The sequence below is a fragment of the Manis javanica genome, chromosome 13 (assembly GCF_040802235.1).
Source record: "Manis javanica isolate MJ-LG chromosome 13, MJ_LKY, whole genome shotgun sequence".
Classification (NCBI taxonomy): domain Eukaryota; kingdom Metazoa; phylum Chordata; class Mammalia; order Pholidota; family Manidae; genus Manis; species Manis javanica.
The window spans coordinates 58,479,101-58,767,458 of NC_133168.1; the positions used below are offsets into that span (position 1 = coordinate 58,479,101).

The following is a 288,358-nucleotide window of genomic DNA, read 5'->3' on the forward strand; positions in this document are numbered from 1 at the left end:
TAAGGTGATACAACACTGCAGGATGTTCTGTTGGTGGAATCAACATTATCAGATGTTAGAGGGCTTTTAATGGAAAAAATAAAAACAAGAGAAAGTCACTAGGAATGAATATAGGACTTATCTTGGATGGAACTCCTGTTACAAAAGACATGCCAAGCAATTTCTCTTGTAGAAAATGTTTGATTCAAGAAGTAATAAAAATGTTTCACAAGCACATATAAATAATGAATAAAGAAAATCATAAGCAGAGAAAAACATTAATACAACAGCAAGCAAATGCTTTGAAAAGGAGTTTATTTCACAGCTTTAACTGTAAGCTGTATTATTTTAGAGTTTATATTAAAATTGGAAGTGCTCTTAGAAGTGAATCACTGAGACCTTCTATCCATGCATCAGTCCCTGTTTGAACAATGCTGTTGTGCAGAAGGCAGCTTGTTCTAAACACTGCCAGGGAAAGGGAATTCATTGCCTCTAAGGGCAGCTTATTACCTTAGCCATGGCATAGTCTTTTATAATCTAGTTAGCTGCATAAATGTATGTCACCTTTCTTTGATTATAAACTAAAGATGGGACTAAGTCTCATGCATATTGTTATCCTATTATAAAATCTAGGACTATCTGTATGAAATGTCTTCTATTAATATATGTGATCTGATGATAAGCTAAGGATAGATGTTTACACCAAGTAGCTATAAAAAAACGTAAAAGCTTAGTTTGTTCTCTTTCAAAGAATCTCAAAAACTGTTGTTCACTATGATCTGTGTACAAATAATAGATAACCGACATGGGTTTTTATTTCACTCTATTGCCAATGTGATTTTATGTCATAGATTCTCCTCTTGTTGATTATTCTTTTGCCGATGCTTATATTAAATGCATCTGAAATAGATTAATTGTACCACAAAAACTTTAGGAGGAAAACACCAGCTGAGATACTGGTCATAAAAATTCATTGTTTCAGCATCTGTTTGGTTATAAAATTATTGTACTAAAAGCTTATAAATATGTACTGCATATTCGTTTAGAGGGAAAATAGAAGTTTATGGTTTTTTATCACCTTTTAAACATGATTTTCAGTCAGCTTAAAATGATTTTTAGAAAAACCCTTCTTATAAATTTGCTCCAGAATCACACTGTCTCATTATAATTGGAGAAAAAAAAAAACTGGCTCAGAGTCCAAGGAATGGTTTTTGAGGTCTGATCTGCTACATTTTGTCATGTGACCTAGGAAGGTCATTTACTTTGGAAGGATTCACTTTTCTTATGTGTAAATGGTGAGAAAGTACGTGTTCTGCCTGATTCAAAAGGTAGTAGTGGGATCAATTAAAGCTTGCTGAAAAGTGTGAAATGGGAAACCCTATGTAAATGTGGGGAGTAGTAATCGCAGGGGAGGTTTAGAACCCCACTTCACTATTCCAAATTTGAGGACTGTAGGAAGATTGACAGACATATTCTAGATTTTTATAGCCTTAGATACTGCCCAGTCCTTACTAGATGTAATGGACTAATGCTGAAGTGGTTAGCAGGAATAAGTAAGGAAGGGATAGTAGCTCTAATGCAACTGCTGATTTGAACATGGTATGTTTCCGGGATAATAGCAACTAATTTCAAGTTTCATTAGAGCCACATGTGCATCAAAATCTACATTAGTAACATTTTTAAGTTTAAGGGTACAAATCCCAGGAAAGTAATTTTTTGTTTTGTCAGTTATTTCTCCAATGGCTCAAATATTCATAAAGTGTGACTTAAAAGGCTACAAAACCCTATCTCATACCACATATAAAACTTCACTCAAAATGGATCAATAGCCTAGACATAAGAGCTAAAACTATAAAATTCTTAGAAGAAAACATAAGGGTTTTCATGACCTTGGATTTGGCAACAAATTCTTGGATATAACAAAAGCTCAAGGGACAAAAAAATAAATAAATTAGACTACATCAAAATTAAAATCTTTTGGACATCAAAGAATACTACTGAGAAAGTAAAGAGAATCCAAAGAACCAAAAAACAGGACACAATATTTTCAAACCATGTATCTGATAAGCATCTTGTATCCAGAATATATAACCTACTCTTATAACAGCAACAAAAAGCCAATAAATTCAATTAAAAAGTGGGCAAAGACTTGAATAGGCACTTCTCTAAAGATACAAAAATGGCCATCAAACACGTGAAAACATGTCCACAATTGTCAGTCATTAAGGAAAGGCAAATCAAAGCCACAATGCTTGAAACAACATAATGTTATATGTTAATTATACCGCAATTAGAAAATACAATGTGATATCACTTCACACCTACTATGGCTATAATAAAATAATAGCTATAATAATAATAATCAACGAATCATAAGCATTGGCAGGGATGTGGAGGAATTGAAGCCCTGATGCATTTGGAAAACAATTGGCAGTTCCTAAAAAAGTAAAAGATAGAATTAGTATATGACCTAGTAATTCTACTCCAATGTATATACCCCAAATAACTGAAAACAGGTGTTTGAACAACTACTTGTACATGAATGTCCATAGCAGCATTATTTACAGTAGTGAAAAGGTAGAAGCAAATGCCCGACAATAGGTAAATGGATAAATAAAAAGTGATTATTTACATACAATGGGATATTATTGAGCCTTACAAGATACTGAAGTATTGATACATGCCACATTGTGTGTGAACCTTGTGAAGACTGTGCTAAGAAAGGGGAGACAGATACAAGTGGTCACATATTGTATGATTCCATTTGTGTGAAAATTTCCCTGAAAAGTTAAATTCAGAGCAACAGAATGTAGAATAATAGTGTTTGCTAGGGCTAGGGTGGAGGGTAATGAGAAATGACTGCTTAATTGGTAAGGGGTTTTCTTCTGGGGTGATGAAATGTTTTGGAACTGAATATAGTAGTCCCACAACACTGTGAATATACTAAGTGCTACTCAATTGTGAGCTTTAAAATGATCAATTTTTATGTCATGTGGACATCACCACCATAAAAAGAAGATCATCATGCTTAACAATTTCCTTTTCACTCTGGTAAAATGAAAAGTATAAAATGCATCATTTCCTAGGCAATTTCTTTTCTGCTTATACTATTCTAGTTATCAATTTCAGTTTGATAATAAGTTGCCTTAAACACACACACATACAAACTTTGATAAAAGTAAAAGACCCTTTTATACATGTTATGGTATGGTAATCAAGGTACTACTTTGTTTCAGGGATTTTTAAGGGGCCATGGGGATGGCTCTGAACCGTAGATGCTCTGGTATTATTCAGGAGCACGTTTTCTGTGACCTTGATATCCTTTTTTTCTGGTTTTTCCCAGGGGGAGATGGCTTTCAAGAAATTTGAGGAAGTTGCAAGAAAAGCAACTTAATGATGAGAAATTTCATACAGACAGAAAGGATGAACATTTTATCATGTGTTTCTTTGCTATCTGTCTATCTTGGTGAACCATTTCCTCATGTTTTTTCCCACCTTCTAATTAGATTATTTTAATGTTGAAATTTGAGAGTTCTTGTTATATTCTAGATTTATCACTTGCCATATATGTGGTTTGCAAATATTTTCTGTCTACAGCTTGTCTTTTCATATTCTTAATAGGGTCTTTTGGAGGGCAAACATTTTTTATTTTGATGAAGTCCAATTATTGATATTTTTTTTCTGTTATAGATCATGCTTTTGGTGTCATATGACAGATTTTTTCACCAGGCCCTCAACCTCCACCTAAACTCCATACCTTACACAAAAACTGGGTCAAAATAGATCGTGGATTTCAATGTAACATGTAAAATTATAAAACTTTTAGAGGATAACATGAGAGATTTATTATGTTAATGTAAAATTGAGTTCTTTCCTCTTTCATTAGAGTTGAGAATGCTAGTGTGCCAGGAAATATTTATAGTTGCTCTATGTAGATGAAAAGGGCCAAAGTATTAACTTGAAATATTTTAGATTCCTATCAATGTAAGTGATAGTCTTTATTTAGTCTGTTCTCTCCTTACACATATAAGGAGATTTTAACAATAGTTAATGAATTATTTCTTAATGCAAAAAGGCATTATACAGACACCAAAGTGGTCACAGGCATTATTATTATACTATAAAAATCTTCTTAATTATAACATTTGTGCTGTAAGCTGCAACCTTTGAACTAAAGATTTTGGCTGAGATTATAACCACTTTTGAGATGTAGGGTATTCCTCAGAATTACTCATGAAAAGTTGTGTCTCAGTGTTTGAGGCAGCTCTGAGTGTACTTTCTATAGGGTGAGAAGTACAGTATTTGTCACAATACAGTCAGGGCCAAATTGAGAGTGACTGAAAGGAAATGGTCTTTCCTTCCTCCTCAAGCTGTATTTATAATTTCCTTTTCATTTTTAGTTTGGCTACACTGACTGGTGTGGAAATTTTCTTCTGACTGGGCAATAAAACAAGTAAAATTAACTTCTAACCAGCTGGTCAATAGAGATGAGAGCATGAGTTGAAATAATAGCTTTTGAGATTTGAATAAGTCAACTGCTTTTGCAAGCATTCTAAATGAACGTTGGATGAGTATTGATCTGGTAATTAATTCTTAGATTCCCTTTTAATAAAGTATGTTTAATCCATACAAGCTATAACTTATTATAAACAAAATACCCTCTTACCTTTCCACAGTTTGGGGGCAAAAAACACTATATGCTTATGGGGTTCCAAAGTGTAGTTTTAAGTGAGACAATGTTATTGAACATGAAAGAATTTGGTAATTGACAGGGAAACCAGAGTTAATTGTACTCACTGGAGACCTGCAGTTAAATTCTCCAGGCTGCAGTATTGACAGAAATTCTCAATGAATCATTCAGAAAACTCAGGAGGGGCTGGAGCATGTATGAGTTGTTGCCAAGCCAACCTTGGAGGCCATTTATGTTTTAAAAAATAAGATAGTTAATAGAGGATGGTAGATTTGGATAGGGGCAAAGAAGAAGTACCGTTTATACTGCTGCCAGTCTCCTCAGCATGATTGGGAGACATGTTTGTCATTACTGTGGGTACCTCCTGGGACAGCAGTGACAACTCTCACCACCCAATTTATTAAATCCCAATAGGAATGTTTCCATCATCTCTTTGCTAAGAATTTGTTAGATGTAACATTTTCCAGAAGTACTGGAAAATTTACTTATGTGCCAAAAATAAGAGTGAAATTGACTAGAAGCAGAAAGTCCCTGTCCAGGCCGAGGAAGTGCAAAAAGTAAACAAATGGTATAAATAGCAAAAGAATGTAAGTCAGTGGTTAGCAGTGACGTCTGGACATCCAGCTTAAAGTTTTGGGCTTTATTCCCAACACTAGTTACAATGAAATTGCAATGTAAGTAACCAAACAGACTTTAGTTCAATGAGCATTCTATAATAGGCCATTCTAAAACATTCTGAGATTTGAATCTCGAAGATGATTGTCTTTGTGAAAAACAACTCATTTTCATTGTCCCTTTTAAATTCATGGAAGGAATAGTAGTATATAACTCTAACCTAAGCAGGCCTTTTACTGTGGGTCATAGATTCTCCAACCCTAAATTATGTTGGTAGGCAGTGTTACTTATAATTTAAAAGTCTTTAATGGAAATGCTTACAGATTTTTGCAATTGTTATTTAATTTATTTGGCTTTAAATCTTCAGGATACTTACTTTTAAATACAAATGTTCAGAACCTAACAAACATGAAATATTTTCAGTCTCCCCCTTGCAAGCTCTCTGAGTTAAAATGATCCCAGATGCTGGTTATCTTTGTTACTGAATTTCTAAAGATTAGAAAAGTAGAAATTACTGTCAATACCATATAACTTATATGTTAATCATGCAATATTTGATAGCATGACAAGCTGTGGAAATCACTAAGATACTGACATTTTCCTTCTTGTACTTTAGGAAACAGGTTGCTATAACTGAGGATTTAGATTCTTGTTTTCATATTAAAAATTATCTCTTGAAATATGGAGGTGTTCATTCCCTTCACATTCTGTATTTGAAATTCTATGATATTAACTCCAGTTTTCAAATATAATTTACAAATGTTCGTGGTACTGAAAATCCTTATTATTTTACAATATCTAATGGACATTATTGGACTATGGTTAAAGTGACGTAACAATGAGACTGGGGTTAAAGCTCTCTCTCTCACACCGGGGCCATCATCTGCTATTTTGAGATGTTTCCTACAAAGGAAAAAGTCCAGAAAGAGTACAATTGTTGCTTCAAAATTTGGTCTTTCTTGCCTTACTATATTTTATAAAATATTACACTAGCCTTTTATCTCTTCCTTTTTGTATTTTTTCTATTTATAACTATTTTGCAACTAACTATTCTAAGAAAATCTTACTGTGTTATTAACCAGAAAGAACTGTAGATACTATTTTGACCAATCTCTGTATTTTACATATGAGGAACTTGAAGTCTGAGAGTATTATGCTGTAAGGAAGGAAAATATTTTTTTTCTTCTACCATTTTGGTTCTCAGCTAGATCTCTGTAATGAAAGACAAATTAACAAGAGAGAAGCATACACATTTATTTAATGTAAGTTTTACATGACCTGGGAATATTCATAAGGAAATAAAGATCTGAAAAAATACCTAACCTGAGTGTTGTTATACTAGGTTTGATGAAGAGTAGAAAGTAAAGGAAAAATGTGATAGGACAGAAAGGGGTATCAGCTGAGTGTCGTAAACTAGGGGCAACTTAGCAAGGCCTTGTCAGTCAGATTCCTCTCCCTCCGTCTTCCAACATAAGAATGCTGCTTTTTTTCAGGTATAGGCAGAGCACCTCTTGCATGAATATTTAATGACCTGATTTAAGAGAAGGTCAGAAAATCCTTCCTGTACTTACCATTTCTCAAATTCTTTTAGCTTACAGTGTTCAGTGGGCCAGGCTGCCGTGTGTTGGCATGGATGTCCTGCCTCCCATCAGTACTCGTTGTCCCTATTTAGGAAGGCGATGACACAGCAAAGGTGAGGAACCAGGGGTCCTTTTTATAACTAACCATACCATTTATTTTAAAAGTCTTCTTGGTCTTTCTCTTTTTTCAAGTCCACCTAACAATTGCCAGAAATTTCACAGCAGAAAAAAAAAAAAATCCTTAAATTGGCATACACGGTTCTTTCTAAATTATATAAAGGTCAATATGGTGTATTGAGCCTCTAACAATGAATGTTTATGTTTAAATAGAATATTTTCATATTCTGAGGAGCTTTTTTATTCATTTTAAAATGTATTTTACCAGATTAGTGACTTGGTTTGTCTTTGCTAATGATGAAAAACTAACATAATCTTCAATGAATAATTTTGACATTTATCACTGGTTACTGTTTTTCTCTCTAAAATGTTTTGGCTTTTCTATCATGTATCTATCAGTCTTTCTGTCTGTCTGTTATCTCTCTACCATTTCTTTATCCTACATAATCCTCATCTCTGTTCATGTCATCAATAGCATGGTCTATGAGAAAAAGATCATAACTTTTGAAGTTGAAAAATCAGCATTCAAACTCTGTATTACTAGGTGTATGACCTTTGAAATTTACTTAAATCTTCTGGTCATTAGTTTTTATATCTCTAAAATGAGGATGATAATGTGCATTTCCAGTGATATGAGTGATTTTTAATATTCATTTTGCTTATTGATGTAATTTATGGGTGTATGCTAGGTAGTCATTTAATGATTTGTTGATTGAGTAATTCATTCCTGTTTGAAGAAACAATTTCTATTTGTATTGGGTGAAAGCTGAAAAGGTATCTTTGTATGTCTGTTTTAGCAATTGAATAACATTTTAGAATGTATGAAGTACAGCTGGTTAAATGTTAAAGTCAGTGAGAACTCTTTGGAATTTGTAGATGGAAGGGGTCTTTGAATTAATCTGTTACCAGTCTCTCATTTTACCAGGAAGAAAATTTAGCCTAAGAGGATGGCAGTTATACAGAAAATTGTCAGTTATTGGAATGGAACATAGATCTCTTTACTTTTAGTCCCCAGCACTTTCCCTAATATTATGCTGCTTAATAAAAGCGTAAATATGGAATTATATGGAATCCAGGTATATCAGTATATTTTAACAGATATGCCAAGACCATAAGAACTGCCAGATGTATTTTGTGAAAATTTTATTAAGTAATTATACACATATACATTAGCTATATAAGCTAGAATAAATTGTTTAATATGTGCTTTAAGTAGTAACAAAATTAACATTAGACTGGAAAACATCATAGACCATTTCCTGTGTGTTAGAGCAAAACAGGTTTGTTAGTGTTTTTTTGAGAAAAATAATGACTCTTACAAAGCATGTCATTTTTGTGCATACCTGTGTAGGCATAGGGTGAGTTTTTAACTGTTCCCATGTTCTGGTTAATTTCAGCTGCTCATGGTGAATGTCAGTGCTGTGACTCTTATATTGTTGTCAGGCAGCTGCATCTGGGGAGATGTCTCCCTGTGCACCAGGTGAAACTTCAACTGGATGGGGGGAGGGTTCTTGACTCTGAACAAGAAAGAATTCTCAAACAGGTTGGACAAGAGTAGGTAAGGAAGTAGTCCATTAAAGCTAGAGTAGCAGGGAATGGTGGCAGCTGTGCAGGCAGCAGAGAGCAAGCAAGAACAGAGGGAAGAATGGGAAGCTCACTGAACTTTTGCTCAGCATAGGGAAGATCCCTTGTCAACTCCTGAAACCAGGGTCACCTGGCCTCCAGTGTCCACTTGAATCTGTACAATGTGGGGACTAAGCCCCTACAACTGCAGGATTTAAGGGGCCACAGAGCACTGGATGGAGTGGGATTATGTTCTGAGAACTTGCCAAAGGCAAAGAAAGGAGATTTTGGGGCAGGCTACATCATACATGATCATACAGTTGCAGTCCTGTCGGAGTCACCCAAGTGACAGGAACTTGAAAGCCCAAAATCAGATATCTCAGTAGCCATTTACTACTTGTCTGGAGTAGGACAAAGAGAGAAAGAGAGAGACAAAACTAGTCTAGAAAATTGAATGAAATAGTGAAATGACAAAGATGCTTACCACTGGGAGAGTGAAGAGACAGAATGCAGTAAGTTGAGAAGTGAGAAGTCTTTATTTAAAGCAAAAAGTACACACTCGAAGAAAAGGGAGGTGGGCAGTCTCAGGAGACACTCTCAAACACTTAGGATTCTGTCTTTCAAGAATGGGGGAAAGGGTGGCAGTGGGATGTGGGGCAGCATATGCTTGACATGTAGTCTCATCATGTCTCTCTCCTGTGGCAGACATTCTGTCATCATCCATAGTCTGTCCTTTATATATTCTGTAAGATAAACTTAACACAAAGAATATATTGATCCTGTTCTTCTCCAAGACATGTTTACCCTCAAGCACTGGGAAGATTTTATTTAGGACTGCTCGCCCTGCCTTAAGATAGGTTGTTGACTGGTTACCAAAGAATATGTTAGGAATCTTACCTCCTAACTCCTGGTTTTTAAAACGGAATCTTAACCTCAAAACAGAGTCCCCTCCTGTTCTATGCTATTTTTACTGCAGCATTTTTAGGAAAATTAATCATGATTTTTCTCCCATATCCCTGCCCTAACTCAGTATGTACATGCTTTAAATTGGCAATATATTATTGCTTCCATCATATGCTAATCAGAGTACAACCTTAAACTTACTGCTCTATATTCCTTACCCAGATATGTGGGATTTATTGAGGATTGAAAAATATGCCATGAAGACATCTCTCTAAGATGCTCCAAAACTCACTCTTACATCAATTCACCATCATAGAGGTCCACAGCAGGACCATATTGTTTTTACCAGTCCTGGAATAGCTTTCACTGAGCCTTACTTTAGCATAATACCAATGACCAGGGTCAAAATACATTGTACCCAGACCCTTTGGAACTCACCTATTTACTGGAGGAATGCCAAGGCCATTGTCCTTTCTGCCAATCAGTAGTCACCTCATAAGGACTAAAGGAGAACATTCTCTCTGTCCTTAGTAATAACTGGTTATGCTCATCCTCCACTACTGTTTTTATGTTATCCAATCTTACCAACTTTATAACTTATAAAAACATAATTTTTCCTGAATCTCTCTTATTGTTACCATTCTTACTGTTGTTGTTATAGGCATTAGTATCTAGAAAAGCAAAGACATATTTGCAACCCAAATTCTTACACATTAATTTATGGCATTCATTGGTATTAGTTTTCTTCTGACTTTGTCTCCCTTTCTATCTCCTTATTTTCATCACTTATTTTTTTAGCTTGTCAGAATGCATGTAATTCTATAAAGAACCTCTAATCATTTTTAGAATAGATGTTTGAATAAATAGTATTAATTATTTCCAATGTATGTCACTGAGCAAGTGGTTTTGCATGACGTTTGCTTTACATCTAGCTATGCTAGGAGCTAAAGTGAAATTTTTTAAAGATTCAAGAAACTAAAAAAATCTTTAGCAACAGAAGTAAGGGAATGTGTCACTGAATGTGTGAATATGATAAGGACAGTGATAACAGTGGACTCACAAGAGGAGGGAGATGAAGGAAAATGAAGAGAAGATGAAAAAGGAAAAGGAAAAAGAGCTTAGTGCTAGGCACTGAGTCAAACAAAAACCATCTACAAGGGAAGAAAATGATTCTTGGAGAAGTAACTTGCCTCATGTAGGGAACGCGTAAGTTACCAAAAAAAAAAAAATGAAACCCTTAAACTTTACTATGAAAACATTTTTTAATCGAAAACCACATGAATTCAAATTTTGTTTTATGCTTTTCCTTTGGTCTAATTCATTAATCTCACAAATAACTTTGGACTCAACTGAGATTTCTTATATAATCCATGCTACTATATCCTGAGAGAATTTAACTTTGTCCTAAAATGACAACTGAAGCCAATATTTATAACCCAGTCCTATGTCCTTGCCAAGTTTCCTCTGCTAATGATCTTAAGCTTCCATAACAGCTGTCACACAGATGAATTGCAAGGTACTTTGGGAGCTATATGAACGTATCATACAGCTTATATCATAGATATATTTTCTCCATCACCTCTGGATTAAAATGTCACCTATTTTAAGAATTCCTAGCAAAGCATAAAGAAAAATGTTCATAAATATACCATAGCCAATTGATAATTCAGAGAAAAAATCAAGGTTGACAGAATGTCATTATCACACAAATTAGACTGGACATGGAAATTAATCTTTGGAATTTATATAATGATAAAATTATAATTTCTTCATGTTTTTATTCATTTCCTTTTAGAAAGAAACTAAAGGAAGAAAACTAGTTATCAGTGTTTTATGGTTAATTAAGTTGGGTTATTCAGTGGCATAAATTGGTTTGATATAATTCTGAAATAATTAATTTAAATCTTGCCTTAACTATGGCATACTACATAAATTATTTTCATGACAATACTGATTTTTCTCCAATGTATGCAATAGCTTCAATGTGTTTAAATCTCTTATTTAAAAAAAAACATTGAATTTTGACATGTTCTGTTTCTATGTAAATTACTACTAAAGATTATCCACCTGGTGAGTGGTTTTCAAACTGTTTGATCATAAGAATCCTGTTAAGAATCTATATTCTTGTGTCCTCCCAGACAATATTGTATCAGATTTCCAAACAGAGGGCCTCATAACATGGATATTTTTTAACAACTTTAGTTGATTGTTTTCATCAAGGAAATGTGGGAAATAATGCTAAAGGTAATGTACACATAAAGAAAGGAAAACAAGAATATAAATTGTACAGAAGCTTAATTTTGCAGAATATTGCCAATTATTTAGTAGAACACTAAGGCTCTGGTATAGCTTGTGACCCAAGGGCTACAGATAACTGGTCCTCCTATTTAACCCATCCTCATTTCTCAAGATCTGTGGCTCACACTTTTTAATTGAGCACCACTTGGAAGCCTGCAGTCCGTGCACACAGTATATTGCTTTTCATTCCTATGTCTCTGACCTGCTATTTCTTCAGTGATAATACTTTCCTTCTTTACTTTCTTACATCACCTCATCTTCAACACCGTTTTTCCCTGGTTAGCCTTATTCATTAAAACTTCTATCATATATATCCTTGTTCACAATGTTCCTTCACATCTTCCCCATTTGGAGCTTTCATGAAACCCTGGGCATTATTCAACTATTATGCTTACCTCACTGATTATAATTGTAGCTTTAATGTACCAGGAACTTAACCTGGCACATAATGGCTGCTTAATATATAATAGTTGGATAGATGAATGGGTGGATGGATTGATGAAATGAAAACTTATTTCATAGAGTGGGAATCAGGGTAAAACATACAGAGTGGAGTTTAGACTAGAGTGAGTTCGAGAGCAGTGCGCACAGCTTCTTCAGTAAGTCAGGCAGGGTTACAATCAGGGAGGTACCAGGACACTCACCCTAAAAGCAAGAAGACAAGTGATCTAAGGTTAGGTGGTTGGTAACCTCCAAATATCCACCAGAAGCTCAAGGCAGCAGGTCTTGATTCTGAGATTACCTTTCCTCACTCAATTTTTTTTTTTTGTGTGTGTGTGTGTGTTTTACCTATGCTGGTGCTGAACCAAACTTGAACAAGTTGAGGCTTCATGGTAACCACTGGCCACACCTGGAAGATTCTGAAAAGCCCGCACTGAAGAGTTCTAGGGCAATTGAGTCTTGCTCTTTCTTTTATTTAGAGGATAGGAGTCTTGGAGGGTAGGGCATAATTCGCTTCCCATTTGAGAAATTTGGATAAAAGTCTAGATGTACAGTCTCAAAGCAAATTAAGTTATAAATCTATCAGGCCTAGTTGTGGTTCAGTGTTCTAAGGAAAGGAGAAGAGTAAGGGTTGGTCAGCAGGAAAGTTATTGCACATAGGTTGTGAGTGATACCACAGTTTGTGTCCTCTTGATTTGGGATGCAAATTAGAGTCAGTAAGCAGCATCTTACCTTTTAAGCTATGACATTGTTAAAATTACACATACTAAGCAGGCTGAGTTATATTTTAAACAAAATGCCATTGAAAATCTAGCTTATCAGAGTCAGTGCACATACTCAATTGCTGATTTTTATATTGCAGTATTTTTGGCTCTAAAATCATGATGAAATAACACCAAAAGCAAATGGGCCATATTATGCACAAATTGTTTGCTAAATCTAAATTGCTAAATTGATGCTTTTTCCAGCTGTGTCAGAACAAAAATATATTCAGCTACAAATATATAGAATTGGGATATTTTGAAGGTGGAAAACTATGCTTGGCTTCTATTATAAAACTGATTGAAAAAAAGATTTCCTTCCTTTACACTCTATTTTTTTAAACAGAGGAAATTCATATTTCTGAACAAATCCTTTCCACATTAACATTCCCTAGGACATATGTCCCATTTGGTCTATAAAGTCCTAAAATGGGACTATGAAAGAATAAATCTGCTCCTTTCATAAGGAGGGTTGATGGCTTGATTGTAAAATTAAAGCTGGATGATGTCCATAACAGAGTACCTTAGGTTCAATGACTCAAAATTTTGAGATTATTATCTAGATCCTTAAGGTTCATGGAAAGGTCATTTTGGTGAATTTATTTTAGAATTGTGGTACTCTGAAAGCTAAGAGAAATTAAAGATCTTAATCCTGAATTTCAAATTTACATGCCTAGAAAGTATATAAAGCAACTGAATGTTTCCAGGCTCCCTGTGGAAGGATCCACCATCTCTTTTCTCTAGTCACTTTGGAATGTGTAAGAATTGGGAGCCCATTGCTGTCTCTTTTTTATAGTTTATTTTTAAGAGAAGTTTAAAATCTAGATTTTCACTGGATTTTTCCTATTTTTAAATAACTGTGTGCCCCAGACAGTTCTCATCTGTGGGCTACATTTGACTTTTGAATCACCTATCTGCCATTTATGTTTCAGAAAATGATTCATCTTTCAGAAAGTAGCAAGCTAAACCATCCCATGCAGAGGAATATAATTTGCTCCCAAATGTCTGCCCCTTTTCCTCTAGGCATAATCACTCCCCTTGGCTACCCTCCACAACTTCTTTGAAAGCTCAGAGGAAGTTTTGATGTTTCTACTAATCTTTTCCCCTTCTGAAGCTTAGATTACACTGCCTTTGCATTCCTTCAGAATGTTTTTGTTCCACCTATTTGGTAGGAATTATATACCTTGGCAGGACATGTATTAGGGAATCACTGTGTGCTACCTAGTAATTGACACTTTTTAAACTTGAGATAAAATTTGCTGAAGATAACATTAAGCCATTTTATCATTTTAAAATTATATAAATCAGTGGCTTTTAGTACATTTACAATGTTGTACAACATCATCATTATCCAGTTCCAGAATATGGTCATCACCCCAAAGGAAACTCCTTACCCTTAAGCAGTCACTGTCCATTTCCCCCTCCCTCCAACCCCTGGTCACCATTAAACAGTCATCCCCTGCTCCCCATTGCCTTGTTCCCTGACAACCACTAGCCTCGTCTCTATCTATACAGATCTGTCTGTCATGTAAATGGAATCATACAATAATGTGGCCTTTTGTGTCTTTCACTTAACATAATGTTTTGAGATCCATCCATGTTGTAGCATATATCATTGCTTCATTACTTTTTATAGTTGATATAAGTTGTGTAATATTCTTTTGTAAGGATATACTTCATTTTTTTTATCCATTCATCAACTGATGGGCATTTGAGTTATTTCCACATTTTGAGCTATTTTGAATCATCCTGCTTTGAACATTTGTGTACACCTTTTTGTTTCAGCATCTGTTTTTAATTCTTTTGGATATACAGCTGGGAATGGCATCCTGAGTTTTCTGGTAATACAATGTTTAACTTCTGAAAAGCTACCAACTCTTTTCCACAGAGGCTGCACCATTTTACATTTCTACCAACAATGATGTGTGAGAGTTCCAGTTTCTCCATGGTATTTTTTGTTTTTATGTTTGTATGTTTGTTATAGCCATCTTGGAGTGAAGTGATATCTCACTGTGGCTTTAATTTGCATTTCTCTAATGACTGATGATTTCATGTAACTTTTCAAATGTGTATTGGACATTTGTATATCATTTTTGGATATTCAAGTGTTTTGTTCATTTTAGAATTGGATTGTTTGTCATTTTGTTGTTGAGTTGTAAGTATGTGTTAAAAATTCTGATAGACCCTTGTGGGTGTTGGATATTTTCAGGTATTTCTGCTACGTCAGTTGATATAATCATGTGTTTTTTATTCTTCATTCTATAAATGAGGTATATTATATTGATTGATCTTCCTATGTTGAATCAGCCTTGCAATCCTAGGATAAATCCCACTTGGTCATGGTATATAATGTTTTTAATATACTACTTGGTTTATTTTTATAGTATTTTGTAGAGAATTTTGCATCTACTGTATTCATAAGGGACATTGGTTTGTGTTTTTTTCTTTTCTTATCATGCCTTTGGATTTGGTATACTTTATTCATAGAACAAGTTAGGAAATGTTTCCTCCTCTCCTTTATTATTTTGCCAGACTTTGAGAAGGATTTGTGCTATTTTTTTTCTTTAAACATTTTGTAGAATTAACCAGTGAATCCCTCTGGTAATAGCCCTTCTTTGTTGAAAGTTTCTGATTACTGATTCAATCTCTTAACTTGTTATTAATCTATTCAGATTTTCTGTTCATTTTTGAATCAGTTTTGGTAATTTTGTTAGGTGTGTATATAATTGTTAGAAATCTTTAAAAAATTGACTCCTTACTTTGGATAATCTCAAATGAACTATCTTAAAATTCAAAGATTATTTTTTCTTCTCTATATGAAGCTACTATTGTATTTCTCCAATGAAAATTTTTTTTCAATTGTTGTACTTTTCACCTCTAGAATTTCCATTTGGCTTTGAAATTTTTTTCTTTGTCTTAACTGATCTTATCTATTTGTTAAGGCATCATTTTCCTGGTTTCATTGAGATGTTTTTCATGGTTTCCTTTAGCTCCTGTAACATATTAAAACAATTATTTTAAATTATTTGTCAGGTAAGTCCAATATCAGGGCTCCTTAGTGATGGTTACTATTAATTTCATTGTTTATTGTGAATGGGATGAACTTTATTGTTTCTTTCCATGCCTCATAACTTAATGTTGAAAGGTAGATATTTTGAACATTGTAATGTGACCACTCTAGAAATTAGATTCTTCCTCCTCCCCATAGTTTGCTGTTGTAACTACTTGTAGTGGCTGTTTGTATAGTTCCTCTTCTAAGTTAATTTTGATTAACTTAGAAGTTCTTTGTCTTGTCCATTGACTTCTCTGTTCTTTCAGTTTAGTAAGCTAGAGACTTAACAGAGATTTTCTTAAGCACTTAGAAAAAAGAAAGAGAGGAAAGGAGGAAGGGGAAAAGGGAGGAAGGACAAAAGGAAGGAAGGAAGAAAGGAAAAGAAAAACTCTTTCTCCCTGTAACTCTACTTGTCTTTGCAGATTGTCTCTGTGTTGAGGCACTTCTTCAGTGCGAGCCAGGCAACTTGTAATTCTGCTTTAGCCTTTACTTCCTGCTCACACAGAGCCTAAACTCAGCCCAAGGTGAGAGCTTTGGATCTTCTCAGATGTTTTCTGAGCATGTATCCAGACTGCAGCATTTTCATGGCCTTCTACGTACCCCAGACAATGTTTGCTTCTCAAAGTTCTTCTCCTCATGTTTCTCCTTCCCCAACATCTGCATTCTCAACCTTCTTGTCTATTGTTTGGCCCAACTATTATACTTTGTTCCAAAAGTATATCATAGATTTACTTTTAAATGCTTTCAACAAACACTACTGGGGAAGTTGCCTCAATCCTGTGGAATCTTGAGGCAGATGAAACACACCAGGCACTTGAGATGATTCTTCAGAGACCTGCCATACAGGTCAAAATGCACAGCCCACAGTTTTTTAAGAATAAGGTCATACTAGATCCCTCTGGAACCAATAACCTCCACCAGTAGCTCGGGCTACCATCTCAGGTTGTTACTCAGCTGAGTGACAGAGCTGGCCACCAGGTAACTTAAAATGCTCCAGAACTCTCTTCCCAAAATTCAAGAGTCACTCTCTTCACTTAACATTCTGCTGATTGTCAGTTATTATTTGATACTTGAACCGCAAAAAAGTTAATTTTGACAGTTTTCCTTGTTACTGCAATGTGACACAATTTTGAAATTCCTACTCTGCTATTTTTTCTGATGTGACTCTAACTTTCTTTCTAAAACTGATTTTAAGTTACAGAAAGAATGGATAATTATTGTGGTCTACACTTTTATTTTTTATTGTCTTTGATGATTTCTACCATTAAGCCTATAATTTTACATATAGTAAATACTGAACACTACTGTTAAGTTAATTAATAATAAATCAATCTCTATCCACATAAAGATATTTGATTATGTACCTAAGTGACTTATTCTGCAGTATAAACATTCTGAATATAAGATGAATTTCCTTGCACTTTAAAACAATACTTTCTGGTATTATTAATTTTCCTTTGCTTAACTGTTAGTGAAGATAGAGAAAATATGGTCATTACCGTTTTCATATTTTTCTTTTCTTTATGTACATGGAATAGTTTTTAATTTGATCATCCCATAATCTCCTGAGCTCTAAAATAAACAATTTTTTTAGTTCTTCCTCACTGAAATTCTTTTCTGCCTGAATTACCCAGATAAGGACTGGAAAATACAGACCTATCTCATTTGGCTAAATTACCCATCTTCAGTTCACTTGGGAGTTGAGCAATACTTTTGCAATGAACTTTAGTTTAGAATTTTTTAATTGAGTGTGATAATGTAAAACTAACACAGGAATATTGTCCTTGGGAATGCTATTTCTTCCACAGTACTAGTGACTGCTACACATGTTTAGTGGATGATGCATCTTTGTTAGGGTTATCCCTGGAGCCAGTGAAGGTACCCAGAGATGAGACTGACAAAGTTCTAGTGGTACACTCTGAAAGACCATTTCCATATTTTTCTCCCAAAATCTACCAAACATCTGTAGAAATAGAGTATTAAAAGTACTGAAATTGGTGTTATTTAATGCTCTACATTTGTTTTCATGAAAGTAATATTCCTAGAGTGTTTTTATGAACCAGGTACATTTCTAGATGCTTTCTAGTAATCATTTACTAAGAAAGAAATGTTAATACTTTAAATTAGAGGTAATGTTCCCATCTTAGTCAAGAAGACTAAGGATTGGAGCTGCTAAGGAATTTGTGAAGCCATATTTACTCTGTATGTTAGAAAACTTCACCCAACATCCAAGCACAGGAGAAGAGCAAGGATTGGTCATTTCCGCACAAGGCTGCACTCCTCCACCCGCGATCTTTGCCTTAGAGGTTCTCTTTGGCCTTCAGACTTTCTCAGACCTACACCAAAATCTGAGTCTCTTCCTTCTTATTTGTTCTTTTCTTCACACTTGTGAGACCTTCTTCATAAAGAATATATTTAAGATTTATGTGTGATAATGTCATCCAAAACAATATCAGTTCAGGCTTTCATCCAAACTGAAAGAATCGCATTTGGCTTCTGGATCGATGTCATGCTTTCCTGCCCACTCCTGACCCTGCCTCTGTTATCTTTCACATACATTGCCTAAAATAAATCTTTTGTACTACAAATTCTGTTTCAGAATTTTATTTCCAAAGATATAAACTGACCTAAGAAAGAGGCATGTCCTTTACATGCTCCATGCCTCTTTCCAGTGTCATTCTGACTGGTGAAGCAGACTTTTTATTTTTTAACATTTAGTTATTTTCTTGATAAGACACTAAGTTCATATTGTCACTAAATGTTTAGATTGATGATGATATATTGTGGTGATATATGATTTATCAGCATAGTAATTGATAGTACCTGTTAACAACCAGTAATGTAGCTCTAAATATCTATAAATAACACCCATACACCTTCTATAGTCAATTTTTATCTAAATGGATTAGTTAATGAGGGCATATGATTTCAAAGCAAAATACTTAGGTCTAAAATGAGAAAGTTTGCTTTCAAATTTGAGTTTTCTAACCACCTAATTATGATTTGGGAGCAATCATGAACTCGCTCTTTAGTCTTCTTATCTATAAAATGAAGGAATTAGGACAATATATTTATAAAGTTTAAAAATCTTTATAAGCCATAAAATCTAAAAAGTGATCGTAATCAGTTTCCTGGCATTTACACTTTAAGTCTACAAGTTACACCATAGTATCCCTAGAGTTTCATTTTTGTATTTTGGTTTTACAATATGTACTGAGGGTAGATTTTTAAGAAAAAAATTAAAATAGTCAAATGGAAGGTTGTGGGTAAAATTGCAATATTTCCAGAATCTCTTACCTGGCCTTAGTGCATCTCCATGTCAGTAAGTGTTTCCAAGGGTGGGAGAAGCAAGGGTATATCTGGATGGGAGAGGTTCGGTGGGGTCCGTTTTTGCAGCCGGGTCATGAGAGACCTGGGCAAGCAGCCGTGGACCACTGCCTGTAAACAACATGAGTTTCTCCATATTTATTTCTCCCTTTGACTGATTTTGACTTCAAAGGTAATTTGCCTTGGGCTGGGAATATATTTTTGCCCCGGAGTTACAGTGGTCATTTATTAATAGTTTACAAATTAGGTGAGATAATTAATCATCAGATTTTGCAGTTTGATCCTATTTATTGAGAAAATATTATTACAACAGTGATAAATATTAGAATTAATAGAATTTTTATAAATCTCAACAGAAAATATCGATGTCTTAAAAGAAAACAAACAAAACTTGTCCACAGCCCTTTCCTGAAAAGAAAAAAATTGAGAACATCTATGAACTTACCCTGCTAAAGATGTTGAAACAATTAGAGAAATGGCACCCAGAATGATGTTTTTATCCTGTCTCTAAGAAAGGAGCTATACTAGAGTTTTTAGACTATAAAGTTTGCATCTCCATAAAGAATATGTTTAAGATTTATGTGTGATAATGTCATCCAAAACAATATAGGTTCAAATACATTTGAAAGAAATACATTTGGCTTCTGGATCAATGTCACGCTTGACATTAAAAGCCCAGAGTCAACATCAATAGATAAGAGTAGGTCACTGATAATTAAGGATGGAAATGCCACCATCTACAACAATTGAAACCTCACTTCAAGTCATCTAAATTCAATTAGAGAAGCCAGAGGAGGCAGATATAAAAACAGTTGTCTAAAGACAATTATAATGGCATGATTAAGTTCAATACAATGGTTAGTCATTCAGCATCTACAATAAACCAGCTGCACGATGCCAAGCATTGCAAATCCAAAGATGAATATGGTGTGGTCCCTCCCATCAAGAAAGAATGAGTTATTAGAATACATGAAGTTTAGTCCAGGAACACTAAAGGGCAATTGATACAAGTTGCTATGTTTTACTATATAAATAGGACAAAATAAGAGAGTTCATTTTGAGCAAAAATGCTAACCTTTGTCATGGGGAAACAGACATAATTACAGATCAGTGATGACTTACCAGACAGAAAAGCAACTGTATCTGCTCATTGAATGGTCTGTTCTGTTTAGCAATGATGGTTTTGCATTTTGGGTGACACTTAAACATATTTTACATCACCAAAACTGAATCTTAGGATAAAAGAAGCAATAGTATAATAAACAATAATATAATATGCAAATGTATAGTATAATAATATAATAAACACAGATTTTCCCCCTCCAATGTCTCTCTCTCAATTTCTCTCTTTTCCTTTCTCAATGGCATGCGCGCGCACACACACACACGCACACACACTCTAAGTGGCACTGATATTTGATGATTCATCATGGTGGTAGTAAAAAATCAATGCAGAAGTATATTTGCAGAATGACCATTTCCATTGACAATCCTGGTTAAATAGAATGCTATTCTTGCCAATGCTTTTAGCATATCTGGGGGAATAGGGAAGCCTCTGAATGGAAATAAAATGAGAATAGAGAATAGCCAGTAATATTTGATGCTCAAATTGTAAATTTGACTTACACATCATGGAATACTTTGGATAATAAGGTAATAAACTTCTCTGTCCTCCTTCATAAATCCTGTTGATTAAAGACAGTGAATAGACTGACAGGAATATGACACTGTTGAATGCCGTTTAAACACAGTTGTCCCTAAAAATGCGTGGAAACAAGCAAGTGTTGTTTAAGAAGTGAAAAAAATCTGTATGCATGCCAAAGGTGTGGAGACTTGATGTCTCATGTTTTCATGCCTGTGAGTTCACAGCAGCTTTCTTTGCAGGGCCTGTAGTTGATCTCCTGGGAATAGGAGGTTAGGGCTTGGGAATAGTAGTGATCGCGAACAGTTCCTGAGGGCTCCCTATATGCCAGGCCCTGGGTTAGGCTCTTCCCTTTGCCTCACCTCATTTAGCTCTCACAGTTGCATGATGAAGTAAGTACTATAATTATTTCCATCTTACAAGCAAGGTAGCTGAGACTGTCAACCCATTGTCAGGTTATTTTGAGTCTATCATGTGCCTTTCTGGGTTTATAGCTTTCAGTTATTATACAGTTAAATATAAATATATATATTTATAATATATATACATTATAATAAAAATGATAATTTATTATTATATAATAAATAATAATATTTATTATGCATAAAATTATGCAGACAATAAATTTTTATAAAGTTACTTCACCTATTTGAAAATACTGCATATTATTCCATGGTTCACAAGTGTGTCTGTTTCATTGTATTACTCTGGGGCTGTGTAATGTGGTGAATGTGTTTTCTAAGAAGAATTGACCTCCACTCTGTACCAATCATTTCTTACAACCTAAGGCAATTTGCTGCCAATAAGTCTACATATTTTTACGTTTCTTAGTGTCTGTTTTTAAATATCATCTGTTGATGTTAGTCTAAATGCTCTCTGCTTTGGTGTGGCACAGTTACACATGGATTCTTGGACATATATACCATTTAAAAATAGTTCCCTATTTTTCTTGTCCTCTGTACACAGCTTTCCCAAAGGTAAAATTTAAAAGCACTGATCAACCCAAATGAAAAATATTTGAAAGGCAAGTAATAATGATGCTTTAGGTGCTAAATGTCTCCCAATTATTTTTTGTTACTGTACTTAATTCCACCTGTGAAGTCTGGGAATCAATTACTTAATGGAGAACATTTAAATCCAGTATTAGAATCTGGATGAGGATGAAAAGAAATCCTTGAATATGTTTCCCACACAGATCTCAGTACCATTACAATATACTGGATGCTTTCCAATCCAGCCATTAGACTGTGAATCTTTTTATGTGTCTGTGTACAGATCTCTATGGGTACCTAAAAAAAAATATGTTCTTGCTAGCAATCTGTGCCTGCTGTTTACTCACAACTTTGTAGCATGCATGATCTCGAGCAAATAATTTAAGGTGCCTGTATCCCAGTTTCTTTATCTGTAAAGTAAGATGACCCACGAAATCCATGCCAGAACTACAGCATATTGATTCTGTAGCCAAGAATGATGGTTTATGGGAACGACTATGCAGTTTAAACCAACTATTGAAAATACTTATTTATTCTTACACTTTTTATAAAAAATATTTTCATGGATACTAGAAAAATGATTGGCATCACTATTAATAAGACATTCCTATTTGCTCTGGAATTCTTAGATAGCCTGTTTCTTTATATGTTGTCATTTTTAGCACATATTTTTAGTCTGAGAACAGAGATTTGTGGTTTATCAGTCATGATTATGAGATACAGTTCATAAGGATGAGAAACCAACACTTTGAGGTTGCAGAGAATAGATGGAGAATGAATTTCTGATGTCAATATTGAGCAGTATAAGCAAGACAAGCGACTGTCTTCCTTTAGACATTCTGCTATGTGAGAAAAATATATCTCTATTTGTGTACAAGCAGTTACTTAGGTTTTCCATTATTTGAAGCTGAATGCATTTCTAACTGATCACATTTTAGAGTTATCCACACTATAGAATCGGATGACGTTTAAGACTATGAAGTCTAATTGCTAATCAACACTGAACCATCATGTTATTTCAAACTTTTAATGTGTTCTTGTGATCCATAAATGTTTGTACTATGTGCTTCAGTTTCATGCACTTTTTATTACATTTCTTTTTCACACAGTGATAGTAATCATAATGGATGAATTTCTGCATTTAGAATTTAATGGTAATCCTTTTTTATTGGCAGGCCTTCCATGATATCATTTGGTATTTATTTTCAATTCCCTCCCGGTTTTTCTCTCACTATGTGCAGATTATGATAAATGATCTGTAATCCCAAGTTAGTTATTTGATGTGAGCATTTCCAAGAGTAAAATATTTCAAGAATATACACTCCTGGATTATCAAATCAAAGTGTTGAAAGTGCTTCAAACAAAACAGAAGCATACTGGACTGACAACTTCTAAGTCCCTTGTTGAATCCTAGAGGATAAAAATAAGTCTATTATTACATAAGAATAAGAACATTTGATCTGATTCCAACTATTCTTCTGAGAATAATATATTAGTCATCTCAAATGCTTTCAAGATACCAGGTGCACTGCTTAGCATTTATAATAAAACTAATGACTGATTAACTTTGTCAAAATTCTAGCACACATTTATATACATCTTTAGCTAACATTATATTTTCACAGAAAAATTTAAAGTACCTTCTTGTGGAAATTAATACTGTACAATTTATACAAACATTTGAAACTAACTCAAGAATAAGGAGCCCTTTGAAATGGATTCTAGGCCAACCTCATCCAATCTTCTGAATCCTTTATTATACAGCCATGTCCAATGTACATTCATTCATTGGGTGGATATAGAAAACTCCCTACCAGCAAGTCTACTCATTCTATTTTCTTGTACAAGTCTAATTGATGAGAAGTCCTTGCTGAGGAGTTAATAGCTGCCTCATGTAATTACACTTATTGGCACTACCACTCAATTCATATTTCAACATTTTGTTTACACAATATTTTGAGTTCTGTCAAATATTTTATCAAAACAAAAATATATTACGTTTCTATATATACTTATTGCATATATTGCATTTTAACAATTTAAGAGTCTAGTCACTTATTCAGAAAGTGTGAATATAGTTAGTCTGCCATTACTTGAGTCAAATGAACACATGTTGTCTTCTGGTGATTGTCATTCAATTTTTCTATACTCATAAATCATCTCCTTAAGTTGTCTACCTAGTTTTTCACTTGAAATCAATGTCAAACAAGTACAAGTCAAGTTTACAGAGCACCTTGGAACATATAAAATACTTTTCAAGTCCATAAGTTCCATAAGAACCTGGGAGATGTATTTTAAAAGGAAAATAAGAATCTCTATTATATACTAAATACATGACTTAGGGCTTTAAAAACATCTTAGAGTAAGAATGTACCAGTTAATCAAATTTATATAAAGGAAAAATCTTTAGTTATTTGAACAATGTTTAGGAATTAGCAAAAAAAGAAAGAAATATACTTCATATTTAAAAATATACATAGTATAGCATATGAGTTATAGATAATATTAAAATCAATTCTACATAATTGATTCCCTTAGACTACTTTTGTTGATTTTTGACACTCTAGTGCATCCATAGACAATGGCTGCAACTGTTGAGTGTATAATCCCAACATTTTCTTTTATGTGAAATAATATGATGATAATGAAAAAAATAATGCATGTCAGGACTTCACTCATTTGTTAATGTTATGAGATACTTCTTTACTGAATTGGATAATAATTTCAAATACTGATATAAAGTATATCTCTTCAAATGTGTTGTGCTAGTCACAATATAATGCAATAGTTACTAAACACTTTTAAGTTAATTCTGTTATTATTAACATTTTATTAACATTCTCCTCCAACATGTTCTTATATCTTGAATGTAAAAATCAAGCCCTGTTTTATAGCATTTGAAGATTTCCATGCAGTTTATACTTCAACCATGAGTAATTTCATGGTACACATATAGTATTTCTGAACACAGGACTAGGAAGAGGTGTGCCACAGTTCAAATTTATATTGTATTTTTACCGTACTGATACACTAGGTGTAAGTAAACTTAAGAGCATAAGATAATTCAATAGGGATGAGTTTAAAAAAGTTATTACCCTTGCTATAAATTTATTTATTTATAAGTTTATAAAATTGTACTTTTAATAATGGCCATGTTTAAAAATGACCTTGCAATATTTCTGAAAATTTAACAATAAATGCCTGCAATGTAGTACAAATTGGCTCATACACACCACCAGGTGAGGCATAATAATATTCCAGGTGTATAGATGTTCTTAAAATTTTTTATTTGTTCTCAAGAATTAACAGGAGCTGTTGAAAAGCAGTATAATATCCTGTTAGGAATGTGAGCTCTAGAACTAGAGGGCCTACTTCTCCCACTCAGTAGCTGTGTGTCCAAGTTTCTCTGTGTTCCAGTCTCCTCAGCTATAAAACTACTATACTAATAATAATAGTACTCATCTCACGCATAACATGAGAGGATACATGTAAAATTTTTAGGGCAAGGCCTAGAATATAATAAGCACTCAATGTACGTTGTATTATAATGGGATTTTAAAATAAATTATATAATTAGACTTACAATTTATAATATTCTGTCCATTGTATGAAGTACTCAACTGTGTGAAAAAGGCAGTTAAATATCTATCATGTTTCCTTAAGGAAGCACAGAGTGATGGTTCATGGATTCAGTCTGTGAGAATACAGACAGACACAACTGGACAGATTTTGAGAGACATTTAAAAGAAAGAGAGGTCAAGGATAATTCCAATGTTTTGAATTAGGCAACTGGATAGATATCCTCTTCACAGAGGTAAAGAAAGGTAGAGGAAAGTCAGTTTTGGGCCTGCTGGGAAATCAGTAGTTTGGTTCTAGAATTATAAGTATGAAGTACATTAAGACTTTCAGGAGATGGGGAGTAGGCTGATAAGAATATATATGCAGACTCCAGAGAAGAGGTCTGGGCTATAAATACACATTTTGGAGTTATTGGCACAAAGATGGAGTTGAAACCACATGGTTGTATAGTACTCTTCAGCAGGTTGGAATATAGAGTAGAAAGATAAGAGATCTTGTCTGAGGAACATCTATGTTGATAAGCTGTCATTCAAGGCAGAGTTTATTGTCCCCATTTCATTGTTAAAAATACTAACACTCACTTGTAGATTTTAAGTGAATTAGTTAATAAGCAGAAGAGCTGAGATTCAACTCAATTTCATCCTGCTCCATCAGTTACAACTGTATTCCTTATTATGCGTCTATAGGAGACAAAGAAAGGAGAAGAGAAAGAAAATGAGAGAGAGAGAAAGAAACAGGGAAGAAAGGAAGGAGGGAGAGAGAGTGATTGGGGAAAGACTTATGAAGAATCTTTTCCTCTTCAATGGGAGCCATCTATCCATTGTCTAAACCAGTAATGGTCCTTGGAAGATCTCCAAAGTGTTCCGAGGAACTGTATTTTGGTAACAATATTCAGGGAGGAAAGATACTTGTTTACATGCAACAAGTCATGCCAAGGGAGAAAAAAGCAGAACCCATCATTAACCTCCAAAGACTCACCTATGATCAGACTTAACTGAAAAGGTTTCAAAGGGAAACCAACAAAAGGGGACCTGAGGTTAGAACCAAGTGGCTAGACAGGGCTGAAAGGGTATTCATTGACTCCTACTTGTACCATGCATTAAAGTCAGGAATCAGAGCTTTGCTTTCTGAGATGCCTGAACTCAAGCCAGAATTCAAAGTAAAACATGTAAAATAATGTCTAAGGAATCCCAAATCATCCGATACTAGATCAATAAAGTATGTATTTCTCAAGTACTGTGTGGGAGGTGTGCATTACAAACCTTTTTGCTAAAGAATGGGAAAAACAACTAAGTATTGAAGCTTTGGTTCAAAATAGCTCATGCAAAAATGAATAAACAAAGCACCAAGATGAATATAAAAATTTCAATTGTATAAATGCTGCATAATTAAAAGCTCATTCTAACCCAAAGGTCCCAACAGTGATAGTCCTTTTACAGTCGGGGAAAAACAACAACCAACCATCCCAGAATACTTCCTGTTCAACTTAAGAGCCACTTGTCTAATGAGGTTACTAAGTGGTGAAGCACTGGAACCACCTTCATTAACACACGGGTGTATGTCAGCCATGCTTAGGAGTAAGATTGAATAAAAGACAGATGAGGGAGAAATTTAACCCTGGAGTCTTCTTTATTTGGCATTTGTCTGGGAATTACCATTTAAAGAGATTTGAATCTGTTGCAATAAATTCAAACTTTCCCATCAACATACTAGTATTAGCCCCACTGTTAAAAGGACTGTATTAACCCACCTTTTAAATAAGGAAACTGAGGCAGAAAGTTACGTGACAATTTAAAATTTGCCAGTAGCGGCATTTTACCTTTAGTTGAGGGCTCATTCATTTGCAGTGAATTACCTATTCTCAGGAGCCCCAGAATGGCCCTAGCCAGGGTAATGTATTTCCAAGAGGGGAGTACTTTGCTTTTAAGAGGAAACATTTTTACTTATTGTATTGTAGAATTGTGTCTGTTACTAATATAATAAGAAACATATATCCTGACTACACTAGCATTAAGACAAATACCGTGTTCTCTTTCTCCTTACCAGATGTTTTATAGCACGTAAGTGTGTTAAAGAAGATTGATAAACCTAATAAATTTATATATAAACCTATCAGTAAAGGATTATAGAGAGGAAATTCTACTTTGGTTTTGAAGGTTTTAACCATAGGTTTTACTCTACTTTAGCTCATTCACATATATAAGAACACCGTTTTTCTCCTGTGTTTTGCAGCACTTAGTTTACACTAAGAAGAAGAAACATATGTATGCAAAGTTAACCAAATTCTGTCACAAACTCAGCTCTAATGAAAATATTCTGTGCCTCAGGTATTTTGCATTTTTAAACTGGAAGTATAATATGGTTGGTTAGGTGCCAGTCAATTTTATTTAAACTGATTTTATTCCTTGAGAAAAAGGATTGAATTTCTAGAAATTTAAATGTGTGTTATTGGAGAGGGAAAAGGAGGCTTAATTTTCCTATGTAGTCATTCCATTAGTTTAGCTACTGGAAAATGAAGACATGGCCTACAGGGTGAATATAGAGTAAAAATAGTTATTTTCCAAATTATCAAAAAGTGTACATGGCTAACACATAGATAATATAGTAAAGAATGTATAATTAATTCATTAAAATCACTAAATGTGGATACAGTGAAAATCACCTTTAAGATCTTGATGATTGCCTTTTTACACTTCTTCCAAGGGCACTTCTTTAAACTTAACACAAGTCATAGAACACAGATCATCTTACGTATTTAAACATTTTGTATGTGTTTTTGGCTGAACATAAACAATGATTCTGTTGAGGGCTCACCTAGGTGCAGAATTGCTGAATCAAAGTGTATTTGTATATTCAGCTTTAGTAAACGCTGTCCAACAGGTGTTCAAAGTGTTTGTAAAAAGTGAGTGGATGCTTCACCTTTCTCTTTTACCTTCTCACCAAACCTTGGTATTAGCAGTATTTTATATTTTAGCCATTTGTGTGTGTTTGTAGTGATATTTACATTGGACATTTTTTATGCCTTTTTTGTGTGTGTGTTTCCCAGATGACTAAAGAAGGTGAATAGTTTTTCTAATATTTATAGCTACATGGATTATATCTTTTGTGAAGTTCACGTTCAAGTGTTTTGTGCAATTATTTTGGATTTTCTGTGTAATCCTTACTGATTTTCAATAAGGACTTTACTTTATGAATTCTTAATATAAGCCCTTATTGGATATATATTTAGTTCTTTTACATTTAATTTACTGGATATGGTTACATTTGCATCTAAAATCTGTTTGTTTTTTTCCTGTTTTAAGTAGGAGTTTTATATTCCTTTTGCTTTCCTTTGTTGCACCTTTTATTAATCAAATATTTATTGTTATTTAAGTTCTCTATTAAGCTGTTGGTGTAAAATCTTTTACTATTTCAGCTTGTTGAAATATTTACAGTAAATAATTTTACTCTAGACATTAAAACATCCATATTTGATAGTATGATCTAATATAAATATTCAGTTTACCAACTCCGTCTACCCTCATCCACTCTTTTGTGTTATTTTCATGAATTTTAGTTATATGTATATTTAAAAATCTATGGGATATACTTATTTTTATACAATTTTAATTTCTATTTTATCCTGCTTTTTTTCATTTCTTCCTACATATCTCTCTTTTCTTCTGGTATCATTTTCCTTCTGACTAAACCTCTTAGCCTCTTTAAGATACAGGGCTGCTGGTAACAATTTCTCTCAGTTTTTATTTGAAAATATCTTCACTTTGTCTTCCCATTTCATAGAAATAATTGTAGTGTGTAGGATTCTGAGTGGACATTTAGTTGCATTCAGCACTTTAAAGATGTCACTATATTGTCTTCTAGCTCCTATATTTTTATTATGTCAGCTGTCAGTCAATTGTTACTCTTTTGAAGGTTACATTTTCCTTTGGTTGCTTGTAAAATGTTCTCTTTTGAGTTGTCAGCATTTTGACTTTGATGTGCGTAAGTGTATTATTTGGTTTGATTTGATTATTATGTATCTTACTTGGTGTATGAAGAGATTCTGGGTTCTGTGATTTAATATCCTTTATTAATATTTTGAAACTCACTATCTCTTCAAATATTTCTTCTGCTTAAGTCTCTGCCTCTTCTGCTAGAACTCCAATTACAAGTAGTTTAGCTCTTTTATTTTCCTTTGGTCTTTTACACTCTGTATTTTCCTTTCTTCTCTCTGTGTGTCAGTTTGAATATTTTCTTTTGATCTTTCTCCCAGTTCCCTAGTTCTTTTTTCACATTCCTATTTTGCTACTAAAGTAATCTACTTATTTTAAAATTTCACTGACTGTCTTTTCAATTCCATAATTCATATTTTATAGATTCAAATTTTGTTAGGAAATTCTCGATATTTTTCTGTATTTTCTGGAACAAATTAATCAATATTCTATCCTTATTTGTAACATGGATCATCTGTAGATCTGTTTTTTTTAATCTTTTTTATCACTCTGTACTTTCTTTGACCTGAATTTAAAAAATTCAGTTATTGAAATTGAATACCAGACATTCCATATAAAAACATGTAGAAGCTTCATGGATATAACATTACAATATGGATTTTCACATTTTCAACTTCCAAGCAGATAGAGTGGGAGACTCACCATCTGAACCTAATGAGGGATTAAGCTGAGTTATGGTTAGGTTGCTTTGGGGGGGTAGTCAATCTGTATTATTTTGTCCCAGCTTCTAGGTTACAGCTCTCCTGGACCTTTAAGTTACAGCATATTGTGATGATGAGGCAGCTCCTCAGTGGTGTTTCTGCCTCTTACTACTAAAGACTCCAGTCAATGAAGCGTGATATTGTAGAGGGTTGTGGCTTAGGTTTTGAGCCTTCCTTGTTGCTCAACTTCATAATTCAGCAAATATCTGTGAGGAAACCTGGCTGTATGTTTTATACCCTCATAGGTTCAATCTTTCACTCTAGTACCATCACTTTGCTTTGGCAAAACCTAGATTCTTGTCCACCAGCTACACCCAAAATTAGCAAAGATTCTAGGAATCATGTCCTCTAGAAAGTCAAAATACTGCTTCTGCAGAATAATTATTGCTGCATAATAACTTAGCACAAATTTAGCAGCTTAAACCAACAAACCTTTATTATCTCACAGTTTCTATGAGTGAGGAGTTTGGGTCCAGCTTAAACTGGTCCTCTACTCAGGGTTCTTATGAGGCTACCAGCTTCCTGTTGGGGGAGCTACATTCTGTTCTTGAACTCAGGGTCCTCTTGCAAGCTGAGCTAGTTGTTGGAAGAATTCAGAGCACATGATCAGCAGCACCCAATGGCAAACAGCTTCCCCTTTCTGGGTGGCCTTGTAGGAGAATGCCTCCAGGGAGACACTTCCCCTTAAAACAGCTTTTCCTGCTGCACAGAATGAGGACTTTTGGTATGGTCCAGAGTGCAGATTCCCAGCAAGTCGCTCCAGGGTGCTATCACAGTGCCTTCTCTGGCACTCAGGCACTACAGCCATGCTCTCTCCACCAAGGTCTGGAGCTCACTTACAGGTATGAGGCCTCTTCTTTGGACACACTGTCATAGTCCTGGGAGTGGTGGGTGATCCTTAAAGCTGTAAGATTTACATAGATTCTGCTAGTCCTTTGTCATCCAGAATTATCTGTACTCCTTAGTAGCCAATCCTCATTATTCCAGGGCCCTGTGATAGTGAACAATTATTTCCATTAAACTTTCACTGTTCAAATTATCATGTGGTTTCTATTCCTTGCTTGGATTCTGAGACATTCTGTGTTTGTTTTCAGTTACTGTTCTCCTGCCATTACCCATTGTAGCCACATAGTCTATGAGAGTTATTTCTTAAAAGGAAGGTAAAGTTATAGCAAATCTACAATTTACATAATATACATTGAAGAGTAATGTAAGTCACTTGAACTAATTAAAAAAGTGAGAATTAGAGATGGAATATGAGAGAAAAGGAGTGATTTTTTAATCATAAATCTAACAGTAGAAAAGAAAACCCCGAGGGCTCTGCCATATCCCATGTAATTTGAACTGGAATGAATGTGTAAGGTTTTGAGAGCATGATGCACAGGCAGGATTTCCACCTTGGCGTCCTTAGTGAAACTGAATATGCATATGCTCTATGGCCAGGCAATTCTATGCCTAGATATTTGCCCTAGAGAATCATTTGCACATTTGCACCAGGAGACTCTTGTGAAAATATTCATGGCAACAAGTTCATAAAATCAAGTATGAAATGCCTCAAGTGTCTATCAGTAGATGAATAGCTGGTAAATTGTGGTATATTCATATAAGGAAATATTATTCAGCCATGAAATGTATTAGAGCTCAATACAGCTATATTGAAAAATCTGACAAACATTTTTATCTTATTTAAGGAAAAAGGACAAAAAGTTGGAAGCAATAGCATAATATAAAAATAAGGGCATGTTACTGAAGCAGACTATTTTGATCAATATCTTGAACCATTATTATTTTAAATCAATTTTATGTAAGACTCTAGGGATGCTAATTGTAGCTTCAGATTTTCCTTAATTTGGGTTTATCCGTATGGATATGGGCTAGAGAATAAGTAAGTATATTGATGCTTTCATTTACATAGTGATAGGCAACCGCCTAAAATGTGTGTTTAAGAATGGATTCCTAATTGTAGAATTTATCAGTGTGGCTTTATTTCTTCAAGGAAGAGTAAGATGAGAATAATAATAATAAAGCAACTGATAACATGGCATTAAAAACACTATAGTTCATTGGAGAATACTACTCTGATTTGTAGAATTTTAAGATAGTGAAATTATTTTCACCATTTGAAAATCTTAGGATTATTTAAATTAATTATGTTATCTAACAGTCTACAAATCCTTTTAAAAATATTTTAAAACAGTTCTTACCACATGTTTCAAATCATTTGATTATATTGTGTGTTCAATAAAATGCTCTGTTATTAACACAGTGAGTATGAGGGTGAGTGTGTGTGTGCTCAAGTGTGTGTTTGGGAGGAGAACAAAAAAGCAAGGAAAATAAGGACTAAAATAATAATGGCTGAGCTGTTCTAAAAATGAGACTTGTAAGGTATGGTGAATATAATGGATAAACAATTTAAGAATTTGACCTTGAACTAATAAGTCTTGTTTTATTTAAAAGTGGACGAAGTTAATTTTATTTTCACAGATGTTCACTGAGAAAAAAAGGAGAAGTATCAGAATTTAAATATAGTCACAATTAAAATTTTGTAGCCTGTCTATTGACTTTCATGTTGCTTAGAAATTTGTTGCTTAGAGAAATAAATCAGAATTTCTATATTTCAGTCTTTTATTGATGAGACAAAGAGACAGAAAGACAGAGAGATAGAGGCTCAGAAAAGTATACTCAGGAAAAGTATATTTTTCCCAAGACTAGATTTTAGGTGGCAGGACAAGAGCTCAATCCAACATCTTTTGGTTTTTAGTCCTTCATCACTTTACCTAAACAGCAGAATAACTTGATAATTTTTCAACACTAATCTGGAAACAGTTTTCAGGTAGAGTCAAAGAGGAAAGACTGGAAAAAAGACACTATTTGGAGTGCTGTTAAAAGAATTCTAGATGAAGGTAACAAAGAAGTGAATTTAAATGGTAGCTGTGGAAATGGATCCTGCTTCCAGCTTCTTAACTGTGTCCTATGTCCTTTTACACATTTTCTGTGGGAACTAGTTTGATTGAGAGTCTTTACAATCCTTTTAAAGGTCTCTCTGGTGTTTTTTACAATGAGCTGAATGCTTTTGGATAATCTCTCTGATTTATCTAAGCTTAGTAAAATGTTCAATAAAAGTGGACTATTTGAATTCAGTGAAAGAGCACAGACTGCTGTTAGATTTTTGGAATGTTTTCTAATTTCTACCTATAAAAGGATAGCAAATTAAACATTCAAGGAGAAGAATATGCTCTTTGGGTTTCATCCCCATGTAAAACACTGAAGTTTGAAGTTCGGCCACAGAGCTTTTGTCTACTTGCAATCTCCCCTGTCTCGACTCCACATTTCTTCCTGTTGCCTTGGTTTATTTACACATGGGCATGTCAGGCTGTAGTTAGGTGAATATTTCCTCGTGGATTACAATGTTTATTTGTGCATGGTAGGGTAGAAATGGCGCTAATCAAGAACTCTCAAGACCTGCATTCTAAGCCAGGCTGTGCTACTTCCATTAAATTGTTAAATGACTTAGGTTAAATTTTTCTTCCTTATTGCCTCAATTTCCTCAAAATAGAGAATACAAACTATTTTGTTCATTCTTGCTACTTTACAGATTATATTTAATATTAAAAAACAAACAATAGCTCACTAAATGTTTAAGTCCTTTGTAAATGATAGATCAGGAGTTAACAGATCTTTATACCTGTATGTTAAAAAGTATATGCCCAGATTAGATGGATGGTATGAAGTTACAATTATCGATTCAATGCTAACTGGTTACTAGGGAATGCTAATATGTAAATGAATAATCATATGTCTATTTGGCCGATGTGATGGATAGACTGACTCATAGAGAGATAGTATTTCCAATCTGCTTGTACATGCTTTTCTTGTCTAAGAGGCTGGGCAGCTGATAGGCACATTTTCTGGGTTGCTTTGCAGCTATGTTTCTGCACGTAATCTAGGATCTTTTCAGCAGACACACTCATTAGAGAACTGCAACCCAGAGGTAAGCAATGTGAGATGGTACCCACATTTCATTTACTATTCAGGGTTCTCCAGAGAAACAGTACTAGTAACAAATACCATTTTTGCACATATATAATTGGCTCACGTAGTTGTAGGGGATGAGAAGTCTGACATCTGTAGGGCAAATCAGGAGGCTGGAAATGATGTAAGAGCTCCTGTTTCAATACTGAGTTCAAATCTGCCAAGCAAGTCAACAGGATAGAAACTCAAGCAGAATTTCAATATTGCAGCCTTGAAGCAGCATTTCTTCTTCTTTGGGAAGTCAGTGAAGTCAGTGTTTGCTCCTATGGCCTTTAACTGATTGGATGAGGCTCATCCAAATTATGGAGTGTAATCTGCTTTAACTCAAAGTCAACTGACTATAGATACTAATCACTTCTAAAAAAATACCTTCCATGTAGCATCTAGACTCGTGTTTGATCAAACAACTGGTCACCTTAGTCTAGCCAATTCAGCACGTAAATGAACACACCTTAAAAGTGCTGGGGCAGTTTTCTTAGCATTTCTACAGTCTGAGCCTAGTGGGATAGATGCTGAACAGTGGGTAATAGGGAGTTTTCAATATTTTTGTTAGGTAGAAATGAAACTGGTTTTCCTGGGCATTGAAAACATTCTTGACTTCTTAATAACTTCTTGCTAGTTTAAACAGTCAAAAATGCATATTATCCTCTTGTTAAAAAGAAAACCATATTGAGTCCCAAAATTGAGTCATTTTTGTTGAGGCCCCATGTCAGCAAATCAGAGTTTAATACCTAACTGCAGTTTCAATCCCCACCCCTCCCCTCCACAGAATGTAACCTTTAACCGGGGAACATGGAATTTCCTCGTCAGCACTAGGAAACAGGCTGATAACTTCCTTTGTATCCATTCCTGCCTTGCCTTTAAAAACCTGTCTTTTTCCAGTTTGATGGAGCTCCTTTCCATTTGTTAGATGGGATGTGCTGTACTCATGGATGATTTAATAAAGCCAATTAGATCTTTAAATTTAGTTGGTTGAAATTTTTCTTTGTTTAATAGTCTACAACCAAGAATCCTAACCAAAACAGAAGTGCTTCCAAGTGCGTTAATCTCAACAATATGGAACCTAGAATTGGTTTTCTAATCTGGACTGAGTTTGAAACAGTGAGGATCCAGTTAGCATTAGAGAATGAGATACTGATAGTCCATGATGAACAAAGTCATGTAGGTACGTAGATTATTCCCCCTTATCATTTTGAATAAATTTCCTCATAAATCCAAGGCTTTAGCAGACTGAATGAATACTGTAACAAAACATTTTGAAAGGCAGGAAGAATACAAATATTGTGAGATGACTTGGCTGTTTCTAAGTGCAGTAGGAATCTTATAGGTAAAAATAACTGTGAGGTAGTTTCTCAGGATTGAACCAAAAAAAAAAGAGGGAGGGAGGGAGGGAGGGAGAGAGGGAGGGAAAAAGGAATCTTTTGTTTCTCAAAATTGTAAGACTTATATCACCAAAAATAATATACAGAATTTAATTTAGAGATTGCTGAATTACAATGGTTGGTAAACTGAATTCAACCCCTTGTAAAAGTCAGAGCATCAATTGGGAAAGGTTGTGCAAAAATCTGTTGAGTATAAGTCTGAATGGATTCTGAGGCAAAAGTGTGAAAATTATAATTATTAATGAATTTATTTATAAAGGGTGCTTACTAAAGATTCTGGCTTCGGTGTGCTAGAAAGAGCAGCTTAAAGGGCATCTGCTTGCTGAATTAGTTGATCTATGTTACGCCTCAGAAGAGGCTGGTATTGAATGAAGAATAAGTAAGGCAATCTCCCTGTAGAAGTACTAAGAGGAAGGAATATGATAGCTTAGAAAGATAGATTTATTATGTGCATCCCACCCACTTACCCTCAAAACCAGACTCTGAGACACTTGAGGCAGCGCCAGCATCTTTGAAAAGTACTGTGGCAGTTGTCCTTTGTAACCTAGGATGAATGTGGGAGATACTGCCATTGAAGTGGATTTTCTTATTTCATAGTAGAAGAGAGTAAATATCAGTATTCCACTGCCAGACAAGATGGCATAGTTATAATGATGGGCAGCAGAGAAGGAATGGCAGTCAAAGTATTTTGATCCACTTAGGTCTTTGTTGACCTCCAATTTATCATGGAGTCTTTAGTACCAAAATAAATGGGTAGGCTCTTGAAGTCCCATCTGACTTCTGTAAGTTCTTCCCTCACTTAAAAAACAAAGCAGAAAGAGGAAAACAAAGAGAGGAAAGGGAAGGGAAGAGAAGGGGAGGGGAGGGGAGGGGAGGAAACTACCTTAAATCTAACAAAAATGGTGGCCTGAATTGAGCTGCAAAATAGTCAGATTTACCACCTACTCATTTGCCAGACCTAAGTTTAGAGATATAGTACTATTTGACAAAATGCAAAGCTACGTCTATTGGAGGGAGATATTTGAAACATTGTAAGTATTTAAAGTAAGATTTATTTCTAGTCTTCCTCAGAAGAACCTATGACCATTTACCCAGTGTGCAGTGGGAAAGGGATAAAACTAGAATGTTTTTGGTTATTGGACAATGGACACTGAGTTATTGTTAATTTCTGAGGGACAAGGAAGCCATATTTCCTTTGTTCAGGGACAGCTAATGAGAGCAAGGTAATGAATGAAGTTCAGACCTGAGTTAAAAAATGCAGGAATCTTGATCTATGTTTATTAATTCATGTCTGCTTAAATAAGAGACAGACTGGTCTTAGAAAATGATGGTAGATTAGTGTAAAATGATGCATTTAATATCTTACATGCTATGTAACTCTTTAATGAAACAAATAAGCATCACCATGGCACCTTAGCACTTGATATAAAGTTACTGATTCTGCCAACATTCTATACCAATAAATCAAGAACACTATAAAGAATTTATTTCACTTGAGTGGACAAATACTCAGCCTTCATGTCTAACTTTAGATATATGCAATTTCTTTACCTCTAAGCCATAATTTCATCCACAGAGAACTTCATCATTTCAATGTCCCCCAGAACATCAAATCAGTCCTTTTCACTGATGGAATCTAGGGAGCAGGAAATAGCACATACCTAGATGTTTTGAAAAGACAGTGCATGCTGGAGAGTGGGAGATAAAGTGTAAGGACATTCAGAGTCTCAGAGCATAGCAAATTTTTCAAAGATACAGTAGTATAGGACATACTGGAATTTTTTTTTTCAAAGTAAAACCACTGTATTTTGCGCTGTCCAATATTAGAAAAGTAAGCCAATTTGTATTTTAGAAACAACAAAAATGACATTTCGTATGTGGGTAATCTCCGTCTACTTATTGGATAATTAGGCTATCAGCTTTTAATGGGCCCTAGACACAAAAGACTTTTTAGCTCATTCAGGCTTCAGTGTAAGTAGTTTTGCTACTTAGTCCTTATGACCCAACAGATTTACTGATGTTTGACATGTCTGTTACCAATTCAGATTCTGAAAGGAAACAGTGACATGCCCCAATACAAGAATCATAGTTCAGCCTCAAGGTTTTGAAGCAAAGCTATTGTGGGTACTACACCATTTGAGAAATAGCTCTTGTGTCTGGTAGATACTCCTAGGCTACTCATAAAATGCTAAGTAACCATATGACCTGAGCTTCCCAGTATGATCTGTGTTATTTAATCCAGAAAACCATAATTTTGGTCAAACTGGAAATGGCGTATATAGGAACAAACTCAAGAAGATACTGAAGGTATTAGAAAGTCTAGTGAACAGGTAATCACTTTCTCCATGTGCCAACTCCTGCTGCTTTGCCAGCTCTACCTCAAACTATACTTAACAGCTTCAGGGAGCTCCCTGTGCCTAATAACTGATGATGATAAACTGGAACCCTAGTTGTAGGTTCTTTATGCTACTCTGCAACCAGTTACCAATAGAATATTCTAGAAATACATGCATGATTGTTTCTGAATGACAGCGAGTGAAGAAATCCTCACTGTAGGCAACACTTTGAGGTGTGCAGAGGATTTTTCCACTTTGGTTAGGAGCGATTAGGTGTCACTCTAGTTAAATTCATGAGCTGTAACTAGTTTTTGACTAGATGATCAGGAATTTAGAAGAATACATTTGGAAGATTAATGAAAAGGTTTCAAGTAAAATTATGTAAATGGATCCCAAATTCGAAGTATCTGTGCCCCGTGTGAATGATCAGCAGATTATTCATCGCCTACAGAGAAATCTCTCAATAATCAGCTGAAAGATTTCACTTTTTTTGCCAGTCAACTTCCTCTGTGCTTGTCCCACTTCTTAGTCTATGTGATCATAAACAAATCGCCATGATAACCAAAAGCGAAGTATGCAGACAGGTTTAAGAACATGGGACTCCCGTCCTCATGGGGAGTTCTTGATGTTGCAATGCTTGAATGCCTCACCTGCCAAGAGCAGGAGCAAACACAAAACTCCTGATACAGCACTACAGTTTGGAGGGAACAACCGAGAACTTGGGAGAAGGTCAATTGTGTCAGACTCTTCCATTCTGATGGTGGGATGTTTTATCCTCATTGGAACTGACTCTTACTCTGGGTATTGATTTTTCCTTTATTCCTTACTTGTTTCTGCCAGCAATATTATTCATGGCCTTACTGATTTTCTTATTCTCTGTCACCAAAAACAAAACACAAAACATGACTTCTGACCAAGGAACTCATTTTACCACAAAAGAAGGAAATAATTATGTATTTGTGGGATTTGTTTTTTTAAACTTTAAAAAAAACCCCACTGCATTCTATCACCAAATAGCCAATTACCTTATAGAAAATAAAATGTTTATTTAAGACTAAAGGAGACAAATGGGAAGCAACGCATTAAAAGATTACATTCTGTCCTATAGAGTGCAGAATAAATTCTTAACCAGAAAACAATATATGATGATAACTAGAATGCATAGGCCTGGCAACCAAAGAGAAGAGTGGTATTTTCACCTAAAGAGCTAAAATAACCCACTCCTTAAGTGTTTGCTCCCTCTTCTTGTGTCTTCATACAGTGCTGATTTAGAAGTCTTAGAAAACAAAGAAACACTACTTTCAATGATGGATGAATTGTTGCTGTTGAACAGGTAGTTGAGAAAATCAACCAGCCATTTTTTACTTTTCATACTACTGGAAAGCTGAACAAACAGACAAAAAGTGTCAAACTTAGCAAGTGCTGCTACGTGAGAGCAAATGCGATATGAGTCGTGGAAAGAAGTCACAAATACAAACTATACCTTGTGAACAATTCCAGAAGTTAAAGCTATAGTACACAAATAATTTCTTCTTTATTCAGTTTTGTAGCTTAGGCCTATGCATATTTGTTCCCAACATATTTCCTTTTTATATTCTATAGATTATGTGGACAATGGTTAAATGTAATTTAGTATGTGGACTAGAGGATATAAAGCCAAGGCTGTGATTGAACTGTGGATAAAAATGAGTATCACCTAGCAATGGATGTGGTATATGGTAGGACTAAGTATATGCTCTTCTAGCGAGAGGTGACCACATTTCACTTGTATGATGAATAGTTACAGTCGATTAGGCAGCCTAATATGGTTTTTGCTGGGGTTATTGTTCTGCTTTTGAATATGGGAAGATGAATATATTTGAGAGTAACTGAAGATTTGTTTGGTGGTAGCTATTTCAGGTTGGCAGTGCGTTTTCTATTAGGACAATTCCAGGAAGGCAATTGTATTTATTTAATGTCTGCATTGTTCCTGGTTTTACAGCTTCTAAACTTATTTCCCTAGCCATTTCAGAAACTTTATGAGTTGTCTAATTCCTTACAGTAAATCCTATTCTGCAAGTGTTCATTCTGAGAACTGAAATTTAGAAGGATGATTGATTAATTAACTGAGTCATTCTCTCATTGATTCATAGGAGAAATATTTATTGGCTACAATGAGATTGCTGATTGGAAAATTTCCTCTTTCCCCAGAAATGGAAAATACAATTCAAATTTGAGTGAACAGAAGGTGAAGAGCAATCTACTTTCTAACAAAGGAAAGAGGCCTCCTAATATTCTGCTCCTCAAACCGTTAAGTCCACCATGCCTTACTTCTAGCATCCTCTCTTTCTCCCATCTAAACCAAAAGACCAAGGAAACTTAGATGGATTAGAAGACAGTATCAGAGTTCTGAGATGTTGACTGGAGTCCGTGCCAGCAGTTTGGAGAGGGAAGGAAGACACTTGCCTCTTCTACCAAAAACCAGTAAACAGTATGCAGGATAATTACTTTTAAGGTTAATGAAGATGATTACTATCTCAGGCCCTAGTTGTGCATGCAGCAAACCTGGTAAAATACTTTGAGCCTATATACGCACTGTAAAGAAATAGAAAACTTGAGAGAGAGAGAGAGTTGGAAAGAGAAAGGTCAGAAGAGGAGCAACCAGCCCTTCTCCACTTCGCTGTCATTTGGCATCACAAAGATGCATGTTTTTCTGTAGAAAGTTTTGGGTGAGGTCCCTCGAGAGATTAATGCAAGACCAGGTCAGGTGGAAGGATGCAAGAGATCAAGTCAGAAGAGGAAATCTCATGGGGGGTCAGGGAACTGTGCCGTGGGGAAGACCCCACTGACCCCTAAGGAAGGATGATAGCATGAGCAAGTCACAAATAGCTGAGAAGAAACAAGAGCCAACAGAGAATTACAATTGAATTGTATTCTCATATTAATTATATAAGTATTTGACTTTTTCATCTCATCTTTCTGGATAGGTCCAGATCACAAAGGAGATAGAATCTAAAGGACAGAACAACAGTGAGAGAGCAGATCAGCATGACCCCCCTGAGTACCCTTGAGCCAATACCTGACATGGAAATAGCAGGGAAGATAGCTGTAAAATCACATATGAGTTTGAAGAATTGGGCTGGGCTAGATATATTTTTTTAATAACCAAAAATGACCAAGAAAATATGGAATATGTCTGAGATGTTGTTAAGCAACAGGCAAGGAAAGATGTGGCATAGCACAACTGGGAGTCAATAATTAGAGAAAAAAATGCATTTATACCCCCTCCAAGTTTACACTGTTGCATGATCCACTTACACTTACTACATGGATTAAAAATATACTAGTGGAATAAGAAAAATTGTCTGAGGTACAGAGTAAGGAGGATTCGATTTTACTGAGTTATTCCAAGGAACTCTTCAGAAAAAGTTTGGCACTGGAATTGATTCTTGAAGGATGACCAGGAAATTCCAATGAAGAAGAATACGGGCAAGCATGCCAGTTAGATGGGACAGCAAATGAATTAGGGCTGAAATATTGTGGTTTGGCTAAAACACAAGGGACAAAGGAAATGAGAGGAAATAAAATGGAAAGGGTGAGCATAGTGATGGTAAGTTCTCAAAATGTTTTGTTTGGGACATACCATGGCCATGTGCATATTTTTGAAAGATAGCTGTAGTTACAAGAGGGAGTTTGTCTTAAAAGTGAAGAACATAGAAAAGAGGAGATCATTTGCAGTCTGTAGAGTAGGGTAATGAGAATTTAGCCTGATATAACTTGAAAAAGATGGATGAAGGGAAGTTATACAAGATTTTCAGTGATAGAAATGTTAGGACTTGAAGATAGAAATAAGTTTGTGGAAGGAGCTTCATTGAGGATGATAGTTAGTTTTCTAATTTGGCCTGGGTTTATGGTGAGGAATCTTTATAGATGGGTACATTGAATGTGAACATTAATGTACCTTCCTACTATCCCTTGAATATCTTTCAGTCTTTCTGTTTGCATTTCATTTTCCATCTGATTTCACAATAAGAATTTGAAGTGGTTAATATTTAAAGTTAGAATACAATAGTATTCTTATATGCCTGTTGATGAAATTATTATTAAAATAATCATATTGCGCAATGGCCAATAATTAATGTTTGTGCCTTGTTAAATCTAGGCTTTAGTGTAACTTACCTGCAGTTACCCCATTAAATATCATTTAAAACAGAGATCTATGTTCCTGAATGGTTTAGATATAATCAAAAAAATTAAGTCATAACACAAAGAGAAAAAAATAAAAATAAAAATAAACCAAAACAAGAAATAATCCTAGGAACAATATTTTGCTAAGCAAAAAAAGATTGACCATTCATGTGTTTTAAAATCATTGACCAAAAAGCAAAACAAAAAAAATGTCTTGGCAAGTTTTTCTCTTGGATTCATCTAAAATGTAATTTATTCCTCTCAACTGCTAGTATAAAAAGGGGGGCTTTGCTTTGATGTGGCCTAATGCCATGCAAAAGAGTGAGGTGCCAATAATGTAACTTATTTGATACATGCATAGTATTTAAACCAGATGAAAAAAAATCAACATGTTTATTTTTCATCCAGTTAAGGTCTGTAGAAATATTTCTATGTAATGTAATATATCATTATGGGATGTCATCTTGAGAAGGTCAATTTAAATAAGAAAGAAAAACTTGTAACTTAGATCAAAACCACAACCTGCCTCCAAAGAAATAAAAGACTCTAAGTTGTATATGAATACAGGAATGTTTAATAATTGCTTTAATTAGGCAATTTCTTGGCTATGGCAACTCTAGCACGTTGTTTTTGGGGTAGGGACTTAATTTGTTCTGCATAAAAATAATGCCAGTCTCCCACATGGAGAAAAAGCCCAGTTAAAGGGATATAAACATACATTAAGTGTCGTCACATGTGTTCTCAGAGCATGAGAATTTTTTTAGCATAACCTTACCACTCATAACCACAGCTAGGCCTGGACTTACGTAGGGAATTATTGGAAATTTTCCAGGTGACTGGTTAGCTAATTGGCCCTCCTCTGGGGATGTGGGAGGAGAAGTAGAGGAAGGAAGACTGGTTTCCTGATGTTCTTGCAAACTGTTTAGAAATATAGCATGAGAGGAATTTACCAACTTTTTCCTTTAGATATTGTTATAATAGCTGAATAGAATGACTCAGGCTCTTCTAGTGTCCAAATAATGCCATGAAATAAATTTAGCAGAGGAAGGAACAGATATTTTCTTTTTTATGTAATTTGGCACAATGCTTAAACCAATTAACACCCACAGAGTAAAAAGCTGAATAAATAAAGTACACTTTCGTAAGGTACAATATCTTTATGGGTAAAATGCTAAGAAAAAAATATGCTACATGCTTTACATTTGCTCTGGAGTATAATTTAAGGAATAATATAGCATGTTAAAACATTCTGTGGTGTCAATAAAAAGTTAAAAGCAAAATCTTATATTAATACTTCTTTTCCAAGCCAGTGTTTTAAAGATTTACTCGGAAGTTTTAAGAATAAAGAAAGTGTTATGCATTATCATGTTATGAAAAAATGTGTTTTGTTTAGAAAAGATCCTTTAACTTCAAAGATTTTAATAGTCACAGAGGGATAAGAATGTGTTATCAGTTGTGTACAAATATTTTCTTACATTTTAATTTAAAGAATTTTTTTTCCCCTCAAAGAATCTATAAGCACTTTTCATATTTTTAGCCTTGAAGGTGTGAAGTATTTTAAGTTCAGTGTCTCCAGTTGGGTTGTGTAGTTATTTACAAAGCAAATATCCCTAAATATTTAAAAGCATCAAATATTGTATGGAAATGTCTTTAAAAAGTAGTATTTGTCAACAAATATTCATTGAGCATCTACTGAGTACCAGGTATGGGGAATACAAAGCCAGATCTTGAAGATGCAAAGGTAAATGAGTAACTCATTTAATTTGGAGAACTTAAGAAAATGTACATACATTAATTAAAAATTACTTGCCAAAATATGCTAACCATCAGCTAAGCTTTCAACAAGTAGTAGTCTTTGCTGGCGGGTCGCACCTTGATGCTGCTGGCTGCTGCCTGATCACGGTGGTGGTTGCCGGAGGTGGGGGTGGCTGGGGCAATTTCTTAAAATAAAAAGCAATGAAGTTTTTTGCACTGACTGACTCCTCCTTTCATGAAAGATTTCTCTGCAGCATGTATAACATTTTACACACAGTAGAAATTCTTTCAAAATCTGAGTCAGTCCTCTTAAACCCTGTTGCTGCTTTATCAAACAAGTTTATGTAATACTCCAAATCATTTGTTGTAATTTCAACACTCTTCACAGCCTCTTCATCAGGAATAGATTCCATCTCAAGTAACCACTTTCTTTGCTCATCCATAAGAAGCAACCCTTCATCCATTCAAGTTTTACCATGAGATTGTAGCAATTCAGTAACATCTTCTGGCTTCACTTCTAATTCTAGTTTCCTTGCCATTTCCACAACATCTGTAGTTATTAAAGATGAAGCCTTTAATCCCTCAGTGTCATGCATGAGGGTTGGAATCAACTTCTTCCAAAATCCTTCCAAACCGTTTCCCATGAATCATGAATGTTCTTAACCCATCTATACTGGGGAATCCTGTCCAAAAGGTTTTTAGCCTCTTTTGGCCAGATCCACCAGAGGAATCAGTATGGCAGCTAGAGCCTTACAAAATGTCTTTTCTTAAACAATAAGACTTGAAAGTCAAAATTACTCCTTGATTCATAGGCTGCAGGATGGGTGTTGCATTAGCAGGCATGAAAACAGCATGAATCCCGAATACCTTCAACAGAACTCTTGGGTGAGCAGGTGCGTTGTCAATGAGCAGTAATATATTGAAAAGAATGTGTTTTTTTTTCTAAGCAATAGGTCTCAATAGTGAGTTTAAAATATTCAGTAAACAGTGTTGTAAACCGATGTGTTGTCATGCAGACTTTGTTGTTCTATTTCTGGAGCACAGGCAAAGTACTCTGAAGAGCCCAAGGATTTTTGGGATGAAAGAGCATTGTCTTCAATTTAAGGTCACTAGCTGCATTAACCCCTAATAAGAGAGTCAGTCTCTACTTTTAATCTTTGGAGCCAGGTACTAACTTCTCTCTGCTATTAAAAGTCCTGGATGGCATCTTGTTCCAACAGAAATCCGTTCATCTGCTTTGAAAACGTGTTGTCTGTAGCCATCTTCCTTGATTATCTGAGCCAGATCTTATAGATACCTTGCTGAAGCTTCTGCATCAGTGCTTCTTTCACCTTGAACTTCTATGTTGTAAAGACAGTTTCTTCTCTAAACCTCATGAACCAGCCTCTTCTACCTTCAAACTTTTGTTTTGTTGCTTTCTCCCCTCTCTCAACCTTCACAGAATTGAGAGTTAGGGCCTTGCTCTGAATTAGGTTTTGGCTTAAGAAGATGGTATGGTTGGTATGATCTTCTATCCAGAGCACTAAAACTGTCTCTATATCAGGAAAAAGGCTGTTTTGCATCTTAACATTCATGTGTTCACTGTAGTAGTAGTTTTAATTTTCTTTAAGTTTTTCTTTACCTTCACAATTTGGCTCACTGGTTCAAGAGGCCTTGCTTCCAGCCTATACTGACTTATGATATGCCTTCCCTACTAAGCTTAATCATTTCTAGCTTTTTATTTAAAAAGAGAAATGTGGGACTCTTCTTTCCACTTGAACACTTAGAGGCCATTTTAGGGTTATTAATTGGCCTGATTTTAATATTGAGTCTCAGGGAATAGGGAGGCCTGAGAATAGGGAGTGAGACAGGAGGCAAGGTAGGATGCCCATCAGTGGAGCAGTCAGAACACACACATTTATTAAGTTCACTGTCTTATATGGGGACAATTCGTGGCACTCCAAAACAATTACAACAATGAAGATCACTGATCATAGGTCACCGTAACAAATAAAATAATAATGAAAAGTTTGAACTATTGTGAGAATAACCAAAATGTGACACAGAGTCATGAAGCCAGCAAATGCTATTGGAAAAATGATGCCAATAGACTTGTTCAAAGCAGGGTTGTCACAATCTTCAGTTTTTGTAAAACACACAGTGTCTGTGAAGTGAAATAAAGTGAAGCATAGTAAAATGAACTGTGCCTTTATGTCACTTGAGAATAACATTTTCATGGGTTTCTTTCCTCTTGTAATGTCTTTCATTTCTTTTCCTTGTCTTATTGAACTGGCTGTAACTTTCAGTACATTATTGAATAGGTGTGATAAGAGTGAACATCTATGCAGAATTTTCGAATCCTATGTCTATTCAACTTTCACTGTAAAATCTGATGTGACTGCAGATTTCTGTAGATGTTCTTTTTCAGATTGAGGAAGTTTTTCTATTTCTAGTTTTCTAAACTTTTTTTTTTAACTGTTCACATCCCATATGTTCTTTTAACCATAGATAGTCTATAGTCATGAGATTTTGGGGTGCTACAACTTGCACCCCTCCCAACTCCTGGTTGAGTTCCAACAGACAGATCCGGTCAAATTCGTTGTCTCACTGTATGCACATGCCAGCCTAGACATCTCCCTCCTCCTTCTCATGGCAAGTCCAGGAGATGGTGGGCTGGATGCAGCCACAACCGCAGCATCGTCCGGATCCCTGTGGAGGCTTTTTGATGATCATCCCCCGGCACGAGTCCTCCAGAGAGTGCTGATGCCGGAAGCTCCTCCTCATATCGTATCTTAGTTCATTTTCTGGGTATCCAAGCTAGGCCTTGATCTTCTGCGTAGAAACAAACAGACCCTTTGCCCACACTTTGACATGCCCTCTATACCACTGTGCAGAACTCATTGGAGGTCAGCACACAGTAACTGCTTTTTTTTTTTTTTTTTTTAATTAAGAGAAAGGAATATTATCAGAAAAGAGTACCTCCATAGCTGATCATCTGACACCCTTTAAGTGATCAACATTAAGGATATTTAAAGCATGCGTTGATCTTTGATTTACCAATAGTTTTATCCTGTTAAGGAGTAATCCCCCTTTTCTTTCTTTCTTTCTTTTTTTTTTTTTTTAAATTTTTAATCTACACTTACCTGAAGAATACTATGTTTACTATGCTCTCCCCTATATCAGGTCCCCCCTAACAACCACATTACGGTTACTGTCCATCAGCTTAGCAAAATGTTGTAGAGTCACTACTTGTCCTCTCTGTGTTGTGCAGCCCACCCTCCCCTTTCTCCCTCCCCCCCATGCATGCTAATCTTAATACCCCCCTTCTTCTTCCCCCCCCTTATCCCTCCCTGCCCACCCATCCTCCCCAGTTCCTTTCCCTTTGGTACCTGTTAGTCCATTTTTGGGTTCTGTAATTCTGCTGCTGTTTTGTTCCTTCAGTTTTTCCTTTGTTCCTATACTCCTCAGATGAGTGAAATCATTTGGTATTTCTCTTTCTCCGCTTGGCTTATTTCACTGAGCATAATACTCTCCAGCTCCATCCATGTTGCTGCAAATGGTTGGATTTTTCCACTTCTTATGGCTGAGTAGTATTCCATTGTGTATATGTACCACATCTTCTTTATCCATTCATCTACAGATGGACATTTAGGTTGCTTCCAATTCTTGGCTATTGTAAATAGTGCTGCGATAAACATAGGAGTGCATCTGTCTTTCTCAAACTTGATTGCTGCGTTCTTAGGGTAAATTCCTAGGAGTGGAATTCCTGGGTCAAATGGTAGGTCTGTTTTGAGCATTTTGATGCACCTCCATACTGCTTTCCACAATGGTTGAACTAATTTACATTCCCACCAGCAGTGTAGGAGGGTTCCCCTTTCTCCACAGCCTCGCCAACATTTGTTGTTGTTTGTCTTTTGGATGGCAGCTATCCTTACTGGTGTGAGGTGATACCTCATTGTAGTTTTAATTTGCATTTCTCTGATAATTAGCGATGTGGAGCATCTTTTCATGTGTCTCTTGGCCATCTGTATTTCTTTTTTGGAGAACTGTCTGTTCAGTTCCTCTGCCCATTTTTTAATTGGGTTATTTGTTTTTTGTTTGTTGAGGCGTGTGAGCTCTTTATATATTCTGGACGTCAAGCCTTTATCAGATCTGTCATTTTCAAATATATTCTCCCATACTGTAGGGTTCCTTTTTGTTCTATTGATGGTGTCTTTCGCTGTACAGAAGCTTTTCAGCTTAATGTAGTCCCACTTGCTCATTTTTGCTGTTGTTTTCCTTGCCCGGGGAGATATGTTCAAGAAGAGATCACTCATGTTTATGTCTAAGAGGTTTTTGCCTATGTTTTTTTCCAAGAGTTTAATGGTTTCGTGACTTACATTCAGGTCTTTGATCCATTTTGAGTTTACCTTTGTATATGGGGTTAGACAATGGTCCAGTTTCATTCTCCTACATGTAGCTGTCCAGTTTTGCCAGCACCATCTGTTGAAGAGACTGTCATTTTGCCATTGTATGTCCATGGCTCCTTTATCAAATATTAATTGACCATATATGTTTGGGTTAATTTCTGGGGTCTCTAATCTGTTCCACTGGTCTGTGGCTCTGTTCTTGTGCCAGTACCAAATTGTCTTGATTACTATGGCTTTGTAGTAGAGCTTGAAGTTGGGGAGTGAGATCCCCCCTACTTTATTCTTCTTTTTCAGGATTGCTTTGGCTATTCGGGGTCTTTGGTGTTTCCATATGAATTTTTGAATTATTTGTTCCAATTCATTGAAGAATGTTGCTGGTAATTTGAGAGGGATTGCATCAAATTTGTATATTGCTTTTGGCAGGATGGCCATTTTGACGATATTAATTCTTCCTAGCCATGAGCATGGGATGAGTTTCCATTTATTAGTGTCCCCTTTAATTTCTCTTAAGAGTGACTTGTAGTTTTCAGAGTATAAGTCTTTCACTTCCTTGGTTAGGTTTATTCCTAGGTATTTTATTCTTTTTGATGCAATGGTGAATGGAATTGTTTTCCTGATTTCTCTTTCTATTGATTCGTTGTTAGTGTATAGGAAAGCTACAGATTTCTGTGTGTTAATTTTGTATCCTGCAACTTTGCTGTATTCCGATATCAGTTCTAGTAGTTTTGGAGTGGAGTCTTTAGGGTTTTTTATGTACAGTATCATATCATCTGCAAATAGTGACAGTTTAACTTCTTCTTTACCAATCTGGATTCCTTGTATTTCTTTGTTTTGTCTGATTGCCGTGGCTAGGACCTCCAGTACTATGTTAAATAACAGTGGGGAGAGTGGGCATCCCTGTCTGGTTCCCGATCTCAGTGGAAATGCTTTCAGCTTCTCGCTGTTCAGTATAATGCTGGCTGTGGGTTTATCATATATGGCCTTTATTATGTTGAGGTACTTGCCCTCTATTCCCATTTTGCTGAGAGTTTTTATCATGAATGGATGTTGAATTTTGTCAAATGCTTTTTCAGCATCTATGGAGATGATCATGTGGTTTTTGTCTTTCTTTTTGTTGATGTGGTGGATGATGTTGATGGATTTTCGAATGTTGTACCATCCTTGCATCCCTGGGATGAACCCCACTTGGTCATGGTGTATGATCCTTTTGATATACTGTTGAATTCTGTTTGCTAATATTTTATTGAGTATTTTTGCATCTACGTTCATCAGGGATATTGGTCTGTAATTTTCTTTTTTGGTGGGGTCTTTGCCTGGTTTTGGTATTAGGGTGATGTTGGCTTCATAGAATGAGTTTGGGAGTATTCCCTCTTCTTCTATTTTGTGGAACACTTTAAGGAGAATGGGTATTATGTCTTCTCTGTGTGTCTGATAAAATTCCGAGGTAAATCCGTCCGGCCCCGGGGTTTTGTTCTTGGGTAGTTTTTTGATTACTGTTTCAATTTCTTTGCTTGTAATTGGTTTGTTTAACTTTTGTGTTTCTTCCTTGGTCAGTCTTGGGAGGTTGTATTTTTCTAGGAAGTTGTCCATTTCTTCTAGGTTTTCCAGCTTGTTGGCATATAGGTTTTCATAGTAGTCTTTAATAATTCTTTGTATTTCTGTGGAGTCTGTCGTGATTTTTCCATTCTCATTTCTGATTATGTTGATTTGTGTTGACTCTCTTTTTCTCTTAATAAGTTGGGCTAGAGGCTTATCTATTTTGTTTATTTTCTCAAAGAACCAGCTCTTGGTTTCGTTGATTTTTGCTATTGTTTTATTCTTCTCAATTTTGTTTATTTCTTCTCTGATCTTTATTATGTCCCTCCTTCTGCTGACTTTAGGCCTCATTTGTTCTTCTTTTTCCAGTTTTAATAATTGTGATGTTAGACTATTCATTTGGGATTGTTCTTCCTTCTTCAAGTGTGCCTGGATTGCTATATACTTTCCTCTTAAGACTGCTTTCGCTGCATCCCACAGAAGTTGGGGCTTAGTGTTGTTGTTGTCATTTGTTTCTATATATTCCTTGATCTCTATTTTGATTTGTTCATTGATCCATTGATTATTTAGTAGCATGTTGTTAAGCCTCCATGTGTTTGTGAGCCTTTTTGTTTTCTTTGTAGAATTTATTTCTACTTTCATACCTTTGTGGTCTGAAAAATTGGTTGGTAGAATTTCAATATTGTGGAATTTACTGAGGCTCTTTTTGTGAGCTAGTATGTGGTCTATTCTAGAGAATGTTCCATGTGCACTTGAGAAGAATGTATATCCTGTTGCTTTTGGATGTAAAGTTCTATAGATGTCTATTAGGTCCATCTGTTCTAGTGTGTTGTTCAGTGCCTGTGTGTCTTTACTTATTTTCTGCCCGGTGGATCTATCCTTTGGGGTGAGTGGTGTGTTGAAGTCTCCTACAATGAATGCATTGCAGTCTATTTCCCTCTTTAGTTCTGTTAGTATTTGCTTCACATATGCTGGTGCTCCTGTATTGGGTGCATATATATTTAGAATGGTTATATCCTCTTGTTGGACTAAGCCCTTTATCATTATGTAGTGGCCTTCTTTATCTCTTGTTACTTTCTTTGTTTTGAAGTCTATTTTGTCTGATATTAGTACTGCAACCCCTGCTTTCTTCTCACTGTTGTTTGCCTGAAATATGTTTTTCCATCCCTTGACTTTTAGTCTATGCTTATCTTTGGGTTTAAGGTGAGTTTCTTGTAAGCAGCATATAGATGGGTCTTGCTTTTTTATCCATTCTATTACTCTATGTCTTTTGATTGGTGCATTAAGTCCATTTACATTTAGGGTGACTATTGAAAGATATGTACTTATTGCCATTGCAGGCTTTAGATTCGTGGTTACCAAAGGTTCAAGGTTAGCTTCTTTAGTATCTTACTACCTAACTTAGCTCGCTTATTGAGCTGTTATATACACTGTCTGGAGAGTCTTTTCTTCTCTCCCTTCTTATTCCTCCTCCTCCCTTCTTCATATGTTGTGTGTTTTGTTCTGTGCTCTTTTTAGGGGTGCTCCCATCTAGAGCAGTCCCTGTAGGATGCCCTGTAGAGGTGGTTTGTGGGAAGCAAATTCCCTCAGCTTTTGCTTGTCTGGGAATTGTTTGATCCCACCATCATATTTAAATGATAGTCGTGCTGGATACAGTATCCTTGGTTCAAGGCCCTTCTGTTTCATTGCATTAAGTATATCATGCCATTCTCTTCTGGCCTGTAGGGTTTCTGTTGAGAAGTCTGATGTTAGCCTGATTGGTTTTCCTTTATAGGTGACCTTTTTCTCTCTAGCTGCCTTTAAAACTCTTTCCTTGTCCTTGATCCTTGCCATTTTAATTATTATGTGTCTTGGTGTTGTCCTCCTTGGATCCTTTCTGTTGGGGGTTCTGTATAATTCCATGGTCTGTTCGATTATTTCCTCCCCCAGTTTGGGGAAGTTTTCAGCAATTATTTCTTCAAAGACCCTTTCTATCCCTTTTCCTCTTTCTTCCTCTTCTGGTATCCCTATAATACGAATGTTTTTCCTTTTGTATTGGTCACATATTTCTCTTAGTGTTGTTTCATTCCTGGAGATCCTTTTATCTCTCTCTATGTCAGCTTCTATACGTTCCTGTTCTCTGGCTTCTATTCCTTCAATGGCCTCTTGCATCTTATCCATTCTGCTTATAAATCCTTCCAGGGATTGTTTCACTTCTGTGATCTCTTTCCTGACATCTGTGATCTCCTTCCGGACTTCATCCCACTGCTCTTGCATTTTTCTCTGCATCTCATCCCACTGCTCTTGCATTTTTCTCTGCATCTCATCCCATTGCTCTTGCATTTTTTTCTGCATCTCTGTCAGCATGTTCATGATTTTTATTTTGAATTCTTTTTCAGGAGGACTAGTTAGGTCTGTCTCCTTCTCAGGTGTTGTCTCTGTGATCTTTGTCTGCCTGTAGTTTTGCCTTTTCATGGTGATAGAGATAGTCTGCAGAGCTGGTACAAGTGACCGCTGGAAGAGCTTCCCTTCTTGTTGGTTTGTAGCCTTTTCCTGGGAGAATAGCGACCTCTAGTGGCTTGTGCTGGGCAGCTGTGCGCAGACAGGGCTTCTGCTTCCTGCCCAGTTGCTTTGGGGTTTATCTCCACTGTTGCTGTGGGCTTGGCCTGGCTGGGGCTGTTCCTCCAAAATGGTGGAGCCCCGTTAGAGGGGGAGCAGCCAGGAGACTATTTATCTCCGTAAGGGGCCTCTGTGCTCCCTGCTGCCCAGGGGGTTAGAGTGCCCAGAGATCCCCAGATTCCCTGCTTCTGGTCTAAGTGACCTGTCCTGCCCCTTTAAGATTTCCAAAAAGCACTCTCCAAACCAAAACAACAACAGCAACAATGAGAGAGGGAACAGAAAGGAAAAAAAAAAGAAAAAACACGCGATTTTTTTTTTTTTTCCTCAGGTGCCGGTCCCAGGCACCCGCGCACTGGTCCTGCTGCCCTGTCTCCCTAGCACCAGGGTCCCTGTCCTTCCAAGGCTTCCAAAAAGCACCCACCCACCGGTCCCGCAGGGAAGGAACGCTCAATATTCTTTGTCCTCAGGCACTGGTCCCACGCACCCGCTCACCAGTCCTGCCGCCCTGCCTCCCTAGCACCGGGGTCCCTGTCCCTTCAAGGCTTCCAAAAAGCACTTGGCAAAAAGAGAGAAAAAAAAGGGGAAAAACGCGCGATTTCTTCCGTCCTCAGGTGCTGGTCTCAGGCACCCACCCACCGGTCCCACAGGGAAAAATGCGGGATATTCTTTGTCCTCAGGTGCCGGTCCCAGGCACCCGCTCACCAGTCCCGCCGCCCTGCCTCCCTAGCACCGGGGTCCCTGTCCCTTTTAGGCTTCCAAAAAGCACTCGCAGAAAAGAGAAAAAAAAAAGGGGAAAAACGCGCGATTTCCTCTGTCCTCAAGTGCCGGTCTCAGGCACCCGCCCACTGGTCCCGCAGGGAAAAACGGGGGATATTCTTTGTCCTCAGGCGCCGGTCCCAGCCACCTGCTCACCAGTCCCGCCACCGTGCCTCCCTAGCACTGGGGTCCCCGTCCCTTCAAGGCTTCCAAAAAGCGCTTGCCATAAAGAGAAAAAAAAAAAAGGGGGAAAAACGCGCGACCTCCTCCGTCCTCAGGCACCGGTCTCAGGCACCCGCCCCCAGGTCTCGCAGGGAGAAACGCGGGATATTCTTTGTCCTCCGGCGCTGTTCCCAGGCACCTCCTCACCGGTCCCACCACCCTGCCTCCCCAGCAACGGGGGCCCGTCCCTCTAAGGCTTCCAAAAAGCGCTCGCCAAAAAAAAAAAACTGCTCCGGTTTCTCTCCACCCGCCGGGAGCCGGGGGGAGGGGCGCTCGGGTCCCGCCGGGCTGGGGCTTGTATCTTACCCCCTTCACAAGGCGCTGGGTTCTTGCAGGTGTGGATGTGGTCTGGATGTTGTCCTGTGTCCTGTGGTCTCTATTTTAGGAAGATTTTTCTTTGTTATATTTTCATAGCTCTATGTGTTTTTGGGAGGAGATTTCCACTGCTCTACTCACGCCGCCATCTTGGCTCCCGCCTCTAAACTTTTTTTTTTAATCAAAGACAGATGTTTAATTTTGTCAAATGTGTTTCTTGCATTTATTGATTTGATCATGAGGTTTTTATTGGTTAGTCAATTAATATGGTAAATTACACTGGTCGATTTTCAAATGAACCAGCTTTACATTACTGTAATAAACCCTCCCTTCTCATGATATGTATTTCTTATTATGTACGGCTGTATTTATTTTGCTAATATTTTGTTGAACACTTTTCCTCTATAAAGCTTTATTTTCTTGTAATTTCTGTATCTGGTTTTGCAATCAATGTAATGTCGGTCTTTCAAAATGAATTAGTAGGTTTTCACTCATTCATTTTGTGGAAGAGATTCTGTGGACCTTTAACTTTAAAGATCATTTTAAAGATCATTTTAATTTTAAATGTTTGGTAGAATTTAATAGTGATACCAGCTGGGAGTGGATTTTTATTTATTTTGAGGAATACTTTTAACTATGAATTAAGTTTGTTTTATCTATCTTTCTTACTATTTAGATTATCTACCTCTTTTAGCATGAGTTTTGATAGTTTGTATCTTTAAATGAACTGGTCCATTTCTTCTAAGTAGCTGAACTGATGATGTGTGCTGAGTTGTCTGTATTATTTCTTTATTATCTTTTCAATGTCCATTGGATCAGTAGTGTTATTCCCTTTTTCAAATTTTTTAATGGTAAATTATATATTCAATTGTTTTCTTTTCTTGGTCTATTGGGTTGGAGGCTCATCAATTTACTGATCTTTTCAAAGAACTAGACTTTTATTTTACTATTTTCTTTATTATCTTCCTATTATCAAAGGGATTATTTCTGCTCTTATCTTTCTAATTCCCTTTCTTTTCATGTTTGGGATTGGTTTGTTCTTCCCTTTCTAGTTTCTGAAGGTGGAAATTCTATTATTTATACGAATTTTTTTCTTTCCTAATATAAGCACTTAAGGCTATATATTTCTCTGTAGACTCTTTAACAGGATCCCTCAAAATATTTTTGCATGCCTCGAATTTTGATGTTTTGTTTTAATTTTCATTCACTGAAGAATATTTTCTAATTTCCCTTGAGAGTCTTTATTTTTAAATTATTTACCAGTATGATTAATTTCTAATATTTGATGAATTTATTCATAGTTTAATGCTTTTATGATTTCTAGTTTAGTTCCATTATGATCAAGAACATACTTGGAAAAATTCCAAGCATGTGAAATTTAATAAAGCTAACTTTGTGACTCATAATACAGCATAATTTGATGAATGTTTCATGTGTATGTACGACGAATATATATTTCACTTTGTTAGGTGAAGTGTTCTATATGGTAGTGTTCAAATATCCTGTTTCTTTACTGATTTATTACTACTTCCTTTATCAGTTACTGAGAGAGCTGTGCTAGAGTCTACAAGTACAATTTCAGCTTTTTCTATTTCCTCATTCTCTTCTACTTGTTTGTGCATTTAGAAGTTGTTATTAGGGGCATAGACACTTTGGATTGTGATATCTTTCTTTATTCTTAGTGAATTTTTTTGTTCTAAAGTCTTTCTTTTCAGCTTTAAAACTTCTTTGTGTGTAAATTTTGTTTTCATATCTTTTCCCATCTTTTCATTTTTAACCTCTGTTCATCATTACATTCCTAGTAGGTTTCTTATGGACATCATATTGTTGGATCTGTTTTTCTTTTTGATCTGATCTGAAACATCTGTCTGATAGTATGTTTAGACTATTTACATTAAATGAAATTATTTTTATGATTGGATTTATGTGTTCCATTTTATTATTAGATTTACCTTTGTTTCTGTTCTGTTTCTCATTCCTTTGTTGTCCTTTTCCTTCCTTCTTTTGAATCATTGAATAATTTAAACTCAATTCACTGGTTTTTCTTCTTACTGTATTTCTGTGTCTGTGTGTGTGGTTTCTCTAGATATTAAAACACATAATTTTGGGGTATTATAACATATATAGAAATAAGTATATTTTTGCATGAAATATTTTTATCTGATATACCTAAAATTATTACTTGATAACCTCTTCTTCCTTAGAGTAGCTAAATGTGTCATGTTTGAAATATGACAATTATGTCACACTTATTTATACTTATATTTAATACAAAAACAGTGTTTAAAGTTTTATCATGAATTTTATTAAAAAATACTTTTTAAAGATACGTACATATACATATTAAATAAACTAAGTTCTATGGGCTTGAATTTTTATGGAGACAATTCCTCACATTTAATTTTTTATTTAAAAATGAACAAAAATTGTATTAAATTATGTATCGCATGCTTATACCATACCGTAAATGTGATATTTATGTGATCAGTACTGTACTTAGGTTGTGTCTTTAAGTATTTTGATTGAGTTAGTTGAGGAATATAAACTTCAGTTATTGTAAAAGTTATCCTAGAAACAGAAGAAACCTCAAGAGAAAATAAAGAAAAAATAATAATTTTAGGCAAAAAAAGAATCAAATGCACACTATAGTTCACTCATAACCATGGGACATTTTTTACTTATACACAGAGTGACACTGGAATTAGTTCTCAGTATAAGACCAGTAGCATTGCTAGTTGTCAATGGATAGAAAAATAAGCACACAAACCAAATATTGATTACTAAGTTCAGAGACGCTACAACAGCAAAAATAGTCCAGGAACACTAGATCAAAGTGAAAAGTAAGTTATAAGAGAAAAGTGTAAACACCTAAGAATAATTACTCTATTAATAATATAGACACATCACTCCTATCATAAGATGATCATTATCATAATAAAAATACAACTATAATAGATTTTTTAACTTACTATTAACATACAAAAAAGCAAAATAAAGTATTACTAAAATGTAAGCATACTTAAATATTAGAAAAAACAAGTAAAAAAAGATCAGATTTCAAAAAATGATATCAGAAAAGAGACCCAATCTTCTTGATACCTTTTCTAGTCCATTCCAATAATTGTCCCTATCCATATGAGGGTTAATGTATAAATAAGTACCAGGTAATAAATAATATTTTACATTCATTAAAGATATACCAGTAAAATCTTGTTAGGAAAAAGAATTTTTGAATTTATAGAAAATTTTTTTAGGTTTTACAATGTTTTCAAATATATTCAAACTATTGGTATGACTCTGGCAGGGCTTACTCCTTTTTAATCCATTGCTAAGAGCAAACCAATAATGACTGAGAAGCATTGTTTCTTTCTATCAATCTATTTAGTTTAGATATATCTGTGATTTTACTTTCAAAATCCTGTCAGATCTTAATTGGAATGATCACTTAGGTTTCTGAGACCAGCAACTTTATGGTCAGAAACTTACATAAAATATCCAAGAAAAGAAATAATGTAACAAACAAATAAACTGCTATTGCAGGCTGGCTATCTTTCCTTTTAACTAGTTTCTTATTCAAGATAAGTATTCTGTTTAATGGACAAACTGACAGACACTAAAATGCACACTTCTTTCTCTTGTTGTTCCTTGTTCTGTTTGAGTCATCCTTTGTTCACTGGAACATGGTTAACTAAAAGCTTCTCTTCCTCCTTTCTCTATAAAACAATGAAGCCATGCATTACTAACAGAATGGTTTCAGGTAAAACTAGGCCTATACTGGTAATCCTAGGCAGGCAGAAATGCAAGTACTAATGTTTAATTTCTTCCTTGTCAATCTGGATGCCTTTTATTTCTTTATGTTGTCTGATTGCCGTGGCTAGGACCTTCAGAACTATGTTGAATAAAAGTGGGGAGGGTGACCATCCTTGTCTTGTTCCTCATCTTAAAGGAAAAACTTTCAGCTTCTTGCTGTTAAGTATAATGTTGGCTGTGGGCTTGTCATATATGGCCTTTATTATGTTGAGGTACTTGCCCTCTATACCCATTCTGTTGAGAGTTTTTATCATGAATGGATGTTGAATTTTGTCAAATGCTTTTTCAGCATCCATGGAAATGATGATGTGATTTTGGTCCTTCTTTTGTTGATGTGGTGGATGATGTTGACAGATTTTTGAATGTTGTACCATCCTTGCATCCCTGGAATAAATCCTACTTGATCATGATGGATGATCTTTTTGATGCATTTTTGAGTTCGGTTTGCTAATATTTTGTTGAGTGTTTTTGCATTTATGTTCATTAGGGATATTGGTCTGTAATTTTCTTTTTTTGTGGTGTCTTTTCCTGGTTTTGGTATTAGAGTGATTCTAGCCTCATAGAATGAGTTTGTGAGTATTCCCTCTTTTTCTACTTACAGGAAAACTTTAAGGAGAATGGGTATTAGGTCTTCACTAAATGTTTGATAAAATTCAGCAGTGAAACCATCTGGTCCAGCAGTTTGGTTCTTAGGTAGTTTTATGATTACCAATTCAATTTACTTGCTGGTAATTGGTCTATTCAGATTTTCTGTTTCTTCCTGTGTCAGCCTTAGTAGGTTGTATTTTTCTAGAAGTTGTCCATTTCTTCTAGGTGTTAACCTATAATTTTTCATAGTATTCTCTCATAATTCTTTGTTTTTCTGTGGTGTCTGAAGTGATTTTTCCTTTCTCATTTCTGATTCTGTTTATGTGAGCAGACTCTCTTTTTTTCTTAATAAATCTGGCTAGGGGTTAATCTATTTTGTTTATTTTCTCGAACAACCAGCTCCTGCTTTCATTGATTCTTTCTATTGTTTTATTCTTCTCCATTTTATTTATTTCTGCCCTAATTTTAATACATCCCTCCTTCTACTGACTTTGGGCCTCATTTGTTCTTCCTTTTTTCATTTCATTAATTGTGAATTTAGATTATTCATTTGGGATTCTTCTTCTTTCCTGAGGTAGGCATGTATTGCAATATACTTCCCTCTTAGCAGGGCCTTTACTGTGTCCCACAGATTTTGGAGTGTTGAATTATTCTTATCATTTGTCTCCATATATTGCTTGATCTCTGTTTTTATTTGTTCATTGATCCATTGATTATTTAGGAGCACGTTATTAAGCCTCCATGTGTTCATGGGCTTTTTTGTTTTCTTTGTGTAATTTATTTCTAGTTTCATACCTTTGTGATCTGATAAACTAGTTGGTACAATTTCAATCTTTTTGAATTCACCGAGGCTCTTTTTGTGGCCTAGTATACGATCTATTCTTGAAAATGTTCCATGTGCACTTGAGAAGAGTGTATTCTGCTTCTTTTGGATGGAGTGTTCTGTAGATGTCCGTTAGGTCCATCTGTTCTAATACATTGTTCAGTGCTTCTGTCTCCTTACTTATTTTCTGTCTGGTTGATCTGACCTTTGGAGTGAGGGTGTGTTGAAGTCTCCTAAAATGAATGCATTGCATTCTATTTTCCCCTTTAATTCTGTTAGTATTTGATTCACATATGTAGGTGATCCTATGTCGGGTGCATAGATATTTATAATAGTTATATCCTCTTGTTGGACTGACCCCTTATCATTATGTAATGTCCTTCTTTGTCTCTTGTTACTTTATTTGTTTTGAAGTCTATTTTCTCTGATAAAAGTACTGCAACTCCTGCTTTTTTCTCCCTATTGGTTGCATGAAATACCTTTTTCCATCCCTTTACTTTCAGTTTGTGTATGTCTTTGGGTTTAAAGTGAGTCTCTTGTAGGCAGCATGTAGACAGGTCTTGTTTTTTATCCATTAAGTGACTCTGTGTCTTTTGATTGGTGCATTCAGACCATTTGCATTTAAGGTGATTATCGATAGGTATGTACTTATTGACATTGGAGGTTTTAGATTCATTGTTACCAAAGGTTCAAGGGTAATTCCCTTACTATCTAACAATCTATCTTTACTCACTAAGTATGCTGTTACAAATACAACCTAAAGGTTCTTATTCTTTCTCCTCCTTTTACTTCCTCCTCCATTCTTTATGTATTAGGTATCATATTCTGTACTCTTTGTCTATCTCTTGATTGACTTTGGGGTAGTTGATTTGATTTTGCATCTGCTTATTAATTAATTCTTCTACTTTCTTTGCTGTGGTGTTATTTCCCCTGATGACTGCTATCTAGCCTTATGAATATTTCCATCTATAGCAGTCCCTCATGCACTGTAGAGGTCATTTGTGGGAGGTAAATTATCTCAGCTTTTGCTTATCTGAAAATTGTTTAATCCCTCCTTCAAATTTAAATGATAATCTTGCCTGATAAAGTACTCTTGATTTGAGGCCCTTCTGTTTCATTGCATTAAATTTATCAAGCCTCTCGCTTTTGGCCTGTAAGGATTCTGCAGAGAAGTCTGATGATAGCCTGATGGGTTTTCCTTTGTATGTGATCTTTTTTCTCTCTCTAGCTGCTTTTAACAGTCTGTCCTTATCCTTGATCTTTGCCATTTTAATTATTATATGTCTTGGTGTTGTCTTCTTTAGTTTCCTTGTGTTGCGAGATCTGTGCCCCTCCATGGTCTGAGAGACTATCTCCTTCCCCAGATGGGGAAAGTTTTCAGCAATTACCTCCTCAAAGGCACTTTCTATCCCTTTTCCTCTCTCTTCTTCTTCTGATACTCCTATAATGCAAATATTGTTCCATTTGGATTGGTCACACAGTTCTCTCAGTATTCTTTCATTCTTAGAGTTCCTTTTTTTCTCTCTGTGCCTCAGCTTCTTTGTATTCCTCTTCTCTAATTTCTATTCCATTTACCATCTCTTCTACTACATTTAATCTGCTTTTAAATCCCTCCACTGTATGTTTCATTTCAGATATGGAATTTCTTAATGATTGAATCTTTGTCCTAAATTCATCCCTGAGTTCTTGGATATTTTTCTGTACCTCCATGAGCATGTTTATGATTTTTATCTTAAACTCTCTTTCAGGAAGATTGGTGAATTCAGTTTCATTTGGCTGTTTTTCTGTTTTTTCTGAGATTTTTGTTTGAACCAGTTTCCTTTGACATTTCATATTTGTATGTGTCACCCTCTAGTGCTCAGAAGCTCTAGTCTGTGGAGCTGCTCAGCCCCTGGAGTGATGTCAGTGGTTGCAGGGGATTGCCGCTGTTGCCTGGGGTGAGGAAAGAGCTTTTTCCTGCTACCCAGCTGGTGTGCCTGTCTCCACTGTCAGATCTAGTGGGCTGAGAACACAGGTGTAGGCCTCTGTGCTTTGCTTCTGTAGTTACTATTGGTGGGGCCTCCCTCTGACTGGCCTGACACCAAGGCAGGGACTGCTGGTTTGCACACTGGTGCTGGCAGGCCAGGAGAAAGGTGCAGCAGGCTGTGTATCACAGTGGGGGGCCTCAGTGCTGAGTAGCCAGCCAGGGTGATGGAGCGCCTGAAGCTCCTGAAAGTTCCCAACCTGCTGGGCATAGCATACCCAGGCAACCTTGTCCACCTATGCCTTCTCCTGAGCAGCAAGCTCCATGCAAACCCCACCCCTTCAGCAGCCTTCTGGCTGCTAAGAAGTCTCTCAGACAGCCCGCCTTTCCTTTATCTCAGAACAGCCAGGTGTGGATCCTGTCCGCCACAAATGGTTGGAATCTCAGTCTCTCCAAGTTTCCACCTATCTTAGCTTCCAACCCCACTAATCTCCAGAGTACCATGCAATTTAGGTTTGTGCTCCCAAAGCAGATCTCCAGGGCTGGGTGTTCATCAGTCCTAGGCTTCCGCTCTCTCCCTGCTCCATTTTTCTTCCTCCTGCTGGTGAGCTGGAGTGGGAGAAAGGCTTGGATCTCTCCAGATCAATGCTTTGGTACATTACCCTGTTTCGTTAGATCTGCTCTATTCTCCAGGTGTATGCAGCCTGGTGCAGCTTTCTTCCCTGTTGCTCTTTTAGGATTAGTTGTATTAACTATATTTTCATATTATATGTGGTTTTGGGAGAAGTTCTCTGTCTTACCTCTCATGCTGCCAGTTTGAATCTCCAGTTTTCTCAAACTGGTATTTTTGAGTAAGATTATAGCCATCTCTGTTGAGTGAAATCTGAATTCTCAGCAAGCCTTGTCATGGTGACCCAAACCTGATTGCCAGTAAAGTTGACCAAAGTAATTAAAACATCTTTATTATAGTGATATAATTTCAGCCTTTTAGAATGTTTTCATAAGCATCTATTTATTCCAAAATATATTTTTAATGGGTTATTGGCAGAGGTTATATTTATGTGAGGAAACACCCTTTAATTTCCAGTCTTTCTCAAGGAATTACAACTATGGCCAATTCCTGGCCCTTTCCATTCAGACTGACTAGACTTTTCCCTCTTGTCACTTTCATCTTATTAAGGCTGTAGAAAATAAATGGATCTCTGGCTTCCAGTTTCCCACATTTTGTCAGGTTAAAGGGTTGTGCTAATGTCTATTCATAAATAGCTGTTTTCTGTTCTTCTGGTGTGGCCACGTGAAAGCAGTAATAGGTATTTATGAGTCAGCTACCCAAGAAGCCATTGACTTCCTCTCAAGATTTTTTCTCCTTCAGCTTTCTAGAAGTTGCTCTTCCTTAGCCCTACTTCTTTACTTCCTATTTTAGTACAGCATAGTTTAATACTCAAGTGTAAGGCTCTTTAAATCAACCACCTGTTCCCTATAACTAGTGCACCAAATTTTGCAAAGAACATTCTGTCTCTGTGGTGTTTTTGTTAAAAAATTGCTTTTTAGGGAGATGGATTTGAAGTACTGCAAGAAATCTCTAGGAAAGTTTAGCAAAAAACAGAGAGTAGCACAAACCATTCATTCTGTTATTGTGCTGAAACATCCCCAAATACTAATAAATACCAAATGCTAACCTGGTGTTTGATTCTTGAATTCAGTTTAAATTTCATATAGTTCAACAGAACCAAAACTGATATTGCTAAAATTTTAAATGAAAAAAATATGGTTTCTTGAAAGCTGTGCCAACTTCTCAATGAAAATAATTTACTGAGTACATTATTGGAATTAAAAATTCCACAATAGTTTTATTAAAAATTGCTTTGATTAATAAATTGTCTGAAAAAATATTCATGCTAATCTTGCCAAAAATCAAGTTACTTTACTTATATTTTATTTATTGACTTAAACTGTTGAGGACATTTCCCATGTTTTCCTATACTCAATTATTTGAAAGGACTGAATTCACTTTGAGTATTTATTAGTTATGGATTGATTCATCATAATTTGATTACAATATCTAATTCAATTCCTTGCTCTGCTAGGAATTTTTCTCTTGTGGAAACATATCTAGAAACCAGTTGTGAAATATCTATCCATATTTGGCCCATATCTGTGCTCAGATCATCTACATTAAAAGATCAATAGGACATGGACTCAAGACAGTCAACTTTACTATTTCATTAACATAGTTTCAAGATGGGACACTACTACAAATATCACCTAACTAATAGGTTTACTGGGAAAACTAATTAGTTAATACTTGCAGAGACAGTTTTTTTAGTCTGATTTTTTTCCAAAGAAATGCGCACATCATAAAGGAAATGCAAACACTCCTTCAACCCATAAGCCATGCCACATTTAAAAAGCTAAGATATTCCATCTTAAAGTTGTGTCAGTTTTTCCTTTAATGAATAATTCAACATTTAATCCATTAATATTAACCTTTCATTTTAAATACAGCTTGGTATCAAATATATATATATATGTAAAAATCTTAGAGTTAGTATTCCTTTTGGCCAGAAATTGTGCTTCTAGAAATTTATTCTAAGGAAATAATAATGAATATGTGCAAAGGTATAATGACAAAAATATATATAGAACAAAACTGAATTTAAAGTAGTGAAAAGTAAGCAAATGAAATGTTCAACAATAGGGGATGGGCTAAAAAAACTACATTATAGTTATAAGTATAAATACTCTGGAATCATTTGAATTTGTACTATGGAAAAATATTTCATTATAGAAAATTCACTAAACATATGGTAAAAAAATCATTATAAAAATTCTGATCTCATTAAAACATATGTTGAATGACACGATATCTTGAGTCCACTTTAAAATATACTGCCTAAAAACAAGTATGGGAATAGATAAATCAATATTGGAAAACTTTTGAATGTTGTAGTTAAGTAATGGTCACCAGCTGGTTATTACACTATTCTTTCTCATTTTGTATATGCTTAAAATAAATTTGCACAATAAAAATTACACTTTTGTAAGTCTTAATTTCTGTTTAGAAACATTTAGAGGTTAGTTTACAGGCTTATGTATTAATTTTAGGAAATATAAATAAAAACTTACTTTTTTAATTTTAATAATTTTAAATAAAAAACTTTAATTAGCTTAAAAATGCATATATATATATATATATAGATACATGCACATAAGCATCTATATATTTAGACATGTGAATGTGTTTATTTGGAATATTATGGGACTATTCTTTAAGTTTTCATTCTTTTATGATTTTTCCATATACTGAAAGAAATTTTGTAGTCAATATTTGTTTAACTTAGAACCAGAAAAATATAATTGTTTTGAAATCAAATGAAGCCTAGTAACAAACGATTTCTCCATTATATAATGACTATAAATGTGAAAACTTTCAGTTTACTCACTGCTCAAATAGAGATCACTGAACTTATCTATAATAGAGGATTTTAATAACTAATCCTTTCAGGAATTTGTGAGTATATATTATTGGTTTTTAAATCAATAGAATATTTCTATGAATCTGGCATGTTTAATGAATAAAGGTTTGATCCAAATATTACATCCAAGGCAGTAACACATTCATATTTCAGCAGGACCATTTAAACCCTGATTAGTTAACAGACTGCATTCATGAGAACGGTGTATTGATTTCAATGGCTTTATTGATTTTCAGTCTGTTGAACCTAGGCACCTTGGAAATTTATGGGCTGCCTTCATTGACTCTGCTTTGACATAATATATAGTTGTTTTTAGAAAGTGCTATAAAAAGTTTTTGCCATCTGACCTTTCCCATACAGGATCATTAACCTGTAATTTTTAAATTATTTTCAAGGGTCTTTTATAGAGGAATAGTAAAGTCATTAATTTTAGCTTCTGTTATATGTAAAAAGGAAAACCAACACTAGGCACTATTGAAAAAAATCAAATATTTTTAAAGGAAATTTTCATAAGAATTTAGTTTAAAATAAATAAATTTTTCTAGGTTAGCAACTTGACTAATAGATCCCAAGTTAGGCTAGTCTTCCACATTGTTGTCTGACTCCTGTGGATTACTTGGCAAAAACCAATGAAATGTTAGAATCACGTGGATTTGAAGACTGTTTTTCTTTATATATTTGTAGCATTTCCTAAATATGTTTTAGAAAATTATTTCAATTATTTCAAATCAAATTGAGTTTTCTATAACATTTTGATTCTAAATCTTTATATACTTGAATTCAGTTTAAATGTATATAGTTCAACAGAACAAAAACTAATATTGCTTTTATTATACATTATGTTGTGAATTATGCAAAATTTTTAAAATTTGGAATGCTCCTTTTATGAGTCATATTATTAGCAAATACGTCTAGATTGATTAATAAGATTATTTACATTCCTAGCTGGGTTTCAATTAATTTTTCTGCCAGTGGCATATAAATAAGGTTGAAATTTTTTTAGTGACCTTCAGTATAGATGTATCTGTTCAAATTAAACTTAAGATTTTTTACAAAAATTCTACATCTACATTTTTTCATGACATAGCATATTAGCTCAAAAAGTTTTGTTTTTTACCATTCAAATAAGCTTCCTTTCACTTTATGTCTTTAATACCTCCACTGAAGTTCAGTTTGTCCTCTGTGCTTTTTTCCAAGTATTAATACAAGTGTTAAATTAGACAATACTGTGATTTGTTGATAGGTTTCCTCTACTAGGTTGACATTGATCCATGAATCAACTTAATCATGACATAAAGAAAAAAGAAACAAGCATCTATTGAGTGTTCTATTGCCAGGATTTGCTCAATGATTAGCTTAGTAACTAAGGACTTCAATGTTGGATTTTACTACATGGGTTAGAATTCTTTATTTACCTAACCAGCTGTTTGACTGAGATCAGTAATTTAACTTTACTATACTTTGTTTCCTCAATTATAAAAAACATAACTGCTAGTTACAAGTAACCGCTTTTAGGATTATTTGTACAATAAATGAATTAATATTTCTAAACTTTTAGAACAATGTTAATCATAGTATACTTCAATAAGTACTAGGTATTGCTGGCATACTAAAATTTACAATGATAATTTAGTATTTAAATATGTGATTATTATTCATAAAATTACTTTTACATCTGATGTATGGTCACATAATACAAAAGCGTATGCAATGAAAAGATAGACTCACACTTATCTAATCCCCATCCTAGACTCCAGAGATAACAGCCATCTATGATTTATTTCTTGGGCATAGTCTCTGATATAGCATATGTTTTATATATCTACATCATGACTCTATCTAACTTTACTTCTTCTTTTCTAGCACAAATTAGAGCTTATTAACAGAGACGAGCTTATACCTTACTGTTATCTTCTTAATATATCTTGAGTTTTACATTTCACCAAATACAGGAAGACTTCATTATTTTTTATAGTAGCTTAGTGTAAATTTAATCAGCTTCTTTATTCAAGGATTCTTAAATCTTTTCTCTCCTTTTCTATTAAAATAAGTGCTGTGATGATATACATGTATGTGTTTGAATACATGGGTAAATATATCTGTTGGACAAATTCCTAGATTTAGACTTTCTGGTTCACTGGAGGGGGTACCTTTTAAGTGTTTTATAGATACTGTTAACACACTGAACATAGTAGTTGTTCCAATATAAATTTTCAACAATGGTATGTGGTTATGTGGTTATGTGTATTTTACCACATAATCACCAACACAGTTATTTAATTTATATATCTGTAAATAGGTATATCCCAATATTTGTTTGGAGCTCTATTGCAACTTGGGAATTTACTCATTAAGTTTTTGGAATTTTTTATTTTAAAATAGAAGTATATATTAAGCATATGCTGTTTTAACAATATATCCCTCAGTTTTTCATTTATATAATTTCTATTATAATACTTGGTTGTTTAAAGACTCTTAAATTTCATGTAGTCAAATGTATCTTTGTATGACTTCTGCTTCCATAATTGGCATTTTTGTGATTGTTCATGCTTTCTCTAGTACTTTTTCATTTTTATATTTTACTTTTAAATCTTTTATTCACCAGAAACTTATTTTGGTGTACAGTATTAGTTAATAATCAGGTTTTTATTTTTTAAATAAAATGTTTATGGACCCAAAGGAGTTTATTGAATGAACTATTTCCCTACTGCTTTGAAATGTTATTTTTACACTTATTAAATATGTAAATATTTGTCTTTCTATTCAGTTCAAGTGATCTGTCTATTCTTGAACTAGTCCCATAGTTTGAGAATTGTTATAACGCTTTACATTGTAATGTATAACTGAATTAGGCCCCACTCATTACTCATTTTCCAAAACTTCTCTAATTATTCTCACAGAGTTAGCTTAGTGTTAGCTTCCTTTATCTTTTCAAAAATATCCTACTGACATTTTTATTGAGATTTAATGGAGGTATATTTTTATTTTATAATAGAGCACTTGAGTGTAGTAAAGAGTTATATATATTAATTTTATAATCTAGCACCTGACTAAATCATATTGTGGCTTCTAAAATTTTTAAGGTTAATTTGCTCATATTCTTTAGATATATAATCATATAATATTTCAAAATAAAAATGTTCTCTTGTTTTCCAATTTTTACACTCACATTTCATTCTATTGTCCAGCTAAATTATCTGATATTTCTATTATGCTAATCAGTAGTGGTTATAAAAACTTTTTATTGTTTGTGATGTTAATGTTATCTGCTCATATAAATAATTCTCAAACTTTAGCACGAAATAATTTGTGTGGAAGGCTTATGAAAGATTGCTGAACTCCTCAATAGGAGTCTTGACTCAGTAAGTGCAAGGTGAGAAATAAGCATTTGTATTTCTAAAGCGTTTCCAGATATATCTGAAGCTGCTGGCCCAGAGCTAGACCTTGCTAATTGTTTTCTATTAGCATGCTGTTAAGTATGATACTAGATTTTTGTTTTATTTTGATGAGACCATTTATTCTTTAGTACTGAATGTGGAAGTCATGGAGCTGACAAAATTATTTTATCCCTTTTTCTTATTAATATGACAAATTTCAATAATAGATATTATGATATTGAAAAGCATTAGCATAACAAACTTAATGATGACATTTTACTTTTTAATATGCTACTATCACATTATAATTAACATTTTATTTATAAATATTCACTCAATTTCATTAAAATTTAATTCCTATATTTTTCTGGTTTGAGTACTAATGTTAAAATTGCCTTATCAATATAATTTGAAAGATTTTCTCCTGTATATATGCTCTGGATGGTTAAAACTGTTAGTGAAGTTATTAATTTCTTGAAGTTGTGGTAGATTTCACTGAGAAAATTACCTGGCATTCTTTGTGTAGTGTTAGAGAACTTTGTTTTGTTCATGTGATTGCTATTTTTTTGTAAGTAAATTTTGATAATTTTCATTTTCCTGGAAAAAAGCATTTTGGAGGGAGATAACATACTTCTAAATAACACATGAATCAAAGAAGTCTCAATAGAAATTTAAAAATACATTGATACCATCAACAAAATAAAAAGGCAACCTACCATATGGGAGAATATATTTGTAAATAATTTATCCAATAAGGGGTTAACACCCAAAATATATAAAGAACTCGTGCCTCAGCCTCAAAAGAACAAATAATCAAATTAACAAATGGGCAGAGGACATGTACAGATTTTTCTAAAGAAGAACTATACATGGCAAACAAGCACATGAAAAGATGCTCCACATCACTAATTATCAGGGAAATGCAAATCAAAACTGCAATGAGATATCACCTCATACCAGTCAGAATGGCTAATACATAAGACAAGAAATAACAAGTATTGGTGAGGATGTGGAGAAAAGGGAATCCTCCTAGACTGTTGGTGGGAATGTTAATTGGTGCAACCACTATGGAAAGTAGTGTGGAGGTTCATCAAAAAACTAAAAATAGAAATACCAGATGACCTAGTAATTTCACTCCTAGGGATTTACCCAAGGAAAAAAATATGATTTGGAAAGATAAATACACCTCTATGTTTATTGCTGTATTATTTATAATAGATAAGTTATGGAAGCAACCAAAGTTTTCATCAATAGTTGAATGAAGAAAGAAGATGTGGTACATATACACAATAGGATATTATTCAGCCATAAAAAGGAAAGAAATCCTGCCATTTGTGACAACATGGATGAACCTAGAGGGTATTTTGCTTAGTGAAATGAGCCAGGTGGAGAAAGACAAATACCATATGATTTCACATGTTTGCGGGATCCAAAAACAAAATGAAATGAACCAAACAGCAGTAGATTCATAGACACTGACAAGTGACTGGTGGTTACCTTGGGGGAGGGGTTGGAAGGATGGTGAGGGAGATAAAGGGCACAAAAATCTCAATACTAATATAAGTTGGTCACTGGGATGGAAGTGCAACATGGAGAATGTAGTCAATGTTTTTGCAACATCTTTCTATGTTGACAGTAACTTCATGAGGTGGAACTTAATAGTCTGTGTAACTGTTGAGTCACTGTGTTGTACAGTTGAAAATAATATAGGATTGTATATTAACTAGACTTCAATAAAAAAACAAAAATAAATTAATAAAAATAAAAGTGTGTTTAACTAAAAGAAAATGAAAAACAACTTATCAAAATTGGTGGGATGCAGGTAAAGCAGTCCTTTGAATGAAATTTATAGCATCAGATGCATATATTACAAAAGAATAAATATCTAAAATTAATAATTTAAGCATATATCTTAGTAAATTAAAGAAGAATAATATATACCTAAATGAAGCAGAACAATCTAATGATTATTAAAGCAGAAATGAATGAAATTGAAAACAGGACATTAATAGAGAACATCAACAAAATCAAAAGCTGGTTCCTTGAAAAATTCAATAAAATTGAAAAGTCTCTAGTCAGGATCACAAAGAAAAGGAGAAGAAATTAGTTTTATAAGAAATGAAAATTGGGCCATCACTACTGACACCATGGAGATTAAATATGAACTATTCTATGCCCACTAATTTGTTAACTTATATGAAATGGATCAATCCCTTGAAATATACAAGTGCAAAAATTCAGACAAGGAGAAATAGATAATATGAAAGACCTGCTTCTCTCAAAAGAATTGAATCATCATTGGAAACCTTCTAGAAAAGAGAGGACAAGTCCATGTGACAGAATGGTGAATTCTATTAAAAATGTAAGGTAAGTCAATACCTGTTCTCTATAATCTCTTCCAGAAAATAGAAGCAGAGGGAACATCTCCTAACTCATTCAATGAAGCCAGTCTTACTCTCATACTAAAACCAGAGAAAGCTATTATAAGAAAGAAACACACATAGCTATCACTCATTAACATTGGTAAAATTCCTCAGCAAAATTGTTAACAAATCAAATATAACAAAGTATAAAAAATTATCTACCACAACCAAATGTCTCTATTCCAAGTATGAGAGTATGGTTTAACTTTCAAAGACCAAATGATATAATATATCATTATACCAACAGGTTAAATAAGAAAAATCAAATGCTAAAAAATCATTGACACTATCCAAAACCCATTCATGGCTAAAAATTCTTAGCAAACTAAAATTGAGAGGAAATTCCTCAATGCACATATACAATAAGCCTACAGCTAACATCATACTTAATAGGAATAATTTTCCTGTAACAGCCAGAACAAAGCAAGGATTACTATTCCTGTTCATCTTCATATTGGAAATACTAGCTAATGTAATAAGGTAAAGAAATAAAAGATGTACTGACTGGAATAGAGGAAATAAAAATATCTTTGCTTACAGCTAACATGTTATTCTATGTAGAAAATCTCAAAAAATCAACAAAAAAGACTTCTGGAACTAAGAAGTGGTTACACAAGGTTACAGGTATAATGCACGGAGTCAATTGCTTTTCTACAAGACCATAATGAATGACAAGAATTTGAATTTAAAAACACAATGTCATTTATATTAGCATCAAAAAAGAAAGAAACATGTAGATACAAACCTAAAAAATATGTACAAGATCCATATGAAGAAAATTATGAACCCTGATGAAATAAATCAAAGAAAATCTAAATAAATGGAGAGATATTCTATGTTCATGGATCTATTGTTAAGATAACAGTTCTCCTGAACTACATCCATAGATTGAACAGAATCAAAAATTCTAGCAAATTATTTCATGGGTATCAGTAAACTGATTTTAAAGTAGATATGGAAGGACAAAAATCCAAAGAGTCAACACAATACTGCAGAAGGACAAAGACAGAGGACACACTACCTTACTTCAAGACATACTGTAAAAGTACAGTAAAAAAGACAGTGTAGTATTGATGAATGACTAGACAAATATATTAATGGAACATGATAGAGTCCAGAAACAGACCCACACAAATGTCGTAGTTAATATTTGACAAAGGAGCAAAAGCAATTCACTGGAGAACAGATGGTCTTTCTAAGAAAGGGTGCTGGGAAAAATGGACATACATATTTAAACATTTGCATGTAGACACAGACCTGTACCTTTTATAAAAATTAAATCAAAATGGAACATAGAGCTAAATGTAAAGTGCAAAAGTATAAAACTCCTAGAAGATAATAATGGAGAAAATTTAAGTGATTTTTGCATTTGGCAGTGACTTCTCAGGTATAACATCAAAAACACTGTCCATGAACAAAATAATAGAGAAGTTGCCCTTTAATAAAAATAAAAACTCTGTTCTATGAATGAAAATTAATGAAACTAAACAAAAGAAAAGACAAACCACAGACTGGAAGAAAATAATTTGCAAAACTCACATCTGATGGAGAACCATTATCCAAAAAACACAAAGAACCCCTAAAACTCAACAATAAGAAAACAAGCAATGAAATTTAAAAATGACCAAAAGATCAGCATGCAAAGCTCTCCAAAGATATGCATATGGAAATTAAGCATATGAAAAGTTGTTCCATCTGATGGGCTGTCACAGAAATGCAAATAAAAACGATGAAAAATCAGTAAACACCTATTAGAATGGCTACAATTAAGAAAATTAACAGTGCCAAATACTGAGGTGAAGCTGTATGTAGCAACAGGAATTCTCACTCATTGCTGTTGGGAATGGAAAATGGCATAGTCATTTGGAAAACAGTTTGGCAGTTTCTTGCAAAGTTATACATAGGCTTACCATACAATCCAGCAATTGCACTCTTAGATATTTACTGAAATGAGTTGAAAACATAAATCCACACAAAATGTTGCACACAGATGTTTATAGCAGTTTTATTCATAATTGCCAAAATTGCGAAGAAACAATATCTCTAAATAGGTGAATGAATAAACAAACTGTGGTTCTTCTGCATAATGCAATATTTTCTAGCAACAGAAAGAATGAGCTACCGTACCATGAAAAAATATGAGAAACCTTAAATGTACATTACAAAGTGAAAGAAGCAAGTCTGAAATGTCACCTACCATATGACTCCAATTATATGGCAATTGGGAAAAGGCAAAACTATCCAGACATTAGAAAGTACTGCCCTGGGGCTCAGAGGAGAAAGTGAGGATGTAGATGCGGTACACAGATGACTTTTAGCTACTGTAAGCATTCTGTATGATACTATAATGGTGCTTGTATGACATACATTTGTCAAAACTCATAGAAATAACTGCACAGCACAAAAAGTAAACTCTCATGTGAATATGAATTACACCCAATTAAAATTCCACATGAAAAAAATTATGTATAATAATTTATGTAAAAGTGTGTGTATATGTATTTACATATAAAAAGATTCATGTGAACATAGTCACTATAATCTCAAAATGAAGGTATTTAGGATTTTTTTCCTCATACTCATTTCTCATACTTTTTCATATTGTTTATTTCTTTCTTCTATTATTTCATTTTTATCATGAAAATAAGCTAATTTCATTGAACTGTCAAAATAAATGCAAATTTAAAGGTCCCCGGTGAAACATAGTAGGCATAGATTCTAAATCAATTAATAGTTTGTGTAGTGTGTAACTTGGCACCTAACAGTGCATCTATTTCGGATAATTCAAAATTTATTCTAGTAAGTTCATTCCTAAATTCAGGATTTTTAAAGGGGATCAAAAGACACTTTTACAATATTTTCTTATTTTGATAGACATATTTGTTCTTTCTTTGAATAGTCTTCATTTCGCTTTAATGTAACAGTTCAGCTGAGGTTAATAAAATAACATTTTATTTTTAGTCATTATTCAAAGTGTATGTAATCTGTTCAGGTTACAAGCTCTTCTGGTATTTTCAGAGCTTCTCTCAGGATGTAAACTATTTCCGCATGATCTTTCTGACTTGTACAAAGGTGACTTGTTCTGAAAGAGTCAACACTGCCATATTTGTTCTATGCTACTATTCTTAGAAATTAATACTATTTCTGTTTTGTGAAACATATTTTGTTTCTATAACATTTAAGATAAAATGCAGGTAAAGCAATTGTTTGGCTTCAGCATTATTTAATTTCTAACAACAGCAAAATCAAATAGTTTCATCTGCAGGTGTATTTGTTTTTCACATTTTCATCATCCCTGAGGGAGAAACATGAGTAAAATCTTGTACCATTTCTACAGCATGCTACTTATACTCCCACTGGGTACCATTCATCCTATTTTAGCTTTAGTCAACTATTTTCTCACACATTTATAGTTTTATAATTATATTCTTCTATGATTTAGTACTACTCTTTGGTTGAATGCAGCCAATTTTAGCTCTGGTATGAAGAATAGAATAGAACCAAATATTCTTTTCTTGACTAAACAAAACACATATGTTAGTTATTTAATGTGACTGGTATGTCAAAGGATTATAGGTCCTAGTGAAGATAATAATTCACTGTATTAGGTTAGGGTATTCCCATTGTTATGCTGATGAATATTTAACAACTAAGCCACGTAATGAATTTAAAAAATGACTCTTATTTGTAGCCTTGCTTTTTTTCCATGGTGTGAATATTCCCATCTTGGCCTAATTCAAGCTTCCAAAGTGACATCAGTTGGTCTTACACAATTCTGAACATTTAACAGTTGTCACTTACAGTTCAGCACCACGGGCACTTGAGCTTCAAATGTAATCTGAATGTTGGGAAGTGTTAGACGATCCCTATCTCAGCATATGTCCTTTTTAAAGGAGCCTTTTCCCATCTTGGTGAGGGTCTTTCTGATAGAAAGATTTTATGTTATTCAAACTAAATAGGCTCTTTCCTGATTTCTCTGCTATCTAGGTATTCTAATAAAAATCACTCAGATAGGTTAATTATAACTTTCTATCATGTAAGATAGATTTTTTTTGTTCTGTTTTCCAAAAACATGAATTGAAAGAGAATCTTCATAGATAATTTTTATTTTGGTTCATGGAACAATTGCATGGGAGTTACATTCTTACTAATATTCTTATGAAACAATTTAATGCACAGACTAGGGATCCTTTGGGAACAAATTAAAAAGCTGGAATTTTTACCTGTGTTTTATTTTTACTCCTTAAGATTAAATATGTGATTATGCTCAGGGTGCTCTTCTTCCTCTGAAATATGACCAGCAGTAATTATTTTAGCTTTGCACACTTTCAGAATTTTATCCTGCTAGGCTCCTAGGATTAGAAACATTTTTCAGACTAAAGATCTTAGGGATCTATGTCTCATTTGTTCAGGTTCCATGAGGCAGAATGAAGCTAATGTTTGACTGGGAAGTGGGGGGATAGCAGCTGGGCACTGAGCTCACTGATAAGATCTTCAAGGAACAGACCAAGACAGTTCCTGGATGGATGTCTGGTTTTTGCTTAGAAATACGATTGCTTGGTCTGGCGTAGCCTTCTTTATACTAATCTTGGCTAAGAACATTATTGTAATCTGTCACCTTCTACCTGACATTTATCTTCTATTTCAGATTTTGTATTCTTTAGGGCAATGGTGTTGAAGTGTCCATTTAATCATACCCTGAAGTTTTGATAAAACAGAAACCAAAAATAATTTGGAGGTTGGTTTTTGAGATCCCCTCCATCATTTCTAGGTCTAGATGTGTCTATCATTCCTTTTACTATGTATGGCATTTCTACCACATGATATAAACATACTTGCCTGTGACTCTTAACTACATAACAGTCATGCGAATTTGCTAAATACAGTATTCTATCAAGAGCTTCTGTCTAAATATGGCATTTTACCAAACTCTTAATAAAGCTTACGTGACCTCTTAGGACAACTGAAAGTACAGCTTAGGAACGACATGAGCATAGGAGAAATATGTCCACAGGGATGCATGATAGCAATCCACAAGACTCTAAAAACATTTATTTGAAGTGATAAGGAAAACAAAATTTGTTCACTATACTTTTCAAGGCAGAACAGCCGAGTAATAGTTTCAAATGAAAGAAGCAATGCTCAGGTTAAACAATGGGAGAGAAAATGGTAGACCTTTTCAAATATTAAAAAGATGTTCATAGGGATATCTAGAATCCACTATTTTTAAATTCAGGTTGAAGGACACAATCTGTCTCTTCCTCACCTCAGTCTTAGAAAATGCTAGTTGTAAGTTCTCTTTTGAGAATTCAAAAGAGAAAGATCTTCTTGATTTTCTGTGGAATCCATGTTCTCACACCAATGTTAGGATAACATAGCCCAGCTGCTTTCTAAATTCATGCAAATCCCAGGAGAGGTGGTTACACTTGGTGGCTGCAGCTAACTCAGCTGCCCTGGGGTTAGAGGAGCTTCCTGCTCTTCCTGCGTCTGCAAATATTTGTTAAATAATGTGATGGGAGAAAGCACCACTAAGATCTACAGCTGGGTTGAGAACCCCCTGCCTTCATGGTTTAGGGTTTTCAAGTCCCTCAGAACTTACAAGACCCTGTCCTGTTAGAGAACAATACTTATTTGTCACACGTGATATTTACTTTCATGTAAGAGGATCTACACATCTGTAACACTGGCTTCTCCCAGGGATAGAAGAGTGACTTAACTTTGTTGATGTGTTTGGGTGATAAACAGAACATGGCTAAGTCAGCCTTTCTCTCCCTCCCTTCAGCTCAAGGAACATAGTTTCTGTGCTGCTCCACCATGCTGTAATTTCAATACGTTTTATAAACAGTTGTTGGGGGGGGATTTCATAGCATTGACTATGACTGGGAGTATAGTGGAGATAAAATGTCTATCAAATTATGCTGCTTGGTGTTAGGAAGACCATTGTAGCCGCATATTCCTTTGCTATTTTCTGCAACCTGCCTTCAGTGGTAATCAGTCCTATTTTAGTCTTTATCTACTTTAATTCTTTTCCTCATTTAACAAGTGATGTAGAATGAAGACGGGATAAACAGAGGATGTTATTTATTGTGCCCTGTATTCCTTAGAATGGAAATAAAATTTTGGAGAAATTGAACAATTTATTTCTAAATTTCCACAAAGCACACAGCACAAGCTCATGTAAATGTTGCGCAACTATATAATTAATTGTTGACGTTATAAAGAATCCTTTTATCTTGATTTAATTTGATTCTTTTCAAAAGTGATTTCCAAGACCATTAATGTTAAGAAGTATTTGAAGTGATCCCTGGGTATCACAATGTACTTCCTATAAACACTGTAACTGAATCTAATTAGGGATAAAAACAGGAGTATCATATAATGCAAAACAATGTAACATATTATGTGTATTTTGGTTATACCTCAATAAAAAAATTAAAAAGTAACATCAGTGTAATTTCTATAATCATTAATATGCTTATTAGGAAGTAATATGAACTACTTTATGCCAATACATTTAACAATTTAAATGAAATGGAAAAATTCTTCAAAACCAAAATTTTCCAAAACAGCAAGAAATAAGAAATATGATTAGTCTCATATCTATTAAAGAAGTAGAAAATCTTACTTAAAAAAGGAAACTCATGCAAAGGAAGTTCCAGGCCCAGATGCCTTCTCCAGTGAGTTTTTTCAAATATTTTAGGAAGAAATGACATCAATCTTACACAAAATTCTTCTGTAGCATATAAAAACTCTTCTTAACTTATTATGGATTCCAACAATATACAAAAGGCAAATATATCACGGACAAGTGTGCTTTATTTCAGTAACGCAAGGGTGGTTGCCCACTAGAAAAATCAGCCAAAGCAATTCAAAACAATAATAAAGAAAGGGTTACCTCAAAAGTTTTATTAATTTGGAGATATTCAGATTATTCATAGAAAAAGTATAGAACTTGACCTCAAGTAGCTCATGGTCAGTTAAGTATATACATTATCATCAAAATGAGATAGGGCTATTACAAAGTGACATAAACAAAAAGCTGTGGAAGCTCTTATTTCCTGGAGAAATCAGAGATCTTATCAGAAAATATTAAATCATGATCCTTCCTTTATTCAGTCAATAATTATTTATTGAGCACTTCCTATGATTCAAAATGGAGTAAGCAATAAGGAAACTGATGAATAAGGAGCAGTTTTATTATAATTCTCTTTAGCTATACTTATCACACATTTAATATTTATTTTTCCATATAATATAAGTTTGGAGAAAAGAAATTCTAAATTGTTCATTGCCACATCCTCAGTACTTATTTTAGCACCTAGCTCAAAAGAGAAAATGCTTCCAGTAATGTTATACTCTGTAAAATAGCTGTGTGCACAAAGTATCATGTGCCACGTAACTGGGGGTTAGGAACAACGTATATAAACTATTTCATATATAATGTAACAAATGAATTCCAAAGTAGGGTTGAGGTACAGAGGTGGCAAGGTAAAGAGAAAGTGGTAGGAAAATTCATTCCAGGTAGAAGCTTATAGAATTAAATGAAGGGGGTGAGAAACATCTCTATTGGCTTCTTCGCTAAACTTCTTTGTCTTAATAGTTGCTAGAATTATACTATATATATTTACAAAAAGGAACAGGAAAATAAACTTCTAAAATCCTTTTCTGCGCATATGAGTGTGTGTGTATGTGTGTGTGTGTGTGTGTGTGTGTGTGTGTGTGTGTGTGTGTGAAATAGGGGTATTGCCTACTATCATTACATTCCTTTTCTCTGCTACCCAGGCATCAAAGACTGTGTTTAGACTCTGGCTGATTGGCTACAGAACTGTTGTGCCCGCCCTTCCATATAAACTGGTTCTTGCCACATCCTGGATGTCTGTTAACACAGGGGTGACCCTTTGGAAAATTATGTGAATATGCTCTGATACTTTCTAAAATAGTAATTCATAACTTCCATCAGCAAAGTGAATAATCTTCCCTCTAGGAACAAAGAAATAAAAACCATGAAAATAAAGACATAGACATAAAAAAATTTTCCACACAATTTCAGGGAATTTATGAACCTTCTGAATACCATGAACATGAAGTTAAAACTCTGGCACCTAGAAATTCAGTAATGTGGATCTTGGGCTAAGATATATTTGCATTAAGTGTGCCACCGAGGTCACAACAAATTGTTGAAATAACAGTTGGAGACTAATATGGGACCAATTGCTGTGTGATTTTTCCCTTTGTCCTCCTGTATCTGACCTTCCCAAATCATTGCAACTTGTCTCCTGGGGATGATATTTTATAGAAAGCATCCTTTTTGTATTGGCCTATACAAAGGAAATATATAGGAGATGTTTTATAAATTACATAAGTGTGTGTGTCATGTTGAGATATGAGACAAACAAATGAGTATGTCTACTATGTGAAAAAAAATTCTGGAAAATATCGTATGATCATCTCACTAGGGAAAGAAGATAAAAGAGTCGTAACATTTCAGTGATAGTTCGTACTTGCAGAATTTTACAAATAATCAGAATTTCTTTGTAGAACTACAGTTTTGACTTTACAAATTTCTTAATTTCCATGTGTTCATTACATTTTGTCATTATGTTGTATATTACATGAAACCGCTGTTCTCTCAACAGATCTAAGGAGGAATTAAATCTCTGCTTCAGATATAAAAGCTTGGAGATAAGTGGCACCTTAAGCACTATGGAACAAACCACAGAAAAATAGGGTCTCAATGGCAATCAAGTCATGTTGCAAGAGGGAGCATTAAGATTTCATCTGCCCCTGGATGCATACCTCACTGAATACTCCTGATTACTTTTCTGCAATAACTGGAAGAGTCCGAGCTTATGGAAACAGCTTTAAAAATTAACCTACCATAGTGACTGACATACCATGACCTATCTGTAAGAATGGCTTTGAAAAGTAAAACTGACAATACTAAGTGCTAAGAAGATACAAAGCAACTGGTTTGGTGAGATTGTAAAATGGTATAGCTACTTTGGAAAAGAGTTTGACAGTTTCTTGTAAAGTGACACATACACTTACCGTATGAGCCAGTAGTGCTATTTCTAAACATTTATAAATAAAAAGTACAAAAATGAGTAAATAAATAGGAAACCTATATTCATATAAAAGTTTTTATATAAATATTCATATTGGCTTTATTTGTAATGTGAAAAGCTGAAAGCAATCCAGATGCCCCTCAGTTGGAGGCTAGATCAACAAACTGTGTGAGGCATATCTGTACAATGGAATATTAGTCAGCAATAAGGAAAAATAAACTACTGATAAACCCAACGACATGAATGAATTTTAAATACATTATGCTAAGTGAAAGAAGCCAGACTCAAAAAGCTATGTATATGACTAATGGTGTTTTTGTGATATTCTTGCAAAAGCAAAATTATCAGAAATCTAGAAAAAAATTAGAGGTTGCAAATAGTAGGGGAGGAGGGAGGAGGGTTGACTATAAAAAGACAGTATGAAACTATTTTATATCTTGACTTGTTAAAAATATAGGGTATAGTTGCAGAACTATACACTAAAAAGGGTGACTTTAAGTATATATAAATTACACCTTAATAAAAATCTAATCATCTGTAACTCTCTCACATGACTGAAATAAATATTTCACCTCTACTCTGTCCTCTAAAAGGGAAAAGGAAAGGAGAGAGGGAGAGAAAGCTTTGCTGTTTTCTGGTTATAATGTTTCTTATATCTGGTTATAATATTCTTACAGATAGTTTGATATACATAAATTTTAATGCAGTTTTCAAAAAGTAACTCTTGGAGAACATTAATACTAAGAATAACATTTTAGAATTTTACAATACCTGTATCTTCATTAATTGCTACAGAGAAAAATCATGTGTTATGAAATTTTTTGCACAATATCTTTTAAGCAGGCATTTCAAACAATAAAAATCAGAGTGCAGGTATCACTATCAAATTATCTTTATCCTTAGAATGAGCCTACAGAAATTTTACTTTCAGCTTTTGTGAAGCACAAGAATCGATGGCAGCATTCACCATAATTTTATGCAGCGGCTCAAGACCACATGTTTTCTTAATTTTACAGCTTAAGAAACCTTAAGACCCTGGAGCTCAAGACTGTAAAACTACGAAAATAATAAAATACATATGAAACATAGGAGTTCTCTGTCCAAATCCCATACCTTTCCAACTGTACAAATTCTCTTCTTCTCCTTGTTATATATTAACTTAGAAAAGACAAAAAGCAAATGTACTTGGTTCAAATTTTGACATAATTTTTTTCTTTAAATAACTTTAATTATTTGCTTTTCCATCCTCTCCTATTATGCAGAAAGTTCCAGTAGCTAAATATTTACTCAGTCATTACATTGGTTATATTACATATATAAGGATAGATTTCTTTTTCTTGAAATGTGGCTTATTTTGTAAGATGTTTAATCTTTTACTCATCTCCCATTGCCATTCCTTTCAACAGCTATATTTTTATTACTTATCTAAAGGCTTTTAAAGTGACCTCTACCTCTATTCTTTGACTACTTATTTTGCTTTTGATTTCTTAATGAAATGAGTCTCATTAGTCCAACTGAACCTCTTCAAATGCATGGCCTTTCTCCATTCATAATTTTCTCTCTCTCCTGCTCCTTCTCTCCTAGTCACAACAGGAGACCTCATTCTCCTGCCCAAATCCAATCATTCCAATGGATTTCTTGATCCTCATCATTCCAGGTCCATTACTCCATTAATGATACCTCCTTGGTACTGTATCATTACTTCCCTTTACCTTCCTTCTGAGCTAAAATCATGCTCAAGAATCTCAGTGTTTAGAATAAGAAACAACAGCAAGAAAAAAGAAATCACCTTTCCTTTCTTCTTTCACTGTCTCCACCCATGTCTATGTCCTTTTTTCCACCTAAACCTCTATCCCAGTTTTCAAATTTGGTGGCATAGTAATACTATACAGGGATTTAATTTTTTAAGTTTCTTTTTTCTCCTACTTTTGTCTTATTATGGCATGCTTTCCTTATAGTAAGCTCTAGTCATTTATTGATACAAAATTTGTCTATAAAAGCAGTTAAACCCTCAAGTTCAAAATAATGATTTTATTAGGTCATATTGTCACATTGAAATTAGAGGACACAAAATTTTTTTTATAAACCCTAGCATCTTCAGAATTATGAATTTAGAGTGCAACAATCTTTGTCCTCTTGTGTTAAATGCAATGTGATGATGAATCCCCTGTGTGTCAGTGCTTCATATGAACTCATTGAGGATCTAGCTTGTCTTGGCCATATTTCATAAAACAAAATGCCAGATACTTGTTCATCCCTAGATGACGCATTTCTGCCAGGAGTCAGTTCTTGCCATGTCCTTTAGCTTAGGAATCCTTAATAGCGATAGCAGTCTCAACATTCCAGTACTGAGAATGAAGTGCCATGAAAATCAGTTTTATTTGCACTTCTGAATAACCTCAATAAGAAAGATAGTGTTACCAGAAATGTAGGGGAAAGATAGCTGAAGAAATAATAATAAAGAAATTTAAAAAATTTGCCAGGCTTTTGGCTTAATTTATCTCTGGAAATCAGTTATTTTGACCAGTGATCATTTTGTCCATATCAAAAACATATCCTATTGATCAATTTAATTTTATTTTGCTGTTGTAAGCACTGATTTTCCACATGAAGTGATCAAATGAGACCCGAACTGTTTCAATTTTGTAAGATATATCCCATCTCTAAAACTGTGCAATGTATGTTGGGATGGGATTTGATTAAACTAGCAATAGTGATTTATATGTATTGTGAGATGACATACTAGGAAGGAAGGTGCCAGGACAATGTTGAGCTATCTAGGGTGCTAGTTCACCTTTTGACTGCAGTGATATATAATCACTGTCTTCTCAATTTTAAAAGTTCACCAACATAGATATTCATAGATAACAGTAGCAATAACATTTATCAATTGATACCTATAAGCCAATTCTTATTTGAGAAGTATGTTGGAACCAAAGTAGCATCCACAATAGAAAGACAAAAATAGAACATGCTGAAAAGCCTGAGAAACACAAGACTCATCTCTTCTTTCAAGATTCAAATTTCCCTCAGGAAGAGGACATAGGAGGTCATTTCATTCTAGCTCCAAACCAAAACAGTAAGACTAAACCATCACGGATTTAAAAGGACTTATCTGACCTTGGAATGAGATGATTATATAGGAATTATCAGATACACTTCTTTAGTTTTCTGTATCCATGTGCATATCTTGATATATCTTCCTATAGAAATATGTAAATATACAGTTTTCTAGATCATACTAAATAATTTCATTTACTACAATTTAAATCAATTGAACTCACACTGGAGCATTTTTGTTTCTCACCTTTTTGGTGAGGTGTTCCAGCTGGATGCAAATAAAATGTGCCTTTCCATTCTTATAAGATATTATTGTCCATGCACACTGCTGTAACTTAGCAGTTAATGCCTAGAATCACCATTTTTTTTTACATGTGTATAGGTCTTATTTTTCCAACAAGAAAGTATATACCTTGGGAAGAATTTTCTGTGTTACTTTTCACCTAGCTGAGTATTAGCACATTGACTTTCACGTTGTACATATTCTATAATATTAATAATCGCTTGATTGAGTTCAGAGGATGGACTTGTTAAACTGTGTCATGTACTATTCATTTAACTTTTTCTTAGTGTAACATCCTTCCTAATTGATATACTCTGTCCATTGTCACTTGACTGGTTCCTCACTAAATAATCTGAGCCCCCAGTAAAATTTCTAATAAAGGCCAAATTGTTACATCAGAGGATAGTTCTACCTATTCAAGATCTTTAAGACTGAAGAATATACATTTCTAATAATGAAATTTCAGACCATAGGAAAAGCCAGTAAGGGCAGATGATAATTCCTTTCCATTGTAGAGCTGTAACTGCCTACCCAGCTATTTACAATAAATAGGGTTCGCTGTCTTTTTTCTTTTTCCCCTTTCCTCTTTCATGTCATCTCTAGGGGAGAAAGAAAGCATTTTTCTTCTTTTCAATTTATCATGATTTTAGACAACCAATTATAATGCGTCATAAATAGTGTGACCGGCAGTCTTTATCTGTGATACCTACTATTTGGAAGTAAATATTATATCCTATTTCCTCCATAAATTACAATTTAACAAAGCGTGATATTAAAAAAACAAGATTTCCCTCTGTACTTTAATGCCTTTCTCTTTGTTTTAGCAATGGTCTCCTAAGGTTTCATATCTCTTAGATGTTATTCATATAGAAATGTTTCTAAATTCCTTATTCCAGTGTAAAAGTTCTTCATAAAAAGAATTTAGGCCATATTTTGTAACTAAGTGGCAGAATCAGTTTGAGTTTTAATTTTTTTTGTAATCGAAATGTATCATTTATATTTATATTAAATAATTTGCAATACTTATTAAACTACTTAATTTAATAAAGTACTTAAGTGGCTTATGCACATTTAAAATAATTCAGCTACTTGAAGTATAAGAAAAATTATAATGATTTAAGAAAATTATTTTTAAAAATCTTAGCATATTGACAGCTCAGAGAAAATGTTACATTGACAAAATACCTTATTAATTATTAGAAACAAGAATTTTAGATTTATAATAATGTGATAATTTATATTATTCCAAATGAGTGATATCTACTAATTTTTCCTTTATGACTTTGCTTAAGTGAAATTTAGAAAGACTTATCCATTCTACTAATAAATTGGAATCTACTCAAGGGTGAAAAACAAAACAAACATTTGAAATGCAAAACATGAGTTTGAGTTCCCCACCTTGTGACTTTTTAGTTGAAATACAAATAATTTCTACATTTCGTCAACTGGTCTAGAACCTCAGAGGGCTATTATAAAACCAAATGAAGCTGTGAGTTATGTGTATTTTAAACTATAAATCTAAGGTCTCATTGGCTCCTATAAATTCCACAGTCATCACCATGGAGGCAAATACTGCATTGACATCTGATGGCTGCTGGTTTTAAGTGTATCCAGAGAGAGCAGTCTTGGTTGTCATGGAATTCCGTACTTTCATAGTGGTTCTGTGGGCAGGGGTATTGATACATCTTCAAACCGCTTCTAGGGTGATGCTTGCCCCACATGGAATAACGAGTAGAAGTGTACTGTAGATTTTAAGCGGAAACTGATGAAAAACTGCTTGCCTGGTAGGCTTCACTAAGGTATGCTTTTGGTAATGCCTAGATATAACTCTGGAGAAAGCATGATTCCAAATCTTTATTTCAAAATATCCAATGCATTAGTAAGAGGAAAAAAGTAAATTGACATATAGAGATTTGTTTGATCTGCCTTTGTTTTGTTTTAGGGCATACATGCAGAAAGTCATTGAAAGCTGTTTCTTTTGAGCTACATCAATTTAGGATTTGTTTTGGTTTTGATAGGCATGATGGCTTTAGTTTTGTTTTGCCAATTATGTTGAAAAGTGGACATAGAGTTTTCTTAGGAGTCACTGTGAGTAATACCATATTTTGGATTCTAAATTATCCACCCCAGTGATGAGAGATTTTCCGGAGTATTGACTGGATGGTCTTTGAAAGGAAGGATTAAGTGAAAGTGTTTTGTTTCTTTTTCTTCAGTACTAGTTCATCTTTCCTTTGTTTCCATCTTGCTTTGCATTTAATCATTTTCCAAGATTTCAGTTTTGCTCAATGGAAGATTATTCTGTAACTAAGCAATGTGTACAAATACTTGATGCCTGGAATAACTTTTCTTTAGAAGGAACAACAGAAGTTAGTATTTGACTTTTTACAAAATGTTTTATTTCTTCTGTATAAAGTGATTATGTATACCATCCATATGAAACATGGATTAGGTGTTTGAATACTTAGTGCCTCAGTTGTTTTAACAAACATGTGTTACTAAGTTTAAAAGTAAATTTTACTTTTCCAAACTAATTAGTGGGATTTCAGAATATATTGTTCACTCACATTTTATTTCTATGGTTTACCATTAATCTTATATCTCAGATAGTAACTCTGTGATCAAAGTAAGTTAGATATAAAAGGACATTTATACCTGGATTCTGCTCTACTTATGGATATTTATTTGTATTGTGAGAGAAGCATATTGTTTTTCATAAACATTAATGGGTTCAATAGTAGAGAACCTTATGACTATCTTGTCTCTAAAGCTTCAAAGAAATAGTTTAACATGTGAAATTCAGGGTGAATTTGTGGACTTACGTTTTGTTTAAATGGCTTTTTAAATGATTATAACTAGCATTTTTTGAATGTTTATTATGTAAATCTTCAATATGTGTTGTTCTTTTAATCTTAATAACACCAGTGATGGGGGTGTGTTTATTATCTCTATTTGATAGGTAAAGAAACTGCAGCTTAGAGAGATATGGTAACTTTCTAAATTCATCCAAGATACATGGCCATTAAATAATCTATTAACCTTTATTTGAACCCAGAGAGCCTGCTCTTGCCCGGTGCTCTATGCCTCCTTTCTTGAACTCTTCTAAGGCTCTTTGGAGTACTATTAAGCCCATAAAAATTAAATATAATTAACATTCAATTATGTATATGCTAATATATGGGAATATTACTGTATATAAAAGCAAAACAAATAGAGGAGTTAAAATATTTTGATTTTGGAAGATAAAACTGTTATTTGTTACCTTTGGATTTAGGTTTATTTTTTGTTTTTGACCAATAAAAATAATTCATATTCCATCAGCACTCACAGATGAATGTAAATAGGCTGAGCATATGAAGAGGAATGAAGAGGTCAGACAATGGCTAGCTTCACTGTAGGATACCCACAAGCACAGTAACAAAAATGTATCTATGGGTTGTTTTTATTAACCATAATGTACATGTAATGAAATGTTTCTCCAATTATAAAATACAGGAGAGTCAAACATTCTCAGAAAGGACTTTTTAATTATTAAACTCGGCACAAATTTGAGAGGAATTTGACATTATGAGATTATGTTAATTCATAAATGAATGATCAACTTGCAAATGCAGAAAACCCAGTTCAGAAAAGCAAACATTCTTGGTTTGTATTCAAGAGGAGACACTGAGTCAAAGAGATAAAATATTAGTAGATAACTAGAAAGTCTGGATTGTGGGCATAAGACTGACTCATTAGATGTTTCCCTATCTGATGATTTTCTCTGATTCCATGCTCAGCAAGTAGCTTTGAGTTTAATACTAATTTCTCAGTTGCCTTAAAATGAAGGAACAATGTGCCCTGAAGAAAAGTTAATAGGACTCTGATCATTTAATAACCTGTCTTCTATAAATAAGTACATTTGACCCTTGGATTTATATATCAATCCCTAATAAGAGTGGCTAAGATGAATTCTTTTTCACTAGGTCCAACACCCTCTGGACATTAATTAGAAATACATTTGTAGACTGACAAGGCAGAGTCCAAGATACTGGAATATTGCAAATTCACTCTGGACAGTGATTTCCCAGCTCCTTCTGGCATATTTCTTCTGTCTCTCAGCTGTGACTCTGAAATGGTATGTTCTAACAGCTCTGAAGCAAATCATAAGTAATTTGTTATTAATAATAAAGTGTTGAAGTTTTGTGAATTATTTGGATTTTACAAATTACATTTAATCCAGCACTACTCATAGAAAAACACCACTCTTACTTGTGTTTCTTCATTTCAGAATAACCTCTTTTGAGTTGGAAAGAAATCTGTGGAATCACAAACTATCTAATGTTTTGGGCACTGTACATAAACCTTGCTGTATGACTGGGAGTATGTCTTTAAAAAGTACTGGGGCAGAATACAAATTAAAATTGCTATTCTAAGCCTTTATTGGCTTTTCGCTCAGAAAGAAGTCTGCATATAACCTAAAGATAGTGTATTTGATATTGGGTCTTCTGAGTATATTTGATAGAGGGCAGGTTTTGTGGGTGAGACAGTCTTGCACAGGTAATGTCTGCCTGCTGCAATAGCTTTTTCCTCTCTCATTAGTTGGTTTGCTTCTGTTTATGTTCTAATCACATCACAGATTCTTTCATGATTCCTCAAGGTGGTATAGATAATGTACCAAAAGATTCTGAAAGCAAGAATAAATAAATTTCTCATCCATTATGAAGTCTTCATTAACTTCCCCTAAGACTCTATAACGTGTTTTCTCTTCTTCTTTTGCCACCAACCACATGTTGTGTTGCAAATCAGCTATTTGTGAAATTATTTCATCTGTACATTGACCTGTAGGTTCCTTAGGAACAGAGACTATATTATTTGTATTGCTTCACAGTGTCTTACATAGAGTTTTTCACATAGTAAACACACAGTCAAATCCTTTGAGTGAATGGTATCATTCATATTAATTTAATTCAACATAACTATTAAAGCCTGAGAAAATCTAGTGTAGCTATTTTTAATTTTTCTAATAAATAACCAGACTTTCTAAGAAAACACATTTTCATTTGCTTATTGTATTAATTTGATAGGCTACCTTTCTTAACATTGTTAAAGTAATGCTTTGAAACACACTTGAAATAATTAATACTTAATTTTTAACTGAATATATTAAAATATATGTTAAACCTAATTTAAAATATCCAAAAGACAGGCATAGTGATAATACACAGATAACTACATTTTTTAGACCAAATTTTAATTTATTTTATTTTAAAATTCAGGAATTTCAGAAAATTTTAGCTAGCCAATATCTTCAGCTGTTTCTCTTTTGGATATTTTTACTTGGATTGATACTAAACAACCAAACAAACTATATTTAATTATAAAGTAATATGAAGAGAAGAAAACTGGTACAGACTTTGTGGAAAATGGTTTCTTAAAACATTAAAAAATAAAGCCACTATATAATCCAGCAATCCCACTTGTAGGTATATATCCAGAAGAAATGAAATTAGTATCCTGGAGAGATTTTTGAACTCCCATCTTCACTGCAGCATTGTTAACAGCCAAGACATGGAAACAACCCAAGAGTCTATCAACTGATGAGGGGATAAAGAAAAGTTGTGTGTGTGTGTGTGTGTGTGTGTGTGTGTGTGTGTGTATGTGTGTGTGTGCATGAAATGGAATATTGCTCAGCCATAAAAAGGAAGGAAATCCTGCCATTTGCAACAAGATGGATGAGTTTGAGGGCATTATGGTAAGTGAAATAAGTCAGAGAAAGACAAATACTGTGGGATCTCACTTATATGTGCAGTCTAAAAATGTCCAACTCACAGAAACAACATTGGTGGTTGCCAACAGATGGAGAATGGGGAAAATGGAGAGATGTCATCAAAATACACAAACTTCCAGTTATAAGATGAATAAGTCCAGGGATCTATGTATGCCTTATGGCTATAGTTAACAACACTGTATCATTACTTGAAAGCTGCTGAAAGAGTAGATTTTACATGTTCTCACCACACACACACACACACACACACACACACACACAAACTATAATTACATGAGGCGATGTATGTGTTAACTAACCTTATTGTGGTAATCATTTCATAATATACACATATATCAAATCATCACACTGTACATCTTAAGCTTACACACCATTATATGTCAATTATATCCATAAAACTGGGTAAAATGAAAAGAGATTTAAACTAGCAATAGAGCACTTGACTTAATCTTTATTTCATAATTTACTAGCTGTGTGATTTTGAGCAGCTTAGAATTTCTGAGAATTACTATTTTTCTAATATGGGTGGATTGTAAACCAAAAGCCTGTGGTTATACAAAGTGTAGATTTTGGTCAGGGAGGAAAAATAATTGTCTGTGATACTAGCCCCAGTCTTCTGCTGATGAATATAATAATGAATTAGAATAAGGTGCAGAAAACAAAGTACATGTTTTGCAAAGTAATTGATTTTAATTTTAAATGGAAAGGACATAATCATTAAGATGTTTTATTCTAAAAATTATGTAATTAATCTTTTGAACTTAGAATGCAACACCCATATATAACACTGATTACAGAAGACATTTTTGCAAATTCAGATTCTTCTAACACAGATTTCTCTATGAACTTAGATGGAATGAACTTTTCTTAATGATTGTTAGCTCTACATACCTCTTATTTAGTGGAAGAAATTGCCTATCAAGAGTTTATGTAACATGAATGTACAACAAATAATATTCTCCTTAATTTCCATTATTAGTTTCACATCACCAGAAATAGGTTTATCTATTCTTCTAATAAGTGTTACTCGAACAATTACATATCCATATGCAAAAAAAAATGAACTTTATTTCATGCTTTGCACCATATACAAAGATAAACTACAACTAATCATGACCCTAAATGTAAAACTTAAAATTATAAAACTTCTGGAAGTAAAAATATGATCTCAGGTTAGGCAATGATTTCTCAGATATGGTACCAAAAGTATGAACCACAAAAGAACAAATTACAAGCCTGACGTCATTAAAATTAAAAATTTCTGCTATTTGAAAGATATTATTAAGAGAATATAGAGAGAAATCACAGACTGGGAGAATATATTTACAAATTATAAATCTGATAAAAGGATATCTCAAATTCAATAATAAGAAAACTAATAAGTGGGTAAAAATACTTAAACAGACATTCCACTAAAGAAGATATACAGATGGCAAATGCACACATAATAAAGTGCTCAACATCATTAGGAAATGGAAATTAAATCTACAAAGAGACCCAGCTAAACATCTATTACAATGGTTATAGGTTAAAAGATCTCCCATTACAAGTTATTAGAGCTCTCCAATTTTCTCATGAGAATGAAATTGATAAAACTAGTTTGAAAGCAGTTTGACAGCCTCTTATAAAGTTAAACGAACACCTGCCATATGATCCAGCCATTCCTCTTCTCCATATTTACTCAAGACACTTGAAAGTTTAGATCCATACACATACGTGTACACCAATATTCATAGCAACTTTATTTGTAATAGCTGGTAATTTATTTGTAATTTGTAAAACTGGACACAACCCAAATGTCTGTCAGCAAGTGAAGGGTTACAAAAACTGCTTTATGTTCCTATGACAGAATACTACTCACCTACAAATACAAAAAAATTTGACCTTCATTTCAACATTGAGGAAACTCAAAATAATTATGCTGAGTGAAAGAAGACAGGCAAAAATGACTATATACCGGGTGATTCAATTTACATAAAATTAATGTATAAGGATAGAAAGCAGATCAGTGGTTGCTTAGGGATGGGCTGGGGGGTAATGAGAGGCAGGAATTCTAAAAGGGCAAGAGGAAAGTTTAAGCAGCGATGAACATGTCCATTAACCAGATTATGGTTATGGTTTCATTAACGTGCACATATGTCAAGCCTTATCAAATTGTTTACTTTAAGTACAATTTTCATAGGTCAATTGCACCTCAATAAAGCTGTTAAAACTTTTATAAAATGAATTTTAAAACATAATAAATTATACAGAATTATTCACATATTTGAGTTCATTTTGATATCACCTTGTGCCCTTCTTCACTAGACATAGTATCAGAACCTGAAACAAAACAAAATGTAGTCCCTCACTTTGAGGAGCTCAAAACAGAGGAACACTTCCATTTTGGGCAGCATAGAAAGCTACAGTCTTTAAAAATATTCTTATTCTACAATACAAACACATTCTAGATAATGTTTTAATTACTCGCTGAGATAGGAACAATGTACTGTCACTCTATACAGACCAAAATAACACAGAAAAAGATAAATGAAGAGACAGATGAAAGTAGAACCATGAACTATAGATGACTTTGAAAGCATGAGACACTGAAGACCAAGCTTTGCAGTTCATGCAAAACTGAGACTCTGAGCCTGAAAGTCATCCTGGACCCCAGATGGGACTTTCCCCTATTTTGAAATGATGGTCTGGTAGGGAGAAAACCACTGGTCAAAATGTAGATTCCACCAGGAAATTTACTATTTCCAAATATGCTACAAAGGAAAATATTTTTAATACTCTTTACAGACAACTTGTAGTCATTAACCTGCTTTCATATAAGTTTGTTGTTCAAATTTACAATGACCGTTTAGTCGGGGAAACCTCAAGCTGAGATAAACATCAAACTGCATGGTGTGAGGCTGGGGACACAATCTGCCATTAAATAGATGCCAGCACAAATACTGTCTGGTGGAAATCATATTAAATTTGGGGTCTACAGATTCCTCCAGTTGCTTTCCACCTGATACATGTTCTCAATTAGAAAGGATTACCATAATGAAATTATCAGATAAACCATAAAGAACTATTTTTTAAGTGTGTAAAAAATAAAAAATAATAAAAAATAAGTAGGCACTAGAGACTGTCTAAAATGACCGGGTAGATTTTTTTTAAAGAAAAAAATATAGATGTTAAGTGTAAAATCTACAATTCTTAAGTTACAAAAATTCAATGAGTGTAGTATAAATTAGGTACACCTAAAAAAAGGAATAGTAAACTGAAAGTTAAAATGGAAAACATATCAAAAGAAATGAATACAGAGAAACAAGATGGAAAATATGAAAAGGACAGAAAAGACAGAAAGGTCATATTGACAAAATTTGTCATATATCAAATTGGAAATCCAGAAAAAAAAATGGAGAGAATGGGGAAGAGCCAATATTCATCATAATTGCTAGGAATATTGTATAACAAATAGAAATACAGACCAAGTATATTAAGCATTATTTAACCAAGCAGTAAAAGCTAAACGAAATTCATATGTAAATACATGGAGGTGAAACTCTGAAATACGACATAGAACAGGGAGGTTAAAAAAAGATGACATAGGGAGAGAAGGGGCATATTATATAAAAAAGAAACAACAATTTGAGTGATAGCAGACTTTTCAACAGCTATGAGCCAGGGTAGCAAGGTTCAGATTCCAATGTTTCCCCCAAAATGAATTGCTAGACAAGTTTGTAACCTAAATAATCTGTCTTCCAGAAACTAGAACAGAATGCAATCATTTAAAAATAAGCACAGCTTCAGAGATCTGAATAGAAGGGAGAAGTAGGGAGTGACATAGCATGCAGTAGTTAACCCTCTATGAGTAAGGAAGGATCCTAACATACTTTAATTGGTAATGCTTTCTCTTTTATATAAATTCTGGGACAAGCCTGCCTGGAGTTGGAGAATTTAATTTTTATCTGTTTGATCCTGACTAAATTATTTAAACTTTAGGATATTTTAGACTCTATCTGTAAAACTAGAATAATAATATCTATTGCATAGGATTTATATAAGAATCGAATGAATGAATGTACACAAAGAGCTTAGAATAATGCTTGGCATATAGTCAGAACTATGAAAGTATATCTATTGTTGCTATTGCTATTAATGCTAAAAATTTCCAAAGAAAATTTACAGAGGAAAACCTTTCCAACTACTTTTATGAGGCTACTTTGGTACCAGAAGCAGATAAAAAAAAGTATGAGAAAGGAAAATTATAGGCCAATCATACTCACAAAGATTAAGAAATCTTAAATAATAAAAACATGATAAAATTTTTGGAAAATTAAAGCTCCCCATATATAAAAAATATAATTTATATAACGACCAAGTAGAATGTGTTCCATTAATACAAAGATGCTTTAGCATCTGTTAATTCAGTTCCTATATTTATGTAGATTAAAAGATGAAAATGCATATGATCATCTCCAGTGATGAAAAAAATCTAATGAGATAGTGGAATACTCCTTCATGCAAAAAAAATGTTTTGAAAAATAGAAAAGGACAGAACTTCCTTAACTAAAGGAAGGCTTTTAATAAAAAATATCTAGCAATTCATCACAGATAGTGGTGAATTCTTAAAAGTAATGTTTACTGTCAAGATCAAGACAAAGCATCTAGTATCACTGATTCTAATCTATCACTGCAAAATAAAAAGAGCAAACAAAGAAATAAAAAAGAGTTATTATGATCAGTACTGCCACAATGATGATTCTAAGGTGCATGTCACATGTAATATGAATGATGCCTCTGGAAAATAGTCCTGATTTTAATATAGAAATTGAAAGAATGAGGTAAAATTACCATCATTCACAGACCCGTAATTATCTATATGACAATCCAAGCCATCCTCCCAAACTGGTAGAACTCATAATAGACTTTAGCCAAATCAACATGGAAAAATAAATAGCATTAAAATAATAATAATAATAATAATAATGATAAATAAAAAGCATTCACACCTGAAACAATAATTAGAAAATTTTAAATAGTAAAAATAACAAATATCCCATCAAATAAAATAATAGGTTTCTTCAGAATATTTGTGCCTCCAAATGCAAAATCATTTCAAAATAAAACTTTATAGAAAGATATTTATTAAATGAAAAGATAAGCCATACTTGCAGATGGGAAGTCTCAATACCATAGATATATCATTTCTCCTTAGCTTGATGTATATATTTAATACAATTATTTAAAAATTTTCCAGCAGTGCTCTTTTTTTGAATAGTGATAACTTAGTCCTGAAATTCATAAGAAAACAGTGAAGATAATTTTGAAAAATAGATATTTGTACTACCAGATAGCAAAACTTATGATAAATATACAGTAGTATTAGTAAAACATTAGTAAAACATTAGTAAAACATTAGTAGTATTAGTAAAAACATTCACACATACATATATACAGAAGTTATATATAAACATATATAAATGTTTGCATATATCTATACTATAACATACACAAGTGAATACACATCATGATATACACACATGCATATATGTGTATGCACATATAATGTGTGTATATATCTACATCTATATGTACTGTAATAATATATATATACATCTCTCATGTATGTGTATGTATACATATATATATAGAGAGAGAGAGAGACTGAGAGACCAAAGAGGCAGAATAGAAAGCCTATGAAACACAAAAACAAATTATATATAAATTAATGCCTAATTTTTAAATCAAACCTAAAATATAATTTAGTATGAAATGTGTTAGAATAATTACACAACTTCAGAGTAATGAAAGATGTGTAATCCATAAAAAAGAGACTCATATTCACTGGTTTTAATTTTATCTGATCCCAGAAAAAACATCACAAACTTAAAATACAGAGAAGAGACTTGCATTCATCTCATTCTCAAAGGATTTGTAATAAAATGTATAAAGATTCCCAGTAACCAATGAGTGATAAATAATAATCTAATAATAATAAAGTACAACTACATGAATAGGTAATTTGCCAAAAAAAGAATGCAAGAATAGAGAAAAATAATGAAAAGATCCACATTAATAGTCAAAGACATTGATTTTGGTAGTTTTCAAATATGATTACAACATTTTTGGACATTGCCTCCATCCAGATTTTGAGTCTATGTCCCCTGCCCTTGAAACTATGTCCCCTGACCTTGAAACTGGGTAGACCTGTGATAAGTACTGATGTTCTGTTACTTCCAAACCTACGTCATGAAAGGCCACACAGATTCACCTTTCCTTGGTCACTGGAATACTTCCTCTTGGGGCCTTGAGTTCCCGCTCCGACTTCTCCGATGTGTATCATGATGTGTATTCACTTGTGTATGTTATAGTATAGCTGTGTTGTTCGAAGCTTGTAGAAGCTGCTTGTAGGTGTTCTGCACTTCAAGCTCTGCTGATTTATCTGAGGTCACAGATGTTAGGGTGGAAGCACAATCTGTTCCTTTCGGGCCCTGTCTGAATTTTTGATCCGTGGGAACTTAAACATACTAAAATAGTGTTCTCTTATGCCATTAAGTTTTGGGGTAGTTTGTTATACAGCAAAGAAATAATGAAAATGCAATGTCAATAAGATACTTTAATAAATCACGTATTACACAAAATAAAACATCTCACCTAAAAATGTCAATAATATAGAACTCTTATGTACTCCCAGAGGAAGTACTACTCTGTGTAGAATAATTAACATCTAAAAAATTAAGTAAGTATTTAGCCAATGAGCCAACAATGGTATTAGAACTGCAACATACAGGAGGAGTGCGGCTCCGGGAGGAAGGGGGTTTCCCAGCCCAGGCCAAGTTCCTTATGAATCCATTGGGACTGAAGGAAGACAAGGGAAAGGGTAGGTTGGTGATTCAAGGTTTATTTTTCAAGTCTCAGCCTCTGTCCTGGTGAACCCGGGCTGCTTGGCGCTCTCTCTCCTGGTGGGCTCCCAAGTCCTCCCTCCCAAGCTGCAGTGCACTCTCTTATCCCTGCCCCTTCCAGGAGGAACTGCGTGGGCGGATCCCTGGTGAATGGGGAGCCCCTGACCAATTACATACCAGGAACAGAGGGGAGGAGAGAATAGCTCCTACTCTCCACCCCTTACCCTGGACCAGGCAGTCTGGAGACAGAACTGTGGCTATGCCACAGTAAACATCACATTGATGTGCAAACAAGCCCTTATATGCATATCACTATCAAGGCCAGGCCAGCATTCTGATTGGGTTGAAAACTACCATTTACCTAACAAGGACAATTGGAGGTAATTACCCATTGCAGCATAGATTTGAATAGTGAAAATCTGGAAGCAGTCAATAGGAAGAACTTACAGATAAATTTTGCTTTATTTATAGAGTAAATATATGACTGGTATGAATATATATATATTTGTCTGGTATGCAGAGGATAAATAAATGTTTGCCACTCAATATTTATTGAATAAATGTATGGATTAATACAATATTATAATCCATTAAAATTATTAAGTAATCTTTATGTATCAGCAATTATGATTCTCAAAAAAGCAGGTACCATAAAATATTAATTGTATGAATCCATTTAGAGAAAAATAACATAAATCACAACTTTATTTCATTTAGAGATACACATATATGTAATGAGATGTAAAAGCATGGGTAGAAAAGAATTCATGCCAACCACACAATAATCATTGCCTTTCATCAATGATAGAATTGATAGAATAAATAAGTGGTATAAAACCCCTAACCTTTTATCTAATACAAGATGTGCCAACTTGGCTGGGCCATGGAGTGCCCAGATATTTGGCTAGATCTTTTTCCAGGTGTGTCTGTGAGGGCATCTCTGGATAAGATTAATATTTGAATTAGTAGTTTGAGTAAAACACATTGCCTTCCCTCATTGGTCCCTCGGAGGCCTTGAGAGAACAAAAAGACTTAGTAGGGAAGAATTCCCTCTCATTGCTTGATGGTCTTTGGTCAGGACCATCAGTTTTCTCTTGTCTTTAGAATCTGACTTGGACTAGAATTTACACCATTGGCTATCCGGCTTCTCAGGCCTTTGGGCCAGGATTGGATCCATACCATGGGCATTCCTGGATTGTCAGCTTGATGATCACAGACCTTAGGATTTCTTAGCCTCCATAACCACATGAGCCAATTCCTTATAATAAATCTCTCTCTCTTCCCTACCTATTTCTTTATCTATCATTTATACATCCATCCATCCACCTATCTACCTACCTACCTACTTACCTATCTAATTATCCTATTGATTTCATTTCTCTGGAGAACTCAGACCAATACAAGTCTAAAACAAAAATAGCAAAATATCGAAAATCAGGTGGTCTCATTTTAGGTGCATGAGTATTATATTTCTCTCTTTACTTTTCCTTACATTTTAAAATTTATCACAATATACTTTTAAAACTTTAAATTACAAATATGTGTGGTATGATTAGTGTTATGATAGAAGTATATGTAGAAATGTTATACATCATGGAGTCAATTCTAGGCAAAGGGTCCTGGGTGTGCAAAGCTACAGCATGTTGATGCCTGGGCCATTTGGCTTCTGGAGGCTGCATAGCATCCTCTAGCTCTTGCACAGCCACCACGTCTGCATTTCAGAAAGGTCATTCTGGCAGGACAGTTTGTACAATAACAGGCAAAATTAAATGTTAGGTGGTAATCACAGACACTAGAATTGAGCTAATGTAAAAGATGGAGAGATGGAAAGAAAAAGAACTAATTAAAGAGAGACAATTTGGTGATCCAATGATGTGGCAAGATAAGGAGCCTGTGAAGATTACCTGGCTCTTTGCTTAGATTCAAGACGAATATGATTGTCTTTAGCAGTATATGGTATGTAAGGGAAAAGTTAAGTTTGGAGTAATGATGATAAGCCCAGTTTTTAGACCTGTCAAGTTTGCTTCTTCTTGGGACAGTTAGGAGGTTTCCTGTGATTTGAAGAGGAATCCAAACAAGCAAAGTGGCTGTAGTGCTTGGGAGACATCTGGGAGGGAGATTTTAGGAATGTCTCTGTCCAGGGTAGAATAGAGTGATGGTGATTTCAAAGAGTCTGTATGACTTACATGGTGCTTCACAACTTAACTCAAACTAATTCAAGCCTTACAATTTAATTCAAACTAATTTTGGTTGAGAATATATTTTATACCACTATACTTGCTCTGAGCTATGGTAGAAGCAAAGGCCTAGATTGTATCTCTTCAACTCCATTTTCAAGATGTGTCAAATTCTCTGCAGTGCTAATAATGCTCTGTCTTACTTCTGGAAAATCATATACGTCACTTGCCCCCTCATTTGCCCTCCCAGGAACACCTTTTCCATCTCTGGTCTTGCCCTTCCTAACCTCAGACCTGGCTGTGGGGGTCACCTCCACCCAGAAGACTCCCTCTGACTCATTTTCCTCCCCACTAAGATCAGTGAGGTAGTTCCTCAATAAGAAGGAAGGTGTCTTTTTTTGCTAGTGTGACCCCTGTACCCGGTATGGTGCCTGATAGCATTTAATAAATATTTGTTAAATATTAGATGTGAATTTGAGATATAGGTCATGCATGCCAGGGGCTTATAATCAAATGCTGGTACAGTATGGTTTGCTGGGAATTATTCTGTTGCTTTATGCGTACGTCTCTTCCCAGTTAAATACAGAAAAAACCCTCAAGGTCGAAGACTGTATCTTTTCTTTTTTGCAGTTGCCCACCTTGCCTGACACAGTGTTCAGATCATTTTATAGCATTGACTTGAGCAATATTTTAGTCAACAAATGAGACTACTTTGCACTCTGTGCCCATGTTAAATATTCTACTGCAAACCTAATGATTTGTTTATTTAACTGGGGACTGATTTCCCCACTAGGGCCTATTAGTACCTCAAAATTGGCTTTGTAAACCTGGTAAAACCTGATGATTGTCAGCTATGAGTAATTTGTTAGATCATTTATATAAAATTTAAATGGAGGAACAGCACTCTTCAAGTTAATGGTTTTATCTGGTTATAATTTTAGAAAGAGGGTAAAAGTTACCAACATGATTTCCCAAATTCTTGTGGTTGAAAGAGAGCTTTTGAACAAATCATTTCCTTAATTTTGGTATTATTTTAAGTGCATTTTAGTTAAATAAATAAGACTTGCTTTATCTGAAATGCCTGTGGATCTTGAATTTTAAAACCTGTAGAAATTTATTTCTAAATATTTATTGTTTATTGTTAGAGCTAGGGATGCTTTGGCTTCTTGATTTATGTATTTTTTCTGATGTATGCCTCTGTGCCTGAGAAAGAGATGGGGAGAAAGCAGAGTGAGAGAAAAAGAAACAGAACATTTGACTAATGACCTTTTAAGTGGATCAAAACAACAATCTATTTATATCCTCTGGGAAATGTTCATCCCTTTGAAGGCTTCTCACAGTCTATTTATCCTATGTGGCCTTTTTAGGTGTTCTGTTTTAATACTGATCTAAATAAAGTAAATGTTGCACAGGATCAAATTTATAGTCTAGCTAAATGAGAAATCCATTAGGCTGGAAACTCTTAGGAAGTTGTATTGCTGTGGCATTGATTTCTCTTTTCTGGTGTCAGCCTTGCCTTGTATCCACTGAGCACAGCGTCCTGTCCGTCTGTCCATTTGCTCGCCTCTCCTCACCTCATGGAGAGCCCCAGGTGACCCCTGAAGCACATTTCCATTAGAACCATTTCTTGGATGGTGAAAGCCTCAGCGTGACTCCAGGTGTCCTGAAGATTCCCGTGTACTCCCCATTTCCATCATTAATAGAACTCCTATAGTTATAGAACATAAAAAACTGAAGCAAAATGTAATCAATATTAGTAAACAGTGCTGAGATTGCATTACATCATCATCTTAGACTTTGTGTTAGGAAAGTTGAGATCAAATCAACAAAATCAAGCTGCTTTCCTTTTTTAAATTCACTCACAAGGACCATCTTGGTCTCTGCCATTGTCAGAAAGACAAAAAAATAAAAAGACCTTTTATTTTTCAAACAGCGTCCTTGAAAAGAAGAGCTACTAGGGCAGCCTGTCAGCAGTTTTATCTCAACAGGCCACTATTTTTGAGGATTCAGACATGTGTTGGAGCGGAAGAAAAGATTTTTCTTTGGGGAGGTGAGGCAATAACAGATTTGTTAAGTTTTGGTCTATTCATGTATTTGCTCACAGTGATCTTGAAGAACTTTAGCTTGAATAGGCCCCAAAGAAGCAGGGAAATGATACAAGAAGAATTATACGAGCATAGTGCCATATGTTTTATCTTTCAAACCAGAACAGTTCAGAAAATAAAGGTGCATGCCAGAGCACCTTAAAAATTATGCCAGTGCAAAAGCATAAGCCAGGACCATTAGCATGCCTGGAAAACTGGGACCTATGGCCACTTTAATTATGAGGGGAGGGCAATAAAAAATGGAATGCTAATAGAATCTATTAGAACCAAAGGACTAGGATTTACTTTGGCAAACAGTGATATTTATTTGACAAATCTGATGAATAAATAGAAAGCCAACCTCCTATATTAATGTGGAAGGTGACTAATTTGATTGGAGTTATTAAGACCATTAAAACTGATTGCTTTAAGATTTGTTGTTATTCTGTTAGATTAAAAGATAAATCAATGTCAGCTTTTTACTGGGACCCTCCCAACTAAATCAATCAATGACTAACTTACTGTGTGCCTTCTGTTTCCAGTCGCTTTGGTTTCATTTTCACAGGCTGATGTTTGCCCTTGAAAAGTTCTATTAGTTGTTTTATATAGAACGTGAACTACGTACTTCTTCCTCATATGATAGCTGTTGAAAATTTTCACTAAAAAATGTGCAGTTACTTTCTTGGGGAAATTGAGGCCTTGCACATGTTTAAGGCACTTAGAAGAAATGTGTGCATGATTTACAGAAAACAGAGCATGACCTTCCCTGAACAGATTAGCAGTGCTATTCTTCAGAATGGCAGTTTACTGTCGATTCACTCACACTGAATGATTTTATAGATATGTATGGGGCTCAATACAAATACATAACATGAAAAAATAATGGGACTGAAATAAAATTTTAATGAAACATTCAGTGTACTAGTATAAGAAAATCCAAATTATTTTCCCCGAACCCCGTTTTCCAGTCATTACAAAACAGTGTATAGAAATTTAAGAGTGACATGTAGGAAATTATTTCATTTTTAGTTTTAATATTAAAATATCTTTTATTTCTACTTAATAGATATGTCAACACACCATAAACTGATACCGCCTTAAAATGGAGTAGAATTTAATTTACTTAACGACAATTGAAACTAAATATTGGTAGAGAGACAGATCGGTGTTTTTAATTTTTCTGATAAATTTTGTTTCTCTTCCTGTGACCTAGAACTTTGAACAAGAGGGTGATATGAAGTCATTTGGAAATCAATTCTAACTTCCCAGTTTGGCCACTTTTGCAGTCACGGAAAGCACTTTGAAGTAGTATAAAGTTACAATTCTTTTTTATTTCCATCTTGCAGTGTCTGGCTCTTTCAAATCAAGTCAGATAGGTTTAGAATATCTGGGTTATCAAACTTTTAAAAGGAGATGCATACGGACTTCCCAACACAGCAATAAAAGCCTTCCACATGGATGGTGAGCTTGTGTACCAAAAATAATTGCTGATGTGGTAATTGCTGTTGGTATTATGGTAAATTCCTAGAGGGCAGGGACTGGCTCTGTTTGTGCCTATCTCCTGATTCTATGTTGAACAACGTCAGTGAGCATTTTGTAAATGGAATGTAATATGTAAAACCCAAATTTTAATAACTCTCAAGTTAAGAGAATCTTCTTGTAATTGTATAATTTTGCTTGTCTCCTTTGGTTAAAAAGCAGAATTGTGTGAGGATCCTCCTTTCAAGGAAATTCTTCAGAAAGCCATGCTAAATCTGTTTTTCCCTACCTCTTTCCCCACCTAATATTTAACTTACCACAGCTTCATGCTCATGGAGACGTTGAATAAATATTTCTGGTCAATAGTCACAAACAAAGTATTTTAAAGTCAACTTGTTTCTCTTCCAGCACTGTTCACAGTCCTATTTCCTTTAATATGGAGTTAATTTTCAGGTTGGATTTTGTTTCAGGAAATCCTTATTGTGTGAATCTCAACTTATTTCCATGTAAGTACAAATAAAGAAATACTGTTAATGTTGGAAGAACTATTCCTAGAAAAAAACCCGAGAGGTAGGCAGTCTCCTTTTGTGTCCTACGTACACATCCTTCGGAGCACTTTCCTCTCCATCCCAAGGAAGCCACTATTTCCTCATTGCTGAGCCTCCTTCCTATAGCAGCAAGGAATGCAGGAAATGCATCTTGGAGTTTTCTAACTGATGTTTTGTATTTTAAACAAAATCATGGAGTTGTGATTTTAAGACAAGAATGCTCTTTAACCATGCATATGGATGACCTGCAAATGAAAACATGACTGTCTCTTAAAATAACAAAACTATTCCGACAAACAGACAAGCTGACCTTTGAAGAAGGCACAGTTAATATGATCATCTTTTATTTAAAACCTTTCACAATGACCATCTGTATCTGTAATAAGAAAGCAAAGGGTAGGCCAAGGCCATATTTTAAATTTTCATTTTTAACCTAAGGCTATTAAAGCAAAATGAAATTTAGAACATGATCCAATTTTGTTTCAATATTCATAGATGAGGACAATTTATCTTTTAAACTAATTCAATCCAGTTTTTCCCTGTTTGAGTGAAAGAGATGCTGTAAATGTTTGTGAATTAATAGCGTAAGGATACAGAAGAGAAGAGAAAGTTGGAGCTGCTGTTGCAGTAAAGGAGATTTTCCTACATCACCTGCCTGATCTTTCTCTTTGCAACGTCCGTAAAGAGAAGCAGTGGAAGCATGCGCTGGGCTCTCCTTATCTCATCTAGGGCATGGTCCCACTGTTTTTCTTGGGATCCCGAAGAATGGAGTGTAGTGTTGTGACAGCAGTGCAATGAAGAATATTGCTTCTAAGAAAACAATGGATTTTTTTTTAATGTGGAATGAAAATCATTCCAAAATTGAAAGGCATGAAGCCATTTTACTCCTAGAGAAGAACTCCAAGAAGTAGGACAGAAAGAAACAATAGTGAGTGGTAATCCTTTTCAAATCACTCTGCTCAAAATATTTCAAATAGTTAAATCCAAAGATAATGCCTAAAAAGGTAATTACAAATAAGGGGAGAAAAAAATATTCATGTCAGACAACACACCACCAAAATCACCAGAGGAAAATAATCAAGCCTTCTGTCCTTGATAGCAATAACATACTGACTTTAAACTGTCCTAAAGCTCAGTGAAGAATGTGTGAGGCTTATTTCTATAAGCAAAGAGAGGAGTCTCCTTTCTTCATTTGTCTGGCTTTTTGATATTTTTTTTGATGTGTCTCCTGTGAGCATCCTTTCTTTTAGGAGTTTTTATCCTAAAAACTAACTTCTTTTCTTTAAGTGAATTGGCTGTAATAAAATGTGCAGAATTGATTGCTAAGAAGATTGATATTTTTGAGACTGATGTCCCCTCTGTAGCCATATACTGTTATAACAAAACAACAAACAAAAAAGACAGAAAGAAAAGAAAAAGGAGCTCACATGCTTCTCTACTGGTACACTGGCCTTTACTAGAGGGTAGTTTCTAGGACAGTCTCAGGATTCTTTTAATAAGACTTGTAATATTTTCTCTTCTGAGTTAAGATTCCTTATTTCTCCACACTCTAAATAACATAGCACTGTTTTACTAGAGAAAGGATGCAAATTATTTGTGGCCACATTTCCTGTAAAAATCCAGAGGAAATATTCATTAAGTTTTTTTTATTAGTCAGAATAGATTAGGTTCCACTGAGATAGCAAAATACCTCCATATTTCAGTGGCTTAAACAAGGCAAAATATATTTCTTCACTCTACATTTTCCACAGGGGTCAGTTTGGGCAATAAGAAAGCTGAGCTATATAGAATATGTGTCTTTCTCTGTCTGTGCAGAAATATAAAGGGAACTGGAAAGGATTGCCCTGGCAATTCAGTGCTTGGCCTAGCAGTGTTATACATCACTTCTGCCTACAGACCATTGGCTACAACTTGTTGTGATGACCTGTCTATTTGCAAGAGTACAAAGAGGTTTATTAGTCTCAGATACCAAGAAAGAAAGAATTGGATGTGAATGTGGTCTAGAATTTTCTGTCAGGCATATTCTTCAGACATATACAACTGAATAGAGAGAGGAGTTTGTGCTATGTCATTATGGAAACACAAACTGGAAAAGACTGTGACTAGCTAGATTGTGGTGGACTTTGTTGGGCAAAGAGATTTTTACTTGATCATACAATCAAAGAAGCTTTTCTGTTATTGAGCTTCTGAAGCCGCTCTTAGTACCATTCATTGCAAAACCCTGCAAATAGAAGCAGTATTACTTGCAATGGTGGAGGGTTGAAGGTGTGTGACTACCACACTTGCCTTCCTCCTACACTCAAATTTGAGAAGTCTTTTGAAACATTTGTAGGGAAATTATCTGTTCAAAACTGCTGCAATAAAGTCAGTCTAGTTCAAATGTGCAATATGGATAGAGGTTGAAATTGGGATATCATTTCAATTATTTCTTTTTAAGGTAAGAGCCTGAAGGGTGTGACAGCAGTGGACTGGAAAATATCTGAAGAGTGCAAGATAATCTAGAGAATAAATAGTGACAGAGAATATTTTAGGTTAGCATTTGAAAAGGATGAATTAGTAGTTTATATGAACATATGTAAAGAAAATTGTAGAATACTGTCGTTAGTAATATATATATAATTTTTCACATGTCAAGGCCATTCTTCACGTTACTGCTAATTTTCTTTCTAAAACCCAACTGTACTCCTGTCCCTTCCTTGCTGAAATATTCAAAGAGACTCATTACATGGAATGACATTTCCCAAAATGAGCTAGTACTATTACTTCACAATAATGTTTGATGGACAAGTACATTGGGAAATATTAGTTACAGAAAGACAAGTAGTGTCTTTCCTAGAACTAATTGAAGGTAAACTCTAAAAAAGAAAATGCTATACAATGTTTTCCAAAGTTACTTGCCACAAAACTCTTGTTTTTTCTTTGTAGGTTCTCCTTGTAGATAAATGACACATTGCAAACAAATTAAAACCACTTAAATATAGTTTTGAATTGAAGCCTTCAGTCAGTATCATAGTGAAGTAGACACTAAAAAGATTTTCTTTCTTCCAAAAAAGATTCTGATAAGGAAAAGGGAAACGCTGACTTGGCAATAGTAAGGGAGAATAAAGTGACTTAGTGGTTGCTTATACTGCAGAAGGACTGAGAGAGAGAGACTGAGGTGGACACTTTTGAAAGCTCCTGGTGGTAGAACTGGCATGAAAGTAAGAGATTGGTACATTTCAAGCATGACTCTGATATTTATCTCTCATGTAACTAGCTGAAGGTTTTGAGAAGGTAAAATAGGAAATAATGACAGCTAATATTTAGTAAATGTTTACTATGCCATGTAATGCTCTCAACTCTACTTTAAGCCATTTCATTCTCAAAACGAATCTGAATGCTTTTCATCAAAGAGAATGAAGGCAGAACTTAAGTAAATTATCCAAAATTTTCACCTTTTAGTTAGTAGAACTAGCACTTGAACTGATATTTGACTGAAAGCCCATGTTCTTAAACACTATGCTTTAAAAAAATAAATATATAAATGCATAAATAAATAAAAATTATTTAAAAAATTAATGTGGTTGTGGAGTGGGCCAGGGGATCATTAATTTGGGCAGGTAGAGTTTATGTCATTTTTGGGGCATTTAAAGAGAGCATGTAATTTAATGTATAGTTACATAATTCAAATGAAAAATTTAGAAATATGTGGTAAAGAGATGGTCAAAGAAGCCAAATGAGGTAGATACAGAAGTGTAGAGCAGTGCATTCCAGCAACATAGTTTTGTGTAATAAGTGGAGTTCAGAAAATGTTTTAAGGACCTGGAGGTCACTAGTGATCTCAGCAAAAGCCATGATAGATGGAAGAAGAAAACTAAGGTTGAGTGGGATGAATAATGGGAGTTAAGGAAACAGATATTTTTAAAAAAGACTCTTCAAGAATTTAACTATGAATGGAAAGAGAAAGTAGAGGAAAGTAAGAATAAATAGGTGTGTAGGGTTTTTTTTAAGACAAATATTTTTAAAGCTAAAGGAAAATGTCTTTTTGAGACAGAAGTGAGAGAAAATTTCCAAGCTTCAATAACCATACCCTGATCAGTCAGCCACCATCAACCATGAGATAAGACCCTTCTCAAACAAAAGGATTATAAATCACTGAAAGCTCACATGATGGTTAGCATTTTTAGCAATGAAGCATTTTCAATTAAGGCATGTACATCATTTCTTAGACATAATGCTATTTCACACTTACTAGACTGCAGTACTGCAGTATAGTGTAAACATAAATTTTGTATGCACTGAGAAACCAAAAAATTAATTTGATTCACTATGTGATATTGTGGCATTACTGCATTTATTATGGTGGTCTGGAACTGAACCCATATCTCTGATGTATGTCTGTACTGTCTTGTGCAGAAGTTTTGAAGGCTGTCTTCTTGATTCACCCTATAGCTTAATTCTGGTATTGCTTATTCCATTCTTACAAGCCATTCTGTTCTTTCCCTTCCTCAACTTTTTAAAAGCCATATTTGTTTAAAAGGTAAAATTTCTTCATTCCACAGAGGAAGTATTTTAAATTTTTGTTAGTCTACTTGCCTCCATTGCTGGGATTTAAGCCTGAGTTGTAAGGATATATGTGGGCATGGCTATTACTCTGTTTGCATTAACATAAAGGCATTCTTTGATCAACACATCTCTTCTTCAGAGTGCCTTCTATATCTGGAGTACAGAGTACTGCTTATTTGTCATCATCAGTTTATTCTTGTAGCTACTTTCTCAAGGCCCTTGGGAGAGTATGCCATGAGGAGAGTAGTATGATATTAATGAAGAGTTACAAACTATCTTGAACTGTTATAAAAAAAAAACCAGTTTTGAATTCCTAGATTTTATGTTTTCAAATAATATCTCCTGTGGGTAAAAGTGTTATATTTTTAGATCTCTCACCTGGCCTTAGTTCATCTCCATATCAATGGGTCTTTCCAAGGGGTGGAGAGAAGTAGACCATCTCCATATCAGTAGGTAGTGACAAGGAGGGGAGAGGGCATAACCGGCCCTGAAAGGTTGGGTGGGGTCCCTTTTCCTGCACCCTGGTCACATGAGACTTGAGTGAGTGGAAGTGGATGATAAATGGGTTTCTCTCACTTTATTTCTCCGACTTATTTTGTTTCAAAGGTATTTTGCACTGTGCTTGGAAAATATTCCGCCCCCCACCGAGAGTTACACCTCCCCTCTTTATAAATTCTTACCATTAGATTAACCCATCACAAAAAAACAAGTTTGTACAGGAAACTAAGTGAACATTTTCTTTAAATAATTCTAAGGACCTATACAAAGAACTTTAATCTTGCTATCTTTAACATCATGATATTGAAATAGAAGAAACAGGAGTGTGAAACAGAAGGAAAAATAAAAGGTAACAGAAGTATAAATGACAAATTTAAACTTCCAGCAAATAAAATTGAAGCCAACATTTTATAAGACTTAGCAAACAACCTTTATCAGATTCTGCGTTCCAAATATAGAAAAGCATACAAGCACTGTCCCCAGTGGAACCTACTAGAATGCTAGGGCAAACCTTTCAGTTTGGTTTTAAAATCTTGGACACGTATTTTCTCTGTTTTCCCTTTCCCCCCATCCATATCCTGAAAAATAAGTAGTGATTACCATCTTTTTCTAATTCTTCCTTTGATGTGGCATCCATATTTCCTATGGATTCTGTTTCTTCATGGATATCCAAAAGCATGTAAATAAATACATATTTCAAAATAACCATGGTTTTTGTTGTTATTGTTGTTGTTGTCAAGAGGAATTGCTTTTCTTTAATATATTTCTGGAAAATCATCAACTCATATGATGTTTTAAACTGCCTATACTTAAAGTTATGAATATTTCTTCTACTTTAGTTATTTTACTAACTTCAAAAATAACTTAATTGGAGTAATAAATAAACTGTGGGAGTTAAGAAATGGAATAACATAAAATCCCATGACATGGGAACAGTCAGCTCTGAACTGAAAACAGGTCAAAACTGCAGATAGAACTGTATCTTCTACTAATAACCTCCTAAAAATCACTCAGTTTTTAAGTTAGGATACTTTCTGGAATATATTCATGTTTTCATGTTGCTATAGATACAAAGATAGAGATAGATAGATAGATAGAGATAAAGATATTCAAGTTAAGAGTGTATCCAGTTTCTGAACTCAGGAAATGACTTTTTATCCATGCTTCCCAATGAGAAAGTAAATTTCATAAAAAGCTTTTGGATTTTCCATTCTGAAAATTGACAATACACTATGTAGGAAAACTGTTTTAAGTATGAGGTCCTTCAGGGAATATAGTAGGATACTAACGATATTCTTCCCTTCTTGTAGGATTTCCTGCATATTCTGTGTTATCACACATATTCAGATGTTATCCTCAATTTTTATCCTTAAATGTAGATGTACTTATATTGCTTTATGTACATTTTCTGTGATCATTAAAAAACAGTGTAAAGATTAGTGTACATTGTGTGGTCATAGAAATATAAATTCATTTATATGTTCATTCTTTTCAAAAAGTTAAATACTTATGAACAATCTTGTGTGTTGGACGTGGTAAGCAAGGTCTTAAAAACTCAAAAATGAGTATGACTTTCTTTTAAGAAAGTCAGATCAATAAAATAAATAGGAATGTACACATATAAATTAAACTTAGTCTATACAACTACTCTAATATAGACTAAGTTCTTTCAGAAATTAGGGGATGGTAAAAATCACTCTTCCTAAAAGGTCCAGGCTTCCCAAAAGGTAAAATTTGAACTCATCCTAAAAGCGAATATAGACTTAACCATGTTCAAAAGGAATGGGAGGTATTTTAAGCAGAATATACCATGCTATTTCTTATCAGCAGAATATACCATGCTATTTCTTATCAGCAGAATATACCATGCTATTTCTTATCAGCAGAATATACCATGCTATTTCTTATCAGCAGAATATACCATGCTATTTCTTATCAGCAGAATATACCATGCTATTTCTTATCAGCAGAATATACCATGCTATTTCTTATCAGCAGAATATACCATGCTATTTCTTATCAGCAGAATATACCATGCTATTTCTTATCTCCAACTTTTCTAAGGACAGTGTTAGTGAGGCATTATGTTGGTGGTGTTTGGTGTCTGTCATGAAGTAAAGAAAATAACTAAAATGGGGATAAATTTGTTTTGTTAAATTTCCTCAATGATTCAAATCCTTTGGCTTTTGAGTATATATCCCTTAAAAAATGGGGATATTTTTATAAAGTTAAGGAATTTTTATTTTATTCTGTAGGTAACAAAGAGTCAGTAATAGGTTTTTGAGAAAGTAATATAATCAGATGTTTGTCTTAGGAAAATAGGTAGCAGTGTTGGGGTTGGACTTGAGAGAAAGACAATAAATAACAAGAAGGCCAGTTTTGGAGGCCAGTTTGGGAAAGGAATGTCTCAGTGAGATCTAATGAAGATCTCAGTTAAATCCTGGGTGGGAAGGAGGTTACAGAACAAGGAACTAAAAACTGGGCCATTAATTTGACAGCTAAGAAGGACATGTCCTGTTGAAGGACAGAGAGATTTTATTCTTTAATGTAGGTGTCATTTGAAAAAATATACCAAATAAGTACAAGTCTTTGAGTAAAACTGATGCTAAAGGAAAGAAGAAAATAGGAAGTAACTTAAAGCAAAAGGTGAAGAGGGTATTAGATATTTCAAGGGTATTGGATATTTCATTTGTGTGTGCATCTGTTTAATAAAAAATCTGGCTGGGTGTGGGTAAAACTGCAGGATTTCCAGACTCTCTTGCCTGGCTTTAGTGCATCTCCATATCAACAGGCGTTTCCAAGGGGTGGTGAGAAGTAGGTCATCTCCATATCAATGGGTAATTACCTGGGCGAGTGAGGGCTTATCTGGACCTGGAAGGTTAGGGGTGGATATTCACTCATTTCTGCCACAGCAGGAGAGAGAGACGCCAGAGAGAGATGCCGGACAGCTGTTTATAAGCAATAAATGGGTTTTAAACTTTGTTTTCCTCTGTGACTGATTTCAGTTTCAGTTAGGTACTTTGCCCCCGAATTTTCCCTCCCTGGATTTACCCTGGCCCAGGGAGGGGTTGAATGTGCATGTTATCTGTGATGTAACCAGGTGGCTGATGTGACATATAGGCAGGATGTGGATCTGGAACTATTTTGGATAGTCCTCCTGAGACTGTTTTAAGAAACCACCAAATAAAATGGATGTTTATATTTTTAAACCTTAGCAGAGGAGAATCTTCAGTAACATCAGAGGAGCATTTTCAGGAGTATAAAATCTTACTAATCCTTCACTGCTGAATTTCTCTACAGGATAAAAATCTACAGGTTTCACTCCCACCTTTCTTGAACCTATGGTTTGTGAATAAGATAAATTCATACAGGCAATGAATTTACATAGCATCAGATTTGTTTACTGACAATGAAGCTTGCTAACACATCCTTGAATGAGTTGAACCAAGGGAAAAATACCCATCGAATGAGCTTTACTGTTAATGTGCAGGAGAATATTAGCCACACTAATATATATCAGGTCTGATCATGACATGCTTAAATGTTGTTATTTTTGACATTGGCGATATTTGGATATTATTGTCAATACACGCAGATGCTCAGATAAACCCTAAAGAGAAATATGAAAAGCTTTTCAACTCAAGGTACTACTGGAATTCTTACATTATTTGTAAGAGGAAGATATAAAAATAAATTGGTTTTTAAATCCTTGGGGAAGTTATTTAAACATGTGGATCTCAAGCTACTATTTTTATGTGTTTTCTATTCCTATCCATCCATCTTGTTACAGCTCTTCATTTGTGTTGTGAGGTCTCGCTGGGCAAAATGCTATTCCTGTTACTGAGTACAGATGCACTAAATGCCTGTAACTACACATTTAACACTCATGATTGTCTAATTTTACTCTCCGTACACTGTAAGTTCCTCCAGTTTCGGGCTGTCTTTAAATCTCTAGAAACAGATGTATACATACACACATATATATATGTATACATACATATATACATACACACACACACACACACACACACACACACATAGTGAGAATCCAATACATGTTTAAAGGTAGTGGGCTCTTTAATATGTGCTCCCTTAAGGCTATTTTATTTGAAAGTGAACATACTAATTTTATGTACTTTATTTTTATTTTATTACAAAATCTCAGGAACTCCTTTTAGTTGATCAAAACCTGTTTGCGTTTCTTATATTGAGAAATTGTACCTCATTGTGGTGCAGGCCTTCTTCACCTATAGTGAAATACCTGACGGCTTACAATTTTGCTTTATAAAATCCTACAGTCAAGGTTTCTCTCACCCACCTATAATTGGACCTGGCATACAGAGTTCTAAGTCTTAATGTGATTTCTTGGCACGTGCAACCTTTTAGTGTCTTCTATAATTGTGAAGTGGCATCCACATTCCCCCAGCTCTTCCCCTTCATGATGCCAGTCATGCTTTGTCAATACGGACAAGCAATTATTAGTCTTTGTTCCTTTACACTGTATATTGGCAAAATAATCATTGGAAGGAATTGTAGAGGTAGAAACCATTATCTTTGCACTACTGTGGTAACAGAGCTCTTAGGCTTGCTGAGAATACCCGTTAGTTTTGTCCTCTTATCTAAAAATGATTTCTTCTTTTCTTTGTATTGCTCTAGGAGTTGAATATTTCACCAACTTCTGCTACAGTAGAGATGGTTACTGTTATTTCTTCAATACCTGAGATGATACCTTCAATACCTTATTGTCCTTTTTGCCATGCTTAAAGGTCTTCCTGGTTCATTTCAATTGCAGTTGTATTAGCTGTAATTTGGGTACTTTTAAAAGCCCATTTGAGTCTAAAGAGCTTTTTCATCTTTTCCTTCTTTAGTATCGGCCTGACCTTAGTCTACTGAAGCAAATTCCACCCAAGGTACATTTATATATGTGCATGTATACAGATAAAACAAAAACTTAGCTAGGTGCTTTACTCAAATTACAGCTAAGAAAATTTGCTTTTGAAGTTGTGATTATACCAGGCCTTAGAACTAGGACAAGTTTTTCTTAGTAAAATTATTCTTTCAAATTTTATCATAGACTCTCAAGTTCAGTAATTTATTAAAGGTTTTACCTTATGGATGTAAATGAAGACCACCCAAATGGTAGCAAAGTCTTGTTAGTCAGAGTTTTGCTATCGTAAGTGAGTCGACCACCAGCACTTTCGTTTGGCAGAAACTCAGAGATGTCAGGGGAGAGAAAAGCTTAAAAAGAGAGAAAGCTTTGGATGAGCTCCGATTGGAGGTCACTGGCATGGGGAAGCTTCGGGCAGGCTCTCTAGAAGCAGGGCATTCTATATGATTGTTTAAGGAGCATATTTGGTTTTCTCTAGTTGGTGCTGAGCTGACAGCTAGGAAAAAATAGGGAACCTGACAGCCACTGAGCATGTCCTGACCATTCTGGGCCAATTGCTGCAGAGATTGTGATTTGGCTTCTCAAACTGCCTGCTGACGTGGCTGTAGGTCAGTGTTCCATCATCACAAATAGTCTGTTGTTATATATTCTCCCAACTTCTAGAATGTATCTTTTCTGGAATTAGATTTTTTTTTTAACTTCAAAACCTAGCCATAACAATGCTTTGCACCCTGCCAAAAGTGACTATCTAATGGTTGGGTTGTAATCTATTTACTTACTGTTTCTTTTTTTTCTTCACCATATGAATCTATGAAAAATTAAAGAAAAATATGATTGGGAAAGCATATTTTTAAATGGCTCCTGTGAAGGGGATTTTTCTCAGTTTAATCATAGCTCTGCAGTCTAGATGACCTGGAGAGCATCATTCAGTCTCTACAAAATGTGTTTGATAAGCCAGTCTGGGGAATACATGACTATGTTATTCATGTGCTCTCAGTCTTTAAAATTGTTAGGTCATTGTAATCTCATAGAAACAGAAGTGAGAAAAATATCTAGAAAAAATACACAACTGAAAATTAACAGGGTTCTCAAGATTGAGTAGAACTTTCAGAGAAAAGATGAATCTAAGTCTTTCCCAGATAGGTTATTTTATGTCATATATACCACAGGGACAGGATGTGGAGAAGAATCTCCAAGGACCATAAGATATTGGGTGCCTGTGCAGGAAGTGGGGAGGCTTTGCTTCTACCCATCACTTACATTCACTTACATATGCAGACAGAAATCCATTCACTTTGAGCCAAACAGGAGCCTAAGGTTTAGGCATCATCGTGAGAAAGCTGAGAGGTGATTACCAAGTATCTTGTATTTCTTTTTTGTCCTGCTTAATTTTGCTCCCTTCCAGTTTATATAAAGGTACATTCAAAATCACACATTTTAAAAATATATTTGAATAATCAGTTATTATATATAAAGCATTCTTCAGCCTCCTTAATCATAGCTTAGACATGGTTCTTGATTAATGTGTTTCTAAGCGTTGACTGAACTCCGTGGCTACTCTGAACTTCTCCCTATCCTCCTCTCTTAGATAAGCAATTATATCACACTGTTACAAAGTAATAGAATGTATCAAAAAAGGTTTTTTTTTAAGTGAAATGATAACCACCATAAAATCTATCATTTTTAGAGTTATTCTTTGAAGAGTGACACCTGAAGAAAAATGTCATAAGTGGTCAGTATTTTACAGGGGGTGAAAACTATTATAAAGAAATAGTTTTTCTCCTGGAGAATAATTATTCTCAACAGAGATTTAACCTTGGCATGGGACATGTATAGTTTATAAATATTTAACTGAAATTTGGGCACAGGCATAGATTTATTCTGCATTTTTGGATACTAAGGATACAATCATCCATGTTTATATGTGTGTATTTTCCATTGGAAAATGGACTTTATTGATTGGACAAGGACCAACATTAAGGAATGAATAGTTGTGCTATAAAAAGGATACGTTTCGTCTTCAGTAACTTATGCTATCCCAAATCTCAAATATAAAATATGAGTGAATCTTAGTCAGAGTGGCCATTGTCCTTCTTTCCATTGTGTTTGATTACAATGCAAGGTAGGAAAAAGGACATCCTTTTTTTTTGTTGACTGAAGTACCTGCAGGTTTAACATAAAGGTGCCAAACTTAAGGCCTTTTAGAGTAGAAAAAGTCCCAGAGTGAATCGTTCAAGATATAAAGTCCACTGTACTCAGCATAAGGATCTAACATTCGTGGTATTTTTGCTCTTGGATTGGATATTGATGAAAAAGAGGAAACCAAAAAAAGAAAAAAGAAAAAGAAAAGAAAAAGAAAGAGTAGAGAGGATCACAGTAGAGTAAGAAAGTGGCCATAAAATGAACAAAATAACAGAAAGGGACTTGATTCTGAAAACCCCACAACCACAGAACGAGTCAGATTCACACAGTGATACTTAATCTGGGCCCTTTCTTTTTGTTCTTGGTTCTTTTCTGGTTCAGTCATTTTGATAAAAATCTTTTTCACTTCTTGTACTTGCCATGGATTGGTACTAGTTGGCAGAGCTAGACATGAACAACGGGCACGATTATTGTAGCTTTCTATTTAAGTGGAAGTAATGCTCACCTTGAATGCAGAATATTCTCTTTTTATGACAACATCCAAAATATATCTAAAGAGTACTTGTACATGCCTAGGATTCTTAGTAATGAGAGATTTAGTCTCTATATTATATTGGACTTTCTCTTATTTTTCGTGAAGTGTGAAAACTGAGAGCTTGCAATCAGACCAGATTAAACTGGGCAGTTAGCCATGATTGTTTAGGCTAACACTTCAGGACTTCTTTATTACTCACTAGTTAGTCTTCTTGGCTAGACTCCCCCCTCTATTCACTATTAAACAAGTTCCAAGCAAGCCTGCCCCTGAGTTCCTTAAACGAATACAAAGACAGATAAGCACCATGGCCAATAATAACTGATACCCCTCTAAAACTGAAACACTCTTCTCTTCTCTTTACTGGCTTTCACATCTGTGATAAAATGCCATATCCTCAGAGGGGAAATTAGGTTCCTTCATACTGTCTGCTATCCCCCTGCCTTCACTCATTCACTTATTCATTCTTTAAATCAGTCGATTTTATTTATTGAGTGTTTTCTATGTGTGAAGCTCCATTCTAGACTCTTGAAGACATCAGTGAACAAAATAGGCAAAGATATTTGCATTCATGGAGCTTATACTCCATATGGGAGTGTGGGAGAAATACATAATAAATCATAATAAGCATAGAAAATGAAATATGCAATGGGGAAAGTGGAGCGGACAGTGAGTGAGTGAGGCCGTGTGGGGAGGTGGCGCATGCTACTGCATTCAATAGTTTGACTCGCACAGGCTGCAGTAAGCACGTGAAGGTGCAGTGAGGACCAGATAGAGGCAGGGACCTAGACTCAGTAAGAGAATATGTATAGAGAACAGAATAAACACTCTAAGTTGGGAGCATGATTGACATATCACTGGGAGAGCAAGGAAGTCAAACCCATGCTCAAGAGCTAAAAAGCAAGAAAACTCATGAGATGAACGGAATCAGCTCATGGACAAGCTTGGAGGTCATTGTCCTGAGTTCGGCTTTTGCTCTGAAAGAGATGGGGAACCATTAGAGGATTCGATCAGGGATGACACACTCTAGTTTAGAGGTTAAAAGGCTTGTGTAGGTTGCTTTTTCAGAACCTATTCTAGTGAGACAAGGGAGATGCAGGACAGCTATGATGAGGCCGCTGTGAGCTCCGAGGAGACATGAGACCTGGACCAGGGCATTAGTGAGTGGTCAAAAGTGGTGAGATACTGGAACTATTTAAAGTAGAGTCCAGAGCCTCTCCTGACACACAGGATATGAAGTGTGAAACAGAGAGTGGGATCAAAGGATACCAAATATGTCTACCTCTCAAAAACTCCCTACAACCATCCTAGGTCAATCTTTGTCAGCTATTACTAGGAATGTTGAAAAGCCTGCTACGTGGTCTCCCTGCTTCTACTCCTACTGTGATACATTTTATTCTTACTACAGCAGGAAAAGATGTATTTTCATAAAAAAGTTTACTGAAAGTCTGCTTTGTATTATTTTATACATAATAAGAATTATAACATCCTTGCCATGATATTCAAGGTGTAAGAGGGCAAATATGATCTATTTGCCAGTCCCTCTGAGCTTTTATCTAATCTCTCCTCCTTGCCCATTATGCTTCAGGCACTACATGCCTTCTTACTGTTTCTAGAATAGGCCACATTTGTTGATTCCGTATCATCAATGCTGTTCTCGTTGATGGAAAGTTCCTCTCTCAGTTATCCATTGCTTATTTCTTCACATGCTTGTTATTTCCTATTTTACTTCCTCCCCTGAACCTGCTGTAGCAATTCCCAAGAATTCATGTTTACCTCTTCTTTATAAACCCAAAACTTTCTTAATTAATGAGGTCATGTTTTCAAGCTAATGGATCATGTGTACTAAGCACCATTTCCTATTAAATACTCCCACAAAGGGTTCTTCACAGTCTTTTCACTTTCTGACCAACTGAATGCAGACAGCCCTGTGGTCAATTTACAACATACACTGATGACAAGAGAGCCTTATCCAGTCTTGATTTGTGAATAACATGGAGGAGTGCACCCTGCATAACCATTTCCCTGCATAGTACCATCATGTAAGAAACACATTTTATTATGTTGGAGAAATTATACTTGGTAGGTTCTCCATTATATGTTTGGAGTCAGTTTGCTACAATTAGCCTCCCGATGTAATGCACAATTCAAAATAGAACTTAGTTGTTACATTAGTAAATCAGTATCTACATTTGTGTTTATCTATTGTTTAAGAATTAATCTTTGTGTTCCCTTTAGAAATATAAACTTCATAAAGGCAGAGATTAAAACATTGGGACTAAAGCATTCTGAATATATAAAAATCTGTAAGTCTCTAATAATAATCAGTGCATGAAATAAAACCTGATTTGTCATATTGGAAATGCCTATTCTTCAACTTCATTTTAAGAAAATTGAAAACAAATATAAAGAATGAAGTATTTTTACTGATATTCCAGTAAAAAGTATATTTCAGGATTTAAAAAATAGCCTAAATTGATGCAGATAAGTTTTACAGAAGATAAATATATATGAAATGACCATATCAGAAAATCTCCATTATGTAATTTTAGGGAACAATTGATTCAGGCAATGACTGTATACATACATATGCCAAAACATGAAATGAAAGATTAACAGAAAACTTACCAAGATATATTTAATGATATCAGAGTATCAACTGACAGGTTACTTGCTGGTAAACAGGTAGTTGTGTGCAACTTTGCAATGCAAATATCAATCTATCAATAATTTAACCCCTATGACCAAAATTACTTTTATTTCTCCTTCAATGTAATGAATTGTGAGGAATATAGAATCACCTATGAAGTTTTCTTACACTTTTAGGAAGTAAGAACCCTAGAAGTAATAATAAACTACAAAGAGCCTGCCCTAAGAATAACTGCATTTCAGCTCAAAATCATCTCAAACCTTGACTAGATTAACATACTCTGAAGTTGCTCATAGTATTAATTTACCTGTATTTAAAAAGTAAAACTATAATAAGATTGAGACTTTCATCAGAGAAATTAAAACTATAAAAAAATGACTGGATTTTTTCACTATCATACTGAAACAACAATATCTAAGATTAATAGCTCAACAGATGAGTTCAATAATATATTTATCACGGCAGGAAAAGTGGTGCGTTGAATCCTAGGTCAGAAGAAAATTTGCAAAGCAACATATAAAAGGGCAAAATGAAAGAAATTTTAGAAGCAGCTACAACAAAATCTAAAAAAAATAGTATGGAGTCTCTGAAAGACAATAGACACTGGGGAAGGAATGATATTTGAAGACATGACTGATGGTTGTCCACCAACCATTTATTTAAGAATACCTACGAATCTCATAAAGAATAAATACAAAGCAAATCACACCAATGTGCATTACAGAAAGACTGCTGAATACCAAAGTCAAAGAAAAATAGTGATGATAGAGAATAAAAACATATTATCATCAGAGCAGCAATAAAATTAAAAGCTGAGCGCTTAATGTGAACAATGGAAACAAGAGACAATCAAATGTTTTCCAAGTGCTAGGATTCTATCTTCAAATATCTTTTAAAAGTAAAGGACTACTTAGAGCATTTTCTAAAAAATAAAACTGAGAAAATTCACTACAAGCAGAGCTCAGAGCTGCTCTGAATGAAATACTGAGATAAGTTTGTCAGACTGAAGGAAAATGATCCCAAAGGGAAATTTGAAGATACAATAAGTAAATAATAATGGAAGAAAGAATGCTTATGTGAATGAATGTGAATGAATATTGATTGTACAAAATAATAATAGTCTTGTGGTGTTTAAAATATACATATTAAAGAAAATTATGCAGCAAAGATAGCACTTAATTTAGGGGTAAAGGAATTAAAATGTTTTAAAATCTTTGTATATCTAAGAAGCGAATGTACAAAGTAATAATTTATATTATAATTTACTAACTCAAGAATGTATGTTGAATACTATTCTAAATTAATAATATAGGCAATGTATTAAAATGTAATGGTACTAAACTTTAATAGAAAGGAAAATTGAAAATATAATGAAACTGTAGGCAAACAGAATTTTTAAACCTAACACATCAGTGTTTTCACTAATGGTAAATTAACTAAATTCATTAAAAGAATCTATCATACTAAGTGCTTATTTATTAATATGCTACTAATAAGAGACAAAGTTTAAGTTTAAGACTAAATAAAAAGAAGGAAAAAAAAGAATAGAAATATATGTCCTATGCAAACACCAAGTGAAAGTTTCTGTGGCTTCATTAAGGTAAAGCATTAGTAGTGATAAAGAGGAACTTTGTTTTGCTAAAGTTCAGAAGATAAAATTGTTCTAAATTTTTATGCAAAATATATGTAAAGCAAAATCTACAGAAATAAAAAGAAACAAAGAAAATCCATAGTAATGTTTGACAATTTGAATACATATCCTCTAGTAACTGATAAAAATCAGTAAGGATATGGAGGACTTGAACAACACAATGAACAAACTAATTTATCTATTACTGCATCAGACATGGAGATTATATATTCCTTTCCAGGGTATATGGAAGATCTTCCAAAATTAACCACATGCTGAGCAATGTAGCAAGTTTCAATGTCATATTGTTGAAAAGTTACTTAATCTATTTCCTTAACACAATTTAAATGATTTAGAAACCCACAATAAAAAGAGAATGAGAAACTATACATATTTTGGAAAATTAAGCAATATATTTTTAAATAGCCTATACGTTAGTGAATGAAAATTTGGATGAATATAAAAAAATTAGAATTAGACATTAGAAAAATATTTTGCCTAAAAGATAATGAAATCACTATCAAATTTGTGGACTGAAGCTTTATCATGGTTAGAGGAAAATGTATAGTTTAATGTAAATGTTGAGGAAGACAGCAAAAATGCAGTTATTTAGGGAAGCATCTCAAAAGCTAGAAAAAGAATAATCAAACTCAAATTAGGAAGAAAGTAACAAGTATAAGATCTGAAATTGGTAAAGAAGCAGAACTACAGAGAAGACAATTAGAGCCAAATATTATTTTGCCATTAAGACATAAAATTGATAATATTTTGTTAGGCTCAACAAGGTAAAAGAAGCTGGAAAATATACCTTAATAATCAATTCTTAAAACGATAGAAAGGGAATACAACAATAGATTCTACAAATATAATGAGAATATAATGAACGAGTTCATGTGAATAGGTTTGAAAATTTAGATAAAGTGGGCTAATTCCTTACCAGAATTTTTGCAAATGAAATTTAAAAGTTAGTAGTTCCCTATCTGTTAATTAAACTTAATCTGCAATTACAAATCTTCCCACAAAAAAACCTCTGAATGCAGGTGGCTTCTCTAGGTCCAAATGTTATTGACTAGGAATAAACATTTTCAAGTCTCCCATGAGCACTTCCAGAGAATGGACAAAAGAGGGGACAATTCCCACCTTATTTTATGTGTCTGATGTAAACTTGATAATAAAATATGTCATGAAGTCCATAAAAAAATATAGTGAAAGCTCCTCCATAAGCATCAATACAAAAATACTAAATAGAATATTTTCAAACTGAACTCAGAAATATAGATGAAGGGTAACAGATTACAAGTAAACAGTCTATTCCATGACAGTAATTTTCATATTTGAAAATATCTAAAAAGTAATAACTCACTGTATTAATGGAATAAAGAAGGAAAAAAATGTGATCATTCCAATAGTTGCAGAAATAGTATTTGCTAAAACTCAGCATCTGTTAAATCTTAGCAAACCAAAAATAAAGCTTTACTATGATCATGGATAACTACAAAACACAGCTAATATTGCAATTACTGATAAATTTTGAAATGTTTCACCTGAGATCAGGAAAAAGACAGGATGACTAGATTCCTTCAACAGTGAACAGGAGGTCATAGCCTGTAAAAGAAAAAGAAATAAAAGAATAAAAGATCTAAAAATTGAAAAGGGAGACATAGAACAATCATTAGAAGTAAGTTATTTACGCAGAGTGAAACACTGAACACTATTCGGAACAATAAATTAATACAGGAGACTTTCTAAATTTCAGGTAATTATACAAAAATATTTTGCAATTTTACACACCAAACATGTTTAAAAAAATAATAAACTTTAAATAACATAAAATAAACAGCTAGGGCTAAATCTAACAAAAGATATCTATGATTTCTACACTATAAACTGTAAAATATTATTTAAATATGTTTTTAAAAAGACCTGAGTAAATGGAAGAATACAGTATGCTCTAAGTGTCCATTAGAATATAATATTTTCTGCAGGCTGCTTTTGTTTCCTGGCAGGATCCAGTATGTTCCTTCCATTGAATGGAAACATTTAAAAAATTTTTAAATATCAGTTTGTCCTGTGTTGATCTACATATGCAATATTATGCCAATAAATAGTCTACAGATTTTTATTTTTTTTATTTTTTAGGGTTTTTTGGTGTGAAAGACATAGAAAGGACTGTTTTCAAAATGTATATGGCTACTCAAAAGACCAGAGAAAGTCAAGATACTTTGAAAAAGAGTAAGGAGGAAACTCGGAACATGGTTTTACAGGCTAGAGCAGTTATATTTAGGAAAGAGGGTTGGGATATTGATTGAGAAAGGGCAGGTAGGGTTACGGTACTTCTGAGATACTAGTCAATTTCTTGACAAGATTGCAGTTAAATAGCTGAGTGCCATGAGTGCCGATTCACTGACTCTACACTTAGAATTTGTGTGCTATTCTTCAAGTATAGTATATTTCAATTAAAAAGAGTTTAAATCATTAAAAGACATTACACATGGAAGTTATGTATATTTCTTGACTTAGCCCTGGGTTGAAAAAACAGCTGCAGAAGCATTTTGATTACTATTGGAGGAATTTGAATACATATTTTTGCATTCAGTGATACTAAGAATTACTGTTAATTTTATGTGTAACAATATTATTGTGGTTGGATTGGAATTTCTTTAGTTGTTACAGTAATATATTTTAAAACATTTAGAGTTGGAAACACAATGTCTGCAATTTAGTTTAAATACTTCTGCAAAATAATTTTTGATACAGAAAATATGTCAAAATATTAACCACTGTTGAAGTTCATTTATGGTTATATGCTTTTTCATTATGCTATTCAGTGTACTTTTCAGAATGCATGAAGACTTTTATTATAATAACAATAAGTAAGAATGTAGGCTAGGTTAATTCTCAGTGGAAAATATGCCTCATTTGCGTGATTATTTATTGAATGTATGTATGGATGCGTGAATGAAAGAGAGACTGAATTAAAGCCAGATCAGCAACATAAAGGTAGTTATTTCTGAAATTCAAAACAAAGTTTTAGCAATAAATAGGATTAAGTATTATTACAGCAAAACTTACTAATTAACATGCCCATGAAAAGGAAATGATCCATTCAACTGAATTTTCTTCTTAACTAAAGGGGTTTTAGTAGAACATTTTATCTTTTAAATCTGATTTTTTAAATACATTTTTTCATAACTGAGGTTGTTTTCCTTGAAGTGAGTGGTTTTTTATCATCTGAACATTGGCCATCAGACATTACATGTACATATAGACCCTATATGATAGAGTCTTGCCTGAGCATTTCCTGGGTTGTAACGTAGAACTTAGTATAATTGTCTCTATAAAACCTGATAACTGATTGCTTTTGCTGGATTTGACCTTTGTTCTATACTGCAGCATAAAAGATGACAGTGTAGAGTGGGGAAGAGAAGTACATCGATTAATTATTGATTTCTGGTTACGTGGAGTAGTCATATCTATGGTAAGGGGGAGCTTTTAGAAGAGGGAGATTGAGTAGATAGAAACTCTAATTCCTCCAGTTCTGACTACCAAGATGCCATTTTACTAAACTGTAAATTCAATTTCAATACTTTCAAAATACTTTTTATTTTTTAATTTTTTGAAAGAAATTCAAACCGGGAGAGAAAAACTTTTTTTTTTTTTTGTGATAGTCTGGCCGGAGGCCAACTTGGATATAACTCTTACAAAAGATCAGTAAATAAGATCAAGACAGACACTCAGTTCTTACATAGCTTGTAGATGTTACTGTAGCAGATGCATTGAAATCTACAATTATAATTCATACTGGAGTTCAGGGATTGATTCAAATTAACATTAGCCTCTTTTTCCAATAAGGGTAAGTGTCCATTAGAATATGATGTTTTCGGCAAGCTGCTCTTGTTTCCAAGCCAAGAAGCTTTATACAGTATTTACATTCAGCCCTGTTCTTGTAATTACACCTTTCCTTGAAGCCATTAGGAGTATTGAGAAAATGATTCTTTCATTTGGAATTTGTCTCCCAGCTAAGTTCCAAATTGTTACCACAGAATAGCCTACATTCTCTCCCCCTACAGTAGCACATTTAGATCTAACAATTTAAAACCTAAGAAATCTTAAATGCTACACCAAGTAAACAGAATCCTCAGTTTAGAGACTCTTCATTGTCTGTACTAATGGAGGTTTGCACAGCCCAGATAAATTGAAGGCAGAGAAAATCTAAAGCTTCACTTAGCATCCATCTGATTTTAACTTTCATTTTCTCATCTTTCTCTCCTCCCTCAGGGGAGATCTCAACAGTTCAAAATGAGCAGCAGATTTCAGCTGAATTGGCCCTCTTAATCTTCTTGGCCTTCATTACCCTCTTGTTGAGTTGAGAGTCATCACACAAAGATATTGAGGCATATGTGAAGCAGGGCGCAGTTATTTCATAGAATGGAAAAGTCATACTGAACAATGAACATTTCCTTATTTAATGTATGTAAGCATAAAACAATTTTTTTACCTTTTATATTGTGCCACATAAACCACTGATCAATAACATTGATGTGTGCATGTGTGTGTGTGTGTGTGTGTGTGTGTCTGTGTGTGTGTGTGTGCACATTCATGTGCATGATTTGCTTTCAAGATTTTGTCTGGGCAGAGAAAACGAGGGTAGAACACAAAGTGGCTAGTGAACATTGTGTACTTAGCTTCAAGAACCTTAGCCAAATAATGCAATGACATTTCAGTGCCATAACAGATAGCAAGAATCATTATCAGTTATTACTCATCAGGATGATTAGTTGTTTAAATGTCTCATTCATAGCCTTCCAAACAAATATTTATACTGCACTATTTATATCATAAGGCAATAGGTGGTATATTGGATTGATTTTTCTGTCTTAATAGCAGAATATTTGCAGAGATGAGCCAGGAAAATTATCCTGCAATAGCTGATTTATAGTATGTCATTAAAAGCTACAAAAGCAGTTACTGTAAAGGCTCTGTGAATCAATTTATGTTTTTCAGGTCTTATCACACGCATCTGAAATCAATTTCAAGTTTGTGGACAAGGACAGTTACTCTTACAGTGATAAGTACACATGTATTAACTTTTGTCTTTGGATCATTTTATGATGCCATGCACAAGGCCATACACAGTCACTGGGGATACCTTAGTAAACAGTATAGACAAGATCCAAGCTCAGATGGAGTAGGCTACATTTATAGAACACTTAACATGATACTGATCTAAATGCCTTAAATGGGTTAACTCGTGCCATTCTCAGTGCAACCCTGTGAGGTAGGAATGATTGTTAGACTTATTTTACAGATGATGCAACAAAATAACAAATGGTTACATAATGTCCCCCAGGCCTTCAGGAGTGATGAAGCCTGGATTCAAACCCTGATAAAGTGAATAGTCTGTGTCCTTTACCATACCATGCTCTCTCTCAGTGTGAGCACAATGGAGCTTACATTTTAGTGTGGCAATGACAGTAATAAAATAAATGGAGAGGAAAAACAGATGTTTGAAATAAAAAAAATCCTAATTTGGATCTTTAACAAAGTTAGCAACTTTGCAAATCATTAGAGCTAGCAAAACAATGGCCATTTGGGAATAAAACTTTAATATTGTATGGTATAGTATAGGAAGACAAACCAAGTGATCTCAGGACACTTCTGTAATTTGATGAGGTGGTTCTCAGCTGCTCTTAAAAGGGGGAGTTCCAGCTCCCACAAGATGACTGCATTTTCTCTCTCCCTTTGCTGTACATCGTGTTACATTGGACAGTTTCTCAGGATATGTCAACTTTGTGAATAAAGGTAGTTTCCTTCCCCCTTTTCTTTAAAGGACACCTATGAGAAATTTACATTCCCCTTCATCTACCTAGGGCCAGGGAGAATATTAGGTTACAAACATCTTGGAAAAATTATTTCTTGGAAATAACTGAAAAACTGCTAGGCAGAATTCTAGATGCCATGAAAAACACGTTTTTTACCTCACTTGTGTTAGAATTAATGGACTAAGTAGTACTACAGTGATATAAAACTGCCAAATCTCAGTGTCTTAACAAAGTAAAACACTGTAACTTGTATAGGTCCCCAGGCTCCATCGTTGCATAATCATACCATATGACACAGAACTTACTGGGTCATCTCAGTGAAGGAGAAGACAAGCTCTTTTTTACTTTGGCTTGGAAGTAACATACGTCACTCCTACCTATGTGCCATTGGCTAAACCTAGGCATGTGGCTCTTTCAAAAAGGGTAAAGAAATTGAGTTATCAGATGACACATTTCTTGCGAACCCTCTCTCAGCCTCAGTAGACTCTTCTGGTCAGCAAATATCCCTTTTCTCTTTTTTCCTACACTTATAGCACACTCAGCTCTCTCTAATGGAATACAGTCAATCCAAAGTGAATCCAATCACCCTTATGAGGTCAAAGTCTAGGATATCTGGGTGTTGTGCGTTGTTTTCCAAATCGGGTATGTAAGTGGTGTCTCTAGGTCTAGAGACCTATGAATTCCAAAGGCAAGTTATGTTTACAAATATAGTACAAGATCCACAATTAACATTATTATGTGGGAAGCAGAAGAATGAGTGCCATAAAATAGTCACTGGTATTTGATTTTTCCAAAATCCCCTTGGACAGATGTTGTCAGGACTCCTTACTATGAGGGTGGGAAATGTTCCTCAAAAAGAATTTAATTTTGCTCACTTTTTCACTCTTCTTAATGGTCTCTGATTCTACTGCAAGGGCATTGTTTTGTTTCCTTGGCCCCATCTAAAATGAACAGTGGGGAAAATGAGCTATTTGGGTGCAGCTTTCTCAACTCACTGCATGTTACATAAAGGTTGAATTTTGAGCAGCCCCAGGGATTTTTAGTCCACACTTCTGTATACTAAAGTCAATATTTTCAAATATATAATAGTTTTCTTATTTGTATTATTCTAGTCCATTCCAAGTGCTGGGAACAACATTATAGAGCCTTCCTAGCCATAATTCTCAGATCAATTCTATTCTTCTGCCTTCCTACATCTGTATTTCTCTTTCCTGATAATAAAGAGATTTATTTTGAGAGTGTATTTATTTTGAGAGTGTAGCCAGTGTATACATATGGTTACACAGGTGTATTCATTTCATGAATGTTAATTGGGTTTCATATTTCTGGTGTACTTATATCTATATATGTTATATAGATATGTTTCAATTAATATTTTATTTAAAAAACACTAAAATGAGTTAATTTTCCTTTACTGATAGACTAATTCAGACCAATATTCCAATTTAGAACAACTAGAAAATGCTGTCCTAGTCATGCTGGGAAGGGATGGGGTCTTCCTTCCGAGTTCATGAGAGTGAAAGAGAGCAGCTAAGTAGCCAGTTATGGATATATTATTTTATTTCTCTTATGTAAATACTTAGGAGTGGAATGACTGGGACCCATTGTTGATATATGTTTGACATTTTAAGAAGCTTCCAAACTGTTTTCCAAAGTGACTATACCATATTCCCAAAAATAGTATATGAGAGTTCTAGGTGGTCCTAATTCATGCCAACATTTTGTGTTCTCAGTCTTTTAAATTTTAGCTATTCTAATAGGATAAAGCAATATCTCATTGTGGTTTTAATTTGCATTTCCTTAATGACACACAATATTGAGCTCTGTTTCACATTCTTATTTGACATCTATGTATTTTTTTTTGTGAAATGCCTTTCCAAATCTTTTGCCTATTCTTAATTGAATTTTTTGTTGTTGTTGAGTTTTGTGAGTTCTTTATATATTATGGATATAGGATCTTTATTAGATTTCATTTGCCAGTATTTATGCAGTCACAAAGCCTACTACCTGTATGATAAGTTTTAGATGCTTCAGAAGACTTCTTCTATTATTATGCTATACTAAGAGTGCAAACAAACACAGAAACAAACATATGGGCAACCTGGAGGCCACACATGGAATACTATTAAGAAATGCTTGCATCATCCTTAAAAGGTGTACTGGAAGGCTTTATAGACAAAATGATAATATGAGTTAGGCCTTATTGCATGGATAAATTGTTGGATAAAATTAGTGCTTTCTTGCATTTGTTTGTATCACTATTTTCTTAAGGCCCAAGGCTCTTTTCAAGGGACAAGGTAGGGTCCTGACCTCTTTGTTTTTGATGTTCAGTGCTATTACAATATGTCTGATGGTCTGAGGTAACACAGATGGAGGAACTTTTGGAGTAGATAGTAATGGCCTCCTAATGCAACCCCATCTTAAAGGAAAGGAAGGTGGGACTGGTGACCTAAGGGGAAACACTAGACTGAGACACCTTTAGAACAGACCTGGTTGTGGGCACAGTTTGTGATAGTAAATCCTCTCCTTATTGGTGCTCCTTTAGACCAAAGATAGGCAAACATTTTCTGTGAAAGGATCTATAATAATTATTGAGGGTTTGATGGGTGTATATGGTCTCTGCCACATATTTTTATTCATTTATTTTTAAATTTTTTTGACAACTCTTTAAAATGTAAAACCCATTTTTAGATAGTGAGCCATATAAAAACAGGCTGCAGACTGATCAGCATATAGGCTGCCATTTGCCAATTTCTGCTTTTGACTATCTCTGCTGAATCTTCACATGTAACCAAGAAGTCTGATGCTGGGGTCCATGACAACTTTGACAAGGGGCACAGGTGAATGTGCTTGCCCCTGAAGAGATGATTACCTTCTCTCACTTCTCAAGGGACCTCTACATCATGCGTAGCTGCAATGAAGAAGGGTTTGCACAGAGCTCTGGTTTTCTTAGGTTCCACAGAAATTCTTTCAGAAATCAGAGTACTATGGATGGTATCAGAATATCTTAGGGCAAAGCCAGAGTTTCTTTAAAGAGTAACCCAGCGTACTACTGAAAGAAACCAAAAGTAAAGCGTTGTCCAGCGGTCCACAGTGGCAGAGACACAAACCTGAGGTCCTGCCCTCAGCCAGCCAGTAGGCAGTCACAGAATCCTGGGAACACTTGATAGAAGAACTCTGGGGAAGGCTGGCTTTGCTGCCACTTTGGCCTTGGCATTATGGGGGTAGTTACATCAGTTACACATAGACATCTATTTGTATGAGAGGTTCAATGGCAAGATAATTTCTGTGGCATTTCAAATCTAAGACCCGTCACACAATAATCATATGTCCATGGGAAACTACCAAGAATTAAAAATTATCTGTGCCTTCATTCACCCATATGCAAAATAATAATAATAATAGTAGCTGTTTTATAGAGTTCTTGTGAGATCCAAGTAAGATAATACATATGAAGTGCATAGCACACATCAAACTCTTAGTAAATCTTAGATATTTCTATAATGTGAAAAAGAAAACACTATATATATATATATTTTGTGTGTATATGTATAGATACACACACAAATAGATATTGTATTATTTATATATATGTATATATACATATAGGCAACAGGATTTTAACACTGTTTCTTTGGTTGATAGCTACTGAAAATTCTTATTTTTATCTTGATCTATTCTGTGGATTACAAAGGTCTACCAATGGGCACGTAGAGGAGCAAGTGACAATGTTTTAGGAGAGTACATTATGTCATCGTGATAGTTTGACTCATCTAGTTAAATATTCTGTGTGAAGTGATGGCAGGTAACCTTTCAAATACTGGATTATGCCCTTTATTGTGTAGGTAAGGTTCTCAAAAAGTACCTCTCTCAGCATATCCTATTCCATCATGATGCAAGGAGGAGTCTCAGAAGCTCACACCTCCACAGTCAATGAAAATGTAGCTCTTGTTAATGCAAATTGGAAACACTTCTGGCAAGTGGCCAATACAGTCCATCAATCAAAGTGAGGTTGGGTGCTTATTTATTAAACAATTCAAGTGTCAGTTCCAAACCACAGTCCTCTCAGAAATCAGTAATCCACACTTTCCCCTTCGTGTTCAATATTTGGAGCTTCTGTTGTACCGCTATTGCCACTCTGCACCTCTCCAGCTGATTTGAAACAGAAGCAGCCGCCCTGTATGATGTAAGGCCACTTAATGATTAATTAGTGCCTCTCTCATGCAGCACATTAGGAGGATGCGCTTGCCAGAGTCATGATTAACTTAGCTGCAGATGTTGGAACAGTTACTCCGTAGCAATGCTGTGTTGTCAAACGGTATGTTTAGGTATCGTCATGTTTGGTGATTTAATTGCATTGCTAGAAAGTGTTTGCTTCCTATTATCCTTAAAACAACATCATTATGGAAATCCTATAGATGCTTATGAAAAAAATAGGTGTAAACACAGGCAACACAAATGTGCCAGTGTTCCAGTGTTATTTATATTCATGTATATGTATATATTCATGCAATTTTCTAGCTTTTGCTAGAAATCCATTTGTTAAATGTATCTGAAGAAATGCGAGACATATGCATATATATTGTATCTCAATTTTTTGTGACAACTATATTCCAAAAGTATAGATAAATTAAAAAATCAGAGACAAGGTTAAAATTTTACAACCAAAGTAGCTGAGAACAGCTAAAAAGGAGACTGATTGCAATATAAATGATAAAGACCTCTCTTTACTCTTAAATTACTTCCTTCAGTGTGCTTGCTCTCAAATGTTTGGGTTGTGGCTAACACAAATTCTAATAACCCATACGTTATTGAAAATCTGACATTGTGAAAATATATTACAATGCATACGGCTTCAGGGATTAGGTTAGTCAGAGGTTCGTTCATATGTATAGACATTAAGAAACATATTGTTCTCTATTTTCCACTTAGCTTTAGTCATGGCATTATTTCCCAAGTTTTAACACTTGCTTAGGACAGAATTACTAAATTTGGTGCTTTATGTGTGTAACTTTCTGTTTAAATCAAAGTGCAAAAGATAACTCTTGCTTTTTTAATGCATTGGTGTTTTTCCCTTAGTTGTTGTGCTGTCAGAGAATAAGACATTCATAACATTAATTAGTTCCATCCTTATTGCTGATATTAATATGTCATTGCTGATGACATGAGATTCTACGAGGTGAAAGATTGCAATGGAAATGAAGCAATGGAGGCAACTTGTTGACTTAGAGTGGAATTTTTTTAAAGCGTAGATGATTCAGATACACAAACAAATCCCCAGAGGTGAGAAGAGTAAATGGGATAATAAAAATAAAATGACTTCCATAATCATTAAACATTATACAATTCTAATGTGTGATTATTATTATCATTATTATTATTGTTTTCATTGTTATTATTTGATTTTACCTTTTAAAATCATGTCACCAGAACTACAGTTAATATACAGAAATTTCCATTTACCTTTTCCTGTATGTGACATAAAAGAAATCATAGGGGAAGGGGAGGGATGTATAGGCAAATCACAAAGGATTTTTAGGGCAATGAAAAAACTCTGATACCATAATGATGAATATAAGTAATTAAACGTTTTCAAAACCCATAGAATGTACAACACCAAGAATGAATCCTAATGTAAACTGTGGACTTTGGATGATTATGATGTGTCAATTAACTGTAGGTTTATTAACTGTTACAAATGTTCCACCTTAGTGGGGGATGTGATACTGCACAGGCTATCCATGTGTGAGGGCAGAGAGGTATACGAGAAATCTCTGCACCTGCCTCTCAATTTTATGTGAACACTAAACTATTCTAAAAAATAAATTCTTAATTTAAGAAAATACAGTGAAAGGGATCATAGAATATATATCTTTCTGAGTCTGGCTTCTTTCACTCAGAATGATGCATTTAAGATTCATCCATATTGTTGGTGTGTGAATCACTTGTTCATTTCTTTTTAACTGCTGAATAGTATTCCATTGAATACACCACAGTTTATTCATTTGCCAATTGAAGGACATTTGGATTGTTTTCAGCTCTAGTGACTACAAATAAAGCCACTAGATATATTTACATACAGGCTTTTTGAGTGTATGTAAGGTTTCATTTTACTTGGAAGATGCCTGAGTCAAATTGTTGAGTTGTATGTTAAATATATGTTTAATTTTACAAAAAAAGAAGGCAAAACATTTTCCTAAGTGATAACCATCTTTCATTCCCACTAAGAATGTCTGAGATTTCCAGTTACTCCTTATCCTACTCAGCATTTATTTTGGACAGTTTCTTTGATTTTACTTTCTTTGATTCTAATAGCTGTGTGGTAATATCTAATTATGACTTAATTTGTATTAGTCTAATGAAATAAAGATATTAAAGAATTTTCATGTATATATTTGCTATTTTATGTATCTATCTTTTATTTTATTTTATTTTTTATTATTTTTTTTTATATATCTATCTTTTTTGATGAAGCATATGTTTAGATTTTGCCTATTTATTAATTGGATTAATTTTTATCATTGAGTTTCCAGTGTTTTTATATATATTTTGGATATAGGACCTTTACCTGTCTCATTTACAAAAATTCTCCCAGTTTGTGGCTTGTATGTTAATTCTCTTACATATTAATGTCTTTCAAAGAACTAAAGTCCTAAATTTTATGAAGATCTACTAATCTATTTATTCTTGCATAGACCAGACTTTTGGGGTTATATCTCAAGATTACCTAAATCATGGTCATGAAGTTTCTTTTTGTTTTCTTCTACAATTTTATAAGCTAGATTTTACACTTACGTCCAATGTCAATTTTGAGTTAAATTTTGCATATGGTGTGACAAATGAAGATGCTCCATTTATTTGTACATGAGTTTTCAATTGTTCCATCATCACTGGATGAAGCATCTATGGTTTCTCCATTGAAATATCTTTGAAACTTTTCAAACATCAACTGGTTTTATTTATGTATCCACTTCTAGAATCTATGTCCTGTTTTATTGTCTATCTTTTCCCTGGTACCTGACTGTCTTGCTACTATAGATTATAATAACTTATATAATAACTATATAAATTATATAATTTTATAATATAATAACTACATAATCAGGATGTATATACTAAAACTTTTTCTCACAACTGTTTTAGCTATACCATCTTATCTTTCAATATTACTTTTAGAATGGGCTTATTAATTTCTACAAATAAAGCTGGATTTTTATTGGAATTATATTGAATATAATATACACATATTTCAAAATACAATATATAAATCATTTTTGAGAATTGACATCCTAACAATATTGAGTATTCTAATTCATGTTTATGATATAGTTTGCTATAGTTTTCTTTATTTTTTTTGTCCTCTGACTTTGATGTGCTTCCTGTATCCATGGAATTATGATGTTTAAAATCTGATTTGGGCTTTTTAAACATTATTTATTCAAATATTTAAAAATGCCCCCTTTTTCAGACTTATTCAATAACTCCAGTTACATACATGTTAGTTTGCTGGAACAGTTCACTACTTTTGGGTTCCTTTCTCCTTTTATCTATTTCCTTCTATGATTTCTTTTGGGTAATTTCTGCTGTATCTTCAAGTTCACTAATCTTTTCTTCTGCAGTGTCTATTCCACTATGAATCTCATACAATATTTTTTATTTTAAATATTGTATTTTCATATATAGAGATTTTATTTAACTTTTAAAATTATCTTCTATACCTTTTCTTGAATGTGATCATTTCTTTCTTCTTCCTTCTTGAATATATTGAATATAATCATAATAATTATCATTGTTATAATTTTATATGACTTCCTATTTGGTGGAACTAGTATCACATTTTTACCCTTTATTGTGATTTCACTGGTTATTCTTATTTGTTCTATTTTTTAATATGAAATTTAGTATCAGGTTTTCTATTTCTCAAAAACTTTGTCATTATTTTTATCAAAATCACATGAAGTTATACAAAGTTAGATATGGTCAACAATTTATGCTGTTGAATTTTCCTATCTAACTATTGTTATCTTTTTTCAGTTCTAGTTTTTTGTGTCTCCAATTGTTTGAAGGCTTTCTTTGTATAGGTCTTTAACATTTACTTACAAATTTATTTTTATTTTACTCTTTTTGCTACCACTTGGTTGAATTGTTTTCATTTTTGTATGTTTCCTGTTTCTTGGCAGTTCTGTTTCTGGGCTTACTGGAAAGTAGGAAAATCCACCTGAGGTAGGAATTTGAGGAGGTGTGAATCACCTGTGTTTACTAGCTAACCTTTATTCAATACCTGATGTGTACTAGTAACAATGCTAAATTTTTAGTTTGTAGTATCCTATTTAATCCTCCAAACAGTCCTTTGAGGGAAAAATTTAGTTTTAAACAGGTTTAGTATCTAGTTTATGGAACCCCACCTGAAAGAAGGTAGAGACAGGGCTTAAGCCCCAGTCACTTTCACTGAGTAGTAATCTACTGAGGGCCTTCTCTACTCCAGAAGTTGATCAATGGTATGGGACATAGTCCTATACCCCTTTGGATCTTACATTATAGTAGACCTTGGAGCCTGTTTTCTCAACTTATATACAATATTACCCCTACCTTTGAATATCTTTTGCATCACTAGGAGATAAATATAAATTCTTTCATGGTTCTTTTCTGAGTACTACTAGAAAATGTCTCCTTAGCACTAAAAAAATGTTTCTTCAGTTATTATTTCCTATTTCTGCTGCCATTGCTCCTTCTAGTGCAATTAAAATATGACTCTGTGAAATAAAATAAATCCTATCTCACCAGAATTTCAGTTTAGTTCTTTAACAGTCCCTGGGTATTACACCCATTTCGACACCAACTGGCACACTGCAGTTCAATCTGGCACTAACCACCCGTCGTTAGTGCAGACACCTCAAGTTAAAGGGCATGATCCCCAACACACTTCTCTCACTTTAGATGCCAGACACAACTGGTGTCCCCACCTACACTTTTGACCAACTGTTTACAAACCCTATGTGTTCTTAAGATCCGCCTCAGGCTCGATAGTTTTGCTAGGTTGATTCACAGAAATCTGGAAGGCACTATATTCATGATTGCATTTCTTTTATAGAGGATAATGATCAGGAAAAACTGATTGAAAGGACACACTGAGCAAGGTTGGGAGGGTCCTGAATCAGGACATGTCACTCTCCTGGGACATCAGTATGTTCACCAACTGAGAAGTCCCTTGAGATTTGCTTTCCGGAGTTGTAATTAGGATTTCATCATCTAGGTATGCTTGACTAAATCATTAACTATGTGATTGAACTAAAACTCCTTTCCTCTCCCTGTAAGTTGGGCTGGCTCAAAATCCCCAAACTCTAATCATGTAGTTGATCTTTCTGGTGATCAGCTACATGCTAAAGCCATCCAGAGACCCACCACAAGTCACCACATTAACATAAATTTAGGTGTGATCTGAGGGGCTCATGAATATCAAAAACTCCTCTCACTCTGAAAATGTCTAGAGGTTTAGAAGTCCCCAAGAAACAGAAACAAAAACCAAATTCTGTACTATATGGTAACAGCCTATAACCAGCATTTATAAAAGGGTTTCTCTGTGTAAATATTTACATAATTAGAGAGTTAACAGAATCAATTCCTGAAAGTTTTTCAGGGACATTTATATACACAATGAGATGTAAAGCATTAAAATATTTGTTGTCTCCTTGAACTTTGAAACCACCAGCAATCTCAAAGGAAGGAAGTTGCATAACTATGAAGGAAGTACAGACTTAATTTAGTAGTTTTATTAATTCCATCAAAGTATGATCCAAAGTTACTGGGAAGAATGCTGCAAAGAGATAAGAACAAGTCAAGTTCAGAAACTAGAAACACACTTAGCTTAATTTTTATCTTACAGAGGTGTCCTTATTTAAAATGATAATATGTGGAGGCCTTGAGTGTCTTAATTATTTTTTAATGTCTAAAACAAAGACTAATATTTGGTTTACTTCTTATCTAAGATGTTAACTCCTTATATTTCCAAAAATGTTACTGCAGTCCTTGATAGATTAAATGGCCTATAAGAGTATATGTTGATATATAGTAAGAATTTAACTTCTATGTGTATAAGATATTTACAGTTTTTCAGAACTTTATATAATTTGCTAGAGCAACAGTCCTACAAATGCCTTTTTGAAGTATCATATATTATAATCAAGAAGAGAGATAATCGAAGAGATATTTTCTAATATAGTTACATTGAAATCTAGTCTTTCAGAACTATCATTCCTTATTTAGAGATTCCATCTCTGCAAATTCTATTTTAGGGTTTTTACAAATAAATTATGATAGCTTAATATGTCTCTTTGCTGATACATGCTCATGGGAAATGTTGAAAACGAATGCATCTAACAGTACTGACTCTGAGACTCATCTTAGAGAGCATTTCTAAGGTGGTCTCTAAGTACCTAACATGCAAATGCTTATTGAGCATATGTTTTGTTTTCCAAATGCTATATTAATGGTTTTGCTGTTAGCCTTGCACCATATTATGATTTCCTCTAAATTCACAGGAAAAGCTGCAGTATTCTGAGCATCTATTCCTCCCAGAAAACAAAATCTTCCCAAGATATTCCTGCCTGAATGGTGTTTGATATAGTTACAATGATGTGATTTCCCAGGACTTACACTGTCAGAAACAAAAATGTGTGGCTCTAATTCCCAACAAGTCACAGTGAACATGCACTTGAGTGAATCAAATTAATTATGAAAATCAACACACATGGGAAACTGAACAGTGAAAAATGGTTAACTGATTTTTTTAATTAAATGGATTTGTCTGTGAATTACTTGATATCTACTACCATTATTCAGAAAAATCTTCTTTCCTGTTTTTAATGGACACATAATATCTAATGATCAAAAGTCCTACCAGAACTATATTTCATTATTTTTAAAGTGAATTAATCTTACTCTATTTCTACACATAAAATGGTTTCCATCAATCTATCTGAAAATAAGTTCATGCTAACTTGCCTAATTGTTAATGTACTGCAATGCTGCAAATGTTACAGTAAAACACCATGTTCAAAGATAGGAGTATTTTCAGATGCTTCATCATAGGGGCCATGGATATTTCAGTCATTTGCAAAGAGTTCTGCTGCAGTCAACTGGATAAAAAAGATGGTCTTTACTCTTTAATGTAATTTTACAGCTCTCATAAAAGAAAATATCTCTATTAAAACTACCAGTAACTATTCATCTTGGATAAGTACAAACTGAAGTAAAATCTACAATATAAAAACACACAAACTTGCGTGCATGTGTGTACACATACTCAAATAATTTGGTGAGGGGTATATATAAATATAAAAGTGCATAGATTTTTCCACCCTCAACACTATGCTCATAAACAAATGCTTTGGGAATAGTTTGTCTCTCTTGAACCAAATTTCTATTTTTAAAATCTTCCTTCACATAGATCATATGATGCTTGTGAACTCTAGAGTGTTCTGACTTATTGCCTCACTGATAATTTAATTGGAGGCACTTCTATTTTTAGGAAATATCTTAGTCACGTATTTGGGATTCTACTATTCTTCCAGAAAGTTTTTGTTTCACAGTAAAGTGATCTGAGCAAAGTAAATCATTTTGATTTTATGTGGGTTTGTTTTCTTTCATACAATCAATATTGACATAGTGAAATTACAGGATTTTCTAAGACTCTTTTTAATGTTGTTTAGAAGTATTTCTGTTTTACCTTAATAATTCCTTGTTATCTAACATATATTACAGTAAATATAGCAATAGGTTAAGGCTAAGTGTTAGATAATAAAATACACATTTTAGCAAATGAATAAGAAAAATTTTTCATTGTTGCAAAAGTTGCAGTGGCTATGACTTTTAAAATAGACCAGAGGATATCATTTATGTCATATGTTTACCCCTTTTAATGTTGGTTGTTCCTATGAAGGAAACTAAAACTATTTCTAACAAATCATCTATTTGGAAAATTTAGCTTTATCTATCTGATATGATCTTTTAAACCCCTGAAAATCAAGTACATTTTGTTTGTCATAGGTAAGAAGCTGATGACTATTGACACTGGTGTTTGGCTAGAGATGCAGGGAGTGCTCAAATTGAGAAACAAAATGATAGCATTCATTGCACCAAGTTACTTCTTGTTCTGAGTTTTCAGTCAATGACATGGGCATATACACTTCCAATTGCAGTGATAACTATCGCATGAAACTTTGTAGTAAGCTGATAATAGCACAAAAATTTTTATGGTAGAAGACAGAACCAGAGGTTCTGTCACCCATCTATCCCTATAAATGTGCACATGATGAGTTCAATTTGTTTTTAACATGTAACACCCAATGGCCCAATAAGAACACCAGGAAGCAGTGGACGTCAATATTACCATGCATCTCCTACCTATATCCTTTGCCCTATACATGCACTTGTTTGCAGAAACAGTTATTTTAATGTTTTATGAGAAAAACATCAGACATTTTAAGATTCATGGATCTTCAGTGTCTATCAGACATCACTATTCTAAAGGAAATGAAGTGATAGCTTTTAGCAGTTTGCCATGGTTTTCATAGATTGACTGTATAGCTTAAAACAAGACTGAAAGGGAAGAAACAAATAGAAAGCAATTATTATGATATACATTATTCTTTTCATTCTAAACACTAATTATTGACTTAAATGGTGTAATAAACCTTTTGGTTACTTTTTTTTTCCTGTATTAAGACTCCTACAAATATTTTAGTGTAGTAAACAAATTAACTGAGTGCTATTCAACTTGACTATATATCTGTGACTTCATGTATATCTAAAGACTTCAAAGTTCTTTTGTGTGGGGTCCTCTACTAATTTATTTTATGACTAGAGGTCTTTCAGTCTAATGCTTTCATTCCCTTTAATCAAAATAATATCTTTTAAAATCCATGACTATAATTTAATCAATATATTTGAGATGTTATAGGATACATTTTTTTGGAGTTTGAAAATCTCATGAAGAGAATTTTATTTCCATTGCTAGACCATTTGACTCCTTACAATATATCCACATTCTCCAGGTCAAATTTTTTTTCTACCTGGTGAAAACAGAGCAGAAAAGTCTTCCATTTATATTCTGTGCAGACTCTGCAGATTACATTTCTAAGGAGTCTGCTCTTGTAACTGAATTATAGAAGAAGTACATAAACGTGCAGATTGAATAGTAAGGAAGAAAATATGGCCTGATTCAGCACAGCATAGCCTTTGAGTTTCAGAAAGTAAAAGGGTGGGTCTTAGTCAGCTTGAGCAGCTATACCAAATTACCATAACGCTAGGTAGTTTATAAACAATGGAAATTTATTTATTTCTCACAGTTCTGCAGGTTAAGAAATCCATGATGAAGGCAGTAGTAGATTCAATGTCTGGTGAGAGCCTGCCTCTGATGCATAGACAGCTGTCAGCTCTCATGTCTACCTATGGCAGAAGGGGCTAGAGAGGTATCTTATGTAAGGGCACGGATCCCAATCATGAGGTCTCTACACCCATGAGCTAATCACCTCCAAAATACTTCACTTTCAAATTCCATCACATTGGAGATCAGGTTTCAGCATATAAATTTGGGGGGACACATCTATCATTTTAGTCTTTTTTATTTGTATAGTATTTATAGTTATAATTATGTAAAATGAAAGTATGGACAAAATTAAAACTCAACATTTTAATCATTGATAATCTGAGTTGCTAATACAGTGGACTGTGGGCTATGGTGAAATTTTTCTCTTCTATTAAGATTCTATCCCATTTTTTTTTACTCAGGGAAATATATAAAATATGAATAAGGGTGATATTATCTATTATTCTGGAGGTAAGTTCTAATTCATTTTGATTTATATATTTTAAAGTATATATTTGTTGTTCTTAATTATATATGCATTTCTTAATCATGACCCATTTCTTCAATAAGGGCTTTTTAAATCTACTCTTCCCAAGTTCTTATGGATCACTTTTAAGGCATAAAAGTAAAACTAAAAATATAAAAGTAATATTACTGTATCCTTTCAAGTTAGAATTTATGGCACAAACTCTAACCCCCCCCACATCCAAAAACAATAAAACCAAACATTTTCAAATTCCAAATTATTTTTTTAACTTTTAAAATTTAAGGACATATCATTGACATACAATCTTATATTTGTTTCAAACATATAGCAGTGGGTTCAAAAGTTACCCATATTAAATCATCACCCCTTCTAGTGTGGTTACTATCTGTCAGCACAGAAAGGTGTTATAAAATTATTGACTATATTCTCAGGCTGTACTACTATCCTTTTGGCCAACTTTTATGATTGAGAATTTTTTGTGCCCCTTTATCCCCCTTGCCCTCCCCACCTTCCCACCCCAACACATCCCACATGGTAACCACTAGTCACTTCTCAAAGTGTCTGTAAGTTTACTCCTCTTTTGTTCATTTGGTTTGCTTTGTTTTTCTATTCCACAAACAAGTGAAATCGTGTGGTATTTGTCTTTCTCCACCTTGCTTATTTCACTGAGCATGATACCCTCTAGATCCATCCATGTTGTTGAAAATAGCAGGGATTTTTTTCTTCTTATGGTTGAATAATATTCCATTGTGTATATGTACCACATCTTTATCCATTTCTCTATTGATGGACACTTAGGTTGCTTCCATATCTTGACTATTGTAAATAATGTGGTAATACACATAGGGGTTCATGTATTTTTTTGAATCAGGGATTTTGTTTTCTTTGGGTAAATTCCCAGGAGTGGAATTAATGAGTCAAGTGGTATTTCTGTTTTTAGCTTTTTTAAGGAGCCTCCATACTGCTTTCCACAGTGGTTGTACCGATTTTCATCCCCACCAGCAATGCACGAGTGTTCCCATTTCTCCACATTCTCTCCAACACCTGTCATTTCTTACGTTTTGGTTAGTGGCCATTCTAACTAGTGTGAGGTGATATCTCATTGTGGTTTTGATTTATATCTCCCTGATGATTAATGATGTGGAGCATCTTTTCATGTGCCTATTGACCATCTGTATTTCTTCTTTGAAAGAAACCAAACATTTTAATTTCCAAAATTCTTTAAGTCCCTTGAGAAAACATATCAGACTGCATGGGAAAAATAAAATAAAAAAGAAGACTGATGATTTCACCCATATGTGGAGTATAAGAACAAAGAAAACCTTAAGGAACAAAACAGCAGCACAATCACAGAACCCAAGAATGGACTAACAGTTACCAAAGGGAAAGGGACTGGGGAGGATGGTGGGAAGGGAGGGATAAGGGTGGGGAAAAAGAAAGGGGGCATTATGATTAGCATGTAGAATTAGCATGTAGGAGGGGGCATGGGGAGGGCTGTGCAGCATGGGGAGGGCTGTGCAGCACAGTGAAGGCAATATTGAATCTACAGCATCTTGCTGCGCTGATGGACAGTGACTGTGGTGGGGTGTTGGGGGTGGGCTTGGTGAGGGGGGGAGCCTAGTAAACATAATGTTCTTCATGTAATTGTAGATTAATGATACCAAAAGAAAAAAAAAGAAAAAAAAGAACACTGACACAGGTAAGTTACCTGATCTGAATATTTCAAGTAGGGAAATTTTATTGAAGATCAAAATCAAAAGATGGAAGATGTCTTCAGGAAAAGTATCTGGGAGTCAGGAGGAGAGATGAAAATTAGCACAATGGCTGAATAAAATAATTTTAAAACCTAGGGATCTGACCAAAAAGACCTTCCACAAAGAAATATAAAGGTGAAACTAAGTGTGTGCTCACAAGAAATATTCTCTATTTCCATGAGGCAAAGATAGAGACAAAATCCAGTTAAGTGAAGAAAATGTAAAAGGAGGTAAATCTTAATTTGTGATACATTTATAAACTAGGGTATCTTATTAAAAGAAATGTAAAGAGAGCAAAGTTGCATAAAAACAAGATAAAAGAAATAAGAAATGATTTGTAGAATATACTTAGGTACACAGGAAGTGGTGTTAATTTTGTAATAAGTAAAATACAATACCCTAATATTTGATTGAAATAATAAACTGACAAACTGATGACAAATGACAGAGGTATTATATAATTTTTAAACTGTATTTTCACATCTTTTTCATATTTTTCTGCTGTCCTTATTATGAAGTTCAACTAAACACTGATGTTAAAGCTTTAGTCTGAGCAAAATAGGACTTGCTCATCATATTACACAGTAAATATTAGATGCTAAATTATTGTTAAAAACAATAGCAATAGGAATGATTATCACAGTGTTAATTTTTGTTCATACTTTCATATATAAATACTCTTTTTATTTGAAGCAAACTGTTTTATATTTCCCTATCCACTTGGACACTTCCCTCTTCTCTTTCTATCCAAGTCACTCCCTCCATCCCCATGATCCACATCACTCACTATCCTCATCAGTATGTGTTCATATGTTCTTCTATTTTCATATAGAAATATACAGATATATGTAAATATACTTTAATATATATAAAAACATTTTGTTCTTTTCTAAAAATAAGATAATTGATGTACTTTTCATCTTGGTTTTCTTACTGAACAAAAATACGTGGAATCACTGAGTCATCTGATATATAAAGCTCTAAATATATTTTAATGGCCGCATAATATTCTATTTTACTCATGTTCCACTATTTATTCAGTTTTTGCAGCAAACCTCTAATTTTAAGAGAAAGTTGCATGATTCCCCACTGACTGGACATTCACTTTGCTCCTTTCCCCTCCCCCTATAAATAATATTAAGCCATCTTTGAATGCACATTTTTACATATTATGGTTTTATTATGATTGGATGAATCCAGAATTGTACAAATACTGGGTTGAAGGCATATGGATTAGTTATTTGTAATGAACTCTAAAGGCTTAAATATATCGCATCCCAATACATCATCATGTCCCAACCAGAAACAGGTATTACTGTTCTTGTTTTTAAATATTGCCACTTTAATGGGTACAATTCAAGTACGTGTTAAACTTTTCAGTTTATATTTATATTGCAAATATAAATCCTTGACCTGGTATCTGTATCATAAATCTGTTTTATGAATTCCAATTTTATCTATTGATATTAGTTAAGGTAACTTTTGGTATAAAATGTTTAAAAATTGTTTCCCATAATCTTCTAGATTTCCTGGGTTAATTAGAAATATGTAACCTTTATTTAGTTTGTACATTCTTCTCAAAATGTCTTGTAATCTTTTCTCTTACTTGAAAATTAGATTTTAAGGTTGTTTCCCAAATTTTTACTTATTGTACCAGCACATAAATCTGAGTAAGTAATTAACATGTTTAATCTTAGTTTTATCATTGGAAAACAGAAATGATTTTATCTCAGTGCTATTGTAAAAATCAGTTTTATTATTAAGGTCACATCTCACATGAAAGCAAACTACACCACTATATAAATGCCAGTTATTTTAATAAAGTAATAGGAAAATAATCAGGAATCATAAATAAGCAACTCTCAAGATGTTTTTTTCCATTTTTTATCAAAAGCTACTGCATTATAGTAAATTTCAGAAGATAATTTAGTATCTGATATATTTGTTGATCAACTTGGATATTGCAGCCTAAGGATTTATGTATTTTTGAGTATTGTTAAGAAGTTATAACTTTAAAACCTAGTTTACTTGATATGAATTTATAACCTCATTCAAAAATATTCTAAGCCACTTCAATGTTCTCGGGTAGTGGTGAATTTCATGAGTTAATGGTACATTGGCTTAAGAAGAATTTCCTGTTTTCTGTTTTGGGTGCTTTGCTGTTTTTGCAGCAAACCTCTAATTTTAAAAGAAAGTTGTAAGAAAAAAAAAAAGACAGTCTGAGGTTATGCACCAAATTACTTTTTGGGATAAACTATCTAGCTTGTAAATAATTAATTTTTCTTCAGGAAGCAAATATTTAAGAGGGGAGGCAAGCAAGGACTTGTTCAAATGAATAAATAAAGATTAATCAATGTTTTTAGTCATGAAAAGAGCAACACTCTTCTGCTTTGACTTCACTTTATTCACGTTTTCTTACTGACTGATCAACATAAGAAGAGGAAATCTATGACAATTATCCTTGTAGTGAAGTTTTAGTCTCATTAGAATGGTATTTATAATTTGGCCTCAACCTACTCAATCTTCAACTACTTGACTTCCTGCATGGAGTTCCCAGAGATCAAATTCCAACAAGGACTCTTAAAACCCCCGTATCCAGACACATACCATTCCATGGGCCTGGATTCCCTTTCCTGCCTTTCTTAGCTGGACAATTCCTTTTCTTTTTTCTTCTGACCCCTCATGCAATGTTGGACATCTTCAGAACTTTCCTACTCTTAACTGTGACTCATCCTCTCTTTTCCATGTTTCTTTACCTTTTATATTTAGCTGAGGTATAGCCTTTAGGTATGTCTGGTGAATAATAATATTTTTGTTTAATTATTTTAGAAGCAAAATTTGTGCAGGTTGTTTTTCTTCTCAGTGAGTGAACTTTATATGGATGCAGAAACTCATATAAAATGAAATAAAAATAGGAAAATCTTAATACTCTTTTGTTTTCCCTCTGCAAACCAGTGCGATAAAAATGGGAAACTTTTAAGACAGAGAGGTGAGTTAAGATTTCAAGTCCTGACCACTCTGTGCACAGGAGGAAAACAAGAACATCTGAGAAGGGGCAGAAAGTGCTCTTCTGACAGTGATGGTTTTGGAGAAAGAGGGAATCTATTCGTTAAGTGAAAGAAGTGAAGCAACTTCTATCTGTAGGACTCAGAATGCACAATAGCAGCAACATGGCCAAGGATGAGACCTGTTTTTCCAGGCTGCCCTGGAAAGAGGCCTTAACTAACCTCTCCTCTTCATAGAGTCTCTTATTGAAAGTGATCAGACTGGCAGAGGCCAGGCTGCCTGCTTGCTTCAAGGGTGGCCCAAGGGGTGCCGAGAAATTTACATGTTAAGACTGTCCAAGTAAAAATGCCAATTCTTTTTAAAGTCAAAACTAAAACCAAAGCATATTTAAGTTTTAAACCATCAGCGAAGAAATATACATCCATACTCTAATATTAGGAGGAAATTCCATGAGCTATTCAGACTTCATGAACATTAGAAGACATTCCTAGTGATTAAAGAAAATTATTCTATTAAGTGATATTTCTTAGATTTATAATGGTCTCAGGGAGGAGAATATTCTGAGGGACTTAATAGCAAAACACCTTGTGCTGTATTTTAAATTATTTATTTGGTTGTACATTTCCTCCATCCTTGAGGTCAGTGGAATGGAATGAAAAACACATGTACTCTGGAATGACTTGACCATGTGTTTAACTACTGGCTATGTGACCTTGGGCAAGTTACTTAACTTTTCAAGCTTGTTTTTGTTTAATCTGTAAAACTTCCTGGAAATTATTCTGCATAAGTTTGCCTCATATAAGACATATGGTACATATTTGTGGAGTGAATTAATAGAATAATTAATTTATTAATAGTTCTAACATATGAAAAGATTTTCAATGATATTTCTTAGTATTGGTGTGTTGGTGAGTACAAATAGGCTAAATTAAAATGTAAGATGTACTTTAGAATCCTATGATGATAGAGCTGAAGATTGTTTAGAAATAAGTCCAGACCAGTAAACCTCAGTGGTGAAGGAGAGAGGAAATTTCAGAACCACCTAGTTCTGTGCATACTAGGTTGTCTGTGGAGGAGCTCCTTTTAGGATGGAAATTTCTTTACAAGCCCTAGAAATACCCTAAGTAATGGTACTTACTGTCTGTTACTATACTGTGCTGAACTATTGTTAATTATTTATCTCAGAGTGTCTATATCCAAGTTAAGAAACAATTTTAAAGCGAAATAACCCCATCTGCAAGCAGAAAACACTAACTCATCATTCTGTGAATTTTTTAGGGTCTGCAGAATCTAACACCACACCTGCAATACACCAACTGTGCTTTACCATTTTATGCTGGAAAATGCCAAAGTTAAAAAGATAGGGCATGGTCACAGAAGGAATTAAAGTGGAATTGAGAAACAAAATGAAGAGAATTCATGACCTTTAGAAGTGAATTTTGTCTCATTTGAAATTAATGTCTGTGATTATTCAACGTTTAGTCAGTTAAGGAGTCACAAGACAGAGGAATCATGATACACAAGGGTAACTTCAGACCTTCAGTATTTTAGAGTTGCTGGTGTCTGTACAGTGGTTGATTTTTTTAAAAAAAGGAGGACTAACTTCAAGCCAGGAAGATATGTTTGCTGACAGAAGCTGTGGAAAGAGACTGTCTTAAAAAGAGCCACTTGTTTGGAGCAAGGAGAAGTAGCTCTGAAGACAAACATTGTCAGAGTTCAAGGGGCCTGTGGTTAAGTTCAGATGAATGAACACATCACTTTTGTAATCACAGGAAGAGTAAGCAGTGTTGTCTGAGAAGTAGAAAAAGGAATTTTTTGTGGAAGGTTTATGAAATAGAGTGAGCACTTTCAATGAACTTTTCATTGCAAAGATGGGTTTAACATTTAAATTTAAGATATACAAAATGTCTCCTTCTACCAGTTCCATTCTGCTCTATCAGCAGACCCAGTGAAGCATTTTTTAAAAATTTTGTTATCATTAACCTACAGTTACATGCAAAATATTATGTTTACTAGGCTGCCCCCCTCACCAAGTCCCACACACACACTGCACCACAGTCACTGTCCATCAGCGCAGTAAGATGCTGTAGAATCACTACTTGTCTTCACCGGGCTGCACAGCCATCCCCATGCCCACCCACATGCTAATTATACATGCTAATCGTAATACTCCCTTTCTTTTTCCCCACCCTTATCCCTCCCTTCCCACTCATCCTCCCCAGTCCCTTTCCCTTTGGTAACTGTTAGTCCCTTCTTGGGTTCTGTGATTCTGCTGCTGTTTAATTCCTTCAGTTTTTCTTTATTCCTATACTCCACATATGAGTGAAATCATTTGGTACTTGTCTTTCTCCGCATGGCTTATTTCACTGAGCATAATACCCTCTAGCTCCTCCATGCTATTGCAAATGGTAGGATTTGTTTTCTGTTTATGGCTGAATAACATTCCATTGTGTATATGTACCACATCTTCTTTATCCATTCATCTACTGATGGACATTTAGGTTGCTTCCATTTCTTGGCTATTGTAAATAGTGCTGTGATAAACATAGGGGTGCATCTGTCTTTTTCAAACGGGAGTGCTGCATTCTTAGGGTAAATTTCTAGAAGTGGAATTCCTGGGTCAAATGGTACATGTATTTTGAGCTTTTTGAGGAACCTCCATACTGCTTTCCACAATGGTTGAACTAATTTACATTCCCACCAGCAGTGTAGGAGGGATCACTTTCTCCACAACCTCGCCAACATGTGTTGTTGTTTGTCTTTTGAATGTTGGCCATCCTTACTGGTGTGAGGTGATATCTCATTGTGGTTTTAATTTGCATTTCTCTGATGACTAGCGATGTGGAGCATCTTTTCATGTGTCTGTTGGCCATCTGAATTTCTTCTTTGGAGAACTGTCTGTTCAGTTCCTCTGCCCATTTTTTAATTGGATTATTTGCTTTTTGTTTGTTGAGGAGTGTGAGCTCTTTATATATTTTGAATGTCAAGCCTTTATTGGATCTGTCATTTATGAATATATTCTCCCATACTGTAGGGTACCTTTTTGTTCTATTGATGATGTCCTTTGCTGTACAGAAGCTTTACAGCATGATATAGTCCCACTTGTTCATTTTTGCTTTTGTTTACCTTACCCAGGGAGATATGTTGCTCATGTTTATGTCCAAGAGATTTTTGCCTAGGTTTTCTTCTAGGAGTTTTATGTTTTCAGGACTTACATTCAGGTTTTTGATCCATTTCAAATTTATTTTTGTGTATAGGGTTAGACAGTGATCCAGTTTTATTCTCTTACATGAGCTATCCAGTTTTGCCAGCACTATCTGTTGAAGAGACTGTCATTTCCCCATTGAATGTCCATGGCTCCTTTATCATATATTAATTGACCATATATATTTGGGTTAATGTCTGGAGTCTCTAATCTGTTCCACTGGTCTGTGGCTCTGTTCTTGTGCCAGTACCAAATTGTCCTGATTACTATGGCTTTGTAGTAGAGCTTGAAGTTGGGGAGTGAGATCGCCCCTACTTTATTCTTCTTTCTCAGGATTGCTTTGGCTATTCGGGGTCTTTGGTGTTTCCATATGAATTTTTGAACTATTTGTTCCAGTTCGTTGAAGAATTTGATAGGGGTTGCATCAAATCTGTATATTGCTTTGGGCAGGATGGCCATTTTGATGATATTAATTCTTCCCAGCCAGGAGCATGGGATGAGTTTCCATTTGTTAGTGACCTTTAATTTCTCTTAAGAGTATCTTGTAGTTTTCAGGGTCGAGGTCTTTCACTTCCTTGGTTAGGTTTATTCCTAGGTATTTTATTCTTTTTGATGCAATTGTGAATGGAATTGTTTTACTGATTTCTCTTTCTATTAGTTCATTGTTAGTGTATAGGAAAGCCACAGATTTCTGTGTGTTAATTTTGTATCCTGCAACTTTGCTATATTCCAATATCAGTTCTAGTAGTTTTGGAGTGGAGTCTTTAGGGTTTTTTATGTACAGTATCATGTCATCTGCAAATAGTGACAGTTTAACTTCTTCTTTACCAATTTGGATTGGTTGTATTTCTTTGTTTTGTCTAATTGCCAAGGCTAGGACTTCCAGTACTATGCTGAATAACAGTGGGGATAGTGGGCATCCCTGTCTGGTTCCTGATCTCAGAGGAAATGCTTTCAGCTTCTCGCTGCTCAGTATGATGTTGGCTGTGGGATTTTCATATATGGCCTTTATTATGTTGAGGTAGTTGCCCTCTATACCCATTTTGCTGAGAGTTTTTATCATGAATGGATGTTGAATTTTGTCAAATGCTTTTTCAGCATCTATGGAGATGATCATGTGGTTTTTGTCTTGCTTTTTGTTGATGTGGTGGATGATGTTGATGGATTTTCGAATGTTGTACCATCCTTTCATCCCTGGGATGAATCCCACTTGGTCATGGTGTATGATCCTTTTGATGTATTTTTGATTTTGGTTTGCTAATATTTTGTTGAGTATTTTTGTATCTACAGTCATCAGGGATATTGGTCTGTAGTTTTCTTTTTTGGTGGGGTCTTTGCCTGGTTTTGTTATTAGGGTAATATTGGCTAAACGGAATGTGTTTGGGAGTGTTCCCTCCTCTTCTATTTTTTGGAGAACTTTAAGAGAATGGGTATTATGTCTTCTCTGTATGTCTCATAAAATTCCGAGGTAAATCCATCTGGCCCGGGGGTTTTGTTCCTGGGTAGTTTTTTGATTACCACTTCAATTTCGTTGCTGGTAATTGTTTTGTTTAGATTTTGTGTTTCTTCCTTGGTCAGTCTTGGAAAGTTGTAATTTTCTAAGAAGTTGTCCATTTCTTCTAGGTTTTCCAGCTTCTTAGCATATAGGGTTTCATAGTAGTCTCTAATAATTCTTTGTATTTCTGTGGGGTCTTTTGTAATTTTTCCTTTCTCATTTCTGAATCTATTGATGTGTGTTGATTCTCTTTTTCTCTTAATAAGTCTGGCTTGAGGCTTACCTATTTTGTTTATTTTCTCAAAGAACCAGCTCTTGGTTTCATTGATTTTTTCTATTGTTTTATTCTTCTCAATTTTATTTATTTCTTCTCTGATCTTTGTTATATCCCTTCTTCTGCTGACTTTAGGCCTCATTTATTCTTATTTTTCCAATTTCAATAATTGTGATGTTAGACTATTGATTTGGGATTGTTCTTCCTTCTTTAAATATGCCTGGATTGCTATATACTTTCCTCTTAAGACTGCTTTTGCTGCGTCCCACAGAAGCTGGGGCTTTATGTTGTTGTTGTCATTTCTTTCCATATATTGCTGGATCTCCATTTTAATTTGGTCATTGATCCATTGATTATGTAGGAGCATGTTGTTAAGCCTCCGTGTGTTTGTGAGCCTTTTTGCTTTCTTTGTACAATTTATTTGTACTTTTATATGTTTGTGATCTGAAAAGTTGGTTGGTAGGATTTCAGTCTTTTTTAATATACTGAGGCTCTTTTTGTGGCCTAGTATGTGGTCTATTCTGGAGAATGTTCCATGTGCACTTGAGAAGAATGTGTATCCTGTTGCTTTTGCATGTAGAGTTTATAGTTGTCTATTAGGTCCGTCTGTTCTAGTGTGTTGTTCAGTGCCTCTGTGTCCTTACTTATTTTCTGTCTGATGAATCTATCCTTTGGAGTGAGTCATGTGTTGAAGTCTCCTAAAATGAATGCATTGTATTCTATTTCCTCCTTTAGTTCTGTTAGTATTTGTTTTACATATGTTGGTGCTCCTGTGTTGGGTGCATATATATTTATAAAGGTTATATCCTCTTGTTGGACTGAGCTGTTTATCATTATGTAGTGTCCTTCTTCATCTCTTGTCACTTTCTTTGTTTTAAAGTCTATTTTGTCTGATACCAGTACTGAAATACCTGCTTTTTTCTCCTTGTTGTTTGCATGAAATATCTTTTTCTATCCCTTGACTTTTAGTCTGTGCATATCTTTGAGTTTGAAGTGAGTCTTTTGTAAGCAGCATATAGATGGGTCTTGCTTTTTTATCTATTCTATTACTCTGTGTCCTTTGTTTGGTGCATCCAGTACATTAACATTTAGGGTGATTATTGAAAGATATGTACTTATTGCCATTGCAGGCTTTAGATTTATGATTACCAAAGTTTCAAGGTTAGCTTCTTTACTATCTTACTGTCTAACTTAACTCACTTATTGAACTATTTTAAACACTGTCTGGTGACTCTTTATTTCTCTCCCTTCTTATTCCTCCTCCTCTATTCTTTATATGTTGGTTGTTTTATTCTGTGCTCTTTTGTGTTTCCTTTAACTGCTTTTGTGGGTAGTTGATTTTAGTTTTTGCCTTTAGTTAGTATTTGGTTGGTCTGCTTTCTTTGCTGTCATTTTATTTTCTCTGGTGACATCTGTTTCGCCTTAAGAGTGCTCCCATCTAGGGCAGTCCCTCTAAAATACCCCATAGAGGTGGTTTGTGGGAGGCAAATTCCCTCAACTTTTTCTTGTCTGGGAATTGTTTAAACCCTCCATCATATTTAAATAATAATCGTGCTGGATACAGTATTCTTTGTTCGAGGCCCTTCTGTTTCATTGCATTAAATATATCATGCCATTCTCTTCTGGCCTGTAGGGTTTCTGTCTAGAAGTCCGATGTTAGCCTGATGGGTTTTCCTTTATAGGTGACCTTTTTCTCTCTAGCTGCCTTTAAAACTCTTTCCTTGTCCTTGAACTTTGCCATTTTAATTATTATGTGTCTTGGTGTTGGCCTCCTTGGGCCCTTCTTTTGGGAGTTCTGTATACTTCTGTGGTCTGAATGATTATTTCCTCCCCCAGTTTGGGGAAATTTTCAGCAATTATTTCTTCAAATACACTTTCTATCCCTTTTCTCTCTTCTTCCTCTGTTACCCGTATAATGTGGATATTGTTCCTTTTGGATTGGTCACACAGTTCTCTTAATATTATTTAATTCCTGGAGACCCTTTTATCTCTCTCTGTGTCAGCTTCTATGCGTTCCTGTTCTCTGGTTTCTATTCCATCAATGGCTTCTTACATCTTATCCATTCTGCTTATAAATCCTTCCAGAGATTGTTTTATTTCTGTAATCCCTTTCCAGATGTCATCCCTTAGCTCTTGCATATTTCTCTGCAGCTCCATCACCATGGTTATGACCTTTATTTTGAATTCTTTTTCAGGGAGATTGGATAGGTCTATGTCTCCAGATTCCTTCTCAGGGGAGGATGTCTGGGTTAGGCTGGTCTGTATCAAATCCTTCTGCCTTTTCATGGCAATTGAGGTAGTTGTGGGGAGCTGGCGCATGTGTTGGCTGGGAGAATGTCCCTTCTTGCTAGTTGTGACCTTCCTCTCCTGGGAGAACAACGACCCCTGGTGGCTTGTGCTGGGCAGGTGTGCACAGACAGGGTTTCTAATTCTTTCCTGGCCGCTGTGAAAGAAGCTTTGCCCTGCTGCCTCAGGCTGCTGCTCCACTATGGCAGAGCGGTTTTGGAGGGGAAACCAGCGGGAGGCTGTTTATCTCTGTGAGGGGCCTCCGAGCTATGCTGCCACCCTGGGGGTTAAGGCACCCAGAGTTCCCCAGGATTCCCAGCTGTTGGGTTAAGTGTCCCGGGATGCTTCCATCCAGCTGTGGGGTCTCTGTTCCTTTAAGTCTTTGAAAAAGCACTCGCTTTTCTTTGTCCCAGGGGTGCCAGCTGCGGGGACTCACTCACAGGTTTTACTGTCCTGTTTCCCTAGTATCCAGGACCCCATGCACACAGTGTGTGTCTGCGCTCTGGTGTGGATGGCTAGGGCTGGGTGTTTAACAGTCCTGGGCTCCCTCCTCCTCCCCTCTCCAACTCCTCTCCTCCCACCAGGTGCTGGGATGTGGGGCGCTCGGGTTCTGCCGGGCCATGGCTTGTATCTTACCCCCTTTGTGAGGCACTGGGTTCTTGCAGGTGTAGGTGTAGCCTGGCTGTTGTCCTGTATCTTTTGGTCTTTCTTTTAGGGATAGTTGTATTTGTTGAATTTTCAAAAATATATATGGGTTTGGGAGATTTCTGGGGCTCTACTCACACCGCCAACTTGGCTCCACCCCCAGTGAAGCATTTTAACTGTCAGGAAGTTCTTGTTTATCCCCAAACTCCATGAAGTAGGATGGCTGCAGAGAGAAACCAATACTTAACACAGATTGTGTTATTTTAATGCAAAGTATCATAGTTTGTTACCAGTTCTAATACATACATAAATTTTCCTTTTTTGTTGAAGTATAGTTGAAACACAATAATATATTGGTGTTAGGTGTACAACACAGTGATTTAACAATTAAATTCAGTATGAAATGCTCACCGTGATAAATGTAGCTACCATCTATCACCATACAAAAATTCTGCAGTATTACTGACAATACTCTGTTTGTTGAATATTTCATCCTAATAATCTAGTAATTTTATAGTTGGAATTTACACCTCTTTATTCCCTTTACCTATTTTGTCCAACGCCCCTTATATTGGGGTATTTTACTAACAACCCCCCACCTTAATGGCCTCTACCAGTTAGTTGTTTACTATATTTATGAGATTTTTATTTTTTTAGATTCCACATGTAAATGAAATCATATGATACTTGTCCTTCTCTGTCTGACATAGCATAATACCCTCTAGGTCCATCCATATTGTTGGAAATGGCAAGATTTCATTATTTTTTATGGCTGAATAATTCAATTGTATTTCTGTACCACATCTTTATTCATTGATCTATTTGCTAGACACTTAGGTTGCTTCCCTATCTTCATATTGTCAACAATGCTGTGATAAACATTGGGAAGCATATATATTTTTTTTAATTAGTGATTTTTTTTTCATTTGGGTAGATACCCAGAAGTGAAATTACTGGGTTGTATGGTGTTTCTATTTTAAATGTTTTTGAGGAACCTCCATACTGTTTTCCACAATCACTATACCAATTTACATTCCCATCAACAATGTACAAGTGCTCCCTTTCTCCAGTTCCTGGCTGGTATTTGCTATTTCTTGTCTTGTTTATACTAGCCACTCTGACTGGTATGAGGTAATAGCTCACTGTAGTTTTGATTTGCATTTTCTTGGTGATATTGATACTGAGCATCTTTTCATATATCTGCTGGCCATCTGTATGTCTCCTTTAGAAAAGTGTCAATTCATTTTTAGGAAGGTCAGACATTTACAAATGTCTGCCCATTTTTTAATGGGATTATTTGGGGGCTTTTTTGGTGTTGCATTGTATGAGTTCTTTATATATTTTGGATATTAACCTCTTATTGGATATACCATTTGTAAATATATTCTCCTACTTGGTAGGTTGCCTTTTTGTTTCATTAATAGTTTCTTTTGTTGTGCAGAAGTTTCTTAGTTTAATGAAGTGCCACTTTCTTATTTTTGCTTTTGTTTCCCCTGCCTGGGGAGACATATCCCTAAAAAAACTTGTTAATGCTGATGTTCAGGAGTTTGTTGTCTATGTTTTCTTTTCGTAGTTTTCAGGTTTCAGATATTATAGCTAGGTCTTTAATCCATTTTGAGTTTATTTTTATGTGTGGTGTAAGGCAGTGGTCCAGTTTCATTCTTTTAAATGTAGCTCTCCAGTTTCCCAGCACCATTTATTGAAGAGACTGCTTTTTTCCTGATTTTATATAGCTTTGTGGTACAATTTCAAATCAGGGAGTGTTACACCTTTGGTTTTGTTCTTCTTTCTCAAGATAGTTTTGGCTATTTGGGGTGTTTTGTGGTTCCATACAAATCTTAGGATTATTTGTTATAGTTCTTTGAAAAATGACATTGGTATTTTGATAGGGATTCCATTGAATCTCTAGATTGCTTTGGGTAGTTTGGTCATTTTAACAGTGTTAATGCTTCTTGTCAATGAACATGAAATATCTTCCCATTTATTTGTGCTGTCTTCAGTTTCTTTCATTAACATCTTATAGTTTTAACTGTACAAGTCTTTCATCTCCTTGGTTAAATTTATTCCTAGGTCTTTTATTCTTTTAGATGCAACTGTAAATTGGATTGTTTCCCTAATTTCTATTTCTGGTAGTTCATTATTAGTATAGGAAACAGAATAGATTTCTGTATATTGATTTTGTATCCTGCAACTTGACTGAATTCATTATTTCTAATAATTTTTTGGAGGAATCTTTAGGGTTTTCTATATATAGTATAATGTCATCTGCAAATTTTCTTGTCTTTAGTTTTGTGGTCTGTAAAATTCTCTTGGGGCAGAAAAAAATCAAACACACATACAGTTGGATATATTTCTGGCTGTTCTCCAAAATTCCTACACTGAACCCTCTTCCTCTTTTAAAACTTGACCCATAGTCATTTTGGTATATGCAAAGTTATAAAGGCAATTAACTGAAACCAATTTGATTTTTATCTGACATTATACAAAAAGAGCTGCCTTATTATTAAACATAAAACTTCACTATTTCTTTACATCTTATGATAGAGGATATATCACTAAGGGAATGTGTCATATTTTTTACATTACAAAATTGAATAAAATTTGAAGTTTTATTCCTAAAAATAAAATGATTAGATTATTATAATTGTCTCATAAATTTTAGATAACATCCTCAAATGACAAATCTGTCACTGTCTGATACATAGACCCCAAATCCTTTTATGGAACAATTAGGAAGCTGGAAATCCATCTATTTTTTTCCTTTATGTCATCTTGTCTGGCATGAAAATTGAAAAATCACTAACTAACTGAATATAGTGTTCTATGTTGGAAAGAGTGATGAAATGAAAATTAGGAGAGTCATGTTCTAATCCTTCCAGGGCTAAACAAAGAGATGCAAGAACCTGGGCCAATCACCTAATATCTATGTATGTACTTTTATCACTTATAAAACAAAGATGCTTTCCTAAGTGATCCATTTTAGATCTAAAACCAAGTCATCCTTTATCACTTAGGCCACATCCTGAGGTATCAAACTCAAGAACCTGCAAGTCATTCCAGATGCCACATCTAATGTATCATTATGATCTACTGATGCTTTTCCCTTTAGTAATTTCCTACATGTAATCATCTCTCTGTTTCCAGTTAAAATTGATGCAGACCTTCATTTCTTGCCTGCACTACTGGAACAATCCTCCACCTGCTTTTCCTCTGCTTCCTTTGTGTTGCCGACCTCCAGTATCTCTTTGGCCTTGCAGCTGGGGAGAACTCCCTAAAACAGAAAGCGAATGATGACACAACTCTATTTAAAGTAAATTTAGCAGTTCCACTTAAATCTTTAGCATGCCATTCAAGAATCTTCATAATTAATCTTCCATCTGCCTCTCTTTGAAGCCTCAGTTCTCATTGCAGTATTAACCCACCACTCAATCATCTTGACCTCCTTTTCCCTGAATGCACATTTTACACTCTTCTCAAGGTACCAGGGAGGGCAAACGCTGGCATTGTTGTCCGTGTTGCTCTCACTCTGACTCCTCTGCTTCCTGTAGCAAACCCTAATAAACAATTACCCTTCAGAGTTCCACTTAAGGGATGTCCTTGTTCCTTCCCTCTGCATCTCCTCATCAAAGTGGAAGTGATTACTCTGTGGTGCCCCCTGCCTTGTCCCGATATCACAGTACTGATGTCATTGTATTACTGTGTGGTTATGTGTACCTATAAATGGATTTATCCCAGTTTTACTTGCATTCTCAATTCTGATTATTGCAACTTATATGTTTGACATTTACATCGAAATTCATGAGAACTTCCTTTGTAAAGGTAAACCACTGTTGAAAGTCATAGTCTCTGAAGGCACCATGAATTTATTGAAATTTTATTGACTGCACTAGTCATGTGATTTTAATATCAGATTATGAAAGTGTTGGTTAACATGTACATGGAGATATGTACCCAATGATTTGAAAATTACTGTACTTGATTTATCTCAATAATCTGGTATTGTAAAACTTGGAAAAAAGTTCGAGTTGTATTAGCACAGGTTAAGAAAAGGGCTGATTTTTCATGTGAAACTTTTTGAAATTCTTCTATTAGATTCTAATATAGTAAGATATCTAATGTCTCCTTGACTCTACAATGTGCTTGCAAGAACCAATTTTGTATGTACTAATTTACAATAAAATTAATTTCTCACATGTTCTTTTTATGATCATAGACTCAAACTATCTTCCTGCATTCTTTCTTTCATTTTTTTTCTTTAAGTATTTTGTAAGCAACATCTAAGCCACTTAGTATTTAGGAACCTGGTAATCAAGCATAAACATACACACACACACACACACACACACACATGACCATAACTTCTGAGTTTTGCAGGATTTTTAAGACTAATGTAATTCACCAACGATGGAAAGAAGGTGGCATTTCTGATAAAGGGTGGAGTAGATACAAAGACTCCCTTCAGCTTGTCGAAAGTGCAGAGCTTGTGTTGGGGAGTGGAACGACATGAAGTGTGAAACCTGGTTACAGGTGAGTTTATGAAGACATGGCTGCCATGCTACGAAGGATTAGAGCCTGATGCAGTTTATAGAAAAGGGAGTCATCGAAAGCACATTAACAGGGAAGGGACCTATCAACATGCCTTTTACAACAGTTACTTTGTCTATAGCATGGAATGGAGACTGAAGCATTGAAGGACAGTTAAAGGACTCTTGCAGTAATTCAAGTGAAGTTTGATGAAGATTTACATTAAAACAGTAGTGATGGGAGAATAAGGGGACCCCGGGGATATTTTTTAGAAGGAAAAAAAGATTTAATAAGTCATTAGATGTAAGAGATGGACAAGTATAAGACAATATATTCAGTTTGGGTTAGGGAGGCTCTGGGTATGTTGATGACTGCAAGGAAGCTATAGTGATAAAAAAAACAATTGAAGGGAGAAGTGTTTGGGTTTTTTCATGCCAAGTTTGGAAAGGCTTTAACACATGTAAGTTATAAAGAGAATCAGAAACAAGGATTTATATAAGTTATTATCCTATTTGTCTTACTTTTGCAGAAAACCCACAGTGTATGGTTTACTCAGACAGTGGTTTATTTTTCTTACACAACAGTGAATCCTAAGATGAGACGTGGCTGGTATTACTCTTTCTAATAGTGTTAGGACCTGTATTTCTTTCATTATCTTGTTTATTTTTGTTCATTCCGATCACCCAATGATTGCAAGATGGCTGCTCCACCTCTGTTCTGCACTCTCACATTCTAAGCAAGATGAAGAGGGAAAATCATAAAATCAGAAACAAAATTATTTTCAAAAGCTCCCTGGAAAGGGAACAATTTTTGTACTAGTAGCCTAGAGAGCTCTTCAAGGGCACTCTCCAGCAAAATGACCAAATCTGATGGTATTTTTTAGCTTCAACCATCTAAAGTCTTTGGAAATATCTTAAAGGTAGACTGCAAATGAATTTTCTTGAATTGTTTATTCAATAATATTAAATAAACCTGTAAGTAGAGCAAGAGTCTGTGGCACTTGAGCCACCGTCAGCTCCCTCTTCCTAAACACCCCCCCTACATGATATCCAGTGTTCATGATGGCTGTGTGTGACGTTGAGTGCATGTGACCAAAAACAGGGGGCTCCCTCTCCCTCAGCTCCAGTCAAGGGCTACAGTATCTCCCCTGGAGGGGCAGGTCATGAACATTTCTCATCCTTCCCAGTACTGTGTTGCAGGAGCTAAATTCTGGGCAAATATATTGGGCCCTTTCCTCCATTCAACCCTGAGACTACCCCAGGGTAAATAGACTGAGAATTGTGAGGCCCTAGTCACCTTTGCCTCTGTTTATATTAGGTTTTGTGTTGGGAAATGCAAGCTTAAGTTAATAGAAAAATCAGGTTTACATGAAATAGGAATCAATAACAGAAATAAATCTGGGAAATTCACCAAAATGTAAAACATGAAACACACTTCTAAATGACCAATGAGTCAAAGATGAGATCAAAAGAGAAATCAGAGAAATACATTGAGATGAATAAAAATGAAAGCAAGTTACACGTTATGGATGTAGCTAAAGCAATTGTTAGAGGGAAATATGAACTATACATGCCTAAATTGATAGAAATAATTTCCAATCAATAATCTAACCTCTACCTTAAGACATTAGAAAAAGAAATGGAAACTAAATCTAAAGGAAGCACATCATATAAATTACAGTGGAAATAATTGGATTGTAGAATAGATAATTAAAAGAGAATATCAGCAAAAAATAGTTGGTCCATGAAGAGGTCAACAAAACTGATAAATCTACCATCATACTTTCATATCCTGGTATTTGTTAACAGGGATATTATTCTATTGATTTAAAGCATACTGTTATTTTAGACAGTATGGACAATCCATGCACATACATTCATGAATAATATATAATATAGAACATATAATATATATACTACAATGCATATATATAATATGTACATATAAAAGTTTTCAGTTTCATTCATATAGGGGCAGTGTAGAAAATATATCTTTTGAAAAAGTCTAGAAACTTGTCATGACTATTACTAGTTTTTGTACGGAGTTGATAATGATTGACATGTTGCTTGTTTATCACCATCATGCAACTAGTTAACAATGTAATCTAACACTGGAAAAATTCTCATTGTTCTTTAGATTAAAGTGGTGTTTAAAACTCAGTTGTCTGACGAGAAAAACACTTGCTGACCTTTTATGTCAGATTATACTTCTTAAAGTCATATGGAATCATATTCATCCCCACCTTAAAATCTTCATTCAAACTTCATTGGTTACTTAAATAATTCTAAATAATAAGTAACTCTGTTGCCTGCCTTTCTTCTACCTTAGTGTTATTCTAACATTCCTTCCCAAATTTATCTCCTGCTGCTTGCTGTTATCTCACCCATGTTTCAAAATTATATTGCTTTTTCTGCCTCAGTGGTACTGATGATACTGACGACTCCTGTGCCTTTTGTTCTCTCTGCCTGGAATTCCCTCTCTGATTCCCAATTTGCCATATCAAAACCAGCTCACACTTCAAGGCACACTATTGATTATATTTCTGTCATACTGAGTTTTCTTAACTTGTCAACGTTCCTCCTTTGAATCTTGTTTTATTTGCATTTTTACATGGCATTTATGTTAATTTGCCTCAGTAATGAATATTTGAGTAACTTCTCTATGTAATTAAAGATTACAAGTCTTTTAATTGGAATAACGGTGTCCTTGTTTATATCTCCACAACCTAAAATGTACAAGGAAGGGGTTCAAGACATCAAATTAAGAGTCTCAGTGAGCAAGGCTTGAGAGAGAGTATACACAGTTCTCTTAGGCATTAATACCTTGAGCCATATCAAAATCCAGCAATAAAACATGTTTAAATACAAGAGAGAACAAAACATTTAGAAAGAGAAGGCTGGGAATATAAGGATACCAGGGGGGCCAGATAGGCACCAAGAAAATAAATGTCATTCAGTGAACTGGTACAATATGTAAAAGTGATCTCTTGAGAAAAAAGATTCAAAGTCTGATTACCCTATTTGAACTCATGAGGGTTTTTAAAGCTCTGTTCATTTTCAAAATGAAAGAGTTTCAAACATAGACTGCTGCCACCTTTAGGGATTAAAATATTCATCCTAGTGAGAGGATAGAGCGGCTTTGAACAAAATCAACCACTTGTGGTTAGCAGAGAGGATACTGAGGTCTCACCTTGTTTGCTTCGAGTACCATGTTCATTCAGCCTTCCAAATATGAAAAACAGGAAAATTGTCACCTACATGTACATTTCAAAAATTGATTGCTATTTGCCTCCTTAGACAAAATATTACTTCCAGTATTTTTCCAGTTATTCAGTGTTTGAAAAGTTATCTGCAATGGACTTTTTCTTAAGTTCTTTTAAGCCTAGGAGTTTTCCTTGCTCACAACAGTGCTAGAAATCACATCTGGAGAACTATAGGGTGATGAAAATCTTCAAAAATGAGTCGTTCTTAAAAAAATCAAACCATACAGCTGTGATACTTATAGCATTATATTGTTCTTTTGAGACATGGGAAAAAGAAACTGTTCAAAGTTATATGACAGGTTATTATTTGGTTAATGTGAAATGTTCATCTGACAAGCCTATTGAGCTTGATTTGTGTGCATAACCCCACAGCAAATCTACACTCTATCTGATCTACTTTCTCCCTCCCAAACTGACAACAGTGAATGTGCCATCTGAAAAACAAAAAACAAAACAAAAAAAACAAAAATAAGAAACACCTGGAGTATAAAATGTCTTAACCAGTATGATTTATGTTAATAGCACAGAAGAGAATATTTTTTGGTTCTCAAAAACGTAACAGGCAATTGATGTACCATATTGCAGTATGGTCGTAGCTATCAACATGTCAAGATTTAGTTTTGCTGCTAACATTTTACGATTTAGAAGGCTATAAGAATATGTGCAGTGTAGCAATAACATTCATTCCCTCAGCTATATTTATTGGGTTCTCCCTTTTATAGAAGAAATTGAAAAAGAAAGAGATCAGGAGAGACAGACAGGCATCCACTCAATATATTTCATTTTCTTTATTACGTCAAGTAGTGAGAAATAAAGAGACAGAAAACTGAGTTCTTAATAGCTTGTGCTCTGACCAAAGACGATTCCAGACAGAGGAATCACAGTATATTTTTATTGGTTTATTATCTCCAACAGATAACTTAACCATGTCAACGAATGTACCACTTGATCCCAGACCTTCATCAATTACAAGAGCCCTGAAGTTAAGGATGTATTGGGCTTGCTACTGGACTGGGAGTTTCCGGGGATCTTACCATATATACAAGTAACAGTGAATGAGAGGTGAATTCCTTCTGGGAACATTACCAGAAGCTTCTAAAATTGTTCTTTAAATTTAATTCTACCAGACAAAAGCTTCAAATGAAAGGACAAGGATGCAAGTCTGTAGCAATAAGGGCTAATTTTATGTATAAAGAATAAATTAGTGCAAAATATTAAATTATTATATTATCTGGACTTAATCAAAGACAAGGTGACCTTTGTTCATTATTTTCCAGCTCTACAATGATGATATATATCCAATAGTGGTGCTCCTGAGAGCACTGTCAATATCAGTATTTATGTACTCATCAAATTTCAAACTCAGTACCAGACAGAAAGACTTAAATTAATGAGATATGTAGTATATGTACACGCATTTGTTTCATGACCAAGGAAAAAACTTTAGACTCAGCATACATTTTTAAATGATAATCCTGATGGAGTTATTTTTTAAATAATTCTATTTTACAGCTTTTTGAAAGGAAGAATTTTCTTTTTAAAATGGAATCAGCTATTCAGGAACAAGACAGAACATTTTGTTCTTGGCTTAGTTTTCCCATAAAGAACATAAACAGAAGAAAAAAATTCTCAAATGTGTGTTCTATTTCCCATTTATACAATATTGGAGTCACATAGACTTCAGAAAGAATACTTCTAGAAAAATGAATGTGTGTGCATGCATGTGTCTGTACATGTATATATGCCATTACAGGCTATTAAGTCAATGCTCACATATAAAATTAATACATTTCTTATCAGCATAAAAAACATATATTTTTGGTTTTTTACATTTTACTCTTTCTCAGCAGATGCAAAAATAGATTATAGAGCATTTGCATTTTGGTAATTTAATGGTGGCTACATCAGTAATCATCATGTTCGTCTTAAAAATGACCTAACAATAAATAGGAAATGTGGGTTTGTGCTTTTCAGTTGGAGGGTAGGCAAATAATATGAAAAGAAGGAAGGGAGACGGTGAGGGGATGAGAGGAGAAGCAAGAAAAAAGTGAATATTTAGGATCAGGGACAAATATTTTTAAATATGTTAACAGCATAGATCTCATGTTAAATATTCTTAACAAAAACAAACCAAGAGGCGGAGCCAGAATGGCGGCCTGAGTAGAGCAGTGGAACTCTCCTCCCAAAACCAGATAGAATTATGAAAATATAATGAAGACAGCTCTTCCTAAAATAGAGACCAGAGGACACAAGACAACATCCAGAACACTTCCAAACCTGCGAGAACCCAGCGCCTCGTGAAGGGGGTAAGATACAAGCCCCGGCCCGGCGGGACCTGAGCGCCCCTCCCCCCGGCTCCCGGTGGGTGGAAAGAAACCAGAGCGGTTTTTTTTTGCTTTTTTGGTGAGTGCTTTTTGGAAGCCTTAAAGGTACAGGGAGCCCAATACTAGGGAAACAGGGCAGCAAGACCGGTGAGCGGGCACCTGAGACTGGCGCCTGAGGACAAAGAAAAACACGCGTTTTTCCCTTTTTTTTTGGCGAGTACTTTTTGGAAGCCTTAAAGGGACAGGGAGCCCAATACTAGGGAAACAGGGCAGCAATACCGGTGAGCAGGGGCCTGAAACTGGGGCCTGAGGACAAAGAAAATCACACGTTTTTCCCTTTTTTTTTTTTTCCTCTTTCGTTGTTGCTGTTGTTTTGGTTTGGAGAGTGCCTTTTGAAAGTCTTAAAGGGGCAGGACAGGACACTTAGCCCAGAAGCAGGGAATCTGGGGATCTCTGGGCACTCTACCCCATGGGCAGCAGGGAGCACAGAGGCCCATTATGGAGATAAATAACCTCCCAGCCACTCCCCCTCCAACGGGGCTCCACCATTTTGGAGAAGCAGCCCCAGCCAGGCCATGCCCACAGCAACAGCGGAGATAAACTCCATAGCAACCAGACAGGTAGCAGAAGCCCTGTCTGCACACAGCTGCCAAGCATAAGCCACTAGAGGTCACTATTCTCCCAGGAGAGGAAGGCCACAAACTAACAAGAAGGAAAACTCTTCCAGCTGTCACTCGTACCAGCTCTGCAAACTATCTCTATCACCATGAAAAGGCAAAACTACAGGCAGACAAAGATCACAGAGACAACACCTGAGAAGCAGACAGACCTACCCAGTCCTCCTGAAAAGAATTCAAAATAAAAATCTGCATGCTGACAGAGATGCAGAGAAAAATGCAACAGCAATGGGATGAGATGCAGAGAAAAATGCAAGAGCAATCGGATGAAGTCTGGAGGGAGATCACAGATGTCAGGAAGGAGATCACAGAAGTGAAACAATCCCTGGAAGGATTTATAAGCAGAATGGATAAGATGCAAGAGGCCATTGAAGGAATAGAAACCAGAGAACAGGAACTTATAGAAGCTGACATAGAGAGAGATAAAAGGATCTCCAGGAATGAAACGACACTAAGAGAATTCTGTGACCAAACCAAAAGGAATAATATTCATATTATAGGGGTACCAGAAGAAGAAGAAAGAGGAAAAGGGATAGAAAGTCTCTTTGAAGAAATAATTGCTGAAAACATCCCCAAACTGGGGGAGGAAATAATCAAACAGACCACGGAAATACACAGAACCCCCAACAGAAAGGACCCAAGGAGGACAACACCAAGACACATAATAATTAAAATGGCAAAGATCAAGGACAAGGAAAGAGTTTTAAAGGCAGCTAGAGAGAAAAAGTTCACCTGTAAAGAAAAACCCATCAGGCGATCATCAGACTTCTCAACAGAAACCCTACAGGCCAGAAGAGAATGGCATGATATATTTAATGCAATGAAACAGAAGGGCCTTGAACCAAGGATACTGTATCCAGCACGACTATCATTTAAATATGATGGAGGGATTAAACAATTCCCAGACATGCAAAAGCTGAGGGAATTTGCTTCCCACAAACCACCTCTACAGAGCATCTTACAGGGACAGCCCTACATGGGAGCACTCCTAAAAAGAGCACAGAAAAAAACATACAACATATGAAGAATGGAGGAGGAGGAATAAGAAGGGAGAGAAGAAAAGAATCTCCTGACAGTGTATATAAAAGCTCAATAAGTGAGCTAACTTAGGCAGTAAGATACTAAAGAAGCTAACCTTGAACCTTTGGTAACCACGAATCTAAAGCCTGCAATGGCAATAAGTACATATCTCACAATAGTCACCCTAAATGTAAATGGACTTAATGCACCAAAAGACACAGAGTAATAGAATGGATAAAAAAGCAAGACCCATCTATGTAATGCTTACAAGAAACTCACCTCAAACCCAAAGACAAGCACAGACTAAAAGTCAAAGGATGGAAAAACATATTTCAGGCAAACAACAGTGAGAAGAAAGCAGGGGTTGCAGTACAAATATCAGACAAAATAGACTTCAAAACAAAGAAAGTAACAAGAGATAAAGAAGGACACTACATAATGATAAAGGGCTCAGTCCAACAAGAGGATATAACCATTCTAAATATATATGCACCCAACACAGGAGCACCAGCATTTGTGAAACAAATACTAACAGAACTAAAGAGGGAAATAGACTGCAATGCATTCATTTTAGGAGACTTCAACATGCCACTCACCCCAAAGGATAGATCCACGGGGCAGAAAATAAGTAAGGACACAGAGGCACTGAACAACACAGTAGAACAGATGGACCTAATAGTCACCTATAGAACTCTACATCCAAAAGCAACAGGATATACATTCTTCTCTAGTGCACATGGAACATTCTCCAGAATAGACCACATACTAGCTCACAAAAAGAGCCTCAGTAAATTCCAAAATATTGAAATTCTACCAACCAAATTTTCAGACCACAAAGGTATAAAACTAGAAATAAATTCTACAAAGAAAACAAAAGGGCTCACAAACACATGGATGCTTAACAACATGCTACTAAATAATCAATGGATCAATGAACAAATCAAAATAGAGATCAAGGAATATATAGAAACAAATGACAACAACAACACAAAGCCCCAACTTCTGTGGGATGCAGCGAAAGCAGTCTTAAGAGGAAAGTATATAGTGATCCAGGCACACCTTAAGAAGGAAGAACATTCCCAAATGAATAGTCTAACATCACAACTATTGAAACTGGAAAAAGAAGAACAAATGAGTCCTAAAGTCAGCAGAAGGAGGGACATAATAAAGATCAGAGGAGAAATAAACAAAATTGAGAAGAATAAAACAATAGCAAAAATCAACGAAACCAAGAGCTGGTTCTTTCAGAAAATAAACAAAATAGATAAGCCTCTAGCCAGACTTATTAAGAGAAAAAGAGAACCAACACAAATCAACAGAATCAGAAATGAGAATGGAAAAATCACAACAGACCCCACAGAAATGCAAAGAATTATTAAAGACTACTATGAAAACCTATATGCCAACAAGCTGGAAAACCTAGAAGAAATGGACAACTTCCTAGAAAAATACAACCTCCCAAGACGGACCAAGGAAGAAACACAAAAGTTAAACAAACCAATTACGAGCAAAGAAATTGAACAGTAATAAAAAAACTACCCAAGAACAAAACCCTGGGGCCGGATAGATTTACCTCGGAATGTTATCAGAGACACAGAGAAGACATAATACCCATTTTCCTTAAAGTGTTCCAAAAAATAGAAGAGGAGGGAATACGCCCAAACTCATCACTCTAATACTAAAACCAGGCAAAGACCCCACCAAAAAAGAAAATTACAGACCAATATCCCTGATGAATGTAGATGCAAAAATACTCAATAAACTATTAGCAAACAGAATTCAACAATATATCAAAAGGATCATACACCATGACCAAGTGTGATTCATCCCAGGGATGCAAGGATGGTACAACATTCGAAAATCCATCAACATCATCCACCACATCAACAAAAAGAAGGACAAAAACCACATGATCATCTCCATAGATGCTGAAAAAGCATTTGACAAAATTCAACATCCATTCATGATAAAAACTCTCAGCAAAATGGGAATAGAGGGCAAGTACCGCAACATAATAAAGGCCATATATGATAAACCCACAGCCAGCATTATACTGAACAGTGAGAAGCTGAAAGCATTTCCTCTGAGATCGGAAACCAGACAGGGATGCCCACTCTCCCCACTGTTATTTAACATAGTGCTGGAGGTCCTAGCCACGGCAATCAGACAAAACAAAGAAATACAAGGAATCCAGATTGGTAAAGAAGAAACTAAACTGTCACTATTTGCAGATGATATGATACTGTACATAAAAAACCCTAAAGACTCCACTCCCAAACTACTAGAACTGATATCGGTGTACAGCAAAGTTGCAGGATACAAAATTAACACACAGAAATCTGTAGCTTTCCTATACACTAACAATGAACCAATAGAAAGAGAAATCAGGAAAACAATTCCATTCACAATTGCATCAAAAAGAATAAAATACCTAGGAATAAACCTAACCAAAGAAGTGAAAGAACTATACCCTGAAAACTACAAGCCACTCTTAAGAGAAATTAAAGGGGACACTAACAAATGGAAACTCATCCACGGCTCATGGCTTGGAAGAATTAATATCGTCAAAATGGCCATCCTGCCTAAAGCAATATACAGATTTGATGCAATCCCTATCAAATTACCAGCAACATTCTTCAATGAATTGGAACAAATAATTCAAAAATTCATATGGAAACACCAAAGACCCCGAATAGCCAAAGCAATCCTGAGAAAGAAGAATAAAGTAGGGGGGATCTCACTCCCCAACTTCAAGCTCTACTACAAAGCCATAGTAATCAAGACAATTTGGTACTGGCAGAAGAACAGAGGAACAGATTAGAGACTCCAGAAATTATCCCAAACATATATGGTCAATTAATATTTGATAAAGGAGCCATGGAGAATGGGGAGCCATACAATGGGGAAATGACAGTCTCTTCAACAGATGGTGCTGGCAAAACTGGACAGCTACATGTAGAAGAATGAAACTGGACCTTTGTCTAACCCCATATACAAAGGTAAACTCAAAATGGATCAAAGACCTGAATGTGAGTCATGAAACCATTAAACTCTTGGAAAAAAACATAGGCAAAAACCTCTTAGACATAAGCATGAGTGACCTCTTCTTGAACATATCTCCCCGGGCAAGGAAAACAACAGCAAAAATGAGCAAGTGGGACTACATTAAGCTGAAAAGCTTCTGTGCAGCAAAAGACACCATCAATAGAACAGAAAGGAACCCTACAGTATGGGAGAATATATTTGTAAATGACAGATCCGATAAAGGCTTGACGTCCAGAATATATAAAGAGCTCACATGCCTCAACAAACAAAAAACAAGGACCCAATTAAAAAATGGGCAGAGGAACTGAACAGACAGTTCTTGAAAAAAGAAATACAGATGGCCAACAGACACATGAAAAGATGGTCCACATCACTAATTATCAGAGAAATGCAAATTAAAACTACAATGAGGTGTCACCTCACACCAGTAAGGATAGCTGCCATCCATAAGACAAACAACAACAAATGTTGGCGAGGCTGTGGAGAAAGGGGAACCCTCCTACACTGCTGGTGGGAATGTAAATTAGTTCAGCCATTGTGGAAAGCAGTATGGAGGTACATCAAAATGCTCAAAGCAGACTTACCATTTGACCCAGGAATTCCACTCCTAGAAATTTACCCTAACAACGCAGCAATCAAGTTTGAGAAAGACAGATGCACCCCTATGTTTATCGCAGCACTATTTATAATAGCCAAGAATTGGAAGCAACCTAAATGTCCATTGGTTGATGAGTGGATAAAGAAGATGTGGTACATATACACAATGGAATACTACTCAACCATAAGATGAGGAAAAATCCTACCATTTGCAGCAACATGGATGGAGCTGGAGAGTATTATGCTCAGTGAAATAAGCCAAGTGGAGAAAGAGAAATACCAAATGATTTCACTAATCTGAGGAGTATAAGAACAAAGGAAAAACTGAAGGAACAAACCGCAGCGGAATTACAGAACCCAAAAATGGACTAACAGGTACCAAAGGGAAAGGAACGGGGGAGGATGGGTGGGGGGTGTAAGGGGAGGGAAGAAGAAGGGGGGTATTAAGAGTAGCATGCATGGGGGGGAGGGAGAAAGGGGAGGGTAGGCTCTACAACACAGTGAGGACAAGTAGTGATTCTACATTTTGCTATGCTGATGGACAGTGACCGTAAGGTGGTTTTTAGGGGGGACCTCATGTAGGAGAGAGTATAGTAAATATAGTATTCTTCATGTAAGTGTAGATTAAAGATTAAAAAAAAAAAGGAAGAAAGAAAAGAGGGATTACTCCTTGATAGGATAAAACAATTGGTAAATCAAAGATTTACGCATGCTTTAAATATCCTTAATGTTGATCACTTAAAGGGTGTCAGATGATCAGCTATGGAGGTACTCTTTTCTGATATTATTCCTTTCTCTTAATAAAAATAAAAAATAAAATAAAATAAAATAAAAAAAGCAGTTCCTGTATGCTGACATCCAATGAGTTCTACACAGTGGTATAGAGGGCATGTCAAAGTGTGGGCAAAGGGTATGTTTGTTTCTATGCAGTAGATCAAGGCCTAGCTTGGCTACCCAGAAAATGAACTAAGATACGATATGAGGAGGAGCTTCCGGCATCAGCACTCTCTGGAGGACTCGTGCCGGGGGATCATCATCAAAAAGCCTCCACAGGGATCCGGGCGATGCTGCGGTTGTGGCTGCGTCCACCCCACCGTTTCCTGGACTTGCCATTGGAATGAGGAGGGAGATGTCTAGGCTGGCATGTGCATACAGTGAGACAACGAATTGTACTGTTGGAACTCAGTCAGGAGTTGGGAGGGGTGCAAGTTGTAGCGCTCCAAAATCCTACGACTATAGACTATCTACAGTTAAAAGAACATATGGGATGTGAACAGATCCCAGAAATGGGTTGCTTTAATTAGTCTGATTTCTCTCAGACTGTTCAAGTACAGTTGAACAATATCCATCATATCATAGACTAATTTTCACAAATACTTAGGGTGCCTAAATGGTTTTCTTGGCTTCACTGGAGATGGATGGTAATTATAGATTTGCTTTGTTTATGTCACCGTATTCCTATTATGTTAATATGTGTGCGCAAGTTAGTTAGTAGTTTAAAACCTGTACATACTTAAAGTACTCTACAAGAAGATATGTCAAAGAAATAATCAATCCTCCCATGTTTTCTTCCATATGCTACCTCTATAGCTTTTCTTCTTCCTTCCTAATTACAACCCTTAAATAGAATTCGTGCCTCATATTGAATTTACCGAGTATCATAATTCCTCCAGGTGGTAAAGATGCCTCGAGACAAGTGCTGGGCATAGAAGCCACAGGGCATAAATCTGCAAAGAAGTAAAAAAGCTAACCTTTTCAAACAATATTGCTTCTCTCTCACTTACCAACTTTACATTTCCCTGTATGGCCCCAGAAGATTGCTGGTTAGCCAGAGACAGGTAAGATTCCTCAAGGGAGGAACAACCTAAGACAGGCACAGTCGCAGGGGGGCCATCAGGTGAGAAATTGGGGAACAACAGTGGTGAAGCTTAGAACCTCACACCCCCCTGTGTTGAGAGAAAGCTTCTGCATCCATGGATGTTTTATTGCCCTTGTCTAGCTCGGATTAGCACATAGTCTACAGGCACACACCTGATCATCTACAATTGCTCTCTTACAACACTAAACTATGTTTTCTACCTTTATCTTGCATCTACCTACCACTTCAGCAGTTTATTAAAAATATAAAAAATAATAATAATAAAGGGAGAAATGTGGGATGCACATATAAATCAAGTATAAAAATCAAACAAATATTCATATTTGACCTGATTGTTTATAGTTCATAATGCGTGATCAGAACCGAAAGTTTCTGTGATGACTGCCCTTGTACTGTTCACCATGTAAGAACTTATTCACTATGTAAGAATTCGTTCACTATGTAAGAACTTGTTCGTTATGCTTCAGAAGATTGGAGACTGATGAGAACTAGGCTTGAGATGGATTAATGATTGTGCCTTGAGCATTCACCCCCCTATACAGAATTTTATTGTTGTTAACAACCATTTGATCAATAAATATGAGAGATGCCCTCTCAAAAAAAAAAAAAAACAAACCAAAACAAAATTGCCCACGCCCCCCCCAAAACCACAAAAGAACACAAGGAAATGTTTGGAAGTGATGGATATGTTGTATCTTGGATATGATAATGGTATCACAGGTGTGTGCATATGTCTAAACTCATCAAGATGTTAACATTAAGTATGTGCAACATTTCGTATATCAATTATACTTCAGTAAAGCCAGAAAAAAAATGAATGAAATTTTTTCTCCCACACAGGGAGTAGAATAAACAGGAGAAAGGGTCAGCCTTCTCTTGGCAAGCCATTCAGCTGAGAATGCCATTGAATTGGGGCATATTTGCTCCAAAATAAATTTAAAATTTCCACAGTACAATAAGCAATTCCAAGCATTGGCATGTTAAATATTCTTCACTCAGTCATCTCCCTTATTGAGTGAAAAATTCAAAATAGTTTTTTAATAAAGCATCATCACTATGTTTTCAATTGTCGGTACCTGGCTGACAATGTCTGTCGTCCCAAATACAGTCCATTCAGTGGCCCTGTTATCACTTAAGTCAGAGATGTTCATATAGTCCCTAGGGCAGTGATGGTATTTTTCCCAAGATATTTGCAGTGTGTGTTTCCTTTGTGTTTCAGCAGAAAAATTAATTTTTTGTTTCAAATACCACAGATAGTACCATTATTTGCTATTCCAGTTAGTTTATGAGTTTCTGGAACATTGAGACTAGGAACTTTGGAACCATGTTTTCCATCTTTGTATGAATGAGATAATAAATTTGAAAATGCCTGGTATATACCAAGCAAATATTGTACTTCAAAACCTTAGTGTGAACAAGTGAGGTATAAATAATAAATAAAATAAGACACTGATACTTTATGTTGGGCTTAGTTCAAATTGAGACCAAATGATATAAAATTCCAAAGTAGTGACTCCTGGTTTTGAGACCATATACATGTATATATGCACAAGCTATCTTCAAGTATACAGAAATTAAATATATGAATGGATCTGGTATATTTTGCCAAGTGCCCCATACTACAGCACATAAAACAGGTCATTGTTAAATTATTTACAACTGATAAGCCATTAGAAAACCAATGTGGTGTAAGAAAATATTATTCTATTGTGAAACTAAATTCTTCAAAGTGGTTATAATGAAAAGCCTAGCAATAGCCATTAATAAAATGAATTCTATCTAACAGCATAGCAGCCCATAAAATGAAATTATGTTCTCTCTGTATATGTCAGCAGTGATGATATCTAATCAATAACTGAGCTGCTGTCAAGCTCAGGTTGAATTTGTAGGGAGGAAAAACATACAGTACACCTATACTATTTCATAAAGAAAAATTCATTTTTTTAACCAAAATATCCTTTCAGAGAAGGTAAAGAGAGACAGGCTTTTTGGTGGGTGATATTTTTAGTAACTTGAAATATTTTGAATGTCTGTTGAAATGGGTTGACGGGAGGATTACAATATTTGCACTTGTGTCTCAACAGTTTAACAGCCTTTTATTTACCTGGTTTGTAGCATTTACATAATATGAAAGAAAAAGTGGGGGGCATTTCCATGAAATGTATAGCCATTATAATAAATAAAAAATATCCATTCTAGTATTTCTTGAAATGAGAGAAAAACATTAAAAAAATGTATAGCTTTTTTTACTAGAACCAAATATTGTTAATGTGTTAATGTTGTTACTTGTTTAGAGCTTTACACTTTAGAGTGTATTTGTAATAATTAAGGTATTTATGCAGTCCTTAGTATGTACTATGTACAAGATATGCATTATTATGCACAAGAGATGCACTGTGAATGTATTAGGAAACTGAGATTTTGAGGCTTTAAGAATTTTTGTTCAAATTAAAAAACAAAGACTAGGAAGAGAGATTCCTAATTTTGACCAGTCTATCTTACTCCAAAGCCTTAAGCTCTGTAACCTTAATGGTATATCGACTCCATGAATATGATTCCATTAATTGTTATGAGAATAATCTGTTATTACCTTGACATATATCCTAGTGCTTGGTCTCCATGCACATTTGACTCTCTTCCATTGACCCTGAAATCTCACTTGACCTTTGAAGACCTAACAAAAATCATCTTTTTTTGTTAAGAAAATGATATTCAGTCCCCTCAAGTGGAAAATGCCTTCTAACTCTTTTTCTCTTTTGTCATAATATTTTAATTAATTAAGGAACTCTCTCTTAAAAAATCTATTGTGTCTTGAATTTGAGATACTTTGTGTTCACATCTGCCTAATAAGGAGCATAGGAAACATAATATATTTGACACATTAAATGCTATATTTTTTGTTATCATAGTTTCTTACACCACTCTTAATTGAAAGCCTTCCTCAACCACATAACACACATCCAAATAGTTCAAGATATGAGAACACTACTCTAGAATATCTCTTGGATATTCCTTCAGTTTTTCACTTCTCACTGCTTTAATTATATCAAATTTGTCAACCCCTTTTCTACTACTGAAATGCTGCAAGGAGATTGCCTCTAGGCTCATTTTACCCTCCAATATATTGTCCAAATTGATGTCAGACCTACCATTGCAAAATATCACCATCTAGCAACAAACCTTCAGTAGCTCTCTGCTATTCTCAGGAAAACTCAAGATCTCTATTTAATAGGAATACAAAGTCCTCCATAATTTGGCTCCTGCATCGTTGATAATACCCCTTGTCACCTCTCTATTTCTTTTCCTTTGCAGTCTCCTCAGAAAATAAGTCAAAATATTTGTGACTTTGAAAAATGAATAGTCATTTTTCCAGAAAAGCCAGGGAAGATTAAACATTCCAGGCAGAAGAAACAGCACAAGCAAAGATAATGATTTGAAGCGGCACAGTGTTGTGGGACTGTAAGATGTGACAGTTGCTGTTATACTAAGCCTTCCCTGATCATGGTTTAATAAAATTAATGATTCCTTCCTTTATATCATTAAATGTGTCATCTCGTGATGTATTTATTTCTGCAGTAAAAATGTACTTCCAGGAGGGTCTGTTTTATATTTGTCTTTGTAAAACTAGAACCAAGCACAGTGTGTGACTCATAGTAGGCACTTAACATGTTTTGTTAAACTACTGAACTCTTGAGAAGTGATTCAAGAATTTATTAATCAATTTCAGAATCTCAGATCACTGAAAATTTTAGGAAAAGCCTTCATAAGATTTGAAAAATCACGAAGTGGTACATGCTGGTATTTCAGAAATTGTGTTCTATCTATAAAATATTTACTCTGGACTTTATGACCACAGTGGCTACAGGGACAGGGTTTTCAATAAATACTAACTTTAAAATTAATCCCTGGCATCCACTGGCAAGTTGTGTGTAGTGGAGCTAGAGAAGGAATGAGACCCACTGGTAGTCAAAAAGGAGAGTGGCCCAAATCTTGGTCCAAGAACATTTGAAGCAGGGAACAATTGATTTTCTTATTGGAATGGATGGGGGAGAGTTTTTTTCATACCAAATGGGAAGGTTTTTTTTTCCTGAAATTCCTCTGCTTTTAGTTTTTTTCTGCATTTGCATGAAACTTGAAGTTTGATTAATGGTAAACTGATAAATAGGACATTAAAATTCAAAATTGTTATAAAACAAAAGCAAAACAAAAACCAAAAACATGTGCTAGGCATAAGAGGGCCTCCTGGAGAAATCCAGTTAGACAGTGGTGAAGCACAACTAGGCATCAATCATAATTAGGCAGATTGCCAAATTCAAGAAATAGGCAAGAGTCAGGAAATACACAGATAGTGGATACCAGATGAGCTGTATTTTTATAATTATGGTGTAATCAAAAAGTGTATCTTGAAACAGTTTGTCAATGTCAAAATTTATACTTACAAAGGATAAAAAAGGCAGAAGTTACAGAATTAGAACAGAAGAAGGTGGATTCACATGTACTTATAGGACATATATCAAATTTATTAAATGAAAACTGTCAATTTGTTGAACAGTATCTAATGATCATTTTTAGCTTTAATAATATCTTACTTTTCTTGGATCTCACCAAATTATGGCAACTATCTCAAATTATTCACCGTATCATATGATGTGCCTTTCCTTTCCACTAAGTATCAAATTATATTTCACCATCATGAAAATTTTAATTGGATTAACACATACTCTATGTGAGTAGGTGAAATGTCTATTGTTTCTCATTGTTTGATGTCAAGTGTCCAGTACAGTGTCTGGGGAAACAAAGCTCAATATTTCCTAAATGAATGAAGTATAGACATGGAAAAAAAGTTAAATAAAATAATATTGACAAAATTATATTAATATGTTGACTGTACTAGGAACTATTTTCTATAGTATGTACTTCATTATTGTAAAATTTTGACATGCATGTATTTATGTTTTGCAGTAAACTAATTTGTTAGACATGTTAATCCTGACCTACATACTGTTATTCCATGATGAAAAAATGTTGCATGTGACTGAAGTTTCATTTTGTTCAAACAGGGAATCCTTATGAAAAAATTGTAATAGCATGAAATAATCATGTCAGAGGAGAATGAAATCTGTTTAAGAATTTTAATCTAGTAAATTTTTAGAATGTTAGTCTTTGAATAGTTAAGTTAAATAAATCCAAGAGTTAAGCTTATGCTTTGTTCTTAGGTGATATTTAATGCCAAAGAGGATTTAAAGCTTTAAAATCAAGAAGTGAGCCTCTTAGGAAATTATAAACATTCTATGTTTCTGTCTACTTTCTTTTTTATGCTGTATTTTTATATATCTAATTACATAAAGGATAATACTTATAATTTTCAAATATTGTACTTTGCAATTCAATAATTTCAAAAAATTGTAAAATTTGTAAAGATCAGTTTAGCGATTTATTTGCTTACTTACATATCTATTCATTTATAAATAAGTAGACTTTTTGTGCACTTTTAATTTCACAGCAAAATCGAGCAGAAAGTACAGAGTTCCCATGTACCTCCTGTCCCCAAACATGCCTAGCCTTCCCCATTATCAATCATCCCCTACCAGAGTAGTATATTCGCTACAATTGATTAATTTATATTTACACATCATCACTGGGGTTTATATTACAGGTACATGTTAGAATTGTACATTCAATGGATTTGGGAAAATACTTAATAACATATATCCATCATAATATTATATACAGGGTATTTTCACTGCCCTAAAAATGATCTGTGCTCCTCCTATTCATGCTTCCCTTGTCCCTAACCTATGGCAGTTGCTCATCTTTTCATTGCCTCCATAGTTTTGCCTTTTCCAGAATATGATATAGATAGACTTGTACAGTTTGTAGCATTTTCAGATTGGCTTCTTTAACTCAGTATTTTGCATTTAAATTCCCTCCATGTATTTTCATTTCTTTTTAGCGTCTAATAATATTCCATTATATGTATCTACCACCATCATTTGGGTAAATACCAGGAAACACAATTGATGAATTGTATGGTAAGAGTATGTTTAGTTTTGTAAAAAGCAGCCAAACTGTCTTCCAAGATACGGGCACCCTTTTGAATTTCCACCAGCAATGAATGAAAGTTCTTTTCGTTCAATGTCTTTTGGTACAACAGCATTTGGTGAAGGAAGCATTTGTTGTCAGTGTTCCAAATTTTGGCTATTATAATAGATATATAGTGGTATCTCATTATTGGCATTTCTCTGATGACATATGATGTGGAGCATCTTGTCATATGCTTGTTTTCCATCTGTATATCTTCCTTGGTAAGATGTCTGTTAGCCTTTGGACCATTTTTCTAAATGGGTTGTTCATTTTCTTATTGTTGAGTTTTAAAAATTCTTTGTATATTTTGGTGAACAGTCCTCAATCAGAAGTCTTTTGCAAATATTTATAGCAGTCTGTGAATTATCTTTTAATTGTCTTATTATGCCTTTTGCAGAGCAAAAAGTTTTTATTTTAATGATGTCCAGCTTATCAACTCCTTCTTTCACAAACTGTGCCTTTGGTGTTATGTCTAAAAGATATCACCAAACTCAAAGCCATCTAGATTTTCTCCTGTTATCTGCTAGGAGTTTTATAGTTGTGTGTTTAACATTAAGGTCTGTGAACCATTCTGATCTATGTGTTGCTAAGGGTGTAAGGTCTATGTCTGCATGGATATCCAGCTGTTCTAGGACCAGTAGTGAGAGAAAATACCACCTTTTCACCATTATATTCAGTTTATTTTCAGATATTTTTGCTTTTAAGAAAATTACAATAATCTAATAGCTATATAATGTTAAATTAATTTCTGTTCCAAATCGTCACATTCCCAGTTTTATTCCTTAAAGGATTTTAACTGACCTCTTTCTTTTGCAAGTTACCTCTGTGTTTCTAAAGTAATGTGTTTATAACACAGTATTTCAATTTTTGAAATATTTCTTATTTTGATACATGATAATACAACATTCTCTACCCTCAACCCAATTACCAAATACAGATGCTTCTGTTTCTTTCTAGAGAGTTTGGTGCCAACACGGCTCTTCTAAGCACTGTATACTTACCAATTACACATAACAGCCTCATGAGGTGGGCACCCTTATTATCCCATTGAAGTGAGTAAGGTGCAGAGAGGTTAATGATCTGCCAGTTGTCGACAGCCAGCAGATTGAAGAATCAGGGATATTGATTACTAGTGTCCTCTCTTCTTATCATTATCTTTTAATCTATATCTCTTCATTTCTTGATAAAATGAGAATTTTTATTCATTCTGGAAATATTCATCTCCAAATTTAACATTTGCCTAGTATTGCTCTGAAATATAGTGGCCAAAACACTTACAATCAGGGAGTTTTTATTCCAGTAGAGGACTGAAGATAAATAAAGGATAGAGAGTATTAAGGGGAGTACAATAGAGAGTAACTGAGCAGCTGCTGCAAGAAGGCCTCTCTCAGAACTAGACAGAGATCTACACAAAGAGAAGAGAAAGTCTTTTAGGCTTATGCTTAAGCTGCAAAGCAGAAAACAGCTTAATTTTTTTATGAATAGAAAGAAGCCTGGGTGACAGGGAGAGAAGGGCCATGAAGGAAACGTTGAGGTCGAAGAGTGAGAGGCAGGTCATGCTGTTCTTTCTAAGTCACGTGTACTGAGCCTACCAAATGTCATGTCTCTTTTATACTCACAGTCCCCACATAGGTATGGAGTAACCTACAAAGAAGATTCTTCTTTGCTTAAGGGTTTTCCTCTGGAGAGCTGGGCAGTCTGGAAGCAGCTGAGCACAGCCTTGGCTAATGAGTGATGGGAATGTCTGAGTCAGTTGGGCTGCTGGAAGAAGCTATCACAGACTGGATGCTTCAACAACAGACATTTATTTCTCACAGTTCTGGAAGGTAGGAGGTCCAAAAACAAGAGGCTTGCAGATTCAGTGTCTCATGAGAGCCCTCTTCCTGGTGTGCAGAAGGCTGTCCTCTTGCTGTGTCCTCACATGTCAGAGAGCATGTCTCTTGTGTCTCTTCTTCTAAGGACATAAATCCCACATGAAGGCTCCACCCTCATGACCTAATTATCTCCTGAAGCCTTATCTCCAAATACCATTACGTCGGGACTAGTATTTCAACATTTAAATTTTCGTGGGATACAAGCATTCAGGCCACTACATTGTTTTGCTTTTTCCTCTCCTCCCTGAAAGCCTTTAGTATCTTTTATTTATTGCTATTCTTTTTTTATTTATATATATTTTTATAGAACAATTTTGGATTTACAGAAAAAATAACCATCTAGTACAGTTTCTATATACTCCTTCAGTACACAGTTTCCCACATATTTAATAACTTGCATTAGTGTGGGACATGTGTTACAATTTAATGAACCAATATTTATTCATTATTATTAACTAAAGTCCATGGTACATTGAGGTTTATTCTTTGTGTTCTACATTTTTATCGGTTATGAAAAATGTATTGTGTCATGTATCCACCATTACAGTATCATATAGAAGTGTTTCACTGTCCCCCCAAGTCCCCTGTGCTTGGTCTATTCATTCCTATGCCACCTCACTCACCCATGCCCCTGGCCCCAGAATGCCTGGAAGCCATTGGTTTTTACTATCACAACAGTTTTGCCTTTTCCAGAATGTCATGTAATCGAGGTCATATAGTATATACCCTTTTCAGGTTGGCTTTTTTACCTTAAAAGTGTGCATTTATGGTTTGTTCATGCCTTTTCACGGCTCAAAGGATTGATGATTCTTTTTATTGTTGAATAAATATTGTATGGTATACCACAGTTTATCCATTCATTTCTTGAAGGCTATCTTGGTTGCTTCCAGCTTTGGATGGCTAGAATAAAACTGCCATGAACATTCATGTACAGGCTTTGTATGGACACCAGCTTTTAACTCAGTTGACAAATACTTTTGATGTGATTGCTTATGGTATGGTAAGAAAATATTTAGCTTTGTAAGAAACTGCCAAACTGTCTTCAAAGTGACTGTCCCATTTTGCATTCCTGCCAGGAATGAATGAAGATTCCTGCTGCTCCACACTCCCTCCAGCAGTGGGTGTTTGTCAGTTTTAAGGATTTGGGGAATTCTAATAGATACGTAGAATCATCTCATTGTTTTCTTAAACTGAAATTCCTTAATGACATATGATATTGAACATCTTTTCATATGCTTCATATTTTTCTTGGAGAGCTGTCTACATAGTTTTTGCCCATTTTAATTGTCACGTTATAACCTAAACTGGAAATCTAAAGCATTATTTGATGACATTTTTAGAAGTCTTGTTAGTCTCTTAAAATTGACAATAGTGTGAAGAGGTTCCTTAAAATTCATTTTTCCATGCACTCAGTGGGGCCCGTAATTATACATACTCATGTCCTTGATGAGAAACTGTATTCTATTAGTTTTGTTTAGGAAATATTCCCCAACACTTCTTCATTTTCTCTGTTCTGCTACAAGTCATATTAGTTGAGTATTGGCAGTTCTGAATTAATCATTTATGTCTTTTATCTAACCTCTCATACTTCTTGTTCTACTCTGAGAAGGATTTATTTGAATTTATCTTCCTGTCATATTTTTCTGGCCATTCTTTTGTTTCCTTAGTATTACTTTTTCACACCACTTTTTTCTTGTTTGGTGAGTATAGTTGTTCTCGAATATCTCTTAGATGCTCTATTTAGATTGTGGCCTTGTAAATATGCATTATCGTTGTTTACTCCAGAACAATTTTTCTCCTTCTTTATCTTGGTTTCTTCTCTTCTTGTTACAGGATTTCCTGAAATGCTTGGTAACGATGCTTTTCTATCTGTATTGGAAAAAAATGAGACTGTAAAAAGCTGATGGAATCTCTTTGTGAGAGAACTGTTCTGCTGGCAGAATTAGGTTCAGATTAGTCAGAAAGTCAATCATTCCTCGTAATTATTGACTTTCTAATACCTGATTCTGAAGACTTTTCATTGGATGTTCTTTATTTTTAGTAGTAATAGTTGTGGAAGGGAGTTTCTGTGAATTTCTCCCAGGAATTCAGTTTCTTCCTGTTTTCAGCCCTCATCTCGCTGTTGTCCCCCAGGTGGAATTTGCAAATCTTGAGCATCTCCAAGAGCCAAAAGGCAAATTCTCCAGCCCGCATCTCCTTCCATCCTGCTCTTTGTCCCTCCATACTTCATTAAATGTATCAATCTATGTCTATATCTGTATCTATGCTTAGGTTTATGTTTATACCTATAGCTGTATCCATTTGTCTATCACCTATCAGGGAATGAAAATTAGTAATCTGAGAATTAAATGAATTTGAATAAATACAGTCTAATAAAATTCTTATTTGTGAAAACTTCTAAAATGAGTAAATAGAAAGAAAATCAAACTAGTTGCCAGGAAAAAAAAAAAGAAAGTTAGTATTAAACAAGGTTGATTGAATCTGAAGAAAACTACACCCTCTCATCATGAGTATTCAAGTCAAGTCTGCTCCATGAGTTACTAAGGAGACACAAAGCATCCTAGGAGTTTCTTACTGTGAGATACGAAGTAAAGAAAAATGGCATCCACTACTTGAGGGAGATTTGGTACATTCAGTTCTTTGTCACAAAGCTACATTGCTTCCTAAAGACTATAAAATGTTCTTAAGTCAGAAAGAAAACATCTAAATGTGGGAGACCAATCTAGCAGGAGACACAGTGAACTTACTGACAATTTTTTCATGACGTAATTTTGCTTTGCTGGCCTTGGTTATATAAATATTGCCATGAACTCACTCCTCCACACCCCAGACTCCCAACGCCACGAAGACTGTTCTTTCTCTTCAACTCTGCAGTAGCGTATTGGCATACTCCATTTGAGTAAAGTGAATAAAGTGAAGATACTATGTAGGTTTAGGAGGAACAATCTAGTTGAAGACAAAACTTCACCATACCTTACTTACCAAGGATGAACAGAAGTTTATCTGGAAAGTTTAATATCTATAAACCATAGAAATCTAAGCTGTTACCACCTCCAGTGGTCAACAGGATCCACTTTCTGGGCAGTGACCAATGTCCCACCTCAGTACATTTCTCCTCCCCTCCATTAACATTCTTGCCAGCTCTGCTATGATTCAGTTCTTCTCTGCCTGGCTTTCGGCTTTTCAAAGTAAAACTATTAATTTGTAAAATGAATTTCCACTGAGGAGGTAGCAGCTTCCAGTGTTCCTACTGCCAGCGTAGTTGGCACTTTGTCAAGGGTTTTCAGGAACCGCAGATCTTTAACAAAAAGGAGGCATTGCTAATGATAATGAGGAAAGACATTGTTACAGACTGGCAGGAGATATATTATAGCTCCTCTGAAAATATTTTCTAAGGACCTAGGAGGACTTTTTAGCTATAACTTGAAAAGTATATCACATAGTAATTAATATCACATATAAGGCTGGCCTTGACTAAAGTAGCAAAAATTGAACATTGCTGATTCATGTCTTACTTTGTTGGGACACCTGCCCTCCTCCTTCCATCTTTAAAAATAACAGCAAGGACAGTAAGACTAAAAAGGTATAGTAGACCTAGCAACCATTAATAGAGGTACTAGATGCTAATAAAAAAGTATTAATACTAGGGGTTATACTTCAGGTGACTTGTGGACAACCTGTGTGTACTTTGTGAGACAGTGTATACTCAATAGACAGTGAATTATAGTCAGTATGTTGGGTTTGAATTTCACCTCTGACTTACACTATTAATATTAAGAGACTAGGTCAAAATGAATGTCAATTCAAAGTAATTAGAAACAGCATATTTATCAGGGCCACAGAGCATTTCTGGCCTAGGAATTGAAGGAGGTAGAGAAAGAGATTCAGGTGAATTTCAGGAGCTCCCAGTCACCTACAAATAAGCCAGCAGACCAGTGCACTGCGTGTAAACTGCGGTGGCCAAGGCACTTGTCAGGACTTTCAGAGTATAATGACTGCTGGTTTACTTCTATTTCTACATCCCAAACCTTGCACAGATACTCCTTGTGGCTAATCCTAACCAAGAATCATGCAGGGAAGGCAATTCTGGGGAAGTGCAGTTGCAGCTTAGCTAAGCTGAAACAGCACAAAACCACCGCAACTGGTAATCATGAAAGTTCACAAAATTGCTCAAGACATGCATTCTCTCTGATTTATGCAGTTGCTATATTGAGCAGTAGCTGAGTAATTAAAAACTCACCATCAGAGATGTCATTATTAGAACCCTGTTGGTGCTTTCAGATGTGAAGTCAAGCATGGTACTTTATTGCATAGCACCCTATGAATTCCTGCACCTTATCAGCAGCTAGAGATTCTTTTCATGGCACAGCAATAAAAATATACATTTTATAATTATAAAATGAATATACGCCTATATTTATAAAAGCTAGTAAGTCCTCCTGTCTTCTCCACTGCAGTTGTGCATACAAATACACACACAGACTGAGGTAATACCAGAAATTACCACAACATTAAATAAAAAACTTGTTCTAGGTGAGTGTATTTAAGAAAAGTACTGTGAAGGTGCACAGAGATGACCCATGTGCAAATACAATGATAGGAATTTAGTTTTGATCTAATGGTTTCATCAATTTTTCCTAAGTACGATTGTAATTACCTGCACAGGAGCTTAAAATAATGCATGCAGTAAGTTTCAGGAGTTATCTTATTAAATGAATATGTTATTTGTATTCTATATGGAAATACGCTTGTGTGTTTTGACTATGCATGAGGTTTGGACCCCTGGGTATCCTATGGAGACCAGGCACAGCTGATTTCTTCATCTGCAAGGCAGAAGCCTGACAGCCACAGATGTGAGCTGCTCCAGCTTTAGGTGTGAGAGCTGTTTTGTGAAGCCAGAATTCAGGCAATTAAGCAAGTTCCCCTCCTGGTAAGCTGGTAGTTAGCCAGACCACTGTCAGTGCTGCCCACACCGCCGCTTCAGGCAGAGCGCTTGGTGAGACGGAACACCTGAAGCTGCTCACTGGAAAAGAACAAAGACCCAAAACCTGAAACGTTAAAGACCTCATTTATAAAATCACTTTAGCCTTTAGCTCTGCATTCTATAGACAGAGTCAAATAAAATATAAAGAACCCAAAACAGTATCATCAATAATCATGTATAACTCCTTAGAGTTACCAAGCACGCACATTATGCATTGCATATGATGGGTTGTATACTAATTATACATTATATTGTATCTAATTTAGCTTTTAAAACAACCCTGTAGAGTCTCTATCAATGTTACTATTTAGAGATTATGAAACTGGCTCAGCTTGGTTCAGTGCCTTATTGTAGGTTTTACAAACTATAAGTGGTCAAGCCAGGACTAAACACAGATTCCTCTACTGTCAACTCCAGGGTTCACTTTAAATCCTTTCTAAGCTGGCTGGACACACATGAGTTAGAAACAAAAATAACTATTTCTACTGGGCTCTCCAGTACAAGCTGTCCTGTATTATGCCATGTTTTTAATGCATGACTATAAAAGTAGTTCTACTTTGTCTTTATCCATTACTTTCAGAGTTACTAGTAAATTTGAATTGGCACATACCACTTTGCCAAGTTTTTAAAATTAAAGTTAAAGTGGTGAATAGTCGCTAGATACAAATACTAATTTGTGTTCTAAATGAGGAGAAAGCAAAGAGAAAATGAAATCTTAAGCAGCCACGTTATCAGGACTTTTGCCAAGAGCTTACACATTTTGTCACCCACAATGAGATTGTCTCTTATAATGAGAGTTAGGTAGTGCATTATTTTCTTTCGAAAGAGGAGACTGAAGTCAACGTTAAGGAATTTTTCCCAAGGTCAAGGAGAAACTAAAGGGTTCAGCTGGGATTTGAACACTGGCCTGTCTGGTTCTCAAGATGAAGGGAGAAAGTAAAAAAAAAAACAAAAAGTAGTGTTGAGTGGTTCTTCTATGGCAGGCACTCCAATCAGTACTTTTCAAGTACTTTTCAACAACCCTATAAAGTAGTAACTGTTCACCTTATTTTACAAATGAGGGAAAGGATGAAAATTAAGTTAAATTGCCTAAAATCCCAAGGCTAGTAATTGGCAGAGAAGAAAATCGAATGTCTCACTTTAATGCTTGTGCTCCTTCCACTAACAGATCCCCCAGATTGCTGGATATATATATGGAATTGTGAACAGCACATGGGAAATAGATAACTTTGTTAAGACAATAGAATAAAAACAATTCATAGAACAGTTAAAGATTGCTGAGCCCTCCAATACCTACTACTCAAGTAAAATACAGTTTAGTGTGTCCTTTTTCTAGTAAGCTTGTGAAGAAGACAGTATTTTGAGTTTTCATCTATTTTTTCAGTAGTCTCATAAACACAAGCTTTGTGAAATACTCGTCATAAAGAAAAAGTCTCGTAGGACACAAGAAATGTAGGTACAGTGCATTGTGAAATGCATGCTGGGTTACTCTTAAATGTAAGGAAAAAAGAAAAACTCAAGGAGAACCAAATAAAATATATACATTATTATTTTTAGAATTACATGGAATAGTAATAGGCTGATTTAAACATGATTTTCATTCAAAAAGTCTACACTGACAAAAATCAATTATTCTTACCTAGGGTTATGTAAATTAATATTTAACACTTTACTACTTCAATTGCTCCAAAGGACTAAAAGTTGAATAAATAATATTAATTTAATTCATTAATACTATTACTGATGATCAAAAAGTTTAATTAATAGAAATGAACTATTAGATCCCATCATGTGAGAACTGCATTGCTTTCATTTTAATTGTCTCTCGAAATGAATTATGCAGACATAGATACTCCCTCCTCTGGGAAGTAGAATCCCATTTCCTACACAGACAAGCCCCTTCCCCTAGCCCACCGTCACCAGACTTGAGGGTGGGCTATATTTATTGACCTCTCACGTCCAAAGAACAGAGTAGGGGAAGGAAAAAAATGTAACTGTGCAGTGGAAAAGCCTGTGGCAATTTCCCTATTCAAATGAAATGACTATGTGCATCAGTGATGTCAGTGAATATCACGTGACCCTGATACACTGTGAGGAGAAGTACACTGCCCCTCTAGGTATTTTTTACAAAAACTCACTGCAGGGCACTGCAGAGGCTACTTGGTGAGTAGTCCCCTAGACCGACAAGGGCATGAAATCTAAGGAAAACTGACAACTGAGGAAACCAAGGAGAGATGGCAAGAAAATAGTATGAAGCACCTGGGTGGGATCTTCGAACAGAATGAGACCATTTTGAAAAAACATGTGATATTAAAAATAAAGTCTTGAGTTTAGTAAAGAGTAATGTGCCAATGTCATATGGTTAGTTTTCAGAAATGTGCAGTGGCTTTGTGTATCACAGGTGAAGTGGAAGCACCAAATTGGGTTCTCCTCAATTGCATCTTTCTTCATTTCATAGCAGTAAATGTTCATATTAAGTTTCTTTAATGTTTCCATGCATTTATTTATACCTTCATTGAAAGTGCATGTGTGTTTTCAAATAGTTTTATGTTATGTATTTTTTAATTCATATAAACTGTAAACTATTTCTTCTTTATTTTGCACAATGTATAGTATTTGAATTAACTTATGTTTATGTATGAGACTTTAGTTCATTTATTTCACTGCTTGCAGTATTTCAGTATAATAATGCATTTTACTTTTCACTTACCTATTACCGGATATTTCAGGGGCCTCTAATTTTCCACTCTTTATAAACAGTAATGTCTATGTACAATCCTGTACACATTTCCTTGGTATGAGAATTTCTCTAGAACAGGGGTCAGCCAAATATTTCTCAAAGGGTTAAAATTTTTGTAGCCAGGATACAATGTGAAGGGTATTATATAGGTACTTGAATATGAATTAAAATATTGACATTTAAAATTGTTCTAAAAACCATTCTTAGATCACAAGCCATAAACAAATAGGCCACAGGTCACATTCTGGCTGTTTACATATTCTAGAATAGGAAACTTTATTCTAGAATATATATGGGCATGGAATTTCTGGATCATAAATTATGTACATATTCAACCGCACAAGATATTACTCCGAAATGGATGAACCAATTTACCATCCCAATAGCATTAGATACAATTGTTTTGAAATAAGGTCTTTGTAATGTAATCAAGTGAAGATGAGATCATACTGGATTAGGGTGGGCCCTAAATCCAATGACCATTAGTGTCCTTATGAGAAGGCCACACACAGGCCCAGGGGAGAAAAACATGTCAAGATGGAGGCAGAGACTGGAGTGATGCCTCACAAGCCAAAGAGCACCATGAAGGTCAGAAACACCAGAAGCTGGGAAGAGACAAGGACGGAATTTTTCCCTAGAACCTTCAGAGGAATATGGTTCTTTTGACTCCTTGACTTTGGACATGTAGTCTCTTAAAACATGAGAATAAATTTTGTTGTTTAAACCACCTAGTATGTGGCATTTAAATATTACCTCATCCCTGGAAAACTAATATACCCAGTTACCTGTAGTAATGTCTTGCATTGATATATTTGTCACAATTAATGAACTGATATTGATACATTGGTTTTACCAAACCTCCATGCTGTATTTCCTCCGTTTTTATCTAATGCTGTTTTTCTATTCCAGAATTCCATTCACAATAGCACAGTACATTTAACAGTCATGTCTCCTTAGGGAACTCTTGGTTGTGACAATTTCTCAGACTTTCCTTGTTTCTGAGGACCATATCAGTTTTGAGCATTGTTGGTCAAATATTTCATAAAATAAATCTCAACCATTTGTCTCTTTTAACTTAGCTGTGTCTTCACAAAGAGATGTTCTTAATTTTACTGAAGACCAAATTATCTTTTTTTTTTCCCTCTCATGGATCATGCTTTTGGTTTTATATTCACAAACTAATCACCAATCCCAAGGTAACATAGATTTTCTCCTGTTGGTTTCTAGAAGTTTTATAGTTCATGAATTTAGGCCTATGATCCATTTCAGTCAGCTTTTGTGAAAAGCATAAGGTCGGTGTCAAGATTCATTTTATTTTGCATATGAATGTTCAAGTTTTCAAACACCATTTGTTGAAAGGACTGTTGTTTATACATCGAATGGCCTTTGTTCCTTTGTGAAAGGTCAATTGACTATATATGTATTAATCTATTTCTGGGTTCCCTATTCCATTATCTATGTGTATATTCTTTTGCCAGTATTACATTCTCTTAATTAATATAGATTTACTTTAAGTCTTGAAATGAAGTATTGTGAGTCCTCCAACTTTGTTCTTCTTCAATATTGTGTTCTCTATTTCTATTTCCTTTGACTTTCCATATTAAATTTAGAATAAGTATGTCATATCCACAAAATAATTTGCTGGGATTTTTATAGGATTGCACTGAATGCATTGAATATGTAGGCCGAACTGGAAGATCTGACTTCTTGATAACACTGAATCTTCAATCAGTGAATGCAGTACATATCTTGATTTATGTAGATATTTAAGTTTTTTATTGTTTGTGTTTTATCAGTGTTTGTGGTTTTCTACATGCATGTCATAGAAAGACTTTGTTAGCTGTATACCTTCTATTTGATTTTGGGGGTGTGCTACAATAAATTATATATGTTATATATGTTGTTATATAATAAACAATAGTAAATAATATGTTTTCAAATTCCATTTGTTGCTTGTATAAGTAAAATCAATTGAATTTTATGTATTAACTTACGTTTTGTGAATCTGGTCTACTTAGGCCTACTTTGGAGGGATATTTGGGGATTTTCCATGTGAACATTCATGTCACTGCTAATTGAGATAGTTTTCTTTATTTCCAATCTGAATAGTTTTATTTCATCTTTTTGTCTTACTGCACTAATAAGAAATTATGGTACAATGTTGAATATGAGTAGCAAAAGAGGCAATTCTTGTCTTGTTCCTGATCTTTTGAGGAAAGAGATCAGTTTCTCAGTCATATGTATGAGGTAGGCATTGTTGCAGATGTTCTTTATAATACGGAAGCCGTTTTCCTCTCTTCCTAGTTTACTGAAAACTTTTATCACGAATGTTTGTCACATGTATTTTTTGCATCAGTGAAATGATCATTGGATTTTTCTTCTTTAGTCTATTGTTTTTTTCTTCAAATGTAAAACTGGCCTTTCATGGCTGGAATAAATCTTAGTTATAATGTAAAATTCTTTTATACATTTGGGGTGACTCTTAATATTCTGTTGAAAATTTTTGTCTTTGAAAATTGTGTGATCACAAATGACAACAATCTCTAGTTTTCCTTTCTTGTGATATTTTTATCTGGTTTGATACTAGGATAATGTTAGACTCAGAATGAGTTAGTAAGTATTCTTTTGCCTTTTAATTTCTGGTACATATTGTGAAGATTTTGTATCATTTCTAACCTTAAATTATTGGTAGAATTTACTGTATTTTTATGTGTATTTGATACTTTTTATTGGAAGGTATTTATAATTTAATTTCTGTAACAAGTATAAAGCTATTCAAATTCTCTTTTTCTCCTTGTTTGAATTTTGGTAGTTTATCTTTCAAGGAATGGTCATTTCATCTAAATTACTGAATTTGTTGATACAGAGTTGTTCATGGCATATGTTGATCTTCCTTTAAATGTCCATGGACTAAGTATCGACAACTTCTCTTTCATTTGTGATATTAATAATTTGTGTCTTCTTTTCCCTCTCTGTTTATCTTGGCTAGAGTTTTTATCAATGTTGACCTTTCTTTTCAGAGATCCATTTTAGGGTTTTGCTAATTTTGCTTTTCTGTTTCAATTTCATTGTTTTTATTAACATTTTTATTTTGTTATTTACTTTTTTCAGTTAACATTAGCCTCAAATTTCTCTTCATCAGTTTTTTAAGTTGGAGTTGAGGTTACTGATATTAGATCCTTCTAGTTTCCTAATACATGCATTTAATCCTATAAATTTCCCTCTAAAAAGTGCTTTGCTGCATCTCACAAATTTTGATGTTTTATTTCCATTTTCATTTAGTTAGAAATATTTTAGTTTCCCTTGAAATTTCTTTGACCCATGTGTGACTGAGAAGTATGTTGATTATTTTCTATGTAGTTGGGATTTTCTATGTATTTTTTATTTATTGACTTCCAATTAAATTTCACTGTGCTATGAGAATATGATTGTATGATTTTTATACATTTAATTTGTTAAGACATGTTTCATATCCAGAATACAGTCTATCTTGGTGAATGTTTCACATGAGTTTGAGAAGAATGTGCCTTTCACTGTTTTTGGTTGGAGTCTGCTATAAATATTAATTAGGTAACACTGATTGACAGTTTTGTTCAGTTCAACTATATCCTTATTGATTTCTGCCTGTTTGATCTATTAGTTATTGATGGTAGTGATTACTGATGGTAAATAAGATAAGGGATTTACGTATTTTTCCTTTCAGTTTTATCCATTTTTGTTTCATGTATTTAGATGGGTAGGGGAAATACTTTTAGTCTTATTATACCTAAGGGCTCCATTTACACTGAAGTGTGCTTTGTCTGAAATTAATATAGTTACTGCAACTTTCTTTTGATTTGTATTAGTATGGTATATCTTTTTCCATCTTATTCTCTTCTCTACTTCTAATCTATCAGATTCTATATTTAAACTCTGTTTTCTTTAATAGACAACATACAATCCAGGCTTGGTATTTTACTTACTCTAACCAATCTCTGTTTTTGAATTGGTGTTTTTAGACCATTCACATTTAAAATGATTATTGATATATTTGGATTAATATCAACAATATTTGTAACTATTATATTCATTGTTAGAGACTCCTTTCTCTATCTACTCTGGTTTTAATTGAGGAGTTTTTAGTATTCCATTTCATCTCCTCTCTTAGCATATTGATTTTTACCCCTTAAAATTAGTAGTTTTGCTAGAGTTTACAATATACATTTACTAATAAACATTTTGACTGTCAACCTTATAAATAAAATAGCCAATTATTTAACCAACAAAATGAGCTTATTTGGGAATAGCAAAGGAATTGCAATTTGGGACATGCAAATTATGGTGAACCATAGGCAATCTGAGGAGAAGAGAGTCCTTCCACAGAGGAAAGGAAAGGAGAAAGTTGGGAGGTTTTGTTATGTACAAAGTCCATTGGAGGAGAGCAAGAGTTCGGGGTTGTGGTGGCTTTTCATTGGCTGAGTTGTGACAGTTTCTCATTGTTGCTGGGAAGGCAGAAAATTTTCTTCCTGCTGGGGTATGTAAAGTAAGCTTTGATGAGTGGTTCATGAGAATCCCCCCTTCATTGCTTGCCAGCTCCATTTTGAATTAGTTTTCCTTTCTTCATTTTCTCATTACTAATAGAAGTCCATTTTTAAATATTTTTTTCTGCTTCATATGTAGTGCAGAGTACTCTTAATTTCTCTTTCCTATCCTTGCAATATTTCTATCATTCATTTCAAATGTCCATATGCTATAATCATCCAATAAATTATTACTGTTATTACTTTAAATGAACAGTTATATTTTAGCTCAATTAACAATAAGAAAAACAGAACATTTTATTTTAACTGTATTTTTCTGAAGCTCTTCTTTTTATGTAGATATGAGTTTATGACCAATTTTTCTTTCGCCTGAAGAATATCTTGTGACATTTCTTATAGGATAGGTCTGCTGGTGATGCATTGATTCAGTTTTTGTTTGAGAAAGTCTATTTCTCCTTCTATTTTGAAGGATAATTTTGTTGGATATAGACTTGGCTAGAGAAAAGAAAAGTCTCTAGAATGTGTTATATGTTTAAAATTTTTAGCTTTTCTTGGAACTTAATTTTTCCCCATAGAATGTGGAACATGCACAGTTTAAAAATACGCTATATAAAACACAGAAAAAAATATCAAGGAAGGCAGTAAAAATAAAGAATTGTAAAACAGTCTTAAAATAATCCCTTTCAATATTTCAAAGAAGCATTTCTAATGTAATAAATTGCATTTCTTAGTAGTATTTTTTGGCTTTTTATCTTTTGAAATAATATCACATACCTATATTCCTCAACTATTAACATTTTACTGTTTGTTTAATTATACTGCCTCTCTATATAAATATTATTTTTCAGAATGATTTGATAATATGGTGCAGACCTGACACCCTATTTCCCTAGATACTTCAGTATGTATTTACTAAAAGCAAGAATAATACCATATACCTCCACAATGCAAGTATCACTATAGGAAAATGGATATAATATTATTGTGTAATTAATAGGCCTTAGTCAAATGTCATCACCCAAAGAATAGCCCGTGACTGTGTTGCATTTTGTTTCCAGGTCTTTAATCTGCAACAGTCCCTCAGTCTTTGTCTTTTGTGATCTTGGAAGTTTAAAGGCTACAATCTACCTATTTTGCAGAATGCCTCTCAATTTGTGCCCTTTCCAGCATATCCTATCAATTGGCACATGGTATAAGTTTTTCTATTTTTACTGATGTTAACATTGATCTCTTGGTTAAGACTGTCTGCAGAGTTTCTCCAATGTAATTTTCCTTTGTGAAAATAATAAGCACCTGTGGCCAAGATACCCTGTAATGTTTAATTCTTCAGCACCTCCCCCCATTCCACTCTCCCCCCAATCCCTACTCCTACCCCAACAAAGTTTCAACATCTTTGCCTGGCTTTGGCTTCATCTTTCTTTAAAAGTATAAAAGTGACTTTTTTAACCCTTTGGCTAAGTTGTACTCCACTGTTAATAATAGCTTACAGCTTCATCTCAAGAGTTGAGTGTCAGCCTTGCTGATTTTGCAGGAGCAATAGAGAGATAAATCTCCACCTTCAAAGTATGTGGATGGGGAATCCATGAGAATGTTCTGACTTTTATACATATCCTTCCTATTTATACACTTCAGAGGTATCATTTATTAATGTCAAAAAACAAAAAAGTGCAGAGGAGCCATGGCCGTTTAAGTAGAGAAAAACAAAAGCTACCCTAAAAGTTGAAGAGCCTGAAAGTGAAGCTATAGATTTAGGAAGAACAACATGCTCTGTGGTATGAGACTCAATTTGCTATCATGTTTCAGCCATTTGATGAACAGCATATGGTACATGACCCCTAATAAGCCTTGACAGGGTCAGGGCTCCAGGGTTGAGTGCAGAGAGCTACACCCATACAAGGCATACATTGTCGAGATTCTGGAATTTCTTGGGGAGGTTGAAGATTGACAGTGTTAGTAAACACTGGGATATTATTTGTGCTTGGACCCCCTGAGTTCAACCAAAATTAGATAGAATCGGACTCTATCAGAACCAAATTCACCTTTTTCACGGAGTCATCTGGGAAATGTGCATTGTTAAGCTCTTATCTTCAGAAGCACATTCTATGCTAATGGATATATTCAGAGAGAAGATTGGAAATAAAGGGGGAATAAATTCTGGAAACAACATCTGACCTCTGATCCTCCACACCTACCAGGCAAAGAAAGGCTTAGTTAAGAAGAGAGGAGGTGGAGATTATTCTACCCGCTGAGGTTAAGTGATGTTCCTGTTTTCATGACACCAAAGTCAGAGTTTTCAATCTCAGAAAATACATCCTTACTAGAGTTCAGAGCCATAATGCAGTGACAAGGATATGGTGGGAGCTAAAGTAATATATAATAATCAAAGAGAGTGATACACTGGAACACAGGGAAAAGGTATAATGAAGCCTTCATATTCTAAGATATAAACATCATGTAAAACAAAATCATCGAAGAATGTGTCCCCCCCTATGAAAATTCAAAAATGTTTTTCTCAAACCTCGGTTTATCTTTCAAGAATTATGAATCCATCTACGTTTTCTTGATTTAGAATTTAGAACCCCATTTAAGGCTTACCCCATGTGAATACTAATACATAGGGCAGTAATTCTCTGTTAAAGTTTGCCCCTGGTTCCATTATTCCTCTCTTCATATTCTTCCATTTACATGGCTCTCAATTTGTCTAAATAAATATATATATGTGATATATATATAGTGTGTGTGTATGCATATATATGTATAAATATGTGTATATATATATGTGTGTATATATATAGAGACTTAAGAAATTTTAATTTTTGCAAAAGCTTGTCTCAGAAAAGAATAATTTAACCTTAATTTGAGTCCAAATAAAATTTCAAATCACTCAACTCTCCTATTTTGACTTTTAAAATAATTTAATGTTTGTGGAAACAGAAATTAATTCAAAGATAGTTGTGTATGCCTCTACCAATACTTGGGAGAGTCATAAAAAAGAAAGAAACATTAGAAACTTAGCAAAGATATCCAATTGTTAGTGTTTAATACAATAAAAATGGAAACGTTATTATAATGAGGAAATCATCAATGGAAAACCTATATAATAAATGTTATAAAATTTGTTTAATGCTCATAATCATGTACTTGTGGTTTAGGATAAAATTTCTAGAGGAACATCATACTTGAACTCAGAAAGCATTGTATCTTAAATAGCATGACAGTGAACATGGTATGTTCTCTATTCGATGAATCCATAGATGTTAGGGGTGATGGTAAATGTGCAAATTAAAAAACATGTTTGAAATGTGAAGGGTGGAATGTACATCTGAATTTACTAGGTTACAAATAGATGAAGGTACCTCAATTAATAAATTTAGCATCTATAAAATAGTTTATTATTCTATCTGTACCCTAAAAATTTACATATTGAAATTGGCCTAAAATTGTGTTGATCATCCCATTGGAAAAAGAATAAAAATCTTATAATCATATATTTAGGAATATATTTTTGATTTTTTGTACTACATATGTTTTTATATTCTACTTTAAATTGGTTGTGGAGTATAATAAATAGAGATATCAAAATAAATATTAACATTTAAGTATAGACTTACAGTATATAGTTTCATAATGGATGTTACAGTTCAATGGAATATCACAAGTTATTTAAATATTTAATGTGCTAATGTATTTTTCTTGAAAAACAAATTATGTTAAATTTCTGTAAATAATGCCATGTTCCACTATGACATGCTGAGAGATCTAGTTCCAAGGACCCATATTTCTCTTCAGTAAATAGAGTGGGGATTTTATTTTTGGTGTATGACAGTGAAATAAAGATGGGGCCAGCATGTAAAAGATTTGATTCCTATGCATTTGTAAGGAGGTTTGATCTTTAAATAATATGAAACACCTACATTTTGTATTTATTACACATTTGTTTCAATATATCGTATAAAACATTTTTACAATCACTTTTACAGACTGGGATCATGATTGTGTTTCTTCTTTCTCCCTTCCTTTCTCCTCCCATTCCCTGTTCTTTCCTTTTTCTTTTTTTTTTTTATGTCCGTGTGACTTTTGCCAATATTGTTACTAGAACCTCATTTCCAAAGACTCAATAGTTAAGTCTCTTTCTCCTCATTTCATCCTTCTTTGCAGCAGTAACATCAGGCCAGTGAAAATGAAATGTTACAGTTGACAGTGTTTTGTATTATTTGTTCCTCTCACTGTTAACACTTCTATTATTATCAAAACGTTTATATCAGCACTGTCAGTTCCAAAGGACCTGCTGACATACCAAGGGAAACTTGATGAACAGTTCTGCTGTATTTTCTCTATATTCTTAATAGTCCTTGTCTGAAAATCTTTTCTTATTCCTCAGGATATTTATATTGCAAAAATAAAAAACTAGAGGTTTTAAGACCTCATCAATTCCTTCTTCTTATTTCTCACTTGAAGTTTTAATCCTCTGTTTCTAACCTCACAATTGGTTGCTGTGGAGATGATTAAGATGTCACAAATATAGGATTATTGTAATTCTGGGCAGAGAATAAGCCATAGATAATTTTCTAAGGAACAAAGATGACATTTTCATGTAAATATATCAACTATTTCAAAGTGAGAAAAGGAAAGACATAAATATGAGATCTGATAGTACCGATTATAAAAGGAATAGCTAAAGATCAAAATTTCACATGAAACATTAATAGCTCTGAACAATTTATATATGTCCGTCATGTTTTCAAAATTCTTTTTCTTTGAATTAAATGTGTGTGGGTCTATAACTTTAAAGCATGTGTGTACTATATTCCATCCCAATTGAATGTTGTATGTGATCTTAAACAAAGAAAATAGATTTCTTGTTTAGACTGTAGAAACCAATGTCATTTTTTTATTGTACTTCCTATCCTCCATTGTATTTTAAAGAATGATAGTTCAAAACAGAAATTCTTGTGAAGTTGTATGTTCTACATTGATTTCATGTTAGATAGGAGATTATGTTCATTGTTTTTTCTAAATAGTTTAAATCTGGGAAATTATTGAGCAGCTTATTACTACCTTCTGAAAACCTTCTTCCTCCTCTTACAGTGAGTACTGGAAGGTGTTTCCCAGTATAGGGCACACAATAGGTTTCCACTTAATACTTGTCAAGTTATAATAGAGAAGAGGAGCTTTTACTTCTGAAGAAAAATGATGCCTTGACAAATTTTCGAATGGTCTTAGTTAAGAGAAACTTTCCTTTGCCACTCCATGCCACACCACTTTACAGCTCTACTGATGAGCACACAGCTCCATCTGGGGGCAAGGCCAGAAGGGCACATTGTCAGAGAGCCTCTTGGTATCTTTGCCACATAGTGTCATCTTTGTGCCTCAGCCAGCCATGTTCCTGCAACAGCACTGAGCTTCTGAGCAAAGAAACTTCAGAAGCTCACGACTAGAAGTGTCTCCAGCTCTAGTGCATTACAGGTGATTCCTTAAGGTCACTGGTGACATCATCATTGCCAGTTCTTCAGGAATCCTAGAACCTTCCACCTCACAATCAGCCCATCTTTTCCTACTACTGTCCTGTTTATGGGTGACTCTCCTTTGGCTTTCTTTCTAATTCTTGTTTTTCCTTGCAAGTTTGATTCATGCCTCATTTTATCAGCTTTCACCCAAATGATCTGTATTGAGCTCTTTCTCTTTTCATTATTTACTCTTGTTTATAAAATTATGACCACACTCCTATCTTCAGATAGCTGTTCTACACTGATGACTACAGACTCTCCATACAAAGCCCTGTCCGCTCTCTTGTGATTCCTCTTGCAAGTAAAATTGTGACCTACTCAGTTTTGTTTGGGATCTTACAGGCTTCATTCAGGTAACACTGCCTAAATTCTTCATTTGCTCCTACTAAACCATATCAAGCTATCTTTTTCCTACTTTGAAACCTAAATATCACCCTTTCTTTCCTTTGTGCCGAAACCCTAGTAACTCCAATCCATCAACAAGTTCTGTCAGTTCTAGTCCCTCCAACAGTTTCAAATCTGTCTTTTATCCTCACTGCCATAGCCAGAGTTGTGTTCTTATATTTGGCTGCCTGGAACACTGCAACAGCTTTCTAATAACCAGTTCCTGATATTTAATCCATCTTTTTAATGGCAGAGATACTGTTCCAAATAGGCAAGTCAATTTAATTATTTTCCTGCTTAAAATCCATAGTCTTCCCCATCTCTGTCAAGCGCAGTCTGATTGCGTGGCTGTTACAGAGGTAGACCACATGGCTACAAATGCTGGCTTTTTCACTTATTGGCTGGTGAATTTGGTCAATTTGTTTAACTTTTCTGGGCCTGTTTTCCTAATCTATAAAATGGTCTTAATAACAGACATTTAGGCCAACTGGAAAAAAGAAGTGGATTAATTTCTATGAATCTGTAGCACAACTGTGCACATGGTAAGTACAAGATAAATATTAATTGTAGTCATATCAATTGTCATCACCATCAATATCATCCTTATAATTATCATGGGAAAAGAAAATGGTATGCCATCCATGACTTTCCCTCCTTACCCTTTCAGCTTCATACTCTGATATTCCCCCATAATTATACCCTCCAAAAGCTTGCTAACTCTCTCTTACCTTTGAAGGTATTTTTCTGTTCAAATGAGATATCTGCTGTTCTGTTACTCTTCTTCTCATACTTTCCTTTTATCTGCCTATAAAACTTCCTACAGTTTATCCTCTGAGCTGTCCTTCAAATTCATCTTCGTGGAACCTTTCCTCATGCATGTGAGCAGTGAAGCAATTCCTTTTCACTCTCACATTACCATGTACATAGTTCTAATATTCCTTCGTTTGTTCTTATTTATTTCTTGCCTTTCCTATGAGGCTATGAAGATGTTGCGCAGCAGAAATGGACCTTTAGTTGTATTTCTAGTGCTTTGTAGAGTACCTGGAATATTGTGGACATTTAAAGTGATCTCTAAATTTTACCTTATAAATTGACTGTTTAAAATAAGCATATGTTTATTTGAGCAGAGAATCCAGGTGGGCTTTACAGAGAGTTTTGATTTAATATATACCTTCCCAAATGTTCTCTTTCTTCTGTTATAGTTATGCTTTACTGATCCTTTTCTTTACATCTCATGTTTGTTCAGTTATCAAATGTAGATTCTACTTCAAAAATGCCTTGGATTTTTTGTTCTCCATCCCAAACTTACCAGTTTTTGTTCTCCATCCCAACTTACCAGTTTTTGCCTGGATACTAGCACTAGGTTCCTTAAAAGAGATCTGACACAGTCCCTCCTCTGCTTAAAGATTCTTTAAAAAAGGTGAATCTAGTTCTGAATGCAAAGCAATCTACCTCTAGAAACCCTAATACTTATCTCTAGAAACTTTTTTCAGTCTTATTTTTCTTCATTACCCAAACTATACTCAACTCTTTGCACCTCACACCACAGAATAGAAATAGGGAAAGTCTATTGCTCATCTTTATCTTTGCATACACCCTTATATTTGCCTAAATTGTCCTTCATTCACTTGCAGGATACTAGTTATCCCCAAATCTCCAGTTCAATATATCACCTCATGCCTACTTTCATTCATTCACTCATCAAATTCATTAATTGAACAAGAACTGTCTTTAGTTTCCTGTGTTGGTATACCTTTCCATTTCTCCACATTTTTACCAAGTCCATCTCATTGAAATACCCTCCCCACCACTATACAGGACCAGCTCACTCAGTATACCCTATCTCCATCACTATTTTTCATCCTTAATTATTCCCCACAATCACTCATTTTAAAGTTCATTTTCTCCTGCTTCATCTTAGACTTCACTCTATAAGCTATACTTTTTCTTTCCCATATTTCCAGTCATACTTTTTCCTAATGGATCTTTCTAGGTAGCATAAAGATTTACTTATCTCCCAATTTATAAGCAAACAAAGACCCTAAACTAAAAATCTTTCTACCCCACACCTTCAAACCATCACCATCCATGTCTTCCTTTTTACTGCTATATTTTTTGAACTATTGTTCTATGCTTGAAGTCTCCATCCATTCCTGTCATTGAAACTGTGGCTCTCAATCTAGTGAAAAAAAAAATCTCTTCACTACAATTCCTTCCATCAAGACTGCTGAAAGTTTCTTTATTGAAAATAGAATGATTACTTGTTTATCTTTTTAAAAAATACTACTGCATTTAATAGTATTGATTATTCACTCCTTGAACCATTCTTTCTTCCCCTTGACACATCTAAGAATCAAGGTTCTTTTGGCCCTGTGACTATATGGTTTTATTCTCCTTCTTGGAATCAAGTTTCTTAACTTCTCACATTTTATATTACATACTTGCTCCGTTTTAACTCATCTTTATGAATAGTTATTTCCAGCCTGATGGGTAAAGGATTTCAAAACCTCATTTGATAACAACTATTTTTAAGTTACCTATTGGGTCTCTACTTGCATAAGCCAAAGCATTTAAAATTCAACGTGATTGAAGCAGAGCTCAGTATCTTTTTCACCCAAGCCTACTTCTTTTCTTATACTTCTCATTTTGGTGATTGAGCTTATTATTCACTCTTCTTTTCAAGAGACAGCCTGAAATTCAGCTTGTATTCCTATCCTTCTCAATTCCCATATCCTGCTAATTTTCTGTGACATTGGCCATTTCTCACTTTTCTTCCCTTTCTTTCAATTTGAGTTTTAACTCTCTTCCTTCTTTCCTAGATGATATCAACAGCACCTTAACTCATTTACCTGTCTTCAATTTTCTTTCACTTCATTCATTCTTTAGTGAAAGGACAATGCTCATTCAAAAATAACTTGGTCACTGTCATGCCAAAATTCTTCTGCACCATATGGTGCTTTTCCTAACATTTACAGAGAAAAACAGTTATCTCTTGCACCCTCCTAGAGTTGTCCATCTATCTACACCTTTTCTATGCCAAGTACTGCTTTTGTGTTCCTCTCACCTATATTCTGGACCACTCCATCTCTTGGTTTTACTGTCCTTCATTTGACCTTCAGTAGCAAGTTCCATGTGGTAGCTAGTAGTCTATAATATAATGGATTCAAATCCAGTTTCTTCTTGGTAACATCTGTGCAAACCTTGAGGATCACTCTATATGAATTAATTTTCTTCCTTTGTTCATCCCTGAACCAATTAGTATATGGGCCACTGGGATTACAGGCCTGGATAATATGCTTGCTGTTGAAGAGTCACTGTAGCAAGGAAAATACCATGCAGTGACTGGCCTGGCCAAATGCATTACATCTACCTGTGGAGCTTAGGGTGGAACATTTCTTGGACCATGGATTGGTATGGCTGAAGAGGTGGTCTCCAATGGAAGTTGAGATGTTATGATGGGAAGTAGAAACCTCTATATTTAATCCTATCTTGACTGTTCAAACACAAATGACACATGATTGTGAAGACTTTTCTGACCTCTGACTCCTAGTTTGAGTTAGATGATCCAATCCTATGTCAACAGTAGTCCATGTTCAAATATACATCTTGTTGTTAATTATAACCCAGAAACTTCTAATGGAAAAAGTAATTTTTTGTATCCTGAGCACATGGCTCAGTGCTTGTCATAAATTTGGCACTCAACAGTTGCTTGCTTTACCCATGGAATTTAATAAATGAATATCAATTTCCAGATCTTGGGTTAAACTCCAAAGTAGAAACTTTCTATAATTGCTTCAGAGTTGGTTGTTTGATTCTGTGCACTGCTTTATAGTGGGAATTATTTATTTGCATAGATGTCACTGAAAAGTATCTTGTTTATCTTTGAGAGAATATGCTTTGTTCAATAATGTTTGGTGAACAAGTGAATATGTGAGCAAGTGAATAAATGAATGATGGATGGGGAGTAATTTACTTCCATAGCTCTCTTGTGCTTCATTAAACTCTATAGATTCAGACAAGAAAGATTAAGTAAGAATTCCATCATTGTACAATTGAGAAACTAGATGCTCTGGAAAATTACATTTGCCATGGAATTTTCTTTGTGACCTTGAAAATGGCAAAATAGAATTTAGATCTCTGACTTTTATGTTCAGAGTTCCTTTTACTTAGTTGCATTGTCTGAACTAATATTCAATCATCTCAGTTTTTACTCAAGCACTGAAAAATTTCGGCTGTTTTAAATAAGATAATCAGGATACATAGTTGATTTCATCAAAGAACATAACAGTTAATGTCTAATACAAATCCTTTTAACTTCCTGATATGTACTTTCACTTACAGGTAGAAAGAGAATTTCAGTTGCTAGAATCCAAATGGGGTACACTTAATTTTTAATTAGTTAGGTTTTAAGTTATCTAAAACCTATTCTCTATATGTTGCACTCTAATTTATAAAAGAGAGATAAAGCCATTGGCAGAATTTTTCTTTTTCTCTGCAGAAATAGGAGATATATAAGAAATACACAAGCATTTGTTTTCATTTAAATGTCGACTCCAAAATCACCCCTTTTCCACAAGTTTTACATAGTGAGAAATCATGACTGTTTTTGGTTCTGGTATGGTTCTTGCTGGGTAATATTCTAAGATTCCTAAATTCAAAAGAACCAAGCAGCACACACATTGACTTGCACATAATATACATTCAATAAAGATTTGCTAGATGGAGCTAAACATAAAAATATCTTCCCCCTTTTGCTTTTTTTCTTCTTCTTAGTCTCTTTTTTTTTAAATTTGGTATCATTAATCTACAATTACATGAGGAACATTATGGTTATAGACTCCCCCCATCATCAAGTCCCCCCACATACCGCATTACAGTCACTGTCCATCAGCATAGTAAGATGCTACAGAATCACTCCATGTCTTCTCTGTGTTGTACAGCCCTCCCCGTGCCACCCCTTACATTATATGTGCTAATAGTAATGCCCCTTTTTCCCCTTTCCCTCCCTTCCCACCCATTTTCCCCAGTCCCTTTCCCTTTGGTAACTGTTAGTCCATTCTTGGGTTCTGTGAGTCTGCTGCTGTTTTATTCCCTCAGTTTTTTTCATTGTTCTTATACTCCACATATGAGCGAAATCATTTGATACTTGTCTTTTACCACCTGGCTTACATCACTGAGCATAATACCCTCTAGCTCCATCCATGTTGTTGCAAATGGTAAGATTTATTTTCTTGTTATACCTGAATAATATTCCATTGTGTGTATGTGCCACATTTTCTTTATCCATTCATCTACCTAAGTGTCCTACCTAAGGATGGACACTTTGGTTGCTTCCATTTCTTGCTTAGCCTCTTGTTTATATCTTCACTTTTTAGTTTCTTCTACTATTTACTACTTGGTATCTTTTGGTAAGACCTTTAATTAATGAGTTTCACACATACTAAGCATATATGCTATACAATTCAGTGTGCTAGGTATAGTATAGCAGTTAATGACACAGATAAATATATATATATATATATATATATATATATATATATATATTGCTCAATGTATAGATCAACCAATATGTAGAGATCTATTTGGGGTATACCTCAGAGATAATGCAGGTTCAGTTTCAGACCACCACAATAGAGTGAATATCTACAACAAAGTGAATCAAATGAATTTATTGGTTTCCCAGTGCATATAAAAATGTTTATAATATACTTTAGTTTATTATGTACAATGGCATTGTCTAAAAACATGTACATTAATCACAAAATATTTTGTTGCTAAAACATGCTAACCACCATCTAAGCTTTCAGCAAATCCTGATCACTGATCACAGGTCACTATGATATAATGATAATGAAAAAGTTTGAACTATTACCAGAACTACCAAAATGTGACACAGAGACACAAAGGGAGCAAATGTTGTTGGAAAAATGGTAATCACAGACTTACTAGTCAAAGGGTTTGCACAAACCTTCAGTTTGTAAAAAAAATGCAAATCTGTGAAGCATAAGAGAGTGAAGCACAATAAAAATGAGGTGTGCCTGTATTTGTCCCTCCCCTAAGAAACTTACAGCCCATTGAGAAAGATAGCCATGTTACTTTATAAGTTTAATGAGTTTAAGAGACATGTGAATGCAGATATCTAAGGCATGAACACTCTAGACTGTAAGTAAGGGAAACTTCCCTAAATGTTGGTGAAAATGATTAGTTTTTCATTTTTTCTGGACAAGATACCTTAGTATAACACTGTTACATTTTCTACTAAGGCTGAAAATTTGGAGACTAGTTCTCTAAATGTGTCTGGATTTGACCAAGAACTTTTTTTAGCTTTATTTGAATCTCAAAGTGTCTTCTGCTTTTCTTCAGTGTACATCTACTCCAGCAAAACATATTTACACTTTAATTTAGTTACTTATAGTGCTGATCTAAGGCAGATAGTTAAATGATACTTCACATTACATGACTTAAATTTATATTACCTAATTTCTGCTAATTTACAATTCAGTTTCCTGGGAAAATATAATTGTGATGCTGTGGAGTGTACAAAGGAACATCTGTGCCTTCCATCTTTCTTGTGGAGACGTTCTACATTTAAAATCTACATATCTTATGTATATCTTACATCCTAGAGGTCTCTGAGATAACCTACCTTCACCACATTGTTGATATTATTCTTAAGATTTTAAAAATATTAACGTCACAAATTTTTGTGATTTTTTTTCAAGCTCTCGAACTTTTCCTGAGTTTGTGATATGTAGCCTTTAAAAAAACTTTTTTATTTTTAATGTAGATTCACAAGAATTTGTAAAATATACTTATAGTGGGGTTGGTGTACCCTTCATCCAGTTTTCCCCAATGATTGTATCTTACATAACTATGATAAAATAGCAAAACCAGGTAACTGGTATTAGCAAAATAGGTATGTATATTTGTACGCTATGTTATTTTATCTCATGTGTATGTTTATGTAACCACCACCCCAAAGTACAGCAATATTCTATCACCACAAAGATCTTTGTCATGCTGCCCCTTTCTAGGCATAGCTTCTATCCTTCCCTCTGCCACCCCCAGATTCTGGAAGCCACAAATCTGTTTTCCATATCTTTAATTTTGTCAACTCAAAAATGTTATATAAATGGAATCACATTGTCTGATCCTTTGAGATTCACTTTTTTCATTCCATAAAATGTCCCTGAAATCCATCTAAATTGTTGCCATGTATCAATAATTTGTTTTCCTTTTTAATGCTGATCAGTGGCCCATGGTGTATTTGCCACAGTTTGTCTAACTATTCATCAACTGAAGGACATATTGGTTGTTTCTGATTTTTGGCTATTAAAAATAAAACTGCTATGAACAACCATACACAGATGTTTTTGTGGCCATAATTTTCATTTTACTGGGACAAATGCAAAGGGAAGCAATTGCTGGCTCATATGGTAACTAAAGTTTATTTTTAAAAAATGCAATTGCTAAATGATTTTCAGGAATGACTGAAATATATCATGACTGATTGTATCATTTTACATTTCAACCAGCAAGGTATGAGAGAACCAATTCCTCTGCATCCTCATCAGCATTTGTTATTGTCAGTATTATTTTTCTTTTAGCTGTTCCAATAGGTATGTAGTGATAAATCAATGTGGTTTTAATATACATTTCTCAAATGGCCAATGATGTTGAACGTCTTTTTATGGGGTCATTTGCTAACTGTATATCCTCTTTGGTGAAATGTCTTTTACCCAAGTTGTGTTATCTTTGTTCACTTTTTACAGCTGAGATTTTGAGTTCTTTATGTGTTCTAGATGCTTTCCCTTTGTCAAATAAGTGTTTGCAAATACTTTCTCCCACTCTGTAGTTTTTTTTTTCATGCTCTAACCAGTCTCTTTCACAGAACAAATGTTTTTACTTTTAGAAAGTCTAATTTATTATTTTTTTCTCTTATGTATCAAGCTTTTGGTGTCATGTCTAAGAACTCTTCACCGAGTCATAGGTTCCCAAAATTTGCTCCTATTATTTTCTTCTAAAAATTCTATAGTTTTATGTTTACATTTATATCTGTCTCATCTATTTGGAATTAATTTTTACAAAAGATGTGATGCTTAGGTTGATGTTCATTAGTTTCTGGGTTTCTAGTTGTTCCAGTACCATTTCTTGAAAATATCATCCTTCCTCCATTAAGTTTCTTTGGCACTTTGGTCAAAAATCAGTTGACTGAACTTGTGTGGAGCTATTTCTGGGTTCTCTATTCTGTTCCATTGATATATGTGTCTATCCTGCTAATACCACACACTATTGATTAATTTAACTATGTAAGACTGGAATTGGGGTAGAATGATTCCTCCCACTTTATTATTTTTGAAATATTTTTAGCATTCTTATTCCTTTATCTTTCTGTTACATTTTAGAATAATTTTATCTGTCTGTACAAAAATATTGCTAAAATTTATATAGAAACTGCCTTAAGCAATGCATCAGTGTGGAAAAAATTGACATCTCATTATGTTCAATTCAAATCCATGAACTCAGTCTATCTTTCTATTTATTTAGAGCTTTGATTTATATCATCAGTGTTTTGTAGCTTCCAGCATTAAAGTTCTATATATATTTTGTTCTTTTATATTACTGTTTCTTTTTTTTTTTTGAGTGATTGTAAATGGTATTGCATTCTAATTTTTGGTATTGAAATACATTGCCAGCATACAGACATATAATTGATTTTATTTATTTATTTATTTAGGTATCATTAATCTACAATTACATGAAGAAAATTATGTTTACTAGGCTCCCCCCTTCACCAAGTCCCCCCCACATACCCCTTCACAGTCACTGTCCATCAGCATAGTAAGATGCTGTAAAATCCCTACTTGTCTTCTCTGTGTTGCACAGCCCTCCCTGTGCCCCCCACACACTATACATGCTAATCGTAATGCCCCCTTTCTTTTTCCCCACCGTTATCCCTCCCTTGATGTTGCTTTTATGTCCTGTGACATACTGAACTAACTTATTAGATCTAGGGGTTTTTTGCAGATTTTGTCAGATATGTAGCCAATCATGTCACATGCAAATAAGGATAGTTTCTTCCCTTCTAACCTGTATGCTTTGATTTCTGATCTTGCTTTACTGCACTGGCTAGAATTTCCATTATTATATTGAATAACATATTTGCCTTGTTTAAATTTTAGAGGAAACATGTTCAATAATCATTAAATATGATGCTGTCAGAACGTTTTTTGTAAAGTTTTTATCAAGTGAAGGAAGTTGCTCCCATATTCCCAGTTTACTGAGAGTATTTGTCATGAATGAATGTTGAACTTTTTAAATGCTTTTCCTCTGACAGTTAATATGATCATTTGATTTTTCTTGTTTAGCTTGTCACTATGATAAATTACATAGATTTAATGTTGAATATTGAACCAATTTCACTTCCTCAGGAAAATAAACACTTCATCTAGCTGTGTTATTATTTTCACATACTGCTGAATATATTGGCTAATATTTTATCAAGGATATTTGTATCTAAGTTCATACAGAATATTGGTCTATAGCTTTCTTCTTTTATTTTCTATTATCTGTCTCTGGTTTTGGCATCAGCATAATATTGGCTTTATAAATTAGTTCGGAAGTATTCCTCTTCTATTTTCTGAAGGAGAGTGAGAAGACTTGGTATTAATTCTTCCCTAAATATTAATAGGGTTTTCCAGTGAAAGCATTTGGAGAGGAGTTTTTAAAATTATGAATTAAATTTCCTTAATTCTTATAGATATACTTAAATTACCTGTTATGTTGGGTGAATTGTGGTAGCATGTACTTTTGGAAGTACTGGTCTATTTCATTTAAGTTGTCAAATTTATGTGTGTAGCATTGTTTGTAGTATTATCTTACTTTCCTTTTGATGTCTACAGTGTCTATCGCTATATTCCCCTATTTCCCTCCTGATATTTATAATGTGCATCTTCTTTCTCTATCAGTCTTGCTAGAGGTTGATTGATTTTATTTATCCTTTAAAGCAACTTTATTTCATTAATATTCTCTACTGTTTTTCTCTTTTCAATTTTATCTACACTCTGATCTTTATTATTTTTTTCCTTCTGCTGGATTTGGATTTATATTATTCTTATTATCCTAGATTTTTGTGGTAAGAACTTATGCTATTGATTTGAGACACTTCTCCTTTGTTATATAAATATTTAGTGCTATAAATTACTCTCTCTGCCTACTTTAGCTGCATCTGATACATTTTGATATATTGTATTTTCATTTTCATTCTTTCATACACATATTTTTTTATTTCATTTGAGACTTCCTTTTGACTTGTGGATTACTTAGAGGTGAATTATTTAGTCACAAATGTTTGGGGATTTTCATTTTAACGTTCTGTTATTCATTTCTAGTTTGATTCCACCGTAATCATGGAATATACTCCTAATGATTCATTTATTTTGAATGTGTTGAGGTTTTCCTTTTGGCCCAGAATATAGTTTTTCTCTGTATATATTCCATGGGTCCTTGAAAAAACGTTTACTACAGTCAGGTGGACCATTATGATATTATCATACCTATAAATGTCTATTAGATACAGTTACTTTATTGCACCATTTTGTTATTCTATATCTTGCTGATTTTTTTGCATAAAATTTCTTTGCATATCAGCTGTTAAGAGAGAGATGTTGATATCTCTAATTAAAGTGTATACTTAATTTTCCTTTCAACTTTATCAGTTTTTCCTTCACTTATGTTTCATTTTTGTTGTTCAGCACAAGTGCATTTATGATTTATATTTCTTTTTTCAGAGTTTATTGTCTCGCTCTGCTCCTGGTAATTGTTTGTTCTGAATCCTACTTTATCTAATATTAATGAAGCCAATCATGTTTTCTTTTGATGAGTGTTAGGAAGGCCTATTTTTTTCCTTTCTTTTACTTTCAACTACTTATATTTTAACTGAGTTCCTTTTTGACAGCATTTAGTTTGATCATTTTGTTTCTCACTCTGTTAAGCTCTGTCTTTTAGTGATATATTTAGGTCATGTTTAATTAATGTAAATAAATATAAAATATACATAATGATATTAAAAGTAGTTTTGTTAGGTCTGCCATTTTAGTTTTTGTCTTTTATTTTTATATTTTTCATTTCTCTGTTTTTAATTTGTGGCCTCTCTTTGAATTACCTGAGATTCATTAGAATCCTATTTTCATTTATCTATAGTGTCCTTTTCACTGCATCTCTTCATATGTATGGTGTCTACTGTTGTTGACCAGTTCAGATGAAATATATGAAACTTAATTTATTTTATGCTACTTAGCCCTCCTTACAATAATGTAATTCTCCTATTTGCTCTACATACATGAGCAACACAGATAGTGCTGTAATTTTTATTTTTGCTTCAACCATTGAGCCTAATTTAAAAACTTTAACTAAGAATGACAATATGTTATATTTTCCCATAATTTTATACAATTCAATGTTCTTTCTTTTTTTTTTTTTTTGAGAGGGCATCTCTCATATTTGTTGATCATACGGTTGTTAACAACAATAAAATTCTGTATAGGGGACTCAATGCACAATCATTAATCAACCCCAAGCCTAATTCTCAACAGTCTCCAATATTCTGAAGCATAATGAACAAGTTCTTACATGAAACTTTCGGTTTTGATCACGCATTATGAACTATAAACAATCAGGTCAAATATGAATATTTGTTTGATTTTTGTACTTGATTTACATGTGAATCCCACATTTCTCCCTTATTATTATTATTATTTTTTTATTTTTATTTTTAATAAAATGCTGAAGTGGCAGGTAGATGCAAGATAAAGGTAGAAAACATAGTTTAGTGCTGTAAGAGGGCAAATGTAGATGATCAGGTGTGTGCCTATAGACTAAGTATTAATCCAAGCTAGACAAGGGCAACAAAACATCCACGGATGCAGAAGATTTCCCTCAAAACAGGGTGGGGTGAGGTTCTAAGCCTCACCCCTGTTGATCCCCAATTTCTCACCTGATGGCCCCCCTGCGACTGTGCCTGTCTTAGGTTGTTCCTTCCTTGAAGAATCTTACCCATCTCTGGCTAACCAGTCCTCTTCTGGGGCCATACAGGGAAATGTAAAGTTGGTAAGTGAGAGAGAAGCCATATTGTTTGAAAAGGTTAGCTTTTTACTTCTTTGAAGATTTATGCCCTGTGGCTTCTATGCCCAGAATTTGTCTTGAGGTATCTTTACCACTTGGAAGAATTATGATACTCGGTAATTTCAATATGATGAGGCATGAATTCTACTTAAGGGTTGTAATTATGAAGGAAGAAGAGAAGATATAGAAGTAGCAGATGGAAGAAAACATGGGAAGATTGATTATTTCTTTGACATATCTTCTTGTAGAGTAACATAAGCATGTATAGGTTTTAAACTACTAATTAAATTGCGTACACACATTAACTTAATAGGAATACAGCTACATAACCAAAGCAGACCTACAATTACCAGCCATTTTCAGTGAAACCAAGAAAACCAGTTAGGCACCCTAGGCATTTGTGAAAACTTATCAATGATATGATGGATATTGTCTAACTGAATTTGAATAGTTTGAGAAAAATCAGACAAATTAAAACAACACATTCCTAGGAACTGTTCACATCCCATATGTTCTTTTAACAGTAGATAGTCTATAGTTGCACGATTTTGGATCACTGCAACTTGCACTTCTCCTTATTCTTGGTTGAGTTCTGACAGTATAGATCCAGTCAAATTTGTTGTCTTACTATATGCACAGGCCAGCTTAGATATCTCCTTTTTCATTCCAATGGCAAGCCCAGGAACTGGTGGGATGAATGCAGCTACAACTGCAACAGCGCCAGGATCTTTGTTGAAGATTTTTGATGATCATCTTCTGGAATGACTCTTTCAGAGAATGTTGATGTTGGAAGTTCTTCTTCATATCGTATCTTAATTCGTTTTCTGGGTAGCCAAATTAGGCTTTGATCCTCTGTATAAACACAAACAAACCGTTTCCCGACACTTTGATATGCCCTTTATACCATTGTGAAGAACTTATTGGAGATCACCACACAGGAACTGCTTTTTTTTTTAAGAGAAAGGAATATTATCAGAAAAATGTATTTCCATAGCTGATCATCTGACACCCTTTAAATGATCAAAATTAAGGATATTTAAAGCATGCATTAATTGTTGATTTGCGGTTAGTTTTATCCTATCAGGTAATAATTCCCCTTTCCTCTCTCTTTTTTTTTTGTATCATTAATCTACAATTACATGAAGAATATTATGTTTACTAGGCTCTCCCCTATACCAGGTCCCCCCCACAAACCCCTTTACCGTCACTGTCCATCAGCATAGCAAAATGTTGTAGAATCACTACTTGTCTTCTCTGTATTGCACAGCCCTTCCTTTCTCCCACCCCCCACATTATGCATGTAATCATAATACCACCTTTCTTATTCCACCCCCTTATACCTCCCTACCCACCCATCCTCCCCACCCACCCATCCTCCCCAGTCCCTTTCCCTTTGGTACCTGTTAGTCCATTCTTAGGTTCTGTGATTCTGCTGCTGTTTTGTTCCTTCAGTTTTTCCTTTGTTCTTATACTCCACAGATGAGTGAAATCATTTGGCATTTCTCTTTCTCCGCTTGGCTTATTTCACTGAGCGTAATACCCTCTAGCTCCATCCATGTTGTTGCAAATGGTAGGATTTGTTTTCTTCTTATGGCTGAGTAATATTCCATTGTGTATATGTACCACATCTTCTTTATCCATTCATCTACTGATGGACACTTAGGTTGCTTCCAATTCTTGGCTATTGTAAATAGTGCTGCAATAAACATAGGGGTACATCTGTCTTTTTCAAACTGGAGTGCTGCATTCTTAGGGTAAATTCCTAGGAGTGGAATTCCTGGGTCTAATGGTAAGTCTATTTTGAGCATTTTGAGGAACCTCCATACTGCTTTCCACAATGGTTGAACTAATTTACATTCCCACCAGCAGTGTAGAAGGGTTCCCCTTTCTCCACAACCTCACAAACGTTTGTTGTTGTTTGTCTTTTGGATGGTAGCCATCCTTATTGCTGTGAGGTGATACCTCATTGTGGTTTTAATTTGCATTTCTCTGATAACTAGCGATGTGGAGCATCTTTTCATGTGTCTGTTGGCCATCTGTATTTCTTTTTTGGAGAACTGTCTGTTCAGTTCCTCTGCTCATCTTTTAATTGGATTATTTGCTTCTGTTTGTTGAGGTGTGTGAGCTCTTTATATATTTTGAACGTCAAGCCTTTATCGGATCTGTCATTTAAAAATATATTCTCCCATACTGTAGGGTACCTTTTGTTCTATTGATGGTGTCTTTTGCTGTACAGAAGCTTTTCAGCTTAATATACTCCCACTTGTTCACTTTTGCTGTTGTTTTCCTTGCCCGGGGAGATATGTTCAAGAAGAGGTCACTCATGTTTATGTCTAAGAGGTTTTTGCCTATTTTTTTCTCTAAGAGTTTTATGGTCTCATGACTTACATTCAGGTCTTTGATCCATTTTGAATTTACTTTTGTGAATGGGGTTAGACAATGGTCCAGTTTCATTCTCCTACATGTAGCTGTCCAGTTTTGCCAGCATCATCTGTTGAAGAGACTGTCATTTCTCCATTGTATGTCCATGACTCCTTTATCAAATATTAATTGACCATATATGTTTGGGTTAATGTCTGGAGTCTCTAATCTGTTCCACTGGTCTGTGGCTCTGTTCTTGTGCCAGTACCAAATTGTCTAGATTACTATGACTTTGTAGTAGAGCTTGAGGTTGGGGAGTGAGATACCCCCTACTTTATTCTTCTTTCTCAGGATTGCTTTGGCTATTTAGGGTCTTTGGTGTTTCCATATGAATTTTTGAACTATTTGTTCCAGTTCGTTGAAGAATGTTTCTGGTAATTTGATAGGGATTGCATCAAATCTGTATATTGCTTTGGGCAGGATGGCCATTTTGACGATATTAATTCTTCCTAGCCATGACCATGGGATGAGTTTCCATTTGTTAGTGTCCCCTTTAATTTCTCTTAAGAGTGACTTGTAGTTTTCAGGGTATAGGTCTTTCACTTCTTTGGTTAGGTTTATTCCTAGGTATTTTATTCTTTTTAGTGCAATTGTGAATGGAGTTGTTTTCCTGATTTCTCTTTCTATTGGTTCATTGTTAGTGTATAGGAAAGCCACAGATTTCTGTGTGTTAATTTTGTGTCCTGCAACTTTGCTGTATTCCGATATCAGTTCTAGTAGTTTCGGAGTGGAGTCTTTAGGGATTTTTATGTACAATATCATGTCATCTGAAAATAGTGACAGATTAACTTCTTCTTTACCAATCTGGATTCTTTGTATTTCTTTGTTTTGTCTGATTGCCGTGGCTAGGACCTCCAGTACTATGTTAAATAACAGTGGGGAGAGTGGGCATCCCTGTCTAGTTCCCAATCTCAGAGGAAAAGCTTTCAGCTTCTCGCTGTTCAATGTAATGTTGGCTGTGGGTTTATCATATATGGCTTTTATTATGTTGAGGTACTTGCCCTCTATACCCATTTTGCTGAGAGTTTCTATCATGAATGGATGTTGAATTTTGTCAAATGCTTTTTCAGCATCTATGGAGATGATCATGTGGTTTTTGTCTTGCTTTTTGTTGACGTGGTGGATGATGTTGATTGATTTTCGAATGTTGTACCATCCTTGCATCCCTGGGATAAATCCCTCTTGGTCATAGTGTATGATCCTTTTGATATACTGTTGAATTGTGTTTGCTAATATTTTATTGAGTATTTTTGCATCTACATTCATCAGGGATATTGGTCTGTAATTGTCTTTTTTGGTGGGGTCTTTGCCTGGTTTTGGTATTAGGGTGATGTTGGCTTCATAGAATGAGTTTGGGAGTATTCCCTCTTCTCCTATTTTTTGGAACACATTAAGGAGAATGGGTATTATGTCTTCTCTGTGTGTCTGATAAAATTCTGAAGTAAATCCATCTGGCCCTGGGGTTTTGTTCTTGGGTAGTTTTTTGATTACCATTTCAATTTCTTTGCTCGTAATTGGTTTGTTTAACTTTTGTGTTTCTTCCTTGGTCAGTCTTGGGAGGGTGTTTTTCTAGGAAGTTGTCCATTTCTTCTAGGTTTTCCAGCTTGTTGGCATATAGGTTCTCATAGTAGTCTTTAATAATTCTTTGTATTCCTGTGGAGTCGGTCATGATTTTTCCATTCTTATTTCTGATTCTGTTGATTTGTGTTGGTTCTCTTTTTCTCCTAATAAGTCTGGCTAGAGGCTTATCTATTTTGTTTATTTTCTCAAAGAACCAGCTCTTGGTTTCATTGATTTTTTCTATTGTTTTATTCTTCTCAATTTTGTTTATTTCTTCTCTGATCTTTATTATGTCCCTCCTTCTGCTGACTTTAGGCCTCATTTGTTCTTCTTTTTCCAGTTTTGATAATTGTGATGTTAGACTATTCATTTGGGATTGTTCTTCCTTCTTTAAGTGTGCCTGGATCGCTATATACTTTCCTCTTAAGACTGCTTTCGCTGCATCCCACAGAAGTTGGGGGTTTGTGTTGTTGTTGTCATTTCTTTCCATATATTCCTTGATCTCTCTTTTAATTTGTTCATTGATCCATTGATTATTTAGGAGCATGTTGTTAAGCGTCCATGTGTTTGTGAGCCTTTTTTTTTTCTTTGTATAATTTATTTCTAGTTTTATACCTTTGTGGTCTGAAAAGTTGGTTGGTAGAATTTCAATCTTTTGGAATTTACTGAGGCTCTTTTTGTGGCCTAGTATGTGGTCTATTCTGGAGAAAGTTCCATGTGCACTTGAGAAGAATGTATATCCTGATGCTTTTGAATGTAGAGTTCTATGGATGTCTATTACGTCCATCTGTTCTAGGGTGTTGTTCAGTGCCTCCATGTCCTTACTTATTTTCTGCCCAGTGGATCTATCCTTTAGGGTGAGTGGCATGTTGAAGTCTCCTAAAATGAATGCATTGCAGTCTATTTCCCCCTTTACTTCTGTTAGTGTTGGTTTCACATATGCTGGTGCTCCTGTGTTGGGTCCATATATATTTAGAATGGTTATCCTCTTGTTGGACTGAGCCCTTTATCATTATGTAATCTCCTTATTTATCTCTTGTTAGTTTCTTTGTTTTGAAGTCTATTGTGTATGATATTGGTACTGTACCCCCTGCTGTCTTCTCTCTGTTGTTTGCCTGAAATATGTTTTTCCATCCCTTGACTTTTACTCTGTGCTTGTCTTTGGGTTTGAGGTGAGTTTCTTGTAAGCAGCATATAGATGGGTCTTGCTTCTTTATCCATTCTATTACTGTGTCTTTTGATTGGTGCATTAATTACATTTACATTTAGGGTGACTATTGAAAGATATGTACTTATTGCCATTGCAGGCTTTAAATTTGTGGTTACCAAAGGTTCAAGGTTAGCTTCTTTAGTATCTTACTGCCTAACTTAGCTCGCTTATTGAGTTGTTATATACACTGTCTGGAGATTCTTTTCTTCTCTCCCTTCTTATTCCTCCTCCTCCCTTCTTCATATGTTGGGTGTTTTGTTTTGTGCACTTTTTAGGAGTGCTCCCATCTAGAGCAGTTCCTGTAAGATGCCCTGTAGAGGTGGTTTGTGGGAGGCACATTTCCTCAGCTTTTGCTTGTCTGGGAATTGTTTAATCCTGCCATCATATTTAAATGATAATCGTGCTGGATACAGTATCCTTGGTTCAAGGCCCTTCTGTTTCATTGCATTAAATATATCATGCCATTCTCTTCTGGCCTGTAAGGTTTCTGTTGAGAAGTCTGATGATAGCCTGATGGGTTTTCCTTTAAAGGTGACCTTTTTCTCTCTAGCTGCCTTTAAAACTCTTTCCGTGTCGTTGATCTTTGCCATTTTAATTATTATGTGTCTTGGTGTTGTCCTCCTTGGGTCCTTTCTGTTGGGAGTTCTGTGTATTTCTGTGGTCTATTCGATTATTTCCTCCCCCAGTTTGGGGAAGTTTTCAGCAATTATTTCTTCAAAGACACTTTTTATTCCTTTTTCTCTCTCTTCTTCTTCTGGTACCCCTATAATACGGATATTGTTCCTTTTGGATTGGTCACTCAGTTCTCTTAATATTTCATTCCTGGAGATCCTTTTATCTCTCTCTATGTCAGCTTCTACGTGTTCCTGTTGTCTGGTTTCTATTCCATCAATGGCCTCTTGCATCTTATCCATTCTGCTCATAAATCCTTCCAGAGTTTTTTCACTTCTGTAATCTCTTTCCGGGCATCTGTGATCTCCCTCCGGACTTCATCCCTTAGCTCTTGTATATTTCTCTGCATCTCCGTCAGCATGTTTATGATTTTTATTTTGAATTCTTTTTCAGGAAGACTGGTTAGGTCTGTCTCCTTCTGAGGTGTTGACTCTGTGATCTTGGTCTGCCTGTAATTTTTCCTTTTCATGGTGATAGAGATAGTTTGCAGAGCTGGCACGAGTGATGACTGGAAGAACTTTCCTTCTTGTTGGTTTATGGCCTTCCTCTCCTGGGAGAACAGTGACCTCTAGTGGCTTGTGCTGGGCAGCTGCGCGCAGACAGGGCTTGTGATTCCTGCCTGGCTGCTATGGAGTTTATCTCCTCTGTTGCTGTGGGCATCGCTTGCCTGGGGCTGCTGCTCCGAGATGGTGGAGCCACATTGGAGGGGGAGCGGCCGGGAGGCTATTTATCTCCATGAGGGGCCTCTGTGCTCCCTGCTGCCCAGGGGGTTAGAGTACCCAGAATTCCCCCAATTCCCTGCTGCTAGACTAAGTGTCCCAGGATGCTTCCTTCTGGTTTTTGGGTCCCTGTCCCTTTAAGACTTCCAAAAAGCACTCGCCAAAATAATAATAATAATAATAATTTAAAAAATAATTTTTTTAAAAAATGCTCGCTTTTCTTTGTCCCCAGGTGCCGGCCTCAGGGACCCACTCACAGGTCTTGCTGTCCTGTTTCCCTAGTATCCAGGACCCCACAGATGCACTGTGTCTGTGCTCTGGTGCGGATGGCTAGGGCTGGGTGTTTAGCAGTCCTGGGCTCCCTCTTCTCCCTCCCCGCTCCGACTCCTCTCCTCCCGCCAGGAGCTGGGGTGAGGGGCGCGCGGGTCCCACCAGCTGGGCCTTGTATTTTACCCCCTTCACGAGGCACTGGTTTCTCGCAGGTGTGGATGTGGTCTGGATGTTGTCCTATGTCCTCTGGTCTCTATTCTAGGAAGAGTTGTCTTTGTTATATTTTCATAAATATATGTGGTTTTGGGAGGAGATTTCCACTGCTCTACTCACGCCGCCATCTTGGCTCCTTTTTTCAATGTTCTTTCTTTATGATGTTCCAAGATTCCCTATGTAAGCTTTTTTATAAAAATGAAGATAACAAGTTGCAATGTGTTAAAATAATGTAAAGTATGGTTAATGGGATATTATAAAAAAATTTATACTTTATAATGTATTTTATCTGATAATTATGATTACATACTAAGTTATCACAAATATGAAGAAAAATTCCATAGATTATTAATATTTAGGTGTTATAAGGGAGGTTTAGCATGAAGAATACTTAACTAAACTCTCCTGCCATAACTGGGCTATGCTTAAGTTACAGCACTTGACTCTAATCATAAGTTGTCAGAGCTCATATTTAAATGCTTGGTATGCCTTTCTCAAGTAGGTGTTTCATTATTATTTCTTCTGTTCCTTCCCTGACCATACACTGCAACAATGATCTGACTTTATATTCTTCTATTGATGAAGCTGATAAAATCTCAAACATTCCACTTGGGATAAATCAAGATGACATCAACACCTGCAATGACACCAATAATTTAAAAAAGAAAGAGAAGGAAAGGAGCCAGTATTTTTTGGGCTAAGCAATGCATATGTATTTTACTAAATATTATAATATAAAATAGTATTAGTTAAATGGTTATGATAGAGCATTTTGCTGTGGCTTATATCTGTATTTCTTTAGCAGTTAATGGTCCTAACCTGGGACCAACTGTTTGCTACACATCTTCTGTTTGCTTCTCCAGATTCTTTCTTCATCTCTTTTTCTATTTCTCCTTTTTTATCCCTCTTCACTTCTTTCCACTCATCCCTCCCTGAGAAAGGGAGGTGATCCTTATGAGTCCAGAATCAGTGTACTCTCTTGACAGTGAGAGGCCTTGGCAGGATATTACAAGTTAGGAGAATGCTGGTGGGGTACTTATTCCTACGATCCCTCCTTGGGTTGCTTCAAAGTGTTTGCATCTCTGTACCTATTATCACAGCTCTTGTTGGTTGGGTTTTAGGGACCTTTCCATACAGGTACTTATACTGGATTCCAGGAACTGTTTCCCTTTTCCCTTTACAGCAAGAGTATCAAGTGCTTCCTATTGTTGCTAGACCATTTCTTACTGTTTTCCCTTACACTTATCCATAAAATAACCCCTTTAGAGCCTTCCTAGATGTTTGGGGGAAATGTAAACTGGTGCAACCACTATGGAAGGCAGTATGGAGGTTTCTCAAATAACTAAAACACCATAGAAATGCCATACAACCCAGTAATGCCACTTTGGAAATTTGCCTGAAGGAAATGAAGTCACTAATTCAAAAAGATAGATACACTCCTACATTTATTGAAACATTATTTGCAATAGCCATGATATGGAAGCAACATAACATGTTAAACATAACAAAGGCTGATATCTAAACAAACACAAATAAAACAAAAAAATTGGGGTATTTTATTTTCTCTGTAATACTATTAGTTTTACAGTTCCATTTCTAATAGTTGTCTTCTACCAGGAACAATTTGAAGGACTCTGATAAATTCACTCACCTGTGTGATGAGTTTTCATTGATTTGATTGGTTTGCTATGGATGGTATGACTTTGCTCAGTTTTCATAATGCCTTATGTTTGCTATTTAGCTGTGTGTTACTTGGCTTACACAAACTTCTTTGTGATTACTATTCCAAAAATTAATTTATTTTGCTCTGTCTGTTCTCCAGAAATCCAGAATGAGGCTGCAGGCAGATCTTCTGTTTTTTGACCTGTCTCATTTCAGTTTTCTACAAAGCCATCTGCTCAAGTGTACTGCCATCATCCATCAACTTCTCATGTTGAAACTAAGGAAAGTGAACTGCTTTTAGCATTGCTTCCAAACTGGTAGCTGCATGACACCCAGCTGCTCTTTGATGGTGATTTTGTTTGCTAATATCCCATAGGTAAATGCCATTGAAACTGATTAAGAAAAATCCTTTTAGTTTTTTCTCTCCCTGTCTTATGGCTTAAGGGAAGATTGGAAAATTTATACCTCCAATATGATCAGTGCAGAGACAAATTCAAACACTGTTTGTTGCTAGAGAGAAACAAGTCTTTAGAAAGAGCATAGTTTCACAACTTCTGGAAGTGGATGAAAAATGGAATTAATTACTGCCGTGTTCCCTTTTTTCATTATCATTTATGTCTATATGATAAGGGCATCACCTCCAGCCTTCTGCAGTCTCATAAATAACACTTTGGCGCTGGAGAAGACTCAGAAAAAAACGGTATTCATCTTTTCTGTAATTGTTGAAGTAAAGAGCAAAAATGATGATATGTAAGTGGTGGACAGTGATAAGGAATACAAAACCCTAAGATAATGCAACAATAATGTCAAGTATTTTTTTTATGACTACATATTTCAGCTAAGCATTTGAAATGTGTCCTATGATTTTCTATTCTCTTTTATTAAAGTTATGATTCGAATACCCTGTGTATACCTATTTCAAGCATTTATCATTGCATAATTATCATTTTGACAAGACCAGCAACTATTTCTTATTCATCTTTGAATGAACCCATCCATTTTGCCCTAATTGTAGTGAATTTATTTATAACTAGGTTTAGTCATGGTTCTCAATCCAAAGAGATTTACACAGGTAACAGAGAAAGTATAAAGAGTAAGAGTGTGTTATTATACAAGAGCCTTTTGTTGATGACATGACATCTCCATCTTCATGCCCACTTTCTTTTTTAATCTTTTGTCATACTGATAATCACTACAGTTATGAAAGCAGATCCTAGAATTTCTCTGCCTTTCAAGATTAACTGCATTGTCTCTGATTGCTGGTGATTTGAGCAGCAATTGTAGCTCTCTTTGGAAATGACAAGTGACTACAACATAGTTCTTGTAGCAGAATTCCAAGTTCAATAAAATTATAAAACTAAATTAAAGGAGCATAATGACGGAGGCTCTGAAATTGGAACCATATACGGTCAGAGCATCCCTCTCCCAGAAACCTATCTTGGTTGACCTGATGCCAGAACCACAGCCTACTGGGGAGCAAGCAGTGAGTGAAAGGGTGGGCATCAGTTCTGAGTGAAGCTGAACTCCCAACTTTCAAAGACTATTTTTCTTACTTACACAGTATCCTATTAAGACACATGCCATTTTAGTAAAAACAGATGTGTTTATTTTGATTTAGTGACCAATGTCTATCATTGTTGCTTTTATATTGACAAACCCAGGGAAATTTGACTTAAATATCTGGGAGACGTAGAAAGACCAAGAATTAATTCCTTTATAGGTTTATAGGGATTGGGAGAGAAAAATCTGTCTGGGAGTCACTGATGGATACACAGGTGATGGATTCCCCAATGGTTTTGAAGCATGAAAGCAGAAGCAACTTCATCAATCATTTTGTAGTACTTCAGTGCATTGGCTTGAGTAGTTATGTAGGCAAATATTAAGTGTGCATTCACTGAAAGGGACAGAGGAGTACTTTAATCACGTTCATATAGATATCTCATGGGTTTCTATGAGGTATTTTTTTTTTTCCCATAGACCTGCAAGTATTTAGGGATGCATCTAAATGTTGTTCAGTGTACTGCGGGAAAATGTCTCTTTTGTCATGGAGTTTACATTCTAGTGAGTGAGTCAGAAAGAAACCCACAATCAGAGAGATAGATATGCTGTCAGCTCATGTTGAGTTCCAGGAAGAAAACTAAACAAAGCCAAGGTAGAGAGGGAAATAAATTTTTTTTTTTTTTTTAGGTAGTGAAAGGAGGAAAAGTCTCTGAGGAGCTGACATGAAGCAGAGATCTGAATGGGAAAGTGAGCTATGTGGGTATCTGGAGGGAAAGCAGTCCATGCAAATGGAGCATAACATTCAAAGTGTGGGAGGCAGGAGTGTGGCTGATGACTGGGAAGAGCAAGTGGAATTGGGGAGTTTAATGGGAACTCAGTCAGCAGGTGCTGAAGTGCTGGAAAAGCACTTTGTAAGTGGGATCTAGATCAGCAGTAGGATATCATAGACCAGGGGTGAGCTTTAGTCAAAAAGGAATGAGAAACCAGTTGATTATTAATGGGAGGGTTTAAACAGGGGGTGGCTTTCTCTGCTGGGTGGACAATATACTGTAGAGACGGAAGGCCCATGGTGTGGAAATTGTACTAGTCTGTGAAAGAGATTGTCATGCCCTTGGGATACACAATCTCCCTCGATTATTGGCCATATGAAAGCAGGTTTTGACAATCCTTGGAAAGAGAGGCAAGCAAATTACAGAAAGTTTGCTCATGACGTTTTAGAGAATTTGGGGATCTAGAGTAGTTCTGCTTCCAAATATTCATGTCCTCTTGGGCAGAAAATTTAAACTTCCTTCAGTGCAACTTCCCATTTCAACTTGCAGGGTTAGAACTAAATGATCACAATAGCCACCATCTCTGACTATTTCTCTGCAAACTAATATAAAGAACACAGACCATGGAAAATGTGTTAGCCTCAGGACTCTAACAACATTGGAGTGTTTTATGTCAACGTACTAATTCCCATGGTAACATTAAGGAGCTACTATTACACTGTAGAGTAAGAAGTTTAGGAGCCTTGTTTGTTAGTTTTTTGTGCAAGTTATAATAAATATGCCAAATAACATTTTGAAAAATCTATTCCTAAGAGCTTTGCTTGATTTTTGCTTGATTGTCTGTAGTTATACAATCCAAAGTCTCCAACTGAATTAAACATCCTATAACCATTTAAATGTTTCAAGATAGAAAGGAAAAATTGCAGAGTTTACATTCTGTTTCAAAATGATGACTCCTGAGAATTTTATTCACCTTGGTGGACCTTTTGGAATTTGAGTTCATTTTTAATCAAACTAGAAAAAAAATGTTTTGAAATGCTTTTTAGAAGCTTAAAAGAATTACTGGACCCTGAATAACTTGCATTACATGACATTTTGATAAGGTCATTGTAAATGAGTCAGAAACACGGATTACTTTCCTTTAAAAATACACATCGCTTCACGACAGATTTGGCCCAAATTCATTTTGGCTTTGCTGAATCCCAAGTGTTTTTCCTTCATTTTTTCCCCCCCTCTTTAAACTCTCCAATGGACTTGCTAAACCCATAATCTAGGTGAGCTCACCTGTCTTGCTTCCCCATTGAGTTTTGCCCCAGGCTTTTCTGTAATAGCATATATACTTAGAGCAGAGAGTCTTACCCTGAGAATGAGGAGAAACACAAAGTCTAAGAAAAGCATGGGAATATTTTTCCCCCTTTTAAACAGGAGAGCTCAAAGGGAATGATATTGTTCCAGAGTACTGACTCAAATCTGTTCTCAAATTTGAACTCTGTGATTATGAAATTTCAATTAAAGCTATAAAAAGCAAAGCTGAACAGACACCAGTGCATGCCAAAGAAAAACAGGATGTTCTTTTTTGATTGGGAAATAATTATCTAAGTTCAATGGCTGGGTCCAGGTAGCTGCATTTACATTTGTTTCCCCTCATTTATAGAAACACTTGAATTACAGTAAGTTTTCCCCAAGCAGCAAAGCTGTCATTCAAAAGGGCAATTTTATTGGGGTGCAAATCCCTTTAGTTATTGCTTCAGTCCATTTTTAAAATGGATTTGAAGCCTGAGGGAGAGTATAAATTAGATGGATTTTTCTCTGTGTGCATTGAACGTAGCCTGTCTTGTGTGCTACAGCCCAGTGCAGCACCTTCAGGGTGCCCACCCATCTGGACAGGCCTCTGTTATCTTATTCTTTGCAGAAGTGAGATGTAAACACCGCTAGCTCTCTTCTTTTCAAAAATCATTACACTGATTGGATTACATCTTCAACAACAGAATGAATTTCCCCACATGTTCATTACTTAGTGATTCAAACACGTAAAGTTCAATTGTGAGGCAAAGTTGAAAGGCACTAAAAAATTTTAGGATTTGTAGAAATGTAGTAACATTAGTGCCTTTCCATACCTGCCCATATGGGTGGAGAGGAGGGGAAGCATAACTTTCTTAAAATTTGAGAAACTGTTTTTTAATTTTCAGAATTTGAGAACTTTTTGTGACTCAGTTTATTGTGAATCATTCTCTTCATATAATATGCATAAACATTCTGTTTTAAATAAATTAAGGAAATGTACTGTAACCATTTATGATTTAAAGTGATTCATAAGAATTTCAACAGAATAAACTATTTATATGACAAGCACCACTTGAACAAGATAATATATTATAAAGTAAAAACAAAATCAGATATGATTAGTCGCTTCTGAGAAGACACTGACAATTGACATAATCTCTCAGTGGAAATGAAGACATTTTTTCTTTCTTTCTGCCATTAGGGAAATAACAACAAATGTATTTAGGAATAGATCTCCTATTGTCAAGAATTATATTTAATTTTTAATTAAAACACCCATTACATTAAAACTTTAGAATAATAATTCTAGGTTAAGTGGATTTGAGTAAGTACAGTACTTGTGTACAATATATAACTGATGTGTTTGTGAACACACACATGCACCCATGCATATCATATGTAATTTGCAGAATTTAACTAACCTCAGAAGATCAATAATTCTATCCCTTTGCTTCATGGCAAGTATCAATACGACCAATTTAATTTAAATATCATGATATACATTATTTTGATGTAACTTAGAGAAATATATGAGTAGCCTTCATCCCACATCTAACTAAAATTCTTCCTATTTTACCCCTAGACTTTTGTCCCTTGTTCTTGATCAGAGAACAATTTGAACAATAATATCCCTATGTGGCCTAGTTAAAGTCTGCTATTATCATCCTCTGAAATCTCATTTCAGGTCAAACCATTCCTGTAACCTTTCTTAGATAAACCTTTTGATCTAGGCTTCCATCAGTCTCACTGCTCTCCTGTGTTCTCTACTTATGTTGTACATATCTAAGTTAGGTCACACAGAAGGACAGTATTAAGTAATTGTCTGAATAAATGTGTATATAATGGGAGGATTACACTGACTTCCTTCTGTGTACATTTTTGTGTTCCTGAACATCGCTTTGCTGTTGAGCAATGGTGAAATGTTGCGGAATCACCTTCAAGTAATGTCCTGTTCTGAACTCAGAGACTGCTTTTTATTAAATTCCACATAGAAAAGTTAACTTGATGTCTAACAGGTTTTTTTCTCTAAATGTTCACTACACTTGATCTCTTCCTCTCATACCAATCAATTCCCTGATTTTAGGAAGGAAATATTTTTAATAATCATAATGGTTACCAATTATGAAACACTAGCTCTGAAATGCTGTTAAAAAATGGTTCTATGTGTTAAATATTTGGAATAAAGTGTGCATACTGTTTCTTCCTCTTGCATAGTTAGAATGTATATTAAATTATTAAAGCTTAAAAAGTCTTAAAGTAAACAAGTATATTTAATTTTGACTCTGATTTTTATTTATTTATTTATTAAGGTATCATCGATAGACACTCTTATGCAGGTTTCACAAGAAAAACAATGTGGTTATTACATTCACCCTTATAATCGAGACCCCCCGTACCCAGTTGCACTCACTGTGCATCAGTGTAGTAAGATGCCACAGTTGACTCAGATTTTTAAACAACTTTTCTATAAAAGCTCAAGCTAGTTGAATCAAATTCTTGCTTGTAGGTTTTGAACTCAGACTATGAGAATTGTAAAATTGATACGTATAGAAGCAGAATGTATATCTTATTAACCATGGAATGTTGGAATACAAATCAACAAATGCATGCTGCTTTGGAACCAAAAAAATATTTTCATCTATTTTTCTTCCATGAAATCCAGCTATCTAAAATTCCAGGATAGCAGGAGTTAGATTTATTCCTTGTTTTTCACTTTGACATTTTTTCCATAGATCTCCAATCTGAGATCAAATATATTTCATCCTAGTTATTCTATTACTTTTTCTTTGTAGAAAACCTATATAATGATCTCATCAAAAACAGTTACTTAAGACATAGAATTCTAATTAGCTTTGACCATCTACTTACTGTATTCCCACTTGCTTCTCATCAAGCCCAAATAGGTGATATCTTTAAAATTGTCTTCTCATCTGAAAACATTTCCCTCAATTTTTTCAGAACTCCTTTTATGTCTTTCAGTTAAGTTTTAGCACTAGCAGAATGTAGGTCTTGCATAAGAGGATCTGATTTCTTCTTCATATGTTAACACTTTTACTGGTTTGTGAATTAGACTCTTCCTACTAGATTTTCTAGTCAGTTATTCTTGACTCACTGGCAAGACTGACTTTTGTATGCTATTCTGTTTTCTGGTCACATTTCTTAATTCTCATATTCTAATAATTAGGTTTTATGATTATTTTGGAATTTTAAAAACATTGGAGTATTTTATCATTGGCAAATAATTATGAGTTGTCTCTTTTTCTTCCAATGATTTATACTTATTTATCTTATTAATTTTTTGCTTTGGCTGCAACCTACACAACATTACTGATGATAAGTATCATTATTTAGTTCACACCACTATTGGAATGTTTCCAAAGAAATATTTAATATTTCAGTTAGTGGTCCAAGTCCACAACTCACATTTGGGTTGCTATGTTCTAGGGCTTGTATGTCTACACATTGGACTGGCAGTGGTGGTGGGACTATTGGTTTGTGTGGACAGATACGTTTTTCATTAAGTTGTCATAGTGACAGAATAATCAACTGAAATAAATATCTCTCCTCTATACTCTTTTGCATGGGTGCTTAATCACTCGCTTTCATTCGGAAGATATGAAAAAATGCATACATGTTATGTGAAGGAAAGTAACTGAACCACTTCAAGGTAATATGACAGATACTTTCCCTTTCAACCTGTGTATCTATGAGCCTTGACTCTGTCCTATGGATTAATGAGTCAAGTTATTTATAGAGCTTGAGTCATTGCCTGATAAGAACTTTAAAAACAAAGAGTAGACCTTTTGCTCTTTTAGGCCACTGCAGTTTTTATAAAATAGAAGCAAATCTGCCTGAAAAAATTACATCTTAAATAATTATCTAATTATTATTGTATTTTACTTGAAACCATTACTGTTCATGAAAAGATGGCAATTTCACTCAGTATGGATATTCTTTTATTAAAATTTGGGAATTTTTCTGATTCACACTATTGAAAAAAATAAGCATTTAAACCACACACTACATCTTATTGGGTTCTTTATGTCCAAAGTGATAGAGAATGTATTAAAGTAACATAGTTTACTGTTTTAGCTTTAAAAAGCTAAATACAAAGCTTAATTTAAAAAGCCCATATTAAAGGAAGGGATCATAACAGAATATGCTGTGGTATTGCATATCATTAGGATCTTTGTAGAATTTTGAAATAAAATACAGGATGCCATTAAAATCTGAATTTCGGAAAAATGCCAAATACATTTTTAGTATAGATGTGTCCCATGTGGTATGTGTATTTGCTAAAGCTGAGAACTATATTTTTCTGCCTTATTCATTTTTAAAGACTTGTTGACTGCCAAGAATTTCTATAAGAATTATGTCACTGAGGAAAGAGAACATTTAATGTCTACTATAAGAATCTCCAGTGTTTTTGCTCCATCACACCAGATACAGAAGCTGTATCTTAAAGATAGTGCAAATACAAAATGTGGGTGACTTTTGTCAGTAAGGTGCTGAACATACAATTTCCCTGTTGAACAGAGTGGATACACAGTAGTCTTTCATTCTGTAAGCAAGAAATAAACCTTTTCGTGTTAAGTTCCTAAGATTTGGGTGGTGACTATTATCACAGAATGAACTACCCTACACTGACTAATACCAAAATTATTATTGTCACTTTGAGGTACTTTTGTACTTTTTGATCATTCAAGATAAATAGTATTACCTCTAGATTAAATTACATGAAGTAAAAGCTCACAAAATTATTTCATACTTTGGTAACAATTTAAATGCAGTTTTTTCCCTTTTATTGATGTCTACATAATCCCAGACAATGCCTGTTCTCATGAGGATTAGAAACAAAAATGAATAAGCCAATATCTATTTAAAATCTTTTGATGCAATTCTCTGAATAGCACCCGATATTAAATTGAATTTGTACATTCTATTGCTATAAATCACAAGAAAAATTTCTGATTCTTTTCCAAGTAGGAAGTCATATAATATGTCAGATTTTTCCATGAATGTGACTGGTTATCTAAGTATATTGAAGATAGGTTGGACATCAAGGGCTTTCCCATTAAAGTAAAGTCACTCCCAATTTTTTCCTTTAAAAATGTCTATGATTATTGATGTTATGCTATTAAATCTAAAGTTAGGAAATTTTGGCTTTTAGGATAAAGAAATAATCTTAATGTGTCTGATTTTCCCAAAAAGGAGTAGATTTACTACTCAAGTGGCAAATAATTATGTTAGTGACAGATTAGCAGAAATTAGAGTGGTGGGATGGAGAAAATGTAGCGGCAAATGAAAGGACTAATGGCAAGACTGGTTCATTGTTGAGCCGCTGAAATAAAACTTTCAATAGTTCCTCTAGATTTTAAATCCACAAAGGAAGCAATATTAGCCTAGTCAATCAAGGGAGACCTTCTTAATTCTGACTGTATATGATAATCTTCTTCAAAGAGCTTTTTTTTTTTTCAATAAAAGTGTGCAGGCTCCTAACAAAGAAATTCCAGTTCAGTAGACTTGTAAAATATCTGAATTTTTAATGGTTTTTCAATGGTGATTTTCATAAGCATATCATTCCTGCTAGAAATTCTTCATGGTTTGCTTTATATATCATATTATGCATTCTTACTTTGTCAAATTAGAATATGCCAAGCACATGCCTTAATAAAAGACTCTTAGGAGCATGAAAGTAAGATAGGCTTTCTCTTCTATGCCTGGATATGTTTATAAAACATACTCAGAAAGCAAACAGAAAAATGAAGAGGAAATAAAAGAGAACCTAGGAAGAAATTTTAAAATGCTAAAATAAATACAAAAACCAAACAAAATTGCAGATTTATAAATGGGATATCCTTAGAGAACTGTCTATTCAGCTCCTCTGCCCATTTTTTAATTGGATTATTTGCTTTTTGTTTGTTGAGGTGTGTGAGCTCTTTATGTATTTTGGATGTCAGCCCTTCATCGAATCTGTTACTTATGAATATATTCTCCCATACTGTAGGATACCTTTTTGTTCTATTGATGGTGTCCTTTGCTGTACAGAAGCTTTTTAGCTTGATATAGTCCCACTTGTTCATTTTTGCTTTCGTTTCCCTTGCCTGGGGAGATACGTTCATGAAGAAGTCACTCATGGAGGTTCCTCAAAATGCCCAAAATAGAAATACCATTTGACCCAGGAATTCCACTTCTAGGAATTTACCCTAAGAAAGCAGCACTCCAGTTTGAAAAAGACAGATGTACCCCTATGTTTATAGCTGCACTATTTACAATAGCCAAGATATGGAAGCAACCTAAGTGTCCATCAGTAGACGAATGGATAAAGAAGATGTGATACATATACACAATGGAATATTACTCAGTCATAAGAAAAATAAATGGGATATCTTACTTGATTTTATAGATGCTTCATAGAATAAGTGGAATTTATAAAACAGCAAGCAAAGCTAAACTTTAAAATCTCTTTCACAATAGAGAATTAGGACACTATTTGTCATCAGTTGGATAAAGTTTTATATGCTATCCATTGTAATTACCAGAAATGTCCACTTAGGACAAAAATAATATTTTTGACCCTAATAAGTACTGAAAATCATATATTACTTATCCAGGAGTTTATCATCTTTGTTTCACCATACACATTTAAATTTTCCCATACAACCTTTATAATCTAAATCTTAAATTAAACTAATCGGATTCAATTGAAAGACATTCATACAACCATTAAAAGTCATAAAAATATTAAATATTATCTTAATCTCTTCTTCACTACTATTCAAGATTCATGAGAAAAACTTGTTTGGCTATCAGTGGTAATCTACATAACAAAAATCTGACTATGATATTTAACCAAGAGTCCCCTTCATTTCTAATTGTGGACCCTTCCAATACTAGTATCCATCTATACAAAACTTACTTTTCATTTCCTTCAAATAAATTAACAACACTGCTTGGTATTTCCAGAAGTCTTTATTTTTTTTAACAGTTTCTACATTTCCCTTTTTCTGGTTGTCCTCATTTCAAGACTATATTTAATACACAAAGACTCCTATTTCCTATTATGAACCACATAAAAATTTCAACACAGTTTTTACTTAAGAAGACCACATAGGTAATATTTAAGATAAACTGATTTTATGGAATGTAAATCAATTATGGTTTAGCAAATAGTTTCTTATGAATTATTATATGTCCTTCTCATTTAAAAAAAAAGTGTTTTCCTGGAAGTCTCAATAGTAAGACCATAAATGATTTAAATTGAATAGACATATTTGTAATAAATCATTTTAATTTCCAGGTGTTAGGAGGAAGAAATAATTGCAAAGTCAGTTACTAAAATGCATGCTTTTATACTACCAGTGTCTTTCTCAAATTGAAGTATTTTATCCCATCAGCATGAGAGAAAACTTATACTAATTATTCTCATTTAGCAAGATTGTAGGTGGTTGAAGGTGAACCGAAACTTGTCGTTGCCTCCATTGACTGTGGGTAGATAAAGGTGAGAAGAAAATTATTTCACGATGGTACTCAGATTTCACTTCAAGTCTCTGAATCGATCAGAAAATTTTTTAAAAATGTGGGCTCTGTTCAATATTGTTTTGATTTTAAGACTATTCTTAGTGATTCTTTAAAATGTTAATTCATGTTATGCAAATGTTCATAGAGATATCTCCACACTTATATGTGCTATTCAGAAAAATATGCCTCTGCTAGAATAGAAACCATTCAGAATTTATTTTTACTTGTTGGTTATCATACTTGGGTAACTCTTCCAAAGTCAGTATCAGCGTTTAGAAGTAATATAAGTGTACAGTAATTCTTTAAGTCACATTTAGCTAACAGATTGTACTTTTTACAAGCCATGTTTATTCTATGATACTATACGTTACTTACAAATGTAATTGTCCACTGGTTGATTTTCCTGCTATGAAATATGTGTGTATATTTTAAATTGAATGTAATAAATGGATTTTATAGGTATATGAAAACAAAATAAAATAAGTTATGATCGGCAAGAGAGCCTTTATCTAGTATATATTTCAACCATTCAAGTTCCAATTTGTTAAATTTTTTATATGCACATTCCAATATTACATGTAATATTTGAAACTATGATTAGAAACAAGCCTGGGGGACTAGATGAATCATGTGGTTGCTAATAGGATATTAAGTCTTTTACATCTACACAGTCATTTGGTTGAAATCTACCCAACATTAATATGGTACCATATTATAATTTGCAAAATGAAATTTTGTTTCTCCTATGTTAGAAGAGCCAGTTCTATCGAATAGAGTTATCGAGTACTTTATACTGACCAATACAATCACTGTAATTAATATTAAAGGTAGTTCATTTTAAATCTGCTGATGACCATTTTAAAAGATCATTAAAGGTCTTTAATTAGTATCTCATGTGAGATAGTTTTGTCATGTAAATATAAGATTATAAGGAATTACACATTTAAATATGCTGTATCATAAGGATATTTTCAGACACACATACTTTCTTTGAATTGTAACATACTAGCATGGAGTTAAAGCTCAAAATATAGGAAATAAAATGGCACATGGAGATTAAATTACTGGTCAAATTACATAGCTCCTTAACAGATTTCATAATCTTAAATATAAAAATTGACAAAATAATATTCGCTAGATTTGAAGCTAGTCTGAAGACACAAAGGAAGTAATTTATAGTAGGATAACAACTGTAAGTTTTTGTAGAAATTTATGGCTAAAATTTAGAAACTTGGCTTACTCTTCATGGCATAAAAACATAATTTAAAAATGACTATTTTGATTTTATTTCAGATTTTAAAATTTCCATCTATCCAGTCTTATATTTTATAATGTAAGAGAGTTGTTTTAACTTGCTCCTGGCATAAAGTATAATACTCATTGAAAGACAAGCAGTTCTTAATGTACGTCTGGGCATTAAGAACATGAGCAGTTCTCTAATTCATTAATTTGCTAGTAACTCTTCTGATAAAGAAATTTGCCAGTGGCTGTGATCTAAGATAATAACCAAAGTAATGTGATGGATTTTCATAAGCCATACATGAAAATTAGCTTTATTACTTCATAGTGGCTGTTTTCAAACTTGTTCAACACCCTAAAATACCTAGAAAAATATGAATCTCCCTGTGGCAACAGTTGCTCAATAGGCAATAATTTCCAAATGGGGTGGGGAGTATGGCACACATCAAAATCTCTTGGAAGTGGAGGTAGGATTTCCTTGTATGTCATTTTACTTAGAACATCACTATTTCTTAGAACTATTGCTGATGTTCTTAATTGGGAGTGTTCTTGTGGAATTTGTACTTGTGTGGTTCTGATTTTTATTTACTTATTCATTCATGTATTCATTTATTATTTTTTATTTAAGTATCATTGGTATGTAATCTTATATTGCTTTCAAGTATACAACACAGTGCTTCAACAGTTACCCATATTATTGAATCCTCATTCCCACTAGAGTGGTTACTTTCTGTCAACATAGGAAGATGTTACAGAATCACTGGCTATATTCTCCATTCTGTATCACTATCTCTGCCACCAATTTACATTATGATTGAGAAATTTTGTGCCTTTTTATCCCCCTCACCCACCCCACCCACACATCCCAACTGCTCCACATAGTAACCAAATAATCATTTCTCAGTGTCTCTTAAGTTTACTTTTGTTCATTTTGTTTTGTTTTATCTTTAGATTCCACAAATAAGTGAAATTATGTGGTATTTGTCTTTCTTTGCCTGGTTTATTTCACTTAGCATAAGGCCCTCTAGGTCCATTTTATTTATTTATTCATTCAGGAAAATGTTAGTCTCCCATGCTTCAAGTACCATACTATCAATTTGGGACACAAAGATTAATTTAACACAAGCTTTACCTTTATAGACTAGGAAAATGGCTATAAATGAATAATTAATGCTATGCTGTGGAGCTGTAACGAGACAATCTAGGGATTGAGAAAGGCTTTTTAGGGGAACTTTTAAGTGGAACTTTGAACAGTGAGTGACTTAACCAGACAAAAACAGCATAATAGAGAACCATAAAAATGGGGAGAAAAAGCAAGAGTACAAGTAATGAAAGCACATGACAGTTTTGCAAACTATAGCTAATTCTGTCCATCTATAATTCCTGGTAAATGTTATTGATTATTAGAATGTGAGACTAGAAAGATAAGTTGGGGCAAGAGCATCCCTGCCCAACCAAATCTGAACACAGTAGGTCCAGAATGATGTTCAGACTTTGTGTGATTCTGATGCAGCTGGAAGTATAAGGACCACTAGAAACTTAGAACTTAGGGACCACTCTTATAGGTTATGAGCACACAATAAGTTACATTATCTTAGAGAATGTGATGAAAGAAGAACAAAGCATAATTTTTGCATTTAAGAACCTCATATGGAAACCCATTAAAATAAGATGTAAGAAAGCATACAATTACTGTGGGAAGAGGAAGGGAAGGAACTTAATTCCTTCTGTAATGGAGGGCACAGTAGTCTTTTGAGGGGTGATGAATGATGCAAGTTCAGTTAAGTAGAAGTCAGCAAAGCTGATGCGAGTGTCAGGATATGGAGTCATTGCAAGTGGAAGAACCAATCTGAAAATGCTACAGGTACAACTTTTGTAGACAAGGTAGCATACATTAGTTTTCTGTTACTGTATAAAAAAATACCACACTATAATGACTTAAAACAATATACAGTTATCATCTTACAGTTCTAATGAGTCTGGAGGCCAAGTCATAGTTTTGCTGGGACCTCTGTTCAGGTTCTGACAAGGCTTCAATGTAAGTTCTGACTAGGCTGCATTTATTTCTGAAGCTCCAAAATGTTCTTCCAAATACACGTGGCTGTTGACAGAATTCTTCCCTTTAGTTGTAGGACTGAGGTCCATGCTTTCTTACTGACATCAGCTAGGACTGTTCCTTGCTATGTGGCCCTCTCACAGGCCCTCTCTGACAGTGTGGCAACTTACTTCTTTGAAACCTGCAGGAGAATCTCCTGCTCCAGATGGTCAATCATGAGAATGGTTATCCCATCACCTTTGTAATATGATGTAACCAAATTAAAAGAATGGCATCCAATAGCTTTTGCCATATTTTATTGCCTAGAAGCAAATAACAGGTTTTGTCCACACTGAAGGCAAGGGAATTATACAAGGGTGTGACTCATTGGGGTTCATCTTATATTCCTACCTACCACAGAGCATCAAGGGATAATAATAATAATAGTCATAGGTTTAAGAGTAGAAGCTTGAACTGAAAGGAAAAGCACTTTAAATGGAGGTAACTGTAAAATCAAAGCGAGCAGGACATATTCTTCAATATTTTGATACATAAAGAAAGGAGTTTATGCTATATTATAATAATTAGTCACAGCATAAAACCTACAGAACTTATTGGCTTTCTGATGAAAGTTTGCTTTCTTTCCTCTATTCCCATGCAAGAATAATCACTGGTCATTTGGATGATTTTTGTAACTACAGTCTATACATATATTATAAATATTCTGTTTCTGTTGAGTACTCAAATCATTAAAGATAGATAATATACTCATTAATTAAATATGGGTGTTTTCCTACCATGCTTAGAACTGTACTTAATCTAAGCTTATTATATTGACATTTTCCATATAGATGCACTATTAACATTTACATTTGACACAGGAATATGGAAAACATATTCATGTTGTTTGCAGCAAAATCATTAGTGCAATGCAATGTAGATCAAAGGGAACAGCTCAACAAATTAGATGCAAATAATTCAAACTGAAGTTAATAAGGAAGAACAACGTTTTTCTTACAATAGTTGTTCATCAATGTCCTAATAATGCTATTAAGAGCAAAATCTTCAAAGGATATGATTTTACTAAATAAGAGCTACCATTTGGACAGTGGACAAAACTCGAGATGAAAACCTAGTATTTACTAAGTGAAAATGAGGGAGCTAATAACTAATCCCCATCCTGTTCCAAAGTTTTCCTACTATTTATCTGTATATGTCAATTATAGAATAAACAAAATAAAACAATAGACTTTGATTCCTATTTTCTAAGCTAATATTTTGTTCTCAAAGATAACAGGTAATTAGTTATCTTTCCACTGGGGTTTGCTTTTGAAGAAGCTGCCTTGAATAATTTAAAAATAGAAAAATGTGGACTCTGATCTTATATTATCAAACCCTAACAAATGTTCTCATTCTTCACATTCTATATAGTAAGTGTTTTATGTTTTCCTACAGAAACCACACTCATTAATGGCTTTCTTAGACCTGCTAGTCTAAACATAGATCACTAAGGTCAAGTCATGTTAAGTTCCCCACCCCACTTCCTTAAAGAGAAATCTCCTAATTCTCCTTTTATAAAATATCAATGATTGGGAGTGGGTATAAGTATCAAATCATAAAATACCCTTCCAATATTTTGTGATATAAAACACATGCTTTTCATTCAATCCTTACAACTCTTCTGTGTTTTTATCACTCCTCTCTACTGATCAAGAGCCTGAAGTGCATTTTGTATATTGTCTGGGTCCATTTGACTTAACAATCTATGCTAAGTGCTTTCCCAAACCCATTCTTTGGCTAAATGATAGTTATGAATCGATTATAAGAATGCCAAAGTATTGAAAATGTAAGCTCAAATATTGTTAAGCATTAAGAAAACACAACAAAGTAACACCTACAGATTTTGTGACTATTCCCAGGTTTACTTTATAAAGACTGGTTAATGAAGGCTTCTTTGAGAAGGCAATGTTGGAACTGATTGTAGAGCAGCATGAAAGAGATAGTCACTTCAACATCTGGGACAAAAATGTGCTCACCCTAGAAAATAGCCAGAGCAACGACCATCATGGAACTTTGTTGTTTGAAATCCAGGCAATCTGTTTTATAAAGTGAAGTAAGATAATATAGACTAAAATGCTCTTAAAATTGAAGCTCGGTGTTTAACCTATGAAAATCAAATGGGCCCGTATTATTTTTTATTAGGTAATGAATAATTATGATGATTATTCCTGTTCACTTTGAGATATTCTAGAGTTCTGTCCTTCAGTACAGATTTGAATGCTCAGTTTGTCTTTATCATATATTTCATAATGGCTGAAGGTGATCAGTGCCTCCTGGATACATATGAAATTGCATTTAAATCAGTTGATTCGCAGCTGTGGATGATCTTGATATCAATGTAACTTTTGGTGATCAGAATTTACTGTTTTAGCCAATTTTATTATTTACTTAGTTCTCCCTAGGTTTGGTACCAAGGCAGTGGCATTTCTGCAGGGTTCCTTATGGCTTTGTTGATTTTTCTGCTTCTGTGCACTTGAAGTCTTAGAGCCAGAAATTATTTAGCTGAAGATTATCTATTGGTACTAGGCAAAATATGGAAGTTAGGTTAAATATGAATTTCAAATAAGTAAGAAATCATTGCTTAATATAAGCATTTCTCAAATACCGCAAGTGACATACTTATGCTAAAAAATTTGCCAAATACTAATTAATTGTGTCTTTTGTGATACAAGTAGAAATAAAATTACCATAAATGGAAACTTTATCTTATGGTAAATGGAGAACTGCATAGTAAATGGAAACTGTGTGGATTCATGGTCTGTTGTAATTACATTTTCAGAACATGTGATAGGAAAACTATAACTGCTGCAGAAGATATAATCAATTATGATTTTTCCTTCAGTAAATTTAAGTTTGGTCTATCTGGATATGAGTTAAAATTCAAATAAAATTGCTCTTCTATAATACCTATATTATTCCTGCCTGTGGGATTAGATTAAAATAGTTACAATATGTGTGAAAGTTTAGTGAAGTAGAAAGAGGAAATATACAACATATTAATTTTGGTCATTATAATTTTCTACCAGAAAGTATAGCAAGACATACTAGAGTTGTTGTAACAAAATACCACAAACTGAGTGGCTTGAAGAACAATCATGTATTGTCTCATAGTTCTGGAGGCTGAAGATCCAAAATCAAGGTATGGGCAGAGTCCTTCTGAGGGCTGTGAGGGAGGCTCTGTTCCACGTCTCTCCTCTGACCTCGATGGCTTGCTGGCGATCACTGACGTTATCGTCTTGAAGAAGCATCTCCCAATCTCTACCTTCATTTTTCTAATGGAAGTCTCCCTGTAGGTGTGTCTGTGTCCAAAGATCCCTTCTATAAGGACCTAAGTCACAGTGGTTGCCTACTCTACTCCAGTAAAACCTCTTCTTAATCAATTACTTCTGCAAGCACCCTATTTCCAAGTAAGACCATACTTTGAGGTACTGGGGTTTAAGTCTTCAACACATGGATTTGAGGGTGGGAGGGACAATACCACTTGTAACAACAGCATGGCAGAGAGAAAGAGACATAGGTATTCCAAAAACCTAGGACCCTGGCTTTAAATTTAGTTCTTCATTGTAGGTACTGCCTTTGGCAAATCTCTTCAGTTTCCTGTCTCAATTATATAATAAGCAAAATGGAGCTTATGATTTCAGCCTTTATGTCACAGAGACATTAGAAGAATCACAGGAAATTGTGATACTTTCACAAGAAATAACAAGTAAAACATAAATCAATCTTTTAGAGTACATTTAGAGCTAAAGAGTCTGTAAAGCAAAATATAACTAGTTGAAAGTACACCATTTGTTTTTAGTATCCAAAAACAGAACATAGAAAATAACTGAATCATTCTCAACTGCTTCTCTGCATTGTATTAATCCAATGGGCAGAGGAAACTAAACAGCACCAGAGTTCATTCCTTTTCTCTGCCAATATAACCATTTGCTTTTACTATTAAAACTACCTCTGAACAGGCCTTCCAATTTGCACTCCCCATCCTATGTACCTATCCTCATTCTTATTTTTCAATATAATTTTATTAAAAAACAAATGTGAACTTGGCATTTATAGGAAAAAGTAATAATATAAAAAGAGCCGTTGTTGTTCATGTGCTATGATCTATTGGTGGGCACAGGCAACAAATAGAAAAGAAATTCTGGAAAGCTTTTTAATAACTTCTGTCAAGTTTTCATATTCAAAGTTTGAACAGTGAATAAATATATGAAGAGAAAATAAGAGAATTAGAAGCCAATCTCATTCATGAAAAAGGTGCAAAAGAAAAAACACGATACTGCAAATCAACTCACCAAGAATATGTCCAAGAATAATTTACTCTAAGAATGCAATGATGTTTTATGATTAGAAAATTTATTTATGTGTTTCATTACCTGCTTAAAAGAAATTTGCTTAATATCTTGAGGATACCAAAATATTATTAAATTCAGCCTCCATTTATTATTGAAAAAAAAAGAATACACAGTGAGCCCGATGTATAATGGAAATATTTTTACATAAAATGCGTGTAATTGAAGCCATCAGCAAACATTGTTCCTACTCACTAACTTTTAAAATTCAGAGACACAGAAGAGTATTATAATGTAAGAGTCTTTCAGTGGGCATTCATATATACTTCTAGATTTACCATCTTTGAAATTTTACCACATTAGGTTTTCCTTTCTCTTTCTTTCAGAAATCTGAGAGGTGTTTTATAGACAGGATATTAATTCACTCCTAAATACTTTATTTCATGTTGCCTAAGATAAGAGCATTCTCCTACATGACCACAGTACAACGGTCAGGCTCAGAAAACTTACAGCTGTATGAACATAGTCTCCATTTTCTCGGTAACTGTTGGCAGGGGAATCACTCACAGCACCTGGAGGCTGCCAGCAGTACCTGCTGCTTTCTTACCCAGACACCAGGAGCACATTTCTCTGTCTCCTCCAACCAGCCAGAGAAAACTCTTTAGAAACACTCACTTGATTAGGTCAGGCCCACCCAGGATAATCTCCCTTCTGCCATATAACATAATATGATCATGGGAGTGAAATATCCATACTTCTGCTTAGACCAAGAGAAGGGGATTTTATATGGCATTTAAGCCAGAAAGTGGAAACTTTGGGGCCATCTTAGCATTCTGCCTTACCACAACCAGATTTTTTGCATTGTTAAAAAATTTGACATTAAAATTACTTAATCTACGAATGGTTAAAAAATGGATGTATAAAATTGTTTGAACCTTGCCTTCTTTTGTGGGTAGTTCTTTGATATATTTCCATCTTCTGCAAAAATTAACCTGTTTAAACTTTTTACCTTTCCTGGAATCAATTTTGATAAATTTTTCTTAGAAAAACATACATTTTATCTAGGATTTAAAATTTATTTTTAAGAAATCTTGCAAAATACCCTTTAGAGCTTTTATTATTTTTTTAACATACTTCCTTAGAGAGTTTATTTCTTATTTTCCCTTTTTTTTTTTTGAGAGGGCATCTTTCATATTTATTGATCAAATGGCTGTTAACAACAATAAAACTCTGTATAGGGGACTCAATGCTCAATGCACAATCATTAATCAACCCCAAGCCTAATTCTCGTCAGTCTCCAATCTTCTGAAGCACAACAAACAAGTTCTTACATGGTGAACAAATTCTTACATAGTGAGTAAGTTCTTACATGGTGAACAGTACAAGGGCATTCATCACAGAAACTTTCGGCTTTGATCATGCATCATGAACTATAAACAATCAGGTCAAATATGAATATTCGTTTGATTTTTATACTTGATTTATATGTGAATCCCACATTTCTTCCCCATTATTATTATTATTATTTTTAATAAAATGCTGAAGTGGTAGGTAGATGCAAGATAAAGGTGGAAAACATAGTTTAGTGTTGTAAGAGAGCAAATGTGGATGATCAGGTGTGTGCCTGTAGACTAAGTGTTAAACTAAGCTAGACAAGGGCAATAAAACATCCATGGATGCAACAGATTTCTCTCAAAACAGGGGGGGTGAGGTTGTAAGCCTCACCTCTGTGGATCCCCAATTTCTCACCTGATGGCCCCCCTGCAACTGTGCCAGTCTTAGGTTGTTCCTCCCTTGAGGAATCTTACCCATCTCTGGCTAACCAGTCATCTTCCAGGGTCATACAGGGAAATGTAAAGTTGTTAAGTGAGACAGAAGCAATATTGTTTGAAAAGGTTAGCTTTTTACTTCTTTGCAGATTTATGCCCTGTGGCTTCTATGCCCAGCCTTTGTCTTGAGGTATCTTTACCACTTGGAAGAATTATGATACTCGGTAAATTTGATGAGGCACTAATTCTATTTAAGGGTTGTAATTAGGAAGGAAGAAGAAAAGCTATAGAAGTAGCAGACAGAAGAAAACATGGGAAGATTGATTATTTCTTTGACATATCTTCTTGTAGAGTAACTTAAGCATGTATAGGTTTTAAACTACTAATTAAATTGTGCACACACATTAACATAATAGGAACACAGTTACATAACCAAAGCAGACCTATAATTACCAGCCATCTCCAGTGAAACCAAGAAAACCAGTTAGGCATCCTAGGCATTTGTGAAAATTTATATATGATATGATGGATATTGTCTAACTGAACTTGAACAGTCTGAGAGAAATCAGACAAGTTAAAACAACCCATTCCTGGGAACTGTTCACTTCCAATATGTTCTTTTAACAGTAGATAGTCTGTAGTTGTAAGATTTTGGAGCACTACAACTTGCACTTCTCCTAATTCTTGGTTGAGTTCCGACAGTATAGATCCAGTCAAATTTGCTGTTTCACTGTATGCACAGGCCAGCTTAGATATCTCCTTCTTCATTCCTATGGCAAGTCCAGGAACCAGTGGGATGAATGCAGCTACAACTGTAGCAGTGCCTGGATCTTTGTTGAGGTTTATTGATGATCATCTTCTGGTATGACTCTTCCAGAGAGTGCTGATGTTGGAAGTTCTTCTTCATATCATATCTTAGTTCATTTTCTGGGTAGCCAAATTAAGCTTTGATCCTCTGTATAAAGACAAACAGACGCTTTGCCCACACTTTTATATGGCCTTTATACCATTGTGTAGAACTCATTGGAGGTCACCACACAGGAACTGCATTTTTTTTTAAGAGAAAGGAATATTATCAGAAAAATGTACTTTCATAGCTGAACATCTGACACCCTTCAAGTGATCAAAATTATGGATATTTAGAGCATGCATTAATCTTTGATTTACAGTTAGTTTTATCCTTTCAGGGAGTAATCCCCCTTTTATTTCTTTCTTTCTTTTTTTTTCTTTTGTTATCATTATTCTACACTTACATAAAGAATATTATGTTTACTAGGCTCTTCATTATACCAGGTCCCCCCTATAAACCCCTTTACAGTCACTGTCCATCAGCATAGCAAAATGTTGTAGAATCACTACTTGTCTTCTCTGTGTTGTACAGCCCTCCCCTTTCTCCCCCCACCATTGTGCATGCTAATTTTAATACACCCCTTCTCTTCCCCCCCCTTATCCCTCCCTACCCACCCATCCTTCCCAGTCCCTTTCCCTTTGGTACCTGTTAGTCCATTCTTGGGTTCTGTAATTCCACTGCTGTTTTGTTCCTTCAGTTTTTCCTTTGTTCTTATACTCCACAACTGAGTGAAATCATGTGTATTTCTCTTTCTCTGCTTGGCTTATTACACTGAGCATAATACCCTCCAGCTCCATTCATGTTGCTGCAAATGGTAGGATTTGCCCTCTTCTTATGGCTGTGTAATACTCCGTTGTGTATATGTACCACATCTTCTTTATCCATGCATCTACCGATGGACATTTAGATTGCTTCCAATTCTTGGCTATTGTAAATAGTGCTGCAGTAAACATAGGGGTGCATCTGTCTTTTTCAAACTTGATTGCTCTGTTCTTAGGGTAAATTCCTAGGAGTGGAATTCCTGGGTCAAATGTTAGGTCTGTTTTGAGCATTTTGAGGAACCTCCATACTGCTTTCCACAATGATTGAACTACTTTACATTCCCACCAGCAGTGTAGAAGGGTTCCCCTTTCTCCACAGCCTCGCCAACATTTGTTGTTTGTCTTTTGGATGGTAGCCATCCTTACTTTTGTGAGGTGATACCTCATTGTAGTTTTAATTTGCATTTCTCTGATAATTTGCGATGTGGAGCATCTTTTCATGTGTCTGTTGGCCATCTGTATTTCTTTTTTGGAGAACTGTCTGTTCAGTTCCTCTGCCCATTTTTTACTTGGATTATTTGTTTTTGTTTGTTGAGGCATGTGAGCTCTTTATATATTTTGGATATCAGGCCTTTATCCGATCTGGCATTTACAAATATATTCTCCCATACTGTAGGGTTCCTTTCTGTTCTATTGATGTACAGAAGTTTTTCAGCTTAATGTAGTCCCACTTGCTCATTTTTGCTGTTGTTTTCCTTGCCTGGGGAGATATGTTCAAGAAGAGGTCACACATGTTTATGTCTAAGAGGTTTTTGCCTATGTTTTTTTCCAAGAGTTTAATGGTTTCATGACTTACATTCAGGTCTTTGATCTATTTTGAGTTTACCTTTGTATATGGGGTTAGACAATGGTCCAGTTTCATTCTCCTACATGTAGCTGTCCAGTTTTGCCAGCACCATGTGTTGAAAAGACTGTCATTTTTCCATTGTATGTCCATGGCTCCTTTATCAAATATTAATTGACCATATGTTTGGGTTAATTTCTGGGGTCTCTAATCTGTTCCACTGGTCTGTGGCTCTGTTCTTGTGCCAGTACCAAATTGTCTTGATTACTATGGCTTTGTAGTAGAGCTTGAAGTTGGGGAGTGAGATTCCCCCAACTTTATTCTTCTTTCTCAGGATTGCTTTGGCTATTTGGGGTCTTTGGTGTTTCCATATGAATTTTTGAATTATTTGTTCCAATTCATTGAAGAATGTTGCTGATAATTTGATAGGGATTGCATCAAATCTGTATATTGCTTTAGGCAGGATGGCCAATTTGACGATATTAATTCTTCCTAGCCATGAGCATGGGATGAGCTTCCATTTGTTAGTGTCCCCTTTAATTTCTCTTAAGAGTGACTTGTAGTTTTCTGAGTATAGGTCTTTCACTTCTTTGGTTAGATTTATTACTAGGTATTTTATTCTTTTTGATGCTATTGTGAATGGAATTGTTTTCCTGATTTCTCTTTCTATTGGTTCATTGTTAGTGTATAGGAAAGTTACAGATTTCTGTGTGTTAATTTTGTATCCTGCAACTTTGCTGTATTCTGATATCAATTCTAGTAGTTTTGGAGTGGAGTCTTTAGGGTTTTTTATGTAAAATATCATGTCATCTGCAAATAGTGACAGTTTAACTTCTTCTTTATCCATCGGGATTACTTGTATTTCTTTGTTCTGTCTAATTGCCGTGGCTAGGACTTCCAGTACTATGTTAAATAACAGTGGGGAGAGTGGGCATCCCTGTCTTTTTCCTGATGTCAGAGGAAAAGCTTTTAGCTTCTCACTGTTCAGTATGATATTGGCTGTGGGTTTATCATATATGGCCTTTATTATGTTGAGTTACTTGCCCTCTATACCCATTTTGCTGAGAGTTTTTATCATGAATGGATGTTGAATTTTTTCAAATGCTTTTCCAGCATCTATGGAGATGATTGTGTGGTTTTAGTCTTTCTTTTTGTTCATGTGGTGGATGATGTTGATGGATTTTCGAATGTTGTACCATCCGTGCATCCCTGGGATGAATCCCACTTGGTCATGGTGTATGATCCTTTTGATATATTTTTGAATTCGGTTTGCTAGTATTTTATTGAGTATTTTAGCATCCACATTCATCGGGGATATTGGTGTGTAATTTTCTTTTTTGTTGGGGTCTTTTCCTGGTTTTGGTATTAGGGTGATGTTGGCTTCATAGAATGAGTTTGGGAGTATTACCTCCTCTTCTATTTTTTGGAAAGCTTTAAGGAGAATAGATACTATGTCTTCTCTGTACGTCTGAAAAAATTCTGAGGTAAATCCGTCTGGGCCGGGGGTTTTGTTCTTTGGTAGTTTTTTGATTACCACTTCAATTTTGTTGCTGGTAATTGGTCTGTTTAGATTTTCTCTTTCTTTCTGTGTCTGTCTTGGAAGGTTGTATTTTTCTAGGAAGTTGTCCATTTCTCCTAGGTTTCCCAGCTTGTTAGTATATAGGTTTTTATAGTACTCTCTAATAATTCTTTGTATTTCTGTGGGGTCTGTCATGATTTCTCCTTTCACATTTCTGATTCTGTTGATGTGTGTTGACTGTCTTTTCCTCTTAATAAGTCTGGCTAGAGGCTTATCTATTTTGTTTTTCTCGAAGAACCAGTTCTTGGTTTCATTGATTTTTTCTATTGTTTTATTCTTCTCAATTTTATTTATTTCTTCTCTGATCTTTATTATCTCCCTCCTTCTGCTGACCTTAGGCCTCATTTGTTCTTCTTTTTCCAATTTCAATAATTGTGACATTAGACAAATCATTTGGGATTGTTCTTCCTTCTTTAAATATGCCTGGATTGCTATATACTTTCCTCTTAAGACTGCTTTTGCTGTATCCCACAGTAGTTGGGGCTTTGTGTTGTTGTTGTCGTTTGTTTCCATAAATTGCTGGATCTCCATTTTGATTTGGTCATTGATCCATTGATTATTTAAGAGCATGTTGTTAAGCCTCCATGTGTTTGTGAGCCTTTTTGTTTTCTTTGTACAGTTTATTTCTGGTTTTATGCATTTGTAGTCTGAAAAGTTGGTTGGTAGGATTTCAATCTTTTGGAATTTACTGAGGTTCTTTTTGTGGCCTAGTATGTGGTCTATTCTGGAGAATGTTCCATGTGCACTTGAGAAGAATGTGTATCCTTTTGCTTTTGAATGTAGAGTTCTGTAGATGTCTATTAGGTCCATCTGTTCTAGTGTGTTGTTCAGTGCCTCTGTGTCCTTACTTATTTTCTGTCTGGTGAAGCTGTCCTTCGGAGTGAGTGGTATGTTGAAGTCTCCTAGAATGAATGCATTGCATTCTATTTCCTCCTTTAGTTCTGTTAGTATTTGTTTCAGATATGTTGGTGCTCCTGTATTGGGTGCATATATATTTATAATGGTTATATCCTCTTGTTGGACTGAACCCTTTATCATTATGTAATGTCCTTCTTTATCTTTTGTTACTCTCTTTATTTTGAAGTCTGTTTTTTCTGATACTAGTATTGCAACACCTGCTTTTTTCTCTCTGTTGTTTGCATGAAATATCTTTTTCCATCCCTTGACCTTAAGTCTGTGCATGTCTTTGGGTTTGAGGTGAGTCTCTTGTAAGCAGCATATGGATGGATCTTGCTTTTTTATCCATTCTATTACTCTGTGTCTTTTGATTGGTGCATTCAGTCCATTTACATTTAGGGTGATTATTGAAAGGTATGTACTTATTGCCATTGCAGGCTTTAAGTTTGTGGTTACCAAAGGTTCAGGGTTAGCTTCTTTACTACCTTACTGTCTAACTTAACTCACTTGTTGAGCTATTATAAACATGGTCTGATGATTCTTTATTTCTCTCCCTTCTTATTCCCCCTTCTCCCTTCTTTATATGTTGGGTGTTTTGTTCTGTGCTCTTTTTATTAGTGCTCCCATCTAGAGCAGTCCCTGTAAGATGTCCTGTAGAGGTGGTTTGTGGGAGGCAAATTCCCTCAACTTTTGCTTTTCTGGGAATTGTTTAATCCCTCCTTCATATTTAAATGATAATCGTGCTGGATACAGTAGTCTTGGTTTGAGGCCCTTCTGTTTCATTGCATTAAGTATATCATGCCATTCTCTCTGGCCTGTAGAGTTTCTGTTGAGAAGTCTGATGATAGCCTGATGGGTTTTCCTTTGTAGGTGACCTTTTTTTTTACTCTGGCTGACTTTAATACTTTGTCCTTGTCTTTGATCTTTGCCATTTTAATTATTATGTTTCTTGGTGTTACCCTCCTTGGATCCCTTATCATGGGAGTTCTGTGTACCTCTCTGGTCTGAGAGGCCATGTCCTCCCCTAGTTTGGGGAAGTTTTCAGCAATTATTTCTTCAAAGACACTTTCTATCCGTTTTTCTCTCTCTTCTTCATCTGGTACCCCTATAATGCGGATATTGTTCCGTTTCGATTGGTCACTCAGCTCTCTTAGAATTCTTTCATTTCTGGAGATCCTTTTATCTCTCTCTGCATCAGCTTCTCTGCATTCCCGTTCTCTGTTTTCTAGTCCATTTATGGTCTCTTGCATCTCGTCCATTCTGTTTTGAAGTCCTTCCAGAGCTTGTTTTATTTCTGTATTCTCCTTCCTTAGTTCTTGCATATTTCTCTGCAAGTCCATCACCATGGTTATGACTTTTGTTTTGAATTCTTTTTCAGGAAGACTGGTTAAATCTATCTTCCCAGGTTCCTTCTCAGGGGAAGATGTAGCAGATGCCAAAGCTGTCTGGGTTAGTCTTGTCTGGATCAAATTTTTTTTGCCTTTTCATTTTGATAGGTGCTATTGACTGTCAGCTGGGAGAGCCAAACTTTCCACCTGCTCCTGGCCTTTCTTTACTGGGACAACTGCGACCCCTAGTGGCTTGTGATGGGCAATTGTATGTAGACTGGGTCTTTTTGTGTCTTGCCCGGCTGGTATGGAGGAAGCTCCCTTGTTGAGGGCATGGCCAGCCACAGGCTGCTTCTCTGCTATGGCCGCGCCCCAGAGGGGTAATGGACGGCGGGCTGTTTGGCTGTTTACCTCTGTGAGGGGTCTCAGAGCTGTTGCCCAGGGGGTTATTGCACCCAGGTTTCCCTGGAATTTCCAGCTTCTGGACTGTGACCTGGGTTGTTTCTGTCCAGCTGTTGCATCCCTGTCCCTTTAAGACTTTCAAAAGCACTCGCTTTTCTTTGTCACAGGGGCATCAGCTTCGGGACCTGCTCAGAGGTCTTGCTGCCCTGTTTCCCTAGTTTCCAGCCCTCCACGCATGCACTGTGTCTGCGCTCTGGTATGGATGGCTGGGGCTGGGTGTTTAGCAGTCCTGGGCTCCCTCTCCCTCCCCGCTCCGACTCCTCTCCTCCTGCCGAGAGCTGGGAGGAGGGGCGCTTGGGTCCCACCTGGCTGCGGCTTGTATCTTACCCCTTTCACCAGGCGCTGGGTTCTCATAGGTGTGGATGTTGTCTGGCTGTTGTCCTGTGTCTTCTGGTCTCTCTTTTAGTATTAGTTGTATCTGTTGTATTTTCAAAAATATATATGTTTTTGGGAGGAGATTCCCACGGTCCTACTCACACTGCCATCTTGGCTCTGCCCACCTGATTTTCCCTTTTTATGTTAATTTTTTAAAAAACATTGTTACCTAGTTGTTTTATTTATTTTTTAAAGAACAGCATTCTAATTTACTAATTAACTCTAATTTTTTTTTTCTGTTTTTAATCTCTTGAATTTTTTATTTTATTTTTATTTTTTCCTTTCTGGTATTTGCCTTGGACTGATTTTATGTTTGTTTTCTCATTTAGTTGGGAATTTAATTCACTTAATATTTTTACTTGACAATCATTGATATAAGTATTTAAGGCTATGAATTCTCCTCTGATCACTGTTTTAAATGCATTTCATGTAGTTCACAGATACCAGTGTGTAGTATCTTATTATCATAAGTTTTTTAGAAATGTTGTGATTTTTCTGGGCAGACTTGTATTTCTCTGTCCCCCAAGACTTGTTTAATAAACATGTTTCTGTTAATTAATATTCTTACTATACAAAAGCTGTTCAAAAGTAAGATCTTTTCTTCCCTCCCTCCTTTTTTCTTTCCCTCCTTTTCTTCCTTTTCCTTCTTTCCTTCCTTCCTTCTCTCTTTCTCCTCTTCCTTTCTCTGAATAATTCAGTCCAAAAGCATTATGCAATGACAAGTAAAGTAGCATACACACCTGGGACAGGGAGGGGAGGCATAACTGAGGCTTGGTGCAGGGAGGCTGGGCCTGAATGAGGGGAAAGGGGTGTCCATGCAAGACAGTGCCAGTAGGATGTTGGTGTGAGTGTTCCAGGGGGTGAAGAGTATATCCATCTACATGGAGGGGTGGTGACAGCAGCAAAAGAGCAATTACACTTAGGGTGGTTGATCCAATAAGTAAACGTAGTGAGGATTAGGGTGACCAAGTTTCTTATTGTCAGAGAAGGAAGCTGCAATTACATAAAGGGAGAAAACTAGCATGAAATCTACGATATCAGATTGGAATTGGAAGCATCAGTATAAAATCAAGGTTTTCAACCTGTGGTGTTAAATGAAGAATTAAATGCTACTACCTTGCTATGTCTTCACTATCCAGGGTTCTGACCGGTTTCTTTCAAACTTAGTTTCAAGGAGCTTACATTTCAGACTACATATTAGACATCCACATTCAGATCAAAGAATGGGATATCAATTAAAAACTGTCAATAAAGGTAAAGACAAAAAATTAGAATATCAGAGGATGGTGATAGTATTTTGGAGAATGTGTTTTCTGACCTGGGAATGTAAAACCAATAAAAGACAATATAAAACATATTGGAATGCATGACTATGGAGCCAGACTCATAAATTTAAATTCTGATTCCACATCAACTAGATGTAGGATTTTAGGCAAGGGGCTTAACTTCTCAGACTCAGGTCCACATCTATATAATGTAGATAATAAATATAGGGTTGCCTAGAGGATTAGGTGACTTAACACATTCAAAGTTCCCAGAACAGTTCCTGATATATAATAAAATATATAATATTACCACTTAAAGGCAATTGGTTTTAGAAATATTGAACTGGGGAGAAATGAACTGATACCCAAGAGAGGCATAAACCACATTCAGAGGAGGCAGAAAAGAAACAGGATCCAGGAAAAAGTCTCCCTCTTCTGAAATGCATGGTCTGGGGGAGAGGTGTATTAGAAACAGATTGCACAAATCCTCAAATGGTCAGAAAAGAAGGCCATGGCCTCATGAATGAAGTGGTACATGTCCTGTTTAGTTTACTTTTTAACCAGTTTTATGAAAAATTTTTCCTCGGTATTCATTAAACATAAAGTTCCTCCTGATCATATTATATAAGCACCCCTCTACCTCTTTGTGTTGTCTTTGTCTTTTTCACTTTTAAAATGCTTTTCAAATTATATTTAGGCAATCATTCAATTTTATGATTATACCTGTATGGTCTTAGATATTTATATATTGTCTTGGTGAGCACAATTAAATTATTTGTGTATTTCTTGCCTTTTAAAATGGGAATGAACCTCTACTATTCCAAAAATATCTTTTATTTTTGTGGTTTTACACATTTTTTCAGTCTTAATCTGTATTCATAAACAAGTGACAATGACTTACCTTTTTCTTCTTCTTATCTTTACCATGTTGTAAAATCAAGACTACATTTACCTTATGGAATGAATTGAAGGCCATGTCACTTTTCTTCTACAAATAAAGATGTTCTCTACAAACCACTGATTTTTTTGTTTTTTTACATATGTTAAAGAAATTACCTGCAACTCACTCCTGAGATGCTCTTTAGTTTCTTGTTGATAACATTTTTACGTAATTCATTCACAATTGTTATGCTATTTAAATTGTCTCATTGGTATGCAATTTTGGTAATTGTCATTTTAATAATAGTATCTATTCCATGTATGATTTCAGAAGTCTTCACGTGTAGACATGTTATGTTTATTTACACTGATAATCTTCCTTTTTAAAAAAATTTTCTGGTAGAATAAATGAAATTTGCAGACATTTTTCAATTAGTATTAAAAGTAAGAAAAGTGTCAATTTTTTACCAATTAAATTTTGTATTAATTTTTGCTTCAATTTTTTACTGTTTTTTACTTTATTTTCTTCCTATCTTTGTCAAATGTTTTCTCTTGCTGAAAATAAAATTTGTTTGGTTTGTTTTCTCCTTTTTTATTTAAAAAAGCATTTAAATAAATTAAATACTTTATCCATAGTCCAAAGTTTTGATATGTAGTATATTTTGGGCATTTAAAAATATGTTAATGATGTTTGCATTTTCTTTCTCTAGAACCATTTTTTTTGTGTGTGAGACTTTGTTTTTCAATTTGCTAAGTTTGGTTACTAAAAATTATTTCTATCATATTACGCTATGGTCTAAACAGGCATATATTATTAAAATCTCAAATAGCAAAGATTTGTGTTCCTATATACTTAAAACATGCATATTTTTTCTTATTGTTAGAAATCTAATACATTTAAAAATACTCATCCCATTAATGCTTTATTAATTCTTTGCTTCTTTACTTAGTAAAATGTGAAAGTGATGTACTGAGGTTTTCTTCCGAAACCTTTTTTATTCCCTTTCCTGGATTCTTAATTTTTCCTTACGAGACTTTATTACTGTATTCTTAGTGATGGTCTAAAAAAGACAAGATTTCTGATAAGTGGTAGAAGGGCTTAGAAGAACAATGAACAAAAGCAGTAATAATATCATAGTAATAATGACAGTAGCAGTGGGAATTCTGGGGAGTGTGTGATGTCAAAAACAAGGAAAAGGCATGAGAAATGTAAGGAACTATGGGCAGCCAGAGGATTTTACTTCTGACAATAAAAGTAAGTCTTGACATGCATATGTTACTGAATATTTTTCATTGGAGTTCAGTGTGGGACCAGAAAGTTGTAAATAGTGTGTTGTTTATTATCTACATAGGTATATAGGTATTTGTATGCATGTATGTATGTGTGTGTATGTATATATATGCATGTATATATACCTTTTATGATCTTTTTATATTGCATATATCATGCATGTTGATTATAGAAAATAAAATTTAAACCATTGCTAATAATAATTTCAAGGAAATAAAATTCTACATCATTTAGAATATATTCCAGCTATTTTTTTCTGTGCATGTTCACACACAGTGATTTGATAGAGAATGATATGATTCTAAATTTTAACTTTAAATTTTAAAGTTAAATTTTAACTTTCCTTTTTAACAACCTGTAATATATTGTGTGAAAAAATATATTGTGTGAGAAAAACATTTACTGTGTCTTTAAATGGTCCTACATTGTATAAATGGCTTCATAGTGATCTCCTAGGATAGCCCTATCTATGTGTTCACAATCCCAGTTCCCCTTCCTGGACACATAGGAAACTAAATTTCCCAGACAAAAAAAAAAAAATGTTTCTGTTGAATTTCAAAATACTACAAATACCATTAGGATCATTTTGGATGGTCAAAACTAACAATGATTCAGCAAATGTCAAGGCCAATAATGTAAACAGATTGAATAAAATCCTTATCTGTGTACTATTAGATAATTGAAATATACTGATTTGTTACTATTGTTAATAAAATATGGAAATGGAAAATCAATGTGACCTGCAAAAAGCTCTTCTTTTAAGACAGGAACCTCTGGGAGACAGAAGATTGAGAAAGATTTAATTGGCACTGTCATCATTGTCCTGGACCAGGAGATTATTTTTGTTTTTGTTGTCTGTTATTTCCAAACTTCCCATTCACGTGCCTCACTATTTTAACAATTGGTAGGTACCTACAAACAATGTAAAAAATCTTAGATGGAGATACCAATATAGGAAAGATCTTGTGACAAATGAGCCACTTTGCAAGCACAGTCCAGTGGATTCCTTGAAAAAACAAGGAAAAAGCCCCTAAATACCCACTCAATTCTTACGAACCACATGAATCCATGCATGTGATACATTTTTCCTAAAATATCTTTCAACCGAAAAGTCAGGCAACTGACAAGTTAGCATTTTTGCATGCTTAGAGAAATGACCTGAATAAACTTTCATTTTCCTTCTTCCTGTTTCTCTCTTACTCTGTGTTCCAGTTATGATTCTTTTAAGCTAACATTCCATGCAACTCAGTGTTGGTAGCTTTGGTCATGACTTTATATTTTAACCTTATTTTCTCCCTGACATTTCCCTTTCCATCCATGCTCTGTTTTCCCCTAGCAGCGGGGCCTTCCTCTCCTGTGTGACATAATAATAACATCAAAAGGGTAAATTTGGGATCTTCAGGGCCTGGTGTGCTCTACTGCAGTTTTCAGTCTCCCAGGTCAGATCTACTAGTATTTTACATTTACCTTCTTTCAACTTGTGCCTGTGGAGAAAGTAATCAGTATGTTCTGAACTCTCATATTTTCCTTCTATCTTTTACTTTTTTTTTATAGCATTAATGGCCAGAAAAACAAATATTGTTTTGACAGCAGGTTCCTAGTAATATATACAGACTTGACTTTGCACACAGCAATTATTCTTGGATTAGCCAGTTTTAAAGAACAGTTAATAGAGAAAAACCATGTACATTTTTAAATGATACAGTTAAACCCTTTTTGTTTTTCAGCTCTCTACTTCTCTTGCTATGAGCAATTACTTGTTATAAATGTCAGAGAAAGAACATGTCCTGAGAGATTCTTGTCCTTCCGGTTTGAATGTTAAGGTTGTACTTCTGAGAAAGACTGTTGCAGTAGTTTATATTTACAGTAAAATATGAATATTAGTTCACCTGAAATTCTCCTGAGATCTCAGGGTTCCGCTTTGGACAAATACTTATATGTAGTTAATACAGCAATTATTTAGTCACTTTAAGAAATATAATTTGCTCCCCCTAAGAATTACCAGTTTAAAGTACATCTGGCCAAGAAATATTCAAAGTTATAACTTCCTGTTACACTACTTAGAACACTGTGTGGGCAGCTGTGTTAGTCAGCAGAATTACCAATCCATGGGGATGAGTAATACCTCTTAACATTTTCCAAAAGCTATGTATACACAAATCTCGTTAAAATTATCTTAGTCATTTTTTTCAGAGAAATCGGCAAAATGTGAAAACATTAAGAATATTTAGAACAAGTGTTAATTCCAAACAGTTAAAAATAATACAGTGGACTACATGGGGATTTCAATCTGGAAAGGATATAATGGTCGGGGAATTTATGCATCTCAATGTCTCTACAGTTTTGTATTTCAACAATAATATCTGAAGGCTAATTTAAGACGATGGTAAAGCTAATTGGTGTGGTTGAGGGGGTATGTTTTCTATTTTTGTTCATAGAATCAAGGACTTTGTTGTTCTAAAATAATATGCTAAATAATTATTTTGTTACATTTATTTGACACATGTATCTATCGATTTAGTCTTGAATCCTCATGATTAGGATTGATATACAAAGTTTTAGGAGATGAAAGCTTACAATATAATAGAAAATTATTAAAGTAAGAGCCATTTGATTTTCTGTTCCTTTGAAATACATTTCAGTATTTATTGGTTCTTTTGAACAAAATACTGCATCTTCTGCATATCTGACATTACCTTACCTCAATTCTTCAAGCATCCCTGCAACCATGCCCTTACTATGGCCTCATAATAGGTGAAGTACATTTCCTATGCTTGACTTTGATTATGTGATTTGCTTTAACAGATGGAGAGAGTCAGGAATGTCGTATGCCTGTAGCTCCAGGAGGAGGGTGTTCCCCAGCCCCGGCAAGGTCTCTATAAAGTCGCTGATATTGAAGAAAGGCAGGGGCAAAAAGGTGGGGGTAAAAGGGGCTCCCACGTTTACTCTCACGGTGGTCACAGGCAGCGAGGTACAGGCAGCGTGGTCCACGCGGCTGGCTCGAATGCATGCCCCAGTCCGGCTACAGGGTCTGCTCCTGCTCCTGCCCTCCAAGCTCTCGCTCCCACGGTCGGGCTTAATTCTGCAGTAGCGCCAGGGCTCTCGGCTCTCCGGTAGCTGCCACCCCCTCCCCACACCCCCAAGTTCCAGGAGCAACTCCGTGGGTGGGTCCCTGGGGACTGCTGGACACCTTAATGATTAGGTGCCAGGAACACAGACGAGAGAGAATGGGTGATTCCTCTTTACCCCTTCTCTGGGTAGGTACTCCTCTGACTGACCAGTGGTTCTGTCTCAGGTAAACATCCCGTAAATGTGAAAACATGCAATATACACAATGGGCACTATTAAGGCCAGGTGGGAATCCTGGTCAGAAAGTTCCATTTTCCCCATAACGTCATTTCCAAATCAAGGATTTAAAGATGCCCTGCTTGAAATGAAACATTAACTCTTCCGGGGTCTTCGCCTGATAAGAAAAGTATACTATCAGCTTTCCTGGTTATCAGGCCTTTGGAGTCAGACTAGGGCTAAATCATCAGCTCTCCTGGGTCCCCAGCATGCTGACTCAAATCTTGAAGGCGCTCACAACAGTGTACTTCCGTTTCTACCCTCTTAGTCTTTTTGCTATTGTTATCACACACACACACACACATACACACACATATACACACCTATATATACACACCTATATATATGTACATATATATGTTAATATATACTGATTCTATAATGTTATTGTTTGCTTTAAACAATTCTCTCTAAATCCTTTAAAATGTAAAGAATATTTTCTATTTACCTACATATTCATATTTTTTCTGTTTTCCTGGTTAATACAGACTTCCATATGAAATCACTATCCTGCTTGGAGGATGTTTTTGAATATTTATTGTAGAGGAGATCTGTTACTAATTAATTCTTTTACTTTTTGTTTATTGTAGATGTCTTTATATTGCCTTCTCTTTTTTAAAAAATCTGTATATAGATTTTTGGGTTGTGAGGTTGTCCTTTTAATACTTTAAAGATGTTCCTTCATTATCTTTTAACTTACATTGATTTTAGTGAGAAATCTACTCTTTTTTTCATTATTTTTGTTCCCCTGTATGGGATGCCATGTTTTTCTCTGGCTGGTTTTAAGGTGTTCTCTTTATTTCTGGTTTTAAAAGTAAGATTATTTGTGACTCGTACATGGAGTTCATGGAACATGTTGTTTATGCAGGCTTATAGTTTTCACCAAATTTGGAAAACCTAGCCAATGTTCCATCAAGTATATTTTTTAACCTCCTTACCCCTCAGAGACTCTAATTACACAAGCATCAAGTCTCTCTAAGTTGTTTTACTGCTCACTGATGCCTTTTTCATTTTTTAAATTCTCTTTAACTCCTTGTGCTTCATTTTGGACAGTTACTCCGTTTTCTACTTCACAAATACTTTCTACTTTAAGTGTCTAATATGCTGCTAATCACATGCAGAATAACTTTTTTACATTCTAGAAGTTGTGTTTTTCATTCCTAGAAGTTCCACTTGAGATTTTTTTCAAATGCTCCAAGCCTCCACATTAAATACTCACATTTCCATTACCTTTTTGAACACATTTAATATCATTAAAATTACTATTTTAATGGGGTTGTCTCCTACTTTTACCACTTGAGTTATTCCTGAGTATGTTTCTATTGATTTATGTTTCTCCTCATTCTGGATCATATTTTCCTGCTTCCTTGCATAGTGATAATTTTGATAGGATGCCATATATTTGAAATTTATATTAGAGTGCTGGATATTTTTGAATTACTATAAATACTCGAGAATTATATACTGGAACAGTTTACACCCATGAAAATAAGTTTATATTTTCTAATCTTGGTTTTAAGTTTGTATAAGGGATTGAGAAGCCTTTGTTGGAGGGGTAATTCGGCTTCTCAATTGAGACAATACTCTTCTAAGTACTTTATCCAGTGTCCCAGAGTTCACTAGATTTTCCAATTCGGTTGCTTGGGGCACAAAAGGATTCCTGGCCCTGTGTAACTTCAGAGATGTTTCCCTTCTGTTCTGAGTGCTTCCTTCCCTGGCCTCTGTGGTTTCCTTACATGCATGCACTCACTAATCATAATGCACCTGAGGGCTCTGGGGATGCCAGTCACTGATCTCTGGGGATCTTTTAGCTGAATAGCCTGGAGACACCTCCAGTACTCTTTCCTACAAATTTTAGCTGCCTTCAGTGGTTTACCAGAGCTATTTTCTCAACACATGTCCTATCCACTTCATCTCAATTCCAATAATGTTCTGGAAGCTTTCTACAGATAGTAAACTGAAGCAATCCTAGGGCTTACTTCATTTTTCTCTTCTTGCAGAGATCAGTGTGCTTCCTAGTGTCAGATATGAATAAGCCATTACTTCACGTATTTGTGTGTGTGCTTTGCTCTCATTGTTTCAAGAATAAGCATCAGGGAGGGCGGAGCCAGAATGGCGGCATGAGTAGAGCAGTGGAAATCTCCTCCCAAAAACACATAGAGCTATGAAAATATAACAAAGAAAAATCTTCCTAAAATAGAGACCACAGGACACAGGACAACATCCAGACCACATCCACACCTGCAAGAACCCAGTGCCTTGCGAAGGGGGTAAGATACAAGCCCCCGCCCGGCGGGACCTGAGCGCCCCTCCCCCTGGCTCCCGGCGGGTGGCAAGAAACCAGAGCGGTTTTTTTTTGGCGAGTGCTTTTTGGAAGCCTTAAAGGGACGGGCCCCCACTGCAGGGTGGGTGGGACCAGTGAGCAGGTGCCTGGGACCGGCGCCTGAGGACAAAGAATATCCCGTGTTACTCTCTGCGGGACTGGCAGGCGGGTGCCTGAGACCGGCGCCTGAGGACGGAGGAAATCGCGCGTTTTTCCCCTTTTTGGCGAGCACTTTTTGGAAGCCTTAAAGGGACAGGGACCCCGGTGCTAGAGAGGCAGGGCGGTGGGACTGGTGAGCGGGTGCCTGGGACCGTCACCTGAGGACAAAGAATATACTGCGTTTTTCCCTGTGGGACCGGTGGGCGGGTGCCTGAGACCGGCACCTGAGGACGGAGGAAATCGCGCATTTTTCCCCTTTTTTTCTCTCTTTTTCGCGAGTGCTTTTTGGAAGCCTTAAAGGGACAGGGAACCCGGTGCTAGGGAGGCAGGGCGGCGGGACTGGTGATTGGGTGCCCGGGACCAGCGCCTGAGGACAAAGAATATCGAGAGTTCCTTCACTGCAGGAGCGGTGGGTGGGTGCTTTTTGGAAGCCTTGAAAGGAAGGGACCCTAGTGCTAGGGAGACAGGGCAGCAGGACCAGTGAGTGGGTGCCTGGGACCGGCACCTGAGGACAAAAAAAAAATCGCGTGTTTTTTCCTTTTTTTTTCTTTATGTCTCTCTCATTGTTGCTGTTGTTGTTTTGGTTTGGAGAGTGCTTTTTGGAAGTCTTAAAGGGCAGGACAGGTCACTTAGACCACAGGCAGGGAATCTGGGGATCTCTGGGCACTCTAACCCCCTGGGCAGCAGAGACAACAGAGGCCCCTTACGGAGATAAATAGCCTCCCGGCCGCTCCCCCTCCAATGGGGCTCCACCATTTTGGAGGAACAGCCCCAGCCAGGCCAAGCCCACAGCAACAGCGGAGATAAACCCCATAGCAACTGGGCAGGAAGCAGAAGCCCTGTCTGCGCACAGCTGCCCAGCACAAGTCACTAGAAGTCGCTATTCTCCCAGGAGAAGGCCACAAACCAACAAGAAGGGAAGCTCTTCCAGCGGTCACTTGTACCAGCTCTGCAAACTATCCTCTATCACCATGAAAAGGCAAAACTACAGGCAGACAAAGATCACAGAGACAACACCTGAGAGGGAGACAGACCTAACTAGTACTCCTGAAAAAGAATTCAAAATAAAAATCATGAACATGCTGACAGAGATGCAGAGAAAAATGCAAGAGCAGTGGGATGAAGTCCGGAAGGAGATCACAGATGTCAGGAAGGAGATCACAAAAGTGAAACAATCCCTGGAAGGATTTATAAGCAGAATGGATAAGATGCAAGAGGCCATTGAAGGAATAGAAGCCAGAGAACAGGAACGTATAGAAGCTGACATAGAGAGAGATAAAAGGATCTCCAGGAATGAAACAACACTAAGAGAAATATGTGACCAATCCAAAAGGAATAATATTCGTATTATAGGGATACCAGAAGAAGAAGAAAGAGGAAAAGGGATAGAAAGTCTCTTTGAAGAAATAATTGCTGAAAACTTCCCCAAACTGGGGGAGGAAATAATCGAACAGACCATGGAATTACACAGAACTCCCAACAGAAAGGATCCAAGGAGGACAACACCAAGACACATAGTAATTAAAATGGCAAGGATCAAGGACAAGGAAAGAGTTTTAAAGGCAGCTAGAGAGAAAAAGGTCACCTATAAAGGAAAAACCATCAGGCTAACATCAGACTTCTCGACAGAAACCCTACAGGCCAGAAGAGAATGGCATGATATACTTAATGCAATGAAACAGAAGGGCCATGAACCAAGGATACTGTATCCAGCACGACTATCATTTAAATATGATGGCGGGATTAAACAATTCCCAGACAAGCAAAAGCTGAGGGAATTTGCTTCCCACAAACCACCTCTACAGGGCATCCTACAGGGACTGCTCTAGATGGGAGCACCCCTAAAAAGAGCACAGAACAAAACACACAACATATGAAGAATGGAGGAGGAGGAATAAGAAGGGAGAGAAGAAAAGAATCTCCAGACAGTGTATATAACAGCTCAATAAACGAGCTAAATTAGGCAGTAAGATACTAAAGAAGCTAACCTTGAACCTTTGGTAACCACGAATCTAAAGCCTGCAATGGCAATAAGTACATATCTCTCAATAGTCACCCTAAATGTAAATGGACTTAATGCACCAATCAAAAGACACAGAGTTATAGAATGGATAAAAAAGCAAGACCCATCTATATGCTGCTTACAAGAAACTCACCTTAAACCCAAAGATAAGCATAGACTAAAAGTCAAGGGATGGAAAAACATATTTCAGGCAAACAACAGTGAGAAGAAAGCAGGGGTTGCAGTACTAATATCAGACAAAATAGACTTCAAAACAAAGAAAGTAACAAGAGATAAAGAAGGATACTACATAATGATAAAGAGCTCAGTCCAACAAGAGGATATAACCATTCTAAATATATATGCACCCAATACAGGAGCACCAGCATATGTGAAGCAAATACTAACAGAACTAAAGAGGGAAATAGACTGCAATGCATTCATTGTAGAAGACGTCAACACACCACTCACCCCAAAGGGTAGATCCACCGGGCAGAAAATAAGTAAAGACACACAGGCACTGAACAACACACTAGAACAGATGGACCTAATAGACATCTATAGAACTCTACATCCAAAAGCAACAGGATATACATTCTTCTCAAGTGCACATGGAACATTCTCCAGAATAGACCACATACTAGCTCACAAAAAGAGCCTCAGTAAATTCCAAAATATTGAAATTCTACCAACCAATTTTTCAGACCACAAAGGTATGAAAGTAGAAATAAATTCTACAAAGAAAACAAAAAGGCTCACAAACACATGGAGGCTTAACAACATGCTACTAAATAATCAATGGATCAATGAACAAATCAAAATAGAGATCAAGGAATATATAGAAACAAAGGACAACAACAACACAAACCCCCAACTTCTGTGGGATGCAGCGAAAGCAGTCTTAAGAGGAAAGTATATAGCGATCCAGGCACACTTGAAGAAGGAAGAACAATCCCAAATGAATAGTCTAACATCACAATTATCAAAACTGGTAAAAGAAGAACAAATGAGGCCTAAAGTCAGCAGAAGGAGGGACATAATAAAGATCAGAGAAGAAATAAACAAAATTGAGAAGAATAAAACAATAGCAAAAATCAATGAAACCAAGAGCTGGTTCTTCGAGAAAATAAACAAAATAGATAAGCCTCTACCCCAACTTATTAAGAGAAAAAGAGAGTCAACACAAATCAACATAATCAGAAATGAGAATGGAAAAATCACGACAGACTCCACAGAAATACAAAGAATTATTAAAGACTACTATGAAAACCTATATGCCAACAAGCTGGAAAACCTAGAAGAAATGGACAACTTCCTAGAAAAACACCCTCCCAAGACTGACCAAGGAAGAAACACAAAAGTTAAACAAACCAATTACGAGCAAAGAAATTGAAACAGTAATCAAAAAACTACCCAAGAACAAAACCCCGGGGCCGGACGGATTTACCTTGGAATTCTATCAGACACACAGAGAAGACATAATACCCATTCTCCTTAAAGTGTTCCAAAAAATAGAAGAAGAGGGAATACTCCCAAACTCATTCTATGAAGCCAACATCACCCTAATACCAAAACCAGGCAAAGACCCCACCAAAAAAGAAAATTACAGACCAATATCCCTGATGAATGTAGATGCAAAAATACTCAATAAAATATTAGCAAACAGAATTGAACAGTATATCAAAAGGATCATACACCATGACCAAGTGGGGTTCATCCCAGGGATGCAAGGATGGTACAACATTTGAAAATGCATTAACATCATCCACCACATCAACAAAAAGAAAGACAAAAACCACATGATCATCTCCATAGATGCTGAAAAAGCATTTGACAAAATTCAACATCCATTCATGATAAAAACTCTCAGCAAAATGGGAATAGAGGGCAAGTACCTCAACATAATAAAGGCCATATATGATAAACCCACAGCCAGCATTATACTGAACAGCGAGAAGCTGAAAGCATTTTCTCTGAGATCGGGAACCAGACAGGGATGCCCACTCTCCCCACTGTTATTTAACATAGTACTGGGTGTCCTAGCCATGGCAATCAGACAAAACAAAGAAATACAAGGAATCCAGATGGATAAAGAAGAAGTTAAACTGTCACTATTTGCAGATGACATGATATTTTACATAAAAAACCCTAAAGACTCCACTCCAAAACGACTAGAACTGATATCAGAATACAGCAAAGTTGCAGGATACAAAATTAACACACAGAAATCTGTAGCTTTCCTATACACTAACAACGAATCAATAGAAAGAGAAATCAGGAAAACAATTCCATTCACCATTGCATCAAAAAGAATAAAATACCTAGGAATAAACCTAACCAAAGAAGTGAAAGACTTATATTCTGAAAACTACAAGTCACTCTTAAGAGAAATTAAAGTGGACACTAATAAATGGAAACTCATCCCATGCTCATGGCTAGGAAGAATTAAAATCGTCAAAATGGCCATCCTGCCCAAAGTAATGTACAGATTTGATGCAATCCCTCTCAAATTACCAGCAACATTCTTCAATGAATTGGAACAAATAATTCAAAAATTCATATGGAAACACCAAAGACCCTGAATAGCCAAAGCAATCCTGAAAAAGAAGAATAAAGTAGGGGGGATCTCACTCCCCAACTTCAAGCTCTACTACAAAGCCATAGTAATCAAGACAATTTGGTACTGGCACAAGAACAGAGCCACAGACCAGTGGAACAGATTAGAGACCCCAGAAATTAACCCAAACATATATGGTCAATTAATATTTGATAAAGGAGCCATGGACATACAATGGAAAAATGACAGTCTTTTCAACACATGGTGCTGGCAAAACGGGACAGCTACATGTAGTAGAATGAAACTGGACCATTGTCTAACCCCATATACAAAGGTAAACTCAAAATGGATCAAAGACCTGAATGTAAGTCATGAAACCATTAAACTCTTGGAAAAAAACATAGGCCAAAACCTCTTAGACATAAACATGAGTGACCTCTTCTTGAACATATCTCCCCGGGCAAGGAAAACAACAGCAAAAATGAGCAAGTAGGACTACATTAAGCTGAAAAGCTTCTGTACAGCGAAAGACACCATCAACAGAACAAAAAGGAACCCTGCAGTATGGGAGAATATATTTGAAAATGACATATCCAATAAAGGCTTGACGTCCAGAATATATAAAGAGCTCACATGCCTCAACAAAAAACAAATAACCCAATTAAAAAATGGGCAGAGGAACTGAACAGACAGTTCTCCAAAAAAGAAATACAGATGGCCAACAGACACATGAAAAGATGCTCCACATCGCTAATTATCAGAGAAATGCAAATTAAAACTACAATGAGGTATCACCTCACACCAGTAAGGATAGCTGCCATCCAAAAGACAAACAACAACAAATGTTGGCGAGGCTGTGGAGAAAGGGGAACCCTCCTACACTGCTGGTGGGAATGTAAATTAGTTCAACCATTGTGGAAAGCAGTATGGAAGTTCATCAAAATGCTCAAAACAGACCTACCATTTGACCCAGGAATTCTACTCCTAGGAATTTACCCTAAGAACACAGCAATCAAGTTTGAGAAAGACAGATGCACCCCTATGTTTATCGCAGCACTATTTACAATAGCCAAGACTTGGAAGCAACCTAAATGTCCATCGGTAGATGAATGGATAAAGAAGATGTGGTATATATACACAATGGAATACTACTCAGCCATAAGAAGTGGAAAAATCCAACCATTCGCAGCAACATGGATGGAGCTGGAGAGTATTATGCTCAGTGAAATAAGCCAAGCGGAGAAAGAGAAATACCAAATGATTTCACTCATCTGAGGAGTATAGGAACAAAGGAAAAACTGAAGGAACAAAACAGCAGTGGAATTACAGAACCCAAAAATGGACTAACAGGTACCAAAGGGAAAGGAACTGGGGAGGATGGGTGGGCAGGGAGGGATAGAGGGGGAAAGAAGAAGGGGGGTATTAAGATTAGCATGCATGGGGGGGAAGGGAGAAAGGGGAGGGTGGGCTGCACAACACAGAGAGGACAAGTAGTGACTCTACCACATTTTGCTAAGCTGATGGACAGTAACTGTAATGTGGTTGTTAGGGGGGACCTGATATAGGGGAGAGAATAGTAAACATAGTATTCTTCATGTAAGTGTAGATTAAAAATTAAAAAAAAAAAAAAAGAAAGGGGGATTACTCCTTGACAGGATAAATCTATTGGTAAATCAAAGATCAACGCATGCTTTAAATATCCTTAATGTTGATCACTTAAAGGGTGTCAGATGATCAGCTATGGAGGTACTCTTTTCTGATAATAATCCTTTCTCTTAATTAAAAAAAAAAAAAAAAGGAGTTACTGTGTGCTGACCTCCAATGAGTTCTGCACAGTGGTATAGAGGGCATGTCACAGTGTGGGCAAAGGGTCTGTTTGTTTCTATGCAGAAGATCAAGGCCTAGCTTGGATACCCAGAAAATGAACTAAGATACGATATGAGGAGGAGCTTCCGGCATCAGCACTCTCTGGAGGACTTGTGCCGGGGGATGATCATCAAAAAGCCTCCACAGGTATCTGGACGATGCTGCGGTTGTGGCTGCATCCAGCCCACCATCTCCTGGACTTGCCATAGGAATGAGGAGGAAGATGTCTAGGCTGGCATGTGCATACAGTGAGACAACGAATTTGACCAGATCTGTACTGTTGGAACTCAACCAGGAGTTGGGAGAGGTGCAAGTTGTAGCACTCCAAAATCTCATGACTATAGACTATCTATGGTTAAAAGAACATATGAGATGTGAACAGATCCCAGAAATGGGCTGCTTTAATTTGTCTGATGGTTCAAGTACAGTTGGACAATATCCATCATATCATAGATAAATTTTCACAAATGCCTAGGGTGCCTAAATGGTTTTCTTGGCTTCACTGGAGATGGATGGTAATTATAGATTTGCTTTGTTTATGTCGCCGTATTCCTATTATGTTAATATGTGTGTGCAAATTAGTTAGTAGTTTAAAACCTATACATACTTAAGGTACTATACAAAAAGATATGTCAAAGAAATAATCAATCCTCCCATGTTTCCTTCATATGCTACATCTATAGCTTTTCTTCTTCCTTCCTAATTACAACCCTTAAATAGAATTCGTGCCTCATATCGAATTTACCGAGTATCATAATTCCTCCAGGTGGTAAAGATACCTCGAGACAAGTGCTGGGCATAGAAGCCACAGGGCATAAATCTGCAAAGAAGTAAAAAGCTAACCTTTGCAAACAATATGGCTTCTCTCTCACTTACCAACTTTACATTTCCCTGTATGGCCCCGGAAGATGACTGGTTAGCCAGAGACGGGTAAGATTCCTCAAGGGAGGAACAACCTAAGACAGGCACAGTTGCAGGGGGGCCATCAGGTGAGAATTTGGGGATCAACAGAGGTGAGGCTCAGAACCTCACCCCCCCTTCTTTGAGAGAAATCTTCTGCATCCGTGGATGTCTTGCTGCCCTTGTCTAGCCTGGATTAATACTTAGGCCATAGGCACACACCTGATCATCTGATCATCTACATTTGCCCTCTTACAGCACTAAACTATGTTTTCTACCTCTATCTTGCATCTACCTACCACTTCAGCATTTTATTAAAAATAAAAATAATAATAATAATAGGAGAAATGTGGGATCAACATATAAATCAAGTACAAAAATCAAACGAATATTCATATTTAACCTGATTGTTTATAGGTCATAATGCATGATCAAAACCGAAAGTTTCTGTGATGAATGCCCTTGTACTGCTCACCATGTAAGAATTTATTCACTAGGTAAGAATTCGTTCACCATGTAAGAACTTGTTCGTTATGCTTCAGAAGATTGGAGACTGACGAGAATTAGACTTGAGATGGATTAATGATTGTACATTGAGCATTGACCCCCCTATACTGAATTTTATTGTTGTTAACAACCATTTGATCAATAAATATGAGAGATGCCCTCAAAAAAAAGAAAAAAAAAGAATAAGCATCAATCCAGGTCCTGCAGGTCCTGTTACTGGATCTTGGATAGATGTGAGATCCCAGAATATTAATTCTTGACGTAGGTATAAAGCAACTCAAAGGTGCAAGGAGACTCTTTTCCACAAATAGTGCTGGTACAACCTTATAAACATATGGGAATAACAAATTTTGACACCCATCTCACAACATATTCAGAGTTTATTTGAAAAGTGTAACAGGCCTAAATAAAACTTAGAGAAAAGTACCCAGTAGAAAATTTTATGTAATTGTGTGTTCCCTTAGAAATGACACAAATATCTAATACGATTTAACGAAAATTAACTTCTCATCACAAAATACCATTAAGGGTGTGAAAATGCAAGCCAAGTTTGGGAGAATACTTGACAAGTGATTTACTTTCAGAATATACAAAGAAATGGCACAAATCCATAACATAAAAAAAGAAGAAATTTAATTTCATAAAAAAAAGAATTTGAACAGGGTCTTCTCAAAAAAATTGTGAATAGCCACGAAGATCATAAAAAGTTAGCATCATTAGCCATAAAGGAAATGTAAACTATAATCAATTGCAGTAGACTTTTGAGCCACTGTGATGCCTAGAATTAGAAACTAGGACAACCCCAAATGTTGAGGATGAGGCCAACCAAAACGCTCATACATCACCATTGGGAGTGTAATATAGTACAATTTGGGGAAGCTTATATCTATCTTACCAAGAAATTTAATTTTTATGTTTTTCTTAAGAGAAGTGTCCACAAAAAGAATCATGTAAGAAAGTTTATAATGGTTTTCTTCATATAGCTAAAGTCTGTAAACAAAGCAAATGCACATCGATGAAAGAACAAATTAAACACATATGATATATTCTTAACATAAAATAATGCTTTTCAATAAAAAGACAATAAATTACAGATACACAGAACAACATGGGTGGAAATCAAACCATATGTCAAATAGAAGAAGCAAGTCACACAACTATATATTGCATACTTTATTAAATATAATGAATAAAAACAGAAAAAAAAGTTTTCAGTGATGGAAATAAGAATGATGTGTAATGGGGGCGATTAGCAGAGCATAAGGATACTTTCTATTGTGTTGGAAGAGTTCTATAGTCGGATTCGGGTGGTGGCACCGATGATTTAAACTCACTGAAATGTATAAAGTGTGTGCATTACATACTATATAAGTTGCACTTGAATACAAATTTTTAAAAATCAATGCAGATAAAAGAATAAAGCTTCTAACACTATGATACCTAAGATTGTAGGGAAGGGCATTCCAAGCAGAGGAAATACCAAATGCTGGAGTTCTGAAGTAAAGAGATCTTAAAATACATCAGGAATGGAAAGTCAGTGTAGCTGGACCATAACAGGCAAGGAATTGCATGATGCAAATGATGTCATGAAGGGTAGAATCTTAAAATGAGGTTTGTAGACCTGTCAAGGAGTTTTACTTTTAATCTAAGAAAAATGGACACACATTAGGGTATTGAGCATTTGTAGGAAGGATCTGAATGACAGTTTTAAAAGATCACTTTATTTGTGTTAAGGATGGATTGTAGAAGGGTAAGATAGAATTTATCACAGTGATTTGGGTAGTCATTGATGTTATTCTCAGATAGAAGAACACATAGAAGGAAACATCATTTGCTAAAAAATACTTTTCCAGTTTTCAAAGAAGAAAACTAAGTAAGTGAATATTCTAGGGCTAGTTTTGAGCCAATCTCTAATTGTTTTAGCTTCTTACTATGTCAACATTGAATGTATATCAAATTATTATTAGGCATATTATATTCTGTATGTCTTTCTGTTTTCTTCTTTTCTGTCCTACATTATTTTCAAGTGAGAGTACATAACATTTTTCCATCTTGTTACACATAAGAAAGTGAAGGATTAAAAGATTAGGCAAAACTTACTTATAAAAAGATTATAAATTAGTGCTTGAAAGGTTTCTTATTGAAAGTGAAAACAAAGTACTATGCAACAGAAATAAAATTATCACCATAACAAGTCATGTTTTTAATGTGCTATCTTAATTCCTAATATTTTGTGTTAGCAGGGTATTTTGCTTATGATGAATGTTGACTATAAATAGAATATGTGTTCATATATATATATACGCTAAGTTATTATTTTATGATGTGTTTACTTTATCCTCACAGATCCATCCAGTAAATGACCATGACTAACATTTCTTTAGATTCCTATTGCACCAAGAAATTAAAGAAATTCAGCAATACATATTTAATGAATTGCAGATTCTACACATGTAGATATGTCTGGACACTTTGTGCTATTTATCTAAGCCATTCACATGAGTACAAGTTAAACTTTATTTCTTGCTTATTTCATTCAGATTTTTGTTATTTCTTTTTATATCACTCAATGGTTCATATTATTGGCTGTGAATACATTCTATGGTAACCTCTGATAAACTGTTTGATAAACTGATATTCTGTTTGTACAATTCAGTATGAATAGCAGACCCTTTTTTTCTAGTCATTATTATTCTCAATGATATTGTTCATCAGTATACCTTTCACAGTCATGAATATGTTAAAGTCAATGGGTAAGCATCATTCCTATTACCTGAATGATAATGTTACTTCATCAGAAATCTGCTGTCATAAGACACACTTACTATCATTAAGCTATATTGGCAATATTTTCATATTATTGGACTGTAATAAAGAGATAATATATGGAATGCACTGAAGTATACTTACATACATTGGTGAAGCAAAGAATTTCAATATTTTGTTATTTGATTAGGATGGAATGTGAGAGGCTTTTATTATGGTGTCTAATTGCTACATCCACACTGTGGGATGTTGGTGGCATACTTACATTGTCAATCTATGTGATACTTAGTTTGTTATTCTCCATGATCTTCAGGTATTTTTTGTTATTCTGTGTCCAAAACCAGTCACTAAATTCTATTTCTATCTGTATATATGATGGAACTGCACTAAATAAACTTTAAGTAAAGCAAAAATGAGAAAATTGATTTATTTTATCAGATAGGTACCATTATTCCTCTAGGAAAAAAAATGATGCCCATCTTTCTAAACAGAAAGTATGATTTCAAAACAAAACACTGACAAGGTGTCCAAATTCTAAATGCAGCCTTCAGAATTTTCTGAGCTGGAAAATGTTTGATATTGAATTAATTTTACTTATAGAAACAAATAGGACAGTATTGTTTTATCTAGCTCTCTTGGTAATATCTTTATTCTGTGTTCTTCCCAGCATAACAATACCCTGTAAGACAAGAAAGAATATCTTCGTGTTCAATCTTTTGATTTCACCTGGAATGAAGTTGCACTGCCTTTAAATCAATATCTCAGTGTTGAGTTGATTACACGTTTGACATTCATAAAGGGATGGAAGACGTCTGAGATATTGCTCCTGCGATAAGTGGGAATGTGCTGGAATAACCCAAGTTATAACTAGACAGAGTTGCTATTTTTTTTAATCAGACTATTCTGTACACAGAACTGGTTTGGGAATCTGACTCCTATTGTAACTGTAATTAAAGAAAAATATTGAACTGAGAGGGGCTGGTTAGGTCAGAAAGAAGTAACAGCCAAGACTGTCTTCTCAAGGCTGTAAATAATGCACAAAATTAACTACTTTCTTAATTCACTTACAATCCTGGTTTAGCTACCTGGAGGATTGTCAGTATGTTCTCCGTGAAAGATGAACTTATTTATTCTTGTTGATGTTTAGAATGAAGGACTGTGTTGGTAAGAACAAGGGGCAAGATGTGCTAACAAGTTAGTACTCATTGGCTATGGAGTCATAGAAAATGCTCTGGTCTTCTTTGGGCTGGGAGGGTAGAAAATAACAGATCTTGTCTGTTTGAATTGAACGAAAGGAAATCCTGCTTTCTTCTTCTGGTACAGTAGAATGTGACACTGCAGTGTCTGGGGAACATATAACTTAATAGGAGAATGGGTAGGTCATCTAAAGCACCTCATCTTTTTTTAATTCAGCAAGAATACAGCCATATATGAAAGGTTGGTTAAACAGGCAATTGCCAAAGAGTCATTTAGAAGGATGCCTTCCAAGTTTCTCCCACTGGTCTGCCTCTTTCAGATAGCAATGTATAATTGTCAATAAACATGAGTTTGACTTCTCTAGAAGGTCACTATTAATTGCCCTTTTGTGGCTCTATAACAGAACTTTTAAAATTTACTTCTGATTGTGCATTATTTTTGAGATGTAATCCCTGAGTGATTCTCAATCATGTTCAACAGAGCATTCAAGGTAGCATGGGGACAACTATTGTTCGTGAAGGAAAGATCATTTGCTGGCTTTAAACCTCTTACATGTTTTAACAACAGCTTTCCACACAATATCAGGTTTTTTTTCCCATATCATTTTGATTGAAGACTAGTTGCTGCTAACAATATGATATAGGTCAGGTATGGGAGGAGTGTAGAGAAGTAGATGTAATTGTGCTTTTATTCCTTTCGTACTTAACAAATCCTTATCGAGCACCTATGTAACCTAAGAAAGCAGCAAGCCACAGAGAAAGGGAGGGATTATCCAGTGTTTAGTAGAAACAGGGTAAAAAGAAAGAGGAAGGGTGGCTGCTGTGGTGAGCTTGGTAGGACAGTAAAAAATGCAGAAGGGGAAACTGAGCCATAAATGCAAAGGTACACAAAATTATAGCATCAGACCTGACTACAGAAAAATTATTGATTTTCAGTACAGGAAATTGCAACATGGAACTATTTGTTTGGGTTTGGAGTTCTGTATTAGTACAGTTTATGTCTTTAATATAATTAAACAAAAGCATTTTTGTGAGACCTCAGTAACTTCTATCATTCAATACTAAGTCATATAAAATGGTATTAATCAGTGTTAAAACATCAAGTAGTGTTAAAGCATCAAGAAATTTTTTTTTTTTTGCAGCTGTTCATCTTTTTATTTTCTGTGTTGACCTCCACAGACAACATTTATGTAACCTTCTTAAAGGCACTTTCCTTGATGAGTAGGGCTTTCCAGAGGATGTTAGGGTGGTATATCTGCATTTCCAGTGTCTCTCCCTTCGGACTTTCGGAGAGGGACCTGGGTAAGCCCAGCAACAGGGTTTTTTGTTGTTGTTGTTGTTGTATTTTTTTTGAGAGGGCATCTCTCATATTTATTGATCAAATGGTTGTTAACAACAATAAAATTCTGTGTAGGGGAGTCAATGCTCAATGCACAATCATTAATCCACTCCAAGCCTAATTTTCATCAGTCTCCAATCTTCTGAAGCATAACGAACAAGTTGCATCAAGAAATATTTTACTTAATAGCTTTGACATCTGGTGACTACTGACAAAAGAAAGTCTGGGTACAATATTCATAATTAAACACTTACATTAATAATTCATTTGCCTGTACTTCCCAAGTTGTAGGCATTAACTTCTTTTTCAGGCATATTAATGGTTTATAAGTATAAAGTCATATTTCATATTACATAATAATTTTCTGTTAGTGGAGATTGCTTGTAATTTCAATAGGGCTTCCCATTTTCTCAAAAAAAGCCCAAAAAGCTAAGTAAGATATTGAAAAGTACTAAGTTGAATATTTTGATATTAAGATACAACTTACATGCTTTTGGTTTATTTTTCAAGGGGCCTTTATATATTAAACATTCAAAGTTATGCAGAAATTAAATTAAATTAAACCTGTTCATACAATACTGATGAAATTAATCATTCTGATTGCTGTTTTAGTAACCCTTCTTCAAAGACTGTCAAATTAAGCATAAGTCTGTAGTTGAAAAATAAGATTCTAGATATTAAACTGTATAATTGAAGACAGCAGATACCAGATAGTTTGATATTTTTGACTCAACATTTAACACTAATTTAGACCAAATATTGTGTAGTGAAAATGTCCCTGAATAGGGGTGTACATCCTGGTTTCTAGCTCCCAAATTGAATTCATGACTTTGAAAAGATGACCTTTCTAAGCCTCAAGTTTAACAAATTTATAATGAGGAGGCCTATTTTGATCCTTTTCAATTCTATGAATGTAAATGCTTTTTTTCTGGATAACTGCTGAATGTTTTCCCTTTATTTTCATGAAATAAACTCTAATGGTTATAGACAATGTGCTTACCTAGAGTTATTTTCTCTTAGAGACATGTCTCAAGCATGTGTCCTGCTGAGAATGCTTTCACCATTATTCTTTGCTTGCTGTGATGTCAAATAATGGTTCAAGGACTTTGAGAAGTTCTGCCTCAGTTCACGAAGGAGGACAGGGCTATAGAAAGCCTCCTGTCACTCTTTGTCAACCACAGCTCTGTCTAGTCTAGTGAGTGTGAGCAACACAACTTTATCCATATAAAGTTTAGGTAAAAGATCTATATACCTAAATAGATCTTTTATCTTAAAATAGACTCTCATTATTTAGACAATAGATGATAGGTAGATATAGGTATGTGATAGATAGATAATAGATGGATATAGAAGGATGACTATCATGTATGATTTCACATATATAGTAATGCTTGCTTGAAGTTGAGAAGAAGCTCAAAATGCCTGTACCAGTCAACCTTCCACATAATATATCCATGAAAAACTTCTATAATTGCAATGTGAACAGCTAGTCACTGCTGTAAATGGCAGATCTTGGGTTCCATAAACCAGGGAAATCCTCCGGAATGACAGGCCACAACCCATGCTCAGAGCAATGAGGATCAGGAGAACTAAAAGAGGCAGATTTACTGACCTACCTGGTAATGCTGAAAGAAAGGTACATCAGCCAAAAAATCTGATTTAAACTTTATAGAACTGAGCCATATTACATTCTGTCTCAGCATTTCACATTTAAATGAAGTCTAACATTAAAAAAAAGGAAATCAATTAAAATATTTATTGAAGTTTCTGAGAAAATGTGATGAGATTACACGTCATGGCACATATAACCTCTATGTGAAAGCTCCCAGTCTTAGCAGGGCATGGCTTCTGTCTTTGCAATTCAGTCTTTTTTTTCCTCTCTTTTTAAATTAATTTACCCATATTGTCTCTTTCCCTCATCCTGTGTTTATTTTTATAACTTTCCCTTTGCCCTTTGATATAAATTAGTCTAGACTTTCTAATATGCTTTTCATTCTCCTCTTCACTCATAACTCAAATTACAATAACAAAAAGGGGTGTAAATTTTCACATATCAGTAGTAGTTTTTTGTCATCGTTACACTAACAAGTACAGGGTGTGAGATAAAAATCAGAAGCTTAATATAAGCAGGTGTCGATATCCTAGAGGCCCAATGGGAAGAAAAGTTGGAAACCGCAAGAATTTTGTTTGACTTCAGATATTCCAATAGATACATATTCTGTCTGTACCAACCAGAAGATCCAAAGCAGATACACAGTTATCTGAAGTGAGCTCCAACTTAAGAAAGTGTAGAGGCTGAAAATTGTCTAAGGGTAGAACTGCAGGTAAATGTATGTAATTGTTGATATTCAGTCATTTTTTATGTACTAAAAGAGAAAATTCCTATAATTTAAAGTAGATAATTAATATTCACCAAAATTCCTCTATGGTCTCTGAATTTCGCTCATGTATTTTGGAACATAGTAGAGGGAGGTAGATGAGCTTCCGTGGGCATTCCTCTGAGAGCCTCCCACCTTGACTCTGTGTGGCAGCTGTGACCAACAATGGCAAATTCCTGGAAAGTTCTGACCTGGCTAGCAGCAGGCCATTTCCTAACTGTATGAGAAATATCTTCAGTAGTAAATTTGAAACATAAAGAAGCCTTCCTCCAACATCAGCTCCTCAGCAAATCCCACTGGATTTATAAAGATCAATTTACCTCATTAAGTTGGCTTGTCCTTTAAATATCTGGAGCTGCTTAGCTGCTTCTGTTTTTATGACAGAACACTGTCTGATACACAGAGCAATTACAATCACCTTTCACTGAGAGTTTTGTATTGCCTAGGCAATCACTGTTGATAATGGAAAGATGAGTTGTTATTTCTTTCCAGAAATTATTAGAGGTAATTAAGCATATTTACAAACTGACATAATAGATCAAACTATTAAGCATTTACTAAACACAATTCTGTTTTATATGGATGTTATCTTATATAATGTTTACAATAATCCACAATATACTCTTATGCCCATTTTAAAGATGAGGAAACTGAACCATGGAGAGTTTAAGGAACTTGTATAAGGTCCACGACTCAAAGTCAGGGCATCTGACTCTGGAGCCAGAACTCTTACTCAGTTTCTCACAGTGTCACCTCAAAGACAATAGAATGTAAAGTGCCATAGAAATGCACATATAAATGTGATCAGTCTGTTGGGTAGGTTGGAAAGAAATGGGTCAGAGATAGTAGCTCTAGAGTGAAGATAATATTTGTACTGACTTTGTTTAAAGATGCATTTATCTGGTAGAGAATTGAGGGTAAGGAAGGACATTTTAGACAACAAAATATATACATTTAAAGATGACAAAATATAAAAATATAAGGAAATGTTGAGATGCCAAATGTGCCTAGAATTCTGGCTCCATAGGATGGGAGAAGGAGGAGGCTGGGATGGTAGAATGGAGCCCAGTCATGAAATACTTTGAATGTCTCGTGCAAAATAAATTATTTTTTTAAGTTTGACTTACCTTTAAATGAAATCACTATAAACAATTGAATCATTCTTGTGTGCTTGACTGTAAATGAGGGAAAATGAGGGCATCTGTAGATGAGGCATCTAGTGGGATGACCCCAGAATCAGACAATGAATGGTATGAAAGCTAGTTCATGATTGCAAGGCTAGCAGATTTGCCCACAGACCTTCTAGGTGTGTGAACTAAGTAAGACCTCTGACAATTATTTCTTCACTGAATCCTTAGGGACTTTTTGAACAAACATGGGTTGTGTGTAGGACAGGAAGACATGTCAGTAATGAGTTGTAAGAGAGTTGGCAGATTGTAAATTCTGTACAGGATATCCTGTTACAGGATGACAATTTCCAGCATAGGGCTGTTGGCACTGAAGGGAAGTCACTGAGAACATTTACGTAGTATGTTCACACTCAGAATGTGCCTTTGATAATCCACTGTGGGGTAGAAAAATATTAGATCCTGCATTTATATGTTTAATCTAAAGCTCTAACACGCACTTTTTTTAGGTTTATTATGCAAATGTGTATTCCTAGATTTGGTAGTTTCGCTATTCCCTCTACTTTTTTTAACTTGAACTGTTCTTAAATATGTTTAAATCTACAGGTTTTCCTGTCTACTTTTTTCTTACAACCTGTATAATGATTGTTATTATAGTTCCTGGAGGAATTGATATATTTTTTAAAATGTCTTTAATCCTACATCACCAAAGCATACTAATCTGCAACAAATGGGCAACATATATATTGCTAATGAAGATATTAGATTTGGTAAGTAGGATTGGTTATTTGTAGATAAGGATAACATTATTAATACAAATTATTTAGGAGCATTAGTCACACAAATTGATGAAGTGTTATTAGAGATAGGAATTTTATGCACTTTCCAGCCTTTAGAAAAGAACTTCAGTTTCTCTTCTATTTCTAAGCCTTAAAATTAGCATGCATCTTTCATATGTTTAGTTTAGTTTAAATAAAGACTCATTTAATTAGTATAAATAAAGACTCTCTAAATTGTTACAAAAACACTGAGGTCACAGCAAGATAATGATCTGAAGGGTAATGAAAAGAATTAGACATTTCTGTTAATCATTTTTTTTCTGTCTTCTGTGACTTGCTAATTACTTAACACAAGAAGATACACTAACTGAATAAATTAGCCAAAAAAGCAAAAAATTGTAACAAAGGTTAGATATGATTTGTCAGTTATTTTTCTGTCCTTTTTAGTTTTAATTAATTTATAATATATCTTTAGGTTTATCATTTTAGTGAGTTAAAGTCTTTAGGATATCAGTATTTTGATTCTCAATTGAATTTAAGTTTATATTCACATTTTTCTGTTAGAGTATATTTTAATTTTAAAATATATATTAACTCTGTTAAATTAATAATTACATTATTAAATCTTCTAGGCCACATAAGATATAAAATAATGTTATTTTAAAATATATTTATCAATATAAAATTGAACAATGAATAAAAATATATTATTGCAAATACAGGGATTTAAAAAAGTAGCTAAATATATTGTAGTACATCCAGACAATGCAATGTTATTCAGTGCTAAAAAGAAATAGGCTAGCAAATGATGAAAATACATGGAGAAAACAAGAAGAGATTTTAAATTATATGAAGTATGTGTAATTTTATAATTTAAAATTAGTATTACATATATAGAAATATTTTATAAATAATACTATATAAAATTATATAATTTAAAATGGTATCAAGTACATCAAATATATATAATGAATCTCCAAAAGATGTTCAAGACCTCTACAAACCTACAAAATATTATAATCTTTTTAGTAAAACAGTGCTACATTAATTGGATATACCTATTAAAAAAACATCATGACTCCAAACTAACCCTCCATGTTAACATGGAGATTTCTAGTATAAAAAGATTCATTAAGAAAAATGTGAAGGGATTTTCTATGTTTATGAATTTGAGGACCCAATATTATAAGTATTTCTCAAAGTGTTCTCTATTTTAATCAGATTTCAGCAAAATTTTAGGTGGTGTGTGTGTGTGTGTGTGTGTAACAGAAAGGACCAGTGTGATCTTGTAAAAGAACAGAGTGGAAAGACTTGTGTTTATGGACATCAAAGTTATTTACTCTTCTGCCTGTGGTCTTATCTCTAAATGGCAACTCACTGAAGTATTCACATAGAAAATGTGTTGTTCTGTATAATTTAAATTTGCATTAGTAGATATACACAATAGAATATTATTCAGCCATAAAAAAGAAAGAATCCTGACATTTGCAACAACATGAATGAATCTAGAAGGTATGCTCAGTGAAATAAGCCAGGTGGAGAAAGACAAATCATATGTTTCACTTATTTGTGGACTCTAAAGACAAAACAAAATACAATGAACAAAATAGCAGTAGACTCATAGACACTGAGAAGTGACTGGTGGTTATCACAGGAGAGGGGTTGGGGTAGGTGGGTGGGTGGGTGGGTGGGTAAGAGTAGGGAGATAAGGAGCACAAAAATTCTCAATCATAATATAAATTGGTCACAGAAATAGTAGTACATCATGAAGAATATAATCAATGTTTCTGTAACATCTTCCTATGTTGACAGATAGTAACTGTACTAGTAGGGGTGAGGATTTGATAGTATGAATAACTGTCGAACCACTGTGTTGTATACTTGAAACTAAAATAAGATCATATATCAACTAAACTTCAATAAAAAAGAATTTGCATTAATAATGGAACTTTGATGCTCTCGCCTATTAGAGGGTTAAACAATTTTTTGTAGTTTAACCTAGAAGATTATTCCCATTTAAAAAAATCCTTTAAAATGTAACTTTTTAGCTGTCCCTAAGAAATCAAATAAATTTGTACCTAATTTTTTCATCAATTTTGAAATTATCTTCACTTTAATTTTTATCAACTATAAATAAATACAAATTTAATATACTTGACATTTAGTTATTAATACAGAGATTAAACTGTAGTTGGCATAGAGAGGGAAAAATAGACTAATAAGCATAGAAAAACAGACTAATGCATACATTGATGGTTGATTTTCAAAATTATACTGCACAGAAAGGAAATAATCTTTTTAGTAAAACAGTGCTACATTAATTGGATATACCTATTAAAAAAACATCATGACTCAAAACTAACCCTCTGTTAACATGGAGATTCCTAGTATAAAAAGATTCATTAAGAAAATATCAATCTAAGTCATATAATGGGCAATAATATTTGTAATTTGATAGAGTACAAGTATTCAGAATATTAAAAGGACCATACAATTCAAAAAGAATGGCAAACAAATAAAAAAAATCAAACTACCAACCAAATAAATCACCAACCCAATAACAAAATGAACAAGAGATATGAAGAGCTATTATCCAAAGAAAATATTCAAGTAACCAAGTTGTATGAAATCGTGCTCAATCTCCTTATTAGTGAGGAGAAGCATAAATACTTTGAGACACCACAAAACACCACAAAAATGGTTTAAATTGAAAAGACTGACAGGATCATTTGTTGGCAGAGATGTGCAACAATATCAACTCAACAGGTTCCTGATGGAAATATAAACTGGAAAACTACTTAGGACAATAACCCGGTAGTGTCCACTAATGCTGGACATTTCATATCATTTGGTGCAGCAGACTGACTCTAAATTTTATGCCCAACAGAATTGTATACATCTGTGTAGCAAAACATATTTGCAAAAATATTAACAGTAGAATTATTTATGATGGCCTAAACTGACAGCAAGAGTTAAGATAAGTTGAATGTATAAGTTGTGGCACTTTCATACAGTGAATGCTCTAGAGTAATGAAAATGAATTAACTATTTCTATCCACAAGAGCATGAATGAAATGACAAATATTTTTGTGTCAAAGGAAGCTAACCACAAATAAATTGATCATAAAATTTTATTTATATAAAGTTTTAAAATAGGAAAATTAACATGACATTTGAAATCAGGATAGGAGTTATTGGGGAGTAGGATAAATTAATCATCAGGACAGAAGGGCTACTGCTAGGGTCTCTCTCTTTCTCTGTCACTGTTATTGGGTAACAATTCATTAGGGTACACATTTTTAATTTGTGGTATTTTGCAATAAAATTTTATTTTAGCATTTTTCATGGTCAAATACATTCTGGAATTACTATTGGAAATGCGTTAAAATTTAATATGCATCAGAATTTTTGTTAGCCACTAGTAATCTAATTTGTATTTTCTCTCTAAAATTGAATTGTATTTGCATCATTTTTCAAGTTTGCTTCTAGAAAATACATAGTGAGAAATATTCTATGGTATATAATTCCAATTCAATTATAATACAAATATAGATATTCATGGAAATATAATTGGCAAAATTATTTGGTGTGGCATATTAAACTCCTTGTGATACCATTCTTGCTAACTTTCTCATCTGTTTTCTCTGTTTCTGGGTTATTCCCTGTATGTAAATCACACTTGATTATATGTGTTCTTCAAGTAAATCCAGCTGCCTCTTTCTTCCATACCTTACAATATAAATGATCTCTCTGTCTGAAGTACTTTTTCTGTCTATAACAGTTAAGCCCTAAGTAATTTCCAGACCCCAATTGTTGTCATCTCTTTAAGAGAGACTATAAAAATTCACCTAGTCTGTGTTAAATGTTCTCCTTTAGTTTCTCATAGTAATCTGACGTCACTCTATCATAGCGCTGGATGTTGAGTTGAGAATTAGAATATGAGCACCACGAAAATATCTCATTCATTTTTGTATCTGAAGCATCTATCACTGTTTGTACTCAATAAATGTCAAATAAGTTAACTTACTACATTTTTAGAAATTAAAGACATTTTCACCTTTCAATCCCATTTTTAAAGGGGAAAAATAGAGGTCTATCCTGAGTGTGGTGACTTTTCCATTAAGCATCAATAGAATGAGAGTCTATAAAATTCACATATGCAGACATGCAACACGTTGCACTTTATCTTCACAATTTTTGTAGAAAGCACACTGCATTTGATCATACTGAGACATTCATTTCATTTCTCATTGATGCAGCATTTCTTTGACAATGGTAGAAAATATGTCCTGTTGCAGATTTCCTTACAGATAAGGAACTATGTATTTTCTATGTGTCTGTGTTTTTGTCTGAATTGATATGAAATATACTTAGATAAAGAAATGATGTAGGGCAGGCACCTGGGACTAGCATCATAGTTAACTTTTCCTGCCTATGACGGAAAATGCTGAAATATAAACAATACAGTAAGAACAAGAAAGATTCCATCTTAAGGCTAAGATCTCATTTTAAGAGCCAGGAAGTTGGGAGGTAAGAGAGCTTCCTCCCTGTTCAACTTAATTGCATTTTGTCTCCTTGTGCTTTTCCAGTGGTAAGTGTCTTTGTTTCTTTGCTATTTCATTCTATTTCTAAGTCTTCTCTTAATCTCTGCTTTACTCCTGCTAAGTAAGGAGGGGCTACTGAGAGCTCAGATCTGGGCCTGCAAGTTCCGGTGGCCTGGGTGGTGATGTGGAGGGAGCTGCCGCTGCAGGAGCCTGCCTGAGACTTTCCTTTCTTTGGGAAGTTCTCAGAATATAATCTCACTCCATCCTGTGCTCCATGGCTCCCCAAATCCCAGGGTGGTAGGGGCTAGTCCCTATGCAGTGCAGATCCAAGCAGACACAGGATGCCAAGTGACCCTGGCTTTAAGAGATGGCAAGGGAATCTGCGCTACACCAAGAAAATGTTTAGCAAACTTTCCCTCTGCACCTCTTCATTTTCCTGCTCTCAGCTGCTTGCAAGGCTGATGCCATTCATTTCTACTCTCACTCTAATGAATTCCTTCCTTACCTACGCTCTTCTGGCTTTCTGGACAATTACTTCTCCTTCAGAGTCAAGAACCCTCCCCCGTCCATGTTAAGGTTTCACCTGGAGTGCAGGCAGAGACCTCCCAGACACAGCTGTCTGGCAATAGAAGCACCAGTGAGATACCAGAGACCAAATGGACTAGCTTTCTGCTCTATAGCCGGTGTGTTGTCAAAATTATTGTGAGTATTCATTTATGCAGTACATGGGAGGAATTTAGAACAGTGTCTGGCACAGAATAAAAGTTAGGTAAAGGTTAACTGTTATCATAATTTTCTTCAGTGTGCAGTTAAGAGATTTGTCTTTTTCTATTATGGAAAAAACTTTGAGGAAGCGTGAAACACATGGTGAATGTTCATGTGCGCAAGTGGATGATACATTGAAAGGAAAAATAAGTAATAAATTGAACTTCAGCACTACAATGATCTCAATAGAGAATGCACCATGGACCTTGAATTAACACCAATCTCTTCTTAGTGTCATTTCACTCATGTGTGCAACAGATTTTGTATGCCTGCCAAACTGGAATGGATAGGACTTAGCCCACAATGCCTTCCCCACCTCCTCTTATGGCCCCTGCTGTGGTTGTAATGAAACTTTGTTACAATGCTCAGGTGCCATTGATTGCTTGTAAATATGAGTGAGAATAATAAATCATAGGGTTCTAAAGTTGAAATAGCACAATTTTCAAATGAAATAATAAAAAATGCCGATATCTCTGAAAACTTTGAAATATGTAACTTTCATCATAGCCTCAGGGTCATCCTAAAGATTGCAAATTAGTTGAAGAGTATTATATGCATGAAGATAATTTTTTACAAAAGACGTAGGGAGTATGATATTATCACATCAAAGAACACTTAAAAGGGGCCCTTCTATTCTTTTGTAAATGATCTATAGAACATTTAACATAGCATACATTAAGAATCTTCAATTCAAAATATTTGGTTATGAATTGTATAAACTATAGCAACACAAATCTTATTTAAGCATGATATTCTGGCTTTATCTCCAAAGAAGACTGGTTAATTTTCATTCAGCTCTCAATTTGCAATAAAATAATATTTGCTCTATCAAATAAAATGGATAGGTTTAATGACACATGAATATGTACTATGGAGTAAAGTATGTTTTTACTTAAAATGCTCTCAGATAACCTACATTCATTAGTACTCTCCTATTACAAAATGTTTTAGATAATCTATTTGTTTTATACCAAACACTGCAATTAATTTTCCATGCATTTTTTTTTCTAGTGATTATGTTTGTTATTGATAGAATTAATTTTATGATTATATGATTCCATTTTAGAGCTGGAATATATACTATAACTTTATTTATTGCTAAAAGTTATTTTATAATATAGGTGCATTAGTGTCTACAGCTGATGAAACAAAAGCACGAACTAGGTGGCTTAAAACACAGAAATTTACTGTCTCACAGTTCTGGGAGCTACAGAAGTCTAAAAATGTGTAAGACAGAGCTGTGCTCCCTCTGAGACTCTGGGTAGAATTTTTCTTGCCTCTTCGTAGCTTCTAGTGATCATGGGCAATCTTAATATTCCTTGGTTTACAGCTGCATCAGTTTAATCTGTTCTTCCATGTTCACAAGGCATTCTCCCTGGGTGTCTTCACATGGCTGCTCCCTGTATATGTCTTTCTCTGTGTCCAAACTTCCGCTCTTTTTAAAGACATCAATTCCATTGGATTAGAGCCCACCCTCATTACCTGATTTTAACTTGCTTTGCTCTATGAAGAAGGTCACATTTTGAGGCACTGAGGATTAGGACTTCAACATATCTTTTTTGTGGGACACAATTCAACCCATAACATTTGTTAATGTCATTTGAAGATGTGGACATTGATCTAGTTCTTTCCATTTAAAAGAAATTGGTGCCGAAGCGTTCACATAGTATGTCAAATAGAGTGCAAGTTCTTAATTCAGTTTAGACAGTAACGAATTCCAAAGTTTAAGAAACTTTTCATGTTCTTCTTTCATGTATTTTTCCTTCATTGTTAGAAAGAAAAGCAAAACCTCATCTAACTTATTTGTATATAATTTCTATCAATAACCAGAGGCATGAATAAACTTGTTAGGCTCTCTTGAGGAGACATCGAAAAGCTGCATATATCATAAAAAATATGTAACTGAATTTCTGGAAGATTAACCATATTTTGATTGAACTTTAATTTTTTTATTACTATCATAACATAGTAATGTGCTTTGTTCTTTGAGATTTGCATTTTTATCTAGTTGTTTTATTGTAAACGCTATTGGTCAGTTTATAATAAAATTTTTCTTAATCTGTTGACTCAAATTTACACACATTTCTTTCAAAAGTTATTTAGTACACAGGCAAATATTCCGAAGATTTAGCATAGAAAATTAGCTTTAGAAGATATTGAATAAAGTTTTCAGGACAATAGCTGTGTTGAAGTTTTTTAATAACATTAAGTAAAAAGCGTTTTTATTGCTTTATTAGCATTGTCTACAAAACATGTTAACTTCACATTACTCCTTGGACACAAAGGGAACCACTACCTCTAGGGAGCTGTCTTGTAAAAATCATGCTGTTACTGAAGTAAGACTGAGTTGGAAAGGATCAGAGTGAGTACAAATTTATTATTCTTAAAAGAAAACACCTAACATAAAATTCTGTAGATATTTCTTAGAGGTTATATTTATGTGAAACATATTGATTTCTCTGATTAGTGAGTTTTTGAGGTTTTTCACTGACAAATTTCAGTTTCTAGTTGACAATGAATTCAATGAAAAGAGAAACTATGATTTTGCCACTCAAAAATTTCCAAATAAACCAGATTAATGGTAATTTAGTTTCTAGAATTTGCACTTATTAGTGTTCATCTGCAATATTTCTTTTTGATCTAGTGAATTACTATGTAAGAAAAAAATTGATAAACCAGACCATCTTTAAGAGTGGTAATCTATTTTACAAAAGATGGGATGTCCTATAATGTGAGCTATATTGGAGGAAGAATTGCATATGACATAACTAATAATAGGTTCCTGGGCTATATTATACAGATTATTGAGGGAAATATTAAATATTTGTCATAGTCATTCCTGGAGACATGAAAACTGTCTTACTTTTTTTAATGATACAGATGGAGATTTTGGTTTCATGGAAGAGAAATTTTATTGAAAGACAATTATGTGAAGGCTTTGTCTTTAATAAGTATTTTAGCTACACCATCTTACCTAATCTTTATAAGTAACCATTGGGTTAGTTATTAATGATTTGATATTATATTTGCCCAATTCTAATGTCCAGGCTTCTCCATTATACTACATTGCCTTACCCGCTAAAATCTCTGTCTTTGTGAATTTGTTTGGATTTGTATTCATATGAGATGGTCTGTTTGAGGAAACAGTTTTCTATCTAAATGAATAGAAAAGCTGAATGAGTTCCTAATAGGAATGTTGTAGTAGTGATTCAACTACTAAAAAAAACATGGGAAAGAATATTTCCAAAAGGAACAATACAGATTCCTACCCAGGATGTGGAGTTTTCACTCCAGATATTTGGAACTGAAACCTTCAATTTCTAAAGCTTTCCAGAAAATGCATTCTAGGTGCAAAGTTTGATTACCACAGACATTAAGGCATAAGATCAGATTATTTTAATTATTTTCATATTTGGGTCCACCATCAGATCTAAGATGAAGCATCACTGGAAATATTTACAAAAATTTTCAACTTGAAGGTGACATCAAATAATGAATAATAAAATTAGAACCTAAGCAAAGTGGTGAGATGATTTCAATGTTAAAAATATACAAAACTCAAATTCTAGGAACAAAAGGAAGAAATAAAGAGAAAAAATAATAAATTCCAACACTTTATTTATATTGCAATACCTAATTACCATGAAAACTTATAATGTAGGCATAATTGCCTTTTTTATTTTATAGATATATAAAACTGAAATCTAAAAGTTAGGCTATCATGTATTTCTTAAGTGACAGAAAATTGGTTCAAATTTGGCTCCATTTTCATTCAAAAACATTAAGGAACTCAATTATTTATGTCTCTCAACTTAATGAAAACTGCAAAAATTTCTGAGAATCTGTGGATAAAAGGCATAGTTTTATTCCAAGATAGATGAACTATAGTCATCAGTTCTCAAATGGGTCTGCAAACCAAAAACAGCTTTTCTGCAATGAATCTCTTAGGTGTCAATGAGGAGTCTCAACTGAAATAAATAAATGGTTCTACACTTATAGTAGATTGGGAGTTTTCAAATTCCTGTAAATTTCTATGGTTTTTCTGAGATGCTGATGCTGTCTTGGTGATTACCTTTTGATTTCACTTTGGATATTTATTTTTAACTCTCTTAAAAGCTGAAATAACACATAATTGACACACAGATGTGTTGCATGCCAAATTTTAATACTTTGCATCAATCAAAATGTTAACTTGCTCTTCTCATTAATAAAATGTCTTAAGTCATCAGTCATTGAAAATTATCCTAAGATAATGCAACATATAGTCAAAACTCACCTGCTGGACTCAGTTTTTATGGCTATTACACCACCTCCCACTCAAAAAAAAAAGAAAGTATCTTTAAATAAGTTACCTGTTGAGATAAAAGCTTATAAAACTAAAACTGCTGCACACCACCCCAAAATATAGCTGATCAGAACAGTTTATTAAGTTGATGAATTGTTATATTATCCAGAATATAAGATGTCTCTCTTTTGATGAAGTGAGAGAATATCCAAGCTGCCTGGGGGAGAGGAGAAAACATGGAATCCACAATGCAATGGGTTGAATTTTGGAGACAGGATCTCCAACTAGATAATCAAGTTAAAGTCACACCATGAGGGTGGACTCCTAATTGATTATTATTGGTGTCCTTCTAAAAAGGGGAAATCTGAAAAAAGACAAGCACTTAGCAAGGCATCATGTTGTTACTATCAAGGACCAGGTCAGGGTGACACAGCTATAAGCCAAGAAAAACTTAAGATTATGAGCAAATCACCAGAAGCTAAAATAGAGGAATACAACAGATACCCGCTCACAAACAATAGAACAGACATGCCCTGCCTACACCTTGATCTCAGATGTGTACCCTCCAAAACTATGGGACAATAAACTTCCATTGTTTAAGCCACTCAGGTTTTTTGGTATTTTGTTATGATGGTTCTAGCAAACCGATACACTAAACTCTTTACACCGTGTTCCAATCACATTACTTTTCAGCCTCAAATGTATCCTTATGTTCCATGGTAGCTGGTAATTTCAATTTCTTAGCATTTTGAAGAAGTCACCCTTAATCTCTCCAGTGCTGAGCGTGCTTTCATACGTCTGATAAATCAGTTATGATTTGTCTTTTTACTTGACATTCTCTGCTTTCAAATTTTATACTTAACATCTCCTCCCTAATTGTTGAAGCCTTTAGAAAATTTTTATTCTGACCATTTTAACAGGTCTGTGGAAGAGTAAGACCTGAGTTCCCTGTCTTATCTTTAACTGAAAGTTCCAATGATTGACAAAAAAATGAAACCAATTTAATTTGATTATGTAAAATAAACATATCCAATAAAATATTTATTTTACATTTATGTTGTATTTCCATTGAAAAAGATTCCTCTGCCAAAAAATTTTTTAAAACTACTAAGCTGTAGATTCTGTGCAAAAACTTTTTTAAATTGAATAATGTAGAAAATTTTCCTACTGTTCAGTTCCATTCTCAGTTATAGCACACATTTACTTTTCTTTTATAGCATTTTTATATACACATTCATGATGCAAGGGAATTGTGTATGTAGATTTCTTAAACACTATGGTGTCTTCAGTCTCAGTCCACTATTTTTAGTTGTGAACATTAGCCTCTACCATTCATGACAAAAATGGTCAGAATTAAATCAGAAATGGAAACAGAGTAAACTTGAAAATAACAAGTATAATACAGATAAAACATGTATATGTATTTCCTTTTACAAGTTGACAATGGTTTCACATTAATAGAAATTAATATTACTGGATGACAGGTTAGGTCCTTGTATATAAGGATCTTATCTGTAAAATAAAATGATGAAAACATCATTCAGTAATCTTTAGTGATGGGCAGAATCACTAAACTTACGATTTTTCATAAGATGTCACACTAATATTCAACTGCATACAATACACTTGTGAAATGGCTGTCTTGGATTAAAATTCTATATACTGTAGTTGTTGAATAGATTTGCCCTTCATTCAGCTTATTTACTTAATATGTTGACCTAGTCATGCTATCAAATAACTAACCAAGATAGTAGAATAGATGACCATTATCAAATCATATGTACTTATTTTTCAAATGTGTTGCAAACTCTCAAAATAGGATTGTTTCGCTGCTGAGAAGTCAAATAGTCCTTTTGACCCGTGTGTGGTAAGTTATCTGCCCCTTGGAGACCTTTTTATCTCCAAAGGAATATTTGATGGGGCTAAGGATCCAATAAAATTGTGACTCTCCCTTGAATGACTCCCTGTATTGTATTAACTCAGATAATTTCTGGGCATTCTGCCCTGGTCAAAGGGATAGTAGTACAGCATGGAGAATACAGTCAATGATTCTGTAACATCTTTCTATGTTGACAGTTAGTAACTGCACTAGAGGGGATGAGGATTTAATAATATGGGTAACTGATGAACCACTGTGTTCTATATTTGAAACCAATATCAATGATACTTCAATAAAAAAAGAAGGAAAAAAATTGCAAGCTAATAAATGGTGGGTGTTTTAAAAGATTAAAAAAGAAGTAAACTTTTTCTTTAAATATCTGAAAAAAATGCAGTATTTGTGCCAATCTTGGTTCAGTCTAGGGTAAACCAAAATATGTTTTCAAAAGATACTTTCATTCTGATGTTTTTTGTGGTTATCAAATTAGATGCAGACTCCGTGTTCCTTCTTAGCCACATGCATGTCTTTGGTGAATATCTTTAAATGGTTGCTGAGTTTATAGTAAGCAGAGCTGTAATGATCCTATTGTAAAGGAATAATGCGTACTTGAGTCAGAACAAGCTCTGAGTATATGGCACAGGAAATGTACTCAGTGGCAGAAGAAACATCCACCAAAACCAAACCCTTTATTAGTTCTCTTTGTTTATAAAATGTGGTCACCATGGCTTTTATACAAACCCTGTAAAGGCTGCTTAAAACTTGAGAACTGGGAGCTGTCATGTGAGGTAATCTATGTTTCATGTATGTATGCATTTATTTATTCATCAATCTATCATCGATCCACTTATTTTCCTGTAATATCATAGGCTTCAGAAGTGAACTATAGCTATTAACATTTGGTCATGTTTAACAAGTCTTACGAAGACACCTACAATCTGGGATTTATTTTAAAGATATTTGTGGTATGTTTAGAAGTTAGAATTGCATCTTGTCACTTAGGCATTACGAAGTTGATGATTGATGTTTATAGGTTTGCACTCAGGAAAAATGGAATAAAACAATTACCTGTTTTTCATTCCTACTTACCCTAAATTACCAGTCTTAACATCTCTGTACAGCCTTTTCTTAAGTGTTTAGAGTTTAATTTTCTCAGGAATGTCCTTTACAGGTTCTTTTCTGTTTCTGAAGCATAAAGTTGATCTTCTTATCTTCTTTACAACCATTGTGTCCAGTGAAACTCTATTGTTCACTTATTCATTTGAATGATGATTATCGACTTGCTTTTAAAAATCTCCAACACTGTCATGAGCTACTGGAAGACAATGACAGAGTTTTAATGATTTATTATCTCTAGTACTACCTGGAATAATAGTGCGGCCAATGAAATAGACATTAGATGAATATTTGTTGAATACTGTTTCTGTGTGTATGTCTGTATGGTTTTAACTGCAAGAGAATAGTAATGAAAACCATCCAAATTTTGTCTCCTTGTTTTAAAACAAAACATTGGCTGGTTGGTCCTCAAATTTCCATGAAATGACACAAAAGAGAGATTGTGTAATTTCTTAAAACTTCTTAATGCATAGATACATTTTGGAGGTAGAAAAATTCATCATAATATTAAAACAATGCCATCTAGATCTCAAAATATTCCCCAAAATATAACATTTTGTACAATGTCTTCTCAATAATTTATATCTATTCATAAAGGTATTTATGTTATATTTTCCTCTTCTTCTATGATTATTTGCAATTCATTAACATCTATCCTAACTCGTGCATTCTAAGTTGGTTTATTAAGTTTTAAACTTTTCTTTATGAAACATTTATTAGTTTTCTATTATTATTCAAAACTTGTCAAATTTTCTAAAATTTAGTTTACCATATGAAAATAAAGAATACAAAGTAACTAATTTATTAAAGATAAAAGCATGTAGAAATGTTTTCCTCACTCTGAGTCTCCATAGAATTAAATATCTGTTCAATTTTTATTAATTTTCAAGTCATCTTTCCATGGTTTTTGCATACTAAAAACATCTTGTATATTTCATAATACCTTATTAATGAAATATAATAACATATATTTTAATGTATCAAGAGGGTGTGTGTATGGTTATTTTGGATTTATTTGCTCCTTTGATTTGACACATTTTGAGTTTCTATGCATTAATATAAATGAACAAAAACATACATAGCTATTATTCTAGTTATTCTATTAAACCATTTCAAACATTGCTAATATTGACTCTTTAAAAAAATACATGAACTTAAAGAAATTATTTTCTAAGAATTCATGATTTATTTTCATGTAGATTATTAACATGGGTCAGATATATAACTTTTTAAAGTTAAAATGGTACCCATTTGAAACATTGTAATTAATAAATTATATCATAAATATTTGTGAAAAATATGCAGATCAGCTCTAAAATGACCATATTGTCTCTGGAAAATCTCATACCTTCAGTAACAGAGGCTATTTTTGGAGTTAAAAACCATTCCAGTAACGACATGGGTGGAATGACTGAAGGCTTGGGTAATGGGCTATAAAATCTTTCCCATCCAGGTCACTGATTGATTTGAGATTGTCACCAAGGTAGGTAGAAAAACAGTGATTGCTGCCATATAAGAACTGTCAAATCACGGTGAAATAAGAATATGGTCTCAATTCTAGTAGACATATATCCTACTTACATATCTAACATATGCCCTCATGTGTACAGGAATGGACACACAGTGTGTGTATGCACACACAGGCATACCAACTCTTGCTGACTTCTAGGGTTGCTTTAGGGCAGAATAAAATTATGAAATTATTCTAGGATGATTCTTCTGCTCTTAAATTGTAAGGCAGGATAGAAATGTTATGCTTAATTTGTCCAAGCAGTGTCATCAATCAATTTCTGTTCTAGAATTAAAGTGGTGCACTTTACCAGGGGAAATATAAACTCCGATTTTTATCCCTTTGTAGATTATAATGAAGTGAAGTAGGTTTCTTTGTTCTTTTACTGTCTGGCCCTTCAATGTTATTTAATATTGGAGGAAGCAACATTTTGTCTGAATGATTCTACCAAATAAAAATGGAAAAAGAATTTAGTTTGATCGGCAAAGAATGTAAAAATTTACTCAAGTAGTAAAGAATGTGGCTGTCTGACTTTGGTATTATGTTACACCTCATGGTTCAGGCATCTTGTTTGCCTTAAATGGTTTCACAAGCAGGAGGGTTGACCCGGAGCAGATTCGCAGTGGCAGAACAGAGCACAGCTAAACAGCAGATTTAATGAGGTTGGAATTTCACACAATGCCTTATTCAAAGAATTCAGAGAGCAGAGAGAGCAGTTGTGGTGAATTGCAGTTGCTCATGGCTTTGCATCAAGAAGCAAAACCTTTCTCCACCAATAGTTTATAAAAGATCAAAAATAGGTGCCAGCTTCATTTAGCTTAAAGTGTCAAACTTTGGGGGGTGAGGAATAGAGTGTCATATTTTCCCTTTGTTAGAATTAAGGAAGTCAGTTCATGAACTAGAAATGCAGAGATCTGTGTACGCCTTTAAATTCAGAAAGCATCAAAAAGTTTTACTACTATATTTTGACATGCTGTAAGTTTTCTCTCCCTCCCCACCCACTTTATGTCTTTGCAGTACCTCCCTCCTTATACTGCAGTTCTTTGTTTTTCTCCCCTACTTAGTTCTGGAAAACAGGCATTGGAGCACTTGTAAACACTTCATAAATGATTGTAAAATGAATGTTGAATGAAAATAAATGAAATTCATTCATATACTCTAAGTTAAACTGGGACATAAAAGCTCAGACATGTTAACTCTTATCCCCCTAAGAAGCATCAATGTCAGAATTCGATACACACCTCATCTTTCTATGAAGCTAATCACCAGTTTTAATTTTCCATCCAGTTCTATGAAATTTCCCCATCATTTTTTCCCATTGAAAAATAGTCTTAGGTTGGTCATTTTTAGAACTCATTATTTTAGAACTCGGGATACAACTAGAGTTACAAAAGCAGATCATCTCAGCTGTTGCTGGGTTACTGGTATTAGGGGTGAGAACATCCTCCCCTTAACATTAAAACTGTGTGGCTCTGGGCATTTCTATGTGCCTATTGCTCGTCCTTGAACCACCCTTTGTCAAAAAGTCTTAGGAACTGAAGAGGGTTGAAGTAGGAGTAGAGTGATCGTATTATTTATGTCTAAATTTGGGCAGTTTTGTCTGTAAAAAAAAGAGCGAGAGAGGAAGAAGAAAGAAAGGAAAAGAAGAGAAGGAGAAGGAGAAGGAAGAGAAAGAAGGAAAAAGAAAGAAAAAATACTAGGCTGGATTCCAGGATAGCAGTTGTAGACTTTCACCAGAAAATCATACCAGAGCTTCAGGCCACCCTGGGTTAAAGAAATGAGCTAGTGAACAACACTGCTGCCATTCCAGTTGATTTCTAGTTTGGTTTACGACTTTCGCCTTTTCAGTGTTTATATATAGCCTTGCTTCTGGCTTGACTGAAAGTATTGAATGCCTGTTTTACTTTTAATAAAAAGAAGTAATATGATTTTTTTTCACCCAGTACTATCATTGAATGAGGTCATCAAATTGGGATTATTTTTAAGGACAAGAGTGCAGATAGTTTTAAAGCTCATTTATAGCTCCTCACCGACTGTAATTACTTTTGTCTAGAATGCATAGCGCTTTTTTTCTTAAATTATTTTCTTAGTTTACTAACTATGTAAAAAAAAAGAGAACAGTTTTCCACTCCTTCATCCCATGAGACTTTGCAAATTACTGTTGTTGTTACTGGTGCCTTCATTACGGCACGCTAATCCCACTATGGAAGATTTTGTTTTTCCCTGTCTTATACATTTTTCTGTTTAGAAAGAAGTGGGGAATAAAAAGTGGTACATTTCTGTCCTTGTAGAATGTTCTTATATCAGTGGCAGTAGATTATTGATGGTAGAATTGATGACAATTTTCATTTAATGGCCTCATCTCTGCCAAACTCCTACTATTTTCAAAGAATGCACTGCTCTTGAGAAAATACATGGCTAGAGTAGAGCGGTGAGCTTCAGTAGAAAATAATAAATTCTGTAAAATGGCTTTCACTCATATATTTAATGTAAGCAATTTTTAAAAGTTATTTTCAATCCCTATCTCTAAGGTGCATCATTAGGAGGAAAGAATCTACAAATATCCAACATAATACAGATTATTTTAGCATTTTTAAGTGTAACTAGAGTACCATTTGGGACACCATATTTTTCAAATTATAGTGGATAAAAGTTGCAGAAAAAGAATTATTTTGGATATTACATGCCTTATTCAATAATGCAGTTAAAAGTTATCAAATGCAATCTTGAAATATTTATTAATTATGAGAAATAATTCTATTTCACTTTAATTATTATGTGTTAAAATATTTTCTACTTCCTATTAACAAAATCTTAATGTTAATGTTGGACTGATTATATTTCAGTAGTATATTGTTTCCTCCTTAAATACACAGAAAGATTTTAATCATGTCTAATTAAAATTATGTAGTTATTCTCATGCAATTTTTCCCAGAAACTGAATGTCAGACTGAACACATGCATGAACATATTTTTTGAAAGAATATATTTATTTTCTAAATTTGTATTATGTTATTTGTTTCTTATATAACCTACAATTCTTGCTTTGTATTACATTAAACTCTTACAACTCAATTTAAATTATTATAATTCACATCATTTTAATTTTATTTAACTATTTTAAATCATTTACTTTACAAAATGCATTCTGCATGCTGGAATTTATTGCTCTCTCTTTTTTTATATTCCTCAAATGCATACTGCATTTGAATTGAAAAGTTAAAGTGAAACTTTTTCTCACAAAATACCTAGTATGATTAATTGGTATGCCAGTGAGAATAAGCATTACTTCTAAAGTTATGATGTCAAAAACAAGTCCCTGAAATGAGCTAAATCAGAAAACAAGTTTAGTGAAAACAAAGAAAAATTTAAAGTACATAGAATAATAAAATTGTTTCATCAGAAAATTGCATTGTCAAAGTTGTTACAGTATTTCAGTGTTCCCAATAGACCAATTCTGTGAACCTTACATTAATAAAAGTGTTGATAAGGGAAATGGTTAATAGGTTTAATTAATGATGATTTGATAGTTCTTGGAAAGTAGGAGGTTAACTTGGTGAAAACACCTAAAAAGAAAGTTGGCATTAACTATGTCCTTTTAAAATTGATCATGCATATGTCCTATGTTTCAGAATTTCACTCCTAGGTATGTACCCAAGAGAGTCCCTTGCACATGGATGACAAGAGACCTGTGTGAGAATATCATGGCCAAAAAAATGATCTGAACACTCATCACTGCAGACTGGATGAATAACCATGTGTTATTCACACACTGGCACATGCTACAGTAATCAAAATAATTGAACTATAATAATGTGCCATAACATGGATGAATCTTCACAATAAACACACTCAGTAAAACTCAGTAAAACTTTTTTGCACTACTTTATAGAAATTGGGAAAATAAATGACATAAAAGATTAGATATCCCAAAGACAAAAGCCTGAAAATCACATTTGTGTTAAAAGTCATGGGTTTCAATTTCCTGGCTTCCGATATAAGTGAAATAATTGTTCATTGAATTATTATTATTTATTTAGCATAGGTGGTATTAAAGAACTTATTTACTGATCTTTGCTACAAATCACTCTAGACTGGAATCTTCCCAGTTTTCCAATGTTGAGTCTATTAGATCATTGCAGCTGATTCAGATCAACATGGGAAATATGATTACATTAGGAATCATGTTACCAGCTACATGTATAATATTTTAGATTGGGGTCAGTTTCAATGCATTCATTTTGCTCAGAACAGAATGTTTTATTTTAACGTATTTGCAAGCATTCTAGAAACAGTTCGCACATGTTGCAGTTCACAATACAGAGAATGAGTCTACAAATATTTCTTAATGATAAAAATTGAAATTTACATACAAACCAACACACCTTTTCCCAAACACAAGTGTTGAAATCTTTTTTCATTCAAGTGAACATGTTTATTAAGCCCTAGAGTAATCTATTATTAAAAGCAAAAATAATTTAGGATATTTAAGAGCCATTGGAACTCCAGCTATAGGGTCTAAAACCACATTTATTTTTCAATATATGAGACTTAGCTATAAAATTCAAAATAGATTTCAGTTAATGTGCATTTATTTACACTTATTGAACACAGAACACTATGCATTTTAGAAAAACAGACACACAATTTAGTTCCTCCCTTACTTTTTTTCCCCCTAATTTCTTTACTTCTACCAAGGTGTAATATAAAATGCTACAGCACCACAAATATGCCACATTGATGTCATCATTTCTCTAGTCTTGGAAAAATTAGCCCCAGGCAAGATAGTGAATAAAAATATTGGCACTGACATCACCAGACCTACTTTAGGAAGTTTTTTCCTTCTCTTCAGGGTACTTGTCTTTGCATCCTTAAGGAACTCCCTATCTTTGCAAAATTCCCTGACCCCTTCCAATTAAATCTGCTTTCAGCAAAGGCCCAGTCTCACTTGTTCATCTCTCTCTGTCAATTCAAGGGAAGATATTACTTTGCCAGTAT

At 34.8% G+C, this 288,358-nt stretch overlaps 1 long non-coding RNA gene across 1 annotated transcript; it reads left to right on the plus strand.

The window, feature by feature from the left end:
- Positions 1-30,920: 30,920 nt before the first annotated feature.
- LOC140845361 (uncharacterized) lies at positions 30,921-171,569 on the plus strand. Its single transcript, XR_012124157.1, has 3 exons — positions 30,921-31,074; positions 40,173-40,271; positions 171,392-171,569. It is a non-coding gene; the product is annotated as an uncharacterized lncRNA (long non-coding RNA).
- The last annotated feature ends 116,789 nt before the right edge of the window (positions 171,570-288,358 follow it).